The following is a 288358-nucleotide window of genomic DNA, read 5'->3' as shown; positions in this document are numbered from 1 at the left end:
AAATCCAAAGAAAGACCAGCTAAACCAGCCAATTTCAGCAAAATTAGCTAACTGTCTACTGTGTATGGAGGCCTGCAGAAAGGGATTAAAGGAGAAGTCTGGCAAAAAATTTTATTATGGTATTGTATTTTCCCAAAAAAGTTATACAAATTTTCAATATACACTTATTATGGGAAATGCTCATAAAGTGCTTTTTTCCTGCACTTACTACTGCATCAAGGCTTCACTTCCTGGATAACATGGTGATGTCAAGACCCAGCTACCAGAGTTGTGCATTTAATGGCAAATATTTGCTGTTATTTTAAAACAATGGCTGTTGTATTGAAATATTGGCCGTTATTTACTGTTATATGGCGGCCATCCACTCAATTTCAACATTGTGTGGACAGATCCTTTCTGTGTTTTTAATCTACTCCTGGTTTTGGTTGCAATATGAGGACCACAGTACTGACTGAAATATACGTAGTGTGAACCCAGCCCAAAGGAGTATTCCACTCACACATAACTTTTCATATGTTGCTGCCCATGGTGAGACTAACAATTCATTCCATACTTATTATCTATTCAGTTTCCTGCTCCCAGTCCTGAGCTGCTTCTTTCTTCTGAAGACACAAAAATCTTTGTGTGAGCTTTTCTCTCCGTCTCCCTCCCCCCTCTCCCTTCCGAGATGGCTGGTGTAAACAAGTCCCTATCTGCAACTTTGTAACTTCTTTGTAATGCTGGGAGGGTTAATCTGAGGTCAAGGTGGTGATGAACTCACTATCATTATCCCTCCCAGTATTACAAAGAAGCTACAAAGTTGCAGATAGGGACTTTTTACATCAGCCATCTTGTAAGGAAAGGGAGATCTAATACAGTTATCCCTCATGTAGTTTCTTTCCAGTCTTTCTGTGTCTCTTTGTCTCCCCCTCCCAACTCCCTTGTTGCCCCTCCCCTTTCCATAGGCATGTATGGGCAGCATGTAACTTGATCTCTTGTTGAGCTGCTAGTTCATCCTGTAAGCTTAAAATGGAATATTTTTTTGACAATGCCAACTTGGTTAGGATGAAGAATGGAGCTTAATAAGTAGAGAAAGCAATAGTTTTCTCTGCTAAGATATAGTACAAAGTTCACTCAATCACTCATATTAAGTTTGTTGAAACAGCGGTATCTATTTCCTTGCACAGTTCTTAAAGAGTACCTGGCATGAGGTACAAGTCTGGACCCGCCACAGCATGTAATCTATTTGCCCTCAGAAGTTTGGGTATCTATGGAGATGACTACACCGGGGTCATACACTTAACCCCAATTAGATCAGAATGTGGGTCACGCACAGTATTACCCAACGTGGTTGTTTCCTTGGATACCTGCACTTCTATTGGCAAATGGATTGCATGCCACATTGGGTCCAGGGGTTATCCAGCGTATCTTGCTGTTGTTAGGTAGAAAACAATTAATGAAAACCTGTGCTTACCTGCCTTTGCTCCCATGGTATCCTCCTGTGGTGTTGCTGGTGTCCCCTGCTGTCTGCTTACTCTAGAGACGAACTAAACGAAGCAATGGGGGGGGCCTAGGAAAGCCCCCAGTGCACCTAAGGAGCTAATTTAAATAATTTTACCTGTTAAAATTTCTCAAAAATGGCAGGACATAGAAGGATTACAAGAGCTGCACTGGATAGAGGAGGTAGGGGTCTCCCGGGAAGCGGATGGTTCTCCTTTAAAAGTTGCTTAATGCTAAACAACACCTTTAAGCCAGACAACCCAATATGAAAAAAAAAACTTCAACAAAACCCTCCTACACATCCACCTTTTACTCTTTACAACATATAACCTAGAGCTGCTTTTGCAATTCTATTGTTTGCAACTGGAAACAATGAACAAGCGTTTTAAATGAGACATCCCTAACCAGTGGTGAAGCCATTATGGAGGCAGGCCATGCAGCTGCTATGGGGCCTGGGTTTCCCCTGGCAGAGTGTGGCCTGCCTCCATGATACTAGCTGCAAGTTCGGTTTGTACATATGGGCAACCCCCCCTCCCCCAGGCAGCACTGAGAGTGGCTCTCACAGCACAACATCTCCCCTCGCTCCCGACCAGCATTTAGAGACCATCCTTTTCACTCAGGACAGCTCGACAACTCTCACAGGTCACCCTTCACACCTCCCCCCCTCAAGACGCTCTGAGCGCCGTACAATGGTGGGAAGGGTGGTCTGTGAGAGCCATCCTGGGGAAAGGGCTCACCTCTGTGGCCGGGGGTAGGGGGCAATGTTGCACTGTGAGAGCCTTTGAGCCGCTCTGACATCAGGGGGTTCTGTCACATACACTACCCCTAAACACTAGGATTCATGGGGCCCATACTGCTTTTTGCTATGGGGCCCCAAGAATCCTAAACCTTAAACCTTGAATCCCAAAACCTTGAAAAAACAATAATTACTCATCCACCATTACAATCGCCTCAACCACATCAATACATGCCGACTATTGCTTAGATCTCATGGACACTGATGAGGATCGTTATCTGCATACAACGTCCCTATGACAATGCTGCAGTTGTCATGGGGACTTCAGAACAAAGCAGCTGCAATTTTTACACCTACTGTATAACATCAGTGATATTTCCAAACAGCAACACTGAGGCTTTTATATATAACTCTATTACCGCTCCTCGTTTCCAACGAGCCCCGATAAAGTGACGCCTCTCCACTGGTCACATGAGTCACCATAAATATTGTTAATTCCGATTTGCTAATCATGACTTTGTTCCCGGTCCTATCTCTCTCCACGAGATTTCAATCAATTTACATTTTGCAGATAATTACGTTCTTATTTCCTGCGCAGACACAGTCATTAGAAAGACATAATCACCGCCATCATGCATAATGCTAATAAAAGTCGCCGTAATGAATAAACCAAGTGTGTTTTCAGAGAAGAAAATGTCACGTAAATTGTATGAATTTTACTAGCTGCTGAAATCCTTTCTTTAATGAGACTGTAAAATATATTATGGCGTATCGAACCATGGAGAAGAATAAGTGGCCAGATATAAATCTGTTTCTCTAGCGAGATGTTGTTGTTATTTTTTTTAATGCAGAGGTGTTGTGTTGATGAATATCATGGCTGCCTCTTCTTGTTTGCAGGTTTCTCTCACTCAGCATTTACATTCGGGATTGAAAGCCACATCAGTCAGTCCAACATCAATGGGACACTAGTGCCACCTGCAGCTCTCATCTCCATCCTGCAGAAAGGTTTACAGTATGTGGAAGCTGAGATCAGCATCAATGAAGTAAGTGCCTTCATTTAAAGCATCTTAATGACACAGCACTAATATAGCAGAAGTACATTAGCTTGCTGGAAGTGTCCCTAGACTTTCCTTAAGAACATAATATAGGAACAACCCAAAAGCGAAACTGTTCTTTGCAGCAACAATCTCTTCCAACTCGAAGTAATGGCAAGAATATAAATTAAAGGGAATGTGTCATCAGATAATGACTTATGGTTTAAATAATGCTTTTATGTTAAACCTATTATAAATTATAAAATATAAAAAATGAGAATATATAAAATATATATAAAATGATAAAATATGCTCAGTAATGTTTCACATTTATTTTAAGGGGACATACTCTGTCTATTGGTGTCTATGTCCATGAGTCTTTCTGTAAAGAATGTTACTAAATGCTGTTAAAACAGCTGAGGCAATATGGCAGCACTCATTACAGTGTACAAAAAGTGGAATAAAAGAAATTACAGTTAGAAAATAGAAACAGCTGAGAATAAAAGAACAACTTTAAGCGCTGAATTACACAGACCGATGACTATAGTCAAGGAGCGCCGATATTGCATATTGGCACTTATTATCTGAGCCTATTACACGTCTCGATGATCGTGCAGCAAGGGCTGTATATATATCATTAACAATGTTTGTGCTTCAAAAGTGTAAAATCAAAGTCCATACATTACCTGTCCACGCTCCCTGGTGTTCTCTTAGCTTCTCTGTGCCACTGTTAAAGCTTCTACACTGGTTGGCCAGTCATTAATAAAGACAACGATCAGCCAATGTGCTGTCTCTTCGTGCTTTTCTTAAAGGTAGGATAAATACTTAGGTTATCTTAACCCCTTTAGGACCATGTGAATTTTTATTTTTGCGCTTTTGTTTTTTCCTCCTTGTGTTTAAAAGGCCGTAGCACTTCCTTTTTTTCACCTATAGGCCCACACAAACACTTATTTTTTTGCCACTAATTGTACTTTGCAATGACAATCTTAATTTTTCCATAAAGTATGCTGCAAAACCGGGAAAAAAATATTTGTGCAGTGAAATTGAAAATAAAACCCAATTTTTTTTTATTTGGGGGGGGGTTTGTGTTTACACCGTTTGTCCTATGGTAAAACTGACATGTTATCTATGTTTCTCAAGTCAGTACGATTACAACGATATGTAACTTGTATAACTTTTACTTGATTTGATGGCTTTTAAAAAATTTAAACCTTTTAAAAAATCTAAATGCTCCTTAAAATGTAAATACATATATGATTGCTATATACATGCTTATAGCGCTTTTGTCCTTTGGTCTATAGGGCTGGTTGAGGTGTCATTTTTTGCGCCTTGATCTGTACTTTTTATTGGTACCTGGATTGCATATATGCAACTTTTTGATCGCTTTTTATTACAATTTTTCTGGATTTAATGCGACCAAAAATGCGCAATTTTGCGCTGTGGCGGAAGATCAGGAATGTGATAATTTAATAGTTCAGGCAATTACGCATGCGGCGATACCAAATATGTTTATTTATTTATTTATTTTTATTTATAAAATGGGAAAAGAGGGGTGATTTAAATTTTTATTAGGGGAGAAGTTTTTTTATTACTGAAAAATTGTTTTTTTTACACAGTAATTACAAGTCCCGTATATACACAGCATTGATCTCCCATTGAGATCAAAGCTGCTTATATAATAGAGCACCAATCCATTAGATTGGTGCTCTGTTGGTCTGGTCTGCTGCAGTAGCAGATTATAACAGGTCCATTTCCAGTGGTAGCCCAGGGCCCTGAGCTCCTGGGGGCCTATGGCCACCTAAAAAGACTTATACTTACAATGGTGTACTGTTTCCAGGCTACTGCTGCCATAGTTACAGTGGGGTGGAGGGCCTAGGCCTAGTGAACAGCCCAGGGCCTATGGTAAAGTTAGTTCACCCCTGTGCACCATCTAATCCGAGTACAGCCCCTGCAACTTGTGCTAACCAGAAGGACTCTGTGCTACAGGTTTCCTTTACTGTAGACATTAAATTGAATTATTACTACCTGAGATTTTCTAATAAAAGCTTGAAAATGTTTCTCTGAGCCAGTGACTGCCCTGCAGCATAGACCAATGTGATTGGATATGAGTAATGTCTATAAATGATTTTGCTATCATCATACACTTGATATGCCGTAGCTCAGAAAACAAAGCTCCATGTTATTCTGATAATCTTCCATCCTAGATGGGCTGTCTGCACAGCCATGGTGACCTGTAACTGTATAACCACATTGGGCTCTGAGTATTATTGCAGATTCCCTTTATATTGTATGAGTCACATACCTGATTGCTTACTCAGTCTACTCCGAGCAGCCTGAAATATAATCACAATGTCACTATGTCTAAACGCAGCCCGACTCCCTTAGGGTCCAGGTTTTCTTTACAGAATTGAAGCAAAAATAGAAAGTCAATTTAGAACACACATATAACCTACGCAGATAACTTGATTCAGAGAGCATTTACAATCAATCCATATTCATACAAGGATGCAGTCAACTTACATGTATATAGATAGAGTGTGGGTATAAAATAAAGCTTTTATTCATAGTTTAGGTCCAGATGCATACATCTATGACTACATATAAAACTAGCGCTCTGCTGTGTTTTGGTTGTTTTGGTGTTTTGATTTCCCAGGGGGCAATGTTCTAGAATACACTAACGTCGAGACACGTGATGGTGTCTCTGCAGTGTTTTGGTTGACCTCCCTGAGGTCAACCAGTGTCCTTTTACATGCACTTACTAGACATTGCTCCTACTAACCAGAATCCTACTCCACACTGATGAGGGAAAAATACCCCGAAACAGCTGTCTGTGGATGCATACCTTGCTTGGGTGTTTTCCTTGATTGGAGACATTCCATGGCTTGGTTGTTCCTTCCCGCAGGAAGGTCTGGCTAGTTCACTGATGTCAAGACACATGATGGTGTCTCTGCAGTGTTTTACATATGTAACTAGGGCCTGGCAATATTATCATGCCTCTGATTCTCTGCAACATCCCCCAATATTGCAAGTTGTGTATAACAAACATAGTTGCAGAGATAGAGGGCCTAAGGGGATTTAACAAAAATCAACAAAGTCAACATAACACATCCTTATGGATTTGACAATGGAGGTGGAAAGTAAGTGATTCCGACAGATGGAAAGATATACACGATTCCTGCTTTTACCACTATCGTGATTTATTTAAATGCTTATTAGCACATAAACCTTACACCTTTTACATATAAGTAATACAGGACCCATATAAAGAGTCACTGTCATTGAAAATAAGTTTTGAGTTGCCATCAGACATGGGAGAAGTTACTGATCGCAGCGGGTCTCACTGCTTGGACCCGCTGTGATCAGGAGATATAGCCGGACAGAGAGCTCGACTGCCGTGCTATTCCATCTCCTGGTCAGCTAATTCTGACATTGAATCCATAAGACTTCATTGTCAGAATTAGTGAGTGGTCGGGGAGTGGATCGCACTGCTGCCACATACTTCTGTACCGGATTATGTAATACAGAATTTGATGTCCAAAGAGCCATGTCAGGGATGGCAGGCATGTCAGGTTACATATTGACTGCCCAAAACTTGTGTTAATCCGGTGCCAGATGCCTTGCAAAGGCATAAACCCGTCTGTTTATCAAAACACATGCATGCTTGGTAAAGCCAAGACCACCGGTGTATGTGGCAGGTACCAAGGCAAAACCATACCCCATGCAAAACCAAAACCATACCCCATGCAATGTACAGTAACTACATTACAATAAGTCACTGTACCATCAGAAACAATAGGTGTGGTTTCACCCACAAACAATGATCGCAACTTGATACCCACCCTCTTGTGTTGAAAGGTTTAATCATTGAGTAATGACCCCATTGAAATCAATTGAAGACTCCAGCATTTAACCAGTTGACCCCTGCTTGGTGGAGGGAGGGTGTCTGGATGTATAAACGAAATGTACAAAAATTAAAAAGAAAAAATGCAACAGTTTACTGCAAGACACATTAGAATTATGGCGGTATGCCATCAATTGACGACACCCTGATGCTCAATTAAGCATGCTTGCTCAGTACTATTGAACATACATTTCAGATAGCTATCAACCAAATGCTTAAAGGGGGATTATCAATGGAGTGGGCGGGCCAGATGACACTGTGAGGGTGGGGCAGTGCTCCTAGCAGTGCTCCTGGACAAAGATTATGCCAACTAACAGTGCGGGAGGTAAGTCACATATCTTCCTCCTTAGCATCCCAGCACTATAGGGGACTATCAGCAGATTCATCTAACCTGCTGATAGTTTCTCTTTAACAGGCCAACAGCTATCTATCCCAATCCCCATATATACAAGAAAGCATGTATACTGAACCTCTGGAGGCATCTTGTTATCTCAAGACCAAAAATAAATTTCAGCATGCCCGATTGATGGCCTATCCTGCCAAGATTGTCATCCAATGTAATTTGTAAGATGAATTTCCCTCCATTTGTTACTTTTTTGCTGTTGTTACCCACCTCTGCCCACAAAGGGTTAAATCACGAGATCTTTTATACCGAGTATTTTGTTTTCCTAAATTAGTTATATAATTCAATTCAAAGAGAAAGATATAATCACGTTTTAAGGGCGGTAAATGTATGTTTGTGAACGAATACTGTTTTCTTATCAAGTGGAGCACTGTAATTTTCTTATCACCCGTCTTTTGTCCACAATTATCAGCTATTTTTTGATAATAGCAGTTTTATAATTACTTTCCAAAGTAAAGAAAGAAAAATAGAGGGAAATGACATTAGCACGGAGAAGTCTCCGAAAGGTCTAATTATGTAATTCAATTTCTCTACACCTCTCTACAAGAAAGCCTATAATAAAATGGAAAGGAGATCATATATATTAGAGGAATAACCAGCAGCTGTACACCGAGGTGCCGGTGCGGATGTGGCCTATAATCTATCACTATGTCTGTTGTTATTATTATTAGCCGGTGTATATTATGGAGGTTACCGAAATCTCTCTATGGTTTTTAGTTGGTTCTTAAATTATACTTGCATGAAATATTACAAAGGATTTTATATGCAATAAAACTGGATTCATCCAGCCTGTGCTTAAATCGTGTTGGCGTATATAATTTGAAACTTTAATCTTGTATGGAACTGTACATTAGTAAAAAAAAAATGTATTTGAAACATTTCTATAGTTAGGGTATGAATTACATGGTGGTACAGAGCTACTGGGCATGTGTGACCAATTATGTGGACACATTGGGAGACATTGATGAATGTTACGGTCGGTGCGTACGCCAGGCGTAGATTCACTTTTAAAAGGTGTGACTTTGGCCAGAGGAAAGTGGTCGGGGCCTAATTTAAGACTGCACGCACGATAGATCACTGTATTGTTCGTGCGGCCATTAACGTACATGGTTATCAGCTGCACATCTCTTTTTGAGAAATTTGCGGCTGCTAATGATAAATTTTACCACCGCACAAAAGATCTAATCAGCTCATCTCTGATAGGCCGATTATTGACCTAAAGAGCGTTTCTATGAACGCTCGTTCACAACTATCAGCTCCTGTAAAAGGGCCTTAAGAATGTAAAAAGTATGTGACAGCAATCTCTAGACAGGTGCTTTTTTTAAATTACCTTGTACAAACTAATGAAAAATAGTGTCTAGTGTCCTGTGCTCTGGGGGACCTTACACAATAAACAGGCCGGCCATTGAACATTGTACTTTAATACTTTAATGGGGTTTGTCCACAAATCGTAGCTGATTGCTAAAGGGTCACAGCATGATTGTTGAGGGACTGATCTAACAAGAAGGATTGCCTCAAGTGGTCAATTCCTTTACTTTTTAAAACATGCTGAAAGAAATAATCATAGAGCTGAAGGGTGTATGTTTGGGTGGAGTGAATCACGTTGTAGTAAAATAAATAAGGCTGCATGGAAAACATGGGTACAGCCATAGGAAGAGGACTCTCTAGGGACGCGTCCAACTTCTTCAGCCATCGGTAATCAAATGCCGAAGGATTGGATTCGAGCATGCTCGAGTTGCACTTATTTATAATTATGGTCTTACATTGAACTCATAACTACATATGAACTTTTTTTTATTTAGGATGGCACAGTCTTTGATGGACGGCCGATAGAGTCACTGTCTCTGATTGATGCCGTGATGCCAGATGTGGTACAGACAAGACAACAAGCCTTCAGAGAGAAGCTGGCCCAACAGCAAGCTGCATCCACAGCATGTGCACCAAGTGCAGCGCCCGTCACCACCGCGCCAGCAGCTCCTGCACAACAACAGAACACACCAAAGAATGGAGCAGCCACTGTGAATGGTGAAGAAAATGGGGCACATGCAATAAGTAAGTATATGGAAACCTTTAAGCAATTTGGTTGTATCTCTGCCCTAGACTGTTCACGTCCTTTTAGTCAATTACTTAGCGTAAGTACATAACATATTTTAGGGCTCTATAGATACAAGAGAAATCTACTGAGTTCTAGACTACATTCCACAACCTCTATACTTGCTATTATTTGGGATAGAAGGGGGAACCGCTTCAGATAGGATATTGGAGAGAGGGGCTGGGGGCCAGACTGAATGTCAGAGGTTTGGTCCAATCATGCCCCAGACCAGGACCCAGACATCACATAAGAATTTTTCAGACTCCCCCTACTGCATTTGCTATGTCTATTTAGATTTGGCTAGCGGTTATCCTTTGCTATTTTGATCTTCTGACCTCTGGATCACCTCTCTCTGACTGCACTCTCTTACTGACGTGGTACTGTATTTGCTATCTCCATTTTTTACTTCTTTTTGCCTGACCATCCCTTGTTGTGTTTGTTTGTCTTGTTTGGTTGTTGTGTGCACTGTGTGACATAGTGGGGACTTTTGCTTAGTTGTCGTTGACCACCTAGTAGGCCAGAAGTAAGCATGGAAAATAGCATGGACAATTCTGAGGTGCTTGCTCTAGGGTTCACTGTTTGGGTGGGTTCACACTACAGAATAGGGGTGGAAAACCTGCCACGGATTTTGTCGTTCGCTCCCGTTTGCACCCACGCACATCTCCACCGGTCCCATAGACTTCATTCTGTGGTCAGGCAGATTCAGCCGTCTTCCCAGAGTATGAACAGGTTCATTCTTTGGGCGGACTTCGTAATCTTCCTGGGCATAGAATGGAGTCTATGGCACAGGCAGAGGTGGGTGTGGGCAGGGGTGAGCTACGGAATCCATGGCGGGTGATCTGCCCGGATTCCTAAGTGCGCACATACCCTCACATGTCAATTCTTTGGGTGTATGGCGGAATTCGCCCTACCATAGAATAGAATCTACGGCACAGGCGGAGATGCAAGCGGGAGCACATGGGGGCAAGTGGCGGAATCTGCAGCCGATTAACTGCCTGGATTCCGAAGTGTGAACCCCCCTCTTTGCCTTCCCTGTCTGATATTATTAGGCTTAGAGCTTACAGTCCTGACAAAGATATTTGGACATTTTCTTACTGCAGATCCTCTATAACGGCAGGCCAGAATGGGCACATATTTCTGATTAATCCCTAGATTCATAACTACATCATGCCTTTGTAAAATTATGTTTCTAAGTGCCTTTATCCTTGGAGTTTTCATAAAGCAAGTTCAATATAAAATGCTGCCTGTCATAGGAAGTTATTGGAAGTTTTATATTTCAATTTTATTTTAGTATTTGCATTAAGTTAAACATAGAAATAGAGCAGACTTACAAATGACTCTTCCATTCCAGCCACTGACAGGACCATTATATAACAATTGAGTGATATTCGACACATAACAAGATTCTCATGTATTTTGCAGATAACCATGCAGAACCGATGGAAATTGATGGCGATGTGGAAATTCCATCAAACAAAGCAACGGTCCTTCGCGGACATGAATCAGAGGTATTCATATGTGCCTGGAATCCAGTCACTGATCTTCTAGCATCTGGGTAAGTCATTTAAATACCAGTTAGGTTATAGCAGACATTTTGGACAAAAAGGAAAAGAATAGGTTATATGTAATTCTATTGTAAATTGTTTTGTAAAATTATTGTAAATGGGAATTCAGAAAATCAGGGTAGAAAAAAAGTAAGGCTTTGTAGAGCTGAAAAGATTAAGAGAAATTGTAAGCAAAGTAGTGGATCCCAATGCCAAGCAGCAGCTGCAAAAGTCGAAGAAATCTAAGGTTAAAGCGACTCTGTACCCACAATCTGACCCCCCCCCCCCAAACCACTTGTACCTTTGGATAGCTGCTTTTAATCCAAGATCTGTCCTGGGGTCCGTTCGGCAGGTGATGCAGTTATTGTCCTAAAAAAGTACTTTTAAACTTGAAGCCCGTGCCAAACGGGAGTATCTGTGCCCTAACTTTGCACAACCCCTCCATCCCTCCTCCCCGCCCTCCTCATCATTAGGATTGTTCCAGGCAGATTGCCTCCTATTCCCCACCTGTGACAGCCCGGCACATGATCTGGATCATTAAGGACCTGTGCAATGCTCAGCATGGAGAAAATGTTCCAGTGGCATTCCTAATGATGAAGAGGGTGGGGAGGAGGGGCGGAGGGGTGGTGCAAAGTTAGGGCACAGATGCTCCCATTGGGCACAGGGCATCAAGTTTAAAAGTATTTTTTTAGGACAATAACTGCATCACCTGCCGAACGGACCGCAGGAGAGACCTTGGATTAAAAGCAGCTATCTGAAGGTACAAGTGGTTTGGGGGGGTCAGATTGTGGGTACAGAGTCGCTTTAAAGAAAATGCAGATGAAACCATGATTCAAATAAAAATATATTGATCCCACAGGCAGTTAATACCTTTAGATATAGAGTAGAGATGAGCGCAACACAAGCATGCTCTAGTCTGAATGCTCAGTAATTGGTTACCGGTGGCTGGAAAAATTGGATGCAGCCATAGGGAATCCTGGAAAATATGGATACAACCATGGGCCAGTTACTAATAAATAATCAATTTTTTTATTTTTATTTCTCTCTTTTTCATTTTCTAACTGTAATGTTTTTAGCTTGGGGGGGGGGGGGGGTTACATTATTATGGGGGCTCATATATTGCCTGAGCTTCTGCTCTACTGTGTTAACTACATTTAGATTATGGACACAGGAAACAATAGTCTGAAGCTAACTCACTGACCTGTGCAGAGGTCAGTGTGCGAGTATGGGGAAAAGGAGCCTTATTATGACCATATTCTATTATGAATGGCCTGATCCCATCTTACCTATCACTGTCACTTTTCACTATAATTCTGTGTATGGAGAGGAGACTGCTGTAAAGTGATCACTACAGAACAGGAAGTGGCAGCTTATTATTAGGCTTAGTGGCTAGAGTACAAACTGTAAGATGTATTTTAAAGTATTAAAAAAAAGAGGGGTGGGGGTCACCAACAATTCTTTACATTTTTAACATTAACATTTTATTTGAACAATAGGTTATGTTCTAATTATACATTTCCTTTCAGACTTATAAAATTAACATTTAGAGGGAAATTTATCAAGGTGTGCGCCTAGCACAGACTTGTAAAAAAAAATACAGATTTTTGTATAAAGTTATGTAAATATTTTGCTACACCTTCACACAGGCAAAAATGTACAAATAGGTATAGTCTAGATTGGAAGTTGAGTAGCCATGTTTTTATTCATCCTGTATTCTAAATACCACCCTTTATTATAGTTGAGAGCTGTATTCACATGTTTTCTGGCTTACATTGGAAGCAATCCACAAGCATTCTATATCAGTCCTAACAGATTTAGAGGGTTAGTTTTTTCCAGATTATATTGGATTGGCCCCCAACGTCTTCATTAAAGTCTGCACTGAATGCAAATCCCCTAGCTTTGTGCAGACATTGAACTTACAGAGAATGCTGGGAAATTTTCTCACATATTTGGGAAAAAGGTGCTGTCCATATGGTATTCAGCAATTTTCTAGTCCCAAGTTCCTGGTATGTTTAATTATTCCTCTTCATTTTTAAAATGTATGTTTATTATGAGTAGACAGAATAATTGATGTACAGCTCGCATCATTTATGCAAGCACAGGCTTAGTCAGCTGTTTTATAAATTTAAATTTATAAAGGGAGCTACACTTATGTGCAACCACTTTTCCATTCATTCCACACTTTGCAACTTGGAGTATTTTACCAGGCATGATAGGTGATGAGATCCATTCTGGAGATTTATTTTGGTCCATGAGTTGTGATCTGCACCTATTAGACATTTATAGTATTTTTGTGAATAAGTGAAAAATGTCTATAATGGGAATAACCCTTCTCATTGTACAGTATCTTAACCCTCTCCTGCCACCGCGCTGTAAATTAACGTCGCTGCAGCCTATGCCTGATGCTGCAGCGACGTTAATTTATGATTCAGGATGACACAGGCACAGGAGCTGCGCCTGTGTCATCCGCTGCGGGTCCCGGCTATCAGTGATAGCCAGAGACCCACCGCAACTCTCAGCCACAGAGCCGCGCTCTGGTGCTGAGAGTTAACCCTATAGATACTGTGGTCAGAGTATCTACAGAGGGAGAATTCTCTGTCCGGTGTCCATCAGGGCTCTGCGAGGTGATCACAGAGCCCCGATGGTAGCCATGGAAACCAGAAGCCTCAGGATCGCCCCCTCCCCTCTCTCCCCTGCTGCTTTCACAAGATTGTAACAGCAGCAGGGACAGAGGAGAGGGGGCAGACATACGGACATCAGCTTATGGGATCATTATAATCCCATAGGCTGATGTTCTAAAATGACCTGGGCCTTGAGGAATCAATGACCCCAGGTCGTGAAAGGGTTAACATTATAACAAGTGTTAAAGGGATTGTCTGGATGTTTCAAAAATAAAGCATACTCACCTGCCCTTAAACACTGACATGGCCTATTTCTGCTGCTCTTGACTTTTTCCTGGTTCTGATAACATGCTGAACCTACAGGAACTGTTGGTCAACCAATCAATGGTAACCGCTAGAGCCAACTATTGGCTGAGCAGGCAGATCCAAGACATGTTGTCATCAGAACAACAGAAGAGGGGTGTTGGGGAAGGTGAGTATGCTGTATTTCTGCAAGACTAAGGGCTCTTGGTAAAAAAAACTTCATCCCCAGGCAACCCCTTTAAATTAAGTTTAAGGGCCCTATTACACAGAGCGATAATCAGCCAAATCAGATAGTCAGCTGACAGGCCGATTAGCCAATCACAGGCTGCGGCGGTCCCATCCTGTGATTGGCTGAGCAGCCTGTAAACTGTCATACCACTCAGACACTGCTGCAGGAAGCTGCGGGCACAAGAGAAAAGACCAAGAGCGGGGAGAATTAAGGTATCAGGGTTTTGACCAAGGGCTGCATTAACACTGCTAACAATGTCCATGCAGCCCTTATTAGCCCTGATTATCAGGCCGTCTAATAGGTCCAGTAAACAAGCGCTTGTTCGCAAAAACGATCGGGCTGTAGTCGGCTCATGTATTAGGACCCTAACTCTAGAAGCTGCCTAGGGTCTTTTATCAGAATAAGCAAACACTTGGCCACAACAATTCCTATATCATCCTGACATAGCAAAGCGGTGTATTAAAATACAAAATCATCCAAACACCCTGTATAATAGCATTGTCATTGTGGATTGAGCTTTTGTCGTTGAGCTGTATAGATACAACTCTATTACCACATTCATATTTTCTGTGCTGATCATAATTTTAGCTCCGGGTATTCACAGCACTGCTCACATTCATTTCACATTCTGTGTATTACTGAGCAGAATAATAAGCCAGAAATAACGGAATGATTTATTGTTAACTAAGGATATTGCTCATATTCTTTCCCCCACTTAGCAGCAGGTTGATGGTGTCCTTATATAACTAATATATAATAAAGGAATAGCTTGGAGTTGTCAGCTCTGCTTCTATGATATAACCTATTTACCTTTTGCAGATTTATGACCAATGATGTTCTCCTTAGAGCTCCACGTTTTAATATTAGTCTAACATATTTGTAGTACTTTTTCATTACCTCTTAATGTATGTTACAGGAATTTTTTACACTGTGTAGCAGAGATGAAATATCTAAAACTGGGTTCACACTGTGTTTTTGCAGTCAATTTTTTTTTCCGTCCGTTTTATGCAAAAAAAGGATGAAAAACAGATGCATTTTTGTGCATCCATTTTGATCTGTTTTTATCACGGACTTCCACTATAAAAAAAAGGATCAAAACACATCCGTCTTTTAGCGTCCACAAAAATGTGGTAGTTTTTGTGTACGCTAAAAAAAAGGGATGCGTTTTGATCCGTTTTTTTTATTATGGAAGTTAATAAACAGGTGAAAACGGATGCACACAAATACATCTGACCGCCTCACTATTCTCTATGTAATCCATAATTAAATAGGATATAAAAATCACCATTTCTTTCTTTCTTTTATTGCAAATTAAAGATCAGGGGATTCAACAGCAAGAATATGGAATTTGAATGAAAATAGTAGTAGCAACTCCACTCAGCTAGTTTTACGGCACTGTATACGGGAAGGTGGACAAGATGTTCCAAGCAACAAAGACGTAACCTCGTTGGACTGGAATGTAAGTTATATAAGTCCCACATTGCAAATTGATGGTTTTCACCTTGATCTTTATAATATTTTTAAATTGTTAATTTATTAATTTAATTATTATTATGTTTTCAATCTTTAATAAGATTTCAAATAGGTTTCAAATATACTGGGGTTGGGGAGATTTTTCAATTGATGTACAATTAAGAGCAAAAGGTTTTTTGAACAGTTAAAGTAACTTTTACTGAAATAGTAATGCACTCAGTACAGAGCTGTAATTCCAGGGTCTCAGGTGTTGATACTAATAGTTTTTATTATTTTGTTATCCAACAGGCTGATGGCACTCTCTTAGCTACAGGTTCTTATGATGGCTTTGCGCGAATCTGGACACAGGATGGTAATTGCATTTTTTTATTATTTTTTTTTATCCTTTTATGGGATTTTTCTACTGAAAAACCATTAGAGCTGACTTTGTACAGATCACAGTACAAGGATAGTTATTTGGAACAGTACAGCATGTGCATTCCATACCTTTTTGCTTTATTGGTAAACTACATGTGCAAAGGTTTTAGTGGACAGAATGTTTTACTTCTATTGATGTTGAGCCTTATTTCTTAAACTCTAAAACTTCAAAATACTTTTTTTTTTTTATTAACCCTTCTCTCTAAAATGACACCCAATCCTATACTATCAATGACTAGTATAGAAATATACTATATAGTGTATGTCTCTTACCTTCCTCCTCGGCACGGTTCCAGTGCAGTTAGTAATTTGCTCCACAGTCCGGTGAGACCATGTGGAGTACTGGTGCACCCATTAGAAGCACAACCATCCCCCATAGTGCCGATCCAACTCTCCCCCCGGCTGGCCCACTCCATTCATTATTATTAGAAAGGGGCAGGCCGGCCGGGGGCGGATCAGCGCTAACGCATGCCCCAGTGCTCCCAACGGTCTTACAGTACAGGGGAGCATACAACTATCTGCACCAGAACAGCACAGAGAAGAAAGGTAAAAGACTTACCTTCCTCCTCTGCATCTCTTCTGCTATGGGGACAAATCAGTAGGTTTCCTTTTAAGGCTATGTTCACACTACGTATGAGTCCGGCCGTAGTTCGTACGCAGCTGTACATGTGCGGCTGAAAGTACGGCCGTGGGAAAAAGACATGCGGCCGGATTGCGAACATGCGGGCGAACCGCGAACATACACCCGTAGTAGAGTTATGCTTCCCTAGCTTGTTTCGAAGCGATCTGAAACAGGTAATTTACTTGGAAATCTTCGCCCAGCCCAATAAAACACACAGAACCTTTTGGATCTAAAAATCATGTTCAATTTGGCTGAAATAAGTACTCCGTACGGGACCGCATGGAAATCCACGGCCGTAAGCTCATACATAGTGTGCATTGTGCGGCCGTATATCGTATACTTTCAAGTGAACGCATCAACCTCAAAACTACGTGCGTATATTCGTGGTTCGCACTACGGCTGGAAAGATAGGTAGTCTGAACATAGCCTAATAGTGTATGTTCTGTATAGTCAAAGAGTCAGATAGTATAATGATACATTTTAATGGGTCCAAGAAACCTTGTATATGCAGAAAGGTCTACATAGCCGATGCATATACCAAACAGTAGGACATGTTGAGTCAATTTATTTTGTAAAGTTGATTCATTTTTTTTGTTTCATTTGATTATCCCAAGATTAGAAGATATCACATATCTCCAGTACGTGGCTATCTTTGGAAACCTTATTAAGTGTGAATGGAGTGGCAGCATGCATTCACCCAGGGGACATGGGACCACTGTTAAGCAGGTTCCCATTGGTCAAACCCCTACTTATGAGCTAGTTGCCACCTATCCTATGGATAGATGATAACTTTAAAACTTGGAATAACCCTTTTAAGCAATAAAAAATACTCCCAAATGTGGACAAAGCCAGTAAACACATATATAATTATATTATTAATTCCAGTTAACCAATGATGTTTTAATACTACTCTGAAAATGGTTTATTTGCCGTTGTAAAGCGTTAGTATATAGAAATGGATAGGTCTGAACCAATGTGTTTTAGGTATAATTAAAGAGCAATTACTTTAGCCATAAATAGATATTGTGCGTAGTTTGTACATTATACACATATTAAAATGTAGGTTTTGATGACAGCATGTTAACACTCCACTGCCTCATTTCACAAGTTCTGCTATTTCTAAAGATTCCTGCTGTGTTTGTTATTGAGATGAACAATGGAAACACGGTTCTATTAATATGTATTGTGAGAAAATCCATGCTTCACAAATTATAAAGAAAAAAAAGGTCTTATACAAGTTATAATGCATTGTTCATTCATGTTAATTACAAAAAAATTCTAAGGTTAAAAATATTTCAGATATACAGCATTGAAATTGATCATTACTGGTAAAATCATTTAATAACATGAAATTTACAAAGTACAATTGTTAAATGGGAGTTTTTCTAATTATACTCTCTATTAAGGAACTGAAATAAGCCGAGAAGATCAAATGAGTTTGTAGTACAACTAAAGAACTAGCTTCTTTTTTTTCTCCTGTGTATAAATACTTTAAGTAATACTTTTTGGGTCAATTGAAATTATTGATTTAAATGAAGATGTAAGGGTGTGGTCACACATTCAGGTTTTTAAAATTTAATTTAAAAAATTAAGAGAGAATGAGTGTCTGTCTTTCAGTTATACCTGTACATCATTTATGATTTGTCCCTGGATTTGTTAACATAATGACATAGATAATAAGGTTAAAAAAAGACAATCCAAGAGTCCATCAAGTTCAACGTACACAAACCCTACTGTGTTGACCCAAAGAAAGGCAAATACCCTTACGAGGCAGATGACAATTGCCCCATCACGGGGAAAAAAAATCCTTCCCGACTCCAAAATTACAATCAGGATAATCCCTGGATCAGCGTCCTATCACATGTAATTTAGTGCCCATAACTTGTAATATAAATTTTTTCAAGAAAAGCATCCAGGCCTCCCTTAGACTTATTTAATGAATCAGCCATGACATCAGGTGCCAGATAATTCCATAGTCTCACTACTCTTACAGTAAAGAATCCGCGTCAGTGCTGATGGTGAAATATTTTTTTCTACTAGAATAGAGGATGCCCCCTTGTCATGGTTACAGGCCTAGGTGTAAAAAGATCACTAAACAGATCTCTATATTGTCCATATATAAATGTGTACATTGTGATCCGAGACATCTTTTTTTTCTAAACTAAATAACTCCAAGCTTGATAAACTGTCTTGGTATTGTAGACAACCCATTTCTTTAATTACCTAGGTCATTAACCAGAGTTAGTCAGTTAGGGGTGCTCATCAAGTTTGGGCTTTAAAGAGCTTTACTGGGCTTTTCAAAAAATTAGCCAGAGGCAGGGAAAAATAAATGATACTCACCTCCGAGTTCCCTGATGATGTGCATGTACACTTAACAACTAAACAAAAGGTGTTTTCCTATCAGTGGGATGAAGGTACATTAATCACAAAGAACACACAGGACTGTTGGCCCACTAAATCTTTGGTTTAGAGGGCCAGCGATCCTGTGCGTTCTTTGTATACTCTGCAAGAGACAAAATAAATGATTTTTGCTCTTTTTACAGGCAACCTTGCAAGCACTTTAGGTCAACACAAAGGCCCCATTTTTGCACTGAAGTGGAATAAGAAGGGGAATTACATACTAAGTGCAGGTGTTGATAAGGTATGTGTTATAACATACATGATATATAAGCTGATGGTCAATGATTTTTCTTTAAATACACAGATTTTTTAAAACAAAAGGCTTTACTATATATTTCTTCATAGAACAGTGGCATCGTACAATGCAGTGCACAATGCTTGTTGGTTGGTTGCAGTACACTACATGGTTACTGGACACTCCTGGTTCCGCAGAACACTTGAATATTTTACTTTACCTAATAATGTGTTCTTTCTATTAAAGACTTTGAAAAGCGGCCATCAGTGCAAAAATTGTATAAAGAAAAGGCTGTAATAAAAATGTTGGAATTATGAATGTTTTTATGCAATGTGGCACTGACTTCTTCCTAGACTTTAATAGAACAAACTTTGATAGAACAAAACCTCTGTTACCTTCGTTTTTCAAGAAAACAAAAAGGAAAGGAGAATAAAGAGGAAATTGACATTAATATGTGGCTTGAAGGTAGCAATGGTGGGAAATTTGTTCACAAGAAAGAAGAGGTCAAATAAATTGTATACTCTGGCATTATAGTCCCATCAATCATGTCTGGCTGGGAAGGAGACTGAAAATGGCCAGGTCTCCTCCTCTGTGACTAGATACACATAATTACTATAGCAGAAACCAATACAAAAGTTTAATGGAAACTGGGGCATCAGCTTATACATACATAACAATTGTCCGGATATTCTCATGAGCATCTATAAGACATCGGGGAAATCTGGGGGCCTTGATTAAGCTGTCAAGTGTCCCTTTAAGAAGCCAAATATCTCATTGCCACCTAAGAGCACAACATTTGGTGTGGTTGGTGGCCAAATGCTGTGCTCTGGTGGGTTAGTGGATGAGACTCTCTTACTAACTATTTATAGTGTTGCCCTGGTATGGTGTATTCAGTAGAGCAGCACTACTTTTATATTTTGTTGGAGTTTTCTTTTATTAAGTATAATATACCAGTTAAGGCCGTATTAGACAGGCCGTTGCATGAGGTAAGCGAGTGCCGATCTGCTAGATTGGCTTTGGCTTATTACACGGCTCAATAATTATGCAGACTGGGCTGCATGGACGTTGTTAGAGTTGTCCGTGCAGCCCTTGTTTTAATCAGGCGCTAATCAGATATTACACGGAGAGATGTGCAAGCAATGATTGTTCACTCCTCAGCTAATGACATGGTGCGATATCTTCCTGATTCAGCAGATGATCACTCAGTATAATAAGGCAGTTAGTTACTGTAGCAGAACACCTACGTTCCCTATCGGTTACTACTGTGCATTCATAGAAAGAGTTAAAGTTTAAAGGGATTAAGGTAATTGATCTTCTGAAATGCCTGCGGAATGAGTAACCTGTGAAGAAATATTCCTCATCAGTTTCACCAAAAGCTCATAAATATTCCAGATGAAAAAGCAATTACCAGAATAACATTGTTTTGCAGGGAGACTGTTTAAGATGGGAATTCTCTAATCTGACTATTAATATTGATTCTGTATTTTTGCTGTGTAGACAACAATAATCTGGGATGCTCACACGGGAGAGGCAAAACAACAGTTTCCCTTCCATTCAGGTATCGTACTCACATGTGTTATATGTGTTGTCAAGAGGAATGTGTTTTTTTCCTCCATATGATTTACTAAGAGAGTCATGCCAGCAGTCTTCATTCATTGCTATGTACATTCCGATCCGGTCAAAAGGTACTTTACATTCTCTTCATCTAAGATCTTCATACAATATTTAGTCATGTTTTGTTTTACTTTTGTTTTGTTTTATCTTCGTTTTTGTCTTTTTTTATTTCTTCACTTGGTTTTTCATGTAAACAAGCTTTGAGAGCTTTTTCAGCGGTTTCATCGTTGCTACCACTATTATGGGGTAATGTAAAGCTTTTACATTATATACCCCTTGTATAGGTATTTCCAGTAAATGCAGTTCTCTAATATAGAAGCAGGGCTGGACTGGCCACCTGGCAGTTCTGGAAAATGCCAGATGGGCCTGTACCCTCTGTGGGCCATTCTTCTTCTCCCAACCAGTGAATTAAGTTTTGTTCTTCTATTTTACACAAATCATGGCAAAAACTGCAGAGACTTATAAGCAACTAGAAGTTGTGATGTCATTAAAAGTTCTTGAACCCTAACTAGAGCTCAGCAGAGCCAATCAGCAACTACAAGATTAAGGACCTTTGCATGAGAAAAAGGATGAGGTAATAAAAAGTCTGTAAGAAATCTTTGCTAAAGGGTAACAGGGTCACAGTGACAAGTTAGGGTGCTGAGTAGAGTCTGAAAAAAGGGCCACAGACAGTAGTCTATATGAGATAGCAAGAACCATGAGCAGGAAGGGGGGGACATTGGAGTCCAATAAGGCTAATGTCTACATTGTAAACATACATTCAATGACAACATTCTAAGCCTTCATTCTATGTCAAATTTCTAAACCTATATTCTCTGTAAACATTCTAAGCCTACATTATATGCCACAGTTTAACCATACATTCTATGTCAACATTCTATGTGAATATTCAAAGCCAACATTCTAAGCCAACATTCTATGTCAATATGGCAAACAGTTATATGTCAACATTTTTGTGTTGTTATGTTGGCTGGTGGTGTGGTTTTTGTTCCATGGCTGATTTTTTGTTCCGGCCCTGTATAGAAGCTAAGATTCACAAACTGGGAACCTACTAACATATTCTTACCATAGGAAAAAAATATTTATCTTGAAATTGTTGAATATATAAAAACAACCATACAACCATAGAATTCAGACTTTTCCCAGTCCAGATCACTATTTGAAGGGATCTCTTTAATGAAGTCATGAAACCCCAGTGGCAGATGGATAACTGTGTATAAACTCTGCAGTTCTCCAACACGGTCACTTAGCAAATAAAGTCCATTACCCTGGAATCTGCTCATTCAGTAAAGCAGAACACCGAACAATCCTGCATGTCTCTTGGAGAAGCAATGTGCACCTGCAGCTCATCCAATTTAAAGGGTAATGTATACTCAAATTATACTCAGAAACAGTAGGTGATGTAATCCCCAGATGTCAAGGTATCATACACAGTTTCTGGGTTATGTTAAGACGTTTCTGACGTTTCAGAAAATCAGGCTGCTTCAATTTCATGGTGCACCTCGATATCAGGATATTGTGCCATGTCTTTAAATGTTAACTTTACTACATCTGAACATCTCAGTCCCCTAGCACCCCAGAACACTTACCACTTCTCTTTACTCCTCATCTTTCTCCCAGGTTGCTTCTACCATTATCCTCCCTCACCGATCTATTACATTCCACCACTCCTCAGGCCTCAGACTAGTCATACTTTACTGTAGTCTTCTTCTTACTACATCCTTGTTTTAATTCTTAAAGAGATTTCAGGTAATTTCAGGTTTCTGGAGACCTCAAATGGTCCTCAACATAATCCTTGCGATATCAGGGCACAAACCTCTAAGTTCTGCAAGCTGGTATAAGCTTTTGGCTCAGTTGGGCATATCCCACTACAGACCACACATATAGTTAACTACAGCACAGTATCATACTTCAGTGTCCAGAAACCAACAGATAACCTACCTGCAATGGGGCCACCATGCAGTAATGTTACCACCACCAGAGTTATAATATACAGTGACATACTTCACAACCAGACAATACATATTTCACAACCAGCCAATACATACCTCACAACCAGACAATACATACCTCACAACCAGACAATACATACTTCACAACCAGCCAATGCATACCTCATAACCAGACAATACATACCTCACAACCAGACAATACATACCTCACAACCAGCCAATACATACCTCACAACCAGCCAATACATACCTCACAACCAGACAATACATACTTCACAACCAGCCAATGCATACCTCACCACCAGACAATACATACTTCACAACCACACAATACATACCTCACAACCAGACAATACATACTTCACAACCACACAATACATACCTCACAACCAGACAATACATACCTCACAACCAGACAATACATACTTCACAACCAGCCAATACATACCTCACAACTAGCCAATGCATACCTCACAACCAGCCAATGCATACCTCACAACCAGCCAATGCATACCTCACAATCAGAGAATACATACCTCACAACCAGCCAATGCACAAGGAGAAGCCATCTAACAATTTACAGACCTTGTTATGGTGCCAGATACCGCAGGACACCTTTCCGAAGTCCATATTTCAATACTGTAGGTCATATATCTATATAGATTGATAAATAATACAATGGTAACAAAGTAATGTATGATAAAGAATGGCTGCAAATGTAATATTCAAACATGGGTTCACCATAGGTAAGCCTACACTTTAACAAGATTCACTTGATTTATTGGCATTTCCTGTCTCTAGCAGTACAGGAAGTGATATTTGTGTGGGGACATACTTGGCTTTAGAAGACTCTTTTACATTTATGTGCCAAGCTGTGGGAAGACCATATTTATGCCTTCAGATTGAGAATGAAGAGGCACTTAGCCAGCAATTACATAAACTCTAACAGAATGCGAGTCTTACAAATGACAGAGAAATAATAAGCTCTTTCATAAGAAAATGGCAATTCAGTTCCCGTAGTTCCTTAAGTAAAAGCTTACATCTTGAAAAGATCCTAACAATGACATGTGGTATTGTCTTTTCTCTACAGCACCAGCACTGGATGTGGACTGGCAGAACAATACCACCTTTGCCTCTTGTAGCACAGACATGTGTATTCATGTTTGCAGACTTGGTTGTGATCGCCCAGTCAAAACCTTCCAAGGACATACAGTAAGCATATCCACATCCATATAATGTCATCATAAAGAGAATATTGGATAATAGTAATAGAAATCCTTCTGAAGAACATTCCCCAGAGCTGTAGGATGTATAGCTTATGAATCACATACATTGTATGGAAGTGAAGGCTGTCCTATAGAAGCTTTGTGTATTATAAAGTCAATGTGTTAACCAAACACATCAGAATCCTTTATATGTATAAGAACAATTGTTAAAGGTGTGCTTCAAGGACGGCTTCAGAACATCTACAAAAATGGGATAGTGCTCCTCTGATCATAAAGATATTGGAGTTAAGCAAGAACTTCTGCACTTCTGTAACAATAAGATTTGCCCTCACGTGTAGAAAAAAGTAAAGTGTATATATTTTTTTTTACAATAGGCTTCATATTGTATATCATGTCTCTGTAGGAAGAATACAGAATATATTAGACAAGCATGCATATAGCCATTCCTAGTGTTTCAATAATAAAACGCCCTGTGTTTAGCCCCCATCAGTGAATTGCTCTCTGCATTCTACAGTTTAAAAAAGTTCCTTGACCCTCCTTAGCAACGGTGCAAAATCTGTACCAAACGCGTTCTACTGAGAGATGTGGTCCGCTACTACCAGGGTTAATGGTTTAGCCTGCCGCTTGTGGCTCGTAGCCTTTATGTAGACACCTTTATACCGCAATTAACGGGGTGCTCACTTATAATAGAGCAATGGAGTATACAACTAGAAGAAAGACAAGCGGCACTCACCATTTTGTGCTGTGTGGTCTTCTTTAAAGAAATGGTGAGTGTCGCTTGTTTTTCTTCTTGTTGTACACTCAAAATCTGCACCAGAATCCTATCTGACATTGAATATTTATAATACTGGTGTCTTTTTTATGGCATTTGGGACTCCTCAGCTTCCAGGGCCCAAGTACAACCCTTTCCTCTGTACCATCTTTAGCTACATTCCTGCTATAGGTATATCTATTCTATTAGACAAAAGTCAACATTTTCAACAAGATATTTTTGGGGGAAAACAGTACATTGTGTTATGCTATTATTACTATTGTGTAGTGCTATTATTCCCATTGTGTAATGCTATTATTCTCTTTAAAAACATTAACTTGCCTCCTAATGGAGCCTTGAACGCAGATGGGAACAGAGCTGATACCCTGATTGGAAGGCCTATATAATTCTCACAGTTCACACAGCGTTTTTGCAATCCGTTTTTTTTTTCATCAGTTTAAAAAAAAAAACGGATGAAAAACTGATGAAAAAAACGGATGCATTAGTGTGCATCCGTTTTGATCCGTTTTTCCATTGACTTCCATTGTAAAAAAACGGATCAAAGCGGATCCATTTTTTTTTAACGGACACAAAAATAGTGTCAGCTACGTTTTTGTGTCCGTCAAAAAAACGGATCCGTTTTGATCCGTTTTTTTTTTACAATGGAAGTCAATGGAAAAACGGATCAAAACAGATGCACACAAATGCATTCATTTTTTTCATCCGAAAAACAGATTGCAAAAACGCAGTGTGAACCCAGCCTAAAGGAGCATGCACATCATGTATATGTTTATCTAGCATGTCACAAAAGAGCAAATTTACTAGTTGACTTGTTTTGGCCGTTAAAACTTAAAGGGGTATTCCAAGAAAATCAACTTTTCCCCTATCCACATGATCGGGGGAAAGTAAGAGATTGTGGGGGGGGTCCGAATTCTGTATTCTGAATATAGCCGTGGGTACAGCACGTGACCCATGACTCTATTCATTCCTACGGAGTGACGGAAAGGGCTGAGTACATTGAAAGAGTGCTGTAATAAGCTCTAAAAGTCAGCTCCATAGGAATAAATAGAGTCACAGGTCATGTGCCGTACCCGCTGCTCTTTTAATAATACAGAAGTCGGGCCCGATACGGAGATCGGCAGTGGGTACAGAGTTCGAAACCCCCACAATCTCCTTAGTTGATTTTCCTGGAATACCTCTTTAATAGGGCCTCTGTCAGTATGCCACAGTACACAGTGGTATCCTTTTTTGACAGAACGCTGAAGTATACTCAGAAGGTAATAAAAAAGTTAATGTCCCCTAATAGCACCCTTTTACACACATACTTGCATACACTCCTGGCTTTCAGAAGAGATTGTATATACAGTACAGTAGCCTATTATAATTACAGTATCATGGACTATTATTGCTGTTCTTTGTGCCAGTGTAAAAGTGATCATTGTTAGCCACATGTAAAGAAGGAATTGCTCCCCATCTATTGCTAAACAGCAGTGACACTTGCTGAGAGGACTGTGATAATGTACAGTAAATTCCTATTAGCACCTAACAATAATTTTGCAAACCCACCTCACTCGTGGGCGGCTTAAATGGAACCTGTCAGCAGCTTTTTCATAGTACAGCTGCAAGCGGTGTGATATATGTAATGTATTAACAGCTTTATACCTGTGTGATATATGTGTTTAAATTGGATGTTTTTAGATCATAATGATGTATGTGTTGTAAGTTAATGAAGTAAATAGAGTCGTTGGGGCAATAAAGGGGTTATCTGGTTAGGTAATATATATGTTGAATCACCCCCCCCCCCTCCCCCCTCCTGGAGACTAATTCATTTTATACATGTCATTACTTTTTCTGTTAAAGACACAGAAAACTGTATGTGAGCTGTTCTCCTCACCTCCCCCTCCTTCCTCCTCCCTTTTGAGACCACTCATGTAAACAACATCCCGGCTGTTTAATCATAGTAAAGTCAAAGTAACTTGACCTTAGATCACCCTCAAACTTCACACAGTGTGTGAACAGCCGTCCAAGGATGCTGTTTACATGAGATGAAAGGGGGGAGGAGGGGGAGATGGAGAGAACAGCTCACATACAGTTTTTTGTGTGTTCAGCAGAAAGCAGCAGACTCAAAACTAGGGGTAATGTCATGTATGCAATGAATTGTTAGCTTCCAGGAGGGAGGATGATTCAACACCTAACCTGATAACCCCTTTAAGGGTGGGTTTACACATACTGGAATCGCAGTGGAGGCCAAAGCCCAGACAGATAAAGTATTCAGTGGTGGGTTAAGGGGTATGGGGTTTACATACTTGCATGTATGTAAACTCATACAAACTGACAGTACCGGGAATCGCAGCGGATTTCGCTGCAGATTTCGCTGCAGATTTCACAGCGTGAAATCCGCTGCAATTCTGGTACGTTTAAAACCACCCTAAGGCCATGTTAATACGCTGTATGAGACCGGCCGTTGCTCAAAAAAGATCATCCCGGCCAGTACTGCAGTACCGGCCGGATGATCTTTAGGGTCGCAGAGTTCTCATGCGGACACATCCGCGCGCACCCACATCAGAACTCCCCACAGCACACTATGGAGCGTGCGGCCGGAGCCGCCTGCTCCATAGTGTGCTCTGACAGGGTTTTCTGCGGCTGCTATTCAATGAATAGTGGCTGCAGAAAACTTGACATGTCAGTTGTTTGCGGCGCCGCTAGAGATCCCGGCTGGAGCGTATAGTATGTAATTCCATAGGCGGCAACAGCACATATATTTGCAATCGGCAACAACAGCAGTGGTTATACGAAAATATACGCAGTGTGAACATAGCCTAAGGCTGTATTACATGGCCCAAGCCACACTGGTAATGAGTGTAGAACCACAAGATCAGAGCTTGCTTACAGAGTCTATTACACGGCTCGGTAACATCCATCGCCGGATTGTTTGTGCAGCTCTTTGCATTAATCAGACAAGCAAGCATTTGTGTGTTTGTCAGCTGATCGCTGGCCCTATTACATGGGGCAATGTGTGCCTGATTTGGCAGATGATTGCTCCCTGTAACAGAGCCTTTATATGTCAATTCTGATTCAAGGAGTCACCTCCCCCCACCCACAGCTACAAGAACACCTTATGACTGATAATTGACAGCAAGAGGGCTGTCAAACATCAATTAGGAGTCATGCTTGTAGCTGGGGAAGAGATGACTGCTGTGTAATGCCCCATTGACTCCAGATACATATGACATATGACTCATATATACACATATTATAGCCATGCATAGAATGGATATTAAATTATCTACAGTATATCAAACTGACAGCAGCTTCATTTTGAAAATGCTAGATAGGTTCCCTTTAAAAAATGGTGGCATCTGAATGCCCCTTTCTATCCAGGTGGACCAATTTATTAATGGTATTATTTCAGCTTTTTGTGCGGTTCCTATTCTTCATTTATATCATGCCAGCCCGCTCCCTAGTGCTTCAACCACCGTTACTAAATACAATCCAACACCTTAATCTTCTTCTTGGATGTTTTTAACATTCTTGGCTGGAAGATATTTTGTAATTTCCTGAAGTTAACAACTGCAGCTTTTACATTAACCTTGGATATTTACTGACAAGGTGCTGCCCAGATAAAAAAAAAAAAAAAAAAACAGGGTTGTGTAGAATCCTGGATGCCAACACTAAGGAGGAAAATGTATCATGTGGTTGTACAATGTCCTCTAGTGTGAGACGTGACTGCCCTCCTCTGGCTGCTGGGTGGAATCTCACTCTCTTATATTGTAACCTTATTTTGTCTTTCAGAATGAAGTTAATGCAATTAAATGGGATCCATCAGGGATGCTTCTGGCCTCATGCTCGGACGATATGACATTAAAGGTAACATTAGTATCATCTGGAAAAGACATTGCTATGGAAAAGGTTGTTTTTTTTTGTTGCCTTTATAATTAATTTCCAACCTCTACAGAAAAGAGATAAAGTAGTCTGTAACTATGGGAGCTATAGTTTGTGGTGCATTCAATTTATTACTACATACCTGGTTGCAGGGTCCATATCTGACTGCAGGGGACATATATACCTGGCTGAAGGGTCCATATCTGACTGCAGGAAGCATATTTGGCTACAGGTTCCATATCTGACTGCAGGGGGCATATATGCTTGGCTGCAGAGGACATACCTGGCTACAAGAGGTATATCTGGCTGCAGAGGATATACTTGGCTACAAGGGGTATATCTGGCTGCAGAGGACATACCTGGCTACAAGCGGCATATCTGACAGCAGGGAGCATATCACGCTACAGGATCTATATCTGGCTGCAGGGGACATACCTGGCTACATGGCGTAACTACCACCTTAGCAGATATAGCAACTGTTGTTGTAGAGTGGAGCCAGAGGAGCCCTAACCCAGTGTAGCTGTGAACTCTGCGGAACTTTTAGTAAATATATCTTGAGTGATGTGATACTCGTACTCACATATAGAAAATGTCTGACCGCCTTCTGCCCTCTGGTAGCGTAGAACCCATCCCAGTAGGGTAGTACAAGCCCAAGATGTGTTTATCTGGGTGTAGCTAGGTGCCCATGTCATCCTGGTTAACTGCACTGCGCAGTAGGATACGTAGACCTTTATACAGGTTGCTTTGTCCTACTGAGGCTAGTTCCTATCTTGTTCAGGATACTGCTTTGCTCTGTTTAGACATGTTCCTGGCGTGGGTCAGGGTGTTCCTTGGTGACCACTCTTCCTTGTGTGTGCTTAGCACTGCATAGTAGATATAGTGTTTTGACTGAAAGAACTGTTGGTCTCTAACTGCATCTGTTCAGTTCAGTGGCTAGACTAGACTGAACTGCATACCAACTCCCACATGGAGCTAACTAACTCCTCCTACAGTGGGTGAGTGTGTGTAGAGAACAAGGATAGGTTGAGAGAGAGAGAGCACCTCCTAATGGTCAGCATAAAACACATGGTACACAACAACATTTACCTATGACCTTTCTCAGCTGTGCAACACATATAAATATAAAACACTGACACCTAGTGGGTAAATACCTCATCCACCACTTAACCTGAGAATTATTGCTGAGACCTGCAGGTAGGTCACATTGTTATGGGGGATCTGATCTAGGAGTCAACTGCTGACAGATTTTATGCAGAACCAGCAATGTGATCAATGTTTATAACCGATCCCATTCTTGGGAGTACTCAGTTGGAACTTCTCATCTCATGGGAGTACTTAGCTTGAAAAGGTTGAAAAACACTGTTCCACGCCATATTTGTCATATAGTAACTATATTCTACGTGGGGGTACAGGTTAAATCTTTTCGTTTGTTATTGGGTCTCCATCAATATATTAGAAGAACCTTGTAGTGCACAATATGTTACATGACCTAAACAACCCCCAATTCATTGTGCATGCAATAAATATTTGATGGCATTCCATAAAATTCACTTGGATTCTGTGTGTTTATGAATAAAGAGGATGTGGTTTATAAAATGGACAATCTCCATGTGATTTCACTTTGTGGTTTCCCCTCAATATTATCCATTTAGGCTTTTGTGTCTTCTCATGATCAGCAAATAGTTCAGGTTTTCTATTTAATTATAATGTTTTAGGGGCAGGCTAGACAGACAGAAGCTGGAGGTCATATAGTCAGTTAATCCATGGTAATTCATTGCAGAAAACTCCGTCAAACAAAACAGACCTTAAGAATACTTTTAAATGATAATCCTTGTTGACCTTAAAGGGGTATTCTGACAGAAACTAAAGGCCCTTTAAGGGCGGGTTCAGACTATGGAATTCTAGCGGATAAATTCCTGTGCGCGCTCACGGCCGCGCGCCTTTCTGCTGGCTCAATAGACACCATTCTATGGGCCGGCTGATTCCGCATTCTGCCGAAAGAATTGTCACGTCAATAGAATGGTGTCTATGGAGTCGGTGGAAAGGCGCGCGGCCATGAGCGCGTACAGGCGACGGAATTCTGCGGAATTTATCCGTGAGAATTCTGTAGTCTGAACCCGCCCTTACACGTAGTGATTATTGTGTAAAGATTTGATTGCCATTGATAAATAACAATTTTGTAGCAAATCACCGATTACTGTTATGTACAATAATTTTTGCATCATTATATGTCGCTAATTGTTCCTCAGGACACCCCACACAACATATTTTATCTGCGAGCGACTTTTTAGACAAACAGATATGCGTACGATTGTTGAACTACCAACCATGATTTTTTGACATGTTGGAAGACAACAATTAACGACTTTTCGTGCATCGTTTGATCGTTGGGTGTTATCACACAGGCAGATAATTGTTTATTTTTTAAACAATAATTGTTTCATGTAATAAGACCTTAAATCCCCTGTACACAGTATAGAGGTTAAATGTGACATCACAATGGGTCTGTCTACTGGACCCATGGGATCTGCAGATTGTGGCTCTGATTTATTCATTCTCTAGGAAGCTGCTGAAACCTAGGAAACCTGTCACCATGAAAATGCTACCTAAGCCACGGCATCATGTTATAGAGCAGGAATTGCTGAGCGGATTGATATATATTTTTATGGGAAAAGATTCTTTATTTGTAATGAGTCGATTGAAATCTGTGATGTTTCCATGCTAAGGAGTCCACTCCATTGAGTGACACCGCCCACTGGACTCCTCAACACAGAATGCTGATTGATTTTAATCCACAAGTTATAAGTTATAGAGAATGGTTTCCCATAACGTTATATATCAATCTTCTCAGTTTTTCCTTCTCTATAACATGATGCCGATAGATTAGATAGCATTGTCTTACCGACAAGTTTCCTTAAAGTCAGAATACCTCCTAAATATATATCCCATGCCCACCATCCATCTGTTCACCTTTTTTTAATACCCAGCAAGTGGTCAATAGGCTTATTAGGAACTGCAGTTACACAGAAGTTTTAGAGGCATAGATTGCTCTTGGAGACTGACCCTTTACCACCTTTACATAAAAGCAGATTCTAGCAGATGTTTCTTGATGTGTATCTCTCTGCACCAATAATGCCTTTTCCCCAGCATACTAGCAGATGTAAATCATGGCAAAAATCTACACCCGCTGCAGTCTGCCGGATCTACTAAGAGGGTGCATGGGGACAGACCTTTATTTAAGACCAGTGTACGCCGGTCTCGATAAATTCCCCCCAATGTATAAACGTTTTAGATACATCATTGTTAACATTGTTTGCACATTTGTTGTAGATCTGGAGTATGAAACAAGATGTGTGCGTACATGACCTGCAAGCCCACAATAAAGAAATTTACACAATCAAATGGAGCCCGACAGGTCCTGGCACCAGCAACCCAAACTCAAACATAATGTTAGCAAGGTAAGTCCTGTATGAAGTGCATATCCCTATGAAGTGCAGATATGTGCCAAGTGATCAAGACATACCATTGAAGACAGAATCACACTAAAGGCCCTGTTACACGGAACGATTATCAACTGTATTTGGCCGATATCAGCCATTAATAGAAGCCAACGATTAGCCAACATGAACGATGTTGGCTGATCGTTGCTGTCATTTGTCTTTCAACATGTTGAAAGACAAACGACTGTGATATCAGTGATCTACTGCCAACACCCCGTGGAATAGGAGTGACAGCAGGAGATGGCAACTATCCTCTATGGGCTGTCCGGTTGGTCTAACGATCACCCGGGCAGCCCACCCCCACCCCCCCGGCACTTCCTCGTGGTCTTCCCTGTACTTACCCACTCGCTACCGCCACGTGTAGAAACAGTGCTCATTTGCTCCTCTAGTCGCCCCATGTAATATGTTCCCACTACAGGAAGATGCCAGGGAAAGGCTAATTGTCTAGTTTATTGTCTAGTCATAGTGATCATGATCATAATTTGCAACCGTCATTATCAATAGCCTAAACATAGCCTAAAGCTATTCTAACGCCATGTTTTCAGTACTCATTTCTTGAATGCATCAGGAAATGTCCAGGTGTATCCAAAGGCCCCCATTACCCAACAGTGGCAAAAAGAGTTCTATTTTTGATACTGTTTGGGTGGTTTAACCTTATTTGCTCTATGGAATAGCCTTAGATTCCATAGAATCTTATTCAACAAAATAAAAAACCTTTTTTACTTTACTTTTTTTTTTTTTTTAATGGACACGCCTAATAAACATAACTGTATTTTGTTTAACTAGTAACCAGGCATAATTTATGCATTATGTTATTTTTTTACACAATTTTATTTGCCGTCTCATTTGGTTACAGTGCATCATTTGATTCAACAGTCCGGCTTTGGGATGTCGAGAGGGGTGTTTGTATCCACACATTAACCAAACATCAAGAACCTGTCTATAGTGTAGCCTTCAGCCCTGATGGAAAGTACCTGGCCAGCGGCTCATTTGACAAATGTGTCCATATATGGAATACGCAGGTATATTCAATTTTAGTCATTTATGAGCTCCAGCATACAGCACACCAGGTTTTCATCCTCAATAATAAAAAATGAATGTACCATATTATTTAATGCTTAGGCTGGGTTCACACTACGTTTCTGCAATCCGTTTTTGATGAAAACTGTGTGCATCTGTTTTGATCCGGTTTTCCATTGACTTCCATTATAAAAAAAAATACGGATCAAAACGGATTTGTTTTTCTTAGCGTACACGAAAACGTGAAAAAAAACGGATCCGCTTTGATCCATTTTTTTTTATAATGGAAGTCAATGGAAAAACGGATGCACACAAATGCATCCTTTTTTATCAGTTTTCCATCCGTTTTTTGCACAAAAAAAACGGATTGCAAAAACGTAGTGTGGACCCAGCCTTACACACAATTACTAGAAAGCAGAGGCATTTGCATTGTGAACAGATATTGTTTACTTAAAGGAAAACTAACAGCAGACAAACCTGCTGTTCCCGGTAGCTCCTTACCTCCTCTTCCTGTTGCTTCCTCCTCTTTCTCCTCTGATGCCCCGTTGTTTACATGAACTACAATCTTAAAGAAATATGTAAATTAGTGTGTTAAGAGCAGGACATATTTCTTTAGTACTAAAGTTCACAAAAATGGCAGGACTTACAAGCACTGGAGGAGTGGCAACGGGAAGAGGAGGTAAGGGTTTACCGGGAATCACCATCAGGTTTTTCTTTTAAGTGAGTATTTATTATGGAAACATACAGAACATAAAACAGCCATCACTTATCTTCTTATTTCCTGGGGAGCCTGTACCAACACCCAGTGGTTCAGAGCTATACTGGCCATAATATTAAATAGGTTTTAGCTAAGCACTCGTTTGAGCAACATCCAGCTCACTTAGTACCCCTAAACACATGCATGTTTGTCTTCAACAGGTAGTCAAGTTTTTAATAGAGGGAGGAGTGTAGGCCATTGTGTCTAGTGGCAACACAAGGATCAAGAAGTTGAAATTCAACTGTCCAATCTTTCTCTAATTTTATTTATGAATGAAGAGTTTGGGGGTCACCATGCACATTTGACAGTCAGCAAGCCCTGCCAGAGGGTTAGGTCTACAACCAGTGGCATAGCAATAGGGTGCAGAGGGTGGTTGCACCTGGACCCAGGAGCTTGAAGTCCATATCAAGATGCCAGAACTAGAAACAAGGCATTATAGTTTAGGGGCCCTGTGACAGACTTTGCACTGGGGCCTACCGGCTTCAAGTTACGTCTCTGCCTACAACAGTATGTCTGAGCATGCATGTTTTGAAGAAAGAAGGTTGACTTACATACAAAATACCCTAACCCTCTTTTATCATCAGCAAAGAGTTAGGAGGCTATCGGTGGATATTCCCGCTAGCAGGTTTGACCTACACTAGTTGATATACGTAAATGGTAATAAAATACTTCAGGCTTCCTTCACATACACTCACACCCTTAGGGTATGTTCACACTGAGTAAAATTGTTGGCATTCCATGGCAGGAGCACTCCGCCGCAGAATCCCATCTGCCTCAGTGTCCCACGGTGTCTCTATGGGAGGACTTGTATGCCTCCACTTCTAACACTCTCCGTTCAAAGAATTGAGTTGTCAATTTTTTGTGCGGAGAGCGGCGGAAGCAGAGGCGCCTGAGCCCTGCCATAGAAATACTGTAGGACACTGAGGCAGACGGGATTCTGCGGCGGAGTGCTCCCACAATGGAATGCCAACAATTTTACTCAGTGTGAACGCACCTTTAGGCTATGTTCACACAGCGTAAAAGTACGGCCGTTGTTGCCATCAGCAACAAGAGCCATACTTTGTACGGTGTGGAACACTGCCTATTCTTCTATGTGATCCCGGACCGCAGTGTATACACATAGTATACAGTCCGGCCGGGATCCCATGCGGCGCTGCAAAGATCTGACATGTCAGTTTTCTGCGGCTGCAATTCAGTGAATTGCGGCCTCAGAAAGACCTGTCAGTTCACAAAATGAAGCGAGCGGCTCCAGCCCCTTGCTTCATTGTGTGCTATGAGAGTTCTGATGCGGGCGCGTGCTGATGCGCCTGCATCAGAACACTGCGGCTGGAAAGATCATCCGGCCAGTACTGCACTACCGGCTGGGATGATCTTTGCAGAAACCGGCTGTTCCGTGACCAGCCGGGTCATGGAACGGCGGGTCTCTTACGTAATGTGAACATAGCCTTAGGCTGCAGTCACACACAACAGTTTGTTTGGAAAACAAAAAAAGTGCAAAGCGAGACGTGAATCCAGCAGGAAGCAGAAGTGTACGTCCTTCCTTTATCATTCCCATTCCTTTTGAAACCACCCTTAGTTTTGGCTCAGAAATGCAGTGTCAGTTTTCCATAGAAATGTTGGGTGTGATGGCAACCTCACAGAGGGGCTTTGACAGCCTCAAAGGAACCATATTTGTCACTGTTAACATATCCATATACATAACTGTTGTGTCCCATCTCACTGAAGGCTAAGAAGTGTGTACCAGTAAATCCAGGTAATGGTTTATTTCTGATATGTTTGCAGATTGGCTCTTTAGTGCACAGCTACCGAGGGACAGGGGGAATATTCGAAGTTTGCTGGAACGCCAGAGGTGACAAAGTAGGAGCAAGTGCATCGGACGGATCAGTGAGTATTAAATACCAAATGATGGGTTTACACCATGAGCTTTTATTAATGGGAAAATAGGTTCATTTTGGACCAAAATGAACAAAATCTCGTAGTGGCTTTAACTCCCAGTCACAAGTACATAACTAATAACCAAGGTCTTCACTGACTATAATATAACATTGCACTGATGACTAGTGCCAGCCTAGTCAGTTTAGTCCAGTTTATATGTATGTAAATATAAGATAGGGGAAAATTTTGACCAGATTCTGATGGACTCTGTTTTTGAGGGACATGCTTGAAAATGTTCTCATGGCCGGACAACTACATCTAAAGGGGGCAAGGGGGTGTCTTTTATGCTCCTTTTACACCGTATATATTTTTTTCCATCTTTCAATTTTTTTTTAATCATATACAGATAACTCCTGCCACCAACATCTGTGTCTAGAGCTGCAGGGCTCTATGCAATTCCCAAACCCCTGCTCTGATCTAGAGCTGCTGCACAGCACTAAGCAGAGCAGGGGCCCTTTCCCATTTGTGTACTGTATGTTATTATATACAGTACCTGAGGAGGGGGAGGGAGTAGGCTGCCCTACAGGATCGCTGTGCCCAGTAACCTCTGTACAGTGAGCTGTGAATACACCACTCACTGTACTAGAAGCTAGTAGGAATCTCTGCTCCGTCTGCAGAGGCTACCGGGCACTGCAATCATGTCAAGCAGCCTCTTCCTTTCATTGAATATAAGAATATACAGTACACGAGGGAGTGGGACCCTGCTCTATATAGTGCTTTGCGTCAGCTCTAGATCAGAGCAGGGGATCGGGAACTGCACGTCTTAGAGCCCTGCAGTTTCCGACACAAAACTAGGTGGCAGCAGAGGGGCTATACTAACATTTTCTTCAGTCTCCGTAGTACCCCTTATTACATTTTATTCATGAAAACACATTGACTACAACCATGTGTTCTTTCATTTCAGGTGTGCGTTCTGGATCTAAGGAAGTGAAGCCAATAATCCAATAACAGAGTTTAATGGACCAGCATCGAATGTGCGCTGTCTGAAATCACAGATTCCGGTTTTGTACAAACCTGACAAAGTCAGAATGTACATCGTAACACTTAAGGATGTCCACGGTTTTTACAGACCCATTTTACTAGACATCCTTCAGGCGTTGACCGTTTTTCAGCCGGTCTTACTGTATTTCAGCCTCAGAATAAGCACGCCAATTTTTGGGGATTGACAGAAATGTTTGATTTGGGTTGTTTGCTATGGCAAAAACTGTGCCAAAAATGTAAACACAGTGAAAGTCAAGATAGGAAACAAAAAAAAGGCTGCAATGAACCAAAAGGGAAAACCAATTTCTATTCATTTGTTTTACGTCAAACCTGATTTGGACTGTAGAGTTTTCCCAAAGGACCTAAAAAGACCAGTTTTTAATAAACAATCCACATGACTTTGTATGACACTTTCTATTTTCTAGACTACTTTTGTTGCTTTCGTTACCTGTTCAGTGGTTTTCTACCATCTCAGAGTAGTGGATTAGGGGAAGATCCAAGGGTTATGTAAGGAACTAATGTTGCTATCAATTCAGCTTTTTCCTTTGTCCAAAATCAATGTGACCTGCTGGCTAGTACCACACATGAAGAAGTGCTTAACCTTGCTCCTCGCAGAAACTTTTTTTTTGTCACTTCTTACAAGCTCTTACTAAGTTCAGTAATGGAGTGTCCAGCATTGCTTTTCATAGCAAAGTCCTCTCCTGCACTGAGGAGTTTTCCCCTCCACGACTTAGCTTTTAAGGGCACTTTTCATGACACGGTGTCACATGCTTTTTATAAGAATGCAACGCCGGGAAAGCTTTTTACAAAAAGAAAGATGAACTTTTAAAGAGAAAGAACCCACTGTATTTTTTGAAAAGAAATATTTTTTATGTTAAAAATCTTAATTCTAAAAAGGAAAAAAATGCAAATGTTGGGATTGTCTAAGTCATGCAAAAAAAAAAGTAAAAAATGCAAGTTATATTAAAGACTTGGTACCCTTTTTGATTTGAGTTGGATCTTTAATTCTACCTCTATGTATGTGTCGTAAACAGGGTTTCTATGTATTCCATAATATGATCTTTATTTCAGTGTCCTCATAAATTCCTCCTGCATTCTATTCAAAGAGGAAGTCTTTGCTGAGCACATCTTGTGGCAGCAAAGAGGAACAAAAATATTTTGCTTCCCTATTTTATATTACTACAGTTCAATAGTTTCAAAATCCAGGAACAATTCTCGATTAAAACCATTGAGGACATTTCAGGACAAAAAGAAAGACAGCAGTATATGTACAGTAGGACTGTATGTAAAAACTTCATAAAGTTGCTATTCATTTAAAGGGAACCTGTCATTACTTTCATGCTGCCTGAACCATGAGTCGTCTGGGTGGTCTCCATCTGCTTTTCCTGGCCAGTCTTGATTCATAGTTCTCTATCTGTTTTGATGTAGGAAATATCTATCAATCAAAGCCAGTGGGGTGGGAAAACTTTCAGGAGACCACCTTGACGACTCGTGGACCAGGCAACATAAACTTGATGACAGATCCCCTTTAAGGGCCAATTAACACTACAGAATTGGTGCGAATTCCGCCTGCTATCTCTTTCAATGGGAGGTCTGGCATGCCTCTGTCCTCCACTCAAAAAATGTAAATTCTTTGAGCGGAGAGCGGAGGTGCACAAGGCCTCCCATTGAGATAGCAGGCAGGTGGGGGTTCTGAGTGGACTCTCTGCACCAATTACGTAGTGTGAACGGGCCCTGATAAGCTAAAGGTTCAAAAGAAAAGTGACAATCTGTTTTAATAGCCTAGAAAATATTCATAGTAGTTGTCTCCTCTTCGCTTGGTTTCAGTTGGCAAGTATAGCCATTATGTCCTTAATTACATAGAAAAGAATATATTAATTGATTGACTTATTCGTAAAGCCATTCTGGATAAATTACCAGTCTATACAAGCTTTTCCCCAAGAACCTCATTTACCTAATAATAGCCTATATAGAAGCCTTAAGAATAGATCAGATAATCTTATGAGGCTCTCACGTGTCAGTCTCCAGAACCTGGCTACACTCCATGAACATTCAAGGGAGACTTTATCTTTACCTTAAAGGGAAACTACTAGCAGGCTAGAAGCATCTAACCTGCTGATATGTCCTTATAGTTCACCGGGCACTGAAGATGAAGGTCAGTTTCTTACCTTCATCACTGGCACCATTTTTGTGTACCTCATAGTTTAAAGTGCCTCTGTACCCACAATCTGACCCCCCAAAACCACTTGTACCATCAGATAGCTGCTTTTAATCCAAGATCTGTCCTGGGGTCAGTTCAGCAGGTGATGCAGTTATTGTCCTAAAAAACAACTTTTAAACTTGCAGCCCCATCCCCAACGGCCAGGGCTTAGAATATCTGTGCCCTAACTTTGCACCATCCCTCCGTCTCTCCTCCTTGCCCTCTTCATCATTAGGAATGCCACTGGAACATATTCTCCTGTCTGAACATTGCACAGGTGCCTTAACGATCCAGCCCATGTTCAGTATTCACACAGCTGATGAATAGGAGACAAACTGCCTGGAGAATTCCTAATGATGAGGAGGGTGGGGAGGAGGGACAGAGAGGGTGTGCCAGCCTAATGCATACACAATCTAAGCCCCGAATGGGCCCCAGGACAGATCTTGGATTAAAAGCAGCTATCTGAAGGTAGAAGTGATTTGAGGGGTCAGATTGTGGGTACAGAGTCACTTTATGCCATATGCTAATTAGGTTATTTAGTGCACTTGAGGTGGGACTATAGCCCCAGCGCACCGATCCACCCCTCAGCCGACCCACCCCTCCTAAAGAATATTCATCCGGCACTCTGAAGTTTAGAGCGCCGCCCCAATGTTCATTAGAAGGGGCAGTCCAACAGGGGTTAGTTTCCCTTTAACAAACAATAATACCAGAGTTTTATAAGATGACAAAAAAATGCAGCATTCAGCAAAGTAAAATGTATGGAGCATAACTACTTCTGTCTGCTTTGCAAATGTATTGCAGCAACTAATTGAAGAGGACTCCAAGCAAGGAACCTCACACTAGGATACCCATAAATTCTACTAGGACAAATCAGGGTGGCTTTCTTCTCAAAGGGGTTCTCAGATTAAAACTTACTTGTCCCTTATCCACAGGAGATTGTAGGGGTCTCACCTCCATACCTTTTGGTGATCTCCAGATCGGCCCGACTCCTTTGTTTTGCATACAGCCAAGGGTGGGCACTCGACCTGCTGCTGTATTCTCTATGAAGCCACCGGCTGTACTCGGCTCCTCGGTGGCTCCAAAGAGAATAAAGAGAGCCGCGGTCATGGGCCGAAACATGGCTGTATTCAAAACAATATGGAGACTGCCAGGGGGGAAGGGTAAGGAAGTCGGATGCTAACATCTAACATATTTGTGGTCCTGCATTGTGGAGATTTTGGTCTTCAATAAGCCTTATATTGAGCTTTGTATAAACAACGGGTACAACAGGAATTGTGTTTGATCATAGCTGCAAGAGCCTTTCCAGAAGTCACAGCATCCTAACTGGAATGAAAGAGGCAGGTAGAAGAGATGTTGTATTAGCTGGGACTGTTTGGGGGTATTTGTGTCCTGCTCTCATTTGTAGAGGTCTCTTGGCTTGAACTTGTTAGAGCATTTGTGGTTGCCCTTTCATGTAAAAACATTTTTTGTTGCTGAATGGGTCTTTCATTTCAGGATATTTGAAGGTATGCAGTCACAGTGATGGAAACAAGAGAGTCCCAGGGACAGAAAGAGAACTGACCTATATTGTTAAATATTTACTATTCCAAATGGTTCTGTCGAACACTTTTATTTTCTCATATTATTTAGCACAGTGACTTGTATAGCAGAAAAGTCATTTAGAGGTGGTCATTCTTGACCATAATAGTGGAATATTTATTTATTTTTTAAAAAGCCAAAATAAGTAATTAAAAAAAAGCGTAAAATATGAAGATTTCCTCAAGAGAAACTCTGTGAAAAAGAAATAATGTATGTGACACATAGTGTAGTACTGCCATAAAACTGCAGGTGGAAGCATATGACCAACATATAGAATACATGAACTTAAAGTTGGACCAGTAAATAAATGTTTATTTTACTTACATATTACTAAGATATCAATTTATATAAAACTTATACAGAGAAAGACTGACCATCCAGAAGTTGGAATTCATGACACAACGTGCACATGTTTTACATTAGTGGACCAATGAACATTAAGATTGACATTTGGCAGGCTTGTGTGTTATATGTTTGTTTTTTATCTTCCCATTTCTATAACATAGAATTGTTTAAAAAAAAATGGGGCATGTGAAGAATTTTCATGCACAGATGTTTAATTAAAGTTGGTTCTTGCCTCAATTAAAAAAATGGAGATCATATGGTCTGACCACTGAAAAAGAGCAGACTCATGGATTGAATACTGAAGGTAAAACTTATTACCAATACACGTAAGTATTCAGATTGGTAGCAAATAACAGTGCAACCATTACACCCGCAGGGTGGTATCCTAGCTTTTCTGAAGAAGAATTCTCCTTAAAGGGAATCTGTCATCACTCTGATCCTGCCCCAGCTAGAGATGAACTACTATAGCCAATTCGATGAACTTCAGCAAAAGGTTCAGTTTGAACTTGAACGTTACCAGTCTCCCTACAACAAATCTATAACACTTTCTAAGAGCTGTAAAGCCTTGTATAATACTTATAGGTTGCCTATTATTGTATTTACATACTTTTGAGCAGTTTGTACAGCGGCTATCCAGCATTAGAAGAACATGGCCACTTTCTTCTGGAGTCTGCTGTGGTGGTATCTCTGGGGTAGAGTGGCAATGTTTTTCTATTGCTGGATAATCGCTTTAAGGCAAGGTTAATGTAAAGGTTACAGGGGTTACCCACAGAGACGGTCCTACTTCTTCTGCTCTTCTTCAGCAAAAATGGCCAGAGAGAGAAAGTGGAGTGCTGGAAAGCAGAAGAAGTAGCAACTTTTCTGCTCTCTATTTAACACCTTTAAAGCAAATGTTCCACTTCCCTTAGTAAGAAAAAAAAAATAATTATACAACCTGTTCGGTGCTGGCACATTGCTCCTTGTGGCACCGTCTATTTTTCAAACCGCTTCCCATTTTTCTGCCATCTGCACTGGTTTCTCTATACGCAAACAGGGTCGCTTAGTGCACTGGAGGCTGGCCCAGTGCCCCTAGTGCACCAATATCTCCTCTACTGGGTGAGGCGCTGATTCTGAATCAAGTTTGGCTTGATTTAAATGTGCTTACATCACTGTACCATTTTTCTTCCCCATGCATCTGATTTCTTCCTGATTTCCTCTCTGAACTTTGACCCTGCAGTTGCCATGCAACAGTGCAAACACTTTCCCACAATCCCCCTTGTTGCATGTAAATTGAAAACCAACTGCCAGTGTGGTCTCCCACCACGGGTGTTTCTGTCTTGAACACCCCTCGCAAAAGCATGGTACTTCAAAAGTAAAGTGGTGATAAAGTATTGTATAAGTTTTGCCACTAAATGTCAATATGTGAATTTATGTATATATGTTGCACAGCTTTAGTCATGTAAAGGTTACAGTATTGGGCTATGTTCACACTATGTAAAAGTACGGCCATACTTTGTGCAGTGTGGAACATTGCCTATTCCTCTATGGGATCCCGGCCGGAGCGTATACACATTGTATACGCTCTGGCCGGGATCTCATGCGGCGCCGCAAAAAACTGACACGTAGAAAGACCTGTCAGTTCACACAATGAAGCGAGCGGCTCCGGCCGCTTGCTCCATTGCTGCAGTGGCAAGTTCTGATGCGGGCGTGCGCTGATGCACCCGCATCAGAACACTACGGCCATAAAAATGATCTGTGCAGAGACCGGCCGTTTCGTGACCCGGCCGGGGTCACAGAACGGCTGGTCTCACACATTGTGTGAACATAGCCTTGTATCTTATGATTCTGTGCACCAATGAGAGAGACTTTTTCCTTCTTCCTATCTCTTTCCTCCTTTCTTCTTGCACTCTCTTCTCCACCCCTCACAGGAGTATTCTTCTTAAGCATTCTTCTTCTTCTTCTAAATTTCCGGCAGAGCACAGTACATAACTGTGACAGTGTCCCTGGTTGTGAATACCATAAACATCCTTACAGATTGCCCAGAGACAAGGAGTCTGAAGAAGGAGGAAGGGGGCAGGGCAGTGTGCCCTCTTATCACCTTCATGGGAATTCAAAGAGGTGAAACAGGGCCATAGGGGCTGCTAACCCCCACCCCAACATACTGACCAAAATGAGGGAGTATTAGACAAATAACCCAGAACACAGGGGCAGTTAACAGCGAGGTAGTGAAGGAGCCAGGACCTGCAGCTGCGGCCAGATCCTGGGGTCCAGTAAGGAGGAAGACCTGTAAGGATCTAATGGAAAGGGGAGTTGAGGTGAGCACAGCACCCCGGCAGGATTGAGAGAGAGAAATCCATTGGGACCTGAGGACTGATAGACTTGTGGACCTTCGCTCTACCTACCCCACCATACTGGGGGAGCGCACTGAATGATTGGACGTGTACTGGCGTTGGATTACCGGGTGACACCCCCGGATGTGTTTCTCTGTTTGATACCTTTGGGTTTAATAAATTTAGTATCTTTTGCTCCATCCCTGTGTGTTCTCTGATAATCACCCCATCACAGTAACCAAGTCAGCACTGCTACTCTCTTCTCTACCTCAGTATCTCTCAGTACAGATTCAGTGAACACAAGTCTGTGCCTCCACAGTCACTATGTATCCTGTATTACCAGAGACTTGCTAGTAAAGGAAAGTTTATTTATTCTACTAGGACTCAGTGATCATTGCACCAGCACCTACAGTCAAGCTACACCGTCCTTGGGTAATTTCCCCTTTCTGCGGGTGGTGGTACCGACAGTCCAGATTAGTCACATCTCCACTCCAAACCACCATGATAAGCGCCCAAGGGACCCATCACAACCCAGCAGGTCACAGAGCACTGGGGAAGGGTAAAGCCAGCCACACATTAAAAGCAGGTGGGCCTTCATACCTGTGTGCTGAGTTAGCACTGGCGTCACGACAACCTCCCACCTGGCTGAGCTATACTGCACCGACCAACCACCAGAGTAGTGGAGTCACACAGTACCATCTAGCAAGTGACCGGTCGAGCAACCACAAAACCAGTAGTAGTCAGCAGATCATGTGACTGTGATTAAACTGAGCATGAGCGTACCAAAATAGTGGATGCCTGGCGGTTGCCTGATTGGTTGCTAGGGGCAACTGAGCCAATTCTACTTTACACCATGTTTGATAAATCTCCCCCCATGTGTCTTCTTGATGATTTGATGTCATCAGGCATGTCAAAAGTTACTGACCAGAGCGGGTGAGAGAGTGAGGCTGGCAGTGCGATCATCTTTATGGCTCACTAACACCGAAACTATTATAGTCTTTGAGGCTTAAAGAGGACCAATCACCTAAATTTAACTGTCCCTGTTGTAAAAGTTCCTCTCTCCCTAAGTCTATCTCTGAAGATACAGACTGCCTTTGCAGTCTGTATCTTTCTAATTTACCTAATCCATCCTAGCGGCGCAGTAAGGCCGGGCGCGGTCATCTTGATTATGTCCCTTGCGTTCCAATGGTGCGTTCCACCGTCGGACCGCAAGTGATGTCATCAAGATGGCGCCCGACTTTACAGCACCGCTACAGAGGACTGGGTAAAGTATAAGATACAGACTGCAAAGGCAGTCTGTATCTTCATAAAGTCTATACCTGAAGATACAGACTGCTTTTGCAGTCTGTATCTTATACTTTACCCAGTCCTCTGTAGCGGTGCAGTAAAGCCGGGCGCCATCTTGATGACGTCACTTGCGGTCCGACGGAGGAACGCACCATTGGAATGCAACGGACATAATCAAGATGGCCGCGCTCGGCCTTACTGCGCCGCTAGGATGGATTAGGTAAAATATAAGATACAGACTGCAAAGGCAGTCTGTATCTTCAGAGATAAACTAAACTGTCAGTTAGGACATTTATACACAGTGATCTCTCACTGTATAGCGTGGGATCACTGTGTATTTACAGAGCGGCGGGCAAAGGCTCATGGGAGCCCTTCCCGCCGCTCGGCATGTCGGGAGTTTCCTGTTGCGCGCCGGCTCTTTTGAAAAGAGCCGGCGCGCGACAGTGAACGGAAATGCAAATATATTAAAAACCCGGCAAAAAAATGTATTAATTATATTTACAAAAATTTATTAAAAATTAAATCTTATTAAATGGAGCAATAAAAAAAAACATTTGCCCGTGATTGGTTCTCTTTAAGTGTCGGAATTAGCAAATGGCTGGGGATCGCACAGCTGCCCCACTCTCTCCCACGGCAAACATTAAAAAAATTGTTGCAACTAAAAGAGAACCCTTTAAAGGTAGAAACCCACTTGCCGGATCACAGAGATCACAAACACAGAGACAGAGTTTGTCCGCAGCCCGCCCCGTTAACCCCCCGGCCGCCGGAGCTGATACTTTACCTGATCCCAGCTCCGGCTTACTTCGGCAGTTCCCGGTATCTTCAGCAAGCCAGAGCGGGGACCAGGTGAAGTATATGCTTCAGCCACCCGCCTGCAGCCCCTTTAACACCTCCCGCAGCCCCGGCCACCCGATCCCCCCCCCCCCGCAGCCCTGATCGCTCCCCTGCAGCCCCGATCAGTATCAGCTCCGGTGGCCGGGGGATTAACGGCGCGGGCTGCGGACAAACTCGCAGCAGGGATGTACATGGATGTTTGTCTGCTATTGAAAGTATAGGGACAGGATCCGCAGCAAGACTCACTTGAAAAACTGCGGATCCGGCAAGTGGGTTTCTACCCTAAAAAAAGTATTCATCTAATTGTTGATTTGAAAACCAATGAAGCCACCTGACCTCACTCTGTGTGTTTTATATGTTCAAAAAGCTTTATTGAAATAGTCCAGTGTCACAAGTTATCAATACTCTAATAGCAATGGCTGACAATATCCTTTTAATGGGGTGTAAATTCCAATGTAAATTCTTGAGACTGGAGGGCAATATGACTCTGGGTCTCCATCCTTTGGTTGGGTGTAACAGTCATTTTACCAGCTTTTCCATATCACAGTTTTCCACTGATTCATCATCAGCCTCTATGTCATGAAAATCTGGCACTTCATTGGAAATGTGGATTTCAATTGTACTAGCTTCAGAACCTAGCAAAACAAAAAAAGACTGGTATTCAGAAGACCCATCAATCACTGCATTGTCCTTATTTTATGCTTTTCTAATTTATCTGCTTTTCTATTTGTGATGTAGGTATTGGAGCCATTTGTTGACTACTTTGGTTTACAGCAGTTTTACACTGACAACATTAAAGGACAACTCTGGCCAAAAGTATTTTTTAATATGCTATTACTTATAGAAAGTTAGACAAATTCCTAATGTACATTAATTATGGGAAATGCACATACAGGGATATTTCCCTTGATTTAGTAGATCATGGAGACTTCAAATTCTCTCAAAAACGTCAGAAATCAGGTGTAATTCCAATGGAGTGTCCAGCAGGGGGCACAGTATATGTAGAAGCCTATAGAATACGTAATGTAATGTGAAAACTACACTTTATTGATAAACTATGTGTATGGGGGATAAATGGAGGGCACCGAGCAGGGAGGGAGAGAGGTAGGTGCATCTATATACCTCCTCCCTCCCTCCCTCCCTGCTTGGTGCAGTAGGACAGAAAGACACTGCTACTCCTCCCGTCATCTGCTCGTAGTATGAGCAGATGATGGGAGGAGGAGTACTAGGAGGAGAGATTTTCTATGGGGATTTCTTACTGCTCTGGACAGTTCCTGTCTCGGACAGAGATGTCAGCAGAGAGCACTGTGTCAGACTGACAAGAAAACACCACTTCCTGCAGGACATACAGCAGCTGATAACTATAAGAAAACTGGAGATTTTTAAATAGAAGTAAATTACAAATCTATATAACTTTCTGAAACCAGTTGATTTGAAAGAAAAGGATTTTTGCCGGAGTACCCCTTTAAGGTTCATTTAATAGTTTCATTTAATAGCTGATCTAAGCTTAGGGAGGCCATGCATGGTCAGTTATCTCTCCTGCCTTCTCCATGCACAGGAAAGTTTGACGCAGCATTCCTGTGTTCTATATAGGGAGGGGTAAGCTTCAGTCAGAGCCCTCTGACTATGGCTTATCTCTCCCAGAACAGAGGAGCCACGCATTAATTTTCCATCACATCCAACACCTACCCTCACTGACATCATATGTAGGTGGTTGGTCAGGAAAGGTCCATACACCTTATACGGCTGGCCGAGTATACCTCAAGTGGATAAACAAAACAGACCCTTTACACAGAGTAAATTGTCGGGATCTGCAGAATCCCACTTGCCGTCTGATTCAATGAGACGGCTCGCGCGCCTCTGCTTCTGTGGATCTCTGCATAAAGAATTGACAAGTCAATTCTTTGAGTGGAGAGTGGCGGAGGCGCGCAAGCCCTCCCATAAACACAGTGTTTGAGGCAGATGAGATTTCACGTTGGAGAGCTCCGATGCAGAATTCCACCAATTTTGCTCAGCGTGAGTGACCCTTAGACTAAACAGACTAAGAGCATGATTATTCCCATGTGTAGTTAGACACTCTAATGTAAATTTACACCATTTAAGAATTAGACATTTTTAGTAAATCTGATCTATTGTTTGATGTTTTGGCTGCCACCACAGCAAGTGCCCAGGAGGCGGGTTCTTCATTTTAGGTGCCCAGAGCTTTCGATATGGGAAGCTTCCCCCCCATTCTGAACTCTTTTGATATTAGCTATTTTTCTTCTCTCGTCTACTTAGAGCAATGGAAACTCTGTAATGCTTAATTTCCTCTGTGGTTGCACTCTTCTGATATTTTTTCCCCGCACAGCTTATAACTAATTTCTTATTGTCAGCAAAAAGAAAATGTTTCCAATGTGGACAAACCTTTTAACCGCAGGAGAACTTTAGGCAGAAAAAAGTTATCATGTAGCTGACACACAAAATATTAGTATTTTGAAAAGAAAAAATGAAAGGTTAAAGAAAGCAACAGCTGTAGCTGGGTAGTAATACAGAAATACAATGCATTTCAGAATTTTTTTTCTGATTATTTATTTATTTTTTATTTTTTAAATATATAATATAAAAAAAAAATCTAATAAATCAAAAACATTTAAAAAACTGACAAAACAAATAAAGGTACAGCCAACATCCTGCTTCATGTCTTACTCTACACACTCAGTGAGTGAGTGTGATACAAATAGGGGTCATCTTCTCTAATCCATAGTGTCTTCTGAAAGAACTAGGATACATGTGCATAGAGAAATACTGCCCTAGGTGAAATGTGTACAGCATACAGAAAAAGGTGACGACTCTTTACATGGGAAAGAAAACTGTGAATTAAAATGGTCTACTAAAATAACTGAATTCCCCCATAGATAGAAAGCTTTGTATGGAGAACCTGAGCTGCCATCTCTGTGACTTCCCACCAAGCAGTACTCAGCAGGGTAGACCTTTATTCAGTCAATACAATAAAATCTAAAGATTTTCTAGACCTGTTTTTCCTTTTTATGCTACATCAGAAAGTTTATATTAAACATCATCTCCTGTCTGACTGCTGTGTAGGTTTCCCAGTCACTTTCCCTGGCCATTCTCCTCTACAACCCTTGTCATTAAAGTATTCCTGCAGAAGACTGCGCTCTCTCTACAAAGTATGACTGCACTACTACAGACCTCATTGTAGTCACTCTAGTCTTCTGTACCAGTGTGTCCATGGCTTACATTGTTTCAGTACAGACAGTTTATGGCCATGTTCACACAACTTATATTTTCATTTAACAACGGCCATTATTTAATCACAGCAGCCGATCACATTGACCTCTATGGAATCCTGTATACTGTATACTGTATACACTTAAGCTGGGATTCCATGCGGCCGCACAAAAAAACTGTCATGTCAATTTTGTGCCGCCGCTACTCATTGAATAGGGGCCTCACGAAAATTGACTGTGCAAACAATGTAAAGCACGGCTCCAGACGTACTTTACATTGTCTGCTATAGTTAATTGGAACGCGGGCACACCGGAATGTGTCCGTATTTCAATCGAAGGAAGTTACTGTATGTTAATCTGGCCAATACTGCAGTACCGGCTGGGGTGAACTTCACAGACAGCGGCCACTATCTTAGAACGGCCCCTGTCTTACAGCATGTGAATGTGGCCTAAGAGTGGCATGGTCATTGTAATATACTATCGGATTGGCCAGATAATGTGCTGCTGATCATGATTATGCAGGCTTAGAAAAACATGGCAGCTTTCTTGCAGAAACAGCACCACTCTTGTTGTCAGAGGGGTTTCAGTTTTGGAGCTTGGTTCCATTGAACAACATATCATAATTCACTGACAGTACACACAGGTGACTCCAATCAAAGGGGTAGAAACACCTCAAAGAGGATCAGTGGCAATTGGAAGCCCCCAGAGCTGAATAGCAAAGGGTCTGCATATTTGGGGTCACCCAAAATTTTAGGTATTTATACTAAAATTCAGTTTTCACCTTCTCACTATGGGATATTGAGTGAGGAATGATGGGAGAAAGCTTCTTTTTTTGTGTGTTATTTTAGCACAAGGCCACAACATAACAAAAAGTGGTAGGGTGTGAAAGCATTGTATAAAGTTTATTCAGACATAACCTTTTTTTCTTTGTCTTTGTTACATATTTATTTTCTCACAAAACATTTATCCATTTATACTGACTTGCTAGACTTTTGAAGAGGCTAATAAAAGACCAGGAGACTTTCTACACCCTTATATATGATCTGACACACACCTCTCTCACAGGTGGGTCTGGGGTTCCAAAACTTAATCAATATACCAAACCCACAGGGACTAGGCCTGGGGTACACCAGTGTGTAAGTGGTATCATGCTGGGTCTGCAGTACCAAGACTGTTAGTAATACACTGGAAGTAATGCTAATATTCTAAAATCACAATGATCAGGCACACATCTGGGTTGACAGATTACTGGCGAGGGCTGGCGATGACTCAGTAGTCATGGCGCACATTGGCACCAATGATAAAGTTAAAGGTAAGTGGAGGCTCCTGAAAAACGACTTCAGGGACTTAAGCTTAAGACTAGGACCTCCAAGGTAATATTTTCTGATTCATTACCTGTACCACGAGCCACGCCTGAGAGACAGCGGGAGTTTAGGGAGGTAAATAAGTGGCTCAAGAGCTGGTGTAGGATAGAGGGGTTTGGGTTCATGGAGAACTGGGCCGACTTCTTGGTCAGTTACAGGCTCTACAGTAGGGACGGGCTGCATCTCAATGGGGAGGGTGCAGCCGTGCTGGTGGAGAGGATGGCTAAGAGGTTGGAGGAGTGTTTAAACTAGGGACTGGGGGGGGGGCAACTACAATACAGTAAGTGAAGACTGGGCTGGATTATGGAACTGGGGTGGAGTGGCAGGAGGGGATATAACAGTCACTAGTGATAAGAGGAAAGGAAATATGGACAAACATATTAAATGTATGTATACAAATGCTCAAAGCCTCACTAATAAAGCTGAGGAATTAGAACTCATAATGATGGATGAGAAATATGATATATTTGGGATAAGCGAGACATGGCTGGTTGAGAGCTATGGGCCGTTAATATCCAGGGTTATAGTCTATTCAGAAATTACCGTAAAAGTAAGAAAGGGGGAGGGGTTTGCCTATGTGTTTAATCCTGCCTTAAAGTGACACTGTCACCCCCTTTTTGCATTCTGACTTCTCTACACAGGCAAAAAGGGTAAATGTAGCCGTTTTCATACCTTATATTATATTATACTTCATGCTGCTTGTTCCAGTAAAAAGTGATCTTTTATCATCTGCGAATTGGGACACCTGGGCAGGGCTTCACGGCCACTTAGCCCCGCTCCCTCTGTGACGTCATCGTCACACAGGCCCCACCCCTCAGTGGCCACTGGAAGGGCCGGCCTAAAGGTCTATTCGGCCTATTCAGCGATGACATCATGGAGGGGCTGGGCTAAGTTGCGATGGGGGCGGGGCTATGTGGCGCTTCGGCCTTGAAGCCCCGCCCAGGTATCCTAATCCACAGATGATAAAAGATCTCTATTTACTGAAACAAGCAGCATGACGTATGATATAAAATAAGTTATGAAAACTAAAAGCTAAATTTACCCTTTACACCTGGGTAGAGAAGTCAGAATGCAAAAACTTACTTTAAGCCCATTCTGCGGCAGGATATAAGTGATGGTAATGTGGAGTGTCTTTGGGTAAAAATAAGGGATGAAAAATAATAAACTTTTTATAGGAGTGAGTTATAAATCTCCAAGTATAATGAAAGAATCAGAAAAGCTCCTTATAAGACAAATAGATGTGGCAGTGAAGCAGGGTGAAGCCATTATTATGGGGGACTTTAACTACCCAAATATAAACTGGAAAGCAGAGACCTGAAACTCCAGCAAAGGAAGTGGGTTTTTGGAAATAGTAAAAGATAATTACCTTTCCCAACTAGTACAGGAACCAAAAAGAGGGGGGGGGGGCACTCCTGGACCTGATCTTAACTAATAGGCCAGACAGAATATCAAAAATAGAGGTGGGGGGTCACCTAGGTAATAGTCACCCCAACATAATACGTTTTTAACTATCCTTCAATAAAATGATTAGTAGAGGGGCTACAAAAACATTAAATTTCAGGAAGGTTAATTTCCAAAAACTAAGAGAGGACCTTGGGGACATGGGACAATGGGACAATGCCTTCAGAAATAAAAATACGCAAGAGAAATGGGACATATTTAAGAGAATCCTGGGTAAATCGTGTGAACGACAAATACCACATGGGAATAAAAGTAGTAGAAACAGGAGAAAACCAATGTGGTTAACTTCAGCTGTAAGGGGTGCAATAAATGATAAGAAACAAGCATTCAGATTACTAAAACACGAAGGTAGTGGGGAAGCATTGAGCAACTATAGATAGAAGAATAGAATGTGTAAAAAACAAATAAAAGAAGCAAAAATTGCAACAGAAAGAAGGATAGCCACAGAAAGTAAAACGAATCCCAAAATGTTCTTCACCTATATAAATAACAAAAGACTTAAAACCGAAAATGTTGGTCCCCTCAAAAATAATCTGGGTGTAATGGTGGAGGCCAATCTAAATACTTTCTTCTCTACTGTATTCTTCTATACTGTATTTAGGTGATACCTTAAAAACATTAAAAACAATAAGTCACCGGGCCCAGAAGGTATCCATCCTAGAGTTTTGCAAGAATTAAATACTGTGTTAGACAGACCCTTATTCATAATATTTAAAGATTCTATAACAACAGGGATTGTTCCACAGGACTGGCGCATAGCTAATGTGGTACCAATATTCAAGAAGGGGTCCAAGAGTGGTCCTGGAAACTACAGGCCCGTAAGTCTAACATCTATAGTAGGTAAAGTATTTGAGGGGTTTGTAAGAGATGCTATACTGGAGTATCTTAATGAAAATAATCTTATAACGCAGCACCAGCAAGGATTTATGAGGGATCGGTCCTGTCAGACTATTCTAATTGGCTTCTATGAAGAGGTCAGCTATAGACTGGACCTGGGGGAGGCTGTGGATGTTGTGTATCTGGACATTTGATACTGTGCCGCATGAAAGGTTGGTCTACAAAATGAGGATGCTGGGGGAAAACATATGCAAATGGGTAACTGGTTGTGTGATAGAAAACAGAGGGTGTTCATTGATGGAACATATTCAGATTCGGTTTTAGTTACTAGTGGGGTACCACAGGGGTCAGTGTTGGGTCCACTTCTTTTTAATATTTTTATTAATGATCTTGTAGAGGGGCTACAGAGTAGAATCTCCATTTTTGCAGATGATACTAAATTGGGTAATCACCACAGAGGACAATAATATCATATTAGAGAGGGATTTGGAGAAGCTGGAGGCTTGGGCGGTGAAATGGCAAATTCAGTTTAATGTTTAACCCCTTGCCTTCGCAGCCTATTTTGGCCTTAATGACCAGGGCCTATTTTTCAAATCTGACCTGTCTCTCTTTATGTAGTGATAACTCTGCGGTGCTTTTAACTATCACAGTTATTCTGAGACTGTTTTTTCGTGACATATTCCTCTTTATGTTTGTGGTATACTTTGGTTGATACACTCAGTAGTTTTTTGTAAAAAACACAACATTTGTGCAAAAATTAGACAAAATTTACAATCCTTAATATTCAAAATTCTCTTTTCCTAAGAAAGATAGTCATGTCACATGAACTAATTATTAATGCAACATCTACAACATGTCTGCTTTATGGTGACGTCATTTAGTGAACGTCCTTTTACTTTTTAGGATGTTAGAGGGCTTTGAAATTTTGCAGTGATTTTTATAATTTTCAGGAAAATGTCAAATTCTGATTTTATTAGGGACCAGTTCAGTTCTGAAGTGGATTTGTGGGGCCTGTATGTTAGTTACCCCCATAAATCCCTCCACTGTAAAAACTGTACCCATCAAAGTATTCAAAGTAACATTCCATAAGTTTATTAACCCTTTAGGTGTTTCGCAGAGATTTAAGCAAGTTGGAGGGGAAATTTAAAATTTTCATTTTTTTGACAGATATTCTATTTTATTCCATTTTTTACTCTAACACAGCAAATACTAACTGAGAAATGGAACTCATTATTCAATCTCCTTATTCCAATGTTTCTAGAAATCCCCCATATGTGGCCGCAGTGCGTCACCTGAATCAACCACAGGCCGCAGACATGACAGAGACCTGGTGAATTTTGGGGCCTTTTTTTATTTCAGGTTTTTTTTTAGCCATTATACCATGTCACAGAGGCCTTGTGGTGCCAAAATATTTGTGTAAGACAAGTTGAAGTTTCTATCGGTACCATTCGGGGGGACATGTGACACCCTGATCAATATTTATTTATTTTTTAATGAGGTTGTAGGAATAAAAAACACAATTTAGCAGGTGTTGTTCATCATTTTTTTTGTATGCTCTTTACTATACGTCACATATGACATGTTATTGTTATTTGTCAGGTCGGTACAATTACAGTGATATCCATTTTATATCGCTTTTGTTATATTTTATGACCTTTATTCTATACATACTGTTTGTGTCTTGCATATTGTAACAGCGGTAATATTTTTCTTTTTTCTCAAATGGAGTTACGTGAGGGATTTTGTTTTGCGGCATAAGCTGACATATTTAGTGATACACCTTTTGGGTACAAATATCGGTTTGATAGCTTTTTTCTATATTTTATAGGGGGCAGCATTTACAAAAAATTGTCATTTTGGTTAGTTTTTTGTTTATTTTTTTATGGCGTTCATCGGGTGGGATAATTAACCTCTTAAGGACATAGGACGTACCGGTACGTCCTATGTCCTCATTAGCACTTCAAAGCGGGGCCGCGCGGCGGCCCCGCTTTGAAGTGCCGCGATCCCGGGTGCCGCGTGTAGCCCGGGACCGCCGCTATTAGCGGGCACGGTCCGATCGCCGTGCCCGCTAATTAGCTATTCGGAGGCAGCTGTCAAAGTTGACAGCTGCCTCCGATTACCGGAGGCAACGTTTCCCTGGTGTCTAGTGGGGGAGATCGCTCCTCCGGGACCTTGTCCCGGAGGAGCGATCTCCGTTACTGATGCCGGCCGGGGACGCGTCCAAGATGGCGCCGTCCTCGGCTCGGCACTCGTTTGTTTCCGGCTGCAGCAGCCGAAAGCAAACGAGTGCCGATCTCATGGATCTCTGCAGCATATCTATGCTGCAGAGATCTCTATGAGAGATCACAGTGTATATACTAGAAGTCCCCCAGGGGGGCTTCTAGTATATGTGTAAAAAAAAAAAAAACGTGTTGTTAATAGTAAAAATCCCCCTCCCCTAATAAAAGTCTGAATCACCCCCCTTTTCCCAGGTTTTAAATAAAAGTAAACAAATAAATAAATAAACAAACATGTTTGGTATCGCCGCGTGCGTAATTGCCCGAACTATTAATTAATCACATTCCTGATCTCGTACGGTAAACGGCGTCAGCGCAAAAAAATCCCAAAGTGCAAAATTGCGCATTTTTGGTCGCATCAAATCCAGAAAAAATGTAATAAAAAGCGATCAAAAAGTCGTATATGCGCAATCAAGGTACCGATAGAAAGATCACATCATGGCGCAAAAAATGACACCTCGCACAGCCCCATAGACCAAAGGATAAAAGCGCTATAAGCCTGGGAATGGAGCGATTTTAAGGAATGTATATTGGTTAACAACGGTTTGAATTTTTTACAGGCCATCAGATACAATATAAGTTATACATGTTACATATCGTTTTAATCGTAACGACTTGAGGAACATGCATAACAAGTCAGTTTTACCCCAGGGCGAATGGCGTAAAAACACATTTCCCCCAAATAAAAGAAATGCGTTTTTTTTTTTCAATTTCACCACACTTTGAATTTTTTTCTGGTTTCGCAGTGTACTTTATGCAAAAATTCAGCCTGTAATTGCAAAGTACAATTAGTGACGCAAGAAATAAGGGGTCATGTGGGTTTCTAGGTGGAAAAATGCAAGTGCTATGACCTTTTAAACACAAGGAGGAAAAACCGAAAACGTAAAAACGAAAATGGGCCATGTCCTTAAAGGGTTAATGTAACGGGTTAATAGACAGGGTCATTACGGACGCGGCAATACCAAATATGTGTATCTTATTTATAGGGGATCATTTATAAAGGAGGGATGGGGACTATGTATATTTATTTATTTATTTAATGTATTTATTTATTTAATTTATTAATTTTTTAATTTGTTTTAATTTATTTGTTTATGAATTTATTTATTTGTGTGTGTGTGTTTTTTTTTATAACAATTGCAGATATATATATATATATATATATATATATATATATATATATATAATGCATTACAGTGCATGATGTGTGCTGTAATGCATTATATAGTGAATGAACGAGCTGTCAATGTTACACACTGACAGCTCATTCATTTAAACGATCAGGTCCCTGCCTCAGTGCAGGGACCTGGTCGTTGAGCACGGGGGGGGGGAGGAGCCGGCACGGGGGGGAGGGCAAGAGGAGGTTGACGGGAGCCGGATTGGGGGGCGCACAGGGAGGGAGCCAGAGAGCGATCCGGGGGGGGGGGGGGCGCAACACGGGGGGACGAGGACACGGGAAGGGAGAGGGAGCCAGAGCCGGTTCCGGCGGGGGGGGGGGGGGGTTGCAGGGGGGAGGGAAGCCGGATCGCCGAGGGGGAGAACGAGGGAGCCAAAGCCGGGTCGGCCGGGGGGAGGGGTTCGGGCGAGCGTGAGCATGGGGAGAGAGAGGGAGGGCATGGGGAGGGAGAGCACAGAGAGGACAGTTTGGGGGACACCCGGAGACGGACCGGAGGATGATGGCAGTGGCGGCAGGAGGAGGCAATGTGCTGCAGCCTCCTCCTGCCGCCCGATCTGCGGGAGACACAGGAACTCTCCATAGACGCTGCGGTCGCAACGACCGCGGCGTTTATGGGGTTAACTGTCCAGGGGGAGCATGGCTCCCCTCCGGGCAGTGGCAGCAGGAGGAGACTGTGTGTCACAGCCTCTTCCTGCTGCCCGATCTCTGCTAGGGACAGTGGGGGGAGGCAGGGAAACCATGACGTCCAGGGACGTCATGATGCAGAATGGCACTGCTTTTCATGACGTCCCTGGACGTCATATTGGGGGAAGGGGTTAATGTGTATAAATGTAAGGTTATGCATTTGGGCCGTAGAAATAATAAGTACAGTTATGTGTTAAATAATCAAACACTGGGTAAAACTGCTTTTGAAAAGGACCTCGGGATATTGGTGGACAGTAAACTCAACTTTAGTGATCAGTGCCAGGCAGCAGCTGCCAAGGCTAATAAAATAATGGGATGCATCAAAAGAGGTATAGATGCTAAAGATGAGAACATAGTTTTGCCTCTTTATAAATCATTGGTCAGACCACATATGGAATACTGTGTACAGTTTTGGGCACCGGTATATGAGAAGGACACAGCTGAACTAGAGCGGGTGCAGAGGAGGGCAACAAAGGTCATTAAGGGAATGGGTGGGATACAGTACCAAGACAGGTTATCACGCTTGGGGTTATTTACGCTAGAAAAAAGACGTCTTAGGGGTGATCTGATCACAATGTACAAATATATGAATGGACAGTACAGAGATCTTTGTAGTGGTCTTTTTACTCCTAGGTCTGTAACCATGACAAGGGGGCATCCTCTACGTCTAGAGGAAAGAAGATTTCACCATCAGCATCGATGGGGGTTCTTTACTGTACGAGCGGTAAGACTGTGGAACTCTCTGCCACATGATGTTGTCATGGCCGATTCATTAAATAAGTTCAAGGGAGGCCTGGATGCTTTTCTTGAACAACATAATATTACAAGTTATGGGCATTAGATTTCCGGTGATACGTTGACCCAGGGATTATTCTGATTGGAGTCGGGAAGGAATTTTCTTCCTGTGGTGGGGCAATTGTCATCTGCCTCATAGGGGTTTTGCCTTCCCCTGGATTAACACATTAGGGTTTCCCTAGGTTGAACCTAATGTCTTCTTTCAACCTTATTAACTATGTTACTATGTTACTATAGAACAGAGGGGCCGGCCGTGAAAATCCATCCAACTGAAGCCTTATTTTCACCAACATCTGTGGTCTAAGGTGTATGGCAGCCTCCGAACTCTTCCTTAACAGATAACCTTATTTTTCTGGTAGGAATAAGGTGGTGCCAGAACAGTCTGGCTGTGGCTTATCCTTCCCTTCCCTATAGAGCAAATAGGAGAAGGACAGGAAGGAAATGTATGGCCATCTTTACAGAAAGAAACAAGTTCCCCCTAGGTTAAAAAAAAATAAAAAATAAGGAGGGAGGCATTGCCGTTATAATACTTAATATACTATTTATTTCTCTGAGTTTGGAATGCAATATAAGGCTATGTTCAGACCTTGTATGAGACCAGCCGTTCTGTGACCCGGCCGGGTCACGGAACGGCCGGTCTCTGAAAAGATCATCTCAGATGATCTTTTCGGCTGCAGTGTTCTGATACTGGCGCATCCGTGCGCGCCCGCATCAGAACTCCCCACAGCACACTATGGAGCGTACAGCCGGAGCCGCTCGCTCCACAGTGTGCACTGACAGGGTTTTCTGCGGCTGCTATTCAATGAATATTGGCAGCAGAAAACTGACATGTCAGTTGCTTGCGGCGCCGCTAGGGATCCCGTCCCATAGGCAGCAAGGTAACGTATATTTTCGTAATAACTATGGCCGTTGTACAACAGCCGTGGTTTTACGAAAATATACGTTGTGTGAACATAGCCTAAGACTGCATAGGATGAATGGAGATGAGTATATTAACAAAGGAATTTTTGTTTTAGTTCTCTTTATTTCTTGTTTGAGCATTTATTACAGATGTATTAGTGTTCCTTTGACATTCTGATTACATGATATAATATAGCTACAGTAGGTGGTGTTCGAGAAAGTGAAGAATTCACCCAGAAAGTGAGGTATGAGAATTTTAACATTCACTGATTCAAGCCATATGCCTTCTTTCTTTTGTGTACAAATTAGAAATATACTTGGTCCATTGTATATTATTCTCTGTGACTGAGTGGATAATCTGTTCTTGTTGTACTCCTATAGATGTGAATGGCTGATAACTACCATCCTTGGTAAATTGGAGAATTTCTGGTTATCCTCTCAGCTATACTCCCATTACCTTCAGAAAGCATGCTTAGCGCTTCATCAGTCTGATGGCTATTCCCCAAATCAGTCTTGTTGGCATCCTGGATGTAGCCAGGATAGTTCAGGAAGGAACCATTGCCGCCATTGCGTGCAAACTCTACAGCAGATGAGCTGGACATATGATCCCATGGGATTTCTTTCTGCTGAGACTTGAAGCTAATGCTCCAACCCGTCCATCCATAAAATGCCAGTGTAAAGAGAAATCCTTGCATTGGATTCAGAATACCCTAAAAAGAAGAAAAAGAGGTTAACTGAGATTACAGTGGGGCCTTGGATTACGAGCATCATTTGTTCCGGGACCGCACTTGTAATCCAAATCTTCTCTTAAATCAAAGCAAATTTTCCCATAAGAAAACATTGAAATGCAGACAATTGGTTCCACACCCCAAAAATAATGATTTTTTTTTTATTCTGATTAACATGTAAAACAAATGAAACAAACATCTATAAACAGCTGGATATATGATATTATAAATTAGTGGCATATTATAGCAGCAGTGTGTATAGCTGAGTGTGAGTGCATGCACATTATAGCAGGAATGGAGAGGATGGGAAACTGCAGGGAGCATGAAGCAATGAGCAGGGTATATGGTCACATCACATACATGCAGCACTCTCTGTCTATACATTCGCTTTAACCCTTGGTTGCACTGACCATTTATGTATATGGGAAGAATAGGAGAGATAACTGTCAGCCAAATTTAATTATCTTTAATACAGTCATATACTTTTCTGAAAGAAAGAAGGAAAAATATCTGATTATTAAGCTGGGTTCACATTACGTTTTTGCAATCCTTTTTTTTTTTTTTTCTTCAGATGAAAAAATGAATAGAAAAACTGATGCATTTGTGTGTATCCATTTTCATCCGTTTTTTTTTTACATATGCAAAAATAAGGTCAGCTACATTTTTGTGTATGTTAAAAAACATATGCATTATGATCCTTTTTTTATAATGGAAGTCAATGGAAAAACAAATGCATCCGTAGTGTGAACCCAGCCTTAGAAAAACTACCCCTTTAAACTTGTATACATTTTTAGAAAGCAGAGGGTAGCCATGTCATTTTGATACATGTCAAAATGATACAGTGATACCTTGGTTTAAGAGTAACTTGGATTAAGAGCGTTTTGGTTTAAGAGCTCACAGTTTTTCAAAATTGTGACTTGGTTTAAGAGCATTGCTTTGGTTTAAGAGCTCCTTGTCCTGGGTGGAAGGCGGAGCGGAAGAGGGGCATGGCCTGACCAGGGTGGTCTACAGCCCTGTACTCTGACCCAGGAAGTCTCCATCACCTTCCAAATCATAGCAGATCCACTTCAGGCTGGGGCTTGCATCAGAGGACAGGACTGTGGGGGTAATCTCTTCATAGCTGTAACCCCTTTCTCCCCGGACAGAGAGTATATGTGCCTGCACTCACACTCAGCTATACACACTGCTGCTATACTGTGCACTCACACTCAGCCCTTATGGGGATCTGCAGTTCCATCCAGCTGGATTAAGAGAGGATTTGGATTACAAGCACAGTCCCAGAATGAATTATGCTCGTAATCCAAGGCACCACTGTATAAGCCATTACAAAATTAAAGGTCTAGAGGTCAGCAAAATAGAGGAAAGACCATCTAAGACAATACTTATCAAACATTCCACATCTTGTATAATACACCAATTTTTTGCTTTTTGATCATTTAGCTCTTGGAACCAGTACTATATATAGAATAGTTCCTTAGTCATACAATTGAAGTTGATTGAATTCACGGCTGACTTACCATGATGAACCATGTGATAAGTGCAGCATTCCTAACATTTTTCAGCTGATCTCCATTTATGTCTGGCTGCATTTCCAGATAGAACAAAAGGCTTTCATTGATAATATTGGACAACCAACTGATAAAGAGATAAAAAAGATATCAGTGTCAGCTGCGGTGGAACAGACACATTAGTTACTCTCACTCTCCTGACCACAAGGACATAGAAACGGAATGATTAGCAGAAGGTTGAGGAATACAAACATTCTTTTTAACCTCCTATTTTCTTCTGGGATTTTAAGCATATTACACAATGTTATGGAAGTTTTTATTTCGCTGGAAAAACATGACATCACTCTTACCTAATTCTACAACATAAGCCATATTAGCCTAGGTTCACTTAGAAACATAGAAGATTATCGGCAGAAAAAGACCACTGGGTCCATCTAGTCTGCCCTTTTAGTATTTTCTTTCTTATTATCTTAGGATAGATATAGGTTTATCCCAGGCAGGTTTATATTCTGTTATTGTAGATTTACCAACCACATCTGCTGGAAAATTGTTCCAAGCATCTACTATCCCTGACACCCTCCACCATTTTTTGTACCCGTTCTATTTTATCAATATCTTCTTGTAGGTAAGGTCTCCAGAACTGGACACAGTATTCCAGATGTGATCCCACTAGAGCTCTATACAGCGGGATCACAATCTCCCTCTTCTTACTGGTTATAGCTCTAGCTATACAGCTCAGTATACCATTATATATATATACAGCCGAGCATACCATTATATATACAGCCCAGCATACCATTACATATACAGCCCAGCATACCATTATATATACAGCCCAGCATACCATTACATATACAGCCCAGCATACCATTATATATACAGCCAAGCATACCATTACATATACAGCCCAGCATACCATTACATATACAGCCCAGCATACCATTACATATACAGCCCAGCATACCATTATATATACAGCCCAGCATACCATTACATATACAGCCCAGCATACCATTATATATACAGCCCAGCATACCATTACATATACAGCCCAGCATACCATTATATATAAAGCCCAGCATACCATTATTTATATATACAGCCCATCATACCATTATATATACAGCCCAGCATACCATTACATATACAGCCCAGCATACCATTACATATACAGCCCAGTATACCATTACATATACAGCCCAGCATACCATTATATATACAGCCCAGCATACCATTACATATACAGCCCAGCATACCATTATATATACAGCCCAGCATACCATTACATATACAGCCCAGCATACCATTATATATAAAGCCCAGCATACCATTATTTATATATACAGCCCATCATACCATTATATATACAGCCCAGCATACCATTACATATACAGCCCAGCATACCATTACATATACAGCCCAGTATACCATTATATACAGTATACAGCCCAGCTTTCCCCACCGCCTGGTTGCACTGGTGACTCATTTTAAGACTGTCAGAAATTACTACCCCTACATCCTACTCTACCACTTAAAGGAGTTATCGGGGGAGCAGAAAAGGTCTTTCCTGTCCTTCCTCCCTCTGACCATGTAAAATTATAACTTTCAAGACAAGCAGGGGGCAGGTATATGTTGCAATGTTTAATAGATGCCCGAGCTTACGGATGTTGCAGAGACATTAGGCAGCTATCGGACATTTTACTACTGTATCTTACAACGCTTACAATAACTTCTGGGAGAATTCTGGGCTGGGGTGATTTTTGGCAGAGTGGCGGGGAGGGGCGGATGAAAGAAGTAACATGCTCTGACCTCCCCCGCTTTATTGCTGATGCCGGTATCCTGCAGCTCCGGTCCCTGGCTGCTTCCTGGTAAGAGAGGGGACCTAGGACTTGACGTGCCAGTCACGCTCAGACAGTCAGTGGCGGAATATCGGTAGGAGCGCTGAAGCGGGGGAGGTGAGAGCATGTTACGTCTTTCATCCTCCCCCCTTCCCGACACTCACATTACCAGAAATCACTCTAGCCCGGAATTCTCCTTTAATAAATCTTCACCAAAGTTTTTTGTTCTTCATTCTCACATAAGACAATAAAACAATTACCATATCATGAACACCAACATAATCTTGAAAAAACGTATCTGAATTTCAGTTCCTAGGCGTCTCTCATTTTCCGTATATATTCCTTGTCTTCCTTTTAATAATGTGGCAACTAGTAAAACATAAAGAATAAGTTGAAAACAGACGCATACAGTGCATTCAGCCTCTCTCTAGGAGCTAGATATTGGATTTGAATTATAGCAAGAACAAGTTCGTCTCTTGAGGAACAAAAATTCCTTTCCAGGAAAACAAAAAGCTCATGGGCCTCTTCCTAACATTCTTAGGTATAAGACACTCGAGCCATATTGTATTTAGAAGAACGGATCCCAGAGAGGAGAGGAAGTTGTATCAATGGTGACTACAATGTATGACTGAGGCCTAAAGAAGTTGTCATACTCTATGGGGAATATCACTCTATGCCACAATGGGTAATGGATAAATGTAACAGATGTCATACATTGGTATCTTGATACTGGAGAGGTTGTCTTAGGACTGTATACTACTAGGCAGATCCAACAGTGAAGTGGAAGGCAGCAGCGATATGTGTGGAGTATCCCCACTCCACTGTTGTATCGGGCCTAGTATTATACAAGTTGTATGGCAAATAAACCTGCATGTTGACTTATTTACTGTATTTTTGTTATCATTATCTCTTTACATGTATTATTATACCTTGCCCTTGTTTTGTGGATTTATTGTATCCTTGCGCAGTGGAGTGCACACTCTGTACAAGAGAGTGATGTGCTGATGGTTTTTAAATGCTTTTATGTTTTATTGTGCTGTCTGTTTAATAAACTTTGTATTTTTCAGTAATTTGGTGTGCACAAGTTACTTATACATGCTTTTCTTTTCCTTCTTCTGGGTACATTGGTATCTGTCACCCATAGATTTTTATGGCATCAATATAATGGATACATAATATAAATGGCCACTGTAAAAGCATATGCCACCATGTAACGTACAGTATGTCACAGCCTTTATTCATATACGACAACCAGAGCCAAGAACAAGATGTGAATAAGGCTACAGCTGATAATAATTGTGTAATACAAAGGCATAGACAAAGTGGATTTTTAGGTAATGTCATTACGTGTGCAAAGATGGCAGCTTTTTTTTTCTAACAATAGGTCCCATTGTTTGGGGGATGCCACTATATGGCATCTATCATGGCCTCCAATAAAAGTATATGCTGGGAGCTTCAATATATTTATGAGAAGATTGTTGTACAATTCTTTCATATATACCCAAAGATAAAGTTTTGCTTCAGATTCCAATATTGAATCTGGTATTACTCATGTACTATATTTCATGTCTCAATTGCTTCTACACACTGAAATTTCTATTAGTGTCATATAGCGGTAAGAAATTCTACAATTTATATGAAAAAGAGTAAAAATAAGTATTATGCCATTCTTCTTACCTGCTAGAACAGTTCTTCTAAACAGGATAGGATTAGCTACCATTACGAGGAGAAGAGGTGCATAGGTAGTAACATAGTGTGGGATTGCATGTTCTAGACCTTCCTCACAGCTGGAAAACAAGGTGAAACTATTTTACCCTAGATTATTAATTATTTGGCTAATCCAAGTGAAAATATTGATACATCTTGCGGTGTCCCTCCCCACCCCCTTCTCTGCCCAAATGGCATACAGAGTATAAACTGTGGGGAAAAAAATTACACAATTTTTGCGCAAGGATTTCCAGCTTGTGCTAGGAAGCTTGATGCATCTGCTTCTAAATATATATATAAATATGATGACAACTGAGTCTTACATGAAGGTACTGTTGGGAGTATTTAAAGCGATTCTGTACCCACAATCTGCCCCACCCCCCCATCGCTTTTACTGTCAGATAGCTTCTTTTAATTCAAGATCTGCCCTAGGGTCCGTTCGGCAGGTGATGCAGTTATTGTCCTAAAAACAACTTTTAAACTTGCAGCCCTGTGTCAAATTGGCGTGGCCTAGAGTACCAGTGCCCTAGGCCTGCACTGCCCCTCTGTCCCTTTTCATCATTAGGAAGGTCCCTGTGCAGGATTTCTCCCAATCATCACTGTGCACATGGGCCTTAACTAACCAGGACCATGTGCAGTGTTTTGACAAATGATGAATAGGAGGGCAGGGAGGAGGGACGGAGAGGCGGTGTGAGCCTAGGGCACAAACATTTAGCCCACCCCAATTTGAAACAGGGCTGCAAGTTTAAAAGTTGTTTTTTAGGACAATCACCTGCCGAACAGACCCCAGGACAGATCTTGGATTAAAAGCAGCTATCTGAAGGTACAAGTGGTTTTGGGGGTCACATTGTGGGTACAGAGCCGCTTTAACTCTCAGACTACTCCTTTAAGAAATCTATCTTGCTGATTTTCAACAGTAGGAGAAATTTGTATGTTATATGTATATAAAACAGCACCACTCCTGCCCTCATGTTGTGTGTGGTCTTTTCACTTCAATGCAACTGAGCTGCAAAACTTCACACCCAAATTGAGACAGAAGGACTGGTGTGTTTCCTAGAAGAAAAGTCTAGGTCTGAATAGCCCCTTTAAACTGAATGTACCTGCTGTAAATATGTTGCGGCACACTATATGTCAGAAAACATTTTTGAAGATACTCCAATATATGGCCATGACCACAAAACATCTTTTTTTGGCCGTCCAAATAATAATGTTGGTTGTTTGAAATTATTGCCAAATTAACAGCTATACAAAAAAAAAAAACGCCCATCAAACGGCGCAAAAAAAGACGTTATATGGTCATGGCCGACAGAAAACATTACATGAATATTCCCTTAGCCGTGTGGGCCAACTGAGTCATCTGTCTTGGAAAATATATACTGTAGAAAAAGCAATGTTAAAAATACACAGTTACATCAAAGACTTAGAGGCAGTAATCCATCTAAAGTAAAGGTAAGCAACACAAACATTATGCAATGGTCTATTTTTTATTTTTGTCTGTCTGGCCGCCCTGACGGGACCCATCAATCAGAACTGAATACCTTCCTCTCAGTTTCAGGCTTACTTCTAAATGCCACTGAAATTGGGCTTTACAATGGCTTCAATTGTCTTCACAGTTTACCTCGGAGGCATCTAATGTATTTATGAATCGCCGGTGTTCACCTTTCAAGGAGAAGGTTAAGGGCCAAATAGACCTGGAACATAAGGTGGTTTGTCTGAAAGGTCTTCTAATATCCAGGAATTTTAAAGGGGTTTTGTGGGAATGTTAAATAAACCTAATTTACTGGAGGAAGAAGAATGCGGAAACCTTGAGCCAGGTTACCAGGGAAGGATTTATGGCCGCTCACACCTGGCTTCATTAATATCACAATAGAAAACACCTTCATATAGCACGGTCTGTACTATCACCCGATAGTCTATAGTGGCCTACGTCTGGGTGTAGAAAACTACTAGTGGGGCTGATATTCTGATAATATAATGTCTGAAACCAGCCTAAAGGGGTCTATACACCTTATACCTTTGTCAGCCGCTCGGACTTTAGCATAAGTCATATGAGGCTCTCCCAACCGTCCAGAGACAAATGATGTCGCTAGGATAAGGGTCAGGCTCAGGCATGATGGAGAATCAAATGAAAACTGATATTATAGAGGTACTCCGACTAAACATGTTTTTCTTTTAAATCAACTGGTCTCAAAAAGTTACATAGTTTTGCAATTTACTTCTGTTAAAAATCTGAAGTCTTCCAGAATTTATCAGCTGCTGTATGTCCTGCAGGGAGTGGTGAATACTTTTCAGTCTGACACAGTGCTCTCTGCTGCCACCTCTGTCTGAGACAGGAACTGGCCAGAGCAGGAGAGGTTTTCTTTAGGAGTTTGCTACTGCTCTGGACAGTTCCTGTCACAGACAGAGGTGGCAGCAGAGAGCACTGTGTCAGAAAGAAAAGAATACACCACTTTCTGTAGGGCATACAGTAGCTAATAAGTACTGGAAGACTTGGGAATTTTAAATAGAAGTGATGTACAAATCTGTAAAACTTTCTGACACCAGTTTATTTGAAAGTGAAAAAAAAAAATTACAGGCGTACCCCTTTAATTCTTTGTCAAATGGGCCACCTAAAGAAATGAGGTCTAATATCTACAACAAGGTGTCAGAGTGATAGTAAAGTCCACCTTTGGGTTCCTATGGGTATTCTCATCTGGACATTTATTGCATTTATTGCACATCCACAGGATCTGGACCCACACCTATCTTGAAACAGCATGCCCTAGCCTCTTCCAACCTTATGGTGGTTGCTGAAAAAGGTTGGGAAAACAAATCAGCCAATCCTGCTGTTTTCATGTAGTGATGTTAAAGGGGTTATCCAGTGAAAATCTTTTTCTTTCAGATCAACGGGTTTCAGAAAGTTATATAGAGTAGAAATGTTGTTTTCCTTTTCAGTATAACACCGTGCTTTCTTCTGCCACCTCTGTCCAAGAGAGGAACTGTGCACAGCAGCAGCAAATCAGCAGAGAGCACTGTGTCAGGCTGGAAAGAAAACACCACTTCCTGCATGACATACAGCAGCAGTTAAGTATGGGAAGACTTGAGATTTTTAAATTAAAGTAAATTACAAATCTATATAACTTTCCAAAACCAGTTTATTTCAAAGGAAAAGATTTTCCCTTATTAACCCCTTTAAGGATCTGTCCCCCCAACATGGCTATGAAGCTGGCTGTACTACTGAAACAAGCATAATAAACCCTTTAAACCCGTCATACCTTCATAAAATGTGTTTGTTTTTCTCCTGCCCTGTGTCCTAGGACGGCAGCGTCTCCTAGTTCTGTGTCCCTCCAGGACTCTGCAGACATTGTGCAGGAGCAGAACAGGAGAAAATGTCAGCGCCAAGCTAGAAACAGCACAGGTTGCCAAACCCCATGAGTCAGGGATTATTACAACATGTTGACGCAGTTGAGTGGAGATTATAAAAAAAAAATAAAAAAACATCTTAATCCAGACTAACAGTTTAGTAAAATTCCTTTTGTCTCTAAGCATCTATAACCCTACAATTTCCCACACCCTCCCATATCACAGTCTATGGGGTGAGCCTCACAGACAAGGAATATCTAAAAACTACAGAAATACTTTCAATTTTTTTTTAACTTGATACAGTCCTGAATAATCCATGCGGTATGAGGATACTCACTTAGATACTGAAGGGTAGTAGAGCATAGCAACACCTTCTACGCAGAGCAGAATGGCCAAGCCCCATGTCATCATGTGGTAAAGAACAATGGTGCTGCAAAGAGAAGAAGATCCTGTTGTATTTTATTATAGAACAAAACAATGTAAATATTTTATTAGGATTGAATTAGGATCCAGAGAGAGAACGCGGAAGCTGTACAGTGTAGTATAACAAGTCACGAGGAAGTCTGCATATAGGAAACATCATAGGACCCTGCAATGTGGCCACTGACTGAAACATGACTGCCTGGTCAATCAAGGAGTCTGTAATGATGACTGAATTTTTTTACTTATATTATATGTAAAATGCCTTGATACAATTGACTTTATGTTGTCCTGTCTAAGGGTAGTATAAACTAGTGACAGAGAAGCTGCACAGAATGATGTATCACTTACATTGTTCTGTGCAGCTGATTCAGAAATATCCTCCTGAATAACATGGACAATAAGTAGTCCTCTCCAGTATGTGCGTGAGCTCAGTAGTCCTGGATATTCATGAGCACCGGCACACTCTGCCCACTGGCTGTTGATTGGAAGTTGTGTATACCATGTATAGGCAGTCAGCTATCAATCAGCAGCTGGAGGGCCGGGGAAGGGGTGCAGCAGATTCCCTTTAAGGCTGTCACTCACTGATCAGGACTACCCAATGGATTCCTAAAAAGGCCTTGGTACTATCTGACCATTTACTCAGTGTTTCATGAATAATGACACTACAATAAAGAAAAAAGTCTAGACATCCTTTTCTATAAAATTACGTTCTCAGAACTCAAAAGGCTGCTTTAAAATTATTACCAGTTATAGTAGTTCAAAGGGGGCACTATGGCATGTTTGGTTGGCACTGTGATATGAGGGGTAATGTGAGTAACAGCACTGTGGGTTCACCCTGTACATGACTGTAAATGGCACCCTGGACATCCAAACTGCTGGTACTATGCTTGTGGTATAGCTAATGTGCACAATGGGATATATTTCATAGGCTGTGCACTATATCTGGTATTATTTATGCACTATGGCAAATAACAATGATATAGACGAAGACTGGCACCATTCTATGTCCTGTACACAATCTGACCTTTGTTGCCTCTGTGCTTACTCCATACCCCTCTCACCCTGACCTGCAGCCCTGTTAATATACTTTCTTATAATAACATACATTTCTATGACCTACACATTCAGTTCCAATGCTGATGTGTTCTATACCCTCCCTGCGTCCCTCACATATGTGGGACATTAGGGCACTTAGACCGGTTTTAGGCTTCACGCTCATTAGGTTAATCTTTGCTTCTTGCCTCTTTCGCTTTATTTCAGCTCAGATCATGTTCCTATCAGACCTTTTCACATCGGTCCCTTACAATCACTCATGTGAAATGCAGATGAGTTCTGTTCCGCCTATGGCTATCCCTAGAAAGGAAGAAGGATATCTCTGTACCATGCGGATAATGTGTGAAAGAAAGCATGACTTCCCAAATTAAATTATTTTATAATGAAACCTTGTATCACATTGCAGTTTACTGAAGAGGGGAAGGACTTTCTTGGTTTAACCGTTTCCTTAACTTGTATACTCAGACTGTATACTACTATGTGTATGTTGAGTGTAGTATCCATCTGCCCATATCCTTGGGAAAATTTTCAAAATTTTTAAGTACAGGCCCAGCTAACACCCCAAACCCTCTGTGATCTCACTGATCGTCCGCATCGCCCGCATCAGAACTCCCCACTGCACACTATGGAGCGTGCGGCCGGGGCCGCACACTCCATAGTGTGCACTGACAGGGTTTTCTGCGGCCGCTATCAATGAATAGACATGTCAGTTTTCTACGGCACCGCTAGGGATCCCGGCCGGAGTGTACCCTGTGTATACACTCAGGCCGGGATTCCCTCGGCCTGCAGCACAGGGTAGGTTCCGTACCAATCATGGCCAATGCAACAACAGCTGTGATTAGTACGGAACTTGTGTTGTGTGAACATGGCCTAAGACTTAATCATGTCCACACATTCTTGCATGATTTAAATAAAAGATGCGATTAGCTGACAAATGGGTGACTTTTTATTAGTCGGCTGATCACTCATCCTTTTATGCAGACAGATTATCAGCTGTGAGTGTTCCTGTGTGCCGATATTCTACCTGTGTAAAAAGTGCTTAAAGGGGTTATCCAGCCTTAGAGAAACATGGCCACTTTCTTCAAGAGACAACATGACTCTAGTTTCTAATTCAGGTGTGGTTTGCAATTAGGCTCTATTCTATTCAATGGAACTGGGTTGCAAAATCTACACCCAAACTGGAGACAAGGGCTGTGCCATCTCTGGAAGAAAGTGGCCATGTTTTTCTAACATTGGATAACCCCTTTAAAGGGGTTGGCCACTTTATAGTAAAATTGCACTGTGTACAGTATAAGTAAGTGTACTCACTATATATACTGACAGCAGCCCCCTGTGTACCTCATAGAGCTAATATCAGACTTCCCTCCTCCAGGCTGTGCTGCCCTGCTCTGTGGTGTTTCTGTCCATAAGATGGCCGATATGGAGGAGCATGTGACCATGCCCCGCCTCCCAGTGTCCACCATAGGCATATACAGGCTCTGTGGTGGACACTGGGGCCAGGGCATGGTAACATGCTCTTCCATGTCAGCCATCTTATGGACAGAATCCCCACAGAGTAGGGCAGCACAGCCTGGAGGAGCTCTGATATTAGCTCTATGAGGTACACAGGGAGCTGCTGCCATACACTAATACTGTACACTGAGCAATTTTACTATAAAGTGGCCATCCCCTTTAATGCAATACTATATGCAAATAGTTGTTCAAAACTATGAGGATGTGCTTAGAATGTTCTCAGATTTCTAATATGTGAAATCTAATAGCATTTCCAGTAGAATTGGCAGCTTTGATGAATCCTTTCTTCCTAGAAATCAGTTGAAGTCCCAAATCACATACATTACCAAAGTGATCTTGCATGTACTGTATTATGACATCTCCTCAAGAAGAAATCTTACCCCTAACGTCCCCATACACTTTACACGTATTTCAGCCAAACCTCTTGGTAAAAAGTGTGTGGAGATGTCCCACCAACAGATGATGTCAGCGTGGCTGTGACTTACCCATACCCTTCCCATAGAGAACAGTTCATGTGTATGGGGAGAATGGGATTCAATAAATGATATATAAGTGTACGCCCGCCTTTAGGTCCCACCACAGTGGACCTATGAACAGCCAGCACCGTGCTTTGTACTAATCACCCTGATGCAGGTGTCTGCAGATGGTATTCTTTCCTGGAGAGACCTTTGGCTTTGCATCTATCCTTAGTCAAGCTCAAAGATGCCTAGTTTAAAGCTTCTCTGTATCCACAATCTGCCCCCCTCCCCAAACCACTTGTACCTTCGGATAGCTGCTTTTAATCCAACAGTTATTGTCATAAAAAATAATTTTTAAACTTGCAGCCCGTGCCAAACGGGAGTATCTGTGCCCTAACTTTGCACCACCCCTCCGTCCTTTCTCCCCACCCTCTTCATCATTACGAATGCCACTGGAACATTTTCTCCATGCTGAACATTGCACAGGTCCTTAACGATCCAGTCCATGTTCAGTATTCACACAGCTGACGAATAGGAGACAATCTGCCTGGAGCATTCCTAATGATGATGAGGGTGGGGAGGAGGGAAGGAGGGGTGATGCAAAGTTAGGGCACAGATACTTCCGTTTGGCAGGGGCTGTAAGTTTAAAAGTAGTTTTTTAGGACAATAACTGCATTACCTGCCGAATGGACCGCAGGACAGATCTTGGATTAAAAGCAGCTATCCGAAGGTACAAGTGGTTTGGGGGGGTCAGATTGTGGGTACAGAGTTGCTTTAAGTAAAACACTGACTTGAAGGAAACCTACCTTTAAAAGATGAAGCGCTAGTGCTACTTTGCATAATATTATTATTATTATTATTATTATTATTATTATTATTATTAATTTTTAGGCCATGTTCAGACATGATAAAACAGTGGACATTCTGTGACACAGACATGTCACAGAACGGCCGATATCACTTCTTTTTTTATTAGAATCCGGGCACATTCATGTGTGCCTGCACTTCAATTAGCCATAGCGGATAATGTAAAGTACGGCCGGAGCCGTAACTTACATTGTCTGCACATGTCAGTTTTCTTTCAAATTTTGTTTTTATTGAAATTTTTCTTTAAAGAGTGACAAACCGACCTAATCAAAGATCGCAAAAGTGGCACATAAATGTAGTTCAAAGTAGAATGAAAACACAGAAATAATATGCTTTCTCGTAGAAACATAATAATATATTAGTAGCAAGTGCCACAGAATATAATGAACCAAAGAATGAGAAAAGGAAGGGTATGGGGGGAAAGGAATAGTGAAGAAAACCTGGAGGGGGGGACTAAGCAGGGACAGATTAACGTAACCATAGGCCCCGGTGTAACGCCTGGAGTAGTGGATCCACTGGACCGTCACTAGCGATAGCACTAACCTCATCAGGGAGCGGAGTCTAAGGGGCCGCTGGTTTTCACCAGAGCCCGCCGCAAGGCGGGATGGACTTGCTGCGGCAGGCGACCCCCAGGTCGCTACCCCTGGCTTGGTTGCTAGTGACGGCAGGCGAGGCGTGGCAGGAGCAGTAGGCAGGAGATAGTGCAGGCAGAGGACTGTAGACGTGCTCGCAGGTGGCGGACAGGACTCAGGAACAATGGGAAGGCAGCGGGCAAGGACTAGGGACAAGGACTGAAGACAGGAACAAGGGACAAGGACTAAGGTCAGGAACAACAGGGAGCTGGGCCAAACGCTATGGGAAGCATGTAGAGGCTCCAACACCTGGAAGGGGGCAGAGCTGGAACTTATAGGGGAGTGATTGACACATGGACCAATTAGGAGCGCACTGCCCCTTTAACTCTGAGACAGCCGGCGCGCGCGCGCCCTAGGAGTCAGGGACGCGCGCGCCGGCCAGCACAGCGGGTGACGGGAGAGGGGCGAGGTAAGGCGCCCCCCGGGGCCGAACTAGTGGCAGCGCCGGGTCCCTGTACATGGACCCCGGCAGCTGCATGGAGAGGTCGCGGCGGCGGTCCGGAGCACGGGCCGCCGCCGCGGCCGTGACACCCGGGCTGTTCACCAAGCCTGGGCCCCCCACCCCACTGTAACTATGGCAGCACTAGTGTGGTTTTCATAGTACTGGATAGATAATGTCATGATGTCCTGATTTGTGCAAGATTGCGATTTAAAAAAAACTGAATTTTTTTTTAAAATCATGGCAAAACTGTAGCCAGAAGACAATACAACACTGAAAGTATAAGTCTTTTTGGGTGGCCCTGGGCCCCAAGGAGCTCAGGGCCCCGGGCTACTGCCCGAAAACGCCCCTATTATAATCCGTTACTGGGACTAAGGGAACATGTGAGTTTTCTGTGCGGCTGCGTGAAATCCCGGTCGAAGTGCCATCACTGAGGGGCTCCATCACCATCAATAACCCTCCTTCATACCTTAGTCCGGCAGATCTTCTAATCACCAGGTAAGCATCTACCGCGTAGCAGAACAACCACCAGAAGCTTGCACTATAGAACAGTTGTATCCACATCTGCAGGAAAAAGACAACCGACTCTTGAAAAAGTGAAGGTCATTAGATATGACATATATACCCTGGCATATGCACAGCATGGCATGAACTCTACTCTGCGGAAGACACAGCAGTATCAGCAACTGGCATCAGTCATTGGCAGGGACAGTGGTGGACTAAAGCGCCCGCACTGGACCAGGTGAGGTGAGTATTTTACAGACATAAGGGGAGATTTATCAAACATGGTGTAAAGTGAAACTGGCTCAGTTGCCCCTAGCAACCAATCAGATTCCACCTTTCATTTTCCAAAGAGTCTGTGAGGAATGAAAAGTGGAATCTGATTGGTTGCTAGGGGCAACTGAGCCAGATTCACTTTACACCATGTTTGATAAATCTCCCTATAGTACTTGTAACTAGGTTTTATGCTGCATACCTATTAAACATTTAGCAATTGCTCCTGCAGGAATTCATATACAAGTAGACTCTATTTCAAGGGTTACTGCTATTTACTACACAACCACATTACTAGTCTGTGATCAGGTTTGTTACTTACTGCACTTCCAACACAAAAAGCAGTGGGCCAAACGTCTGTAGTGTTCTTTAGAGACATGTTGCTTATAAGAGATGGTGAGGATATCCATACTGTTGATCGTAGTATCACACCTGAAATGATAATAATATATACTCATAAATAAACACTACAGTATTTCACTAAGTTATAATAAGGTTGAACTTTATGAGTTCTCAAAATTTTTGGCTTTCTCCATGGATTTTATGTTTTCATGTGTTGATATTTGTCCTACTCATCATTTGGAAATCCAGAAAGTACGTTGACTATGGCTGAGTTGTGTATTTGCAGTGTCCCAGTACAGAGGTCACTAAGTTTTCTCTACCCATCAGGTTAGGTTCACACTACAGAATCCACTGTATAAGTTTCGTCGGATTCGTACCCGTTTACAATTGGCGCGCATATGCACTAGAGATGAGCGAACCTCGAGCATGCTCGAGTCCATCCGAACCCAAACTTTCGGCATTTGATTAGCGGTGGCTGCTGAAGTTGGATAAAGCCCTAAGGCTATGTGGAAAACATGGATATAGTCATTGGCTGTATCCATGTTTTCCAGACAACCTTAAAACTTTATCCAAGTACAGCAGCCACCACTAATCAAATGCCGATCGTTCGGGTTCGCTCATCTCTAATATGCACCCATGCCATAGACACCATTCTATGGTCGGTTCAATTCTGCATTCCACCAAAAGAACTGACATGTCTATTCTTTTGGCAAAACGCAGAATCGGCCCGGCCATAGAATGGTGTCTATGGAGCCAGCGGATATGCGCATTGCAGTAAACTGGTAGGAGCCACGAAATCCGGAACTTATCCGGGTGGATTCCGTACTGTGAACCTATCCTCAGAAAGTAATTCTTGTAATCCTTGTGCTTCTGAAGCACTGTCAAGCTTGAGGTTATTTACGCTAGAAAAAAGACGTCTTAGGGGCGATCTTATCACAATGTACAAATATATGAATGGACAGTACAGAGATCTTTGTAGTGATCTTTTTACTCCTAGGTCTGTAACCATGACAAGGGGGCATCCTCTACGTCTAGAGGACAGAAGATTTCATCATCAGCATCGACGCGGGTTCTTTACTGTACGAGCAGTAAGACTGTGAAACTCTCTGCCACATGATGTTGTCATGGCTGATTCAGTAAATAAGTTCAAGGGAGGCCTGGATGCTTTTCTTGAACAATATAATATTACAAGTTATGGGCATTAGATTTCCGGTGATACATTGATCCAGGGATTATTCTGGTTGCCATTGGAGTCGGGGGGGGGGGGGGGGGTTCTCCCTGTGGTGGGGCGGTTGTCGTCTGCCTCATGGGGGGTTTTGCCTTCCCTGGGTCAACACAGTAGGGTTTCCCTAGGTTGAACCTGATGGACTCTTGTCTTCTTTTAACCTTTACTATGTTACTATGTTATGTCTCACGGCTCTGAGACCCCCGCAGAGCTCTGGGATCTCCAACTTTAGCGACGTCATGGTTCACCTGATGGATTGCCCGCCCAGCCAATCAGTGACTGGGGCGGGAACTGCTGCAGTTATTGATTGACTGATGGAGCAAACCAACAGCCAGGTAGGGCATTTCCCCCAAGTTGTGACGATATTGGAACACAGGGGAAAAAAAGTTCTGGCCGGGATCCTGGAGCCTGTCATGCGGCACATATGGGGCACTGGGAGAGGTAAAACTTACAGTATGTTCCATTTTGCCTGCTGCCAAATTTTAAAAATCGCCAGGCTTCTCCTTTAAATTCAGGCCCTTGTAATTAACTTGCTAAAATAAATAAAATAGAAGGTGACAGGTTGTCTTTAGTGTAATGTATGATTGATTGAAGGAAACTGCAAAAAGCCATTGTCAGCACTCCAGGACCAGCAATAGTCAGCGACTGGAAAGTTTATATATGAACATGAGTCATTTAATGATGTGTATGAGTGATGTCTGTCTGTGACATGCTGACTTATTAGTGAACAATACTCTTATTATGCAGCACATACGTAATGGCCTATGTAAAAATATGAATAATTTGTAATAGTGATAGGCTTAGTGCTGTGAAAGTATTAGCCCACCTCAACCCTTCATAACATTCAGTTACATCTAATAAAGCTGAGGCAACCTGTTAATAAGTTTAAGGGAGAGTTAGATGAAGATGTTATTCTGGATTGGATTTTGATTGAAAATGTAGCTAATTTTACATAAATCTAATTTCCCTGAGTAATATGTAATTTATGTGCGTGCCATTATTACATTAAAAAAGAAGAAGAAGAAACGAGTGAATATACAGTAAGTTCTTAAAGGGGAACTATCAGCGAGTTAGACAAATCTAACCTGCTAATAGCCCCCTGTTGCGCAGGAGGTGCCAAGGATGAAGGTATGTCTGCCGCTTCCATGCAGTTAGTGTTTTACTCCTCAGTCTAGTAAGAGCATTAGAAGCACTGCCCCGTCCTTATAGTGCTGATCCATAGCACTCCATTGATTATCATTAGAAGGGGCGGGGCGGATCGGCACTAGGGGGACAGGGTAGTACTCCTAATGGTCTTACTGCACCGAGGATGAAGGAAAGTGACATACTTTTCATCCTTGGCGCCTCCTGCGCATTAAGTGGGCTATTAGCAGGTTACATTTGTCTAACCTGCTGATAGTTCCTCTTTAAGCTCCCCCTAGTGGCAGCTACAAATATCCTAAACGGGGAGAGGCGAGTCAGGATAGTTTGTTTTGTTCTACCCTGGCTGATGAAAATGTTTTCAAATCACCGGACTTCTCCTTTAGGCTATGTTCACACATAGTATTTCTATCAGTTTTTCAACCAGAACCAGAAGTGGAACTGACTGTGCAAAATTATAATGGAAAGATTTGCACAATTTCTGTGTTTTTAATCCACTCATACTATAGTAACCAAAACACTGATGGAAATACTGTGTGAATATAGCCTTAGGCTATGTTCACAAAATGTAAATTTTCATTTAATTATGGCTGTTGTTGCAAATTGCCCTGGCAACACTGGCCCTGATTAATTAAAAAAATTATATTGCACTGAAGTCAATTGAATCCCATTCAGAGTGTATACACATAGTATACATTCCAGCTTGAATTCCAAGTGGCCGCAGTGAAAACTGACATGTCAGTTTTGTGTGGCTGCTATTCATTGAATAGCAGTCGCACAACACTGTCAGTTCACACAATGTCCAGCCATACTTTACATTGTCGCCTACGGTGAATTGGCATACCAATTTTAAAGAAATGAAGTTCATCCGGCCAGTACTGCAGTACCAGCCGGGATGAACTTCAATGACAGCGGCCATTCTGTGACACGACCGGGCCACAGAACCGCCAGTGTCATACTGTGTGTGAAACCGGCCTTAAACAGTACGTCTATTCATGCTATAAAAAAAAAAGTTCAATATTTATTTGTGTTATACAACTGGTTTATATTGAGGGAGGCTTATTGCACATGTCTGTATTCATACTGGTCTCATATATCTAAAATATGTAAGCTTGTGTGCCTTCGATTTTTCTCACATTTGTCAAATATTCTCTTCAAAAAGTATTGTTTAATGCTGAACATCATTACATATGAATGAGGTATTCTCCCCTTAAAGCATGAAACAGAAGCCACACAACAAATCACCAATTAGTGCACTATAATGTAGTGAAGTCCTTCCATTGGCTGTGTGTGTGGGTGTATGTGGGTGCATATGGGTGTATGGGGGAAGGAGGAGGGGGGGTCTGAAGATGATTGCAGACACTGTAGTTGTAATAAAACAGGGGAACTTAATTTCCCTTTTCAAAACCACAGTGGTACTACATCTTTAATAGTTATAGGGGGAGATTTATCACACATGGTATAAAGTGAAACTGGCTCAGTTGCCCCTAGCAACCAATCAGATTCCACTTTTCATTCCTCACAGACTACTTGGAAAATGAAAGGTGGAATCTGATTGGTTGCTAGGGGCAACTGAGCCAGTTTTATTTTAAATCTCCCCATAGTTTATGCCTGGTGGCACAGTACGCTTAATAGCTGCAGTTGACAGTGGTTTTCAGCACTATTGCATATAACCTTAGCACATTATACTTTACATGCAGTACAGCTTTAGGCTGGGTTCACACTATGTATATTTGAGGCTGTATTTGTGAGGCTGTATAGCAACCAAAACCAGGAGTGGATTGAAAACACAGAAAGGCTATGTTCACATAATGTTGTAATTGAGTGGATGGCCGTCATTTAATGGCAAATTTTTGCTGTTATTTTAAAACAACGGCTGTTATATTGAAATAATGGCAGTTATTTACCGTTATATGACGGCCATCCACTCAATTTCAACATTGTGTGAACAGAGCCTTTCTGTGTTTTCAATCCACTCCTGGTTTTGGTTGCTATGAGGACCTGACTTGAGGACCAAATACTGCCTGAAGTATACAGTGTGTGAACCCAGCTTTAACATTGACACAGGTCACCATCATTACAGTGCAAACACCTGTACCTGCACCTATTCTGCAGAAGGAGGGAGAACTCGCTATTGCCTGACTGATCTTGCACGGGCCCTCTGGGCCTTTTACTATCTCTCTAACTCTGCTGGCCCTTTTTCTCTGCTAGACGTGGATGAACAAGCCTCTCACCCCGCCTCGGGATTGCAGCTTAGTTGCTCTACTAAACTTGTATTTACAGGCCTAGGGACAGGCAGTCCCTCACTCTGACTCCACTACGGTTCCTAATTTGCTTGCTTCTGCCCAGAGCCCACTGCAGTTACTTTGCTCAAGTCAGGTTAGTAACACACCAAGATGGTGTAGGCAGTCTTATATAGGCCATGCAGGAAAAGAACTTGCTCTCTGTTACTACCTACTGGACAATAGGTGATGTCTCATCTCCTCCCACTCCCTGCACACTGACCTTTATATGGGTCACAGGGCATGACTAGAAAACTTTTCCAATGAGTAAACTCCAGGCTATTGCTTCCTATTGTCCATGTTGCTGTTGTAAAAAAAATCTGTCTAAATCCTGTCAGCCAGTGTTTCTGACAGATTCCCTTTAAAGGAGAAGTTCGGTGAAAATTTTCGTCTAAGTATTGTATTGCCCCCCAAAAGTTATACAAATCACCAATATACACTTATTACAGTGCTTTTTTTTTTCCTGCACTTACTACTGCATCAAGGCTTCACTTCCTGGATAAAATGGTGATGTCATTTCCTGGATAAAATGGTGATGTCACAGCCCGACTCCCAGAGCTGTGCGGGCTGTGGCTGCTGGAGAGGATGATGGCAGGGGGATGCTCAGTGTCCTCCAGTGCCTGTGTCCCTCAGTGTCCCTCTGCCATCATCCTCTCCAGCAGCCACAGCCCACACAGCTCTGGGAGTCGGGTCGTGACATCACCATTTTATCCAGAAGTGACACCTTGATGCAGTAGTAAGTACAGGGAAAAAAGCACTTTATAAGCATTTCCCGTAATAAGTGTATATTGGTGATTTGTGGGGGGGGGCAACTTTTGGGGGGCAATAGAATACTTTAATACAAATTTTCTCCAGACTTCTCTTTTAAGCTTCACTCTAGTTTGCTCTCTACTGCCACCTGCTGTTCAGACACAGGCATACTACACATAGGAGAAGCAGAATACTGTGGAGCAGATTTATTTATACTGTCTAATACTTAGAGTAAACTTAGATTGCTGTTTAGATGCTGTTTGGTAAATTTGACACATCTTTAGACTGTCTAGTCTGAAGGCCCTATTACACAAAACGATTATCGGCCTTACTTGGCAAACTCACCACACCAACAGAGGGGGGGGGGTAATACAGTGAAGAGCATGTGGTACATGGAATTCTATATAAATACAATTTGCAATGGGCAATGTCACCTCTTACACAGGTGTATGAATGCATTTCTGTGTGCATGAGCCCAAAGTATAACTACTGATATGGTTTATAATGCCATAACATTAAAGGGGTAGTCTGGCAAAAAAAAAATTAAAGTCATCTAGTGTCAGAAAGTTATATAGATTTGTAATTTACTTCTATTTAAAATTCTCACATCTTCTAGTACTTATCGGCTGCTGTATGCCCTGCAGGATGTGTAGTATTCTTTCAAGTCTTATACGGTGCTCTCTACTGCCACCTCTGTCCATGTCAGGAAATGTCCAAACCAGGAGAGGTTTTCTACGGGGATTTGCTGCTGCTCTGGACAGTTCCTGTCTTGTCTCGACAGAGGTGGCAGCAGAGAGCACTGTGTCAGACTGGAAAGAATACACCATTTCCTGCAGGACATACAGCAGCCAATAAGTACTGTCAAACTTGAGATTTTTAAATAGAAGTACATTACAAATCTATATAACTTTCTGACACCAGTTGATTTGAAAAAAAAAAATTATATATATATATACATATATATATATATATATATATATATATATATATATATTGCCAGTGTACCCCTATCTGTGAACAATTTTTGAACTGAAGTGTATTGTTTCACAGCAGGTAATAATTGTTAACAGAAAAAGTCATCGCTGGAAAGAAGTCTTTGTAGCCTTACATGCACGTCATATTGATAATCTTTTTCTGGTCATTTCTAGTTGTAATGTATCGTACATATTCATTGTAAGTATAATTTGTAATGTATCATACATATTCATTGTAAGTATTAGTTGTAATATATCATACATATTGATTTGAATGGTGTTACAGCCCTAGATAATATATATTCCCATCAGACGTGACGTTATCACTACTTAGCATAAATGTAACCACTAAATGATGAATAACTGGACATTAGACCATATTAGTGTTACCAGCTGAAATAATCTGTTTGACCTATATAAATCCCAGCTGGTAATGTACTAAGTCACATTCTCTTACCTAAACATCCAAGAAGATCACAGACAACGACTAGAAGAAGGATCCTTGATGAAGATGGCTTGGGCAAGGTGGATCTGCCTGGTTTTCTGTAACCTTGCTTGGCTTTTGGTAGCAGTTGTATAACAGATAGAATGAAGCTCACTAGCCCACTACCAATACACAGAGACCCAAAGACTGTGGGTTGATAGTCTAACACTAGCTGAGTGGCGGGATCCCTGTTAGGACAGCAGAAAGTCTCCAGCCGGGGAGAAGCCATGGCCGGACTCCCTCAAACAACCACGGGAAAAAAGAAAAGAGAAATGCTAATGAATTGCCTCTGACTTCTCGGCTTCATTCTTCAGTGCTGTTCATCACGAGTTTACTCTGATCATGTGCTTTACAATCCCTGCAGCTATGTCTCCGCTTTATTCAATGAAAAACCTTGAAATTTTTGCCAACGTGGTCTAGTAGTGATTCTGGCACTGTCCTATATAGATAAATGACAAGGCGGCCATGTAATCTATCCTCTTGTGCTAGTCACCTATAGTAAACAGTGGCCAGGCACATGACTTGCCCTGGTCTATAATTATGTCATTTATGGGACTTCCTGTGGTAATGATAATCGAGTCTTTCCGCTCTTAATTCCGTGCTTGTTTATACAGGTATTTAAAGGCGCTCTGACCTGATTTGTAACCGTGCTTCATCACAAAAAAATAACAGAGGGTGATATACAGCACATGTGAAATGGAGAGCACAAGAGTATCAAATGGGTAATCCTATGAAGCCGTGCATAGAGAAAACACTAGACAGCAATAAAACAGATGTTGAAATTAAAATGTTTACATTTTGTTCCACATTTATCTATTGAACCTATATTTAAGATCCAATAAATATAGGTTCAATAGATTTCATCGCCAGGAGGAATTACTCCACATAACCAAACAGGAAAAAGAGAGCACCCAAGTAGAAGTCGGATGCATTTATTGTTGGATGATCTTTGCAGCCGCAGAGTTCTGATGAGAGTCCAGCTCCAGAGTCCTGCCCAGGGCCGATGTCAGCACAGAGCTTACTCGGGCAAGTGCAGCATCTCTAGAGGCCCAGAGAGTGAGAAGTTCAGCCGGCACACTGTAGTGCAAGGTGAGGGGGCTGAACATCAGAGGACACAGGAGACAGAGCAGAACTTGCACAAAGAGAGAAAAGGGTGAAGGACCTGATCACATGACAGGAAGTTCCTCAACCTTACAGTGTGGAAAGCAGCCAATAGAGAGATAAAGGAAGAATACTGCACTGTAAGTGCTGTGTATCAGTGTCTGAGTCAGTGTGTCAGTCAGTCAGTGTCGATATTGTGTGTTTGTGTATGTTAGTGGTGTCTCAAGTGATTGTGCATAGTGTGTGGATGATGGGTGCATAGTGGATGGATGAGGGGCCAACTGAGGCTCTGTCACCCGATGGCTCACAAAAACCTGGAGCTGGCACAGGTCACACCTCCTGCATCCTGAGTCCACAGATTGGGGACAAATCTACAGATAGATTCACTCATCTCTAACTGGCATACTGTATAGGTAACGGACGGTAAATTTTTACGCCCAGATAACACAAGGTCAAAAAGAAAAAGCTACTTTGTGGAGTACAAGAAGGGAATCGAGCTTAGAAAAAATAAACCCTAGCTTTATTTTCTAAGCAAAAAATAATATAAGACCCTGTCTTGTCTGGAGAAACACAGTAATATAGGATGACCCCTTTAAAGAATGAAATATAACACAGCTTTGTGTTTATAAGGACATGTGTGAACTGTTAATGTACAATACATTATGTAATTTATTTAAAAAAAGGTCATTTCTGTCTTCTGTGGAGAGCTTATGTGGGACAGTCCATTCAGCTTCATCATACACTTCTGCTGGCTGGGATTGTCACCCCCACAGAGATCCCAGAAACAAATATAATTTCCAAGGGTCACAATGAGATCACATGGCCCAAAAGAAGTAAAAAATTCTAGACATTTTTAGATAGAAAGGAGCAACTAAATGAGGCAATACTGCATGAATTATACAGGCTGACTAGCTGTATAATAAGTATATAAAACTGGGATTTCTTGAGTACATCCTTACGGCATCCTCCAAAAAATGAAGAGGATAAGTATCAGCCAGGTACCACTAGTCAATGCTCTTTATCAGCATGTGCGACCACTTCTACAAAAGCAGAAGTTCTGGCATTTACTGGTCTGGAGTTTTCAGGTGCGTGTTAAAGGGGTTCTAAAACCACCAAAAATCTCTTAGGGGTCTTAGTCAGTGGCGTAGCGACCGCGGCCGCGACTGGGCCGCTACCAAGGACCCCTCCCATTCCCTCTTGTGACCGCAAGCAGTGTTTTGCTTGCGGTCACAAGAGGGAGGCTGGAACTGGCCCCTGGCTGACCCGCGGCTCCTCGGCTCTGTCTTGTCCCAGCCCCGGCAGCACACGCACAAGTGAACTCTGTGTGCGCCGGGGAAGTACTTCCGGCACAGGGCGCATCACTAACACACGTCTCCTGTGTCGGAAGTAACAGCCCTGGCCCACACAGAGCTCTGTGGTCGGTGTGCTGCCGGGGCTGGGACGGGAAAGAGCTGGGGAGCCGCGGGTCAGCCGGGGGTCAGTTCCAGCCTGCAGGAGAGAAGAGCCACAACGGGGGAGCGAGTTGTCAGGTGAGTTGTTGTTTTTTTTTTTATCTGCGTTGCACAGACTAGGGGGCATGTATAAGGGGATAACTAGGGGGCATCTATAAGGGGGATACAGGGGGCACCATCTATAAGGGGGATAACCAGGGGGCATCTATAAGGGGGATACAGGGGGTACCATCTTTAATTGGGATAACTAGGAAGCATCTATAAGGGGGATACAGGGGGGACCATCTATAAGGGGGATAACCGGATAACCAGGGGCATCTATAAGGGGGATAACTAGGGGGCATCTATAAGGGGGATAACTAGGGGGCATCTATAAGGGGATAACCAGGGGGATAATGGGGGGGGCATCTATAATAGGGATAACCAGGGGTCATCTATAAGATGATAACCGTGGGGGCATCTATAAGGGGATAACCAGGGGGCATCTATAAGGGGGATAACCAGGGGGCATCTTTAAGGGGGATAACCCGGAGGCATCTATAATGGGGATAACAAGGGGGCATCTATAAGGGGATAACTAGAGGGCGTCTATAATGGGGATAACATAGGGGGAGCATCTATAAGGGGATAACATAGGGGGGCCATCTATAAGGGGGATAACATAGAGGGAGCATCTATAAGGGAGATAGAATAGGGGTGCATCTATAAGGGAGATAACATGGGGGGGCATCTATAAGGGGGACTCCATGGAGGGTGTATGCAATAGGGCATGTACTATAGTGGTCTACACAGAGGGGACATAAACTATAAGGGTGATCACATAGCGCCAGCCTACCCACCTAATGAGGGCACAAAGGGGGCAAAACAGATGTGCAGTGTGTAGAGAGATGAGGATAGTGACAGAGTGAGGAGCCTAATATGTCTGTCTGGCAGATTCTGTGGATTCGTGGCTCAGAGAAGTTCTCATAATGGCCCAGGGCAGATGGAGAAGAAGATGAAAAGGGAAGAACTCCGATCAGAAAAGACGTCCCCTGTGAGTCACCGGATATAACTGTACTGTAATGTATATGGTGTACAGAACCTGTGTAGAGCTGAGGCTACCTCTATATGACTGGATGAGGTGATATTGGTCTTTGTACAGTGGATGTTATTCAGTAGCAGCGATTGTATTAGTCAGTATGTGGTGATGCTAGTCAGTAGCAGCGGTGGTAATAGTCAGTAGCAGCGGTGGTGTTTTTTTTTTGTTTGTTTTTTATCTGCGTTGCACAGACTAGGGGGCATGTATAAGGGGATAACTAGGGGGCATCTATAAGGGGGATACAGGGGGCACCATCTATAAGGGGGATAACCAGGGGGCATCTATAAGGGGGATACAGGGGGTACCATCTTTAATTGGGATAACTAGGAAGCATATATAAGGGGGATACAGGGGGGACCATCTATAAGGGGGATAACCGGATAACCAGGGGCATCTATAAGGGGGATAACTAGGGGGCATCTATAAGGGGGATAACTAGGGGGCATCTATAAGGGGATAACCAGGGGGATAATGGGGGGGGCATCTATAATAGGGATAACCAGGGGTCATCTATAAGATGATAACCGTGGGGGCATCTATAAGGGGATAACCAGGGGGCATCTATAAGGGGGATAACCAGGGGGCATCTTTAAGGGGGATAACCCGGAGGCATCTATAATGGGGATAACTAGGGGGCATCTATAAGGGGATAACTAGAGGGCGTCTATAATGGGGATAACTAGGGGGCATCTATAAAGGGGATAACATAGGGGGAGCATCTATAAGGGGGATAACATAGGGGGGCCATCTATAAGGGGGATAACATAGAGGGAGCATCTATAAGGGAGATAGCATAGGGGTGCATCTATAAGGGAGATAACATGGGGGGGCATCTATAAGGGGGACTCCATGGAGGGTGTATGCAATAGGGCATGTACTATAGTGGACTACACAGAGGGGACATAAACTATAAGGGTGATCACATAGCGACAGAGTGAGGAGCCTAATATGTCTGTCTGGCAGATTCTGTGGATTCGTGGCTCGGAGAAGTTCTCATAATGGCCCAGGGCAGATGGAGAAGAAGATGAAAAGGGAAGAACTCCGATCAGAAAAGACGTCCCCTGTGAGTCACCAGATATAACTGCACTGTAATGTATATGGTGTACAGAACCTGTGTAGAGCTGAGGCTACCTCTATATGACTGGATGAGGTGATATTGGTCTTCGTACAGTGGATGTTATTCAGTAGCAGCGGTTGTATTAGTCAGTATGTGGTGATGCTAGTCAGTAGCAGCGGTGGTATTAGTCAGTAGCAGCGGTGGTGTTTTTTTTTTTGTTTTTTTTTTCCTTTATATCTTTATTTATTTTCATACTTAACATAAATATAAGTATACCCAATACTTCCCCTACCTCCCCAGATACCCCTCCCCCCCTCCCCTGAGCAAATGCCATTACAATACATAAATTAAGTATTACACTCAACGCAAACAATTTCATCTATATCTCTTTTCTATTTCCTAGTTAACTGGGTCTATCTATTTACCTTCTCTTCCTTTTTCATAACTTCCATATAACCTGCATGCTTCCCTCCAGCTTGCCACACTCGGGATATTGGGGGATATCCAATTTTTAAGTAGCAGCGGTGGTGTTAGTTAATATATGGTGGTATAAGTCAGTAGCAACAGTGGTGTTAGTCAGTATGTGGTGGTATTTGTTACTTGTAATCTGGTACTTTGTTTTATTGGATTTAGTGTACTGGATTTGGTCAGTAAAAATATGTTGGCCATGGTGTGGCGGTAATATTTGCCCTTTGTATACTGTTATTATTGGTAATATTGGTCTCAGTATACAGGATTTGGTTAGAAACAGTATGGTGGTAATATGTATGGTGATTATATTTCCTATATACTGGTATTATTGGTAATATCAGTCTTGAGATATATATATACCAATAGCATAGCTTGGTCGAGGAAGGGGAGCCCAAAATAACCTCTTGCACCAGGGCCCAAGATACATTAGCTACGCCCCTGGTCTTAGTTCTGTATTTTGTAATTGTACTTCTAACAATTCCCAGAATGCATTGCTTTCCATCGCTACCCTTCCTACTCCCATTTCCCATCACTCCTGTGGTCCTCTTTTCTGACATGTCATGTGGACAGGACATGCCCACTCAGCATTGGCAGCAGAGAGGAAGGCAGCAGAAATCTGACAGCCTGGAAATGAGGTGGGTAGGTATACATGATAGTTATGTTACCTGTAGCCCAAGTAGAAGAGTGCTCCGTAGTCTTACTACTGTTATAGTAAAGAAACCCTTTCTGTATTGATACAAAAACATTATTTTCTTCAATCTTGAGTACAGATATATTATGGCATAGATCTTTATAATGCCCCCTACCAAGCCTCTTAAGACCCAGGCAAGCCTCCTGAGGCAGCAGAGGATGATGTCTCAGGAGAGAAAGTAGAGCTAGGGAGCTGGAGACAATACCACATTGAAAATAAAAGTACTACACAACTTCCTGCCAGGAATAAATAAAGCAAAAACATGCTGAAGGCAGTGCTGTTAGACATAACACAATATCAGTAAGATAGATGTTTTATGAGTTTTATATAAAAACAATACTCTGATAACAGCTACTCAGCAACAGCAACTCTTACAGGCATATTTAGTGATAGGCTTCTTGATCGAGAACAAGGAATCATTCAATTAGTAAGCTACTGTGTTTACTACTTTGTTTGCCTTATATCTACCATTGGGATAATTGGGATTGGGGTCAGTCTGGGCAGACCCATACATTAGATGTTCAGCAGTTAGTGAAGAAATTGACAGTGCCATTCATCATGTGTACTGGCACCGTATAGTGTCTTAGGGACTTTTCAAACCTCATATTTTTAGGCAGTACCTCAAAATTAGTTTTTTTAATCCTCAACTTGATACCTGTTTAATGAAGTCATCTCTTAGGGTCCTATGCCATGAAACGATTTTTCAATAATAAACAATCTCAAACCACAGCTATGGTGAATGACCTGAAATCTTTCACTTAATTACCTGCGCCACTGCGAAAGACCGAACAACATCTCCAACGATGCGCAAACAATTTGCAAGCGATCAACGATAAAAATAGGTCCAAATTCTATCAAGCGACCAATGATTTCTCCTTGGACGTTTAAAGGTGTTTAAGTACGAACGATCTAACGATTTTTTGAACAATAATCATCAATTAGACACCTAACTTGCTTGTGTCACCTTGATAAATGGTGGACATTTTTTTAAAATTCTTACTTTTGGTAAGTGAGCTGGGGCCAATTTTACCAAATGACATTTGTATCTACCATCTTGGGAGGGTCAAGTAAACTCCATACACATAAAAGTAGGTAGCACTCCATTTTCTTTTATTTGCTCCCAGGCTGCATTCTCCCCCATATAATTACCAACAATAATCGCTTTCCCATGGTGCAGCGTTATTCCAGTGTTCCAACTCTGTTTGGGTCCTACTCGGGCTTACATCTCTTCTGGCTCCTCTTCTTTCCCCATGGCTTTTGAAGACTGGAAGTCAATGTCTTCAATGCATCTCTATGAAAGCGCTCTTATAGAGATGCATTTAAGATGCTGATTTCTGGCCTCTTTAGATGAGGAACAGCCGAGGAAGAGGTCAAGTGGGTGCCAGCAGGATTTGAATGGTGTAACACTGGAATGGTGTAGCACTGGAATGACGCAGTGCAGCGGGAAAGCAATTATGATGGGTGAGTATATGGGAGAACCTGTAGCCAGAGAGCAAATAAAAAAATGGAGTGCTTATTTAAAGGAAATCTGCCACTTTGTTTATGCCGCCTTAAATGAGGGCAGCATAAACTAGTGACAGAAATGTTGAATAGATTGGTGTATTACTTACATAATTTTGTTTAGAAGTTCTCCTAATATGCAGGAGAATAGGATTCTTGCCACACTCCTCCCCCCTCCCTTCAGCTGCTGATTGACAGCTGACTGCCTATACACAGCATGAAAAGATAACTGTCAATCAACAGCAGGTAAGATGAGTTTTTTGCTTCTCATGAATATCCAGGACTACTGGGCTCATGCACATAATGGAGAGGATTACTTTTTGTCCATGTTATTGAGGAGGATATCTCTGGATCAGCTGCACAGATCAATGTAAGTGAGACATCATTCTGTTCAGCTTCTTTGTCACTAGTTTACCCTTAGATAGGAAACCATAAACCTACTGACAGAGTCTCTTTAAATATATGATTACTATAAATTGTCAGGTTTGGCAGGCATATATGTAACGTGTGTCGGCATCCAAAGGGTATATTCTCACATAGTATTCCGGTCAGTGATGTAATGAGAAGACTGGCATCTTTTTCTGTCTCTAGAACACGATACTCAGCCTAGAAGTTATTTTACGGTTGCATCAGTTCAGTATAGTGGTATGAGCCTCCTGCTTACTATTATTATGGAGTCAGATTCACCGGTATATGAAGTGAATCTTCTTCACATTTCTGGCAATGAGCCAAGGCAATATATAACTCAAAGCTGCAGAAAAAACTAAGATGGAGAACTATAAACATACACATTACTGTCATGTGCAAATAGTTCACATAACTCGCCGCTTTTGCAACTGTGAACTGTGTGTTAGGAGCGGTAACCAGAGGCTTAGGCATTAATATGACCCTATCATCCTATCATACTGAATGTACGTTACCCCAAACTTAAAAAAATTTCTTCTGTACACGTATTTTAGAAGTACTTTTCTTCATATGTGTCATTAAAGTTAAGGACATATATCTGGTATATCTATATAGGGTGACTGGTGTAATTTTTATTCTATGTTATTTATTTGTCAGGAATGTGCAGTAGCCTGGTGTGAACTGGGCCTGTTTTTGCTTTTGTGTGGCACACCTGATTGCTTCTCAGCTTCCGGCAATGCAAGAGTTACACTGAGCTCTCCTAGACTTAATTGCTGCAGCTGAGCAAGTCTTTTTGATTGATGTTCTTCTCTGCCTGTCTAGAACCCTGAGGATCAGAGCGCCAGTCCAATAGGGATCCGGACCGGGCTCTTGATCCTCATAAAAGAAAGCTGAGCCAGGCCAGTCTATCAGCTCTGGCTACTAAAGGGGTTATCCAGTGCTACAAAAACATGGCCACTTTCTTTCAGAGACAACACGACTCTTGTCTCCAGTTCAGGTGCGGTTTGCAATTAAGCTCCATTCACTTCAATGGAACTGAGCATCAAAACCCCACCCAAACTGGAGACAAGAGTGGGTCTGTCTCTGGAAGAAAGTGGCCATGTTTTTGTAGTGCTGGATAACCCCTTTAAGGTTCATACCCTGATCCCAGCTCCCCCTGTCTATTCCTGTGATCCCGTACCTAATTCCTCTGCTCGATTTACCTATTACCTGACCTCCCGTCTGACCTTTGACTATCCGATTGTTTACTGATTTTATACTGCGTTGCCCGTTTGGTTCTGACTTTGGCTTGTTGACTCTCCTTTGTGTTTGTTTGTCCGTCTTGTTCTGTGTTACACTTATACCAGAGCAGGGACCGCCTTTGTGGTTGTCCGCGGCTGCCTAGGGCCGTTTCAGGCAAGAAGGTGAGGACAGTGGGTGGGTTCAGCCTTAGGGCTCACTGTCTTGTCTTATCCCTACCACCCGGTCCTGACATTATTATAATATTTTATTCTATATGATTTATTATATTTTATATTATATATCTGTACTGCTGAGCTATCCTATATATACAGTTGTATACAATAGAAGAAAGTATACTCATTTTACAGATTAGTATTCAGGGCCATACGCCTCTGTGTGCCTCTATAATAAGCAACAGGACAACGTTTGACATTGTGTTTTCACTAACTAACCATTAGAGGGAGTCCAGTTGCAAGAAACTCCCAACAGCTCACACCAGTATGTGCTCTAAGACAGCTCTCCACCTGCTAACACTTCACACATTCCAGTTAAAGGGGTTATTCAGCGTTCAGAAATTTTTTACATAATGCTGCCCTATTGGAAAACATAATAAACATCTCATTCTTACCTCTCCACACTCCACCGGCGTCCTGTTGCAGTGTTTCCAGTTTCACCGATTGACATCGGCCGCCTCAGTACCCAAACTTGTCCCAGGAGTGACAGCCCTTTCAGCCAATCACTGGCCACGAGCCAGAGTGCACACTTCTGCAGGCTATATCTAACAGTGGGGGTCTCAGCACCTAGACCCTTATCAACCAAAATTTTTAACATGTCTGCATGACAGTCCAAGGTTCCAGACTACCAACAAGCCATGTGTGCTTTATGATCCAGCAGTTGTGTGTTAATGTCCTGGGTAGCCAAGTCAGTATTAAAAGGGAACTCCAGGTAGAGATTTAAAAAAATGAAACTTCTGCAGAAGCATAATGCAATACTTACCTGTCTATCCCAGTTTTGAAAGTACCAAAAATCCATGTGTTTGGGGGTTTTTTTGTTCTGTATTGTGTTTCTGACCTTCCTGGTTGAGCAGTTCCCAGAATGCAATGCTTTCCCTCAGCTGATCATCACAGTCCCCCACCCATCACAATCAGTAAAATTAGTGCTGCACCTGCTTCTGTCCATTCAGAGATGGTGAATCACTCAGGGGATTGGGGGATCCAGCCCCGCCTCCTGTGACATCACTCCCTGCCCCCTGTCTGCATCATCAGCCTGTGTTCAGCAAACACACGCTAATACATTATATGGTAATACATTATATAGATGCATCTATATAACTTTTAATGTAATTTTAATAGAAAACAAAACAAGTATCTGGAGTTCCCCTTTAAGAACTAAGCTGCAGTACCTGGCATAACCTAAGGAAAAGAGTGGCACTGTTTCTTTTTGGTGGGGGGCTTTATGTCATCCCTTCACCCTGTTCACCTATGTGGTATGTAGTTATATATATATATATATATATATATATATATATATATATATATATATATAAACCACCATAATTGGATGTGTGCGCAGAGACTGAGCTTTCACTTCACAGGTAACACTTCATTACTAACGGATGGAGATATTAATTAACTATGAAAAGGTTAAAGTTGCTACACATGGAATCTAAAAGAATTTCAGGAGAATATACAAAACTGCTTGGAATTCACCAGCTGGGAAATATCTCCTGTCTCCTGATCCAGGCAGGAAAGTTCATGGGAACAAAAAGAAAATAAATGAAACAGTGTATCCCTGTACCATTCATCTTTATCCATCTGAATTCCGTCTGTTCCATCAAATTCTTTCTATAGTGGAGTATTATAGGTTAGATTCATCTTTGTAATACTAAGGCAGATACAAGAAGCCACCAATATAAAATGTATACCAGGGCACCCAGACCAGTCTCCTTAGGTTTCCTTTGGGAGCTGTGGTTTCCATCTTTAGTTCAAAAGCAGCGTAGCCGAACAATCCCAGGGAAACTTACATGACATGGTGGCTTGGTGTGTGCATCAATGCATAATATGAGTTGAGTCGCTAACCATAGACCTCATATAGGTGAATTAGAGAAAATAGTTACATAATTGATAAGATTGAAAAAAGACATTGATGGTTTATCGTTATACTAAGGCCCCTTCATTCTATCGTTTGAAGGAGGTCTCCGAAGTCTGGTATCCACCAATCAAATGATAGCCTGTAATATGTAAGTCCAGTAGGGTAATTGACTTCTATTTAAAAAAATCAGCTGCTGTATGTCCTGCAGGAAGTGGTGTATTCTTTCCAGTCTGGAGAGCAGGGGAAGTTCTGGCGATTTGCTTCTGTTCTGGATAATTCCTGTTACAGACAGAGGTGGTAACAGAGAGCACTGTGTCAGACTGGAAATAATACATCACTTCCTGCAGGACATACAGAAGTTGATAAGTACTGGAAGACTTGAGATTTTTTTATTAGAAGTAAATTACAAATCTCTGGCACTTTCTGGCACCAGTCGATTTGACAGAAAACTTTTTTTTGGTGAACAACCACTTTAACCTATACATTTTGTGTATAGTCAACATGGTTCCTGCCAGGACATGTTAAAAGTTTTAATTAAAGGGGTTATCCAGCGCTACAAAAACATGGCCAATTTCCCCCTACTGTTGTCTCCAGTTTGGGTGGGGTTTTGAAACTCAGTTCCATTGAAGTAAATGGAGCTTAATTGCAAACTGCACCTAAACCGGAGAAAAGAGAGGGGGAAAAGTGGCCATGTTTTTGTAGCGCTGGATAACCCCTTTTAATGGGGGTCTGACTGATCAGGAGAAGGAGTGGGGACCACCACTTTCCTGCTGTCAATCATCTCTGTCCCGGCAGCCCCACAGACTGCGAGTCGGGGAGTGAAATGTACACACTTCGTATCAAACCGCAAGGGTCTGACTGACCAAAATATTTCAAAGATATTTCAAACATACTGGCAATTGCTTATGGAAGTGACCACCAAAAAGAGAATGTACGTCATAAGAACTGTAACCAGTACACCACTCCAAATCTTACAATCTTTGAAGGAGATTTATCAAACATGGTGTAACGTTAAACTGGCTCAGTTGCCCCTAGCAACCAATCAGATTCCACCTTTCATTTTCCAAAGAGTCTGTGAGGAATGAAAGGTGGAATCTGATTGGTTGCTAGGGGCAACTGAGCCAGTTTCACTTTACACCATGTTTGATAAATCTCCATAACCCATTACACATACTGTACAGACTTTTTGACTACTCTCTCTTTCTCTCTCTCTCTCTCTCTCTCTCTCTATATATATATATATTTGTGTGTTTTATCTGTAGCAATGCTACCAGCTGGTCTCTCCAGGCTTTGTGCTTTCTTGAAGGAACAGGAAACCCTGTAACCTTGTGACATCCTATAGTTTTGCAGGATTTCCTCCAGTAGGGAGTAATGAGGACTATAGCATGTAGTACAGATCCATTAGGCCGTGTTCACACTTCTGTACTCTGCTCAATATTTTGCATCATTACTTTCATCCTGTTCTTGGCTTAGAAAACTGATGGAAAATTCTGATTCGATACTGAAGCATGAGCGGCTGTTACTATCAGATTGGTAACTAACATGTCTACAGGATAAATCTTTCATTCCTGGTTAATAATTGGAGATGCTTCCAGCCGGCGCTCTCCATGTGTGCTTCCTGTCTCCAGGCTCAAGAGCTTCTGTATCAGAAGAGTCTGGGGTGGCCGGCTGTGGGGGTGGAGATAGGAACCCCAGGGGGGAGACATGTCATCAGCAATTCCTCAGCCACTCATGCTTCCATAGTGAGGGGCTAAGCTCATGCTACACAATGCACTGCTCTCCTAATAGAGCTCATTCCATACCCCTCACTGTATACCGCTAACTCCTATGTATAACTCCTATGTATGTTCCCATACACAATGCACTGCTCTCCTAATAGAGCTCATTCCATACCCCTCACTGTATACCGCTAACTCCTATGTATCTTCCCATACACAATGCACTGCTCTCCTAATAGAGCTCATTCCATACTCCTCACTGTATACCGCTAACTCCTATGTATCCTTCCATACACAATGCACTGCTCTCCTAATAGAGCTCATTCCATACCCCTCACTGTATACCGCTAACTCCTATGTATCCTTCCATACACAATGCACTGCTCTCCTAATAGAGCTCATTCCATACCCCTCACTGTATACCGCTAACTCCTATGTATCCTTCCATACACAATGCACTGCTCTCCTAATAGAGCTCATTCCATACTCCTCACTGTATACCGCTAACTCCTATGTATAACTCCTATGTATCCTTCCATACACAATGCACTGCTCTCCTAATAGAGCTCATTCCATACTCCTCACTGTATACCGCTAACTCCTATGTATAACTCCTATGTATCTTCCCATACACAATGCACTGCTCTCCTAATAGAGCTCATTCCATACCCCTCACTGTATACCGCTAACTCCTATGTATGTTCCCATACACAATGCACTGCTCTCCTAATAGAGCTCATTCCATACCCCTCTCTGTATACCGCTAACTCCTATGTATAACTCCTATGTATCTTTCCATACACAATGCACTGCTCTTCTTATAGATCTCTTTTCATACCCCTCACGGTATACTGCTAAATCAGGGGTAGGAAACCTTGGCTCTACAGCTGTTCCAAAACTACAACTAAAGCTTTGGTTGTCCAGGCATGATGGGAGTTGTAGTTTTGCAACAGCTGGAGGGCCAAGGTTCCCTACTACTGCCCTAAATCCTATGTATATTTATAAGTGTATCTTCACATACACTACATACATCTATCTCCTATCTATCTATCTATCTATCTATCTATCTATCTATCTATCTAATAAAATGAAGAAGGTAGACGGCACTCCAATAAAGTAAATAAGTGCAGGTTTATTCACCCGTATACGTACAGCGACGTTTCGACTCACCAGTTGAGTCTTTCTCTGGCTTGAGAAAGACTCAACTGGTGAGTCGAAACGTCGCTGTACATATACGGGTGAATAAACCTGCACTTATTTACTTTATTGGAGTGCCGTCTACCTTCTTCATTTTATTGCATTATCTGTGGAGTCGGGGGTCGACTGCCAAGGACGTGCACCCATCGGCTGGAAGCCATTTGACTTTAAGTCTGCACAGTGCCGTTCAACCCAATCATTTTTCTATCTATCTATCTATCTATCTATCTCCTATCTATCTATCTATCTATCTAGGATACAGATAGTCCACGGCACTCCGGTAAACTTCAAAGAAATAGTGGTATTTATTTCATAATAACTTATTCATAACACATTATTTATACGTGAAAAATACAACATGATTGGTGCAAACTAATTGGTGAATTGAACATGTTGAATGTCTCCTATCGATCAAATCAAATCAGCTTTATTGGCAGGTCTAAATAACATATTAGCATTGCCAGAGCAAACAGGAGATTTTTGGGGGATGGGTAGGGATGGAGGGTAGGGATGGAGGGTAGGGACAGAAGTCTGTGGTATATTATAGATGGCGGGATGGGGGGATACCGGGGTCAGGTCATTGGAGTCCATGACGTATCACGCTCCTCTCAGGCTATGGCAGGCAGTGACATATTGTGCCGCTATAGTCGCTGTGGTCTCTTCTTCCCCCCAGCAGGATGGGTAGTCTCTCTTCCTCCTCCATGGTGGAGAAGCCTGGGAGGACATTCGAGAGTCTCCTATATTAAGTGTCCCTCACTGCTGAGTATTTAGAGCAGTGAAGCAGAAAGTGGGCCTCATCCTCCACGGCCTCCTGTTCGCACTGCTGGCACAGTCTGCTCTCCCTGGGCTTGTCGGTGATGCCCGGTTTCAATGGCCAGGTTGTGGGCGCTCAGCCTGTAGCGGCTCAGAGTTTTCCGGTCTCTTGGGTTAGTCAGCTTCTCCAGATATGGGGCCAGTCTGTAATCCCTCTGCAGTCTCTGGTATATGGTCAGTTTCTGGGATTCTCTGATGTCGTTCCTCCAGACGCTGATGTAATCCTCCTTCCCCTTGTCTATTGTCTTCTGAATTTGGCTTTTCGTAATGATGTGCTGTTGGCGGCTTGGTCAGGTTTGGTTTGGGTGACTTGTTCCCGGGGGCGTTGTTTTCCTGGGGTTTCTTGGTGCAGCAAGGCCTTGTGATGGTAGGAGCTGGGACTGCTGCTTTGTAGGTGGGCCCTGAATGATAGCGCCTTCTTGTGGACAGCAAAGTATAGCGGGAAGCTGCCCAGGTCTGCTCAACAGGCACTGTTTGCTGTGCTTCGATGGACCTGGAGAAGGTATTTACTAGAGATGAGCGAACCGAGTTCGGGTTCGAGTCCATCCGAACCCGAACTTTCGGCATTTGATTAGCGGCGGCTGCTGAAGTTGGATAAAGCCCTAAGGCTATGTGGAAATCATGGATATAGTCATTGGCTGTATCCATGTTTTCCAGACAACCTTAGAGCTTTATCCAAGTTCAGCAGCCCCCGCTAATCAAATACCGAATGTTCGGGTTTGGATCGACTCGACCCGAACCCGGTTCGCTCATCTCTAGTATTTACCTATCTATCTATCTATTTATCTATCTATCTGTATTTAGGTATAGGGAATGCCTTATCAATAAAGACTATCCATATGGGGAGAAGCCTCAGGAGTCTGGCCCTGAGACCCGATCCTGACAAGTTTACAACTATGGCCTTTTTGAAATGGCGCAGTGCTCAGTGAATTATACTGTACATCATTGTAATGCAGGAGTCTGTTTGCTGCTGGTGGTCGGGCAGCCTGAAACTAATGACAGGTTCCCTTTAACCTACTGTATACTTGTTTTGACAAAACAAACAAAACCGTCTGATTAAGTTACAGAATCCATGTGCATAAATGTCCTTGTTATACAAGTATCCAGGCCTGATAAAAGCTTCCGATGACGTTTACAGCCTCATGCACACAGACCCATGTCACGCAGTGCAATGCTTACAGGCCACTACGGCCTAAACTTTCTATGGAGTTCAGTCCTTTTCACTGATTCCAAAGGATTGCTGTATTTTGCAGGTTTTCTCCAATAAAGTTGCTGATTTATGCCAGTGATCTGGGGTCAAAAGGTTACCAATTTATATAATAAATAAAATTTCCAACTTTTTATTTGTTTTACGCTGATGCAAACAAGTCCCTATCTGCAACTTTGTAATACTGGAAGAGTTAAAGAAGAAGTCCAGCGAAAATTTTTATTAAAGTATTGTCTTGCCCCCCCAAAGTTATACAAATCACCAATATACACTCATTACGGGAAATGCTTATAAAGAGCTTTTCTCCCTACACTTACTACTGCATCAAGACTTCACTTCCTGGATAACATGGTGATGTCACTTCCTGGATAACATGGTGATGTCACTTCCTGGATAACAGGGTGATGTCACTTCCTGGATAACATGGTGAGGTCACTTCCTGGATAACATGGTGATGTCACGACCCGACTCCCAGAGCTGTGCGGGCTGTGGCTGCTGGAGAGGATGATGGCAGGGGAACACTGAGGGACACAGGCACTGGAGGGACACTGAGCATCCCCCTGCCATCATCCTCTCCAGCAGCCACAGCCCACACAGCTCTGGGAGTCTGGACGTGACATCACCATGTTATCCAGGAAGTGACATCACCATTTTTATCCAGGAAGTTACATCACCATGTTATCTAGGAAGTTACATCACCATGTTATCCAGGAAGTGACATCACCATGTTATCCAGGAAGTGACATCACCATGTTATCCAGGAAGTGACATCACCATGTTATCCAGGAAGTGACATCACCATGTTATCCAGGAAGTGAAGCCTTGATGCAGTAGTAAGTGCAGAGAAAAAAGCTCTTTATGTGCATTTTCAGTAATAAGTGTATATTGGGAATTTGTAAAACTTTTGGGGGGCAATACAATACTTTAATTTAAAAAATTGCCGGAGTTCTCCTTTAGGTTTAGGAAGCGTTTCGGAGGCAACAAAGTCCCTTTAAGTGGTTCCCCCCTTAATGCTGTCTCTCTAGACAAAGGCCCCCTAGTGCATAATGGCAAATAAGGCCCGGGGGCCAGGTACATATAATGGCTCCATTTTGTACAGCACCTTGTAGTGTATATTGTACTCTATAGATTTTATATAGATTTTTTTTTTTTTTTGATGACTGCATTGTACAGACTGGTACAAGACATAAACCAGTGTCCCACCATCCTGCCCCCATAGGATACATCGGTAGAGCCATAAATAAGTACAAATGTAAACAAACAAATACACTAATATCAATATAGGAGTAAACACAACTAAACAAACAAATACACATAAATCAAGAGTAAACACGAGAGGAAGTTATGTGACCAGTGTGAATGCAGCCCTATCAGCTCGTAGTGCATGCAGTGGTAACCCTTGGCTGCCCGGTGCAGGTGAGGAGGCGGGCATGTGGTGACACACTCTCTCCCAGGGATAATGAGTGATTGCTGGGGGGATGGGAGGCGGCGGCGGCTCCTGCAGGCAGGCAGCGCGTTATGTGCGGCGTCCAATCCCGGCCCGGTGACTACACAGCAGCAACAGGCGGCCGCCGCGGCGCACGGGACAGGACGGAGCCGGCGCACATCGCTCCCGCAGGTTCCCGGTGTCACTGAGTCACCTCTCCCGCTCGGGGAGGGGACACAATGAGGAAATCGTCATCTCTGGGAACCTGGGCAAGGTGAGCGGCTCCCGGGACCGGAACAGGTGGACGCTCCCCCCGGATCTGGAGATCTGCCCCGGGAAGTCCGCGCTCGGGATTCGTGCCCCGGATGATCGGACATGCGGTTACCTGCTGATCCTGAGGAGGGAGGGGAATGGCCATTGTGCTGCAGCTGCCGGGAGCGATACTAGCAGGGCCGCTCCGTGTGCACGGGTAGAAACTTCTGGATGCGGTAGTGTGGCCGGGCTTGTACTACACTAGGACTGCTATGTAGCTGTATACTACTCCTACTATCTGTATACTATGGAGAAGCTGGAGAGGCTCCTGCCTGAGGATCTGAGGGCTCCCCCCGCCATGGGGGACCAGGGACACCCCGTGATGATGGAGAGGAAGGTGCTGGAAGGCTGCAGGCTGGTGGAGGTGCTGCTTACCGGGGGGGCTCCCTGGGGATTCACCCTGAAGGGGGGCAAAGAGCACGGAGAAGCTCTCATTATTACTAAGGTAAGGAAATATATATATATATAAGAGCATGGAGAAGCTCTCATTATTACTAAGGTAAGGAAATATATATATATAAGAGCATGGAGAAGCTCTCATTATTACTAAGGTAAGGAAATATATATATATAAGAGCATGGAGAAGCTCTCATTATTACTAAGGTAAGGAAATATATATATATATATATATATTATAGAGCATGGAGAAGCTCTCATTATTACTAAGGTAAGGAAATATATATATATATATATATATATATATATATATATAGAGCATGGAGAAGCTCTCATTATTACTAAGGTAAGGAAATATATATATATATATATATATATATATATATATATATAGAGCATGGAGAAGCTCTCATTATTACTAAGGTAAGGAAATATATATATATATATATATTATAGAGCATGGAGAAGCTCTCATTATTACTAAGGTAAGGAAATATATATATATATATATATATATATATATATATATATATAGAGCATGGAGAAGCTCTCATTATTACTAAGGTAAGGAAATATATATATATATATATATATATATATATATAGAGCATGGAGAAGCTCTCATTATTACTAAGGTAAGGAAATATATATATATATATATATATATATATATATATATATATATGTATATAGAGCATGGAGAAGCTCTCATTATTACTAAGGTAAGGAAATATATATATATACAAGAGCATGGAGAAGCTCTCATTATTACTAAGGTAAGGAAATATATATATATACAAGAGCATGGAGAAGCTCTCATTATTACTAAGGTAAGGAAATATATATATATAAGAGCATGGAGAAGCTCTCATTATTACTAAGTGCCCTATTCCACCGGACGATTATCGTTCAGGTTATCGTTAAATCATTCGAATCTAAACGATAATCGTTCGTTTGAATAGCAGTTAACGACCGAACGAGAAATCGTTGATCGCTTTATAAGACCTGGACCTATTTTTATCGTTGCCCGTTCGCAAATCGTTCACATTGAATAAGACGTTGTTCGGTCGTTCGCAGTAGATACGAACGCAAATGCGTTCATAAGTAACGATTATCGCTCCATGGAAATGAGTGAACGTTTTCAGGTCTTTCGCAATAGCGGTCGTTTGAGATCGTTCATCGTTAACGATTATGCGAACGATAAAATCGTCCGGTGGAATAGGACCCTAAGGTAAGGAAACATATAGAAAGAACATGGAGAAGCTCTCATTATTACTAAGGTAAGGAATCTTATAGCAAGTGACTGTGTGTAGTAGAAGTGTGAGAGTGCTAAAGTCAGTATATAGATCCTGTCATGTTTCTGTGTATCCTGTATGAATGGAGCCATGACCCCATCCTAGTAGGCCATGCACCTAAACTAGGCGAGTGGGATGGAAATACTGTTTGCACCATCATTGATTATCAGAAATACTTCACTTTGTTCTTATTTTTTTGTTTTGAGGACTTTACAAAGATACATGAAGTATGTAAATGTGATGATGGCTTTATCTAGTTAGTATGAAGGGTTACATCACTATAAGCCACATGTAGCCAGTAGGTAGCCCATCCATAGTCACTTCTGGCTGGGGCCTAGCACATTGTGTGGGTGGCAGACCTAAACTTTATTGCTTTAATTTATATTACACATACTAGTGACTGGACTGTAAGTGGTGGCTTATCCTAAGGTCCCGTTCAGAGGTAGCTAAACTAGCGGAATGCCGTTAGCCTCCCTCTCATAATGGGAGTCTATGGGAGGCGCGCGCTGCTGTTCTCACAGCGTCTCTCTGCGCTGAAGAATGAACATGTTCATTCTTCAGCGCCGGGAGAGCAGCAGCGCGCGCCTCCCATAGACTCCCATTATGAGAGGGAGGCTAACGGAATTCCACCGCGGAATTCTGCTAGTTTTGCTACGTGTGAACGTAGCCTAAGGGTCCTATTACACGGAGCGATTTTTAACAATAAACGATCGCAAGCAAGATTGTTTATCGTTAACCTGTAATCGTTCACCATATTACACAAGACGATAGTTATTAGTTTTCAATTGTTACTACAATCATTATTGCGATTGTTACTATGATCGTTTACTCCAAACAATAAACACTGTGCAATTACACTGAACGATTAGTGAAAAATTGCGGAACTTGAGCAAACGATTAACGATAATTTTAGGTTCAGATGTAAATCAACAACATACGAACAATTTTTTTGATTGTTTCCTGCAATTACACAGAACGATTATAGTTTAAATTTGAACAATATAACGATTTTTTGCACGATAATTGTCCCGTGTAATAGGGCCCTAAGTATAAGCCGTCAGTATTAGATTGGCTGGGGTTCAGCTCTCAGCGCCCCCCCCCCCCCCCAATAATTGAGCTTCTTAAAGGGGCTGCAGCACTTGTGTGTCACCTTCACTGTTTGCCTGGGCAAACTCAGTTGTTATAGTAGTTGCTGTGCTTGTTCTCGTTCACTTTAATAGGAGAAAGCAATAGGGAGCTGTAATACCAGGCACAGCCACTATAAAAAAGTACGGAGCTGTGCCTGTGCCAGTCAACAGCTGATCAGAAGAGGAGCCTGAGAGTTGAACCCTCACTGATCTAATACTGTGGACCTATCCAGTACATTGACTCTATGATGTGCTTGTGAGTGCTGCCTGGACAAATGACATAATATATGTATCCTGATGGTGTCCTGTGCCATTCTACCATGGTTGGGAGGTAAACACTTCTTTATCCGCAGTAGAATATTATTTTTACTTGGTTCATTAGACAGGGTGGCCTGCACAGGGATCAAGGCACATTACAGGCTGATGACCACCTGAGATCTCAGGAATAGGGGACTCGGGCACTAGAATGCTGCAGGTGCGGGAAGCTTCAGGTTTAATATGATTTATAAATGACTGTGTGCAGGACCGTGTTAGGTGCCCCCTGGAGACAACTTTACAAATGATGGACGTCCCAGCATCACTGATGGCCTTCATATGGCAGATCTGGCACTGTCGTATAATGACAGCACAGAAAAACAAGAATGCAAATGTCAACCTGGACTAATATGTTAATTTAAAGGGATTATCCCAAGACTGTAAGTTATCAACTGTCCACAAGATAAGTGATATGCGTCTGGCCTGTGGGGATCTAACCTCTAGGCCCAAGTGAATAGAGGGCAGTACGCATGCTTGACCACACTTTATTCCATCCTGTGGGTAGTTGGTAAATTCTAATTTTGGTATAATCCCTTTAAGGTAACTATTGAAACAAGGCTGTAGGGTGGTATTACGCAGGTAGGCTGCTGGCAGATGCAAGTTCCAGTTTAAAGGGGTTTATCCGGCATTAGAAAAGTCTTTATATATTGTTGCCCTGTTGGCAAACATGTTATACTTACCTCTCCGCTCTGTGGTCTCTCCAATGTCCCCGCTGACTGCAACGGCCGCCATTTTCAACAAACTCGTCTCAGGGGTTACAGCCCGCTCAGACAATCATTGACTGAGATGGACAACGCCGCAGGCACTGGCCGAGCTGTCTGTTACTCCTGAGACCAGTTTGTTTCAGAAATGGAGGCAGCTGTAGTCAGCTGGGACACAGGAGACTCCACAACAGGACACCAAGATTTTTTTTATGTTTACGTTTCGTTTATTATGTTTATGGTTTCGTTCACCCCTAGATGTGCTTTATGCATGAACCAGAATACTGACAACTTTAGACAGGAGTTTGTATGTGAAGCCGAGTATGATAATGTTAGGACAGTGTATCGTCATTGTAAATGGCCTCCTGTGTCCTCTCCTTCACATTTTGTATGTATGCTGCAGATATGAGACGTATCTGTCATGTACGGTATTAGTGTAGACGTATGATCCCACGTAACATGTGTTCTGGATATTCCCCATGCTATTCCTGCAGTGTCTTATCCAACCACCTCTAAAAGCCTGTTATCTCCTAAATAATTGAATGCCACTTTCTAGCGTTTGATCTCAGGTCTTCCGAGACGTAATCATCACTTTCCTCTCTTTCACATCTTTGTCGCTATCTTCCCAGGCTCACAGCATCAAAAAAAAAGAGGGGGAACCCTCCTCCGGTTTATATTACTTCAAAAGCCTAGTGTAGTCTAATAAGTGCCGTGTATTAAAGGAACCAATTAGAGGGGCGGATAGAACTCCCCGTGTATAATAATACGTTAGGCAGGCCTGGCAGCCCTACACCCTTCCTCTGCCTTGTGTCAAGGAACAGAGTTGAGCTTGTCCGTATTATTTTTGTTTTAGAAGGTTCTATGGATGAGGTATAGAGACGTGATGTCGGTGGTGTGTCAGAGGACGTGCCGTGCATAGGCTGCCCGAGCTGTCATAGGCCTGTTATGATGATGGTGTTATGATAGTGGTGATGTTATTATGAGTGCTGAAGAACATCTATCTGTCAGACAGGGTAGACTTCTGCTGAGTCACTCATTGACTAAGCTCATAGTCACCTTATACAGTATAGACCTGATTGTTTCGGCAGCTGATCGCTGTCTCTATTGCACAGAGTGATGATCGGCCGAATCAGTGTTTTGCTCCTTGTAATAGGGCCCTTAATCAGCTGACACCTAACCCTAAAGCTACTATTACACTGGACGATGTCCGGTCAGCGCTCGCTCCTCATTCCCCGCTCGCTGCCTGTGCTATTACATGCACCCAAAGCCAGCGATTGAGTGCGGGAGAAGCTGCGCGGGGCTCCTAGGACAATCTTTAGATAGAAGATAGCAGCAGTCTGCTGCTCCCACTCCTATTGCATCTTAGTCGTTTGTCTTTCAGCATGTTGAAAGACAACAATCAGCCGACATCGTTCATGTCAGCTGATTGTTACCTTCTGCGTAATGGCCGATAATCGGCCAAATACGGCCGATAATCGCTTTGTGTAATAGGGCCTTTAATCATTCCAACTTTTTACCATAAACAGGATTCCAGTGCCAGGAAAACAATAGGACTCTCTGTCCAGTACGTGAAGATGGTCCGCCATGGACTATAGATAGAAGATTTGGCCCAGGTTCATTTGCATAATACAACAAAAATTACCTGGAAAAAAGTGAACCTGTAAACCAGGGGCATCCAATTCATCACTCTCCAGCTGTTGCAGAATTACAATTCCCATCATGCCCAGACAGCCAGAGCTTTAGCTTTCGCTGTTCAGACATGAAGGGAATTGTAATTTTTCTACAGCGGGAGGGCCACGAGATTTACCCCTTTGCTATAAACCATTATTGTTGCCGGATGCAGATTTGTGGCATATGACATTGTTAGTGTATTTTGTCTCGTCTGATTCCCAGTGGAAAGATTTGCACCCGTGGGAGAAGTGATGGTAAACAAGTGCACATTATCCTTAATCTACCAGACAGGTGGAACCATGAAGTCAGTGCTGACTGCAACATTTATATATATTCAGGCCAACTAGGATAGAGGCCAGGAACATTACAGCAAAAAAAACCCCAAAAAAAACAACTTGCTGCTATGGATGTATTTTTGTATGTATGTATGGATGGATATAGTTTTTTTCTGCTTGGCTACCAAGTAGAGATGGACATAGAGTTGGTCTGACTGTATATCCTTAAAGTGTCACCGCCGTTATAACTTTCAAAATCTAAATCGACAGTAGATGTGATTATAAAGCAAGTTTGCAATATACATTCATTATTTTTTGTTGTTGTTGTTATCCTGCTGTAAAACAAAGCTGTACTTACCAGAAATCCAGGTCCAGTCTCCTAAAGGCAGATTTTTAGACTTGTGCTGGTTGAAAAAAAACAGTCACGCCTCAATGTGTCCATCAATCACATGACTCTCTGTGAGTGCTCAGATGGCCTGGGATACACAGGACTTCCTGTTTTCTGTGTCCTCTTTTTTTTAAAAAAAGTAGGAAAACAGGAAGTGCCGCGTTTTTCATGATAAAAAAATAAAATAAAATAATGAATGTTAATTATACCACATCTGCTGTTGATTTAGATTTTGATAGTCTGTCAAAATCTAAAGCGCCGGCACCACAAGGAGAGATCAGCCTCTTGTGACCGCAGGCAAAGCACTGCCTGCAGCCATAAGAGTGACTGACAGGGAGGGAGACAATGGGTCCCGCTCTGTCAGTGCTGCTGCAGGTAACTATGAGCGCTCGTTGCGCTCAAACACACATGCAGCCATAGCATACACGCGCAGCCTGCCGCAGCCATAGCACGCACGCAAGCACACACACGCACACACATACAGCCTGCCCCAGCCATAGCACACACACACCCTGCTGCAGCTATAGCACATTGAAGAAAAATACTCAATCTTCTCTCAGAGAGAAAACACATTGAGGACAGCGGTTACTGCTACACTACTTATGGCTTCTTCTCCTCCTTCTCTATATTACTCAGGATATCTTCATATTACACTGCTGCTCATATACAGTCATTCAGCATCCAGGAAGAGTATGAACAGGTCTCCTCCCACACAATGGACTCTTCCAGCTCAGAAACAAACGGCCTAATGGTGACCGACAACATCTTCCCGACCACCCTTATCTAATAGGGCCATTGCTTTATTACTGGGCCTCGCCTTGATAGAACATTTTTAAAATTCCTATGAAAAGTCAGTAATAAAATTTTGAAAGATTTTATTTTATTTTTTTAAAGCTGGAGTCCGTGTCAGTACATTTTCTCTTGATAACCAAAACTAACTCCGACTTCACAAACCTTCTCTATATATTACTTTTTTTGTTTTATTGCTAGATTACATCTGGAATGGTGTGAATTCCAGCATTATATATGAAAAAGCACTTTGTCCCATTTTCTCCGAGCTCCGTCTACCGTGAAAGCCCCATTCGTGTATACTTTAGAGTTGTGCCCAAGCTAGTGGGTCATGCGTATATTACTAACTAAACTTTTGAGAGTTTGTGGTTTCCATGTATAAATAGGGAAGGCATGTTTACTTTACAATGGCAAGAAGAGCCGATAAAGCGGCACAACTATCTATTCATGAGGCTGAAGTATGCGAGGGTTTGTTTCTGGTTTGTCAGCCTTGAATTCTGAAAAGGTCCTTTTCACGTACGTTGTTGTCAGTGCTGCCGTAACAGAGAATCCGTGGAAAACTACCAGGCACTAGGCTTTATTGTTCTTGTGTTGTTGCTGGGAAACTCTAGGATAAAGTAGTGGAGCGCTCCCTGACGTGAATCCTAATTTTGCTATAAGATCCCCATTGCTACATTGTACATTGAGTTTCAGAATATTGCACTGATGGTAAAACTTGGCTCCATAGACAAAGAGTTAGAAAAAGTTACAAACAAAAAATACTACAATACTGCAGTTATCATTCTGCCTTTAGGAAGCTGAGGCTATGCTGCGTTCAGATGAACACATTGGGGGAGATTTATCAAACATGGAGTAAAGTGAAACTGGCTCAGTTGTCCCTAGCAACCAATCAGAATCCTCCTTTCATTTTCCAAAGAGTCTGTGAGGAATGTAAGATGGAGTCTGATTGGTTGCTAGGGGCAACTGAGCCAGTTTCACTTTTCTCCATGTTTGATAAATCTCCCCCATTAGGTGTAGGTAACCTTAGGCCCTCATTTATCCTACAGGATTGTAGTGTTGGTTTACTTAACCCCTTAACGACATCGGGCGTAAACTTACGCCCTCGCGCCCTGGTACTTGGCGCATCAGGGCGTAAATTTACGCCCGATGTTTCCCCGATCGCTGCGTGTTCACACACAGCGGTCGGGGAAGATGGCCTGCTATAAATCATAGCAGGCCATCTTAGCTTCACAGCACGGGGGGTGGTTAACACCCCCCGTGCTTACGATCGCCGCTATAGGCTGATCAATTCAGATCAGCCAATAGCGGCGATCGGAACCTTTCCGGGTCATCGGTGACCCGATGACCCGGAAAAAAATGGCGGTCGGTGCTGTCCGAGGACGGCACCGACCGCCATTACTGTAAAAAGTAATGGTGATCGCCGTGCCACCGGCCCGATCGCCGTGAACGACCGGCCGGCCGTTCACGGCGATCGGGCCGGTGGCACGGCGATCAGAGTCCAGCAAAATAATAAATACCTGCCCTGGACCCCTCAGCTAGGTAGCGGAGGGGTCCAGAGCAGGTATTTGTACATTACTCACCTGTCCCGGGCTCCTGATCGGCGTCTTCCGGGTTCGCGGCGTCCTCCGTCATTCCGTTCGGTCTTCGGGTCTTTCCGCCGTTCCCCGTCGTCTTCTTTCGGCTATTTTCGGCTCCAGCCTCGTCATTTTCCGGATTTTGCGCTCTGCTGCCCCCTAGCGGCTGATATGTGTAATACACTTATCAGCAGCTACAGGGATATTCAGAATATAGAAAAAGGTGTTTTTTTTTTTTCCAAATTTTTTTTTCTTCTATTTTCCGCACCCTATCGCCGCTGAGTGTTGATCAGCATCGCACGAAAGTGCGCTGCTAATCAGCAACTCCTCCTTTTTGGCGTAGGGTTTTTTTTTTCTATATTCTACTGCCACAGTCTGCTTATAAGTGCCGGACATAAGTGCGGCATTTATCAGCAACTCCTTTGTTGGCGTAGGTTTTTTTTTTATACTTACTGTAAAAAAACACGTAAAAAACACTACATTACACCACACTACATTGAATAAAGTTTGACACTACACCACTACATACCCCATATACTAGTCCCCGTATAAAGATGCCCCCCAGGGTGTTTTCAGCGTCAGAGGGATACGTTATTATTACCTCCGACACCGAAACAGCCAGTGAGGATGAATGGGTGGATCCTTCTTTCCTCCATTCATCCTCATCATCCTCATCATCCAGTGACGTGTCTGGGGGGTAGCGTAGCGTACGCTGCCGCCCAGACACGTCTTTTCCGCCAGTACCGTCCCAATAAGAGATCACGGTATGGTGTGAAATTCTACAAACTCTGTGAGCGTACCTCAGGGTACACTTACAGATTTGGGGTACGTGCACACTGCGGAATGGCGAAGGATAACCCTTTGTGCATTCCGCAGCTGGCACCCGCCGGCGGACTGATGCGGGCGCATGTCTCCACCCGTGTCATAGACTCCATTCTATGCACGGGCGGAATCCGTCGTCCATCCAAAGAATGAACACATTGGACGGAGAGCGGAATCCGCCCGTGCATAGAATGGAGTCTATGACACGGATGGAGACGTGTGCCTGCATCAGTCCGCCGGTGGGTGCCAGCTGTGGAATGCACGAAGGGTTATCTGTCGCGATTCCGCAGTGTGCATGTACCCTTAGAGTGTATGTAGGAAGGGACACCCGAATCCAGCCCCCAGATGCCCCCCCCCCCATCCTCGGAGTTAGTGGGAAGATCGTCCGGGAACTGATCTTCCCACTGCTGGATAAAGGTCACCACCTGTACGGGGATAACATTTATACCAGCACCCCCTCTTCCGGTCCCTCGCTGCCCGAGCTACTGTAGCTTGCGGCACGATCCGAACATATCAGAAGCAGTAATACAGCCCTAATATTTAGCAGCCATGGAGCGGACCCAGCGCTTCTGGATATGAAGGACCCCGTATCCCACCAGGACAACATTTTCCAGGTGACGTCCCCCACACTGGAGAAAGGGAGACCCCAGAAGAAGTGCAGTGTGGCGTAACAGGGGGATCAGGTAGGACACCATTTTCCTGTGTGACACCTGTCCTGATCCCCCCGGCCTCTGCATACTGGATCGCTCCAAGGTGCACCACACGTCACTGGGGTTCTACATTATCTAAATTCTGTCCCTTATTCCTATTTCGGGGATTATTCTGATCGCCATTATGGAGTCGGGAAGGAATTTTTCCCCTGTGATGAGGCTACTGTCGTCTGCCTTATGAGGGTTTTCTTTTTGCCTTCCTCTGGATCAACACAGGTTGAATTTGATGGACACCTGTCATTTCCAACCTTATAAACTAATAATTGGCCTAATACCCCCAAAATAAATTAGAATTGTCCCTTTTCCCCAGCTAAATAGGTATGGCCGCCATTCCCATTAGAGGATGCCATGATGCAATTACAAAGCCTCTGTGCGGCCAGGACTGTAGAAACCCCCCACAAGTGACCCCATTCTGGAAACTACACCCCATAAGGAATCTAACAAGTGGGGCAGCGGGGATATGGCCCCCTGGTGACGGCCACATTTGGGACGTGAAAATGAAAAAAATTGTATTTTTTATTTTCTTGGCACATGTTCTACGTAAGAGCCCGTCAACAGTGGGGTCCATATGCTCACTGCACCCCTTGTTAGATTCCTTATGGGGTGTAGTTTCCAGAATGGGGTCACTTGTCGGGGGTTTCTACTGTCCTGGCAGCACAGGAGCTTTGTAATTGCGACATGGCCTCCATTCCAGCCTCTAAATGGCGCTCTGTCCCTTTGGTGACTTGCCCTGTGCCCATATGGCACATTATGCCCACATGTGGGGTATTTTCGTACTCAGGGGAAACTACCCTACACGTTTTGTGTTCATTTTCTTTTTTAACCCCTTGTGGAAATGGAAAAAAATCAAGGCTAGACCAACATTTAGTGTAATTTTTGTAAAATTTTTACTCTAAATCATTAATCTTGTCATGTTTTTTCATTTTCACAAGGGGCTAAAAGATAAAAAAAACATTTAATGTGTAGAGCAATTTCCCCTGAGTACGGAAATACCCCACATGTGGACATAAAGCGCCATGCGGGTGCAGGGTAAGCCTCCGAAGGGAAGAAGCGCCATTTGGTTTTTGAAGGCTGGATTTGGATGGAATGGATTTCGAGGGGCCATGTTGCATTCAAAAGGCCCCTGTGTTGCCAATACAGTTGAAACCCCCCACAAGTGACCCCATTATGGAAACTGCACCCCTCAAGGAATGTAACAAGGGGTGTAGTGAGCATATGGACCCCACTGGTGACGGACACAAATGTGGAACAATGTGGCGTGAAAATGAAATATTACATTTTTTACACTATAATGTTGGTTTAGCCTTGAATATATCATTTTCACAAGGGGTTAAAAGAGGGGAAAAAAACTAAATGTGTAGCGCAATTTCCCCCGAGTCCGTAAATACCCCACATGTGGACATAAAGCGCCATGCGGGTGCAGGGTAAGCCTCCGAAGGGAAGGAGCACCATTTCGTTTTTGAAGGCTGGATTTGGATGGAATGGATTTTGAGGGGCCATGTTGCATTCAAAAGGCCTCTGTGTTGCCAAGACAGTTGAAACCCCCCACAAGTGACCCCATTATGGAAACTACACCCCTCAAGGAATGTAACAAGGGGTGTAGTGAGCATATGGACCCCACTGGTGACGGGCACAAATGTGGAACAATGTGGCGTGAAAATGAAATATTACATTTTTTACACTATAATGTTGGTTTAGCCTTGAATTTATCATTTTCACAAGGGGTTAAAAGAGAAAAAAACACACAATATGTGTAGAGCAATTTCCCCCGAGTCCGTAAATACCCCACATGTGGACATAAAGCGCCATGTGGGCGCAGGGCAAGCCTCCGAAGGGAAGGAGCGCCATTTGGATTTTGGAGGTTGGATTTGGCTAGAATGGATGATGAACGCCATGTCGCATTTACAGAGCCCTCGTGCTGCCAAAACACTGGAAACCCCCCACAAGTGACCCCATTCTGGAAACTGCAGCCCTCAGGGAATCTAACAAGGGGTGCAGTGAGGATATGAACCCCTTGATGACGGGCACATTTGTGCCGTAAAAGTGAAAAAATGAAATTTTTCCCTTTCACGTCACATTGTTCCACATTTGTGCCCGTCACCAGTGGGGTCCATATGCTCACTGCACCCCTTGTTAGATTCCTTGAGGGGTGTAGTTTCCAGAATGGAATCACTTGTGGGGGGTTTCCAGTGTCTTGGCAGCACAAGGGCTCTGTAAATGCGACATGGCCCTTGAAATCCTTTTCAGTGAAATTCAGCTTCCAAAAGCCAATTGGCGCTCCTTACCTTTGGAGGCTCGTCCTGCGCCCCCTTGGCACTCTATCGCCACATGTGGGGTATTTCTGTACTCGGGAGAAACTGCGCTACACATTTTTTGTCTTTTTTTCCCTCTTATCCCTTTAAGAAAATGAAAAATTGAAGGCTAGAACAACGTTTTAGTGTAAAAAATAAATTTTTCTTTTTTCACGCCATATTGTTCGGAAAATCTGTGAAGCACCTGTGGGGTCCAGATGCTCACCGCACCCCTTGTTACATTCCTTGAGGGGTGTAGTTTTCTAAATGGTGTCCCTTTAGGGGTGTTTTTTAGGTTTTGACACCCCAGAGCCTCTGCCAACCTGAAGTGGTACAGTCAAAAATGACCAAATATAACGGAGGCGTTGAAATTCACTAGGCGCTCCCTTATATCTGAGGCTTGTGGTTGCGTCAAGTAGCGCAATAGGGCCACATATGGGGTATTTCTATAAACTGCAGAAACGGGGCAATAATTATTGGGGTGCATTTCTCTGGTAATAGGTTTATAATTATGAAAAATATTGGATTACAATAAAATCTCTGCAGAGAAAATTAAAATTTTCAAATTCCTTACACACTTAGCTTTTATTTCTGTGACTCCCCTAAAGGGTTAAAACACTTTCTGGATGTGCTTTTGCAGAGTTTGGGGGGTGCAGTTTCTGAAATGGGGTGCTTTGTGGGGCTTTCTAACATACAGGCCCCTCAAATACACTTTAAACCTGAACAGGTCCCTAAAAATATCTGATTTTGAAATTTTACTGAAAATTTGGAAATTTGCTGCTAATGTTTTAAGCTTCCTATCGTCTAAAAAAAATGAAAGATAGTTTAATAAATGCCGCCAACATAAAGTAGACATGTTGCTAATGCTATTTAATATATAATTTATGTGGTATAACCACTTTCTGTATACGCAAAAAAGTTTCAAAGTTGGAAAAATGCATTTTTTCACATTTTTTCACATTATTTGGGTTTTTTTCATAAAGATTTGTTATGAGTATCGACTCCAATTTACCAGAAATGTAAAGTACAATATGTCACGAGAAAACAATCTCAGAATCAGCCGGATAGGTAAAAGCATCCCGAAGCTATTAATGAATAAAGTGACACTGGTCATATTCATAAAATTTGTCTCTGTCATTAAGGCCATTTCAGGCTCTGTCCTTAAGGGGTTAAAGGGGTACAATAACAATTTTTTGTAATCAACTGGTACCAGTTATACAGCTTTGTAAATTATTTTTACTTATAAATTTCAAGTCAGTCAGTACTTATCAGCACTGTATGTCCTACAGTAAGTGGTATATTCTTTCCAGTCTGACACAGTGCTCTCTGCTGCCACCTCTGTCTGTGACAGAAACTGTCCAGAATAGCAGCAAATCCTCCCCAGCGCTGGACAGTTCCTGTCACGGAAAGTGCTGGCAGCAGAGAGCATTGTGTCAGACTGAAAATAATACCCCACTTCCTGCAGGACATACAGCAGCTGATAAGTACTGGAAGATTTGAACGTTTTAAATAAAAGTAATTTACAAACCTATATAACGTTCCGGTACCTGTTGATTTGAAAAATAAATAAAATAAAAATAAATATTTCGCTGGAGTGACCGTTTTTTAAAGTTGCTTTCCAGGGGGCAAAAAGAATACTGAATAATTATAGACACTCTTGTACTAAGTAGATTATCAGCTGACACAATAAAGTATACTCTCTATTCAGATTGAAGGGGAAAAATTTTTAATAGGTCGCTATCCCCATTGTTTGCTTGAACCAACAGGGTGAAGTGCTCACTAAGCTCGTACACTCCCTGTGGATTTCCATAAGTCTGTGGGACTTCTGCAGCGAGACAAAGAGAGAAGCACTCAGCTGCACTTCTCCCTGCAGGTTCTAGTGATCGAGAAGGTCTAAATACCCAGATTGTGACCAATAATATGTCAAAAGTTTTTTAAATGACAGGTACACTTTAAGGTATCCATACAAAGCCTGTCCCGACAAAATCGGTGGGTCTAGCCTAATTTAAGTGTTTTGTGGTTTTGAGGGCATCTGTAATATCTCCTGAGCATTGCTTGGTGAGGTCTCACTCCTCTTTACAGCTCACACGTGTTCATCCACATGCTGGAGCCAACCTCAGAGGAAGCCAGATAACCCATGTGTTGTATCACTGGTGTGTCACTAGATTAATATCTCACAACCCATTAACTATTAATTCTCTGTGTGTATACTGTATTAAGCTGGAGGCTCAATTACCTTAAAGATGAACCTCATATTACTGCTATGGATCTTTACATAAAGTAATCCCATTGTCATCCCGTGGGGCTAAACCATCGTTTTTCTATGTGGAAATCACTGGAAAGAATTATATGCTTTTAATGGATCAGTTCACATAGGTGCTGGCACACAGATCCATAATTTTTTATTTTTTTTAATTAGGGTATCAGGGCCCCTCATTTGGTGCCAAGAAAACTTACTCCTGTACATCCTGCTGTCCTGGTGGGGGCGAAAAAAAGTTTTTATACTCCCTTAGATCCCTTAGTGCTTGCATACCTGTGTAGTTACTATACAGGGAGCACAGCAGTCTGGACGCTCTGGTACAGTGGGCTGCCGTATACGGATGCTTTTGATTCCATTGTGGCCAGTGGACGGCATAGGGTTATACAGTGACACACATCTGGTGTATACTTTGGGAACCACACCTGACCTATACCTTTAATGTATTGCTATTTTTTTGGGATATGTCTGTCCCATAGAAGACTATAGATGATTGATGTGTTTAAGGGTCCATTTACACAGATTATCTGCCAAAGATTTGAAGCCAAAGCCAGAAACAGACTATAAACAGAGGTCAGGTCATAAAGGAAAGCCTGAGATTTCTCCTTTTTTCAAATCCATTCCTGGCTTTGGCTTTAAATCTTTGGAAGATAATTTTTCTGTGTAAATGGACCCATAGTCATTTGGATCATTTGTAGTAGTGTTCTAATGTGCCTTGTGATCACCAGTATTGCCACAGGCTGCGCAGAATGGCCTCACAGGGGACAGCTGGTGTGTGAGTTGTATATTGCCTAGGGGGAGATTTATTCTTTACCTGCTGGTAATACAACATTTTACGTCTTACAATAATTAACCATCCAAGCATATAAAGTATATAGTAATGACGGAATACATTGTGAATGTAGGTATTCGGTGGGGGAGCTGTATCTGTCTTGGCCGTTACCTTTCACCTTTGGATCACATGAGCACTTAGCTGTAGATGAGGAGGGCTGTGTATATTTTATGTTTGCCCTTTGTGGAGGGTTTTGTGTGTCAGACTGCAGATAAAGCACGCACTTGTGTCTGAACATTTACAGACACTGGATACTTTCTACAGCCGGATCTTTATAGCTTTTCTTCTTAAGATACGCTTACTAATTTTTCTTTAAGAAGTGTAATATTTAGTATAAAAAAGATGCATTAGCATGAGCTCAGTTTTTCCAGTGGCCGCCGGGTATAGAGTTGGACTGTTACATGCTGTACTCACACCTCACTCTCCCCATATGTCTCAATAGAGATGGGGATGTAGGTTGGAGGGACTCGTCAGAGATGGTGAAATCACTCAGGGGGGCGGGGCTAGAGCTTGGAGACCAGATCCATCCAGGAGGAGTGGGGGAGCTGCAGACAATACATATTCTGTAGTTCTTTTATTTTCAACTTCCTGTCAGTGGTGAAACATAAGAATACTCACTGAAGCCAGTACTATTAGTTATAACACTATGTTAGTAAGTTAGATAAGTATGGGAAGACTTGAGATTTTTAATTACAAGTAAATTACAAATTTGTATAACTTTCTGAAATCACTTGATTTGATAGAAAAAAGTTTTCGCTGCATAACCCCTTTAAAGGGTGTTGTGGTAACAACCACACGGAGGAGTGATAAGGCACTTACAAATAGAAAACACTAGAGTAACTTGCAATGCAACTTTGCTCAAGAGGCACTAATGCTTAGTGGTTACAAATGGGCACAGTACTTGGTGGCATTTGCTGCATTTCTTGGCACTCAGTGTTCTGTTCAGTGCACACTGTCCTGGTGACAGCTCTCAATCCATTCCCTGGTAATGTATATGTATAGTGGTAAGCTTTCTCTTTTACCGTCTGCATCCTTTCCCTTGTTGCAACCTCTTACAGCCTTGGTATTCAATAACCACGTCTTTCTCTTTCTGCAGGCCTCACAGACTGTCACAGCTGTGGCCTTTTACAGCCTTGTGAGTGTCTGTGTCACCATCAACTGTCCCCTAAAACATACAGTTTCCGTCTTCCATTGACTTCAGTTTGGAACGTGCAAAAAAAAAAAAAAAAGTTTAAAAAAAAATGGAACTTACTTTTCTGAGCAGTTCCACTTGGTAGCTCAGGGATAACTTTCAAAATCTAAATCCGCAGGGGATGTGAAATAAAAGCTATACTTACTTGTATCCAGGTCCAGTCTCCTGAAGGCAGTCTTTTAGTCTTGTGCTAGTTGAAAAAGAGAAAAACCAAATGCAGGAAGTCCCGGCCAGTACGGAGTGTCATGGCTCAATGCGTCCGGCAATCACATGACTGCCTTCTCTGTGAGCACAGATGATTTGCATTTATTTGTTATTTTTTCAACCAGCACAAAACTAAAAATCTGCCTTCAGGAGACTGTACCTGGATACAAGTAAGTATAGCTTTGTTTTACAGCATAATAACAAAAAAAAAAAAATAATAAATGTAAATTGCAAACTTGCTTTATATTACATCCCCTGCTAATTTAGATCTTGAAAGTTATAATGACCCTTTAAGTCAGATACAGTAAGAGTAATCTGGGCAATAGCTTATTAGTATGACCCAATTGGACTCTTTTTAGTGTACACTTTTGGCATGATGTTCCTGTCAGAGATAACCTATGATTATTATAGGCAGGGTGACGTCTGGGAGGCTGCGCTGTCCTGCCCTAGGTAGCACAAATTGTACTGCGTTTTCTCCGGCATCTTTTGTTTTCTTGCTTACTCTTTAAACAATACTTTTACTGATTCAGGTTCTAAAATAATAGGTTTAATTTAATTGTGTAAGAAAGTAAATAGAAATAGTAATTATCTGTTAATCTATGGACTGAAATCTAGAAAGCTATTATTAATTATATATAAGAAAGTCTATATATCCTTCACTTAAAAAATTGTACGTGCTGATAATAATGATCTTCATGATAGTTAATTCAGGCATTAACGTGTATAATCTTTATCATTCATTATGGTTTGGCAGTTTGCAAAAATGTCCTACTTCTGAAAATCCGATGTCTGGTTCCTGAAATATTCAAATATGCTAATGACCTTGTCTGTTGGACTGGACGCGGTCTCTATGCCCCCGATGCATTGCTCTCCTTGCTTCCTCATGCCTAATAAATATGCAACAGGCCAGGAACTCAAAAATGTATTGACGCTTTCCTGCACTGGGGACAGGCTTGCCACCCCAGTGTGACCATATCCCCTTCCTTTTGTGACTCGGCTCCATTGACTCTAATGGAGCTGCGTTACAGCGGGGTGGGGATATAGTCACACTGGGGGCTGGTGGGCCTGACCCCAATGCTCTGGGCCGGTGCAAAGGAAAAGAATGGCGTCAAGCGTTGGAACTGGGCATGGGGGATCCCCGAGCAGGCGCCAATCAGCTAATGTAAAAAAAAAACAAGATTTACCTGATCTGATGGTCCATTCGCTTTAAGTATAGCTTTGTTATAAAGCATGGTGACTAAAAATTTAAATCAACATGGGATTAAATATAAAACAAGTTTGCAATTGACATTTTTTTTTTAATTATAATGACTGAGCAATTCATTGGCTAAAGTACCTGGTAAGTGAGAGATGGTGTCACATAGTTGATACTACCAGCTGGATCTGGGGGGGGAAGTTGAGTTTTCCTGACATATTTCTCTAGGGAGAAAATTTCTTAGGTGGAGAGCAATGAATGGAAAAAGATTTGACTCCATAGACCAACAGATTGAAATGATAGTGAAAGGACAGGATGTACTTGGCTGAAAGTGATAAATGATGCTATTGTTTTCTTCTGTTTAGATTATTGTGATTAAGAGAATTCTAAGCTTTACTCCTCTTAAAGGGACATAAAGTCTGCAAGCTTCTGTAATAAACAACTGTGTAAAATTCTGGTGGTGAAAACCCGGGTCAAACTTAGTTTGGTTTTCCGCAAAATTGACTAACGATTGGAGGATGTGACTTAAAGGGATTGTCCTGAAACTGTTTTCTCCTCCCTCTATTCTGAGAGACATTGGGAGGGGGCGGGGCAAAGTCACGAGCATTGAGTGCAGGTGAAACTTGCCTGCATGCGATGTCCAATAGCTTTCTTTGCAATATTGTCGATACCATGTAGCTATTGGACATTGTGTGTGGGTGTACTTTTGCCCACACATGATGATTTGTGACTTAGCCCTGCCCACCCCACGTCTCAGAAGGCTTATTTCCGAGACCTGGGATTCAATAAAGTGAGCGTTCAAGGTTCACTTCCCGTTCAACCGTCAATATGAAGTGTATGGGGCTTTTCTGAGGACCCACTGATGGAAAATCACTGTCTAGCCTCTGTTTTTGGAAAGAGAGGCCACAGCCAGCACTGTCTGACTTGTCACTATAGTTAAACCCAGACCATAAGGAGTAAGGGTTAACTGGTTTAAGTTTGGTGGACTTAACCTCAGCCAGAGTTGGCAGGGATTGGTTGTAGGTTGGCCAGTGACAGGTCGGTATCCATGGGAGAGGGGTTGAGGGCTCTCACATGGATATGGGCTTCGGATTGGTTAATATAGGAAAGATGGGGATTGGTGGATTGTCAGCCTATAGAATGTGGGTTACTGGGGTAGTGTCATAGGGGCTCCCTCAGAGGTGACTGGGGATAGGGGAGACCTAGGAGAAGGAGGGGTTAGGAGTTAATATAAGGGTTTACTGGCAGGCAAACTCCAGGAGCTAACAGAAGAAAAAAAGCTGCCGCCCGCCTGCCTTGTTGTTGGTCTTTCGCTCTGTCATGCTTTCAATTTGGCGCATTTGGGGTAAAGCTGTCCTTCAAAGAAAAAGACTATCATTACATTCTGACTGGTTGATGGTATATGAAGTAAGGGCTAGAATAGATAGACCTGTGTGTGGTTTGTAATTTTTATGAAATATGTTAAAGGGTTTCTTTTTGTAAAGAATATTTAATAAATTTAGGCCGGAGCCTAAGTTTAGGTCCGCAAGGTGGGTATGATCTATTCCTTCTGACATTTTAAAACTTTTTACAAGCGATCTGTATTGTTGTGTCCCTTTGTGATAGCTGTTGGGTGACCATAAAGCCGTGTGCAGCTTGTGTGTTCAGTCTGTACTAGAAGTGACGTCACTGACGGCTGGTGACCTCCCTGGTTTCTAGATATTTGCATGGGCAGGGATATCAGACAACATGGAATTCACTGCAGATCAGATTCTTTGTGTAGGAAGAGCCGTGCTGTTACTGGGAGTGAAAGGGAGTGGAAGAAATGTTTGCGTGGGAGTTTTCAAGGTGCTGGATCCATTGGAAATACCATTATAGATGCATCAGACTCCTGGTCAGCAAGTTTGGCTTCTGTCGGACATTCATAGATTGTAGGAAGTCTCAGGTTTACCTACCTTCCCCAGTTAAACAAACATGTTGTTCTTAATTATGAATTGGGATTTAGTTACATATAGTCTCATCAAAGTCAGATATACAGTATATACCCATTCCATGTGATTTACAACTTAAAAATATGCAAAATGGGATTTTGTTGCAGATCTGAAGTATTTCCACCTCAAAACCCATCGGCTTCCTTATGTAGATTGACTGACATATTGCAGATGCAAGTTGGTTTTCAAAGGGGAGTCTTTTTTTTTTTTTTTTCCTCTAAGGCATATAAGTAAGATTTCCAAGTTTTTATACTAAATCACTGATCTCAGGGAGACCAGACAAAGATAACACTGTCGGCTGCTGGTTAAAGCACTCAATGCAGTAAAATCCTAGGTGCATTGCTTCTTGGGAAATACAAGTATGCATTTAAGAGTCTCGAAACACAGGACTAGCCAGATATCCCTCTGGGAAGGACTCAGCCAAGGGGTGGCTCCTGTAGGGAAACCACCATATTAAGTGGCCTAATAAGTCAGTGTAATGACAAGGGAAAAACCAAGGCCAGGTATCCATCCACAGATGGTGTTGCCCCTCATCAGTGTTGGACAGGTTTTATATTAGGCATTCTGGGTTCTTTGAAAAAAAAGACCTAGCTTTATTTTGCAGGCTTTTTGAAATTGGCTTGAAATATAAGCCCTCCTCCAAATATAGGCCCTAGTTATAGTCAGCTGACCAGATCCCTGACACTGGGTGCTGAGCATCAGCCAATCAGGGCCAGACTTGTTATGGTCCTCCCCCGCCTGCTCAGCACAAGCCGCAGGGAGGCAGGAGGGATAAGGAGATGCGCAGTAGGGAACATTGAATATGGGGGGGATGAAGGGTACATGGGCCAGCTACAGAGGGAGGTATAAAGTTTGGGACTACCTGCAGAGGTGGGATATGTACAGTATTAAGAGCCTTAGGGCCCTATTACACAGGGCGAGTATCGTGCGAAAAATCATTAAATCGTTCAAATTTAAACAATAATCGTTCTGTGTAATTGCAGGCAACGATCGAAAAATCGCTCATATGTCGTTGATAGTTTATTTAGATCTGAACCTAAAATTATCGCTAATCGTTCGCTGTAATTCCACATTCGTTCGCTCAAGTTCCACATTTGTTCAATAATCGTTTAGTGTAATTGCACATTGTTCATTGTTTTGCTGGGATCAGAAGGAGTAAACGATCGTAGTAATGATCGCAATATCATAGTAACGTTCGCAATTAACGATTATTGTTTTGTGCAATATGATTGATTTTAAGTGAACGATAAGCAATGTCGTTTGCAATCGTTAATCGGTAAAAACTGCTCCGTGTAATAGGACCCAGGGTACGTTCCTTGCTTTGGCTTCAGAAAACTTAGATAAATCTGTCTGTGTAATAGGGCCCTTGCTCAGAGTTTTCATATATCTACAGTGTCAGAAACCTATCCGAGCAGCATTATTATCTCTGGAGCCCTCATTTGTTTACGGACAGCCGGTGCAGCAGGAGCGCAAGTTGTTGAGTAAAGCTGAATACACCCTTGAGTAATTTCTTCACTTTCCTATTTATTTAACGACTCACTTTCTTAATCCTGGGATGAGACCGATATGAATGAGCTCACCTACCTGGTATAGGAAGGTAGGCATGATTCACCGGTGTGTTCTAAGCATGTCATTGGATTGCGTAAACAGATTCTTATGTATGAGATCATGTGAGATTAGAAGACGGGTAGAGCACCCCTCCTGCCCATGGGCCGTGTCCGGTACGGAAGCTCGGCCCCTTTTCACATTGTAGTATTCGTGTGTCTTTGAATTCTGAAAAGATTTGCAGAGATTTCTTCGCATTATGTGATCAAAAATCTTACAGCAGGAAAAAGCTTTGTTGGCAGGAAGATGATAGAAATGGCTTGAATCATTAAGACGACGACATTCCGTTATTAAGGGCTTCCGTTCCCATTCACATCAAAAAAGATTTTTTTCTTTAATGTTATATAGTTGTAGGGTTGGTGTGCCCTGGTTTAGGGCCAGTTCACACGGAGTAAAAGAGGCGGAATTCCACAACTGAACTCTTCTCCGTGGAATCCTGCAACGGCGATCTATGGGAGGGCTCACACACCTCCTCTCTCCACGCCTTTCTGCTCAACGTCTGTGTGTAATATCACAAGCAGCGAGCGGGGAACCAGGAGCAAGCGAACACTGACCTGACGGGCCGGCTTTCGCTTGCTTCTTAATATCAGGCCGTTTTATACAGGCTAGCTATCTGCTAAATAAACATTCATAGGAGAAAATACTTATTTGCCGGATGACCATTTCATTTTTTGCAGCCAAAAAAAACACACATTTGTGGGCTTTACTACTATCCATGTGAACAGGAGATGTACTGTCAGCAAAAATAAAACTGTGCGCCTTCATTTCTGACAATCGGGCCTTTAAATGGCCCTGTCAGCGAGCACTGATCAGCTTGTACTTCGTCAGTCATCGCTCAAGAACCGGCAGCCCTCTGTCTGGGAGAGAAGGTCCTACTCTTCCATCATCATACAGTCTTTCCCTTTTAAATGACATAAGAAATAGACATCTTGCTGAATAACATTGTTTTTATTTTTAATCGTTATTGTCAGCATTTGACTCCTAGTGTCTGGAGAAGTTAGATGCCACCCTATGGAGTCCTGGAAAACATGAAAACACCAATAGGTGGTGAACATGTTTTCCTGCCAGCCCCACAGCCCTAACTTCTCCAGAGGCTGGGAGTCAAATGCTGAGTGTTCGGGTTTGAAAAATATTGCCAAACCCAAGCAGTTCGGCAAATCCGCTCTACACTAGTTATAAACCTTAGGCCTTATTCACATGTTCCGTAATCAACAGATCCATATTTACATACTACAGTTAGTGCACATTGATGTCTATTGGGATATTCACACGATCAGTAGATTACAAGGTCCCGAAGCAATCCTGAAAAAAACAAAAAGGACTTGTCCTAGTGCGGACCCAGTTTTTTGCGGCATCTGTATGTCTATAAAAAAATGAGGATAAGGGTAGTATTACATTGCCCGATAATTGTAAACGGGGCTGTTAAACGGCCCGATAATCGTTTTAATAAGGGCTGCATGGACATCGTTACAGATGGGCCTATTATCGTTCCGTGTAAGAGTACCCTAAGTCATTAGTTACACGTTGGAACCTTGTGTTTCTAAAAACAGATTTACGGAAATGCGGAAGCACTACAGATCGTAATTTTTAGCGGATTGTTCGGGTGGATAGCGGGAGGAATCTATGGACATAAATACTGAATGTGTGCGCATAAGGCCTAAGCTGGTCAATTAAGCAGAAGAAACAATTATCTGTATAATAGAAGAGAATTGTATCTCCTTCATATGTCTCTTCTGGCTATAACGCTATGATTCTTGTCATTCTTAGCTCTTCCAGACGTCCATAGTTTTTCTTTCTTTTCATGTACGGAGCTAAATGTCATTGTCTGTGTCACGTCTATGTAAATGAAGTGGTCTCGATTATGTCCGGGTATATGGGCACTGCCGAGCACGCCAGGCTTTGTCACTAGCAGTCTGTCTATTTGTGAGTGTGATTCCGACCACATTCCTCTGACAAAGTGGATGAGCCGGGGGTGTCACGCTGGGCAGATGGCTTGGTCACATTGTCTACCGGCACAATTAAATGGCCTGTCAGAAGCGCTAGCTTCACAAATCTACTGGCTATGTTAGTAACAGATGGCAGTCACAGAACATATCTAGGATTTTTCTACCCTTTTTGCACCCAGCATGATAACAAGATGTAGGAAACACGCTACCAAAATCTGCGCAAAAAAATTGTGTTATTGTATATGTGACTTTTTAAGTTATAGTCTATTGGGGAGATTTATCAAACATGGTGTAAAGTGAATTGGCTCAGTTGCCCCTAGCAACCAATCAGAATCCTCCTTTCATTCCTCACAGACTCTTTGGTAAATGAAAGGTGGAATCTGATTGGTTGCTAGGGGCAACTGAGCTATTTCACTTTATACCATGTTTGATAAACCTCCCCCAATATGTATTATCGCCCATAATATATTTAGCTGTATAGAACCTTCCTTTCTGACAGATCAGATTAGTTCATGGTTCCTGAGTGTGTCGCCTATGGCTATGGTTTCTTTATAGATGCTGTAGATCTTTTAAAAAGATCAACAAAGCTAATGCTAGGAGGCCACCATACACAGGTTTCTATGTATAATATATATTTTTTCTTAAATCTCAAGACTTCTCATACTTATCAGCTGCTGTATGTCCTACAGGAAGTGGTGTATTCTTCTCAGTGTGACACGGTGCTTTCTGCTGCCACCTCTGTCTGTGACAGGAACTGAACAGCAGCAAATCCCCATATAAAAACCTCTTCTGCTCCGAACAGCAGGTTATTTTTGTCTAACATGCTGATAGTGCCCCTTTAATGTTATAATTTTAAAAATTTAAAGGTGCTTTGGTGAAAAAAAAGATAAATTTAAAATAAATTGTTTGCAATTCAACTAGTGTCAAAAAGTTTATACAGATTTGTAAACTCCTTTTATTTAAAAATCTCAAATCTTCCAGTACTTATCAGCTGATGTATGACCTGCAGGAAGTGGTGTAGTATTCTTTCCAGTCTGACATAGTGCTCTCTGCTGCCACCTCAGTCTGTGTGGTAGAGAGGTGACAGCAGCAGAGAACACGTCAGACTGGAAAGTGTACAAAACTTCCTGCAGCAGTTAATTACTGAAAAACTTAGAAAAATTTAGAAATCGGTAAAACGTTTTGACACCAGTTGATATAAAAACCTATTTTCTTCTCCAGAGTATCCCTTTAAGCCCATAAGAGCTGTTATTGCCCATAAAGTCAAGCTGCTGGAGAGGGCACAAGTATGTATACAACCACATTTACTGTCATCATTGTTGTGGAGAAAGGATGTGGTCATGTGTAGTGTAAATGCTACATATTTTCTGTAGCTGAATTACCATGCGGAAAATCTGCCGCCTTTACAGTAGCAGTGAAGTGGATGAGATTTACAGAATGCTGGTGATACGTCTTTACAGTTGCATCTCCAGTACATTTTCTGTGTTGCACGTTTCCTTTATCGATAGATAATAGACAGATATATATATATCTATCCCCTTTGGGGCACATCTATCACTGTACTCCTGGAGACAGCCGTAAGCCATGGCATAAAGGCCCTATTCCACCAACAGATCTGACAACAGATTATCTGCCAAAGATTTGAAGCCAAACCCAGGAACAGACTATAAACAGAGAACAGGTCATAAAGGAAAGACTGGATTTCTCCTCTTTTCAAATCCGCTCCTGGGTTTGGCTTCAAATCTTTGGCAGATAATCTGTCGTCAAATCTGTTGGTGGAATAGGGCCTTAAGTCTACATGGAGAAGGTGTAGATTTCTGGCCAGACGTAGGTCCCACCGAATTTACTAGGAGGTGTGCACCTGGTAATGGGGACAGGGCTTTATTATACTCACACACCAATCTTAATACATCTCATCCTATATCTTTCTACATTTACATTACACTATATCTCCTATACATTTACATTATAGCTATATACAGTGTGTGGTTGGTAACCTAGACAATGAACTGTCTACAAGAGGAGGAAAGGGTGGCATATCAAGGGAAGGAGGCGAGTTTGCTAAGGGCTACTCCAGCGAAAATCTTTTTCTTTCAAATTAACTGGTTTTAGAAAGTTATATAGATTTTATTATTTACTTCTAAGAAAAATCCCAAGCCTTCCTATACTTATCAGCTGCTTTATGTCCTGCAGGAAGTGGTGAATTCTTTTCAGTCTGACACTGTGCTCTCTGCTGCCACCTCTGTCCGAGACAGGAACTGTCCAGAGTTTTTCTATGGGGACTTGCTACTGCTCTGGACAGTTCCTGTCTCGGACAGGTGGCAGCAGACAACATTGTGTCAGACTGGAAAGAATACACCATTTCCTGCATGACATACAGCAGCTAAAGGAGTAGTTCTCTCTGTCGCCACCCATGTCTCTGACTGGAACCGTCCAGAGCAGGAGAGGTTTTCTACGGAGATTTGTTACTGCTCTGGACAGTTCCTGTTTTGGGCAGAGGTGGCAGCAGAAAGCACTGTGTCAGACTGAAAAGAAGACAACACTTCCTGCAGGACATATAGCAGCTGATAAGTATGGAAAGAGTTGAGATTTTTAAATAGAAGTACATTACAGATATATAACTTTCTGAAACCAGTTTATTTGAAAGAAAAATATATTCACTGGACAACCTCTTTAAGGCTGTGCACTATTAGTACCATAAGTCTATGTTCCCCTACTTGCTGCAAAACTACAACTCCCAGCATGCCCTGACAGCCAAGGTCCACAGGCCAGGGGACACTGCAGTAAATAACCACAGTTGGGTTGTTGTAGTATTTTTCCCATGCGCTCTATGGGGTTATTAGCTCTAATACTAACTAAACAAAGCGCAATAATAAGGGCGAGCTAGTCCCTAATGTTTGCCTTTGTTCCTAGCAGCGTCGAGTGCGGCTTTTTCCTGCTCTCCTCTACATTCTTAAGCAGGCTGACACTGGAAAATCGCTTCATTACCAGTCTGAAACATGTAATCCTGTAGGTGATTTAAACCAGTTTTACAAGTTAGTAAAATGAAAACGTGTGTGGAATGAAATAAGGGATGTGAGTGCGGAGGGACCATAAAGCGCTGCACGGTGAAGGGCAGTGTCAGTTTACAGGCGGCTCATGGTGACGGAGCGGGGCCATCTGGTTTAGATACCTCCTTGATTAAATGTACAGAGGCTGGTTTAACTGCTCAGCTGCTATGGCAATAGTAAAGAGATAAAAATTTAATACACTATAAGACCCTGAAATCAGTTAAGCTGGTCGTCTGCTATGCAGTAGGCTCTGTGTTTGTCATATAGGGTATACTGATGAATCCTATACCATTTTTATGTTGTGTGTGTGGTTTTTTTTTTTTGTTTTTTTTTTACATATATTGCCTGTGCGGACTATAACTAGATAAGCTATTTAACACCAGACACGTCATATACATAATTCTACCCGCACCAGACTGTTATTCCAGTAGTGACAGATAATGGGAGTGTAACGGGAAGTACCTGACTGCACGTGACACAATCACCAGAATCTACTATTACATTCCTATTAAAGGGTCTGAATATCTGTCAAATTGCACACATATAGCCCTGGGTAATAGGGCCAGTAATCTGACAAAGAACAAGTAAATGTTCGCTCTTTGGCTAATCGCTTCATTCTGACATATCAAAATATAATGGTCTATTGGCTGCACGTCCTCCTGTATATTAGAAGGCAAAGGGCTATGCAAACAGTCATAGAGCCATGTGTCATTAAAGGAGAACTCTGGCGAAAATCTTTTTTGAAGTATTGTATTCCCCCCCAAAAGTTATACAAATTACCAATATACACTTATTACGGGAAATGCTTATAAAGTGCTTTTTTCCCTGCACTTATACTACTGCATCAAGGCTTCACTTCCTGGATAACGTGGTGATGTTACTTCCTGGATAACATGGTGATGTCACGCCCGACTCCCAGAGCTGTGTGGGCTGTGGCTGCTGGAGAGGATGATGGCAGAGGGATGCTCAGTGTCCCTCCAGTGCCCTGTGTCCCTCAGTGTCCCTCTGCCATCATCCTCTCCCGCAGCCACAACCCGCACAGCTCTGGGAGTCGGGTGGTGACATCCCCATTTTATACAGGAAGTGAAGCCTTGATGCAGTAGTAAGTGCAGGGAAAAAAGCACTTTATAAGCATTTTCTGTAATAAGTGTACATTGGTGATTTGTATAACTTTTAGGGGGGCAATACAATACTTTAATAAAATTATCGCCGGATTTCTCTTTTAAGCCGTGTAATAGCGCATATATGAGTGCATGATCTAGGAGCATGGGACATGTAATACTGCCTTTAGTTATGTTTTTCCCACAAATGATGCAAGGTCGACCTCCATTCCAGTGGACAGGTAGTTTTGGTATACTGAGAATTGCCCACGGCTCTGTTGACGAAGCCTCAGGGACATTCACACGTTCCGTAATTATGGTCTGTGCACGGACGATGTGCTACCGACCCGAATTCAGAACTCCTCCTCATCATCACCATTCATTATGATGAGCTTAGAAAGTGTTTAAATCTTAGCGCGAACATTTAAAACCATTGTAGATCTCCCAGCATCGTAAGATCATCCAGGCAGCTGCCACCGCTGCTATTCCACGGAGCAATGGCAGCACATCGTTGCTATATTAGTAGTTTGTCTTTCAACATGTTGAAAGACAAACGACCGCAACGATCGGCTGATCGTTGTCTTCTATCACACAAATCGATTATCGTCCGTAACGCCCGATAATTGTTACTTTTAATGGGGCCTTGAAGCTGAACTAAAAACTGTGAGGGGTACAGAATATAGTTGATTACAAAGTGACAACTTTGAACCACTTTACTTTCCTGGCACATATAGGCCAAGACTTGTCAAACAGTAAAATAGAAATGGGTGTAAACTGCCTGCAGCAACCAATCACAGCTCAGCTTTCAGCTCTGTGGCCTTATCTTTAAGCTTTGTTTCCTACCGGGTGTAGTCTAAACAGTTTAATTACTGGCACGTGTAAATTATGCATGCCCTAAATAGCACAAACTAACAATACGCAGACAGGCTCAAAGCCGACCCACTGTATCATAGAAATGAGTATTTGAGGAGACAGAAGGCCATCAGACATCTTACATATCATGATAAATGGCCTAATGATGGCAATGGGAGATCTAAGGGCCCTATTACATGGAGAGATAATCTGTCCAATCAGGCAGATTAATGCTCCTTGTAGAAAAGACAGTGATCAGCCAATGAACCGATAATCAGCTGATCGTTGTAGTTGGAACCTTCTTAAAAATAATTGTCCACTAACCACAATGCTACGTGTGGTGGTGCGTCGCCGACAGCTGATGACACTCTAAAAATAATAAAGTTCATACTTACCTTTGCTTCCCTGGTTTCCTGCAGCCTTTCATCACACTCTCCTGAGGCTTCTGGTCCGATCTCTTTAGTGACAGAATACTCAGTCAGTTACTGGCCGTGGCAGTATCTCGTGGCTGAGCAGCCTGTCACTAAAGAGGCTGGGCCAGAAGCATCAGCGGTGAGGGGGGATAGTCTGCAGGACACCGAGGTAAGTATAAACAGTTTTTTAAGAAAAAAGAAAGGACCGTACGGACATCGCTAATGATAAATGTATGAGGTTGGTAAGCAAGCACCGATCTAGCAGATTGGCGCTCACTTACTTGGAAATGTTGGGTCTTGTATATTTATTTCTGGTATACATCACTGACTCACAGGCTAATTCGTCCCCACTAATACATTCTGGTGAAGACCATAGGCAGATGACTAGTTCCCGTCCCTCTGCATGTCTCACACGCCAGAATAAAATACTTCATTTGAGCATCTAAAGCCACTTCAGAAGACACACGAGACATGGTGGGGCAGCGTTTTAGTAGGTCTTCCGGGCGCTGCTAGTAGCATTACCCAGAAAATCTGGGTAAATGCTATATAGTTTTGTTTTGTACTCAAAAAGCTGTTTTACAGCCTCCCCCTTACTTCAAAAGAAGCAGGTTTTCTGTGTCCTTTATGGTGTATGGAGGGGGGCAAGGGGGATGAGTGAGCATGGAGAGGAGAAAAGGCAGCCCTGCACAGCACTTCATTCTCCAGTTTTTATCTGACCTGTGAATCCAGTGTTTTTGTGCCCGGACAGTCTCTAAACTGCAGGGCTGTTAGTCTCCTCTTCCTGCTCACACATCCCCTCGGCCCCTCCCCTCTCCATAGGTTATAATGGACTCCCCTTCACGTACCCTTTTTTTGTATATTCAAATTTTTTAGAAGTCGGTGTGTCAGTAGAGACTCTTGAGTGAGTACTCCATTGAATTTTTTTTGCTGATCTTCCTGAGCTCAGTGATTGTTGTTATAATGGACTAAGCAAACCCACGTTCACTATGCTTCTCTGTAATGTAGACGACTTTGCCTGATAATGAACAGATAAGAAGTGAGGGGGAGGCTGGAAAATAGTTTTTTTTTCCCCCCTAATAAAACTTCTCATAGTTTCTTTAAATCGCTTGTATTACTGATTTCTGATGTTACACTTTCACTTTTTGTGCAAATGACATTCATAAATCCTTTACCATTGTCTCCAAGCACCATGTGTTTATCATAATCCAGACTTACAGTTCATAGTATGCCTGATCATTTTCTAAACATGGCTGCCCGCCAGTAATGTATGTTTATGTTGTCGCTCTTTGCATTGGGCTTTTTCCGAGAATGTATATTTATTTACTTAAACGGGTTTATTGAATTACGCTTAAAATTAAGCCTTGGAGGGATCCCAAGATGTCATTTTTCACAATTTTCCTAAGAGTTGAACGTATTCATCATGTCACCCTGTGGCCGCCTCCAGTGCCCAAATTATTAATTACGCCTCCTCTACCTCTGGAACTGCTGCTCACACTAACAGATTGTTTTACTTATCGTATATCATTATGTCTGTGCACGTTTAGTTACCCATTATTGTATTAAAGGGGTTGTCCAGTAAAAATCTTTTTCTTTCAAATCAACTGGTTTCAGAAAGTTATATAGATTTGTAATTTACTTCTATTTAAAAATCTCCAATTAATCAATTATCAGCTGCTGTATGTCCTGCAGGAAGTAGTGTTTTCTTTTCAGTCTGACACAGTGCTCTCAGACCGGAACTGTCCAGAGCAGGAGAGGTTCTCTACGGGCATTTGCTGCTGATCTGGACAGTTCCTGTTTCAGACAGAGATGTTAGCAGAGAGCACTGTGTCAGACTGGAAAGAAAACACCACTTCCTGCAGGACATACAGCAGCTGATAAGTATGGAAAGACTTCAGATTTTTAAATAGAAGTAAACTACAAATCTGTATAACTTTCTGAAACCAGTTGATTTTTGAAAGAGAGATTTCCCTGGATAACCCCTTTAATTCTTACTTTTACCTGCTGTAGTTGAAAGTAGCCGACTCATATATTGGTTCAGTGGTGCAGAATATAATTAATTTAGTATATAGTATAAAAAATAAAAATCTCCTGGAAACGCTTTAAAGTCTCATTCAGTTACTGTACACCTGCCAGTTGTAGATTGAGAGGCAACATTTATTCAGATGTTTTACAGGGACGTAGTATGTTATTAGGTTTTTCTCTCTTAGGACTTATTGTACTAGTTAGGGCTTTCATGGGACCCCCCAGAAAGTTGACTATATAAAACAATCACGTCTGTGTGGTCCCCGTCTTCCAATGTAGGATTTTAATTACAGTGTAATCTATCCCTTGTGTTCAGCTGGGGAAAAAAAAAATCATGAAATAGATGATAACATTAAGCCCTTTTGCAGCTTGGTGTAGTGCCAACCTATGTCGCAGTGCCTTCCAGAGTATATGCCATAGACGCAATGTACAGAGGGTTTTGTTTGTAGTGGGGGGTCTCATACAGGTGCAGGTTTGGGCTACCAATCTCCAGCTCCTCCCAGGTATTTGTAGCAGTAAGACATAAGCCATTAAAGATTTAAAATCTAATTCATAGTGGAAGTATGGTCTTATCCTTTAGTAGTATTCTTAAAGGGGAACTCTGGGGAGTAAAGTTTTTTTTTTTTTTTTTTTTAATGCATCTCTTTATCAAAGTTATGTTACTTAGTAAAAATAAATGTTTAGTTTTTGAATATATATCAATTTCTAATGAAGGGGGTCCTCTGGCCATATAAAACGTTCTATATATTGCTGTCCTTGCATACACCATGATATTCTATTCTTACTGTACCTTGAATCTCTGGGGTCCTCCTGTAGTGTTTTTGGGTCCTCCTCCGAATGCTTCAGCTGCCACTTCAGAGACTGACCCATCTCAGCAGTGACAGCCAGCCCAGCCAATCACTGACTGAGATGGGACCGCACAGTGGCCAGTGATTGGCTGAGCGGGCTGTTACAGTCAAGACAAGTGGTTGCTGAATCATTTAGCAGGGGACCCGAAGATGCAGCAGAATTATCCTGTGGAAGTGTGAAGTGGTAAGAATAGATTATTTAAGGAGTACCCCTTTAAATGGCAGCAGTAAGAGTGACACAGGCCCATCTGCTGCCACCAACATTCATGTCAGGAACTGTGGGTCTGTCGTACGCTCATCACCAGCTCCTGCACGTCTTCTAATAAATTTACATAATGGCGTTCTGCAGTGACCTCATTTACATATTAAGAAAACAAGATTTATCATTAATGAGGCAGTGGACTTTCTAAATAAAGGTATGGCTGCTATCCACATCTTCTTCCCTATTAGAATCTATAAGTGGGTTAGATCTGCCAAACCTGCTGATTCCTTTTAAGGGCCCTATTAGGGGCCTATTCCACGGAGCGATAATGTGCCCGATTCGGCCGATTATTGCCCCGTGGAATAGGGAGAACGATCAGCCAATGATCCTGTCATTGGCTGATCGTTCATTTAGGTCAGGGCCGCTTCTGCCATGAGGCGGAATGAGTATTCAGCCTCAGGCGGCAGATAGCCGCCCTGCAGCCGCTCACTTGTCCTGCGGCAGCCGTCCGGTCCCGCCACCAACGCTCACCGATGTCCCCCGCCGAGCTCCCGCGCTGTCAAGTCAGCAGCTTTCATGGTCCTCCAGCAAGTCGTGAGTGCCCGGGGTCAGCGGGGGCCGCGAAGGAACAACCAAGCCAAAGCGTTCTCCAGTCAAGGAAACCACCTCAGCAAGGTATCCATCCACAGACAGCTGTTTCGGGGTTTTTGCCCCTCATCAGTGTGGAGTAGGTTTCTGGCTAGTGGGAGCAACGACTAGTATGTGCATGCAAAAGGATGCTGGTTGACCTCAGAGAGATCAACCAAAACACCGCAGAGACACCATCACGTGTCTCAACGTCAGTGTATTCTAGAACATTGCCCCCTGGGAAATCGAATATGCAAAAGAACACTGCAGAGACACCATCACATGTCTCGACGTCAGTGAACTAGCCAGACCTTCCCTCCGGGAAGGAACAACCAAGCCAAAGCGTTCTCCAGTCAAGGAAACCACCTCAGCAAGGTATCCATCCACAGACAGCTGTTTCGGGGTTTTTGCCCCTCATCAGTGTGGAGTAGGTTTCTGGCTAGTGGGAGCAACGACTAGTATGTGCATGCAAAAGGATGCAGGTTGACCTCAGGGAGATCAACCAAAACACCGCAGAGACACCATCACGTGTCTCAACGTCAGTGTATTCTAGAACATTGCCCCCTGGGAAATCGAATATGCAAAAGAACACTGCAGAGACACCATCACATGTCTCGACGTCAGTGAACTAGCCAGACCTTCCCTCCGGGAAGGAACAACCAAGCCAAAGCGTTCTCCAGTCAAGGAAACCACCTCAGCAAGGTATCCATCCACAGACAGCTGTTTCGGGGTTTTTGCCCCTCATCAGTGTGGAGTAGGTTTCTGGCTAGTGGGAGCAACGACTAGTATGTGCATGCAAAAGGATGCTGGTTGACCTCAGGGAGATCAACCAAAACACCGCAGAGACACCATCACGTGTCTCAACGTCAGTGTATTCTAGAACATTGCCCCCTGGGAAATCGAATATGCAAAAGAACACTGCAGAGACACCATCACATGTCTCGACGTCAGTGAACTAGCCAGACCTTCCCTCCGGGAAGGAACAACCAAGCCAAAGCGTTCTCCAGTCAAGGAAACCACCTCAGCAAGGTATCCATCCACAGACAGCTGTTTCGGGGTTTTTGCCCCTCATCAGTGATTTAGGTTCAGACCTAAAATCATTGTTCGCCACCAGCGCATCGCTACAGTGAAATAGCAGTGCACGGCGGCGACCGACAATTTCAGTAGCATCATACATTACCTGTCCAGGCTGCAGGTCTTCTTCTCCCGGTCCCGCGCCACAGCAGCTTCAGAGCGGGACTGTCTGAACTGACAGACCGTTTAGCCAATCACTGGCCGGAACCGTCGCGGCCAGTGATTGGCTGAGCGGTCTGTCATGTCAGACAGCCCCGCTCCGAAGCTGCTGCGGCGCGGGAGCGGGAGAAGACCTGCAGCCTGGACAGGTAATGTATGAAACAAGGGCTGCAAGGACATCGGTATCGATGTCCCTGCAGCCCTCGCTTAACAATCATCGGGGCCATGGAATAGGCCCAGTTAACAATGCGCATTTACAGTATTGTAACTATGTAATAGTACCCTAAGAAGTTGCATATAGTTAATGGGGGAGATTTATCAAACATGGTGTAAAGTGACACTGGCTCAGTTGCCCCTAGCAACCAATCAGATTCCACCTTTCATTCCTCACAGACTCTTTGGAAAATGAAAGGTGGAATCTGATTGGTTGCTAGGGGCAACTGAGCCAGTTTCACTTTACACCATGTTTGATAAATCCCTCCCAATGTGTCTAAAATGTAACCACACCCCCTTTTTGGGTCAAATCCTTAAAATTCTGAACAAATACAACACAATGTGCCATAAAACAGGAGTAGAAAGCTTAGTAAATTCTCCATAGTCTTAGGAGTGTCAGGAATGCATTGCTCGGCTGTCCATGGAGCACATAGCCTCTGTATAGCGGGGGATAGAGCTCTGCACTTAATTAAAGTTTCAGGTGACACGGTTGCCGGGTGACCAGTCATTTATTAGGTTTGTTGCATACACAACCTCCATTCACATCTCATTATAAGAAGGCTGGGGAATAAGAACACCTGATGCAATTTGATAGTTTTACATGAGAATTTTTATCATTGTGAGGTGAACAAACAATGTTCATTTCTAGAAAGTTCTGAAAACTACACGTAAATGTAAAGGGCATCTCTACCTTTTTTCCTATGATTATATTAAGCGGATTAGTCCGCCTATAAACTGGTTGGGAAGCAAAGCTTGTTGTGAACACTTGGTAAGTGATGGATAGGAGTTTGCCTACAGTTTACCATTTATTGGGGTACTCTGATAAGTGTCCAGTGTAACTAAAGATTCCAATGCCATGCCCCATTGTTAGCGCTTCCTCTTCTCTTAAAAAGGTACTCCGCCTATTTTGTTTTTCTTTTAGATCATCTTGTGTCAGAGTTTTATAAAGATTTGTAATTTACTTCTATTTAATATTCTGACGACTTACAGTACTTATGAGCTGCTGTATGTCCTGCAGGAAGTGGTGTGTTCTTTCTAGTCTGACACAGTGCTCTCTGCTGCCACTTCTGTCCATGACTGGAACTGTCCAAAGCAGGAGAGGATTTGCTACTGCTCTGGACAGTTCCTGATTTGGATTTAGGTGACAGCAGAGAGTATTGAATCAGACTGGAAAGAATACACCTCCACACAATACACATACGGTAGTTGATACAGTGAGAGGTTAGTTGGGGGAAAGATCAGAAGCAACGTGAGAAAATATTATTTTACTGAAAGAGTAGTAGATACCTGGAACAAACTTCCAGCAGAGGTGGTTGGTAAATCTACAATAACAGAATTTAAACACACCTGGGATAAACATATATCTATCCTAAGATAATAGGAAAGAAAATACTAAAAGGGCAGACTAGATGGACCCAGTGGTCTTTTTCTGACGACAATCTTCTATGTTTCTAAGTACTGAAAGACTTGATATTTTTTTAATAGAAGTTATACAGATTTGTAATTTACATCTGACGCCAGTTAATTTGAAAGGAAAAAAAAAAATGTTTTTGCCAGAGTATCCCTTTAACAGACTTCTGAAATGCCTGCTGAGATAATCATAAAGTTGAGAAAAAAGATACTATAGAATTATCAGCGTACCATGGATTGGCAGCTGCATACATGCTGCATTAAAAGTAAGAGCAGTGATGCATACAGTACTGTATACACCACTGCTCACTACTGTACATCCTCTGGGCTGGTTACTCCGGAATGTAAAGTGAGCGATGATGTGTATAGTACTACTGCACAGGAGCAGGGGGTCCAGGGAAAAACAGGTGTCCCTGCTCCTATGGAAACATTATTAAAAGTCAAAAGTTAAAGAGCTATTCCAGAGGGGAAAAACACTTTCTCCCTATCCACAAGATAAGGGAAAAGTAGGAGGTCATGTGGGGTCCAACCTCTGCACCCCCCGCCGATCTCCGGCTTGCTTCGGGGGCTCCCGGCATTTAGATGTCCTGCTCAGCCAGTGTGTGGGCCCTATTACACCAACAGATTATCTGACAGATTTTTTTGAGCCAAAGCCAGGAATGTACTATAAACAGAGAACATGTCATAAAGGAAAGACTGAGATTTCTCCTCTTTTCAAATCCATTCCTGGCTTTGGCTTCAAAAAATCTGTCAGATAATCTGTTGGTGTAATAGTGCCCTATGTGTTTCTACCCTCAGGGTATATTCACATGATGTGGATCTGCTGCAAATCATTTGCAGAAAATCTACACGGTTTCTACACCAATATAATTAAAATCAGTTGCAGAAAATCTGCATCAGATCTGCAATGCATGAAAATACCCTAATGTTTCCTATGATGCAGGGATGAGCAGTCTGTACAATTTATATGGCGATGACCAGGGGAGGCGCTGTAACTGTTTCAGTCCTGTGAATAGGAATACTTGTTGCCACTTCCCCTCCCCCAGACAACCAGTTATCCTGAACCTAATTCCTAGAACCAACACAACTGTATCCAAGATTGTGATCACTTCCATGTAGAGTTCTAAGTGTGGGGTAAATATTTACAAAACTACTATGTACAAACAATTGGCAAGAATGTTTTTTTTTAAATAAATATTTTGAGTATGTGAAGTATTTTAGGGAGTAGAGCTTTACCTTTCACGGGGGGTTAGAGCACATTAACTTTGTTGTCTCTTTCCAGTGATCCGGTGCATAATGAAATGGCTCAGTATGGGGCTATTGATCCCGTAACCTTGTGTGTCATGGGGGATTTCTGAGCGGGCACGCTAAGGAATGGCATTCTGGTGGGCTTTGCAGTTTACCAAGTGGAGCGGAACACAGCTAATAAGATATTTTAGTCACTGCAGACTCCCCCCCCCCATTAACATATAGTGGACAAATGTCTTTGTAACATGTAAGGATACTCTGGTTACTTACAGATACATAACATAGTCGTGCACATTACAGTTCATCAAGGAGGAGGACCACCCATACATGCTTATAGAGTTTGTCTACACTTCTTCTAGAGTTTGTTTCAGCTCCAGCCGTCATCTGCATCCCATGTATGAGGAACTGACAGTGACTAGCATGCTACTTATTCCATTGTATACTGCATGGAACAGACCCATGGCAAGACATGCCTGAAGAGGTTTGCTAACCTGTAACCTTATCCTTTAGGGTAGGGTTACGCATGGCACATACACTGCAGAGTTTCTGCATAGAACAGAAAATCTGCAGCATTTAGAGTTTAAAATGAGAAAAAAAGTTTTATTGACATGACAATTCTTTGAGCGGAGAGTGGAGGCGCGCGAGGCCTCCCACTGAAAGAGCAAGGAGGCAGCATTCGGCACGGACTCAGAATTCCGAACGGAATTTTGGCACAGATTCCGTAGTGTGAACGGGTCCTCATGGCAAGGAAATGATGCATTCACGTAGCATTTTTATCGTGTTAAATTCCTACACTTCCTTATTTTGTCAGCACTTTATAAAGGTGGTAAATCCGTTTTTTTTTTTTTTGTCTAAATGAGTAGACCGCACTATAAGGAATCTTTTTGTGTCTCATCTATGAAAATCCCTTTTTTTCCCCCTATGACTCACGGGATGTTCATTGTAAGGCCTTGGGGGAGGGGAGCTGCCATCTAAGTGCTTAGTAATAACATACATTGATATGTTCCCCATGTACCAGTCTGCCATTTGCCTTCATGTAATGTGTTTTGATCTTGTATTATTCCTGTTTGTTACCCCCTATTTCTTGTATAGCGCTCTGGAATTAAGGGCGCTCTATAATTACGTACTTGCAAAGTGGTTTAGACTTAATAAATCAGACAGGGCCCACTAGAGACAACATTCGGTCTGTTTCCCACATGTATACATTTTGTTTGCAGGTTTTCAAGGATAAAGTGCACAAAGTCCTGGAATAAACAGTTTTCTGCAGAGAAATAGTTAAATAGGCCTTCTCAGATAAAGGTTATGTGTATGGCCAGTTGAAGGGAAAACAATAGACTGCCATCTTTAATGGAAGGAGAAGGCGGCAGTAAGCAGCCCTTTCCAGTATGGGAATAACAATGGGCCCATTGTGTAGATGAGCTGAAGACATACTATTCCTCTCAGGTGACTGGCTGCTTGGGGAATAATGGGTCACTAGTATTAGAGCGTTTACCTTCTTTACATTCCATACTGTATATTTTACAGTAACATACAGCTGGCACTTTGTTTTAATGGCTGGGATTGACGTAAACGGTGATCCTGACTATTTCAGCTCTTATATGACTGACCGCCTCACCTACAGGGTCTAAAGAGTGGGGGATAGCCCTCTGTAAATCATTGTTTCCCTGAAAAGAAAAAGAGAAATCCCACGGAAAGGGACACCAGGAATTAGGAATACTGCGGATAATCAAGTTGCTATTTGTAAAATCTGCACTGTCCACATTTGGCATAGGACAAAAAAAAAAAAAAAAATATATATATATATATATATATATATATATATATATTGTATGTATTTGTGAACACAGTCTTAAGGCTCTATTACACAAAGCAGCCGTTATGGCTGATAATCGATTTGTGTAATAGAAGACCGCTGCTGTGTCCTATGGGCTGCCCAGACGATCCCCCAGGCAGCCCCCCGGCTTTTACCTGCTCCTCCTTGCTCATTGTCGGCACATGTAATAGCGCCGGCAGGGCGGGGGGAACGAGGAGCAAGCGAGCGATGACCTGCCAGATGAGCACTCGCTTGCTCTCCACATTGCCCCATGTAGTACTGTTTCAACTACCAAATCATATTAGTGGTTTTCTCATTGCCACTTCTGATACCAAGGGAGAGTAAGAAAGCAGGATCAATGATAAACCAGTTTTCTAGACAACCTCACTCATTGGACGATGATGGAATAAACAAGAGGAAATAAAACCTGTGTACTCACAACCTGGAAGATACAGTTGTATAGGCTCTCTAGCTCCATACAGGCCTGTTTGGCATCCAAATTAAACACATTTTGCCTAACCTGCTAATAGTTCCCCTTTAAAGTAAGAGTTCTTATGTAATAACTAGAAATGAGTGCACCTCAAGCATGCTCAAGTCCGATTATTCAGCATTTGAATACCGGTGACTGAAGAAGTTGGATGCAGCTCTAGGGAGTTTGGGAAAACATTGATATAGCCATAGGCAGAAATATGCCTTTAACACCAGCCATTAAAGAGTAACTGTCACGTTTTTTTTTTTTTTTATTGCAGAAATCAGTAGTATAAGCGATTTTAAGAAACTCTGTAATAGGTTTCATCAGCCAAAAAAGCCTCCTTCTGTACTCAAGGAGCAATCTCCCAGCCTCCCCCATGACTTCTTATCTGTGCATTATCAGGCAAACACGTCTTCATTACAGAGAAGCCAGTGAAGACGGGCTCTGCTCTCTCCATTGTAAGCCTATGAAGGGGGGAGGGGCCGAGGGAGATGAGGGAGCAGGAAGAGGTGACATGAAGGTCAGCTGTTTGTAGACTCTCTGGGCACCTAAACCGCAGGATTCTGGGGTCAGAAAGGTCAGTGCTTATCTATGAACTTACTGAGAGAAGATTGCAGGGTGTTGTGCTGTGCAGAAATCCTCCGTGCTCAGTCACTCCTAACAGCCCTTCCCCTCTCCATAGCCACATAATGGAGACAGAAATCCTGCTTCATCTGATGTGAGGGGGGAGGCTGGGAGATTGCTTTTTCAGTACAGAAGGAAACTCTTTTAGTACATAAAACCTATTACAGAGTTTCTTAAAATCGCTTGTACTATTGATATTTAATGTTTTCAGAAAAATGACCCTGAAATGACAGTTACGCTTTAAGGCTTGCTATACTGTTTTGTGTCCATTTTAGAACTATATTTTGCACTCTATGAATTACATATTTGTATATGAATCTGAACGCAGTTTGTACTGCTCATGTACTTCCATTTCTTTTTTTTTTTTTTTTTTTTAAACATGATGACTTACATGCAGTGTTTTTTACATTCTGTACAGGGAGCCGGCCAGTGATACGTCCCCCACCCCCCATATGGACCACAGATCATAATTAAGTCAGGAGAACTGCATAGTTTAGCAGTTTTGACAGTGTTAAAATAAACAGGATGACAAAACATAACATTCCCCAGCAGGAAGAGACCTTGTATCCATCCCAAAAGAAATAAACCTGTCCTGATTATGCTCATGTTGGCATTGTGGATTTAGGCTAAAAAGTGGATAGCAGCATCCTGCAAAATCTAAATGTCCCCATTCACCTTAGGGTCCTTTTACACGGAAAGATTATCTGACACATTATCTGCCAAAGATTTGAAGCCAATTCCAGGAATGGACTATAAACAGAGATTAGGTAATAAAGGAAAGCCTGAGATTTCTCCAATGTTCAAATCCATTCCTGGTTTTGGCTTCAAATCTTTGGCAGATAATCTGTCAGATAATCTTTCCGTGTAAAAGGGCCCTTAGGGTCTTATTACACCAACAGATTACCTCACAGATTTTTTTTTAAGACAAAGCCAGGAATGGATTTGAAAAGAGGAGAAATTTCAGTCTTTCCTTTATGTCCTGTTCTCTGTTTATAGCCCATTCCTGGCTTTGGCTCAAAAAACCCCCAGATAATCTGTTGGTGTAATAGGGGCTTTAGACTTTAGCCTGCTTGAACCAGCCGCTCGCAGGGTAAAGCCCCTATTACACGGGGCGACTCTTGAGGAATAAACGCGCTATCAGCGCTTGTTTGTTCCTCGTCCCCCGCTCGCAGGCGGCGCTATTACGCGTGGCAGCTGCGAGCAGATAGGTGCAGGAGGGGGGGGTTCAGCCCATAGAGGATAGCAGCGGTCTGCTTCCGCCGGTCCTATTACCCGGAGGGACAGCAGCAGATCGCTGCTATCATTGTCGTTCATTATCGGCCTTAGCGGGCTTTCTTGCTTTGTGTTACCCGTCCCCTTAAAGAACACAGGAACACTTGGCCCTGTGCTCCTGCGTGTAAGAAGAATGGGTGGCGTCCTTACATCCATGATGAACCATGCTTAATGCAAAATGTTCATGTGGTCTGTGCAGTCTGTGGTAATATATATACCTATCTTTTGACTTTAGCACCATAGTGATATATTTTACAATGGGCTCGGCCACACTAGCGGTTATCTTTTAATTTCTAACTGATGCATCCATATTAATTTAACGGATGAGCAGACTGATGCAAACTGATTGCAAAATGTTCATCTTTTTTTAATGGTCCGTTTTGTATTTTGGCTTAAGAAAACTGACTTTTGTACTTCAGTTTGCATCAGTCAGCATCCGTTTTTCTATCAATTTATTTATCTTCTTTGGTTTCTTGCTGCTTCTGCTCATGCTCAGTGCATAAATGGATGAAAACAAACGGATGTGAACGGAAATACCTTCCGTTTAGATCCGTCCTAATTGACTACAATGTAAAAAAAAAACGCAAGTGCACTTTGTTCGTGATCCGTTTTTTAAACGTAAAGAAAAATACTGCAAAGGCTACGTTCACATCAGCGTTTGACCATCCAACACCATTCCGTCTACCTTTTCTGTTTTGGAGTAAGCAAAACGGAAACTGGCGGATCTGTTAAAATCCCCATAGATTCCCATGATATTAGTGAGCTCCGTTTGCCCTAATTGTGCTCAGTTTGCATGCAATCCGTTCAAGATCCTTTTTTTTTTAATAGAGAGAAAAATAGTGTGTGCAATATTTTTCTTTCCGTTTAAAAAAAACGTAAAGAACGTTTTTTTTATTTTACATTGTAGTCAATGAGGACGGATCTAAACGTTCACATCCGTTTGTTTTCATCCGTTTTTGTACTGAGCATGCGCAGAAGCAGCAAGAAACCAAAGAAGAAAAATAAACTGATAGAAAAACGGATGCTGACTGATGCAAACTGATGTACAAAAGTCAGTTTTCTTAAGCTAAAATACAAACGGACCATTAAAAAAGATGAACGTTTTGCAATCATTTTGCAATCCGTTTGCATCAGTCTGCTCATCAGTTTATGCTCCTCCGTTAAATTAACGTGGACTGATCCGTTAGAAAAAAAAAAAGAAAAACGCTAGTGTGGCTGAGCCCAAACACTATATTTTTTTGCTCCGTTCAAAAAAAAACGGATCTTGAACGGATTGTATGCAAACGGAGCACAATTAGGGCAAACAGAGCTCACTAATATATCATGGGAATCTATGGGGATTTTAACGGATCCGCCAGTTTCCGTTTTGCTTACTCCAAGACGGAAAAGGTAGACTGAATGGTGCCGGATGGTCAAACGCTGATGTGAACGTAGCCTTAAGCTTCTTTTATACCTTGTTAGAGATGATTTTTAATTCATACAACTGTGTATACCACTGTGTTTATACCATCATATATATATATATATAAACATATCTACTGTCTCTCTCTGTCTCTTATATCATATATCATTTCTCCATGTGTCTATTTCTTCTTCTTTTCTCTATATACCATACCAGACTGATCTCTGCTTTTAGAGCAGAATGGTGCTCAGTAAGGGTGGGTTCACACTGCGTTTTTGCAATCCGTTTAACGGATCCATTTTTTTTAATGGACAAAAAAATAGTGTCTGCAACGTTTTTGTGTCCGTAAAAAAAAACCGGATCAAAACGGATGCACACAAATGCATCTGTTTTTTGCAATCCGTTTTTCATCCATTTTTTGCAAAAAAAAGGATGAAAAAAACGGATTGCAAAAACGCAGTGTGAACCTAGCCTAACCTAGAGAACAAGCTGTCAAAAAGGGAATTGTCCAGAATTTTTACCAGAATTTGAGGCCTCCAGTTCCTCAATATATATCTTACCTGTAACTATATCCTCTTTGTATATGCTTGTAATATACTGTGTGCCATTAGTGGATCTGTTTGTCAGTATGTGAGAATAACAATTCCTCTATGCTGCAAGGTCATGAAGGGAACACTGCGGCTTGTACATGGCGCGGTTCTGATAACAGCAATAGAATGAGGAACTGGTATTAGGTAACATTTTAATAAGTTTATAAGTAGGACTATTGTAGATATGATTAGTATTCACTCCCATTGTCGAAAAATGGAAGTCTAAACCAAGTGTAAAAGGAAATCACCTCTATTGTATTGTAGCTGTATTGTAGCTACGTGAGGAAGTAGCGAAAGGGGTTTTACAGGCGTTAAATAGATGAATTACTGTAAGTTGAGTATAGGTTAAAATATGGCTCTGTTCATGCTATTTTTGTAAAGAACATTATGGGGGAGATTTATGAAACATGGTGTAAAGTGAAACTGGCTCAGTTGCCCCTAGCAACCAATCAGATTCTACATTTCATTTTCCAAAGAGTCTGTGAGGAATGAAAGGTGGAATCTGATTGGTTGCTAGGGGCAACGGAGCCAGTTTCACTTTACACCATGTTTGATAAATCTCCCCCTTATATGTATTTGGAGAAACATATTTTATGGACTTACATGGATCAGACATACAGTGTGGAAAATAAGTGGTTAAAGAAAAAATGTTATTGGCCCCGCTAGGCGCTGGCGCATAGTCTCACCGCCGGTGATCTGTGTCCCGCAGGGTGGCTTCGTTTCGGTCCCACGGCACCTTTCAAATCCGGCGCTCCCTCACGTCATCCGCTGCTATGACCCCTCTTCTGTCTCCTGTGATTGAACGCCGGAAGTCATACTTTACAATGCATTCTCTATGGGAGCGCATGACTTACGACGTTCAATCACAGGAGACAGAAGAGGGGTCACAGCATGGAATGACATGAGCGCCTGTTGGATTTGAATGGTGCAGCGAGACCAGAACGAAGCCGTGCCGTGGGACACCGATCACCTGAGGTGAGTATATGCGCCGGGGGGGGGGAACGAATAAAAAATTTTGGTGACTGCTTCTTCAATATGCTGCTGATTTTGCAAGTTTTCCCACCTACAAAGAATGGTGAGCTGTACGTTCTTCACCATTAAAGCTTCTGCAGGGGTTTTTACACAGCTTTCCCATGTAATGGCAAAGCTGTTTGTCTTGAATAATAGTTTTTGTTGTTTATGTTGTTTGATGATGAGGAGAAGGATTACGTTATATACAGAAAATAACCAGCATTTTTTATTAAAAGCTCCGCAAAAAAAATACAGACTCCACAAATGACTGACTTGTTTCGATCAGTTCAACTTAAGTATTAATGTTCGACTATGACTAAAGGGGTACTCCGGCAAAAATCTTTTTCTTTCAAATCAACAGGTTTAAGAAAGTTAGACAGATTTGTAGTTTACTTCTATCTCCAGTCTTCCAGTGCTTATCAGCTGCTGTATGTCCTGCAGGAAGTGGTGTATTTTTTCCAGTCTGACACAGTGCTCTCTGCTGCCACCCTTGTCCGAGACAGGAACTTTCCAGAGCAGTAGCAAATCCCCATAGAAAACCTTTCTTGCTCTGGACAGTTCCTGTCTCAGACAGAGGTGGCATCAGAGAGCACTGTGTCAGATTGGAAAGAATAAACCACTTCCTGCAAGACATACAGCAGCTGATAAGTCCTGGAAGTCTGGAGATTTTTAAATAGAAGTGAATTACAAATCTATGTAACTTTCTAAAACTAATTGGTTTAAAAGTAAAAGATATTTGCTAGAGTACCCCTTTAAAATCATCTGATCGAAATGCGTTTGTTATTTGTGGGCAGAGCTTTGAATAAAGAATACACCGGATTTTTCCCGGGACTGTTGTCTATTTTCTACATATTGCTATGGGTAAAGCTCACACTGCCGTGGGACTGATTCGTGCAAGGGTGGTGAGCTGATCATTGTACATATTAAGTTGCTTAATTATTAAAGGATGAATGTTAAACAGACATTTACATACCCATATACCTAACACATGCTTAGCTTCCATTATATGAGCTCACTTACAGAGTTCCCTTCTTTGTAGGGTGCTGTCTAATCGCACTGCCTGTGTATATAACGTACACAAGTTCTATGCTAATCCCTTTAATTCCTTTTAGGTGATATCACAGTTATTACATGTGACATGGATATTTGCTCACATTCTTAGTTTTATAGCTGATATGTTTATAGCAGAGAAACATCCGTTCTTTCTTATTGGATTCATTGGGAGACAGCCCACATTTATTACACACCCATAAAGATAGCTGCTTACATGGGATGTGAGCACTAGATTTGCTTTTATGAGACACCAATCACTTCACAGTTTTGGTCTCTGTATAATGTATACACTCAGAAAAACTCGCAACGTGACCGGAGATTGTGACCGGTGCAGTGGCGTCTGTCATAGACGAATATCTTGTAAAGTTGCAAACTGATGAGAGTATTGAAATTCACTCAATACATATAAAGAATAAGCGACTGCTAATAAGTTTTTGCTGAGCAAAAAGGGTTAACATTACATAGGGAAACTCTCAAGTGCAGGCATCCTTCCTCTTGTCAGCCTCCCCCGGGCTTCAGTGGACTGGCTGGTCAGACTCTCCTTAGAGATTCACACACTCACTTGTACAAGGGAGGACTTGGTAGCTTCTAAGTCAAGGCTGACTTCACTTTGCTCCGGGTGACTCCTTCATGTTACTTTTTTGGAATTGATCCGCTTGGCAACTCACACAGAGCTGGATAAAAAAACACCTTAAAAGGCAGATTATTTGCCAGGAGGGTTGTTAGAAGCACTCCTGCGGCCAGTAATTGCCCCATGTAAAAGTGACACACCCGATCCTTGGGTGATCGGGTCTTTAGAGCAGACTTTGAAATTTATTGTTGCCAGCCACACATCGTCCTGTGTATACAGGGTTATGTGCGCCCAGCACGATATATACAAATCTGTGCTGTCAGTTTGAAATTCACAAGCCGTAACGTATACTTACCATCTGTGCTTCTTGTGATCCGATGAGAAGCAGCATGGATGGTAAGTATACACTGTTGCTTGTGATCTTTAAACTGACAGCACAGATACTGTGTCAGTTTCCCGGGCTGCACATATGATACAAGAATCATTCGTGTAGCCTGGGCCCCTTGATTTGTTGTGCCATCTAAAGGCACTGCAAACGAGCGCCAAACTGACAGATCGGGTGGCCCCTTCTGCTGCTCCCTGCTTGCTGTCTGTACGTGTAATAGCACAGGCAGTGAGCGGGAAATGAGGGGGTCGCTTCCCCTGAATTATCGTGCTATGCAATATGGCCTTAAAGCAGCATTCCACCTTTCTTTTTTTTTTTTTTAAATTCCCCCCCCTGGTGTATATACTTACAAACTGTGCATCTCTAATCCAGTCCTGCAGTGCCTTTTTCGCCGAACGTCCTGAAGCAAAGGCCAGAAGTTAGGGTCTCCAATGTATCTCTGAGAGCGCTCTCATAGAGATGCATTGGAGACCCTTACTTTCTGTCTTCAATAGCCCTGGAAACAGAAGAGGGGTCAGAAGAGATGTGACATCACCGCGCCTCGGGACAATGATCATAATTGGTAAGTATATGCCCCCAACCTGCTGACAAGGGACAAATTTAAAAAAAAAAAAGGATGCTGCTGGCACCAGACTTTGCAATAGATAATTTTTTTTTATGGCAAACTGAAAGAAATAAGGGAATTAAAACATTTAAAAAAAGGTTGAATGCTTCTTTAAGTTGCTGAATCTGTAGCTTTCTCTAAAGGCAAATAAGGGCCATTATTTCAAACCTACTGTGTGGGAACATAGCCTTTAAGGGGTTATCCAGGATTAGAAAAAACATAACTACCAAACAGCACCCCCGTGTCTTTAGGTTGTGCGTGGTATTACATTTACACTTCAGTCACTTCAAAAGAATTGAGTTGCTTAACCACATCCAAACTGAGGACGGGGTGGTCCTGTTTCTGGAAGAAAGCAGCTGTGTTTTTATATTGAAGGTGTTTTCAGGGAGCAGTGGCTTTGCCAGAGGAAGATCAAAGTTTTGGAATGACCAAGCCAGAGCCCGGACCTAAATCCAATTAGAAATCTGTAAGTGGGCGCTGTACATAGGAGATGCCCTTTAATTTAAGGAAAAGTGGGCCAAGAATGCACAGCCTAGATGTGCCATGCTGATAGTCTTGCTCAAAAAGACTGAATGATGTCATAAATTCAAAGGGTACGTCAACATAGTAATGGTTTAGGTGTGCAGATTTATGCAATTACATTATTTTTTAGTTTACTTTTCAGATTTTTTTTTTTTTTTTATATGACGAAAAAACACATTTTGACCGGGTGTGTAGACTTTTTTTTTATTTTTAATACGAACACAAGACCACATTTCTCAGATAATCCACTTCTTTGGCTTTGGTCTTTTGATGGCCTTACAACCTGGGCTGTACTAATAGTTTGTATTATTCTGCAGTCTATCTTTAAATTAACCCCACAATATACTACTGTGTGTATACTCTTTTCTCCATCTACCTATGCAGTTACTTACACTTTGAGGAGGTTTCCCTGCTGCCACACCTATGATCTGTGTGGGTGGGTCTGCGATGTCCTGACATGTCACACAGTAGGAATGGTGAGACTCCTGGAAGCAAAACATGATAAAGAAAATACCCAGTATAAAGCATACAGTTATAGGCTGACACTCTCATCATTTCCTCACTAGGACTGATTTATGGGCCTACAAAAAGTGAGTTAATACTCCTATATGCATGCTATGTGCATTGATGCCAGACGCCCACACTTCAGTCTTTGGAAGTCATCCTAGAACAGCCATCGAGAAGTTTGGGTCAGACCCTTTACATTCATTGTAGCGTAATTGCTCATTTCATTTTTGCTCCAAAAATATTGGTTGAGGAAGACTTTCCTGGAACGAGAACATGAAATATACATCTATTACGTTATTCCGACCATTAGCTAATATCCAGAGTAACCACTAGATGGGCTGCGAGTGACTGAGAAGGTCCTGCTAAGTCATCACTTTTCTCTGGAGCCATGCTGACTGCTGGAGGAGGGTACATGGGGAGAATCCATAGAGCAAGTAGGACTATCAGGGTGGTCATACAAATACTCAATTGGGTTCAAATCTGGGAAATTAGGGAGCTAGGGTAGAACTTGGAAATCTTGGCCACCCAACGTGACTTTCTCCATGAACTACTCCAGCAATAATGTTTTTCTTCTAAATCAACTGGTGTCAGAAAAAGTTATATAGTGTGTATGTTACTTCTATTTGAAAATCTTAACTCTTCCAGCACTTATCAGCTGCAGTATGTCCTGCAGGAAGTGGTGTATTCTTTCCAGTCTGACACTGTGCTCTCTGCTGCCCCCTCTGTCCATGTCAGGAACTGTTCAGAGATGTAGTAAATCCCCATAGAACACATCTTAGTCTGGACAGTTTCTGTCACAAACAGGTGGCAGCAGAGAGCACTCAGAGTTGTGTATATAAATTTAGACTTTACATTTGCCCCGGTGCAATGTGTGGTGGTCAATGGTATGGGTACTGTACTGTTGATGGGCCGCATGTTTGGCTTACAGTTTTTGGAGATATAGCCAGAAGAATAAGGCGGTTGGTTTATATGAATGAAGCCATTCTTGCCAACCGCTTTGCTTCCCCAGGGACTGCTGACCTGATGTCTACTGTCTTAGCGTGTTTGAAACACATTGGAGTTTGAGAATATGATCAATATGTCACAATCATTGATTACTTAGACCAAGCGCATCTATTGACCTTGAGCATGGTGGCGCTATGCCAGCATTAGAGACTAACAATCAGTATTGTGTGGATGCTCCAGGGTATGATGTAGATTTTCCTATGCTTCTAATGTTATTTACCATTGAAGGAGTACTCCGGTGGGGGAAATTTTTTTTTCAAATCAGCTGGTTTTAGAAAGTTATATAGATTTGTAATTTACTTCTATTTAAAAATCTTAAGCCTTCACACCATACTTATCAGCTGCTGTATGTCCTGCAGGAAGTGGTGTATTCTTTCCAGTCTGACACAGTGTTCTCTGCTGCCACCTCTGTCCATGTCAGGAACTGCCCAGAACAGTAGCAAATCCCCATAGAAAACCTCTCCTGCTCTGGACACTTCCTGACATGGACAAAGGGGGCAGCAGTGAGCACTGTGTCAGACTGGAAACAATATGCCACTTCCTGCAGGACATACAGCAGCTGATAAGTACTGGAAGACTGGAGAGTTTTAAATAGAAATGAATTACAAATCTATATAACTTTTTGCAACCAGTTGATTTGAAAGAAAATGATTTTTGCTGGAGTTCCCCTTTAGACTTCATTTATTTAGTGCTTTGGATACTTTTGTCATCCGGTGGAAACCTTTTTCCTATATCTTTAGCTTCCTTTGTTGGAGTGACAGTACTAAGAATGTAAATTAGTGCTGTATTCCTTATGTAAATTCTTGTCTGAGTGCTCTAGGTTGGTCTCTCTGTTTGCTATGATGCACACACAAGTAGACGCCATTTTCTCGCAGTATAGTCCTTTCATTCTGTTTGTTCTCACATTTTGATGTATGTCGGTGCTGAATCTTGTTTGCCTCCCTAATGTATCAGTATACAGTCCCTGCCAGCCGTCTATACTACAGGGAAGAGTGTGAGGCTGATGTTCCACAAATAACAGCAGCTGAACTGGTGTTGGTTGGTTTTAGGCTACATTACCTTGTTGCGGCGGCTCTTGTAGGCCTGATGCTGAATGGAAACTGTCAGCAAGTTGCTGTTGATGGATTTGTTACTGCTTTATGTGTACCTAAAGTGTATAATATTAGTGTCTGCTGTGTATTGACTGTAAATAGATGCATACAGTTGGGCCGTACTGGTGGTAGAAGACCCCTAAGGGTGGCCTACATGACTGGGCCTGGCTTCAGGGGCCACAGGTGGTTTTAGGAGATGAAAGGGTTAATGGTTTGGGGGGAGGCAATGGGTGCTAGTGTTATGCTGCGATAACACAAAGCGATAATTGGCCCAATCTATCGTTTAACGATTTTGAAGCAACGATTTGGTTTTTATAACGATCAGCTTTTAGACGAATAAATCGTTAGAAAAATCGTTATTGTGATTTGTTTTTAAGATCGCTTAAGCCCATCTTTTACATAGGGTGAATCTTTGAAAGACTGTTTACACGAAGCGATCTGCGAATTTTTGGCGAACGACAATTTGAGAACATGTTGAAAGATCAAAATGAACGATTTCTCGTTCGGCGCTTGATCGTTCGCTGTGTTTACACGGAACAATTATCGCTCAAATGCTGTGGTTATTGCGAAAATTTGAACGATAATCATTCCGTGTAAACGTAGCATTGGAGGTCAGGGAAAGATTGGTAAGGGAAGAGGGTCTAATGGGGGGGAGGGGATTAGGTATTTAAAGGGGTACTTCAGCGAAAATCTTTTTCTTTCAAATAAACTGTTTTCGAAAAGTTATGTAGATTTGTAATTTACTTTATTTTAAAAATCTCAGGTTTCCCAGTACTTATTAGTTGCTGTATGTCCTGCAGGAAGTGGTGTATTCTTTTCAGTCTGCCAGAGTGCTCTCTGCTGCCACCTCTGTCTGGGACATACAGCAGCTGATAAGTATGGGAAGGCGTGAGATTTTTAAATATAAGTAAATTACAAATCTATATAACTTTCTGAAACCAGTTGATTTGAAGGAAAAAGATTTTCGGTGGAGTTCCCCTTTAAGGACTGCTCAGGGGACAGTGGGTACCTTTTTGAGATTTTGCCAGGGTGGTGGAATCTCCCACCTTGTTTTCAGTGTGTTCAAGAAGGGGATTGGTTTGGGGAGTGTGTGGGGCATGGTCGCTGCAACTATGGCAGTGGAAAGTCCTCAAAGTTAGGTGGCATATTATGGTTTTTGGAGATCCTGGGAGGGAACTAATTCTGGACTCCCTAATTGGTTATGGTGGCTTTAAGGTGGCAGAGGTTTTGGGGGAACTGGCGGTGTAAAAAATTAACCCTCACTGAGTTAGAGGCTATGGGTAGTTGGTTAAAGGGGTTATCCAGCACTACAAAAACATGGCCACTTTCTTCCAGAAACAGCACCACTCTTCTCCAGTTTAGGTGTGGATTGAAATTAAGCTCCATTCACTTCAATGGAACGGAGTTGCAATACCTACACCCACAGTGGAGACAAGAGTCAGGCTGTCTCTGGAAGAAAGTGACCATGTTTTTGTAGTTCTGGATAAACCCTTTTAAGAGGTGTTTGCGAGTCAGCGGTAAGCGGCTGCGGGTAATTGGTCCTGTGCAGCGACGGGACCGTCCACCAGCAGGAATTTTAGGCTTTAAGGAGCGCCCCCTCGCTTTAATGTAATGTTTTATATTTTTATGTTGTATTAATAAGCAATTGCTGTGGCCACTTTTTCTGACAACTGTGTTGTATGTTTATAGGGAAAGGTTTGTGGGATATTTGAAGTGAGTAGTTAGGCCCCAGGATCGGCAATGCCTGCTTTAATACCCACCACCTGCCAGCCACACGTCTCGCTGTGTATAGGGATCAATTGATGCTCGTTCTGTCACTCACTCGTTCTGTCTAATCTTTATCCCTACTTTTACATTTGTGTTAGTTTCTAGAGATGAGCGAACCGGGTTTGAGTTTGAGTCGATCCGAACCCGAGCGTTCGGCATTTGATTAGCGGGGGCTGCTGAACTTGGATAAAGCTCTAAGGTTGTCTGGAAAACATGGATACAGCCAATGACTATATCCATGTTTTCCACATAGCCTTAGGGCTTTATCCAAGTTCAGCAGCCACTGCTAATCAAATGCTGAAAGTTCGGGTTCGGATCGACTCGAGCATGCTCCAGGTTCGCTCATCTCTATTAGTTTCCTGTCTCCTCCTGTAGAATGAATATGTTCAATGTATGCAAACATATTGCTTATATTTTTGCATATGTTTTCCATAGAGTTCAGTGGTACGCAGTATAGATACACGGGGCTTCACATTTACATTACGACCTTTGGATACACAAATACATATACCAGATAAAGGGGAGATTTATTAAACATGGTGTAAAGTGAAACTGGCTCAGTTGCCCCTAGCAACCAATCAGATTCTGCCTTTCATTCCTCACAGACTCTGTAAAATGAAAGGTGGAATCTGATTGGTTGCCGGGGGCAACTGAGCCAGTTTCACTTTACACCATGTTTGATAAATCTCCCCCAATATATGTAACCTAAGTAAGGGTTAAATGCCCTGTAATTAACTAGACTTCAAACAGTATTAATGCACATACAAACCGGCCATATACTGTAGATAGATAGAGAGAGATAGATAGAGAGAGATAGATAGAGAGAGAGATAGATAGGGAGATGGAGATAGATAGGGAGATGGAGATAGATAGGGAGATGGAGATAGATAGGGAGATGGAGATAGATAGGGAGATGGAGAGAGATGGGAGATGGAGAGAGATAGATGGGAGATGGAGAGAGATAGATGGGAGATGGAGAGAGATAGATGGGAGATGGAGAGAGATAGATGGGAGATGGAGAGAGATAGATGGGAGATGGAGAGAGATAGATGGGAGATGGAGAGAGATAGATGGGAGATGGAGAGAGATAGATGGGAGATGGAGAGAGATAGATGGGAGATGGAGAGAGATAGATGGGAGATGGAGAGAGATAGATGGGAGATAGGAAATGGGTATCTAGCAGCTCATCACATATCTTGGATTCTACATGTATGATCACAACCAGCTCACCCCTTTGAGGCTATGTTCACACTGTGTATGTTTCTGCACGTAGTTATGAGGTTGATGCATTCGCTTGAAAGTATACGATATACGCCCGCACAATGCGCACTACGTATGAGCTCATGGCCGGATCGTATACGGCGCCCTGAAAAATGAACAAGACCATTGTTTGAGGACGGAAATGTTGAAACTTACGGCCGTGGATTTTCACGCGGTTCCGTACGGAGTACTTATTTCAGCCAAATTGAACTTGATTTTTAGATCCAAAAGGTTCTGTGAGTTTTATTGGGCTGGGCGAAGATTTCCAAGTAAATGACCTGTTTCAGATCGCTTCGAATCAAGCTAGGGAAGCATAACTGTACTACGGGCGTATGTTCGCGGTTCGTACGCATCCGGCACATGTCGATTTTTCCCACGCCCATAGTTTTAGCCGCACATGTACGCCGGCGTACGAAATGTGGCCGGACTCATACGCAGTGTGAACATAGCCTTAATGTCTAAAAGCCTATTACCTATACCACTATTATTTTTAGGCAAAGATAATCTGGTTAAAAGGGTTCTCCAGAATTAAGAAAAAAAAACATAGTTGCTTTCTTCCAAAACAGCGCCACCCCTGCTCTTAGGTTGTGTGTGGTATCACAGCTTGGCACTATTCACTTCAGTCGAATACCACACACAAACTGAGGACAAGAGTGGTGCTGTCTGTGGAAGAAGGCAGCTATATTTTTCTAATCTTAAGCACTTTAAATTTTTTTGTGGTTCTATATGTGAAATGTACAGAAGCCTCTTACGCTGCTCTTTATCCTTATCCGCTATGAGTAATGTAGAAGAATATTCCCTTTATTATTCAGAAAGCCTTGTCACCTGCTGAGGTTCCCTATGGGTAAGGTTGGTTGGGGGCCCACTCAGACTCACTCGCCCCCCCTAGGCTGAACCCCTAGCTACGCCCCTGGTCATATGGAAAGAATATATCCCTGATATGTCTGAGACAGGAACTGTCCAGAGAAGGAGAGGTGCTGCTCTGGACAGTTCCTGCTCTGGGACAGAGGTGGCAGCAGAGAGCGCTGTGTCAGACTGGAAAGAAAACAACACTTCTTGCAGGAAATACAGCAGCTGATAAGTACTGGAAGACTAGATATTTTTTTTAAATAGAAGTAATTTACAAATCTGTATAACTTTCTGACACCAGTTTATTTGAAATATTTTTTTTTCTTCCTCTGGAGCTCCCCTTTAAGGTGGTATTGTAGCCAAAATAGTTTCTCACTGGTCCACAGGATCAGTACTAATGTTAGTTTTCTGTATAGACTTATGTAGATGCTAGTGGCAGTGCATAATGGTGCTTCTCACCTCTTAGAGGTGATGTAACATATGATGACTATCCTCTGAATAGCTGAAAAGCTTTGCTGTTGACACATAAATATTCATATCTGGCCGTGGGCATTGTATTAATATATAATGCGCATATTAAAAGATCGAAACGCTTTCAGGGTATTTCCACTCTTCCCGTGTTTTTGCCTTTGGAATATTTGCTTCCTCTTTGCCAATGAGAGAGCAGGACATGAGTGGCGATTGTGCAAGCTTCCTTGTTGATGGGAGTTGCCTGCATTTGTACAATTATGTTTACATTGTATATAAAGCCGACTGCCAAATAAATCATGGAGGAGACCACAGTCGTGAAATAGTTTGAAATACTCTGTAAACTTTTCTAGGAAAAGAAGTAATAATTAACATGTGCTGAGTGTTTAGGAGGACTCGGCGACCGCCCTATCCCCACCATTAGGCAGCAGATTGTAGCGTTAATAAGTCACCGGCCAGAGGAGAGATTTTTTGCTGATACACAAGTGGGTCATGGCTTCTGCTGACAAGCTCGCTCATGTTTCCTTTGCACATATCCTGCTCTGGAATCACGGGTTCAGAATGGAATTTGCCTCAGCTGCTCATACATAATACAGCTCGTTCTCGTATACGCAATGGTTGTATTTACATCAATTGCCAGAGGCCGTTTTTGCAAAGATTCCGATTGCGCAATAACGTTTATGGATCAACAAATTATTTTATGGATGATGGTGTTAGGGTTATCTAACGCCGTCTAGCCTTTCATTAGTTTTATAATGCTTTCTGGTAAATGAATAATAGTGAATCTAATAACAATACATGAATGATGAGTAACACTGAATCATCTAATAGTAGAAACTCTTTGGTTGGCTATCTACAGCGGATCTACAGCAAAATCTACCTGTGTAAGGGCCCTATTACACAAAGCTATAATCAGCCCAATTTTGCCGATTAGTGCTCTGTGTAATAAAGACAACGATCATCGATTGATTGTTCCTTTACGCCCTCACCTAAAATCATTGGCCGCTGACTGCACATCGCTACGTGGAATAACAATGCGTGACTGTCCTTGTTCCCGGTCTTCTCTTGCGCTCTGTATGCGTCCTGGCACCATGCACTGCAGCTTCTACAGCTCAGACAGGCCGCCCTGAAGCTGCAATGCGCTGTGCTGAGTTGCATACAGAGTACAGGAGAACACCGTAAGTACCCCATGCGTAGTATACTTTCGTTACAAATCCAGCTCAATGGAATATCACAGAGGTCTGCCCTGTTCCTTCCATCAAGCTCTCAATCCTGAATAGTGTTTTCTGGCCTCCATCAGGTATATGGGATTCTGTAGATTCATTTTACGTATGCATTTGTGTTGAATGGAACTGACTGGACCTGACTGGACAACGGTGTGACGGTAAAACTCTAATTCTGTTACTTATAAGTCAAAGGGGGAAAACCCACAACTGAAATTTACATGCTGCTTATTCATTCAGTATCACTTTAACAAATGTACTATTATGCAGAAAATGTTGACCTTGAAAACTTGGTATCTGCATACAGTTGCCTGAAGAAGAAGATTGTCATTTAAGAAAAAGACCACTGGGTCCATCTAGTCTGCCCTTTTAGTATTTCTCTTATTATCTTAGGATAGATAGAGGTTTATCCCAGGCAGGTTTATATTTTGTTCGGATAGCTGCTTTTAATCTAAGATCTGTCCTGGGGTCCGTTCGGCAGGTGATGCAGTTATTGTCCTAAAAAACAACTTTTAAACTTGCAGCCCTGTGTCAAATTGGCATGGCCTAGAGAGTGTCAATGCCCTAGGCCTGCACCGCCTCTCCGTCCCTACTCCCCGCTCTCTTCACCAATGGGCCAGGCAGGATTATTCCTATTCATCACTTGTCTGAACACTGCACATGTACCTTAATGATCAAGCACATGTGCACCACTTAGACAAGTGATGAATAGGAAAGAAAACCTGCCCAGGGGCATTCCTAATGATGAAGAGGGCAGGGAGAAGGGACAGATGGACGGTGCAAGCCTAGGGCATAGACATTGTAGGACACCCCAATTTGACACAGGGCTGCAAGTTTAAAAGTTGTTTTTTAGAACAACTGCTTCAACAAGCGGTTTGGAGGGGGCAGATTGTGCGTACAGAGTCACTTTAAAGGTTTCAATCATGTCCCCTTTCCCCTCTTTCCTCCAGACTATACAGATTCAAATCCTTAAGTCTTTCCTGATATGTTTTATGCCTCACACCCTCCACCATTTTTGTATCCGTTCTATTTTAGAATATCCTTGTTTAGGTGAGGTCTCTAGAAGTGGACACAGTATTCCAGATGTGGTCTCACTAGAACGCTATACAGCGGGATCACAATCTCCCTCTTCCTACTGGTTATACCTCTAGCTATACAGCAAAGCATTCAATTTACTTTCAACACCGCCTGGTTGCACTGGTGACTCATTTTAAGGCTGTCAGAAATCACTACCCCTAAATCCTTCTCTTCTGAAGTCTTTGCCCACATAGAACTGCCAATATGAAACTCTGAGGATTCCTCCTCCCCTTGTGCACTATTTTACATTGGGAAACATTGAACTGCAGTTCTGATGCTCTTCATATGGACATTGTTTATATTCTATTAGAACAGCTCTGTAATGTCAGGGACCTTCATCAGGGATGTGGTGGTTTGTGCACACAGTTGTAGAGTATGGGCCTCTATACATATGCATATACCCTAACATGTATAAATTGTTGGTTTATAAGTTTTAGAATAGTATGGAAGTGACGCTTACCAGATTTGGGTATAGAAACTTATTCATAATTCAGTACATGACCACACATGATTATATTGCTATAAGGTTTTTTCCCCACTAAGAATTACATTAGAATATAAGGAAAGATTATATGTGAGTGTTAGTATTGGAATGTCTGCCGGAAATATATTGGGCTGAGACTGAAGCAAGTCGTGTCATTGTGACATTGCATGTATTATGCTCCTATACCGTAATAGGGAAACATGACATTTATTGTTCATACGTCTACTTGCTATAGCAATTACCAGGAACCTGTATATATCTGTATACCTGTATGTATATATCCATTTTGGCTGCATTTAGAGAACAATAAAAACTTAATTCTGTAGAAATTGTAAAAGTTTGTTACAATTTAACTTTGTTCTTTTATGATCATTAAATAGCTTTATTTAGACGGCCTTGTCATATACGTGGAAACTAAACCAAATATAGATTTTGCTGAAAGTCTTGGCAACATCCTGCTGCCATTGGCAAACACATGGGGGTGTATTTTTGGCTGCATGTGTGCATCTGTATCTCGTAGCGGACAGCTAGCGTAAGGCTTTACAGAAACACCACAGATTTGATGATTTTGAGATGCAAATTGTAGCAATATTAGACACTCTGGACAGTTCCTGACATGGACAGAGGAGGCAACAGAGAACACTGTGTCAGGAAAGAAAACACCACTTCCTGTAGGACACACAGCAGCTGATAAGTACTGGAAGACTTAAGATGTTTTAATAGAAGTGAATTACAAATCTCTGGCACTTTATGGCACCAGTTGATCTAAAAGAAAAAAAAATATTGGTGAACAACCCCTTTAACACTGTCAGCAGTTTGGAACGTGACTTGCAGCTGACAGATTCCCTTCAAAGGGAAATTAGCAGGTTAGATGACGGGATGCTGAGGAGGAAATTGTGTCTTACCTTCCTCCTCTGTGCCGGTCCAGCACTTTTAGTCTGGTAATCTCCACGCCGGAGCACCCCTTAAGAGCGCTGCTCCGTCATTAGGCCTGCCCCATTTAATGGTAATGGAAGGGGTGGGCAGGATGACGCGGCAGGGCCCCTAGGGGTTCTCCAAAGCTGAGTTTACCCCAACTAACAGTGAGGGACCAGCGCCGAGGAGGAAGGTGACACACGTATGGCACTATAGGGGGCTATGAGCAGGTTAAATTGGTCTAACATGCTGATTAGTTCCCCTTTAACAAAAAGTTACCTACTTTACTGATCACCTTGAATACAGGTAAATAATGCGCGACTCTCGGGAGTTTACACGAACCCAAGCATGCAGCATTTGATTACCGGGAGCTGAAGAAGTACATTTGGGACTTAAATGTATAAATGGCTTGTGAATATTTGGGAAAGCTTGTTATCTAGTCTTCAGCCTTTAGGGTACGGTTGAATATTTCCTTTTGTTGAATATTGGTCAGGTCACTGTTTGAATTTTATATGTACACATATTGGCAGCAAGATGCTTGCTTTTATTGCAGAGTGGTCTTGGGATGGATTGGGGTTTGGTAATGACGTCATGCAATGTCATAAGATTTCCTAAACCTCCATTCACTCCCATGGTGTCACATAGATGGTGGGAAGCCCATGTTCTCTGTATTGTTTGGCTTGGAATAGCTTATATGACTGGTCAGTTTATTGTAGATGTTACAAGTTATTTTATTATTTGTTGCAGGTTGAAGATGGGAGCAAAGCTGGCGAGACATTAATGGCTGGAGATGAAATAGTGAATATCAATGATATACCGCTCTCTGGATACCGCCAGGAAGCCATCTGCCTGGTCAAGGGGTCCCACAAATCATTAAAAATGGTTGTGAGAAGGTAAGAAACAGATATTTATTGTCCGAAATGTGGAAAAAACCTCTCTGCTTCGGGCTATATCCTCTAACATTGTTAGCGGTAGGAAACTTATCAGAACTAGGCCAACACAACACTCATGGGTGAGCATTGTCCATGACATCTGTGCTCACTACTGTAAGGACAAAGCTTCAAGCATTGTAGTACAAGTAGAGATGAGCAAACTTATCAAAACTTGTGCCGAACCAAACTTTAAGGAACCGCATTAAAACCGCTAAATGACGGCAGGTTTTTAGCTGTTTTAATGGGTTTCTAAAGGCCGCTCCTTATACTTACATGTCTGCTCTTCCTCAGGTTCCTTCATTTCCGGTCCCGTCCGGGTGTCGCTCAGCCAATCACTGGCTGACTAGGACAGGGCAGCACCACAGCTTATGATTGGCTGAGCGGGCTGTCACTCTGGTCTCTAGAGTGACAGCCCACTCAGCCAATCACAGGCCGTAGTGCTGTCCCATCCCAGTCAGCCCATGAGGGGCCTGGTAAGGTTATAGGGTGAACTTAAGACTGTGAAGTTGATCCTACAATTACACTCTTATAAACTAGGCCGAGATGGCCTTTGAAAGCTTCTGTTGTATTGGATAAAGTGTAAGGAGGAGTGTGACAATTTTTCATTTATTGTGTTTTGACCACATTATACAATGCATAATAATTGACTGCTGTATTGTGAGTGTTTGTATAGGTTCTGTCCACGCTGGTTTCTTGGCTTTGCAATTATAGTTGTCCTTTACCTGTTTACAGATACCAGTGAACCCCAACAGACCCCATTCCCTATAATAGGCTCCACTCTGGTCCAGTAGATTTATACTAATTGCAGCCTGCTATATTCAGTAATACTAGAGAGGATGACGGGCGTCTGAACAGAGGGGCTGTCCGTAACTGAGTGACAGCTTGTGTTTAGATTTAGAGACTTTTTTCCATGAAGCGCTTTAGATAATGTTTGTCTGCACTTCCTGGAATGTCAGCGTCATTATTATCTTACTGTACCATTGTATCCGGATATATCTATATATGTGAATATATATATATATATATATATATATATATATATATATAACCACATATATAGATATATATATATAAAACCACATATATAGATATATCCGGATACAATATGTATACAATATACAATCCGAATATCTATCTATTGACACACAGTGATACCTTGGTTTAAGAGTGACTTGGATTAAGAGTTTGCAAGAAGAGCTCAGTTTTTCAAATTTTTTAACTTGGTTTAAGAGCATTGCTTTGGTTTAAGAGCTCCCTGTACTGAGTGGGAGGTGGAGTGGGGGAGTGGCATGGCCTGCATAGTGGGTCTACAGCCCTGTACTCTGACCCAGGAAGTCTCCCTCACCTTCCAAATCATAGCAGATCCACTTCAGGCTGGGGCTTACATCAGAGGACAGGACTGTGGAGGTAATCTCTTCATAGCTGTAACCCCTCTCTCACAGTCAGAGAGTGCTGCAATTATGTGCCCACATCTGTCCTGCTCATTCCCTCATACTCCCTGCAGTCTCTGTCAGCCATTGTGTTTCCCATCCTCTCCATTCCTGCTATTATGTTCCTGCTATTCCTGCTATACACACTGCTGCTATAATGTGCCTGCACTTACCGTCTGCTATACACACTGCTGCTCCAGTGTGCCTGCACTGACACTAAGCCATTCACACTATTGTATAAAGAAGTTTCTGTCACTGTCCTCCTGCACAGCTCTGTGATTCTCACTTTGATTGGCCCATGCTGAACACACGCCACTTCCCCATTGCTGTCATGTGACCATACAGACCTCTGACAGCAGCCCTGCTTCTCTATTCTAGCCTGTTGTAATACACTCGTGCATTATGGGGATCTACAGTTCCATCCTGTATCCACAAACTGCTGCTGTTTTTTCAGGTTTATGCAGTTACTATGCATTATACTCCACATGGTGATTGCTATACTGTACAATAACTTATAATATCATATATTCAACTGTTTCTAAAAGGTTTGTTTCATTTATCTTACATGTCTTTACATATTAAGCTGGCAAGTCCATCAATGGAGTATACTGCAAAGCACTGACCCCCCCCCACCCCCCCCACCCCCCACCCCCATCCTATTGCATACATCTTGAATTTTTGCAAGTTTTTTTTTTTCATGAGAATAATACATTATTATTGGTGAGCAGCACACAGGAGTCTATGAACATGTCCAGTTGTCAACTGAAAATATATTATTGTACAGTATGTAATCTAACGTGATGCTCGGACTTGCACGTTTCCTGTGACAAATAATAGAATTCTTTTTTGGGAACCCTGAGTACCACTTCCCTCTGATAAGATAGCAGCACAAAGCACAGAAAATGGGATTTTTTTTATACTTTACAATTGCAAATACAGGATCTTGTATTGTATTCTATAATAGCTATGCATTTTTTGCTTCTAGTGTTATAGCGGTTGTTGTTATAATTATAATTATTATTATTATATTTTTTATGAAAATTATTATTTTATTTTTTTATCCTTTTTTTTTTTAATTTATCATTATTACTATAATCATCAAAAGGCCACCACAGGATCCTACTGTGGGCCCATAGTGTGGGCAAGAAAATAGAGTCCTGTCACCATATTATGCCTAGCAGTCTCTGTGTGTGGGTCAGACCCCCACTGGTCATCTAGTTATCACCCATTATCTAGGTAGGGGATAACCTTGAACAGGGGGGCTAATCCTTTTTAATGGCTATTCAAGTGGAAAAAAAATACTACTTCAAATCAACTGGCTTCAGAAATTTATACTGAACTATACTTACTTTTACTACTGATGTACTTTTACTTAATATTTAAAAATTTCAAGTCTTCCAGTACTTATCAGCTGCTGGATGTCCTGCAAGAAGGGATGTATTCTTTCTACTCTGACACAGTGCTCTCTGCTGCCATCTCTGTCAATGACAGGAACTGCCCAGAGCAGTGGCAAATCCCCGTTAAAAAAAACCCTCCATGGAATAGGGCCTTAAGGAGAGAACTTCTCAGCTGCAGGCATCTCTTCCCATTTGTGTTAGTATTCACTGGGGGTCTAAACAGCTGACTGATTAAACCTTTTGACACCAAATAGCACCCATAATGACAGACAGCCTCACCCCTTAGGGTAGCTTCACACGGGCGGGCTCGCAGCGAGATTCTCGCTGCGAGCCCGGCAGGTCCTGGCAGTTCCCATAAACTACATACTTGCTGCGGACCGCAGCGAGTATGTAATTGTTCCGCGCTTAACTCCTTCTACTCCCGGCCGGCTCCCCCGCTGTAAGCAGCATACATTACCTGTCCTTGCTGCTCGGGTCCGGCGTCCTGCTCTCCCGTCCGGCCAATTAGTGTGTTGCCCAGCCGCAGCCACTGATTGGCCGGGCGGGAGAGCAGGACGCCGGACCCGTGCAGCAAGGACAGGTAATGTATGCTGCTTACAGCGGGGGAGCCGGCGGGAGTAGAAGGGGTTAAGCGCGGTACAATTACATACTCGCTGCGGTCCGCAGCAAGTATGTAGTTTATGGAAACTGACAGGACCTGCCGGGCTCGCAGCGAGAATCTCGCTGCGAGCCCGCCCGTGTGAAGCTACCCTTATACTGTATATAAAAATATACAGTACATGGGGGGGAACAGGACCCTGCTCTGTATAGCCCTGTGCAACACTGCTTTTTCAACACAAGCTTGAAAAAGACCTTATTGCTAGGTCGAAACGTTGCGGTTTTGGGCAAATAAACCACTTACTTTTTTCACTATATTTTCGAGTGCCACAGCTTTTCTATTCTGAATATACCCAGCACCTGTGATCGCAAGGGTGCATGCTGGAAGGCACCGAACCTATTTATCTTAAGGAGTGCTGCACTAAAGACTTTGTTTGTGTGTGTATATAATATATATACATAAATACATACATACATACACACACATACATACATACACACACACACATACATACATACATACATACATACATACATACACACACATACTTTTGAGTGTCTCTGGAGTTCCCCTTTAAGGTGAAAGCCTAAAGTCAGCCATCCAGACAGTGCTGTGTACAGAATGTGCAGCTGATATCATTCTCTCATATATATGTAAATGTTCCTGTGGTTTCTCAGAACTCAAGATTTCCCAGATAAAATCGTGATTATGAGAGAAACTACTTGTCTAGGCTTCATTCGGTCGTACAATTGAAGGATACTATAGTCAGCCTCTTCCCACGGTTCACACCTGTGAACCGTCACTTACAATCAGGAAAAGTTATTGCCGTATATATAGGCCTGCATTCAGGACAGAGGCCAAAGGAGTAGTCTCTACCAGGTTAGTGCGCTCTACCTTTTTGGACTGTATAGGAGACTGCCCTTTCTTATGAATAGAGAAAATGATCCAGGACTCTGTTTAAAACTTCTCATTCTTTTATTTTATAGGGTTAAAATGACAACACACCCAGAGTGCAAATCTTTGACAAAGTGCGAGTATGTGCTCGAAACGTGACTAGGTCCCAGGCTTGGGTTTATACTTACCACCATGTTCGATAAATCTCCCCCTTGGTGTTTTGCCATCTTATCCGGAGTGCTGGATCATTTTCTTTATTTCCTGAAAGTGATTTCTTAGTAGGCTAAATGCAGATTATATATATATATATATATATATATATATATATATATATATACCCACATACATACAGTGGTACCAGGGTTCTCGAACTTAATTGGTTCCGGAAGGCAGTTTGAGAACCAAGGTACCACTGTATGTGTGTAATTTTTTTTTTTTTAATATATAAAAAAATATATATATATATGTGTATATATATATATATATATATATATATATATATATATATATTTTCAAGTTTTCCTCGATTGGTGGACTTCCATTTGAGATGTACATTGGCTTTTCTTCCAAAAGAACACTCGAATACAGTCTGCATGGAGTCATAGATAGATTTTATATTTTTTTTTTCTCTTCATCGGCGATGGCATCGTTCCATCATTGTCTTCCTGTCTTTTCCCCTTTCTGTTTTCTCTTTGATGATTTTTGTATTGCTAAATGATTTTGCTCCGGACTTGGTTATACTTCCCGAGCTTCCCTCTTCATACACAAGTGACAGAACCTGTTGCTATCTCCACATTCCATCACCTGTTCGCTACTAGAGCCAAAAGCCCAAATGAATTCTTCAGCGGGAGCGCTAGGTTGTTCTGGTCAGTGGCCTCTTTGTGTGCACTTTAAAGGCCCCTGCTGTGGATGTGTTACCCCAATAAATACCCGGCATTCCTGCACCAACTGGATCCTGATAACCCTGGGACGGCAGAGCTGGCAGGTCTACACCTCCCTAATGTCTTTACTGGCTGTGATCTGGGGATTAGACTCACAATCTCTAGGCGTTCCCCTCCCAGAACATATGCACACATCTAAAGAGAGAGCAAAATGGATCATGTCAGCTGCCTGATAACTGGCTCTCTGTGCATAGCTTGAGCCTGCAGCCTTTTATACTACATGTTGTTGTTGTTGTTATTCCAGAGCTCTTCTGTGTCTCCTATATTTATGCCATATAAACTGCCGAGATTATGCAGCTCTTTTCAGCCAATGCTTTATTTTCTGCACCTGGGAAAGCTGTATCCCAACCGCTAAGATTAATGTTAGAGCTATAGAGAGCTCACCATCTGGCTATTGATTTTGTAGTGACACATTCTTTGCCTTCTTATTGCCTCACAGTTGGCCATTCTAACAAACTAGACAGTGTGACCCGTTACAATATCATTACCTTGGGTGATGAGCGACTTCTACAAAACTTGTCTTTTACACGGAGCGATTACTATTCAAATCTGTGCGATAGCGATTATCTGCTCGTTTCAATACAGCTACAGCTAATGAACAAGCAATGAGCAAGAAATTGTTAGAGTAGTGCGGTGTAATTTTTTTTTTTTCCACTAAACACACATTACAAAGTTATACAACATTGTAATGTGTGTTATTTATGTGAATAGTCCACTTCCCCGTGTTTCAACCGCTCCCCCTGTATTACCCCCTTATAGATGGCTCCCCCTGTATTACCCCCTTATAGATGGCACCCCCCCGTATTACCCCCTTATAGATGGCTCCCCCCTGTATCCCCCCCCCGTATAGATGGCTCCCCCTGTATCCCCCCCTATAGATGGCTCCCCCTGTATCCCCCCCTATAGATGGCTCCCCCGTATTCCCCCCTTATAGATCACTCCCCCCTATAGATGGCTCCCTCCTGTATCCTCCCCTCGTATAGATGGCTCCCCCCTGTATCCCCCCCTATAGATGGCTCCCCCCGTGTCACCCCTATAGATGGCTCCCCCCTATTCCTACCTTATAGATGGCTCCCCCTGTATTCCCCCCTTATAGATCATTCCTCCCTGCACAGCAGATAAAAAAAAAAACAAAAAACGCCCAACTCACCTACCAGCGCTCCCCTCTTCTGCCCCTGGCTGATGCGTCGCTCCCTGGGGGATTCTCAGGGAGCGCACACATCCGGAAGCTCAGTGTGCGCCTGGGCCGGGACTTCCGGTACAGGAAGTCCCAGCGACGCGCACGGAGGTTCCTGATGCGTGCGCTCCCTGAGAATCCCCCAGGGAGCGACGCATCAGCAGGGGCCGTATTTCCTCTTGCGACCGCAAGCAAGAAAGTGCTTGTGGTCGCAAGAGAAGGGGAAGGGGGGGCACGCAGGGCCGTCTTACCCATTGGGCATGGTAGGCAGCTGCCCGGGGACCCTTGCGTACTAGGGGGCCCCTGCTCGCTATGACAGCAGGCAGGGGCCCCCTAGGACGCAAGGGCCCCCGGGCAGCCGCCTACCATGCCCAATGGGTAAGACGGCCCTGACCCCGCCCCCTCCCAGTGCAAACATTAAAAAAAAGGTGCAGGTGGCGGAAACTGATGGAAAATAGCACAAAACCCTTAATAAATCTTGCACAGATTTTGCACAAATCTCCTTATTAGCAAAAACTAAAAATAAAACAATAGTGCAAACACAATGATAAATCTGCCCCAATGTATTTAGACTTTTAAGATTTCCATCAGCAGCTTCTCACTTATATCAGCAAACAAAGCCGAATCCCCAATAAAATGGTGAAAAATGAAGTATTTCTTGTGTCTTATCACTCAGTGCTGCTGATTTCATGGGGGTATAAAATGGCTTGAGGGGGTATGAATTGGCCTAGGCCAAAATATACCCCTGGGTATAAAATAGCCTAGGCCAAAATATATCCGGGTATAATCTAGCCTAGGCCATTTAAACCCCGAGTATAGTCTGGGCTGAGGGCATACTTTGCCCTGTTACATCGGCATGAGAGAGCGCTGGAGCAGTCAGGCCGGTCTCCTGAAGAGTGAAGTAATCGTCCCAAGATGGCGGCCGGGACTTAAGGGGACGACAGTGATTCTATGAGTATGCAGCATTACACTTCCAGGTCAAGCGTTGGGGGGTGGAAACATGGAGAAGGGGACCATTCACATAAACAACACACATTACAATGTTTAATTAACAAAGAAAAAAAATCCCCAACACAATAAAAAATCCCAATGCACAATTCAATATATACAAACAAAAGGGAAAATATGAATATTCTTTATTTATTGTTTTAAAATATATAAAAAAACACACTCACACAGGCGCCAGCACTGGGGTCTGTGTGATGTCACATGAAAAGAGTTTGTTACAAGAAGGATACTTATGACCACACAAATGCAAAAAATGGCATCCTTGGACACCCCCAAATGAATATATCTAATAAATATGTTGTATAACTTTGTAATGTGTGTTATTTAGTGAAAAAAAAAAAAAAAAAAAAAAAAAGTTTTACACCGCACTACCCCTTTAATCGTGCTCTTTCAAGTCCATAAATTGTCGCTGGTATTTTTTTAGATCGTTTCATCTAAACAGTCTGTTTGTAAAAACAATCAGCTGAACGATGATCAAACGATCTAAGAATCTAGATTTTGCAACGATTTATCTGCTCATCTAAATGGCAATCGGTGGTAAAATGTAATCGTTGCTTCAAAGTTGTTAAAGGGGTTATCCAGCTTAAAATTTTTTTTTAAATCAGCTGGTGTCAGAATGTTATATAGATTTGAAATTTAAGTCTATTTAAAAATCTCAAGTCTTCCTATACTTATCTGCTGCTGTATGTTGTGCAGGAAAAGTTTTTTTTGCTTTTCAGTCTGACACAGTGCTCTCTGCTGCTACCGCTGTCCAAGACAGGAACAGTCCAGAACAGGAAAGATGGGAATTTAAAGGGAACCTGTCACCCCCCGTGCTGGGGTGACAGGCTCCTGAACCCCCGTTAGTGCCCCCTATACTCACCTAATCCCGCCGGGTCCCGCTCCTGGAGGTGGTCGGGTGATGAAGATCTCAGCCTCTGCAGCCCGGCGCGCGCGCTAAGAGATGAATCCACCACCCCTAGAGAATGATGGAGCGCTGGACTCTCCTGTCATTCTCTATGGGTGTTGGACTCATCTCTCAGCGCGCGCGCCAGGCTGCAGCGGCTGAGATCTTCATCACCCGACCACCTTCAGAAGCGGGACCCGGCGGGATTAGGTAAGTATAGGGGGCTCTAACGGGGGGTCGGGAGCCTGTCACCCCGGCACGTTGGGTGACAGGTTCCCTTTAACACTGCTCTGGACAGTTCCATTCTCAGACAGAGGTGGCAGCATAGAGCACCATGTCAGACTGAAAAGAAAACAGTACTTCCTGTAGGACATACAGCAGCTGATAAGTATGGGAAGACTTGAGATTTTTTGAGACTTTCTGAAACCCATTTTTGCCGAATAACCCCTTTCAATTATAGTTTTAGCAATTTATCACTTTGTCTAAATGTACCATTAGGGGCTTTAGAAAAGTAGCACCACGTGCCATCCTGTAATGCGAATACAAAACAACCTGAGTACATTACATAAGTATAGTGCTAACTGTGTGTGAAAAAGTAAAGATCACTTGAGAGAGTTACCTTGGCAGAAGTCCCTTTCATTCCTATTTAACACGTTGGTGACTATTCACAGGACGTTGTGATTTTCCTACGGTGCTGTGTACAACACTTTAGTTGGCCTGTATAGTTTAGGGTTTTTGTTCAGTATTTATCCTAATAACTTTCTTTATAGTACACATCTTGTACTCCCCCTAGTGGCAGAATATAGATAGGCAGGAGGATTATTGCATTCATTGGAATGCTGTATATCTTTTTTTTACATTTTTAGAATATTTTTTTTTATTTTAGAGTCCAGCATGTTTCAGGTGTACAGTATATGTATTTCTTATGCTGGTTTTGGGTATACAGTATGTATGGTTTCACATCTTATTCTAGTTTCACAGATATACATTACCATCTTGTCAGAAAGAGATACGGACATATATTGTGGGTATTCATTAAAGTTAATGGCTCAAACTTGTGACTATGTTTTGACTGTTAGCTACATAGTCACTAGGTGATCATGTTTGGACCCTCAAACTGAATAGATCTTCTGATGGTACAATCGCTTTAAGGCAAGGGCTACACGGACATCACCAACTATATATATATATATATATATATATATATATATATATATATATATATATATATATATCTTGCTGCTTCGGCAAATTGTGGCATGTAATTAGGCCTTTACAGATGTCAGAATGGAAGCATGTTGTACAGCACAGCATGGTCATTAAAAAATGTAAATAAAAAACTATAGGCAACAAAGCCATTTATTTATACAGTATACCTTAGATCCATAATCACAGTGTGACCCCCATTGCTGTGTGATGGGAGGGGGTTCCTAGCACTATCCATAGGGGGGCTCAGAGTGGTCTCCTCTCAGGTACAGTCACTCTGCTTTGTTAGGCTAATTATATCCACTAAGCTTAGACAATGGTTGGATTAGCAGTGAGGAGGGGGCTCCTGTGAGGTCACAAGCCAGCAGGGGGTGTGCTTTGTCATCCTTTGCTTTTAGCAGCTTCATTAGGGTAAACAATGACGGGTCACTTTTTGGGAATCACAGTTGTTACAGGGCCACAAATGGAGCGACATTGCTGTGCACTAAAGGAGTTTCAGTGCTCCTAAAATGCTTTGTTCACATGGGAAATTCACAGGTCCTTGTCCTCGGCCTCCCCATCTGCAGTAAGTAGTGGAATGTTCCATTGTCAAGGTAGGACCTAAGCCGCTCGCAGAGGAGAATCCGAGTTTCATAACAAGTTCCATGTACTGAGCAGCAGCAGCATGTGTGGGCACAGCATGGCTCTCCTGTCCCCGGGCACCCGGGCCGCCGCTAGATAAGGTAAAGTTATTACAGAATGCCAGACATAGATGAGATGAGATAGATAGGAAGGAAGGAGAGAGATAACGTCTGGAGATGTGTTTACATACTTATTTATATAAGTTGTTAAAAGTTTTATTGCACAGTCTTATTGTTTTGTGTCATTTTTGGGGGTTGGGTATGACCTTTTACATCTTCAATACTATAACGGGTAATTCTATTTTGGACAACCCCCATCTTTAACTGCAGCCCCGTTTTATCATGAGGAACTTGAGTATTACTTGTCACTCTATACACACAGCATTGAAGCTGTCTGTCAGATGTTTGTCATGTGTTTTTTTTTTTTTGCGGCGGCCCTCTATGTAGCTGTATGCGGACAAGCATAATTGCCCAAAAGGAGTCCACAGATAGATTTATGGTATAGGCCTAGAGCTTTTCCTGGTGTATACATTAAGTGGCTTGTTGACATGGTAAAGGAAAGAGATGGAAAGAATTGTGGCTTTAAATTCTTCATGTTGGAAAATTTGCACCACACTTCAAAAAAAAAACAAAAAAAAAACCCTGCATGTATAGAAATTGAGGTCAATGGGAGATGGTTTTTCTTGTGGAAAACTGTTAAGATTCCACAACTGAATCAGCATGTGTTTTAGGCCATAGAGCTCCCACTCGGCTAGGTTTACCTGCAGCAACATGACTAGGTGTTTTAGGGTGAAATGCTAAATTCTGTGAAGGTGTTTGCTCTACATTACTGATACGTTCTGCCATTGCCAACACTGGTGCTAGACCTGACTCTGGTTTTAACGTGTTCACCGTAGAGAAGCTACAATTAAAATGAGACTAGGTAAAGGGTCTCTATCACTTATATCCTAGAGATGTGTCTCTGGTTTTGACTAGTTGTCATAAGTTTTGAAGAGTTGGGGTCTTGGTGTTCAAACTGATCATTAGATAGGGCTGGGAGAAGCGCACAGCTGAGCGCTTCTCTCTCTGTTTGACTGCAGGAGATGGTCTCCATAGACTTACAGTGGAGCCTGTCTCCTGGGTATATTGTATGACTGACGACTTGTTCAGTTTGTCTTACTGAAATAAGCCTGCATGCTTGGCCAGTCTGATATATATATGTTTCCTGGAATGACAGACCTTTCAGTGTGTTGATGTTGTTGCAGTTTTTGATGGCAGCAGATACTACCCAGCAATCTGTACTGTCCTGAGAAGTCTATATAATGCTGCATAACACCTATGTTAGTCAGTGATGGGGAGGCATGGGAAACTTGCAGTGGAGTGTTACTTGTTCACCGTGTTGGGTTCACTAGCTTGGTTTTCACATGGAACTACATGATTTATAGTGGGAAGCGGAACATCTTTAAAACAAATAAAGGCTTGGAATAGGTAGTGGAGGAACTGACCTCAGTTTTTCGTGTTCCGTAGTTGAATGTTCTTTGTGACAATAGGAGGAGAGTCTCCTGTGGTGTGACCAGGTGTTATGGCCCATCTGGCAGCAGACACTCGCATTGCTCTGAGAGATCAGACCCCATTGACTTTGCTTCTCTATCTCAAACACCTTTGTGTACCGTAAAAGCTCAGCTGCACGTTCCTGGAGGTTGGCACAGGCTGGCAGCACTTGTGTAGTCTCTAGACCTGAGGCAAATAAAAGCTTCCAACTCATGGGTTCTGTGGAGATCTGTGCCTTTTTCCATGTGGTACGGAATTGCAGGTTTTATTAGCCCTTAAAGTGATACTATTACTCTATGTGCAGTTCTCCACACCATCCACAAGCTTAGATGCTACACATTGGATATATATCTGTGTAATGATTATCTGTGGCAATGTAATGAAGAATATTCTCCAGCTCCAAAATTAGTAAAAATCCAAAGTCTTTATTAGAACATGTTGAAAAATATTCTTAAAAAAACATGGATGTTCACAAGAAAAATAACCGACGCGTTTGGGACAGAACGTCCGCACTATTCAGCGCGGCTGCAGCGAGCGGGGAACGGGGAGCAAACGAGCGCTGAGACCGCTCGTTTGCTCCTCTTAACGGCCGGTGGAATAGGGGCATAAGTCAACGTAACACAAAGCAGTTTGTACCTTCCACGAAGGCCCTGTTCCACCAACAGATCTGACGACAGATTATCTGCCAAAGATTTGAAGCCAAACCCAGGAGTGGATTTGAAAAGAGGAGAAATCCAGTCTCTCCTTTATGACCTGTTCTCTGTTTATAGTCTGTTCCTGGGTTTGGCTTCAAATCTTTGGCAGATAATCTGTCGTCAGATCTGTTGGTGGAATAGGGCCCATGGTGTTGCCTCCAGACCAATCTCTAGCTAACGTTGCAACCAAGGCAAAATCAGGATTCATCCCAGAAGAGGATAGACCTCTACTCCAGCCTCCTCTCTTGCCTTGCCTTGCACTATGATAACCTGGCAGTATGAGGAACACCTGTAGCTGAATTGTTTGCATCCCAGAATCATGATGGTTTGTGTAGACACTGTTTGACACTTTAGGCTTGGTGTGTGATGTCCAGTACAAAACTTACAGTACAAAATCACATCTAGAAGAGGAGCGCAACTTGAAATACCGGTGGCTGAAGAAGTCCAGAAAACATGGATACAGTCATTGGCCATAGGCTGTATCCATGTTTTGCCAGACTCCTTAGAACTGCATTCATATGCTAATCTCAAGCTTTTCCCAGTACTTTTTAGCTGCTGTAAGTCGTGTATTCTTTCCAGTCTGACACAGTGCTCTCTGCTGTCACTTCTGTCCATGTCAGGAACTGTCCAGAGCAGTAACAAATCCCCATAGGAAACCTTTCTTGATAAGTACTGGAAGACTGGACATTTTTAAAAAGACGTAAAATACAAATTTCCTGGCACCAGTTGATTTGAACGACCAAAATTTTGCTAGAGTACCCCTTTAAAACCAACACCAAACACGAACACCAGAATTCTTATTAATTTTGTGGGTTTGGCATATATCACACTAAGAAACTACTTTTACTCTACTAATTGTGGCCTAATAAATGATTCTTTGAATGTATACAGTACATATGTGTCTCTGACTAGTTTAACAAATATTTAAAGGGAATTGGTGGTAAGAGCCTTGTATTTGCACTAGACTTCCTGTCAGTAGGAGCTGAATGACACACCGGGGATCCTCTTTTTTGTGTACTATGGCTGATAACAATACAGTAGTTTACAGATTGGCCATGTACTGGCTCAAATACAGCCTCTCTAGTCCTGATACAGGAATAAAGGTTGTCGTTCAGGATGCTATGTTGGGAATCCTTGAACCCATCAATGTGCCAGAAATGTAAAATAGCAAATCTGTTTGCAAAGCTAATTTTATACAAAAACCATTGCAACCCTTTTCTTTTTTACTTAACTTCCCAAAAAGAGTTAGAATTAAACGGGATGTGCGGCCCAAAATAAAATAAATATATTATTATTATTATTATTATTTTTGGCATGTGTGCCTATGGATATGATATAAGGCACTAGAGCAGGGGCCTCAAACTTGCGGCCCTCCAGCTGTTGCAAAACTACAATTCCCATCATGCCTGGACAGCCAAAGTGAAGCTTTGGCTGTCCAGGCATGATGGGAATTGTAGTTTTGCAACAGCTGGAGGGCCGCGAGTTTGAGACCCCTGCACTAGAGATTTCCCCAATGCCTGTGTCAAATATAGACCCTAAATGCAATGTGAACAGGACATTAAAGGGACACTAAACTTTCACACCTACCCTACATCCATTTATTGTACTACCATTAAAAGCTAGGGGAGAGGCTATAAACCTATATAAAGCCTTCAAAGTAGTTCCACTGACTTAATGGATTTATGATTACTGTTCCTATAACACGTACAGGTCTACATTGTAAATGCTGGAAATTTCAGATCATCCATTCACAGCATGTTGCATCAAAGCTCCGGAATACTGCTGATTCTGGCTAAAAGAAGTGGCCTCTGTGCTGTTATCAGTGGCGAGACAAAGCAGGACTTACATCCATTGTCCAACAAATACCCAGCACCCAAAGTTTCCATGGGAACTCTGAAAGCACACTATGGACGTGCGTCTGAACGCTATGCGAAAATCCCCCCTAGGAATTGGATCCTTTATTATGAATGGATACAGTGCAACCTACCCAGATTTACACTAGCAGTGCCCCCAAAAATGGGTTAAATGGGATTCTATATTTTTAATTTTTTTTTAGGTGTTGTAGCTGCGCCGCATTCCCTTGGTTGGTGCTATGCTACAATACTCTTATCTAGTAGCATACAACCCTATATTAGACTGTCAGAACATATTGGGAAGTGTAGTTTTGCATCGTCTGGAGAGCCACGGGATGGAGATCACTACCTTAATGCAATAATGTAAGCGGCTTCTAAGCCATCTGCCGGCGTTTTAAGTCACTTTTTGAAAAGCACTCAAATATTTAAGTCTGTTTTCCTTGGCAGGATGTCCGAACCTCTTAGTTTTTCTGGTTTTCGGCAGGAATGTTCTGTATTTTACATTCCTGGGCCTTTAGATTGTACAGCTATCAATCCCTTCTCTTTTCCACTTGGCTGCCAATGCGTATCTGACATTAGAATTAATTTACACAAGGCAAGAAAAGGCCGGATTAACACTTTGTCCTACAGAGAATTTACACAAGATAAAGTCCGTGGAAAGCACATGATCCCCGGCCAGGTACAATAACATTTTTGGAATAGTTTCTTGAGTAGATTCTTGGAGGATGTTGTGTTCGCAGCTCTAAATTCTTGAAAATATTCCTTCCGCTTGATTTGCTTTAGTAGGTGTTATATAGACAGATCCTTGTTATACATTTACTGAAATCACGGCTCTGGCTAGAATTTAGTCGTCTGGTGTACGGACTTAGCGCTGTACATTATCATGGCCGTAAATAAAGGGTTCCCAGGTCTACACATAAGCTGCATTGGTTTCAGCAGGAAAAGTACAGAGCTATTTTTTTCCCAGCTTTACATTGTCCATTGGTCCATTAAATTCAATGTCTCCTGTATGTGTCCACTGTGTACCCCAAGCGTATGAGGAAAGGAGCGCACTGGGCACAGCCTTTTTCTTGTGGTAAATTCTTTTGATATGATGATGTGATATGTATAGACATATGTCTGTCTATATAAGATCTCCCAGTAGACTATGCAAACCTTGGAGTCCTATTTCTAATGTGGATGGGGTGGTGTTGAATCTCCCCAAACAGATGATAACAGGGAGGAAACATTGGGAATATTGACTTTTTAACTCCCAATGATTTTGTTCTCAAGCAACAATAAGGGGTGTCTGACGGTGTATACTCTGCTGAACTGAGCGTGCATATATATACGGGGGGGGATTAAGGGGCCAGTTCACACGGAGTAGAATTGGCGGAACTCTGCTTCCGTGACTCTCTGCTTAAAGAATTGATGTGTCAGTTCTTTAATTGGACAGCCCTCCCATAGAGAAACAGTGTCACACTGAGGGAGCCAGAATTCTGCAGCTGAGAGTTCCACCACGGAATTCCACTGATTTTACTCCATGTGAACTGGCCCTTACAGTGGAATAAGGACTTGCCCAACAGCTGTTAACAATGTATGGGCACATTAAAGGGCCCTTTACGCTGAACCCGATTTTGGCCAAATGAACATTCATAGGTACACTTGTTCCCAATAAATAGCCGCTGTAAAAGAGCTAACAAATCTTGCGGTTTCTATTCTCACCACTAGGTCTTATTACATAGTGATTATCTGCTGAATGAGGCAGATATTGCCAATAATCAGCCGAGGAGCGAGCAATTGTTCTCTTGTTGATTGATGTTTAAAAGTCATAGCTGATGCACGGCCAATGGCTGATGAAAGCAAGAGCTGCATGGACTTCGCTAATGATGTCCGTGCAGCCTTGCCCATATGATTATCAAACCATGTAATAGGCTCTGTAAGAGAACATCGATCCAGCAGATCTGTTCCGCGTGTGGTGATAAGAGGAGGCTGCTGTAAAGTGATCTGTAAAAAATTAGGGTCCTATTATACAGGCCGATGAAGGCCTGATCAATATTGCAAATGTGCGCCAATCTGCTAGATTGATGCTTGTTTAATGGGTCTAATACACGTCCTGATAATCCTTTAGCAATAGCTACACAGACATTGTTAGCGATGTCCGTGCAGCTTTTGCCCAAACAGTTAATACTTTACCTGTCCTCGCTCCCCATCCTCTCCTGCCTTCTGTATGTGTCCCCTCACCTGGCTAGTGATTGGCTGAGTGGCCTGTCAGCTCAGACAGGCCGCTCTGAAGCTTCAGCGTGCGGTGATAGGACGCATAAAGAGCGTAGGAGAACACCGGGAACATGGGCGGGTAATCCTCAGCTGCTCATGGCTATTACACTTAGTGATGCGCGGTCGGCGGCCGATAATTTTAGGTCTGGACCTGAAGAGACGATCAGCCGATGATGATTTTATCGGCTGATCATTGATTCCATAACACGGCGCGATAATTGGCCGCATCAGGCTGATTTGTCCAATTATCGCTCTGTGTAACATGTGACACCAGTAGATAGCACCAGTATAAGACAAAAGCAGCTCCCTGTGTAATGACCTCTGTAGAGGTCACAGAGTGTACTCAGTAATGTTTCACATTCATCTCAAGGGGACAGATCCTGTGTATTGTTCTCTGGAGATCCCAGCAGGGTCACACATTGGGCAAACCCCTCTTCATATAAAGTAATCACAAAATGGAGAACCCCTTTAAATGGTTACCTTTCACTTTATTACGGTGGCAGGATACAATACAAACCTCCCGGCAAATCTGTAGTCAACTGGTAAAGCCAGCATTGTACAGAACTGCCGCTCGTCCCATAGACTTGCATTGTACCGGTATTCTTTAATACTGTAACTTGAGTATAATACATAAATAGATGGTATTCTGGGGGTTGTATTCACACATTGCACTCAAAATCCTTGGTTTTTAGCAGCAAAAGCCACAATATGACCACGAGGTGTTAACAAATCTCCACAGAGCAGCACTATTCATTGCCGTCCATATACACATTCTGCCATTATCCCGCCCTAGTTTAGTGTTCTTCCAGCAGGGCCCTCCTTATCTTCTTAGTGCAGTCACTCATCCCATCTTGGAGCCCTTCCATTTAGTAATCTGGTTTAGGTGATGTATTATGTTACAGCTTGTTGTGTCAGACATCGTTCTGCCCAGGGAACACATGAATACACTAGATAACATTAAAAAGAAATTCTGAACCGTAACAAGCTAGAGAAAACCTCCACTGTACATCACAGCCATAAAACATGTAATAGACAGGGCAGGGATAACAATCTAGGAATGAAGGATGTCCGTAAGGCTGGAGTCACACACTACATCCCTGTAAGGGTCTGACCATTTCTGAAACCAATACGACATGTTTCGTAGCCCAAAAGTTACTAGCAAGCACTTACACAGACATCAATATGAGGAATATTGTTGCTTCATAGATGTAGTCCGCTCCGGGACTGGTATATTGGACGGGTTAAAGCGAATGTACCGCTAGGTACTTCGCTTAGTTTTTTTTTTTTTTTACATGAACAGAATGGTGCTGGTGCCGTGGTCCTTTTTTTTTGAACTGCCGAAGAGTTTTCGTGCTCGGGGCAGGTCTATTCCCTAGTACTGGGGGTAGGTGCGGTGGCTCCTAATCTGACGATATCCCCTCTGTGATGTGGCTCCATTGATTCTAATGGAGCAGCGTCTCAGAGGGAGGAGGTTTTGTCACACTGAGGACTGGCGGACATGCCCCTGGTGCTCCGGAGCGCATCGGTGCTTGGGAATACCCCTGCCCCAAGCACAGGAATTGGGTGGCAGTTCAAAAAAAAGGACCACGGCACCAGCATCCCTGCGCCAATGCTGGTCTATTCATGTAAAAAAATGCACCTAGTGGTACATTTGCTTTAAGTAGACATTACAGGATAAAACTAAAAGAAAGAGACCCAGAACTCTGTTGTATGTCCTGCAGGAAGTGGTGTTTTATTTTCAGTCTGACACAGTGCTCTCTGCTGACATCTCTGGCCGAGACAGGAACTGTCCTGAACAAGAGAGGTTTTCTATGGAGATTCATAGAAAACCGAGACAGAGTCCCTAAGAGCACTGTGTCAGACGGAAAATAAAACAACATTTCCTGCAGGACATATTAGCTAATAAGTTTGGGAAGACTGGAGTCACTGGAGTACCCCCCTTTAATTGAACACATTTGCCATAAAAATCCTTGGGTGACCTTATACTATGTGGCCAATCCCAGCCCAGATTCCCCCATACTGGTTAGTGGAGAGTCAAGCTATCTATGATGACTTTGTACCCTAACAGGGCAGGGCTTGACCCATTATCTCCTTATCTGGGAATCCATTGCACAAGAAGTACACTTTGGGAGCAAAGATTGCAACACTATTACACGGGGCGATTATTCGCCTATATTGCCCTATGTAATAATAGGCCCAGAGATCAGTTAATGTTCATTGGTTTATCACATCATGTTAGCACAGGGATGTCACACTCCGGCCCTTTAAATCTTTTTATGTCGGCCACACATCTCTGTGTTTATAGAAGATGTGCAGCCTACAAATGATGGAAATAAAAGGCCATGTGAGTGATCCACTAAATAGTAGTGTGGTTGTATCTGCACATTAGTGGTGTTCCACATATGCGTTTGTAATGCGTTTCAGGCACAGTGGAAAGAATTGTGTAGTAGATTGCTGTATAAGACTCTGGGTACTCATGTACAGTGCTTTCAGTTGCATATTTTTGCCTTTACCACTGCTTGTTGATGAGCTTCTCTAGTAGGAAGAAAAAAAACTTAAAACAAAAGTCCCTCCCCCAATAATATAATGAATTATTTCATGAAAGATTTTTTAATAGTCCACCATACCATCACAATCATAACCTGTGGAATTAAGTAATCGTACTTTATTAATGGGGGAATTCTGGAGAAAAAAGAAGAAAAAAAAATTGAGGAGGAATTAAAATCTGTTTGTTTTTTTTTTGTTTTATTGTTATACAATGCTTTAATAAAGTTATATTACATAGTCAAACATTCCGTTTGATAAATATCTATAATACAGCAATAAGTTGTTTCATTAGGAAAAGAAATACAAGCAAAAGAGCGGTCATCATTCAGTGCTCTGTAAAACGAGTTGCTGCCCCGTCAGTTCTCGCAATTGGCCACAAGGTGGCAGGATTTCATTGGCAGAAGCAGAGTAGTACAGCGCAGGGTTTAGACCTTTCCCACCTCCCCTAAGGCAAATGAAGAGGAAGCAATTATAAAGGGCTGGTTCAGAGCAGTTACACCACAACTTTCAGTAAGTAGTAGAGGATAGACAATGGCTCTTTTGTGTGTTTTTGTTTCTTTGTTACGTGTGAAACACCTTTGTTCCGCAGTAGTAGATTTATTCACAGGAACATAACGTATACAAGGTTGCACTTTGCTCTTTTTTTCTGGAAGTTTGTTGCTCTTTAGTTGTAGAACCACAAGTACAAGCATGTTCTAGGAGTAGACCTTCTTTGCCTGTTTACTAAACCAGAATATAAATGCCCCCCATGTACCAATATCTGTTCACTACTAGAGTCACAAGGAGGCTTATAGGCTGCATCCATATGTTTTCACACTGTTTGTATTCCTTGTTTTCGTATTAATAGGGGTGACCATACCCCAAGTATCCAACATGCATTGGACTATTAGGCTGGTTTTCCTGTCTCAATGCTGCAGATTGGGGGATATCTTATGTTTTCTTTTTACCCTCACCAATGACATATTGGTGGCGTTTAGTTTTGAAGCCTAAATGCATGTGTTTCCTGCTGGCAGCAGCTTCTCTCTTCCAAACCTGACTGAACGTGGAAGTGAGGATTGATGGTTATTCCTAAATGACAGCTGCAGGGGGAGCATGTGAGCCCTTAAAGGGGATGGCCACTTCATAGTTAAATTGCTCACTGTACAGTATTAGTTGGTATAGTCATAGCACTTACTGACAGCTCCCTGTGTTCCTCATAGAGATAAAATCAGACTCCCCTCCACCAGGCTGTGCTGCTCTGTGGTGAGTCTGTCCGTAAGATGGCCGACATGGAGGAGCATGTGACCATGCCCCACCTCTAGTGTCCACCATAAGCATATACAGACTTAATGTTGGAGGGAGGGACATGGTCACATGCTCCTCCATGTCAGCCATCTTATGGACAGAATCGCCACAGAGCAGGACAGCACAGCCTGGAGGAGGAGGAATCTGATTTTAGCTCTATGAGGTACATAAGAAGCTGCTGTCAGTAAACCGTTCCCTGAACTATTTACTATAAAGTGGCCAACCCCTTTATTTAATGTTGGCGGCAAAGCAGAAATTGCCCGACTAGAAAATATCTGATATATTGTATTATATCAAAAAAGAACAACTGGAAAAAAAAGACAAGGGATTGAAAGGTAGACAAATGATCCAGCCATTAGTTCAAGGTGGAATTTTAGCTTCTTCCAGGCAATGCAATGGTTTATTGTACAGGTATGGAGCGGAAGGAATTGTTTACTAGAATAAGCAGTCAAATCTTTCTAGGTTACATACCATTCTATAAGCGAGGCTGTTAGCAGAACAGATTTGATTTCATTGAGTGGTTCCACATCTCAAACTGGTTTGTCCCCTTTATCACTTGGCTGCTCAGGAAGAGGCACGTAATGGTGAATATTATAACCAAGACCATGCCGTCAGATAAAGATCTCCTTGTGGCCAGGAGTTTTCTCATGAACATCTTGAGAAGTTCCATGAGGTACAGTATTGATGTCCGGCGTAGTGTCCCCTTTTATGTGACTATGGTTGTGCGCTCATAGTGATACCGCATAGTGACCCCCCTCCTTCCCGGTGTCCTTGCTTTGCTGTAATACAGTTTAGATTTATCTTATTTCATACATGATAAATCTAAAGCGTGACCATGTATATTATGCCTATTGCTGCCTGTATGGCCCATTCTCTGTATAGTGTCATTGTTGTATCCCTTTGAATGATGGTTCTTTTGTTGGTATAAAACTTCCTAATTTAAATGTTGATATATATATATATACACACACATATTATATACAGTAAATGTTAAAAAGCAATTTTGGTTGTGTACATTCTACAAAAATCCTCTGCATGCGACTACATTATTATTATTTTTTCCCCACATACAGCCCCTTTAACTGTGGAATATTACACACGAACCACCGTTTGCAGATAAAAATATTCTCCAAGTGACTATGACTGACAATTATCAGCCGGCCAATTACCAACTGTTCAGGTCAATAATCGTTCAGTGTAATAGCGCGTGTTGAAAGACAATGATCAGCCGACATGCATGTTGGCTGATCATAATCTTTCAACATGTTGAAAAATCATGACCAGACAGTCGTGTGTCGCCCCTTGTAATAGGAGCGGGGGCAGCAGACCGCTGCTGATTTCAATGGGCTGCCAAATGATCTAAGGATTGTTCAGATGGCTGCTACCACTGCTTTGGTAATAGCACAATGCAGTGAGCCGGAAATAAGGGGGAAGCGAGCGCTGAGCCGACAGGTCGGAGCTCGCTTCCTTGAAACAGTGGCCCCTGTAATACGGCCTTTAGATTAAATTGTTTAACATTTTGTGTGTGTTTTGTGATTGTTTAGAATTTAGTTGTATCTATGATCAGACAGTGTTTTATGAATGCTCTGCCCAATCTCTAATATGAGAGTTCTGTTCTGTTAAGAGATGTTTACATCCATTTGAAATGAGTAAGAGGATAGCCTGAATAATGACCTCTTCTACTCTGATGATCAGTACCAGGAGTGGTCTGGTCTAGAAATCATTTGGGGCAGTTGCTGATCAGCCATGGGGCTTAGAGTTCTGACTGGTGAACACTGATTATTATGTACATTCTCTCTAATGGTAAACACAGCCATGTTCCTGCTTACAATTTGTTAGGGTGTCATGTGAAGCCCTTAACTTCAGACCTATAACTAGATAGTGGATTGTCCAAAAATAATTATTGACAATTGATTAGCGTGCACCAGTTTTAAGTTGTGTTTTATTACTTTTATGTTAAAGTTTCATTTACTGTAATTAAATATATGTATATTTAAAAATATTTATGCATATTTTCTTTTTTTCTTTTTTTTTTTTTTTTTTTAGGAAAAATGATATTGCATATAGACCTCATTCTTGGCACTCAACAAAATTTATTGAAAATCCAATGGAGACCTTGACGGCACAGCTCGCAAACTCAAACTTCAACCCCACATGGGGAAACAGGTATCATTCCAGGTAATTGTGAATATTCTGTCTAAAACATGGATACATCCTTTTTTTTCTTAGCCTTGTTAAAAAATACACCTCCTAACACATAGGATTCACATGTGCATGAATAATGTATGTATGTGCACATGTGGAAGGGGATTTGGATCCACACTTAAAGCGACTCTCTGTTGTTTAAAGCGACAATCTGTTGTTTACCTTCCCGCCCCAGCACTCTACTCAGCTATCTTAACCCCTTAATGACCACGGGCGTAAATATACACCCTGAGGTCATTAAGGGAGTTCAGAGGGGGCCGCTATGACTTTGCTCTGAACCGCAGCGATCCCGGTGCTTTCTGCAGCCCGGGACCGCGGCTATTAGCGGGCACGGTCCGATTGCCTATCTCATTGAGCTATGCAGTATATCTATACTATAGCGATATATCTATACTGCATAGATGTCAGTGAGAGATTAGTGTACTTATACTAGAAGTCTCCCAGGGGAGCTCCTAGTATAAGTGTTAAAAAAAAAAAAAAAAAAAAAAGAAGTTTTATTATTAATAAATTATCCCCTCCCCTAATAAAAGTCTGAATCACCCCCCTTTTCCCATTTAATAAATAAATAAACATGTTTGCTATCACCGCGTCTGTAATCGCCCCAAACTATTAATTTATTCCATTCCTGATCTTGCACGGTAAATGGCGTAAGCGCAAAAAAAAATCTAAAGTGTAAAATTGTGCATTTTTGGTCGCTTTAAATCCAGAAAAAATGTAATAAAAAGTGATCAAAAAGTCAAATATATGCAATCAAGGTACCGATAGAAAGTACAGATCATGGCGCAAAAAATGATACCTCACATATCCCCATAGACCAAAGGATAACCATGGTGATTTTAAGGAACATGTATTTTTTTAAAAAGGTTTTAATTTTTTAAAAGCCATCAAATAAAAGTTAAAAGTTACACAAGTTACATATCGTTGTAATCATAACAACTTGAGGAACATATATAACAAGTCAGTTTTAGCCCAGGGCAAACGGCGTAAAAACAAACCCCCCAAATAAAAAAAAATGTCTTTTTTTTTTTTTTTTTTTTTTTTTTTCAATTTCACCACACTTAAATTTTTTTTCTGGTTTTGCAGCGTACCTTATGCAAAAATTAAGCATGTCATTGCAAATTACAATCAGTGGCGCAAAAAATAAGGGCTCATGTGGGTTTCTAGGTGAAAAAATGCTATGGTCTTTTAAGCACATGGTGAAAAAAAACGAATGCACAAAAATAGAAATTTTTGATCTTTAAGGGGTTAAGCAGTCCAATAGCAAGTGAATCAAGCAGCAGGGCCGGCCTTAGGGTAGATGGCGCCCTGTGCGAAACTTTCGGCGAAACTGTCCCTAGGCTATTCTCACTTTAGGCCCACTCCCTCCTTTATCTCCCTCTCCTAACCCGATGCTTCTCAGCAGGATAATGAAGGCTCTTTGTGCATTCAGTGTCCCACTCGCGGCCAGCGCCGGGGGGGGGGGGGGCTTGTCGGCAGGGGGCGGGGCTTACCAGGACATACTGGGAACAGTAATTTACCGGGTCCCCGGTAAGCTCGGTGGGCGGGGAGCGCCTCCCTACTGGCTGCACATCTAACTGAGACATAGGAATCTCTAAGCTAGATGTGCTGCCTCTGTGCAGGAGCGCCCCAAAGCAACCAGCATGGCAGGAGCGGAGGCGGCCAGCTAGGGGGCGCTCCTGCAGACAGCACATGTAACTTACAGATTCCTATGTCTATTACAGATTCCTATGTCTAACTTATATGTGCGGCTCTCTGTCTGCCAGAGCGCCCCCTAGCTGGCCAGGAGTGATGCGCCCTATGCAATTGCACAGGTCGCACACCCCAAAGGCCAGCCCTGTCAAGCAGCAGCTTGTGCATGTGTACTACTACTTAATTCACTTCAAGGGACCTCCATTCTCATGTTTGTTGGGCTCCAACAGTCAGACCATCATTGATCAGACCCCTTTTAGGGTTACCTTTCAATGATTGAGTCATGCCCAGCAGTTATTTATGAGACTACACTACAGAGCTTAAACCCGTCTTCAATCATTAACTTTAGAACATCAATATTGTCTTGGTTACCTGAAACATATTGATAAACTAAGTGTAGAAGATGAAGTAATGTGTTTGTTCTTGAAGTCTGTTAGTAGAACCTTACATAATATATATTTGTTTCTGTTTCCTCTCCTAGCTCCTCATCTCATGACCTGTCAAACTCTTGGGACCAAACCAACTTGCATAGAACATCTGGACACTTTAGTTCAGTGGGAAGCATGGACAGTATTGACCAGACCTACAATTTTGGCAGACTATCTTCCGCTAAATCTAATAATAGCATAGATTATATAGGTAACCACAGTAAGAGAGATTCAGCATATGGGTCCTTTTCCACCAGCTTTATCACCCCAGAACATACACTGTCTAAAAGTGGATCCGTTTCAACTGAAAATATATTGTATAAAATTAATGAATGGGACAATGCAAAACCAGGACAGGGACAGACTGGTCAATTTCTACATGAACCCAAGGTGGCTGAAGATAAACAGGGATACCAGTCTCCTTCTACATTCCATGAGAATAAGTCTCAAAGAGTGGATGATATAGATGCAAAACATTCTGGACGATCAAGTTTTGGACCAGTTTGGCATGTTCCCGATAAGAAAAAAACATCCTCACCTCCTCCTCCACCACCTCCACTCCGCAGCGATAGTTATGCCATAACTAAAACCCATGAGAAACCTCCCCATACGCATTCAGAATTGCCAGGCACGCAGCACTTTAATGTTGTAAACAGGTCACATTCGAGGCTTGAGTGGAATTCAGATCTTCCGGAATATCAGCAAAGACATAGTAAAGGGCCAGAGAGGAACATGGGAGATATGAGACGGAGTAGTAATTCTTCTTACCAATCCGAAATCAATTTGGACCAAGTAACGTCCTATCAAGACAAATATCAAACCAATGCACCACCTTCCAATAGAGTACAACTCTCTCAGTCCACCACGGATGTAAGGTTTGCACAACCATCATACAGTTACCATCACCAGCGTCAGTACAGTGACGAAAGCACTTTTTATCAGGGTTCAAGACCTTCAGCCTCCATTAAAGCACAACCTCAGCAAGTGGCCTTTTATTCTGGAGCTCATGAGTTGATGCCTGACCCAACCCATGCTTATAGTATGCATCAGTCAAGAGTCTCCAGTACTTCTGAAAGCAATATCGGGCTAAAGGCAAAAGGAGAAAGTAGTGGACAGAGCCGTGTTAGTAGTGTGGGTACTAGACTGCCATCTCAGGGAAGCATCACACAACATCAGTATAAAGAAGACCATGTTAATGTAGAGGTCTCCGATAGAAGATCCAACTCTCAAGACAATACTGCCCTAAAAACCAGTTACTGCCTACCTCAGCAGAACACTCAGCCTTCGCCAGAAAACTGTGAGAAATATAGTCCTAAAATGATGGTCAGAAAAGATGGCAATTTAAATAGTAATGAGAGGATGAAGTTGAGAAAAAACAGCGATTACTATGAAGGACAACATGATAGCCATAGTTATGACCTGGCAAACAGGGGCATGCTAACCAGTAAGTACAGATCCCATCTGAAAGATTATTCTTGGGATGAAGAAGAAGACAGTAAGATAACGCCTCACATTACACCTATGTTGCATTCTCTAGCTCAGGAAGGAAGAAATCGATCAGTAAGCTCCCCTGATACCAGCGAAAAACCAGACTTAAGCAAACAATCACGAAGAAGTGACCGCTTCGCAACAACTTTAAGAAATGAAATTCAACAGAGACGAGCTCGCTTACAGAAGAGCAAAAGTACAGCAACGTTAACCGAATCAAACGATGGTGAGGATGTCGAAAACTGGGACCACGATTCTCAAGAAAGCGTTACCCCTTCTGATGGATCGTTTTCAAACACATACAAGAACCATTTAAAGGAAGCCCAAGCCAGAGTTTTAAGGGCCACTTCTTTCAAGCGCCGAGATTTAGAACCTAGTCTTGTAGACCCTTCACTGTCTCCTGAACGCAGAAACCCGGGTTATAGCATGTCAAAGCCTGTGTTACCTCCTGATGGTGCTTCTTACCCATTCGAGAATATTCAACCAAAGCAGAGTACATCAACCAGCAATTCCCAAAACATAGCTCGCATCGGAGGCAGGAAAAGATTTACATCACAACAAAAACTGAAATCCTACTCTGAGCCTGAGAAGATCAATGAAATTGGGATTTATGAAGATAATTCCCAGTTTCAGAACCAAGTTCCCTCTCAAGGAACTGTTGGATCTTTTGCCGATAGATGGAAATTTTTTGAAGAGACAAGCAAAAGTATACAGCCTCAAGCTGCTCCTAAGGCACCCCCTGTTAATGTGACGGAAGAAAAATGTAATGTCAAGTATGAGACGCATAACGTCAAGGAGTATGAAAGAGAGCCTGCTGAATCGTGGTGTGAAAAAAGGTCTCGGGCTGCATCGCTAGGATTTGAACATCTACCTGACAGTGATAGAAATCGTAAGGATGACTATCGTGGGGTTAGTTATAGGTCTACTGATAATATTGCACCAGAACAACCTCCAAGGTTAGGCACCTTTGCAGAATATGAGGCATCTTGGAAGGAGCAAAAGAAACCTCTAGAAAGAAAAAATTCTGTCAGATGCCATTCAGCTGATAACATTCTTGATGCTGATTTCGACCAGTCTCAAAAATCACAATACACACACGAGAGGTCAAGATCATCTCCTACAACGGACTTCTATGGACAGGTAAATGTGTTGCTGTACTATTATCTTCTGTGTTTTTTACCATTTAATTTTTCCAGTTTCACCTAATTATTTCATTTCCTGTGGCTTTCCCAGTTAGCCTTGACAATATTTTCTTCTATAAATCTATAATTCTCATCAACCAAGGATAAATTACAATCCCTAGAACTTTCTGTAAAAGTCCTAGATACTGGAAGCTTTGAGTATGGGATATAGATACCTTTGGCAAGAGAGGAAGGCTGTGTACAAGGAAATAGAGCTTACACGGTAAGCTGCAGAGGCTGTAGAAGAAAAAGTAAGCAAAATTTTTAATGTAGACCTGTCAGCAAGAGAACAAAGACTGGCTAGATAAAGCTTCTCATCAGGGTATTGGGAATACCTTTTTTAAATCTCCATAGTCCTTTCCGGGGCTGAGATTAGCCTTTTTGTTACTATGTCAATGAGGCTCAAAAGAGCAGGGTAATATCCCAGGCAAGTCAAGCCCAATGTCTTCATGGGGCCGTATTACACAGGGCATTTATCAGACAAACATACCAATAGTGCCCTGTGTAAAAGGGCGGGGAATCAGATGACAAACAAGCAAACACTTGTTCGTCGGCTGGTGAGATTATTGTAACCAATCAAAAATACATCAACCACACATCTCCCTGTGTAAGATAGAACGGTCTGGCTCTTGCCGCATGATTACTAGCTCTGGAAATGTTTACTTAATGGCCCGGGCAGTGCGATACAGCCCCTTTTCACCACCACTGGACCCGCCTGCAGCCACCATTTGGCTGACAGCTACGAGATAAAAAGAAGATGGGCTAGCGAGTCCTGGACTTTTCTTGAGCTGGGGAACACTCCCTGGGCTTTTGAACCTAATTTACATATTAACACATTATCACAGTGCTGGAACACCTGGAATCCTGATGAGAAGCCCTCTGTAGTCATAGGCCTAATGGCCCTATTCCACGGGCCGTCTAGAGGAGCAAACGAGCGCTCTCAGCGTTTGTCTGCTCCTCGTTCCCTGCTCGCTGCTGCCGCTATTCAGCGCGTCTGCAGCAAGAGGGTGAGTGCGGGAAGGGCGGCGGGGAGGCTGTTCGGGTGATCGCTGATCGTCCGGGCAGCCCATAGGATATAGCAGCGTCTGCTGCCTATGCTCTTATTCAGAGGAGCGACGGCAGCAGATCGTTGCTGTATCAGTCGCTTGTTTTTCAACATGTTGAAAAACAAGCGACTGCAACGATCAGCCGACATGAACAATGTCTGCTGATCGTTGCACTCGGCCAATATCAGCCGAATACGGACGATAATCGTTCCATGGAATAGGGCTTTCAGGCCCTATTATACGAAACTATTATCGGCCGTACTTGGCTCAATGCTGAACGTTGTGGCTGATAATTGTTTAATATAATAGGACATTAGCCGCCATGCTCAAATGTCATCTGATCCTGGTCTTACAACATGTCTAAACAGTGAAAAAGCAAACAATTTATTTTCATCTCAGAATCTTTCAGTTTCCTCAGATCACTTTTTAACCCATTTGAGTATTGGTTACGTTTACCGACGGCTCGTTTTATTGTTACAGTTTTCTGTAATTTGACGGTACCGGAGGCAATCATTTCTTAAGAGTAAGATAATTGACAGTCCATTAAATTCATGAGAATCGAAACCACAAGTTGTTGTGTACAAAGGCAACACCTAAGCCACTATTACACACATCTATTCTATTGTTTATGGTCCTAGAGGGCACACCCTGTAGCCACAAGAGCACAACCTCCAAGGGAAACAGTCTCACTGTTGGATCCATGTCTTCCAAAATGAAAACTTACTTACCAATGACAACGCAATGGAAATAATTAGAAATTTGTCATTATAACATATAACGTGAGCCATTGTCATCAGGCTATTGCCCTGGTGCTTCATGTGTTTATTGGGTTTTTTTTTTTTTGCTTATTTGTATTATGTCCGGACATATGAAATTGGTTTGCTTTTTGCTGGTAGAGAATATAAGTTTCGGGTAAGAATCTGAGATTTGTGACAAAAGTTCATTGCCATCCTAACCTATACTTTGTGGGTACAAGTTCTGCTTTCCAATGAGCCCAGCTAAAGTTTAGCTTCAAGTTAAACAGAATGTTTAGATATAATTACATGCTCAGCTTAAACAAGACTTCCATCTGGTTTAACCAACTCTCGGATAAATGTGTCAATCTAGGTGAGGGGTAGGCAACCATGGAGAGTGAGAGATTTACTTGGTAGCGAGTTGGGGACGAGGAAGAGTATGTAAGTTTTCAGGGGAATTGCTTGGGTCTTAAAGTGATACTGTCACCCCCCTTACTCCATTTGTGGTTCTCCGCACTATCCACAAGCTTAGATGCTGCACATCTGATATAAAACTTATCTGCATCTTCTTTCTGCTCTAAAATCACTTCCATTGGTGGAAAGTGTCAACTAAGCGGGGCTTCATGACACTTGGGCCTTCTCCCCAGCCAGGAGATTGGGCCCAACTGCTGTAAAGCCCCGCCTACTTGACACTTAGGCCTGTCCTTCCCCTTTTGTAGATGTTTCCTTTCCTAATCTTTCCCATTCAGCAGACACTGCTATGAACACATCTCCCAGGTGTCACATGATTGCACAGATATTGCTGCCCAGCTATCTGTGACTCCTTGCTGTGACTCCCTGCTTTTCTGTATTTATACATAGTAATTATTTGGTCTTTTGAAGCCTTTTTTTTTTTTTTTTTGTTACAATAAATAATCATGATCTTTCCTGACAATGGCACTCACCCATATCTGCCCAGAAACGATCACTTAAAGGGGTATTCCCATCTTGGCTAATATAGATACAGCTGTAGGACTTGTCAAGTAAAATTCTTTTGCAAATACATCCTGATATCCCCGCTCTTTTTCACCCATTGTTCTCAGCTTGCTGTTTAGGTCACAGACCAGCACTCTGCTAAAAGCAGTGGTCTGGCTGGTACAGTATGTGCATTGCTTTATATATATATATATATATATATATATATATATATATATATATATCTATATCTATATCTATCTCCCAAGTAGTAATCGTCATCTTAATATATATATATATATGCTAGTTCACTGCTTTTAGAGCAGAGTGGTGGTCCGTAACATAGACATTGAGCTGTCAACAATGTGATGAAAAAAGCAGGGATATAAGGAGGAGACCAGTTTGCTAAAAACATTTATTTGCAAAATAATTTGACTTGATGTTCCCCACAAATGTAATCATGTTAGTTGAAATGGGAATACCCCGTTAAAGGGGTACTCCAGAAAAAAAAAAAAAAATCTCTTAAACCAACTGCTGTCATAAAGTTATATAGATTTGTAAATTACTTCTATTTAAAAATCTCAGGTCTTTCAGTAGTTAGCTGCTGTATGTCCCACAGTGTATTCTTTCCAGTCTGAAACACTGCTCTCTGCTGCCACCTCTGTCTATATCAGGAACTGTCAAGAGAGGTTTTCTATGGGGACAGAGGTGGCAGCAGAGAGCACTATGTCACACTGAAAAGAATACAACACTTCCTGCAGAACATACAGCAGCTGATAAGTACTGGAAAACTTGATATTTTAAATTGAAGGAATTTAGAAATCTATATAACTTTCTGACACCAGTTGATTTTATTTCTGCTGGAGTACTGCTAAAGCAGGGAAGGCTAACATACTCAGGGATGGTCATCTCACTATCTCAGTATGGAGCATGGGAGGTAACCATGCAGATGTTTCCCCATGGTTGGGTTTGCTGTAAGGCAACATTATTCTAGTCTAGAACAGCTGCCAACCCCATTCTAAAACCAAGAATAATCTCCTGTAATATCCACCTCCTATTTATGGCGTTCCTTTTGTGCAATACTACTTAAAACAAGTGACTGCAAGTGCCTGAAGTTTTCTTGGCTCTCCATCTTATGCTGTTTACACTTTACTACAAGATAAGCGCACACAATGAATAATGGTAAAGTCCCAGCAAATCTGTTCCCTGAGAGTCATGTGGTCCATCGCTGCACGTCCAGCCCAGGCAGCATGATCAGACAGCGTGCTATTGGCTCCGTACGCTCCACAGCAGACCAAACCCACAAATACAGCCTGCCACAATAACACATTTTCTCCCTCCTGAAACTTGATGACTGGGTGTCTGACCGGGCTTTGAAATCCTTTCTGCAGGGAGCTGTCGTAGATTCGACGAAGCAGACGAGCAGCGAGAGGGAAAATGCTGAGAGCGCTCAGCTGACACACTGCAGCAACAGCAGCAGCAGCGGAGAGCGATCATCTGGGAGGTAAGGTGCATGCTCTGCCCCTGTTACTAAGGCAGAGCACAAGTATGCCGGCTATGCCATTCATTGCAGACAACTCTAACCTACGCTTTCCTATTCATTTCTTCATATTAGATCTGATAATAATAATCGTATAGCATCAACAGATTCTGCATTGTTCACATAATACCACTACTACTAATAATAATAATAACAATAATTTGTATAGCGTCAATAGATTCTGCATTGTTTACATAATACTGCACCTAATAATAATAATAATAATTATAATTATTATTTGTATAGCGTCAATAGATTCTGCATTGTTTACATAATACTACACCTAATAATAATAATTATTATTTGTATAGCGTCAACAGATTCTGCATTGTTTACGTAATACTGCAGCATTGTATAGTTGAAGCATATATTATTATTATTATTAATTTCCTTTGAATATGTTAAAAATAAAACCCCTAAACCCCACTACCATCCCATATAATGATGCATTTCTTTACGTGCCTTGTATGTTGCTGAAATTCCTCCCGGGGACGACCCCCGGAACCTTCTCTTCATATACCGCGTTATCATGTTGTTGTTAGTCCGCACGGTTACTGATCACCTCTTATACACTTCTTATGTTAATAAGGGCTGACTGATGTATGGAAGGTATTATGGTTATGGTAAGCAGGGTATTGTATTGTATAGAATTTCCTATATACTGAATCATACAGGCAGGAAAAAAAAATAGTAAATTCCTTTTTGGAGAACATCCTGTGTGTCTTGCACAATCGTCCCTTGTTCTGGACAGAACCCTATTTCTGCAGCATGTATAGATGTATTCTCCCTTTGCCTCCATTTGATTCCTAGATCAGTGTAGGAGGCATAAATCACTGTCTAAAATAAGCATGCAGAGAGTTGTTTGCTGCTTTAGAAGCAGTGTCTGAGATGTGCAATCCACCCACCCAGCTGCTTAACCATACAAAGACATTTCGACTTTTTGCCCTTAATGTGAACAAAATATATATTTTTTTTCCCGGAACGATTTGTGGAATGCAGCGTTCTGCATCAAAGTGCTGCCGTGTGGTGGAGATGTGACCTGACTGTAAGTACAGAGCTGCTTACATAGCCCTGTCTGTTGGTGTGCTATCACACAAAGCCATTTTTCGGCGATAAACGATCTTATACGAACGCTATGGCGAACGACCTGAAATTGTTCACTCAATTGCACAAAACAATTATCGTTTCTTGCGGTTTTGTCATCGCTACTGCGAACAACGTCTTATTACATGCAAAGGATTTGCAAACGATCAACAATAAAAATACAGTGGTACCTTGGTTTAAGAGTAACTTGGTTTAAGAGCTTTTTGGTTTAAGAGCTCACAGTTTTTCAAAATTGTTACTTGGTTTAGGAGCATTGCTTTGGTTTAAAGGGGTACTGCAGCGTGGGGGAACTTTTGTGCTGGGACCTGGGACGAGGTGGCCGAGGGAAAAGACGTCCACTCACCGCCACACTTGCTTTAAGAGCTCCCTGTACTGGGTGGGAGGGGGAGTGGAGGAGGGGCATGGTCTGCATAACGGGGTCTACAGCACTGTACTCTGACCCAGGAAGTCTCCCTCACCTTCCAAATCAGAGCAGATCCACTTCAGGCTGGGGCTTGCATCAGGGGACAGGACTGTGGAGGTAATCTCTCCATAGCTGTAACCCCTCTCTCCCTGGACAGAGTGCTGCATGTTTGTGCCCACATATACCCTGCTCATTCCTTCCTGCCCCCTGCAGTCTCTGTCAGCCCTTGTGTTTCCCATCCTCTCCATTACTGTTATTACATGTTATTCAGAATAATAAATCATTATTTTTGGGGTATGGAACAAATTGTCTGCATTTCTATAATTTCTTATGGGAAAATTTGCTTTGGTTTAAGAGTAGATTTGGATTACAAACGCAGTCCCAGAACGAATTACGCTCGTAATCCAAGACACCACTGTAGGTCCAAATTCTATCAAACGACCAACGATTTCTCATTGGTCGTTTAATTGATGTCTTCTATTACACTAAACGATTATCGTCCAAATCCGGACGATCTAACGATTTTTTGAGCGATAATCATCCCGTGTAATAGGTTCCTTACTCATATAGATCTCTTTTATAGGCATATGCAGCTGTAGCCTTGCAGCGCTGAGGTCCTGGGTTCAATTGTCACCTGGGGCAACATCTGCAAAGAGATTGTGTGTTCTCTGTGTTTGTGTGGGTTTCTTCTGGGTTCTTCAGTTTCTGGTAAATTACTATGATCAACTTATGCAATTAAAAAAAATAAATTATATTCCCCCCTGCGACAAAATATTCAATACAGGGGGAGATTTATCAATTATGGTGTAAAGTGAAACTGGCTCAGTTGCCCCTAGCAACCAATCAGATTCCACCTTTCATTTACCAAAGAGTCTGTGAGGAATGAGAGGTGGAATCTGATTGGTTGCTAGGGGCAACTGAGCGAGTTTCACTTTACACCATGTTTGATAAATCTCCCCCACAGTGCCTATATATACTGCTGATGGTATGGAAATCAGAATCTGTATCAGTCCTGTGAGATTCTTATTAGAGTCATTACTGTGTGTAAAAGAAGCAGTTCCTATAGTAATGGTATATGAGGTCAAATCTTGGCGATTGACATTCGTTAGAAGTATAAACTATAGGGCCGGGGTTTATAAGGCAAAGCTTTTGGTTGTCCAGGCATGATGGGAGTTGTAGTTTTTCAACAGCTGGAGGGCCAAGGTTCCCTACCCCTGATATAGAGACTGTTCAGGAAATTGTAGATGTTTTGTGCTTTATTAAAATAGTTTTTTTAGTGACAATGTTTCATGCCCAGGTGTGTGTGTTTTCATTGCCAGTAGTTCAATAACAAAGGTTGTGGTGTGGTTACGGGTTCCATACAAAAATACATTTTCTTACGCATATTCCTAGAACTGAAGAGTAGGCTTGGCAATAGGGAACTAGGAGGATGAAGGTACTTAAAAACAATGGAGTAGATTTATCAAACATGGTGTAAAGTGAAACTGGCTCAGTCGCCCCTACCAACCAATCACATTCCAGCTTTCATTCCTCACAGACTGTTTGGAAAATGAAAGGTGGAATCTGATTGGTTGCTAGGGGCAACTGAGCCAGTTTCACTTTACTCCATGTTTGATAAATCTCCCCCATAGTGTTATCAGAAAATGTCCTCTTGTTGAACGTTATGTGAAACATATTTTTTTTTTTAGAATTTTTAGTATAGGAAGGAAAGTTCTCAACGTGTATAAAGAATCAATACAAATTGGGGAACCATTATCTGACTGCTGAGGAAAGTCATCTAATGATCGGCCTTCATAAAAAGAATCGGCACCGTGCCTGTGATGAGATGGACTGGCCCTATTGGGAACTAGAAAATAGAAAATTGGGTTTTCATTAACAATGTTTTACGCCCAGGTGTGTTTGTTTTCATTGCCAATAGTTCCATAACAAAAGGCAGGTTGTGGTGTGGTTACAAGTTCCGTACAAGAACACTTTTTCCTACGCATATTCCTAGAACTGAAGAGTAGGCTTGGCAGTAGGTAAATAGTAGAATGTAGTTACTTCAAAACAAGGTGTCATCATAAAATGTCCTTGTTTGAAACATATTTTTAAAGATTTTTTTAGGGATTTTTTGGAATTCTTTTTACAATCTATATTCCAAACTAATCCTGATATCTTACAGTTTTCATTCTGGCCACTAAGCCTAATAATAAGCTGACACTTTTTGTTCTGTAAGGGTTGCTTCACACGTACTGGATCCGCAGCAGATTTCACGCTGCGAGTTTGCAGTGAAATCCGCTGCGGATCCTGTAGTGTGAAGCTGAATGGGTCCCATACATGCAGCGGATCCGCCGTGTGTATGGGGCCCGGCCCCTTCAACGCCACCTGATTGGCTCATGGGGAGTCAGGAGCGTCACACACGGTGCCGAACAGGTAATGTATGCTCAGGGCTGCGGCCAGCTGGCCAGTGGCGGGGGGGGGGGGTTAAAGGGCCCGGGTCCCATACACGCAGTGGATTCGCTGCATGTATGGGACCCATTCAGCTTCACACTACAGGACCCGCAGTGGATTTCGCTGAAAACTCGCAGCGTGAAATCCGCTGCGGATCCGGTATGCGTGAAGCTACCCTAAAGGAAATTTTTCAGCAGTGTTCTCACTATTTACAGGGGGGGGGGGGGGTGTATTACAATGAAAGGTGACACCAGTATATAGATAAATTAAGATCAGACCATTCACAATACACATGGTTAGAGCTCACCTCCTCTCTCACCCTGAACAGTGAACTCTGAACAAGTCTGCACAGGTCAGAGAGCACGCATAGAAAACTAATCAATAGCTTAAAGCCCCTCTACTGTGCGGGAACCGGACTGTGGTTCAAAAAAAGGACTGCAGCACCGGCTTCCCAGCCCTGGCTCTGTTCGATTCATATGCAACACTTAAAGTGGTACATTTGGTGTATGTAATGGTACATTTGCTTTAAATCTGTCTATGACATGTAAATGCTGTAAAACATGTCTCTAAATGCTGCTAACAGAGCAGAGCAGAAGGTCAGACAGTAAGGCTGCCTCATAAGGCTATGTTCACATGTCGTAAGAGACTTGCTGTTCCGTGACCCAGCCGGGTCTCTGAAAAGATCATCCCGGCCGGTACTGCAGTACCGGTCAGATGATCTTTCGAGCCGCAGAGTTCTGATGCGGGTGCATCAGTGTGCGCCTGCATCAGAACTCCCTATAGCACACAATAGAGCAAGCGGCCAGAGCCGCTCGCTCTATTGTGTGAACTGACATATATGGGTATATGGTCCAGCCGGGATCCCATACACAGCAGGGTAACGTATCTTTTCATTGTCTGAACATAAGCGAATAATCTACTGATATGTATAATGTATAGTGTTATAATCAGAAAAAAGATGGAAAAAAAAAAATCCAACCAGTAAAAAAAAATAAATAAATATAATTTATAGTATATTTAATCCCTTTAAGGCTATGTTCACACTATGTAAATACTGCCGTTGTTTTTACATAATGTTAACATAGCCTTTTATGACCGAAAAAATAAAAAAATTAAAAAAAAAATTTATAAACAGCAGTGTGATAGTGGTGTGCATCTCCTAGCATGATAGTACGTTGCAAAGAATTTGTCTTTACAATGTATAGTCCGACATTCATAGCATAAATGTCACACAGAGACGGAATAGCATCAAAAAGTCTAACAATGGCAGATCAAAGCTTAAAGAGAGAATAGATGGAGAGTCTGAATCAGGGCAAGTAAATTCTTTTCTCTGTTTCATGCAATAAACCACAGTGGTTGCTTACTACAGGATGTTATTCAATTAACTAGCTCTACTTACTATGGAGCGGAGGATCCTGTGTGCACTATAGACCATTAGAGCTCTGCATGTTTATTCATCGCAGCCATTGATGACCTGTCCTAAGGATAGACTGTAAATGTTGATGTCCAGAATTTTGGGTTATGGCTAAGGGTAGCTTCACACGCATCGTATTGCTGCGTATTTTCTGCTGCGGATCCGCAGCTGATTTGATCTAAATAGCTGAACGCAGCATCAAATCTGCTGCGTATTCGGTGTGTGTGAAGGCACCCTTAAAGGAGTTTTCCTATCTCAGCTAATTTATGTAAATTTGTTGGGTTCAATAAATGTTTGTATAAATACATTTAGAAAGCTTGTCTTTCTTGCCTCGCTTTTTCTTACTTGTTGATGCTCTTTAGGTTACCGACCACCACACCACTATAAGGCTGGGTTTACACTGTGTTTTGCAATCCGCTTAACCTATACGTTTAATGGAAAAAATGCAATTGGGTGTCATCCGTTAGGATTAGGGATGGTTCGAACCTGGGTTCGTACGAACCCGAACCCTCTGCAATGATTACCGCTGTCTGCCCGCTCCGTGCAGCGGGCGGATCCAGCGGGAGGAACGACTGGAAAACTGGCATACAGCTATAGCCATAGGCTGTATCCCAGTTTTCCAGGCGGTCCTCCCGCTGTATCCGCCCGCTGCACAGAGCGGGCAGACAGCGGGAATCCGATGCCGAGCGTTCGGGTTCAGCCGAACCCAAACCTCGGCGGGTTCGGACCATCCCTAGTTAGGATCTATTTTTCCATTGACTTCCATTATAAATAAAAACGGATCCAAATGAATGTATTTTTTTTAACGGACACAAAAGTAGTAATGATTACTTTTTTCTGTCTGTTATTATTATTATTTAATAATAATAATAAATGTATTTGTATAGCGCCAACAGATTCCGCAGCGCTTTTTCTATGCATACAGTACAGAGGTACATAATACACAGTTAAATAATTAGAATAAATAAAAATAACATAAAAATACAAAGTATAAACAAGACCTGCTGGTTGGAGTTTACAGACTACAACTTAGGCTGGCACCAGGCATAAGTGCTTCATTTGTCCATGGTTCGGCCATAGTACATAGTTAGAAATACAGGATTAGCGGGGAAAGCTTAGAAAGAGGAAGATCGATTAGTAGGGAGTTACAGTAGTCAAGACGGTAGTTGATCAGGACGACAGTCTGAGCGGTGTCAGTGGTGAGAAATGGACGGATTCTGGAGATGTTTTTGAGATGAAGATGTCCGTTAAAAGTAACCAATTAAAAACGAATACGTTGAACTAATTGCAAAAACGCTGTGTGAACCCAGCCTTGGTGAAATACTGTGTAGAAAGATAGATGTAGCTAGAGTTTTCTTCTCATGAATGAGGAGGACTACTTGGCTCACGGACATAATGAAGAGGACTACTTATTGTCAAGGTTATTCAGGAGGGTAGTTTAGGCTAGCCTATGATAGGACAGCCTAAACCTGCTGACAGAGTCTCTTTGATTAATCTACCGCTTTTCAACAGCGCACCCTAGGCTACACAAATAACTCTACACCATGTCTTTTACGCCATAATCCACCCATAAAGTCGTAAAAATTAGTCACTTTTTCACGCCTGAAAACAAACGTAAATAGATGATAACTCTCCCCGCTTGTGTCAGCATTGTTTAGGCTATGTTATAGGTATTCTAGAACAGGGATTACCAGCACAGCTGTGCAGTGGCCGCTGGGATCTGGCTTCTTGTTGGGATAACTGTAGGAGATGACTTTACACACTTTTAATTATATGGAAACCACTTGTGGCTAGACACACTAATACATGGTACAGGGCAGGCGTTAGATGTAGCTGTGGAAGCCAGTGGTTATATGGCGTACATAAAATCACAAGATGAAAGCTAGTTGGCACGTACCGCTGTTATCTGTCTGCTTATTGCCTTTGATCATCCTCCTGCAATGCATGTATTAGTATCACATACATCCATCGCAGCTTAGAGTATGAAGGGCTGAATGTCTATCTCTATGCACAATGAGCATCACTGTATGGACACAACTATAAACAATGAAATTATTCTTTATTGCTGTTACTAGGTTAATGCTGCCTTAAATGAGGGCAGTAATGCTGAACAGATCAGTGTATTACTTACATCATTCTGTTCAGCCGTTCTCCTAATATGCAGGAGAATAGGATTGTTGCTACACCCTTCCCCCACCCTCCAGCTGCTGATTGACAGTTAACTGCCTATACAAAGTATAGATAGATAACTGCCAATCAGCAGCTAGTGGGCGGAGTTTTCTGCATCACATGAATATACAGGACTACTGGGCTCGCACATATAATGGAGAGGACTACTTATTGTCCATGTTATTCGGGAGGATATCTTCGGATCAGCTGCACAGAACAATGTAAGTGATACATCATTCTATTCAGCTTCTCTGTCACTAGTTTGTTACCCTTACATAGGTCACCATAATCCTACTGACAGTGTCTCTTTAAGATTGGCACTCTGGGACCCCCACCGGTTATGAGACCACCATTGAAAAAGTCATTGGAAGGAATAACTCCAAGAATGGAATATTTTGTATACAGTGCATAGCTGCTGTAGTCAGAAAGCTGCATGTGTAAGCTTAGATTGTGGCTTTCCTTAGAACATACAGCCTCCATAGTGAGAACCATTAGGGGATGAAATTGAGTTTGGGATCCTAGGAGGAACAGTATTCTGCTTGTTCGGATGAATTAAGGCAGCTGCCTTTCTGGAATTTTGTTTTCCCTTTCTTCAGACAAGACAGTGCTACATTCGGAAGAAAACCCAATTGACTTGTATATAGTTTGTATCTTAAAGAGCTGCCTGTGATGTATAAAATTGGCACGGGCATATCATTAGTGTCTATGATACAAGCCATTGTGTGGGGGAGTGAATCGCATCCAGTGTCCTCTGCAGCCATGTCAGGGTTGGAGTATGGAGGGTGGTATTTGGTTTGAAAGGGCGGTAAACATCTCAGAATATATGTGTTTTTATACATACCCCTCGTGTTTTCTTTTAGCATACCAATGCGCAGTCAGATTTATTTGGCTTTTTTTTTTACATTTTTAGCAGAGTTAGCATTTTCAGTGGCTGATGGTGCTGAGCTGATAATGCAGTAAGGCCACGTTCACACAACTCGACTGGTATCAAAGTTATATAGAAAGTTAAATTACTTCTATTTAGAAATTTTAAGCTTTCCAGTACTTTTCAGCTGCTGTATGCCCTGCAGGAAGTAGTGCATTCTTTACAGTCTGACACGGAGCTCTCTGTTGCCACCTCTGTCCAGAGCAGGAAAGGTTTTCTATGGGGATTACTACTGCTCTGGACAGTTTCTGACATGGACAGAGGTGGCAGCAGAGAGGTGGCAGTCAGACTGTTAAGAATCTACAACTACCTGCAGGACATACAGCAGCTGATAAGTACTGGAAGACTTTAGATTTTTTTAAAGAGTAAGTTTACAAATCTGTATAGCCTTTTGACCCCAGTTGATTGAAAAACTACCCCTAAAGAGATAAGTTGACATAACTATAATTTTCCATATTGGTCTTTGTTGGAGGATGTTTATAGGTTTTATTCTGCTTTAAAGAAAAGTAAAATTCCATCACATCACACTATCACCAGTTGGTATGATTATGTAATACTTTTCATACCATTGCTGGTCTCTAGGGGGCAGGCTTGGCAGTGGGAGGGCCACATCATTGTCAGTGACTGTTCACTCTGGCCCATTAGTGTTTTCATGGCTTGGGAATAATAAAATATCTAGGAAAAATGTTCTCGTTTCCACAGCTTTCTGGAAATGGTCGTAAAATGAATTTTTGTGATCTGTGACCTGGATTTGTAGATTCATTTAACAAGCACTGAAACTGGTTTAACCTGTTGGGAAATTGTGGAATGATGCCAGGAAATACACAGACTCTGCATGTACCAAGTACATAGTCTTGTGTTGGTTCATTTTATTTTATGTTTTATTCACAGTATTTGACAATCCGAATTGCCTTCAGCTTGACAAGTCTCATGTGAAACATTTAACAAGATCTGTTCCTGCTGTCCGTACATGCACTCGCTTTTCTGTAGCTGGAGATGTATCTCTTTACAGTCTCTGTTGGTCAGTAAGGCCCAGACTGCCCTGATACTTTTTGTAACAGTCCAGAAAATTACGTTGAGTTGTATGCAGTCTTTTGGACTACAGCTGTACCTTAAAGCGGTTTTAGCATCAGGTACATCGATTTGGGGTTTTACATAAACGAATCGGCGCCGGCATGAGGATGCCAGTGGCAAAGTCCTATTTTTTGAACCGCCACCCGATTCCTGCCAACGCTGGTGGTCTATTCCCGAGCACTGGCCCGTCATGGAGCACTGGGGGGGGGGCGGCCCGCCAGCCCTCAGTTTGACGAAAGCCCCTAGCTTCTATGACGTGTCTCCATTGATTCAATTGATTGAGATTATCACGCTGGGGCTCGTGGGCCTGCTTCGAATTCTTCGGGCCGGTGCTGGGGAATAGGCAGGCGCCGTGCGCAGGAATCGGGCGGTGGTTCAAAAAAGGACCACGCTGGGGACAATGTAAAAAAACCAATTCCAAGATACAGTGGGGGAGTATGTAGTAGAACTCTGCACTCTCCAGCCGTTAGGGACATCTGACTTTGCATAGAACAAGTCATATTTGATTGACAACTGGAGAGTGATGTGGTCATGTGATCACCTGGCTGACTGCACTGAGGGAGGATTTACACAGTACAGTACCTGTCATTAGAAAAACTTTTGACTTGTCAAATGTTTTCATCGGAAGAGTTTTCAGCAGGGAGACGTATGCCCTGTCTCTCATTTTATGGGAGGCCTGTTTTAATCTCTGTATAATGCATTAAAAAAAATGCATTCAAAAATTCATTCAAAAATATGAAAGTATAGTAGACAGTCCATATATTCAGAATAGCAGCACTGCCCTGGGATCCCATTATAGTGAACAAGGGTCCCCACATCAACTACAGGAGCCTTGAAGACGGAACCCACACTCTCGTGGATGGAGTGTTATGTAAATGGAGGTACCCTTTAAGACTATGTACTTGATATTAGGACATAAGCCTGTCCAGCTAAAGACCTGGAGTCAGGGAGATGGGTTGTTGCAGATTTGGGTCTTCTTGTGGTTAAAGCTCTTAGACAAAACAACATCTGGTTGCAGATTATTTGTGAACACAGTGAATGCCGAGACGTGAACATACTTTTAAGTCTAATGACTCAGCTTAGCCTTTTATTATTCTTTTTTTTTGTTGGTTAGGGAGATGTATAATGTTTAACATGTGTATTTATGCTGACATTGTCCATTCCAAAAATTTGATAATTTCTGCCCCCCCCCCACCCCCCCTTCCAATTGGATGCTATTTATATTAATTTGGTAAGAAACAGAAACCTTATATAAGGTTATTAAATGGTAAACATGTTTATAGTATATAGTGTATCTATGGAAGGTTTTTCGGATATACATTATAGTACAGTAGCAAACCCAAACGTGTGTTACTTCAATTTGTCTTCATACAGTCCCGACCAATTTAGATAATAGAAAAATTATTAACGTACATTTAATGAAAAGAATGGCCGTTGTTTTCATATTAATGTATTGCATTGAAGTCGGCCGTTGTTCACACAATGTATTAAACGGCCGTTAAAATGATTGACATGTCAGTTAACTTGATGCACAACGACATGAAATAAGTACAGTTTTCAATGCAACAAAGGCCGTTGTTTGGCACTCAAAAACAAAGTACATTGTATTGAGCGTCGGACAGCGGCCATTGTTTAAGGGTTTTTCCAGCTATAAAAAGTATTGGTATGTCCCTAGAATTTCCCATAACCTAGTGATCGGTGGGGTCCTACCACTGCGAATCCACTGATCTCTAAAAGAAAGAGAAAAACCTTATGTATTATCTCCACACAGTGCCACTTGCAGATCAAGCATCGCAGAGGCAACTGCAGCTTAGTGTCCCATTCAAGTGTATTGCAATTGGTCGGTCTTTTTTTTTTTTTTTTTTTTTTTTTTGTAGGTAGGGAAACTAGATTGTTAGCCTTGTGGAACGGAAAGTATTATGTATATGTACAGAATGGCTTAGACTAGACTTGTATGTAGACTGGGCACTTATTCATCCTCTGTATCACCCTGGAAATGACTGTGCTGGGTGTGGTCTTGTGAAATATCACTATAGGGGAAAATAGTAAAACTACAGAGAATAAAATGGCTATGACCTGGTTGTGACCGGGCTGTGAAATTCAGAAAAAAAAAGACTGCATTAAAGGAGTAATACCCTGGCTTTTTTTTTTTCTTTCAAATCAACTGCTTTTAGAAAATTATCTAGATTTGTAAATTACTTCTATTTAAAAATCTCAAGTCTTCCAGTACCTATCAGCTGCTGTATGTCCTGCAGGAAATGGTGTATTCTTTCCAGTCTGACAGTGTTCTCTGCGGCCACCTCTGTCCATGTAAGGAACTATCCAATGCAGAAGGTATTTTCTTTTTCAATATATTTCATTAGATTTTAATAGTATATCAAGCATTCATATAAACAGCATTGTACAGCTCGTTATGCAAATAGGAGTCTACTGCTTTGTACAGTTCCTGTCATGGACAGAAGAGGCAGTAGAGAGCACTTAATCAGACTCAGGACATACAGCAGCTGATAGATACTGAAAGACTTGAGATTTTTAAACAGTAGTAAATTTCAAATCTAGATAATGTTCTTATACCAGTTGATATGAATTAAAGAAAAATTTCACTATAAATACCTCTTTAAGTAAGATACGTGGCAAAGTTGAATACCCAGGAATTTTGTGTTTGAAATCCATTTATTTCGCCAGAAATTTGGGTATCTATGGATACTACCATGCTGGGTCAGTACTGTGTTCAAGCCTAATTGATATTGTCACCCCGCCCCCCCCTTTTTCCATGTAAGGAATTCTCAGCATCCTTCTTAAACTTATATTGTGGACATTTCATATCTTACCGTATAAAGGATTTCTTGGTGTTCTCTCCCCTCAAAAATATTATGATATTATTAGTGGTCAGTGCTGTAGGGGTGGGGCTTAATAGCCCCAAATCTCCACCCGCATCTTCAGCATAGACTACGCTCCTCAATGACATTGTCTGCGTCTAGGCCCCGCCTCCAACAAACCATTGGAATGGGAACACTAAGAGTGGGTGGGGCCTTAACACCAATGCCCCGCCCCTGTGGCACTGTCCACCAACAATAACATGCAGTTTTGAGGGGAGAGACCACCAATAAATCCTTTATACAATAAGATATGAAATGTCCAGAATATAAGCTTAAGAAGGATGCTGAGAACTGCTGATGTGGAAAGGGGGGGGGCACTATCACTTTAAGCTGCATCCCCAGCTCTACTAGATTTGTGTTACTGCTAATTCTAAATGTAATAAATGACAACTAATTATGTTTCCAAGGACGAAAGGTAGATCCTATTGAATTATATCATGATATACAAGTGTAGAGCAGATCGTATTTATTTCAAGTCATCACTTTTTGATGTAATGTGCTTTGGGCTAGAAATCTAACCTGCTGCTGTGGGATTCATGGTAAAGGTGTCAGCATTTCTTACCTGGTAATATGGCGTCACTGCTGGAGTGAAACATTATATATTTGACTCAGGAAAGGTTAGCCATATATATATTGGGAGGATATAAATGTCTCGGTGTTGGAGGGCTGTCTGCTGTAGACATGAAGAGGACATCTTGAGGTGATAGAGGCGTCCCATGAAGAAGACACCTTCTATAAGCCGCAGCTGTTTAGCAGGACACTGAAATCACTGGACACTTTTCGTTCAGCTTCATGCATGGCAGGTTAAAATCTGAAAAGAAATGATCCGGCGAGATATTTACAGGCATTTTTGTATGGAGTTTTCTACCCAGTTATAAAGCTTATTTTATGCCTTGTATTATTCTACTTTTTTGCATATGTTAAGTTTTGCATATGAATAGAAAAGTGTCGGTGCCTTGGTCTTTTTTTTGAACAGCGGCCCTGTTCCCGCATACGATGCTGTTCTATTCCCTGGCCCCAGCCCGAGCTGAAGCACTAGAGGAGGGCCGGCCCGCCCCCAGTGGGAGGAGCCCATTGATTCTAATGGAGCCGCGTTGTAGAGGGGCGGGCCGGCCCTCTTCCAGTGCTTTAGCCCGGGGCCGGTGCATAGAAGTGGAACAGCGCTGTACTCGGGAACCAGGCCGCAGTTCAAAAAGAGTATCGCCGCAAAGGCTTCTCCTTGCCGGCGCTGTTCTATCCATAATATGCAAAATTTAAAGCAAATTTACTAAAGGTGCATCCGCTTTAATGTGTATCTGTATCTTTTAAAAGTATTTTTAAGAACCTGCATGGATATTTTATGGTGACAAGTAACTGGTGGTACTGCTGTTATTGAGCCCCTGATAGCCCTTCTCCATAGTGCACAGATATTTCTACATTTCCCGAGGCAGGACCAGAGCCGGGCTGTTTGCCTGCAGTACTTACACAGGACTTCCTTTCCTCTACCTGTGCGGCCAGTCACAGAACCATACCTGTTTAATTATTTTGTAAGGTGAAAGGAGAAGTCCGGCCAAAATTAATTTTTGATATGTTGTTACTTATGAAAAGTTATACAAATTTCTAATGTACATTAATTATGGGAAATGCACATATAGAGCTATTTCCCTTAATTTAGTAGATCAGGAAGTGTTAGAAATATCTCTGAAGAAGTGACGTCACGACCCAGGGTGTAATTCCTATGGAGTGTCCAGCAGGGGGCGCTCTCTATATAGAAGTCTATGGGACTTTATTGTTTCTATGTAATGTAATGTAATGTAGTGTACAGTGCTTTATTGAATGAATACATCTATGGAATACTTTGGGGAGCAAGTGTCCTTGCTCCCCAAAGTATTGCATAAATGTATTCATTCAATACATTCAATACACAGTAAGCCCGCCGATCCGCCGCATTTCCGCCGCATTCCCGCCGCATTCCCGCCGATCCGCCACACGCTGATCCGCCGCATTCCCGCCGATCCAGACCATATACATTGAACTACAGCTCCCATCATCTGCTTCTAGTATGAACAGGTGATGGGAGCTGTAGTTGGGTAAGGGATATGACATGCCGCCGGGCGCAGGGGGGAGCCGCTCAGTACACAGGAGCGCTCCCCCCTCCTCCTCCTCCTTCCGGGATAACTTCCGCCTATACCAATGCTGACTCCCTGCCTGGCCGCCGCTCTCCGCTCACATATACCGGCTCCCGGCATCAGCGCGGACACCAGGATGCATCGGGAGCCGGTATGTATGGGGGGAGAGTGGAGAGCGGCGGCCAGGCAGGGACTCAGCATTGCTATAGGCGGAAGTTATCCCGGAAGGAGGAGGGGGGAGAGCTGCTGTGTACTGAGCGGCTCCCCCCTGCGCCCGGCGGCATGTCATATCCCATCACCTGTTCATACTAGAAGCAGATGATGGGAGCTGTAGTTCAATGTATATGGTCCGGATCGGCGGGAATGCGGCGGATCAGCGTGTGGCGGATCGGCGGGAATGCGGCGGAAATGCGGCGGATCGGCGGGCTTACTGTGTATTGAATGTATTGAATGAATACATTTATGCAATACTTTGGGGAGCAAGGACACTTGCTCCCCAAAGTATTCCATAGATGTATTCATTCAATAAAGCACTGTACACTACATTACATTACATAGAAACTCATAGAAACAATAAAGTCCCATAGACTTCTATATAGAGAGCGCCCCCTGCTGGACACTCCATAGGAATTACACCCTGGGTCGTGACGTCACTTCTTCAGAGATATTTCTAACACTTCCTGATCTACTAAATTAAGGGAAATAGCAGTATATGTGCATTTCCCATAATTAATGTACATTAGAAATTTGTATAACTTTTCATAAGTAACAACATATCAAAAATTAATTTTGGCCGGACTTCTCCTTGAACTGATTTGCACAGTAGACTACTTTATTGATGCATTGGGTTAGCAAGGTTTTTTGACATATGAAAAGACCACAGCAAGAAATGGGTTACACCACTTTATCATCAAAAGCAGTCCACTGCTTAGACCTAGGCTGCTTATTATAATAGCAATAAGCTAAAATGAGGGGGAATTACAGTCAGGAAGCAAAACTGTGCAGAAAGGAGTCATTTTGTAAATGGAATCCGGGTACATCACGTACCTGACTTGTGGGAAAAATAAATAACATGCACATACCTCCCCGGCTCTAACCCTGGTATCTGCATACCGCCTCTCCGGTCCCCGGCAGGTTCCTGGTCCCAGAAGGTACCTGTTGTGTGACTGTTTCCTTCTAAGTGGCTGAGCGGTCCTGATGTGTCATGTCTCAGGTCCCATTGCAGACAAGGATGCTGCTTGGGACCAGAGCAGAGGTATGTGGAGACTGCAAGTTAAGTGCATGTTATTTTTTTCACCCACCCCCTTCATGGCAGTTTTGAAAAAAGTATCCCTGGCCTGAGTTCCCCTTTAATACAGTGATCTATACTGTTCCTATAACTCCCATAACTAAATAACCTAGCTTGCCGTGGTACAGTATTTACACAACTCCCATTAAAATCCTTAGTAGTTACACTCAATGCCCAACCAGCTGGTTTTGGCTTCTGGACCACCTTTTGTAGGCCACATGGAGACCAAAGGGGCCCGGGGGGGCCTTGATCTTGAGATAGTCGTGGGTCCCAGAGGTTGTAATGCCATAAATGTCTCAGATGAGACTACCCCATAGAAGTCTCTTTCATGTCTATCCTGTGCAGCTGACTGTACACTATTGTTCTCTGTATGCAGCCATGTCAGGTTGGGTTGATGCTGACTTTGGTGTTTTTTATTTGGACTAATGTGACAGTCTAAAAAGAAAGCCTGCCCTCCTGGTCGCTTCTTTATCTTACACATCTCCAGTTCTGAAAATCTTCAGAAATCTCGGCAGATGGACTGTTCTTTGTGACTGATATTGCTGACAACCTTCTAGCATTCAGCCTTCTTTTTATAGTAATCCGTAGCCGCGTCGCTGTTTGAAGGGAATCCTGGTAAATGTACTTTTCCTGTGTAGAATTCTATCATCGGCATGGTAGCTCCTGTGGGCGGTCAGTCTTACAGCACACTGATGAAGTGGCACAGTGTGCAGCAGAAACCTTCTGTCAACAGGGTTAAAGTTGACAGCGCTTGCACGGAGTGACACCGAGGGGGGCAGCTGTTGTGGAGAAGCATGTGCTTAATATCCCTGGTATCCCAGTAAGTGTGATATGGAGGCGGCTGCTGATTCCTGGCAGATAGCGTCTAACTCTAAAGTCTGAAGAACACAGATAAGTAAGTGTATGTGTGTGTGTTACATGTAGCCTTTATGATGTGACTAAACCACACAGGTTACTCGGTGCCAAGGGCTTGACTTGAAGTTGTTTAATGGTGCCAAGAAGGTGGATGTTGTAATCCGTTCAGTGCCTTTTGTTGCAACAAATCTTGTTTAAACATAAACCCAACTCGCCCAGCCCTATCCAGAAGGCAACAGTAGCCGTTCTCAAATAACACGACGTGGAGGGATTTGGAAGTGTCTTTTCAAAGAATCCCTGTATTTTCTTTTCCCGGACCACAGCAGACGGTAGGAGTGAATGCTGCTTGGCGATCTCGCCTTCTCCCTTCTAGGAGGACAGGGGTTTCAGACTTTACAATAAGGACTTGTGACAGCCGCCCAGTGTGTTTGTGTTCTGGGATGTCCGTACATGCATTGTGTGCCTTGTTGTATGAGTGTCATGTCTAACTTGGATATGATCAGAATTTGTTATGCTCACCTTGAAGAACAGATTTTTATGGGATCTGCTGACAATGTATATATGGTATATATGGGTGCAGGGCAATGTATACTGACAACGAAGTGTATATATGGGTGCAGCAGGGCAATGTATACTGACAACAAAAGTGTATATATGGGTGCAGGACAATGAAGTGTATATGGGTGCAGGACAATGAAGTATATACAGTGGTACCTTGGTTTAAGAGCGTTTTGGTTTAAGAGCTCACAGTTTTTCAAAATTGTGACTTGGTTTAAGAGCATTGCTTTGGTTTAAGAGCTCCCTGTACTGGGTGGGAGTGCTAGTAGAGGAGGGCATGGTCTGCTTAGCTAGGTCTACAGCTCTGTACTCTGACCCAGGTAGTCTTACCTCACCTTCCAAATCATGGTAGATCCACTTCAGGCTGGGGCTTACATCAGGGGACAGGACTGTGGAGGTAATTTCTCCATAGCTGTAACCCCTCTCTCCCTGGACAGAGTGCTGCTATACTGTGCCCACGTCTGCTCTGCTTATTCCTTCCTGCTCCCTGCAGTCTCTGTCCGCCCTTGTGTTTCCTATCCTCTCCAATACTGTACAGTAACTTAAAATATCACATATTCAGCTGTTTCTGAATGTTTGTTTTATCTGTTTTACATGTTATTCAGAATAATAAATCATTATTTTTGGGGTGTGGAACCAATTGTCTGCATATCAGTGATTTCTTATGGGAAAATTTGCTTTGGTTTAAGAGTGGATTTGGATTACAAGCACGGCCCCGGAACGAATCCGGGCACCACTGTATATGGGTGCAGGACAATAAATACTGACAATGAAGTGTATATGGGTGCAGGATAATGTATACTGACAATGAAGTGTATATAGGTGCAGGGCAATGAAGTGTATATGGGTACAGAATAATGTATACTGACAATGAAGTGTATATGGACGCAGGGCATTGTATACTGGCAATGAAGTGTATATATGGGTGCAGGGTATTGTATACTGGCAATGAAGTGTATATATGGGTGCAGGGTAATGTATACTGACAATGAAGTGTATATGGGTGCAGGGCAATGTATACTGACAATGAAGTGTATATGGGTGCAGGGCAATGTATACTGACAATGAAGTGTATATATGGGTGCAGGATAATGTATACTGACAATGAAGTGTATATGGGTGCAGGGCAATGTATACTGACAATGAAGTGTATATGGGTGCAGGATGATGTATACTGACAATGAAGTGTATATGGGTGCAGGATAATGTATACTGGCAATGAAGTGTATATATGGGTGCAGGGTAATGTATACTGACAATGAAGTGTATATGGGTGCAGGGCAATGTATACTAACAATGAAGTGTATATATGGGTGCAGGGTAATGTATACTGACAATGAAGTGTATATGGGTGCAGGGCAATGTATACTGACAATGAAGTGTATATGGGTGCAGGGCAATGTATACTGACAATGAAGTGTATATATGGGTGCAGGATAATGTATACTGACAATGAAGTGTATATGGGTGCAGGGCAATGTATACTGACAATGAAGTGTATATGGGTGCAGGATAATGTATACTGACAATGAAGTGTATATATGGGTGCAGGGCAATGTATACTGGCAATGAAGTGTATATGGGTGCAGGATAATGTATACTGACAATGAAGTGTATATATGGGTGCAGGGCAATGTATACTGGCAAAGTATATATGTGTCCAGGGACAAAGAATACTAACAATGAAGTGTATATGGGTGCATCACAATGAATACTGACAATGAAGTGTGTATATGGCTGGAGGACATTGAATACTGACAAGGATGTGTAATAATGGGTGCAGGACAATGAATACTATAAATATCCTCCTGCTGTATTGAAGTTACATACATCTTCCTTATCATTATATGCGACTTCGAATCTACTGCATCCTTTAGCTCTGGACTCTGATATACTGTATATAAGAGGAATGTTTTTGGATAATGGTCTATGCTGTGCACGGACTGTATCCATACATCTGTGTACACCAGCCAAGAATCTGCAGGATAGTACTAAGCTGTCTGACAGTCTGGAGGATATTTGTCTATCCGGGGACATATCCAGTTCTGCAACACTTAATGTTGCACATAATCTTCTCCGGTGTGTCATAGAGCCTCTTTTTCTGTGATTTATTCTTTCTCTTCTCCATATTGAAGGTTAGGATGAGTCAGGGACCTCCTCTGCACCGGCCTGAGGTTAGGCGGATGTCTCACTGACCGTCATGGACGTTAGACTGACTCGTTATATGTATAATGTTATATATGTGGTTATTATGTAGCATTTTATTGTTTGTGCTCTGTATAATCCATCCTTACTGTTACACAGATAAAGGGATGATGAAATTTCACTTTTTTTTTTTTCCAAAGATGCCACATTTTGCCTAGTAACAGGGAGGTGGCGATATCTCGGACAGACATACATATTTGGAAGTTGCTTAGCAACAGCTTTTAACGGCAAGTCATAACTCCGAATCAGAATCCGTGGTGAATGTCTGATTCCTTCAATAATAGGATCAGTGACAGTATACATTAGAGGAGTTGTGTATAGATGATGCATATATACTCATGTGTGATTGTAACACAGTATATATTATACACTTACACAATCAAAGGCACATATATATATATATATATATATATATATATATATATATATACTGTTACTGAACAGATGTGTGAAATAAACCTGTGTGCACATGTTTACATAGACAAAGCGTGGCGTAGACAATACTGGTGTGTTTCATTGTATTGGGAAATGCTCCTATAACCTATAATTTTCCATTTGTGGTCTGGAATGTGAACGTGATCTTGGATAAATCTTCTGACCTTTACAGTCTTCTTCCTCATTGCTACTTTATTGTGTAGCCCTTTCGAGAGGAAGTTTCCATATTAACTTCATATTTATTTTTTTCATCTTTTCTTTCGTCTTCCGTATCTGTTATTTTTATTACACTTTATATTGTGCAATAATTCCACTTAGTAATCCCTTTAAGTACGGCTTCTTGACTTCAAAATACATATTTGTTTACCTCGGTTATCTGCTGTGACTCACTACTACAGTGGTTGTAAAGTATATAGGTCATAAGACACACGGATTATAAACAGTAATGTGTTCTGCGTGGCCGATAATGGGTTTAAGTTTTGTAATTATTTTTTTTTATATCAATAGTTTACAGAACATTATTGTTTACTTTATCTTATTTCTTCAAAACATCATTAATATTAATAAACATCATAAAATATGACTATATTATATATGACTGGCAGGAGGAGGGGTATGCTGCTGCAGTTTCTTTCTATTTCAGTGGGTGTGAGACTGCAAGCTGTTAAAGGAAAAGCCCAGCTTCAGCCATTTTTTTTTTCCAAAAGAGACGGAGAGGAGGTGGCTGCACATAACATGCACCTACCTCCCCGACTCCAGTAGCGGGGTCCCACCTCGACCACTAACTGGCTGATCAGGGCTTACACGTCATGTCCCGAGCCCCATTCAGCAGAAACGTCTGGGGAACCAGAGCGGACCCCTGTGCTGGAGCCAGGGAGGTAGGTGCTTATTGTTATGTGCAGCCACCTCCTCTCCGACTCTTTTGAAAAAATAAAAAAAAGGCCGACGCCAGACTTCCCCTGTTAAAGAAGAAATGGAGAAATGGAACAGAAGTGGGGAGACATTTGCCCAAGTAAAAGGGTTAATATATTAACCTGTGAATGTAGCTTTATCCTGTACTGTTGTCTTACTGTAGTTGCAAGAACCAAGCGTGGGATCAAGGTTGCAGGCTTTGCATACACAGGCCATTATGACCACTGAAGGCCGCTGTAGGTATATTTGATATATATGTGCATAGAGAGGTAGGTAAAGACTAGAGATTAGTGAACCTGAAGCACGCTGGAGTTCGTCCAAACCTGAGCGTGCAGCATTTGATTACCGGTGGCTGAAGAAGTTGGATGCAGCCCTACGGAGTCCTTGAAAACATAGGTACAGTTTATAGCCTATGAATGTATCCATGTTTTCTAGGTAGCGCTAGGTCTGCACCCAACGTCTTCATCAGCCACCGGTAATCAAATGCTGCACACTCAGGTTTGGGCGAACTCCAGCATGCTCCAGGTTCGCTCATCTCTAGTCTTTACCGACCCCTAAAAGATAATAAAAACACAGCTTCTGGCTGAACTATTTTTAATACACATATACAACAAAGAATTATTTGGAACAATTTATAGGCTTTACTTGAATGGGGTCTGAGAGTGCTTCCTGGGTTCTGAAGTCGTTGGGAAGTTTAAAGTGATCTACATGTGCAGTATAGAGGACAGTCGGTAGAATTCTTGGGACAATGTGCTTACTTCAAGGGGTATTCCACTCAAACATAATTTTTCATATGTTGCTACCTGTGGTGAGAATAACCATTTATTCCATACCTGATATTATCTATTGAACCTCGTTCTCCCAGTTCTAAGATGCTACCTTTTGCTGAAGACACAAAATCAGTGTGTGAGCTTTTCTCTCAGTCTCCCCCTACCTTCCAAGACAGCTGATGTAAACTAGTCCCTGGTAGGCTTTGTCTGCATCTTTACAATCCTGGGAGGGTTATTCTGATGATGAACTCACTGTGATTAATCCTCCCAGCATTACAAAGTCGGTACAAAGTTGCAGATAGGGGCTTGTTTACATCAGCCGTCTTAGAAGGGAGGAGGAGGAGGAGACAGAGAGAGAAGCTCGCACACAGTTTTTTGTGTCTTCAACAGAAAGTAGCAGCCCAGAACTGGTGAAAGGAGACCATAGATTATGGAATCTATTATGGAATGAATTCTTGGTCTCCCCATGGGTGGCAACAAATAAAAAGTTATGTTTGAGTGGAATACCCCTTTAAGTTAGGGAGATCTTATCCATAGCATGTAGGTGTTTTTTTATTTTTAATATATGAGGTCCAGTATGTGTTGTCTGGAACCATTATGTGTTGCACTTCCCGCTGTGTTGACACAGGTTCTTTTAATATAAGGAGTATTCCATAGTAGTATTATGAAGTTGGAATGTGAGTATACTAGACATATAATGCAGCTGTGTCACAGTGCAAAAAATTACAGCATCTATCACATAATCGTACAGGACTGGGGTTAGGAACCTTGGCTCTCCCATCATGCCTGGACAGACACAGCCTTAGGCATGATGGGAGTTGTTCCCTACCCCTGCTATATGACATAAGAAAATAAGGATATGACTCCACTGTAGCTTCTTACTTGTAGGTCAGGTTGAAAGGTTGACTTGGATTTTCCTATTTTTGTGTAAGATCAATGTAATACGAGAAAAATGTAAATTATAAGACAGGAAGCCACAACATTCTCAAGTGATCAGTTCTTGGATAGTGTGAAGGGGAAAAGAAATTCGGAGCCATTATTAGTAATGTCGAATGAAAACACCAGCTATTACACTTCCCAGAAAACCGAATGAGAAGCAGATTTTTGGAATGCAGCTTTAAAAAAAATCATCTTTTCTATGAAGAGACATGAGAACTAATGTAACCGATTCAGTGTGAACATGCTGGACGGAGGTAAATGGCTGATCGTCACCCAGAGGGAAGCAGGATACTGTCAGATATGTATCCAACAGACGTATCTAATATCTCAGCTGGGTTTGGCCCTAGATCTCGTATTTGAGAACAAATAATAAAGTAGTGATTCTTCATTCTCGTGTCTGTGACGACTGGAAAATTTTATGATCATGACTGTTTGTCGCTGACGTTATATTTGGGGATTTTTAAACTGGCCACTGTCTTTGTGAATGTAGCAGAGGGGCTGTGCAGTAACTCAATACACGTACAATACCATGTACTTACCTCCCTGGCTCCTGTGCTGCTGCTGATACTATGGTCTGCTACTTTACGTCTCTCAACCGGCAGGGAGATAAGTACACATTATTTTTTTCATTCACCCCCTCCTCGGTCCTGCTCGGACGTGCCCTTGCACAAAATCTGACTGGTAACTGTGAATAATAAGTTGTAGTACATACAGATGCTGCAGAGTCATGTCATGTTTAGAGAGCTTGTCAAACTGTTTGGGTCTGACAACGTTCTCCAAACCCGAATGCTTTGCATTTGATTCCCCTTGGCTGGCGGAAATCTGAGCAGAGTTTGCGGTGGGGATTCCGCTTGGAATTTCTTTTTCTGCAGTGTGAATGGGCCCTAAGGAGGTGAATGGGAAAAAAAAGTGTACTTCTCTTCCTGCTGGTACTAATCGTGTTACCTGAATGCGCTAACGCATCATATGACTTAACTCTGTATATCCTACAATTTAGTCCCCAAATCAGCAAGGACTACATTTCAGCAATTCTACAGAGATCATTAGACAGATTATACCTGCTCTATTACATAGAACCCAAACCAAGAAAGAAGAAAAAGTTCATTGTTCTAACCATCAAATTTAAGAGTCTCCACTGATTGCCCCCTACAAAATTTAAATATGCAAAGGAAGGGTCCGTGGAGCCTCCACTGCGAGTCTCAAAACACAGGAATAGCCAGATATCCCTCTCTGCAGAGAAGGAAGCCTGTTGCCAAGGGGTGCCTCCTAGTGGGGAGAGCACCAAACCACCTTGATACGTAGTCCCTCAAGTCCTCACTCTGTTGTGAGCATTGGGACATAAATAGGGAAACACCAGGGTGGCCCCTTTAAGTCAAAGTCTAACTCTGTTGCGAGTGTAACGACATAAGACAAGGGTTACCAAGGCTAGGCATCCTTCCACAGACAGCTGTTTCGGGGTATTTGCCCCTCCTCAGTGTTGAGCAGGATTCTGGCTACCAGGGGCAATGAAAAATAAACCAACAAAACACAACAATCACTGAGCTCAGGGAGATACTTAATAAAGAATCTCCACTGATTTCATATTCAAATTTTGTAGGGGGCAAAGGAAGGGTCTTTCTCTGGAGAGAGGGATATCTGGCTATTCCCGTGTTTTGAGACTCGCAACTGAAGCTCCACAGACCCTTCACTTTTCAGCATTCTCCTTCTTATCACATACAAGATACAGTGAACTGTTACCCAAGTACATAGTTAAGGTGGGATCAGGTCATTCATAATAGGTAATGATCAGAGTTCACCCCCATCCTGCACAATGACCTTGGCACAGGTCACAGAGCATGCCTGCAAAACCCCATAGAAGTGAATAGGGTCACCTTCAGACTATTGTTTCCTATGTCTGAGGCTTGCTGTAAAATATATCTGTAAATGCTGTGAAAAGCAGCTCGTGCAACATAATACCTAGGCGATGAATTGCCTTTAAATCAACCAAGCAAGGTACTAGATTTTAAGGCCAAATTGGACAGTTACCGCCCGTGCTCGTCGACTGATCATTGCCTTTCAGCATATTTAAAAAATCATTGGCCGCCAGCCATGAATCGCTCAGCATAATAGCTGGCAGCTTTTTCGATATATAGAAAAAAAATAAAGATGTTATGCTTACCTCTCCATGCTCTCCTGGTGTTGTCCTTCCTTGTCTCTGTGTTCCCCACTGATTGCAGCTGCCGACGACACTTCCGAACCCGTCTCTACAGTGGCAGTCTGCTCAGCCAATCAACAAGATAGGACTGCACTGTGGCCAGTGATTGGCTGAGCGGGCGGCCACTGCCGAGGCGGGTTCGGAAGTACCGGTTGTGGTCAGCAGTGAACACAGAGACAAGGCAGGAGGAAACCAGGGGAGTATGAAGAGGTAAGTGTACATTTTTTTCGTTTTCTATATATTGATGCTGAGTACCCAAAGCAAGGACTGCTGGGACATTAACAGTCTCCATGCCACCCTTACCGCAAGATCATCGAATTATATAATAGCCTCTGTAAGCGGCTTTGCCCTTTCGGGCTGTGTAAGGACAGAGTGTTAGTGTATCCTCTGCTACCACACCCCTAATAGTTAATAATTTTTACATCCCTACATGCATCCTAAGGGTACAAACCCACACACCGTATACGCAGCAAATACGCAACAAATACGCAGCAGTTTGATGGTGAAGATTTAATGCTGAGTTCAGTTATTTAGATCTAATCTGCTGCGTTTTTGTTGCGTATTTGTTGCGTTTTTGCTGCGTATTCGCTGCGTATCGCAGCAGTAAATACGCTGTGTATACGGTGTGTGGGTTTATACCCTAAATGTACATCCAAGAATACATCTTTAGCTGTATGTTAGTTAAAATTCACTGTGATTCAGCAGCTTTACAGACATTATCCTGCCTATTGCCATACACCAGAACTATTATTAGGCATTGCGACTCTTAGGAACCCTATGCGGTTTCATGATCCCAATTTAATTTGATTAAATCATCAGAAATATTGAGTCTTATTTACCTTGCGTAAAAATTGACAAAATCAACATTTTCTTATTTGCAGATGGTTGCTGAGTCTACACAGTGTTCATTTACAATGGCCTTGCATATTCCTAGTAAATGCTGAGGAGCAAAGCAGGAGATATATTTTTAGATGTACTCCATGACTTTGGGTTGGAATTCTGCATCATTTTGCTCTTGCCAGTTTTCCGTGTAGTCCGTTCATCACCTGGATGGGTTATTCAAGGAAGTTTTCCATGTTGTAATCTTTTATAAGTTTATAAAAGAATAGGATAAAGGTTTAAAGAAAGGAAGCGATGAGACAATACTATACATGCATCATAAACTGTTCCGTAATTGGCAGCTCATCCTCTTGGCCTGAACTTGGCAGTTAATAGTTCATTTTATAACAGGCAATGACAAGTCCTCACTCTACAGTAGTTGCCACGTTTACAAATAACCAAAATTGTGCTACACATCTAGGTTGACGTCCTTTCAGTTTTGGGGACAGCCCCGTCGCCCTCTTGAAAAGAAAGTATTAAGAGTATTAAAAGTTTTAAGAAACTTACAGCTGGGGCGTATGCCAGGGAGAAGGTGAAGATTTGCCCCTTCTCCCTGGCGTACAGCTGCTGTTTCCCCCGTTTACTCGATGGGCAGGCAGGGGGACGCGGCAAGGCAGCGAGTAGGCGTGGCCTCCTCCTGCATCTCATTTATCATGATCTAAATCATGATTCAAATCTACACTGAAAGCCGGGCCAGGGAAAAGGGGACTAGGCCTAATTTAGGACCAGCCAGTCTTATTAAATGTCCCCCTGTGTGTTATAAAATGACCCATTGTTTAAATAAAGTTCTCATATAGTAAGCATATTTAAGGATTTTTGATGGTTTTCTCAAATTTTTCCATGTTCCTAAAATAATTCAGAAGACGTGCAGCTTTTATTCTGGCCACTAAGCCTAATGTTAAAGAAGCACTCCCCTAAATATTTTTATTGGCTCCCTGCTGCAGGATAGCATGTATACTCACCTTTGATGGACGTTCTCCGGGCTTTATTCCGGTGCTACGACCCCGTTCAATACCTGCAGGTGCCCACATGACCTCTTCTTTTTTCACAGGCCGGAAGAGTTTTCTCTGCAGCTCTGTGAGAGCGCTCTCCTAGAGATACATTGAAGACCCTGATTTCCGGTCTTCAAAAATATAGAATGAAGAGCGGAAGAGCAGTAATGTCAGCACCACCTTGTCTTAAAGAATAACACTGTACCACGGGACGGCCTTTATCAAAGGTGAGTATACATGCCATCCTGCGGGGTTAGGGGGGGGCTTTTAAAAATATTTGGGGAGTGCTTCTTTAAGCTGCCAGTTCCTGTTCTGTAAAGATCGCTTTACAGCAGTCTCCTCCTTATCATAAACACGTTTACGGGAACACCAGTATATAAAGAGAGGTTCATGTCAGTCACATAATAGGTGATGCTAAGAGCTCAGCCTCCCCTCTCTCTGCAGAATGATCTGTGCAAAGGTCACCAAGCTTGCTTAGAACCCTCTCCTATACAGGTGAATAGGGTCTCCTCTAGGCTGGGGTGTCTATGTCCATTAAGACTTTCTGTAGAGCATATCACCGAAATAACTCAGGCAAGAAGGCTGGCAGAATAATAATGAACAAAAAAGAAATAAAAGGGGTTATAATCAAAAAATAGAAACAAATTGGGGGGGCGAGGGGGGGGGTCTTACTCTAATAATAAACGTTTAGGTGATCCATTGACTTTGAAGGTATAATGTGGCAATATGCATTAGTTTTGTCTATCCTATTTATGTGGGTAGGTCACCCACAGGGTGCGTCATCTCTCTGATTATTAATAGTTGTAGTACGAGCAAGGGCTGGCATTGCCAAACTAATTTTTTATTTAGCCACAGGTGGAATTACCGGAAGGTGGTACCTTATCTATTACTCTCGCACTATAATGTGCAGTATGTAAGCAGTGTCTGAAATACAACTTACACGTCAAAGTTAAAAAAAAAAAAAAAAAACAACAACATACCTGGATCTTGTATTCTTTCCTGTGTAAGTGTAGGGCACTGCTATACCTAGCACTGGGGAAGTATACCCCAGTATAGTTTTTGTTCCAGGTTTTGAATATATGCAAGAAGATAATGACGACTGCCAAAAAATATTCCCACCATCTTGCTAGTTATGTTGCGTCATGTAAGAGTTTGGATGGACAAACTCAAGCTTTCTTTATATCCCTTTTTTTTTTCTTTCTGAAGAGTAAGATTGCATCTTTTAGTGATGTCTTGCATAGTTTGCATGAGAACAACATAAAACAATTCTTCATGGCATGGTGCTTTTCTGTTACTGTTGTGACCCTCCACCCCTTCTTCCTATGTTTAACTATTCTCTGACATTACAGTATTGTTTGGGGCTCAGACATGCTGTGTTCATCCCACATAGGGGCACATTCACTGGCTGTATCCCATGAGATTTAGAACTTGATCATTTCATTCCTATGTGCAAGAATCACCGATATTTTGAATACCTTTTCTTTTTTTATATTGATGCACGATATCTACAGTCTCACGTAAGATTTCTGTGATTGCCCAAGCCCAATAAGGACTTAAGGCCCTATTACACCAAGCGATTAACTGCTGCATTTGGGCAATTATTGGCCGTTATGGCCGATAATCGCCTGGTGTAGTAGCTCCTGTTAAAAGGCAGTGGTCAACAGACACACACAATGTCGGCTGATCCTTGTCTTTCAACATATTGAAAAAAATTAGAAGGTAGTGATGGTCTGCTGGCCCGGCCCGGTCTTGCGATTACGCTCGATCAAGTCCCAATCGCTGATAATGCTTGTTTGTGTGCCAACATGGCCCCATATTGGCCTATAGAAAAGGCCCCTAAATCACCACTCTTGCCTTTGTAACTGAATATCCAATTGGCCCATTTAGCTGCATTTGTCATGTCACACGTATACTGTACTTTTAGCTATATAGCTGCAAAAAAGCCTTACAATGGCTGTAACCTCTTACTGGAGGAGAAGCAGCTGTGGAGCAGAAATCACTATAAAACATATGAGATACAAGGTAAACTAAGAACAGGAGCCTGTATGAACACCAAATCTCAAAGATTTTATTATATAACAGTTCAATTTGGCTCAAAAAGCACATTATTAAACTTTTACAGGTTTTTTAAGTTTTTCAAATAATGTTTATGATATTTTAGAATGACATAGAAAAATCCTAGCAGCTCAGCTAAAATAGTGATAGGCGTGGGTTGGGGTTGGTGGTGGTGGTGCACGTTATCAGCAGTTGTCATAGTAATGTCTTAGTGGATTTTCGGAAGTGGAGTGTTCATTGGCAATTGCAAGTCAGATTGAGACTCATCACTGTCACCGCAGCTGTGATAATTACCATCGGAATTGTTATGTTCAGGAACAGACTGTATTATCTACATGCATTACACAGGGTGCAACAATAGCAATCTCAGCTGCATGCAAATATCAGAATATCATGATGGAGCTTAGATCCCCCACCACACCCCTTTGTTTTTCTAAACAGCAGACTGACTTTTCCAGCAGTAGTGTGTCTCCCCGAAAATAAAAGGATCAAACGGTTGAAATCTTCCAACAAGGGGGAGGCCTACATATTTCATGTTCACATGTCCAGCTTTACATAGAGCTTTACATGTGTGTGTATATATATAATATATAATGTCATGTCTCGCTTGCTCATGGAGGCTGCCTTCTTCAGGGAGTCCAGCTTGGTAGAACCAAGTAGTCCAGCTTAGTAGAACCTTCTCAGTAGAACCAGGTAGGCCAGCTTAGTAGAACCAGGTAGGCCAGCTTAGTAGAACCAAGTAGTCCAGCTTAGTAGAACCAAGTAGTCCAGCTTAGTAGAACCTTCTTAGTAGAACCAGGTAGTCCAGCTTAGTAGAACCTTCTTAGTAGAACCAGGTAGTCCAGCTTAGTAGAACCAAGTAGACCAGCTTAGTAGTACCTTCTTAGTAGAACCAGGTAGTCCAGCTTAGTAGAACCAGGTAGTCCAGCTTAGTAGAACCAGGTAATCCATCTTAGTAGAACCAAGTAGTCCAGCTTAGTAGAACCAGGTAGTCCTAGTAGAACCAGGTAGTCCAGCTTAGTAGAACCAGGTAGTCCAGCTTAGTAGAACCAGGTAGTCCAGTTTAGTAGAACCAGGTAGTCCAGCTTAGTAGAACCAGGTAGTCCAGCTTAGTAGAACCAGGTAGTCCAGCTTAGTAGAACCAGGTAGTCCAGCTTAGTAGAACCAAGTAGTCCAGCTTAGTAGAACCTTCTTAGTAGAACCAGGTAGTCCAGCTTAGTAGAACCTTCTTAGTAGAACCAGGTAGTCCAGCTTAGTAGAACCTTCTTAGTAGAACCAGGTAGTCCAGCTTAGTAGAACCTTCTTAGTAGAACCAGGTAGTCCAGCTTAGTAGAACCAAGTAGACCAGCTTAGTAGAACCTTCTTAGTAGAACCATGTAGTCCAGCTTAGTAGAACCTTCTTAGTAGAACCAGGTAGTCCAGCTTAGTAGAACCTTCTTAGTAGAACCAGGTAGTCCAGCTTAGTAGAACCAGGTAGTCCAGCTTAGTAGAACCAAGTAGACCAGCTTAGTAGAACCTTCTTAGTAGAACCAGGTAGTCCAGCTTAGTAGAACCTTCTTAGTAGAACCAGGTAGTCCTAGTAGAACCAAGTAGTCCAGCTTAGTAGAACCTTCTTAGTAGAACCAGGTAGTCCAGCTTAGTAGAACCTTCTTAGTAGATACAAATAGTCCAGCAAAGACCAGCTTAGTAGAACCAGGGAGATTCTGGTAATGCATCTGCAATAAGAAGGCTAGAGTGCACTTGTACAGTGGCCTAAAATTGACAGCTCACCCTAGCAATTGATTTCCCCTTTAATTGGGGTGATCTTTTTCTTCTACCTTCTCCCCCCCTACATAATTTTAAAGATGGCTATACACCATTTATGTCTCCTATCTTCCCCATACACATAAACCGTTGTCACTGATGAACATTTTGGTGTTCTCTTTGGGGAGGGGTAAGCTGCACTTTATCTCTGAGAGAACAAAGGAGTTTCCATCTTGGAATTCCATCTTGTAGGAGCCTCGGGAGACCCCCATATAAGTCATATGGGTTCGGCTGGTATCCGTATAAAATGTATGGAGACTGAACTCCCATTTCTAGGTGTTCTGAGTTAATCAATGCAGAATTCTAACATGCAGTATATTTATTTCTATGTACTATGTACACTATTCTAACCTGGTTTTCCTATGTAAACTGTGAAATGATTAGTGTGTTCTGGCTTAATAACTTGGGGTGATTTCCCCTTTTGAAGGGATTAATCTTTTTTAAACAGTCCCAATAAAGAATTTGTAGCACTCACAGTCTTCGTGGAATAAAATAGCCTTTATTGCATGGCGGCTCGGCCAGGACGCTAACAAAGTGACTGGGCTACAGCCGTTTCACGCGCGTGCCCTCAAGGCCTTGAGGAAGCGCGCTGTGCACGCGCGTGAAACGGCTGTGTTAGCGTCCTGACCGAGCCGCCATGCAATAAAGGCTATTTTATTCCATGAATACGGTGAGTGCCACAAATTTTTTATTGGGACTGTTTATGGAAGATGTTTACTGTTGTTGAGCACCACCGATAGTGGCTTGGAGTTCATTCCTGTAGCGGACTGTGTCTTGTCCCCGAACTGAGCCTGTGGAGGTAGTTTTCCCTCCTTGATTGGACACATTAATCTCTTTTTGTTGGATGGGCCCCCTGACAATGACACTGTGTCTGGGACCCTCGGCAGCCTGTGATCTATATGGGGCATCCAAGAAGCAAGTGTTCAGTTCACCCTTTTTTCCTATGGGAAATCTTAGTTTACTTACCTAGTTTTCTTAGTTTCTTTTATTATAAATATCTTGTGTATTTTTTTGCTGTGTGTATTTTGGAGGTATTCATTTTGTACCTATTTATATGCTGCCCTGTTGCTGCAGTATAATATACAGTGTGATGGGTTAATAGAATCTAATACTTTACTTTCTCCACTTTTAGCGGCTTCTTCTCTCAGCATACGGTGTCTTTCCAGTCTCCTGCCTGCGATCTTTCTGAGCCTCTGAGGTACCTTGTTCCCTTTGTTCCTTTTGCCTCCGCTCCTCCTGCTCTTCTTTGTGCTTTGCTGTAGACAATGCTTCATTATTACAATGTTCATTACTAAAGACTTTGGGTCACCAATATGGTGGATTTATTCCTTCTTTAATTATTTTTTTATTGGTTATATTTATGTGTTATCAAGTCTTTTATGTAGAACCAACTTGAACGTTAAATTTCTTTTTTCCATTAAATAATACTTTCTATAATAATTAGAGAAATCCAGTTTACATACAGCATGTATGTGTTTTTTTATGCATGTCTGTCCTCTCACTGGTTGAGTATATGGAGAAATGCCATCATGTACATTATAGTGTATTTTTGGGAAAATATAAAAAATAATAACTTTCTCTTGACATATACCTTTGATGTACCCTGCGTACAGTGTAAGGACCCCCTATACACATGGTAATTCACTGTAAAACAATAATTGACAAGGCACTATTGGGAGGATTGCATTAAAAGGGTTGTCCAGCATTGAGCATTTTTTTTATATATTGCTGCTGGTCCATATAAAACTAACATCCTTTTCTTACCTCTGCGTTCGTCCCCCGGTATCCTGTTGCATTGTCCCCGGTGTCCCCCGCTGACAGCAGAGCCTCCACTAACAAGACAAACTCATCTCGTAGTAATGGCCCGCCTAGCCAATCATTGACTGAGACAGGACAGCGCAGCAGCCAGTGATTGGCTGAGCAGGCTGTCACTCCAGACTGAGTTTGTCTCGGAAGTGGAGGCTCTGCTGTCAGTGGAGGACAACGCAACAGGGCACCTGGGAGCGTGGAGAGGTAAGAATAAACATGATTATTGTTCTATTTGCACCAGCAGCAATATATTAAAAATGCTTAACACTGGGCAACCCTTTCTCTCCCAGAACATATGGCTTGGGCAGTGATTTTCCATCACACCAGACCCCTATCTCTACCAACATCATCTGTCAGTGGTCACTTGAGAGAACCCCATACACCTTATACCGTCAGGTACGGTGGACAAAAGTATAAGGACATTTTTAGAGGTTCTCATACGATTAAGTCAAAAGTCCACCAACCTACTGACTTAAGCGGGACCAGCATGCTGTCTAAAGTGTATGAGGGCCTCCCCACTCTCGGCCAGCAGATGAGAGAGAGAGAGAGAAGGGTCAATCATGCTGGATTTTAGTTGTTTTACCCTTTTGTAGTCAGACAGATAAGCCACCAGCCAGCAGCTTACTTCTCTCTATTGAGAATGCATGATCAGTTCCCCAGTACTGATAGAATCATTTGAGAAAGTATGTCAAGTCACATGCGTAAACAGTATTTCACCTATATACTATCATAGTAGATAATACGACTATCTTTGTTTTATTTTAGGATTGTGGAGACAGAAGATAAAGGTGATCAGGCATCGGTAGAGGAGAATATTGCATATGAGAACAATAGGAAGGTGCCCAATGACTCGAGTGAAGTACCAGAAACATTAAATTCATACCAGCAAAGCAGGGCGAGGTCTGGAACACTGCCTAGTGATTACAGATTTGTGAATGAAAATGTAAAACTAAGGAACAAAGATATCAGCTACCCAGCTGTCCCTATATCCGAGTCTCCATCTGGCTCTAGGAATTCCTCTGAGTTGGGAGAAGAATATCGAAGGGAAGACTCGGCACCGGTAAATAAAAAACGTGGACCAGCTCCTCAAAGACCACCACCTCCAAAACTAGACAAGTACTGGCGGCAGAACGGTTCCTCCTCGTCTCTAGCTGCATCTACTGAATCTTTACTGATATCTCATGGAAAAAGTGCATCTTATTCCCCAGGTAGCTCGGATGTAAGACCTCCTGCCACTCCTAAACACAGTCCCGGGGTGCCTTCGGATAGACAATTAAATGTCCTTTTGCACAACCCAAGACTTTCTGAGTCATCAGAGAATGTCAGCCAGCCCCTAGACAAGAAGCACAACAGCTCGGAGACTGAAGTGTCCTCAAAACCCTGTTATCTTCAGAAACCAGGGATGGAGCCATCACGATCACCGTCTCCTCAATTTGCTCCACAGAAGCTTACCGATAAACCTCCCCTTCTAGTTCAAGATGAAAGCCTGGCCAGGTAATGGCTTGCCAAAAAGCCAGCTAAACTATTTTTGTTTGTTTATCTTGTTTTGTTCCCCGGTGCATGCTTCCACCCTCCGCATGTCACAGTGAGACCTCTTCTGCTCTTCAGAAAACCCCTTCAGCAGTGTATTCCAATACACAAAAATAAAATTAGCTTTGTTGCTGGGGCTGTTGTAAAAGTGATGCTTACCTACCTACCTGCTGCTTGTCTTTTCCTGCTGCTTCCAAAACAAGATGTTTGATCCCTTCCCTCTCGGCCACAGCGCTGTCCCTTCCGGGCCAGTAATTGGCCAAACAGGTCCATTCTGCTCTAACTTTTTGCGGAAACTAACTTTTTTACAAACAGCAGGGGAATGGAAAAAGCTTCAACGTTAGCTCAGATGGAAAGTATAACTTTACAGCAGCCCCAGCAACATATCAGGCACCAGAATTACCCTTTAGGGTAGCTTCACACGTACCTTATCGCTGCGTGTTTGGTGCGAGTTTTGATTTTCACATGATGTGAAAATCAAAACTCGCATGTAAAAATTGCACCAAATACGCAGCGATAAATACGCAGTGATACGGTACATGTGAAGGCACCCTTAAAGCGGAACGATCAGCAGGTTAGACAAATCCTAGGTCCCTATTGCGCACATAGTGCTTAGGATGAAGTTCTTACCTTCTTCCTCGGCACCGTGCTCCCAAGCACCGCCCCTTCCCCTTCTAATGAGTATCAGTGGAGTGGGCCAGCCAGAGACATGCCAGATTGGTGCTCTGGGGGCAGGGGCCTTGCCTCCAGTGCTCCAAATGGTCTTACCAGCCACAGAATTACAGTACAAACAGTATGGGAACGGCGCCAAGGATGAAGATAAGAGGCGGATGCCTTTTATCCTCAGCACCCCGTGCGCAATAGGCGGCTGTCAGTTTGAGTTCTCCTTTAATATTCCTGATAACTGGTTACCAGTCCTCAGTAGTAAAGGAAAATATTTTACAATTACCAGTGAAGATCCAGTGTGTTGATGGTTAGAGGAAGATATAGGTTTTCTAAAAAAAAAATATTTTTTTTTAAATAACATATTTAGCCATATTTACAGCTCTGCTTATTAGAGAGAAGTTTTGTAAACCAAATATATCACTTATTGTCATTCACATACTTACACTGACTATATATAAGGCCCTAACATGGAGTTCAATAGATAGATGATGGTGGCCTCAAACAAAATTTTTTTCATAAAAACATACTTTCTTGGTTATATATCAAAGTGAAAGGTTAGATCATTTACATGAAGAATCTGTGTGAAATGTACAGTGACTCAGGAAGCCTCGTGTTACAAACTGCTGGAAAATTTAGTCAGGAAAAAAAATTGATTGTTTTTCCATCTGCCGGTATTAACCAGGATTTTTGGGCTTTTTCATTGGCATTGAGCAACTGTTTTTTTTTGTTTTTTTTTTCCCTTTCTCCGGCTTTCATTTAAAAAAATGAAATAAGGGAGAAAATGATTATCCTTGGAAAGGTCATTTAAAGATCACATATGGTGCCGGAGCTATAAAAAAAAAAAGTGCAGGTCTTCTGCGTACACATGACCGGTCCCTGCTGTCCAGCTCATTGCTTATTGTTTAATGCACAATTATAACCATTGTGCAGATTTTCAGTGTCGATAGTTCTGAGCAGATTTTTTTTTCTAGACTGCCTAGTACACCAACAGGTTATCTGACAGATTTTTTTAAGCCAAAGCCAGGAATGGACTATAAACAGAGAACAGGTAACAATGGAAAGTCTGAGATTCCCTGTCTTTTCAAATCTACTCCTGGCTTTGGCTTACAAAAATCTGTCAGATAATCTGTTGGTGTAATCGGCCGAGCACATGAAAATACCAATTTAGATACCACCGCCAGGTACTGTTCACCAATGCATAGGGTATAATAGCAGGGCAGCAACCTGGAGTTTAAATGCTTTGGGGGGAAAAAAATATTTGGAGGTAAAAAACGATGTTCAACCTATTCACAATGTGCACATGTTAGTAAAATGTAATCTCCTATGTCAGGGCTGGGGAGCCGTCGGCCCTCCAGCTGTTGCAAAACTACAATTCCCATCATGCTCCGCTTTGGCTGTCCAGGCATAATGGGAATTGTAGTTTTGCAAAAGCTGGAGGGCCGAAGGTTCCCCATTGCTGTCCTGTATCATAGAAATACAGTAGATCCTAAATTATGTGAGTCATAGTCATTTAATCTCCTAGACACAAAAATGCATTCATCTTCATCCATATATCCAGTAGTGTGAAAAATGAAAGTCCAACACAACTTCAATGTATAGTAGCGATACTTATGTGCAAACTGCATACAGATATCCAAGTAATGAGTAATGTTTTGGATGAACTAAGGCTAAGTTCACACTACGTTTTTGCCATCCCGTTTTGCAAAAAAAAGGATGCATTTGTGTGCATCCGTTTTTCCACTGACTTCCATTATAAACAAAAGATTGAAATGCATCTGTGTGTTTTTTAACGTACATAAAAATGTAGCTGGCCTCATTTTTGTGTATTTTTTTTTATTTTTTATAATCCCTTCCATTTTCCAAAAACAGATTTAAAAAAAAAAAAAAAAAACGGATTGTAAAATCATAGTGTGTACCCAGCCTAGCATGGAGGTTCTTTGATTCGCAAGGCAACTGCAGCTATGATGCTGGTTGTATGTACTAGAGCAGGAGGTCGCATGGCTTTGAAGACCTACAGTTGTTTTCTTCATCATCTGTGACCTAGACACCTAAGGAAACTGACTCCAGTCCTGACATGATGCTTAAATAAATGGCTGCAACTCGCTCATAGGTGAGCATAAGGTTTCATCTACTATAGGGATGCTGAGACACTTATTTCCATGATAAGCTGCGCCTTTATAGTGGGCTTAAAGGAGAAGTCTGGCAATTTTTTAAATTAAAGTATTACATAGCCCGCTAAAAGTTATACAAATTACCAATATACACTTATTACGGGAAATGCTTATAAAGAGCTTTTTCCCCTGCACTTACTACTGCATCAAGGCTTCACTTCCTGGATAACATAGTGATGTCACTACCTGGATAACATGGTGATGTCACTTCCTGGATAACATGATGATGTCACAACCCAACTCCCAGAGCTGTGCGGGCTGTGGCTGCTGGAGAGGATGATGGCAGGAGGGCACTGAGGGACACTGAGCATCCCTCTGCCATCATCCTCTCCAGCAGCCACAGCCAGCACAGCTCTGGTAGTTGGGTTGTGACATCATCATGTTATCCAGGAAGTGACATCACCATGTTATCCAGGAAGTGACATCACCATGTTATCCAGGAAGTGACATCACCATGTTATCCAGGAAGTGACATCACCATGTTATCCAGAAAGTGAAGCCTTGATGCAGTAGTAAGTGCAGGAAAAAAAAGCACTGTAATAAGTGTATATTGGTGATTTGTGTAATTTTTTGGGGGAAATACAATACTGTAATAAAAATTTTCACCGGGCTTCTCCCTTAACTCCACGTGACTACTGCTCTGTGGCAGGATACTCTAGCTTAATAAGCCATGATGGCTTGGAGGAGTCTTCTGTTTCCTACTGTTGGAAATTTAAGGTTTATGTGTTTTCCTGGTTCACTGTGCAGTGGAATTGTATCATCAGAAAAAGAACTAGTTTTATGCAAGGTTTTTTATTTTTAATGAAAGTCATTTTCTTCGTGTTTATAGTAAATAGTGATTTTTTTACATCAATCAAAAGCCCAAAACTTCCTGTTCTTTAGACATTGCTGCTCAGCAGTGTCCTCCTTATCACAGGCAGGATTACTGGAGACTTCACCTACCTTTAAATATGTTAAAGGACTAAATAAGGTTCAGGAGGGAAGTGTTTTTAATAAGAAACCAAACACAAGAACAATGGGACACAGTCTGAGATTAGTTGGGGGAAAAGGTGAGAAAATATTACTTTACTGAAAGAGTTTGGAACAAACTTAACCTGACCTAACGTAACCAAACTTAAAGAGATATTTTAGAAAAAAAATCAGCTTTTCCCCTATCCCTATGCACCATAGGGTAAAAGTAGTTTGACATCCGTACCCCCCGCACAAAATTTTCCTCTTAAAAATAGGACATTGAACATGGAAGTGTACCTAAGCCATTAACAGAAATACCAACATGTCTCAAGTGCGTTATTCACCTTAAGGATAAATTCACACGGGCGAGTCTCACGCTCAAAATCCGCAGCTAATCCGCAATACAAGTAAGTGCGTGTTTGATGGCGGGTAAATCTACATGTAAATCTACCTACATACGATTTATCCCCAATCAAGCACGCACTTACGTGTATTGAAGATTAGCTGCGAATTTTGAGTATGAAACTCGCAGCAAATCCGCCTGTATGAATTTACCCTTAGTTTAGCCATGACCTATCACTAGGAAGTGGTGTGCAATAGTACACAAAATGGCTTCTTAAAGGTGCTAGTCACAAACTTGCTTACCCCATATATACCCTAGTGTTGAACCTGAATTAACTCCAGTGAATAGTAACCAAATTCACTTAATTTTTTGGTGGGGGTGGTCACGGTGAGATAACATATACTAAAGATAGTACTATATACTCAACATATACTGAGAAAGTAATAAACTATTCAGAGGAAAAATCTATTTAAAGGGGTTATCTCGCGTTAAAAGTTATCTCCTATCAAACACAGGGATGACTTTTACTCTTGGGATAAGCCTTTAAAGGGGAAGGCCGACGCCCAACATTTTTAATCAAACAGAAGAGGAGGAGGTGGCTGAACCTAGCTACATGCACCTACCTCAGCTCAGCCAGTCAGTGTCCGAGGCAAGACCCCGCTACGGCCGCTGACATGCTGAGCGGGGCTGACATGTCACAACCTGGTCCCTGCTCATACCAGGAAGTGGCCGGGGCACCAGGAACCAGAGGGGCCAAAAGCTGACCCAAGCGCTGGAGCCCAGTTAGGTTTAACCACCTCCTCCCCGGAACTTTTGGAAAAAATATTGGGCGCCGGACTTCTCCTTTAAGGGTGGGTTCACACTACAGAACCCGAGCGGAGAATTTCCGCCGGATTCCGTGGCTCGTACCCGTTTACAGCTGCATGCCTTTCCGCCGGCTCCATAGACACCATTCTATGCACGGGCGGATTCCAAATTGACATGTCAATTCTTTCAGCAGATAGCGGAATCGGGCCACCCATAGAATGGTGTCTATGGAGCCGACGGAAAGGAGCGCGGCCATGAACGGGTACGAGCTACGGAATCCGCCGGAATTTATCTGCGTGGATTCCGTAGTCTGAACCCACCCTCAAGGTATATTACGGGAATATGTATTTCCTCTGTTTTGATGCCACATTCCTCCTTTGCTACTGAAGTTAAATGTTTCCGTTTATTCTTCATTTGACCCTCAGCATTTTTCTTAAACTATCAATTTTAAAAAGTCTAGTTTTGTACAGAAAAAAGAAATCCTGAATTATGTTCGTGTTGCTTGAGGTTTGACTTACTCTGCCATGTAATTTTATTCAACACAAAATCATAGTATTTAGCTAGTATAACATCTAAACTACCGGTATATTTTAGCAAAGCTTGTGGATTCATCCCACACTGTACTTGTTGTGTTTTTGCATGTTTTACTCTTTTTTTGTGTGTGTTTTTCAGTTTTTTTGTTTTTTAAAGCAAACGTGATTGGTAACAGTCCCGAAAATAGAGTAAAAAATGCTATATATATATATTTTTTTTTTATCTTTATTCAGAATTGAAAGAGTGATAGACAACACAACAGTGAAGATGGTTCCCATCAAAATTGTCCATTCTGAAAGTCATGCAGAGAAGGAAAGCAGGATCAACTTGCTGAGTGCCATTGAGCCACCTGCCTTACCTACCGGTCTCACAAAGGACCAAATCAAAACTCTCAGCACATCTGAACAGTCCTATTCTCGTTTTTGTGCTTATACGAGACACGACCATGATCCAGAAGACCATTACAGAGCAACCAACAGTCAGCCAGTCCAGGAACTTGTAGAACGCTCTGAAAGTCCTGACCCATCTCTGACCGGCGATAACGCAAAGGGCAAGGATTTGATCTATGCTGATCTGAAGTCTGAGGAGCTGGTGAGAGAAATTGTAGGAAAAGATAAGTCTCTGGCGGACATTTTAGATCCTAATGCCAAAATGATGACCACCATGGACCTTATGGAAGGAATATTTAGAAAGGATGAACATCTTCTTGAAGAAGCTCAGCAGCGTAGGAAGATGAATCCAAAGGTTCCTTCCCCAAGGCCTTTAGAGGAAAAGTATGTATATTTATGTCAATTATTACATTTTATGGTTTTGATTTACGCAATGAGATGACATGCCAACACTGATTCTACTGAGTTATGTAAAATAACGGAGAGTAAGGGCTTATTGTTGGTCCCATATTTCACAGAAGCTACGGACAGGGAAGCCCTGTGACCTCTTTCCCCGCCATGAGTCTGCTTCCTTACAGTGCCGCAAAGATTCAAACACCTCACCCACTCCCGGCATCTTATTGATGCATAATTCTGGGCAGGGAAAGAGTGCACTACTGGGCCTCCCCTGTCTGTAGTTTCTGTGAAATATGGGACGTGGGAATAAGCCCAAGGTGACAGAACCAGAGGGTTTTGAGCATTATTCACAATGGGGTCACCAATTGTGCTGATTTTTGACTGGGAAGAGGCGGGGGGGGGGGGGGGTGCAGAGATGGGTAAGTCTCCTTTCTGGGAGAGAGTATGGCTTGGTAGATTCAGTCATGTTGAATGCTGGTAGAATTGGATAAAGTTGGAATGGGGAAGTATATTTCCCTGACCAGATCCACTTATACCTTTTGGCCCATTTTCTGCTGCAGAAAGTATGCAGCTTTTCTGTAACATGTTCATATTCTACCTATATGGTAGCCAGATGATATCAGTGGAGATAAAGGTTGGGTATGATTGAAAATTACTGCCCAAACCTCTTTGTTCTCAAAGAAATAAGCCACCGCCAGAACTGTGGCTTACCCCTCCCCTTTCTATAGAGAACACAGGAACGCTCGGCCATGCTGTGAACGTACCTGTATATGGGGAGGACAGGAGAAATAACTGTAGGCTAACAGTTATTGAAGGTCTTTACCAACCTTAACGGGGTAATCCGCTGAAACTTACCTTTCATTATGTTGCTGCACTGGCGGAGAACATAACAAACAGGCTATTCTTACCATTCTGCGCTCCCCTGGTGTCCTCCTGCGTCATCTTTGAGTCCCACCTCCACTTCTGAGGCGGACTCCTCTCTGCAGTGACAGCCCATCTAGCCAACCATAAGCTGCGGCGCTGTCCCATCCCACTCCATGTCAGTGATTGGCTGAGTGGGCTGCCACTACAGGCTTAGCTGCAATGGTTTCTGTTTACGGTTATAAATATTAGTATTTTCTTAGACACCATACAGCACTGTGTTGTCGCCTCCTAGTGGCGTATGTCAGTCATTGGCAGGAAGCAAGAACCTTTAAAAACTTCTTTGACGCAACAAGTCAACTAGACGTCAGTGCTCAGATCAGAATGTGTTGTGTGGATTGCGTGTACGTATGTACAGTATACACATGGTTTGCTATCTATTCCATAGGAAAGAAGATCCAACTAAAGGAGCAGCCATCTCTCTGACAACCAGCTCAACATACTACAGCACATCGGCACCTAAAGCTGAGCTCCTTATTAAGATGAAAGACATGCAGGAACATCAGCCCATTGAGGAGAGCTCGGAGGACGAGATGGACCACAATCTGTATGAGAAAAAGGTAACAATGGAGTGTAGACAATGGCACCGCCCATATACACTCACCGGCCACTTTATTAGGTACCACTGTCCAACTGCACGTTACCACTTAATTTCTAATCAGCCAATCACATGGCGGCAACTCAGTGCATTTAGGCATGTAGACATGGTCAAGACAATCTCCTGCAGTTCAAACCGAGCATCAGTATGGGGAAGAAAGGTGATTTGAGTGCCTTTGAACGTGGCATGGTTGTTGGTGCCAGAAGGGCTGGTCTGAGTATTTCAGAAACTGCTGATCTACTGGGATTTTCACGCACAACCATCTCTAGGGTTTATAGAGAGTGGTCCGAAAAAGAAAAAACATCCAGTGAGCGGCAGTTCTGTGGGCGGAAATGCCTTGTTGATGCCAGAGGTCAGAGGAGAATGGGCAGACTGGTTCGAGCTGATAGAAAGGCAACAGTGACTCAAATAGCCAACCGTTACAGCCAAGGTAGGCAGAAGAGCATCTCTGAACGCACAGTACGTCCAACTTTGAGGCAGATGGGCAACACCAGCAGAAGACCACACCGGCTGCCACTCCTTTCAGCTAAGAACAGGAAACTGAGGCTACAATTTGCAAAAGCTCATCGAAATTGGACAGTTGAAGATTGGAAAAACGTTGACTGGTCTGATGAGTCTCGATTTCTGCTGCGACATTCGTAGGGTCAGAATTTGGCGTCAACAACATGAAAGCATGGATCCATCCTGCCTTGTATCAACGGTTCAGGCTGGTGGTGGTGGTGTCATGGTTTGGGGAATATTTTCTTGGCACTCTTTGGGCCCCTTGGTACCAATTGAGCATCGTTGCAACGCCACAGCCTACCTGAGTATTGTTGCTGACCATGTCCATCCCTTTATGACCACAATGTACCCATCTGATGGCTACTTTCAGCAGGATAATGCGCCATGTCATAAAGCTAGAATCATCTCAGACTGGTTTCTTGAACATGACAATGAGTTCACTGTACTCAAATGGCCTCCACAGTCACCAGATCTCAATCCAATAGAGCATCTTTGGGATGTGGCGGAACGGGAGATTCGCATCATGGATGTGCAGCCGACAAATCTGCGGCAACTGTGTGATGCCATCATGTCAATATGGACCAAAATCTCTGGGGAATGCTTCCAGCACCTTGTTGTATCTATGCCACCAAGAATTGAGGCAGTTCTGAAGGCAAAAGGGGGTCCAACCCGTTACTAGCATGGTGTACCTAATAAAGTGGCCGCTGAGTGTATGTATCACGTTGTAACTCCTGTGGTATGTTACAGACTTAGGCTAGGTTCACACAATGTGTTTTCTGGGCTGTTCAACGGCCGTCTTTGTGGACTGCCATCATTTTGCAGTCAATTAACCTCCATTATTTTGAAATTTCAGACGTTATTTTAAAATAACGGACGTTATTTGACTTCAAAATGACCGACGTTCACAAAGATGGCCGTCGAATGGCCAAAACATTACATTGTGTTAACTTAGACTAAGGCTGGGTTTACACTGCGTCTTTGCAATCTGTTCAACATATCCGTTTTTAATTGGTTACTTTTAATGGACAGAAAAACTTAGTCAACACTACTATTGTTTCTGTTAAAAAAAAAAAATGCTTTTTTTTTTTTTTTATTTATTTTTTTAATGGAAGTCAATACAAAAACTGATCCAAACGGAGGACACACAATTGCATCCATTTTTTTCATAAAATGTATACGTTAAACGGATTGCAAAAACGCCTTAGGCTGGGCTCAGACTATGTTTTTACAATCTTTTTTTTTTTTACCAACCGTTTTCACAAAAAAAAACGGATGCATTTGTGTGCATCCATTTTAAACAATTCTTCCATTGAACAATGATCCATTTGAACAATGGATCAAAACGCACCCGCTTTCTTTAAATTGGTCAACTAAGTTTTTGTATATGTTAAAAAAAAAAAGATAAAAGATACGTTTTGATCTTTTTTTTTTTTCCAATGGAAATCAATGGAAAAAAAACCTGATCAAAATGGATGCTCACAAATGCATCGGTTTTTCCATCCGTTATGCAAAAGCGTAGTGTGAACCCAGCCTTACAAGACAGGTACTATTGAGCTAACCAAGAAGTTACATAAACTAAAATATTTCACTGAGTTCCTGGCATGGGCAGATACTACAACCTCACATCCATGTTAATGACCGCACAACACAACATTTTTATCAAATTATAGGATCATATTCTGCCAAAAATGTATATGATTATACAGTGCACCTTAATAGTATAGAGTGAGATTAGACTCTGCTTTCTAATCCATGCCGTGTTCTAACCGGCAGAAACAAGTTAAGTCAAGACCCTCGTAAAGCAATGTCTCAATCCCCCTTATAATTTTCTTTCGTAAACCCTAAGAGATGAAGATACAGATAAAAGATCCCTTGTTCCTAGACACCGCTCCATTGTGTAAACCTACATGACTCCATTCCTTCTCACCTGATTTGGTGTATGTCCTTCCAGCTCTTTTATTAGCATTGGGTTATTATGTATTTTGTGAGTGTTTTTATCTGTGAGGGTTGTAAAGACTGTGGAAAAAGGCGGGAAAAGCCAGAGCAATGTACAGATGGGGGATGGCACTGTATTTATTGTTGCGACTAATTTTTCAAGTTGTATTTGCAACTATTTCGGGAGGACGTCCGGTCCTCCAATCATCTTCTGACCCAGGAACCTGGCGCATTGAATTGTTTTTACAAACTACAGAGGACTTCTCTCATTACAGTCTATGGGCCCGTTCACACTACAAAATTGGCGCAAAGATTCCGCTCAGAACCCCCGCTCGCGGACTGCGCGCCAAATCCCTCCTGCTATATTTCAATGGGAGGCCTTGCGTGCCTCTGCTCTTCGCACCTCTGTGGAGGCTCAAGGAATTGACATGCCAATTCTTTAAGCATAAAGCGGAGGCACATGAGGCATCCGATTAAAAGCGATAGCAGACTGGGTTCAGCGCGAAGTCCGCAAGCGGGGTTTCCGAGCAGCAAAGGAGATGTGACCATCAGATATTTCATTTGTTAGATTAATCACAGCCCTATTTACCATCAGTACCTGCGGAATCGGCATTAGGAGCAACGGATCCTACTGCCTTCAGGAAACGGGCTTCCTCTTTACAACCTGCTACAAACGACTGAGGAGTTCTCTCATTACAGTCTATGAGCCCGTACACACTATGGAATTGTCGCAGAGATTCCGCTCAGAACCCCCGCCCGTGGACTTCGCGCCAAGTCCCGCCTGCTATCTCTTTCAATGGGAGGCCTTGCGTGCCTCCGCTCTTCGCACCTCTGTAGAGGCTCAAAGAATTGACATGACAATTCTTTAGGCAGAGAGCGGAGGCACATGAGGCGTCCGATTAAAAAAGATAGCAAACAGGATTCAGCGCGAAGTCCGCGGGCAGGTTTTTCAAGCGGAATCTCCTCGCCGATTCCGTAGTGTGAACGGCCCTAACAGCACCACAGCTGAGAAGGCCATTTTATCAGACCGGCTGATGGCGGATTGTTCTGTATATTGGATTTTCCTCTGCAGATTATTCCTGCCTTGGCCGTACCACATTATCATCTCTGAGCCGGAGCACGAGCCAGGCCGGCTCATCCTCTGAAAGGGCTTATTATGCCGTGTTCCCTCGGAGATGAGCTGACTGTAATTGAATGGCTTGGATGTGAAACCTGCTATTGTGAAAGGTCGCTGCAGAATTCATTTTCCATTTAATAGCCATTTACCATTCGTGCCCAAGTGTCTGTATAAACAATGAAGATACAATGTGAGAAAACGCATTCCCACCTGAAATGAATTTATATGAGGATGCTTCAGCGATGACTCCATTAACCCTGAACTACTTTTTACCCTTCTACTGATGATATTGCCATTGCCTTTCTATACCTTACACTACTATAGATGCTGCCATAAATCCCCCACTACCCTAGACCACCAGGGGTGTTAAAGGGGTACTACAGTGAAAAAATAATTTCTTTCAAAATTTCAAAACTTTTATTTCAAAATCCCCAGTCTTCCAGTACTAATCAGCTGCTGAATGTTCTGCAGTAGCAAATCCCTATAGAAAATCTTTTCTGCTCTGGACAATTCCTGTCACAGACAGAGGTGGCAGCAGAGAGCGCTGTGTCAGATCGGAGAGAGTACACCACTTCCTGCAGAGCATACAGCAGCTGATAAGCCCTGGAAGACTTGAGATTTTTAAGTAGAGATAAATTACAAATCTTTATAACTTTCTGACACCAGTTGATTTGAAAAAAAAATACCTCCTTGCATATGAAGAAGCAATAAACCCATGATTATTACATAGTGCTGCATGAGTGTTGATTGACAGTATTATGTTGACACTACATGGTATAATTATGTGGGCAGTGTATGGGAGTCCTGCCTGGATATGGTATATAATTTGAGCATTTCACAGCGGTATTATAGAACTACTGAATGTTAGTATTATGTGGAACCATATGGGAATATTTGGATGCCGGAGGTGTTTTGTGGGCTGCATATGGCAGTGTTATGTGTAGACTGTATTAGGCATACTATTATAGCACACTATGGTGGCATTATTAGGACCCAGAATGAGAGTAGTGTAGGGATTTTGTTACAGTAGTATAAGGGGGTTGTATGGCGGCATTCAGATATAAATATTCAAGTAAGAAGTGCTCTGTTTATAGATGGAAGTAAGACAGGAAGAAATATATAGCACAAAAGTTTAAATTCATTGCTTATTACAATGACTATTCCATTTAGTGATCACCAATACTCTGTGAGTTCATATCCTTTCATTTAAAGAAATTAAATTACATCATGTAAGGGCCCATTTACACAGAAAGATTATCTGACAGATTATCTGCCAAAGATTTGAAGCCAAAGCCAGGAATGGATTTGAAAAGAGGAGAAATCTCAGGCTTTTCTTCATGACCTGATCTCTGTTTGTAGTCTGTTCCTGGCTTTGGCTTCAAATCTTTGGCAAATAATCTGTCAGATAATCTTTCTGTGTAAATGGACCCTTACATTTAATTGATTGGTTCCAAATAGACAACAGATTCATCAGAGCTTGTCTTGGTATTGGCACATTTTGGTAACATTTCTTCTGGGTACTTGACTAATCTACATACAGTGGATACTAAAAAAAATAAATTACACAACCATGTTAATATGGCAATTTTTTTTTTGTCACGTAAAAAAAAATGAACCAAGACAAATTATTTCAGATTTTTTTCCCACCTTCCAAGTGACCCATAATCTGTACAATTCCATTGAAAAACATTGAAATCATGTGGTTACATAAGTGTGAACACCCTCTTATCATTGGGGTGTGATTGTCTTCAGAATTAGCCAATTACATTTAAACACTTGGTAAATTGTAGTCCGTACATGGTGGCCGTCATTTAGTGTTCCTGGTTAACCCTTAGTAGGATTTTCCTGACATTTTCTTTGCATTTTACAGCCAACTCCACTGTACATAAAAAGCTTACAACACATCAAAGGGATCTCATTGTTTAAAGGTATAGGCTAGGTGAAGGGAACCAACATGTTTTCATGGCTTTAAATATAGTGATATTAGTAAGGATTAGGATGTCCCTAAAAAAATAATGAAAAAACTATCTGAAAATTGATCTGGGAGGCTGACAGGAGGGCTGCAGGAACATTAAAGGGGCTGCAGGAATTTCTGGCAAGTACTGGTTGTGTACTGCATGTGACAACAATCGCTTTTTTTCTTTGTATATCTGAGCTGTGGGGTAGGGGTGATATAAAGAAAGCATTTTCCTACATAGAAAGCCTGTTCCAGCCTGGCTATTTTTTTGCCAAACCTGTATCAAGTGTAATGAGACCCAGGCTGGACTTTTTGACGATTTGGTGCTAAACTTTTAGCAATTATGAACACTGTGCAAAACTGAATGTTGTCATAAATTCAAAGGTTACTTCAACATAGTCATAGTTTGAAATGTGCAGATTTATGAAACCACATTTTTTAACTTTTTTATTTTTATTGACTTTCAATTGAACTGTATAGATAATAGGTGACATTAAAGGTTGCAAAATTTCAGATTTTTTTTCCCTCTTGGTTTAATTTTTCTTTTACTTGACAAAACCTTTTCACTTTACCAGGGATTTGTAGACTGTTTCTATCCACTGTAGGTATATCAATATAAGGTATTTGTGCAGTGATCTTAAGGTGTTGAATATAATATACGTGAGCGGATATAGTTGTTTACCATGTTTTTTTTTATTTTTATTTTTGCTCACCCCAGCAAGAACTCATAGACAGCATCAGTAAGAAACTACAAGTTCTACGTGAGGCTCGAGAGACTCTCTTAGAGGACATCCAGTGTAACAATGCATTAGGGGAGGAGGTTGAAATTGTTGTGAAAGAAGTCTGCAAACCGAATGAATTCGACAAGTTTCGAATGTTCATTGGTGATCTGGAAAAAATAGTGAATCTACTGTTGTCGCTATCTGGAAGGCTTGCCAGAGTGGAAAATGCCCTTAATAATCTGGACGAGAATGCTTCCCCGGAAGAAAGGGTATGTATATTATATAGGCACTGTTAAAGTTTTTTTTTTTCGTTTTTTTTTAAGTAATCAACAGGAGTTGTGATTGCAAGTAGGTTTGCAATATATTTGCTTTATTTTTAGTTTTCTGTGTTTAAATCAACACATCAATATGTATAATATGGCCACTAGGTGTCATCCTTTAGTGTGCATGTGTACAGCTTCTGCGTGTCCACATTCACTAACAGTGACTCCTGGGGGTACTCACATTGTATGGTCAGCTCTCCCGTCACACATCACCAAAACCTCTGTAACCACACACTGACATTATACGGACTGAATTGTTGCATAACAATGAGCTTTATCTCCTGGTAAGCTGCAAAGTTGATAATTTAATTAGCGAAAGTTAATAATAATAATATTAGCCTAAAATTGCCCTCAGTTGATATACAACCTGCATGATGGACAGGTGTCATTCCTTGCATGAGTGCACAAGGACTGAGGACTTCCTGTGTTTTGTCTCTTTTCTGAACACAGAAAACACCAAATGTCGCACAGAAGGACCACATTCTGGCCATATGCATAATGTTGATTTAAACATAGAAAATATTTTTAAAAAGTTTGCGGGGTTAGCAGTTGCTGACCTACACAGTGTGGAGTTAGTGTAGGGACTCATGTGAACCAGGAGACCTGCACGTGGTGCATGGGGCAATATGGTTTGATCAAATTATATACCAACATCCTGGTGTTGGTTTGTAAATGTAGCCAAGAGGCATTAGTGTCAGCCATGAGGTGTGAGGTGCAGCTGCTTTCTCTCCATGTCTGTAAAAAAAAAAAAAAAAAAATTAGAGTATATTGCAAAACTGGAAAAATATTTAAAGAAACTCTGTACCCACAATCTGCCCCCCCCCCCCCAAAAAAAAAAACAAAAACAAAAAAAAAACTGCCTATATGATTGTTTACTACAAGATCTGTCCTGGGCTCCGTTCAGAAGGTGATGCAGTTATTGTCTAAAAGCAACTATTAAACTTGCAGCCGTGTGCCCTAGGCTTGTACCGCCTCTCCGGCCCTCCTCCCAGTCCTTCACCATTAGGAACAACCCTAGGCAGGATTTCTCCTATTCATCACTTGTCTGAACACTGCACATGGGCCTTAACTATCCAGCACATGCTCAGTGTTCAGACAAGTGATGAATAGGAGAAATTCTACCAGGGCCGTTCCTAATCATAAAGAGGGCGGTTTTTGTTATGTGAGGTCCAAGTTCTTTTGTTGTCATCTTTTATTCTAATCCACACCTGTCTCTATCTTTCCAGCGGACATTAGTTGAGAAGAGGAAGTTGCTGACGAGACAGCACGAGGACGCAAAGGAACTGAAAGAGAACTTGGACCGCCGTGAGCGCACGGTCTATGACATTTTGGCTAGTTACCTTAATGAAGAAAACCTTGCAGACTATGAGCACTTTGTGAAGATGAAATCAGCACTCATCCTCGAGCAGCGGGAACTGGAAGACAAAATCAAACTGGGAGAAGAGCAGCTGAAATGCCTCACCGATAGCCTCCCTCCAGACCGCACCAAGTAGAGAATGGCAGCGCCAAAGCTGGACTTGTGGCCGGCCGTCCCTGCACGTTTCCTAATCTCCACCCATGACTAGAATCATTTTGGTGGATACAACACAAGATGAAAATGCTTCTCACTAGCAATAATGTTTTTGGTTTTTTTTGTTTGATTGGAATTCTATATATTTAATTTTTTTTTATTTTATTTTATGATGGACTCCACATTTTAGATCCATAGGTGTTTATGTTAGAAATGCAAATGTAAATGTACAATTTGAAATCCTCCGTATAGTGAACTCTGTTCCATTATACTGCATGTAGCCACGGTCTCTCCTGTTCTATGTATAACATACTGTATAGGATTTCTCTGCATTGAATCAAGTGACCACAAATCTGATCTCATTGAGATGGGTTCTATAGAACGGTTGCAGATAGAATTTTTCTGTTTTTCATTTTTTGTGTCTGATCTCATCCCACCACAGTTATGCAGAGGTTTTATTTATCAGCCTGAAAAAAAAATCTGCTTTTGTCTCATTTTCTCCTGGAGAAAGATAATAAACAATGAAAAACAAATGGTGTCTATCTGTAAATGGTGTGGAGTGGTGGATCGGACATAGCTCAAGAAGAATACAGACATAGTCACGTAAGGCTGGGTTCACACCATGTTTTTGCAATTCATGTTTTCATCTGTTTTTGTGTATGCCCAAAAAAAAAAAAAAAGTGATTTTTTTTTTTTTTTTTTTTAAATAATGGAAGTCAATGGAAAAAACGGATTAAACTGGATGCACACAAATGCATACATTTTTATTCCTCTGTTTTTCATCCATTTTTTGCATAAAACGGATGAAAAAAAAAAACTTAGCGCAAAAATGCAGTGTGAACCCAGCCTAACACATTTATAAGAAAGTGTTAGGGCTGTCATGCCTCTTACTTTTTCCTAAAAGGCTGCATTCACGTTATGCGGTTTTCTGTGGATGAGGTGTTCTACTATAGTTGTCAGATGTTTCATATCTTTATTTAGAGATTAGCGAATCGCTCATCTAAACGAAGCAAAGCGCTTCATCTGATCAGAGCTCTACTCATCAAGCCGCCTGCCTATCAGCGTTGATCTGCTTGCTGCCGTTTCACCCCGGTGCTGGGGAAAAGCTGGATCCAATCCTGGGAAACTGAGAGAAGTTTCCCGGGATTGGATCCAGCTTTTTCCTGGTATCCTGGGAAGAGTGGCAGGGAGCTGATAGGCAGAGGGCTTGATTAGCAGAGCAGAGAGTGCTTTGCTTCGTTTAAATGAGCGATTCGCTCATCTCTATCTTAATTTCTATTCTCTAATCTCTATTAATTTGTGATTTATTTATTTTTTCCATAGGACACCACATGTGGTTTTCAGTAGTAAATTGCTATTGAAACATTAACACTGTATGTATGTAGGTACACTAGTGTCTACCAACCAGGATGCACTGGAGACTTGGGCTTTCTCAAGCACTGATCTTATGTTCCCCAGAACGTAGCAACAATAAGATCTGTTATCTTTACTGTAGGGAAGGAAAACTGATGCAAGATATTAAAAGGCATGCTCGGGTCCGATTGTTCAGCATTTGATTACCGGTAGCTGAAAAGCTGGATGCCGCCCTAGGGAGTCTGGAAAGCATGGATACAGGCCTATGGCTCAATGGCTGTATCCACGTTTTCCAGGCAGCTGTAGAGCTGCATCCAACTTCTTCTACCTTTCATTTTCCAAAGATTCTGTGAGGAATGAAAGGTGGAATCTGATTGGTTTCTAGGGGCAACTGAGCCAGTGTCACTTTACACCACGGGGGAGATTTATTAAACATGGTGCAAAGTGAAACTTACTCAGTTGCCCCTAGCAACCAATCAGATTCCACTTTTCATTTCTCAGAGGCTGTGAGGAATAAAAGGTGGAATCTGATTGGTTGCTAGGGGCAACTGAGCCAGTTTCCCTTTACACCATGTTTGATAAATCTCCCCCTATATGTCCAAAAGTATTGGCCATCTAATGGACAAGTCTGGGTTTGGTGAATACCAGAAGAACGTTGCCTGCCTGACTGCATTGTAAGCTGTAACGTTTGGTGGGGGAGGGATAATGGTTGTCTCTCAGGTGTTGGCCTTGGTCCCTCAGTTCCAATAAAGGAAAAATCTTAATGCTTCAGCAAACTAAAACAGTTTGGACAACTGTGTTTTATGAAACTTTGGAAGAACTAGAGAAAGGTAACTTTAGGATAAACTAGAATAGAGTCAGACCCTCAATCGCTTTACTGGATAAATAGGCAGAATTCCCAGAGACCCCTCCGAAACCTTGTAGAAAACCTTTGCAGAAGAGTGGAAGCTCTTATAATATTACTTAGGAATTTAGAATGGGATGTCCTAAAACTGTACTATACAAAGACTCTCTAGTCCCCTGTTGGGCCACCTCCATATTGGTTACAAGATGAGATATAGTTGGACATGGAGGCATTCAGGTACTTTATGGCCCTCTTGCAGCTGGGCCTGTAGATCCTGCCCTCAAGTAACCACTGCTCCCAACACCCCCCTAACAGCTTGGTGGCAAATGACCATCCTGCTTCTCGGTGTAATGATGTGCCCCTCTTGTGAGGTCTGTCACCCGATGATGTGCTGATGGGCAGACTCCTACGCCTTGAACCGAGGTGTACTTGTCCATTCTAATGCACAATGAAGGTGTGTTTTATTTCAATCAGGTGGGGTAAGGGGGGCGTTTGCAGCAGAGGGAGTAGAAGACAGAGTGGACTGCAGGGTGGTCAGTTTTCTTCACTTCCTGGATGTCAATCGGCTACCAGTGCAGATGAACCACGCAGACATGGTAATACATTATATAGGGACAACTATACAACTTTTAATGTTAGTTTTTTAGTCCCTATCCAGAGTTACACTCTAGGGCCCTATTACACCAACAGATTATCTGACAGATTTTTTTAAGCCAAAGGCAGGAGTGGATTTGTTAAGATAAGGAATCCTTTTCTTACCTTTATGACCTGTTCTCTGTTTATAGTCCATTCCTGGCTTTGGCTCAAACAAATCGGCCAGATAATCTGTTGGTGTAATAGTGCCCTAAGGGTCCATTTACACAGAAAGATTATCTGCCAAAGATTTGAAGCGAAAGCCAGAAACAGACTATAAACAGAGATCAGGTAATAAAGGAAGGCCTGGGATTTCTCCTCTTTTCAAATCCATTCCTGGCTTTGGCTTCAAATCTTTGGCAGATAATCTTTCTGTGTAAATGGACCCTAAGGTGATGTTCACAAGCTGTATAAACAATGTCCGTTATTAGGCCCTCAACAATGGCCATTGGTTTGAGTATCAAACAACAGCCGTTATTTTTAATGCAAATTGCATTGAGGTCTATGGACAACAGCCGCAAATAACTGACATGATCCTCCTTATTAAAACGGCTGTTGTTCAATACATTGTGTGAACAACGGCGATTTTTTTTTTTTTAATTGACTTCAGTGCAAATCATTTATACTATGTCCACTGAAAAGTAAAAAAGTTATGGATCTTGGTAGACAAGGATGAAAAAAATAATTTGTCTGCAGTACCAGGGGGTAAAAGTACATCATGTATCCTTGTAAATAACAGGAGGTGGCCTTTGCACTTTCATCTATAGATACACCATAGAAATAGTAATGTTACCACCATGCAGTACCTCATTTCTGACACTAGATGTCCTTCCTACAGTTTGATAAAACGTGGTTCCTGGATGATTTCCCAAAGGAATAAAATTACAGCTGTTTATCATGTCCATTGAATAATTTTATGATACTTGCAGTTTAAAATACAATTTTCATAGTAAACATGCATTTCTAGTCCATGTGACTGTTGTTCATAGTATTACACAGCCACCAATTGTTAGATTACTATGTGTGGTGTAAATTAGGGACTTGTATAATATTACAGTAAAGGCTTTGATTTTGTTCCAGAAACTTCACTCTTATCCATGGGCTGTATTTGATATTGCAGGACAACCCATTTCACTTCAACCGGGATTTCATATGTGAATTCTTACTGGAAAAACTTTGTAATTGTGTTTATTAGGCAAATATGCCACTATCTGCATCCAGAAAGACTTTTCCCAGCCCTCCCCCCTCCCTCCCTCCTCTCTCTCATCCACTGCTCATTATCAGGAAATCTTGACGCTTTTACATCAGTCGGGCCCTGTCTGTTCTATGGAGGGGGGAGGAAGGAGACTAGTCGCCAGCAGAGAACAAATGATTACACAGTGGGAGCTGTGTGAGAGCTGGTATTCAGAGGTCAGAGAGGTCAGTTCTGACTGTCAGAGGAGATAGCCCGGTGATGTAGCTGTAAATTAACTCTTTGTTGTCCTGTTTTGTTGGCTCATCTCCCTCCACCCCTCTCCATAAGAGAACCATGAAGACAGGGGGGAGAGCTTCAAACTGCTTTTTCATGATAAAAATGCATTTTTCGGCTAATAAACCCAATCACAAAGTTTCTTAAAATCGCATGTACTATTGATTTCTGCAAAAAAAAAAAAAAATTAAACGACAGTGACACTTTAAGGCAATGAAAAAATGGTACCTTCCATATATTCGTATATATTCAGCTACATATAGCGACACCGTGACAAAGGACCCTATGACATCCCTCCCACCCAAATCTGATCTTTACTTAAGGAAATTAGTTTTCACCTTTGCACTATTGAATCCCCGTTCTAGTTCCATGAGCTTCATGCTAATGTGTTTGTACTACCACAGGACAAAGTCCATTTCCGTTCAAAAATTTGCTTGATTTCATAATTTGTGAATGTATGGAAAGAATGATTTATTGTATTACCTAAAGCCGTATTACAGTATATGAACATTAGGCCACAAGTGTGCGACTCGACAGGTTCAGTAATGTGGCTTTTCTATGCAAGAAATTCATATTTCCCATAATGACATCATGACATCATTTCTAAGAATATGAACCTTAGATCAGGGTGTCAAACTCAAATACACAGTGGGCCAAAATTAAAAAATTGGAGAAAGTTGCGGGTCAATATTTAATGAGTGCATGCGGCTTTTCTGGCACTGTCAGAGCAGCGTGAGACATTCCTGGCACTGTCTATCCTAAAGTGATTGCCAAGCAGTAGGTAATCCCATAATTGTGCCCCATGTAGTAGCCAGGCCTACTATTAGAGCCCTACATAGTAGCCAGCCCTCCCAATAATGTCTTATATAGTAGCCAACCCTCCCAATAGTGTCTTATATAGTAGCCAGCCCTCCCAATAGTCTCATATATAGAAGCCAGCCCTCCAAAAAGTGTCTCTTATATAGAAACCAATCCCTAAAATAGTCTCTTATATAGTCTCCATAGTTTTATATAATAACCAGCTCTCTCCAATAGTCTTATATAGTAGCCAGCCCTTCCTAATAGTCGCTTATATAGAAGCCAGTCCCTAAAAAGTCTCTTATGTAGAAGCCAGTCCTCCCCAATAGTGTCTTATATAGAAGCCAGTCCCTAAAATAGTCTCTTATATAGTAGCCAGTCCCTAAAATAGTCTCTTATATAGTAGCTAGCCCTCCCTCATAGTTTTATATAGTAACCAGCCCCAAATAGTGTCTTATAAAGTAGCCAGCTCTACCCAATAGTCTCTTATGTAGAAGCCAGCCCTCCCAAATAGTCTCTTATATAGTAGCCAGCCCTCCCCAATAGTGTTATATAGTAGCCAGCCCTCCAAATAGTCTCTTATATAGTAGCCAGCCCTCAAAATAGTCTCTTATATAGTGGCCAGCCCTCAAAATAGTTTCTTATATAGTGGCCAGTCCAAGTGGCTGTCCGGACCACCCATATTATAATCTGCTGCAACGTCAGGCGGGCCAGACTTAATATTTCAATGGAAAAGCTCAGAGGGCCAGAAATAACGGCACTGCAGGCCAGATTTGGCCCACGGGCCAGAGTTTGACATCACTGCCTTAGATGGATATATGGAATAGAATCACTTAGGTTTTGCTCTGAATCCATGACAGACTATGATTATCTATGTTTTCCACTACTTCCCGGACGGCATTTATGGTAAATCATTTTTATTGAAACAAGAATAGAGTATCAGGAAATACAAAAGGACTATATAGCGTCCAGAACCTGAGTACATAGAAGGTGCAAGGTGAGCTTCAATTACACATCCAAAATACAAGCAGTTAGGTGCTCCTTAGCCTAAACTACAGTCTCTCATGAGAGCAATCCCAGTGCTGGAACCCAACAGGGTGGGTTTTCTGGTAAAGGAGAAAGTGTTCTGTATGAATCCATTAACTATAACATCATGAGATACAGGAACAGGTCGATAAACCATGGAGAGGTATGAGCAAGGAGCTAACTACCAACCGGAACACCGGCTGATGGAACATCACTTTACACCAATTAACCCAATGTGAACAAAAACAAAAAAGAATAAGAGAGAGTGAAGGTGGGCATAGTGCCCTCAGAGCAGGCAGAAGAGAGAGGAAAACAAGAAACATAGAAGCAGGAGAGGGAGATGTGAAAGGTACAGGGGGAGGGAGGGAGAGGAAGGGATGAAGTTACAGAGGACCACATCTCCTAAAACCTATACCAGCCAGGCCTGGAAGTCTGGGGTAATCCTGAACGTGTCCCAGGCAAACCAGGTCCTGTCGAACAGGGCCGGCTTATCTGAGTCAGCTGCCACCAATTCCTCCATGCGCCTGATTCTGTTTAGGGTTTCCACCAACTCTACTTTAGAAGGGGGGCAGGACTGCTTCCAATACCTCGGAATGGCCGTTCTGGCGGCCCCCAGGAAATCCCTCAGTAGGCCATTCCTAACCAGGGGCAAGGAGCCTGGGATAAGGGACAGTTGAGCAATCTCAGGCGTAGCCTGCACCGATGTAGAACAAACCTTATTATACAGTTGGAAGACCGATGCCCAGAAAGGCAGGATAATTGGACAATTCCACCAAATGTGTACATACGTGCCTTGAGCTCCGCTGCACCTCCAACACACAGGGGAGGCTGAGGGGAATACAGTATGCAGCCAGTCCGGGCATCGGTACCACCGACTGAGAATCTTATAATTACGTTCCTGCTAGAGATAGAAGCCTTGTGAGTAAGAAGGAAAATCCTAGAGAGGTCGTCCTCCGAAAATGTCTTGTTCAAGTCAGTCTCCCATTGCAGGATAAAGGAAGGTTTCAGGTCCGTCTCTATGGTACCCCTAATCGCTCCGTAGATCAGAGAAATAGTGTGGGTAGGTGGTGTCGCCTGAGTGCAAAGATGTTCGAAGGGCGTGAAGTCTCTATGAATCTGAGATGTGGGGGTTAGTGTATTGTAGTAATGTTGTAGCCGATTGTAAAGCAGCCAAGCACCAGAGGGATGTAACCGGGGGCCCTCGAGAACCTGATAAAGACGGGGCTTGTCAGATAGAGCAGGTGTCCTGGTCCCAACTGAGTTGAGGATTACTGTACAAGGGGGTCAGCGGGCCGGGCCTAGATGATAACCCATGTTTATGGAATATGCGGTCCCATATGGGTAACAGCACCCTAGTCACGTACGGGGTCAATATGGGAGAGGGTCTGTCAGTTGGAGATAGCCATGGTAGTGCGGAAGGGCACATGGGGGACAGGGCAGATTCAAACGAGACCCAACGCTTCATGGCTCGGTGATGGCAAAGATCTAATATCCTCGTGGCAACCGACGAGTAATAATAAAACAAAATGTTCGGAAGGCCTGCTCCTCCCCTATCCTTAGCCCTTGTCAGGGTCTGATATTTGATGCGGAGCCCTCCAGGGTCCCAGACGAAGTGAATCATAAGAGATCTAAGCTTATCCAGGAAGGCTCTAGGAAGTGCCATAGGTAGGGCCTGCATCAGATATAGGAGTCTCGGTAAAATATCCATCTTGAGTGCTGCCATCTTACCGAACCATGAAAGCGAGAGGCCCGTCCAGGCTTTTAAATCTATGAGACGGAATAACGGGGGGAAATTGGCCTCAAAAAGGTTATTGAGGTCCGGGGTGACTTCGACCCCCAAATATCGTAGACTGCGGGTCTGGACTTTAAAGGGGAACTGAGTGGCGATCCACTGGAAGTCGTCACTGGGCATGGAGACATTTAGGAGCTCCGATTTATGGGTATTCACCTTATAGTTACTAAGCGAACCAAACTCCTCAAACTCTGCCAGTATCGCAGGGAAGTGATGTAAAGGAGTAAATCATCCGCGTACAGGGAGAATTTGTAGGAGGTACGACCGAAGGTCAGGCCCGAGATGGAAGCATTTCCCCTCAGAGCTACCCCAAATACTCCATTACCAGGACATATAAGAGGGGCGAGAGGGGGCAACCCTGCCTTGTCCCGTTGCAAATGGCAAATGGAGAAGACAGGGTACCATTCACCCTCACCTGCGCAGAGGCGCCATTTTAGAGGGCCAAAATATAGGAGAGCATAGTGGGTCCCATTCCCAAACCTTTCAGGGCTAGTCCCATCCGATTCTATCGAATGCCTTCTCGGCATCAATTGAGAGAAGGCAGGTGGGAATCTTATGTTGTTTGGCAGCGGCCATAAGAGAGAAAGTCATGAGGGTGTTGTCCCTGGCCTCCCTCCCAGGCACAAAACCAACTTGGTCATAATGCACCAGGGAGGGAAGCAAGGGAATCAGCCGCATGGCAAGTATCTTAGAGAGAATCTTGATATCCAAATTTATCAGGGAAATTGGGTGATAATTGCTACATAGCTCCCCGTCCTTTCCTGGTTTAGGAATTACTGAAATGTGTGCCATAAGGGCCTGAGGGGGGGAAGCTCGATCCCTGAGAGATGGAGTTGAAGGAGGACAACAAAGGGGGGGCAAGAGCACCTCCGAAGGTCTTATAGAAGCGAGCAGTATATCCATCTGGGCCAGGGCATTTGCCATTCTTAAGGTTTTTAATGACCAGCTCCAACTCCTCCCGAGAGATCGGCTCCTCCAATGCGGACCAGTGATTGTCTGAAAGGGTGGGGAGTTTGTGTTTGGCAAGATATAGTTTAATTTTGTCCACTAGTTGTGGGGCAGGGAGGTCTGCATATTTATTCTTAAGATGGTATAGGGTCTCATAATATGAGTGGAACTCTTCCACTATCTGGCCTGTAGCATGTATTTTCCCTTTGGTAGGGGAGTGGAGGGAAAGTATGTACGTGGAGGGTTTGCGTCTGTGAAGGGCCTTAGCCAGCCAGGACCCACTTTTACAGAATACTCATAGTAACCTCTATGTAACTTATCTCGTAGACAAGCGTATTTCTTGTCCAGACATGATAAGATCTGCTGCTGTGTCGTGGAAATTTGGGCCCGGGTTTCCGGCTGGTAAGACCGTTTATTTTGGACTTTGCTTTTTTAAGGCGTGCACCATGCGCCATAATCCCCCCCCCCCCCCCCACCAAGGGAGCATTTTAGTGCTTCCCACTTCAAGGGAGCTGCAGTATCATCAGAGCGATGCACTTCCACGATAGTGGAGATTGTGCTCTGGATCTCTTTTAGGCACAGCATGTCCTTTAGCAAATTATCATTTAGTCGCCAGGAAAAGCCTAGGGACTAAACAGCCAAACTGTAAGCTGTAAAGGACAGGGGCATGGTCAGACCATACAATTGAGTCTATGGGGGCCTTGGGAGTATGTGACAGCAGAATGGATTGGAGAGAAATATGTGTAATCTTTGACGCCAGGGTGCAAAACCCGCCAAAGATCTATTAGGTGTCTGGAGTGAAACTCTTTCCTTAACCTACGGAGCGCTGAAAAGGAGAGGGAGGACCTACCGCTGGAGGAATCCATGTTCGGATCCCAGATCCAATTGAAGTCGCCTCCTAGTATCACCTTGGAGGACCCAGCAAATTCATTCAGCTGCTGAAGGAAGTCGATAGCAAAAGACACCTGTCCCTGGTTAGGAAGTTAGGGTAAGTTGCTGGCCAGCGTGCATAAATTGGAGAAACAGGTAGCGACCTGACTGGTCTCTCTGGATTTTAAGGATCTCAGGTTGGAAGGACCTATGAAAGGCTATGGATACTCCCTTGCTTTTAGCCTCATCGTTAGTAGAGTGATACCAGGTCGGGTACCATTTGTTTAGTAACTTAGGGCATGCAGAGGTCTGGAAATGCGTCTCCTGAAAGAGACCCGAACGGCATTTAACTGCTCCAGCCACCGGGAGTCAAATGCTGAGTGTTCAGGTTCGGACTAATCTGAATCTTCAGCAAGTTCGCTAAACATTACTCAGTGGGTATCCCTTCCCCCAAAATATTTAAAGGAATATGCTGATCAAACATAACTTTTCATATGTTGCTGCCCATGTTGATACTAACAATTCCTTCCATGCCTGTTATCAGCCATTCAGTCTTCTTCTCCCAGTTCTGAGCTGCTGCATTCTCCCTTCTGAGATGACACCTATAAACAAGTCCCTGGCAGGCTGTATCTGCAACTTTGTAGCTTCTTTGTAATGCTGTGAGGGTTAATCTAAGGTCACGTTAATTCTTTGGACGGACAATGGAATCCGCCCGTGCATAGAATGGAGTCTATGACACGGTCAGAGACGCGCATAATCGAGGACTGCGGCGGGCGCGCGCGTCTCTGACCGTGTCATAGAGCGGCCAATTCCGCAGTGGATTTTCCATCAAATTTCCTCAGTGTGCACATACCCTAAGGTAGGAGAGTGATCAGGAGTAGCCAGGAATCAGGACCAGCAGGAGTACAACATTACAACAAACTTTCATTTTTCAAAGAATCTGTGAGCAATGAAAAGTGGAATCTGGTTGCTAGGGGCAACTAAGACAATTCTATCACTCCAGTTTGATAAATCTCCCCCTATTACTCCATACCTGTCATCTGACAAGACAGAAACTCAGGAATAGCCAGGACTGTAAACGAATAAGACCACGGGGGAGATTTATCAAACTGGTGTAAAGTAGAACTGGCTCAGTTGCCCCTAGCAACCAATCAGATTCCACTTTACATTCCTCACAGATTCTTTGGAAAATAAAAGGTGGAATCTGATTGGTTGCCGGGGGCAACTAAGACAATTCTACTTTACATCATGTTTGATAAATCTCCCCCAGCCGACCATCAGCAAGCAGAGAAGGTGCTGGGCCATGATGTACTGTACAATGTGCCAATTCTACTGATGTCTTCCTATGGGTCAGAGGAGCCTTTGTGCCCCCTTAGGTCTCAAGGCCTGGGTGCAGCTGAGAAGTTGTTACACGTGAGACTGCTTTTTGGGCCATGGAAAAAAGTGTGCCATGCAAATCCCATTGGTATTAAAGCAACAATGCCTGCTAAGTACTGGGAGAAACCAGCCTGTGAGAGCGCTAAGGCCAGAGGCCAGAGAGACGGATAAGTACCATCCATGTACCCAGTGCTGACCACCTGGCATGGAGACTGAGCCATCAGAGACATTGAGAGACTGTATTGCGATGCCCTGGCGCTGGTGTTATGAGCGGGCAATGACCGGGGCAGCTGCAGGGGTTATACTTGTCACGGTATAGGCCTGAGGGCGGCACAGCTGTAGGGCCGGTCTGTGGAATCTGCGGGTGATGATGGGCATGCGATTCTTCGCTGCACTTAGTCAGGGCACCAGTTAGTGGACACCAATGCCAGGGTTCAGTAACAGCGGTTTTATTATAGAAAAGGTAACTAGTAGCAACAGTTCTGTCCGGATGCAACCGGGTATATAGCAGGCTTTGACAAATAAAGCAGGAGTGGTGCTGCATAGGCTGTGAGAATACGTGCCGGATGATGGGAGTAGGAGTATGAGAGGAATAGCGTTGCTGGGTGGATTAGCTTGAGAATAATACTTGCTGTGAATCCTTGTAGCGATGAGGAGAGATAACGGAATGACACCCAGAGGAGAGAGAAGAATCCGGTCACTTGAGCAGGCAGATACAGCCGAAGACTTGAATACAGCAGCAGAATCAGTCACTCCTCTTATGGTGAAGAGGCTGCAGAGAAGAAGCCCAACTCCTCTGAGGCAGGAGAGGGACGACACACATCCTCCTTGCTTGGAAGCAGGGGGAAGACTAACTTGTTAGGAGGAAGTGGGAGGTCACATGGTTGCTCCTGGCCAGAACTAGTCGGCCATTGGAGGAACCATGGTTACAGGTCACGTGATCAACAGCCTTGCATACCACTGTACACTGTAATAATACACAGGAATACATGACAATACACATGAAAATGCACATTACCAGAGAATACTAGGGGAAAACCAGCAGCAGTTGCAGTGCAAACACTTACCAGAACAGGCTTTGACACAGCAATAGAAATGGCCATAATAGGAGTAGTAGTCTGTATGTTCTGGGACACTGCATACCTCCCTAGCAAATTTGAGCCGACCTCGGCGAATCTAGAAGGCAGCAAACATGAATAGACTGGACAATCAAACAACAGGATTGAATGATGAGAGTGAGTGTGATGAGGTGTGTGTTTCCCACGCCCAAGGCACAGGTGAGAAGAGAGAGAGGATGAGAAACCCTAGTGGCAGGACTTCACCTAGGGGTGCCTAACGTACTCTGGCGACCAGGTAGCTAGTGCGTGAACCATCTGACGTGTAAGCCAGGACAACTTAACTGCTGGCGGGTGACCCTCCATATTCCAGCCAGTTAGACAGTAGGTTTTCTGTTAAATGTGTTACCCTACTGGAGGAGAACGTGAAGACCTGTGTACTATCTTGGCGTGTCTGAGTAGTGTCTTGGATACCTGGAAGAGAAAAGAACAAAATAATAAAAGCAAACATACATGGGGGCCCCTTACATACCGGTCAATCATACAACACAATTACTCAATAGGCCAAACACACGAAAGGGTATCCAAGGTGCAATATGTATGGACCAGTATGAATATTAGGTAAGACTATGTGTGATAACTACTGCGTTGGGACAAGACAGAGGTAAACAAATACTGGAAACAAAAGGAAAGGAAACACAAGGGACAACAAATACTGCGAGGTCTTGAGGAGAACTGGCTCACATGAATCTGAATGAAACCTGAGAGAAATCTGAATGAAAATCTGAGAAAAAATCTGAATACAAACTGGCTCAACTAAATCTTTCCAGCAATAGATATGATAATAATACACAATAATGAGACTGGATGAGAAAATACACTCCTACATAAACTGGACTTTCTCTGAGGTATATGTAACCTGACTTCTCTTACTCAGAGGAGGAGCTATCTGACGTAGACACTGGAAAAATATACTGTTTTACAAAAGAGGCACTCTACTCTGAGGCAATCTATGTAACCTTGTGCTTACTCAGAGGAGGAAATACAAATGACTCTGATAACACTGAAATGCAATAGTAGAATAAGTGCAATAATGAAATAAGTGCAATAATACCCTGTGTGGAACACACAATCACAGGAAAGTGCATTAGGAAGGAATGGGTTAAGTGTCTCTGTGAGGTAGAGTCTCTTTTAGGCAATTAGACATCGTCCATGTAAAAGGCTCTGGGACAGGCACTAGAGAACTTTTTGTTATGGTAAGTGTCCATCAGCTCATGGCTGGTTAGTACAGGGAACTTGGTCAGGAGGACCAGGCACGAACCTTGAACGTTGCATACACTGGAATGGTGAAACAGCACACAAAAAAAAACACAGTCATAGAACTCAGCCCTTGGGAGGACATTTAACAGAAATGTCCTGGAGGACCCCAAGTGGCACCCCTCTTTTTCTCCCAGGGATAATACCGGGAGGAAGCCGGAGCAGGAGCATCATCTGCTGCGGTGGTGACCACGAGGCTAGGGGTCACGGTGGTCACAGGAGAGACAGTAGGGGCCACATGGTAGGTAGTGGTGGTGGTCGCAGCTTTAGCCACGGCAGTGGTAGGGGGAGTCACCGTAGTAGCCATGGTGAGGGGGGCTTTAGCCACCGGAGGTAGCCAGGTTAGGGCCTGCTTGATCTCATCCGCCAACTTCTTGATAACCGGGTCGTCCCCAAACACCCACTGAGGCAGGGATGGTGTTTCGGGCCCGGGGAGCCTCCAGGGACTGGCGTAGCAGGTGGCCTTAAAGTTATCCCCCTGGCTAGAGGCAGGAAGAGGGGCGCCCGGAACCCCGGTACTCACGGATCCATCGTTTTCTGGCGAGGTCGATCCTCCTGTGGAGAAGGCAACCTCGGGAGTGCTGGAGCAACGAGATCCCGGTGAGACGCTGGCGATGGAGACAGGCTCTTCCTCCGGACCGTTGGAGACTGGTGTAGAGCCCCAACTGATATCGCTGTCGGAGGGTAGCGGCATTAGCAGGCATGCAGGATTGAGCAGAGGCAGACTCTCAGGCAGTGTAGGCATCACAAGCGCTGGGGCTGCAGGCAGGTGCTCTTCATAGGCCGCCATCTTGCGTTCCACTGGCCGGAACTTGTAGCAGGAAGGGGAGGAGCGCCAGGCTGGAGGATCAGGCTCCAAAGTCTGCCCAGCAACAATGACGTCAGTGGAAGCGGCCGGCCAATCAGGAGAGACACAGTCATTATCAATGGCGCCAAGCAATTCCCGCTTCTCGGCCGCATGGCAGTTAACCCCCTCGTCACCGGGGGATGGCGCAGGTAGAAATAACAGCAAGAAGCGGCCATTTTGTGTACAGTCCAAGCCGTGCAGCGACTCAGTTATCAGAACTCCCATGGCAATTTTAGCACAGTCTCTGGAGACGATATTAAACTGTAGATCTGGTACACCGCGTGGCGGGTAGATCCTGTTCGTGACGCCAAATGCGATGCCCTGGCCCCTGGGGGCCACTTCCGCAGCGCTGGTGTTATGAGCGGGCAATGACCGGGGCAGCTGCAGGGGTTATACTTGTCACGGTATAGGCCTGAGGGCGGCACAGCTGTAGGGCCGGTCTGTGGAATCTGCGGGTGATGATGGGCATGCGATTCTTCGCTGCACTTAGTCAGGGCACCAGTTAGTGGACACCAATGCCAGGGTTCAGTAACAGCGGTTTTATTATAGAAAAGGTAACTAGTAGCAACAGTTCTGTCCGGATGCAACCGGGTATATAGCAGGCTTTGACAAATAAAGCAGGAGTGGTGCTGCATAGGCTGTGAGAATACGTGCCGGATGATGGGAGTAGGAGTATGAGAGGAATAGCGTTGCTGGGTGGATTAGCTTGAGAATAATACTTGCTGTGAATCCTTGTAGCGATGATGAGAGATAACGGAATGACACCCAGAGGAGAGAGAAGAATCCGGTCACCTGAGCAGGCAGATACAGCCGAAGACTTGAATACAGCAGCAGAATCAGTCACTCCTCTTATGGTGAAGAGGCTGCAGAGAAGAAGCCCAACTCCTCTGAGGCAGGAGAGGGACGACACACATCCTCCTTGCTTGGAAGCAGGGGGAAGACTAACTTGTTAGGAGGAAGTGGGAGGTCACATGGTTGCTCCTGGCCAGAACTAGTCGGCCATTGGAGGAACCATGGTTACAGGTCACGTGATCAACAGCCTTGCATACCACTGTACACTGTAATAATACACAGGAATACATGACAATACACATGAAAATGCACATTACCAGAGAATACTAGGGGAAAACCAGCAGCAGTTGCAGTGCAAACACTTACCAGAACAGGCATTGACACAGCAATAGAAATGGCCATAATAGGAGTAGTAGTCTGTATGTTCTGGGACACTGCAGTATCACTGTGTGCCTTTAGTGCTGGGGAGTGGGGACTAGTGTTGGGAGTTACAGTAGATCATGAAGTCAGGTAAATCATCTTTAATCTGACACAGGGATAGAACGGCGCCGTCACGGGGAAGCCGGTGCCACGGTCCATTTTTTGAACCGCGGCCTGGTTCCCGTGTGCGGCGCCGTTCTATCCACAGGTCCTGTGCTGATGCCCCTGGTGGGAGGGAATACCCTCCCCTCTATGAGGCAGCTTCATTAGAATCAATGGAGCAGCGTCATACAGGGGCGGGGCCGGCCCACCTCCTGTGCTTCAGCTTCGGCCCGGGACCCGTTGATAGAACGGCGCCGTACATGGGAACCAGGCCGCGGTTCAAAAAACGGACCGCGGCACCGGCTTCCCCGTGACGGCGCTGTTCTATCCATGGGTCAGATTAAAGAGGACGTAACTGGTGGTACATCCGCTTTAAGTTCTGGGGCTGTGTTTTAGGCTCAGGCGATAGAGACTTACTGTAAAGTGCCATTGTTAAGACTGTAACTATTCCTCAGGTTTATACCTGGGTGAGTGCCGCCAAACATTAAGGACTTGAGGGCATTTATGTTTCCTGGAACTGCCAAGACTAAGTGACGTGTTCCAAGATTGCAAACAGGGTGCACCTCTTTCAGGTTTATTGCTGCGCTATGTCTACAGCAGGGTGGTCATCACCATCAAACCTCTTACAATACTGCCTTTAGCTTGTAGAGGTCATCATACTGTACATGGTGGGGTTAAAGGGGTTGTCCAAAGAAAATCTTTTTCTTTCAAATCAACTGATATCAAAAAGTTATATAGATTTGTATATTATTACTATTAAAAAATCTCAAGTCTTCCCATACTTATTAGCTGCTGTATGTCCTGCAGAAAATGTTGTTTTATTTTCAGTCTGACACAGTACTCTCTGCTGCCACCATTTTTTTAAAGAAGTAAATTACAAAATCTATATAACTTTCTGACACCAGTTGATCTGAAAGTAAAAGATTTTCGCTGGACAACCCCTTTAACTGCCAGGTCACTACTCACATTCGACCCCTGTTACATACATAGGAACAGAACCCGACAAAAACTCTATAGTCATTATGTATTCATAGTGTGTCTATTGTTATAGTTATGTTCTGCAAGTCATTTGTTCTCAATACCTCCATTATTAAGTCATGTGATTGAAACTCATAACACCTATGTTACATTGGCTATAATCCTCTATGCTTTCTTTTCAGTCTGACACAGTGCTCTCTGCTGCCACCTCTGTCCCTGGCAGGGACTGTCCAAAGCAGAAAAGGTTTTCTATGGGGATTTGCTGCTGCTCTGGAGAGTTCCTGACATGGACAGAGGTGGCAGCAGAGGGCAGTGTGTCAGACTGGAAAAAAAACTCCACTTCCTGCAGGACATACAGAAGCTGATAAGTACTGGAAGACCTAGTGTGTCTCTCACCCTTAAAAATGGAGTAAGCAAAAGGTGCATGGAAACATTGCTATAAAGCACAAGCAGCTTTACCAGGCAGTTTGCACACTACATGTCTATGTAAATACATTCATGGAGAGGGACTTTAAGAGTCATCATAAGGAAGTATCAACTGCAGTAAGGTTCTTCCTCATATGACCAAGGTTTCTGTACATAACTTATTGATTTTTTATTTTATTTTTTCAGATTTTTTTGATCTTGGTATTGCAACCATATTGTATTTTTTAATCTTATCTTTAATTGTGTAATTGGAAATGTAGTATTTATTTATTTGATGCAATGGAAAAACCTACGTTTTAATCAGTTTGTAATTCACTATTCTGAACCCTTCTTTCCATCAACATCTACCATTATGGGAAAGTCAGGTGACCCTATTGTGTACAGACACTCTAGAAAAAGCCACCTTCTATCCACCTACTATAGCATGTTACTAGAATACATATACATTGCTCAAAAAATAAAGGGAACACTTAACACAATATAACTCAAAGTAAATCAAACTGTCCACTAATGGTGCGTTTAGACAAATTTATCTGACAGATCTTTGAAGACAAAGCCAGGACCAGACTACAAACAGGGATCAGGTCATAAAAGAAAGACTGAGATTTCTCCTCTTTTCAAATCCATTCCTGGCTTTGGCTTCTAAAATCTGTCAGATAAATCTGTCTGTGTAAACGCACCATTAGGAAGCAACACTGATTGGCAATCTATGTCACATGCCGTTGTGCAAATAGAATAGACAACAGGTGGAAAATATTTGCAATTAGCAAGACATACTCAATAAAGGAGTGATTCTGCAGGTGGGGACAACAGACCCCTTCTCAGTACTTATGCTTTCTGGCTGATGTTTTGGTCACTTTTAAATGTTTGCGGTGCTTTTACACCCGTTGTAGCATGAGACGGACTCAACCCACACAAGTGGCTCAGGTAGTGCAGCTCATCCAGGTTGACACATCAATGCAAGCTGGGGCAAGAAGCATAGTGTCCATAGGCTGGAGGTGCTACCAGGAGATGTGGAGGAATCGGTAGGTGGGCAACAACCCAGCAGCAGGACCACTAACTCCACCTTTGTGCAAGGAGGAACAGGAGGAGCACTGCCATAGCCCTGCAAAATGACCTCTAACAGGCCACAAATGTACATGTGTCTGCACAAACGGTTAGAAACAGACTCCAGAAGGATGGTATAAGGGCCCGACGTCCACAGATGGGGGTTGTGCTCAACAACATGCAGGACGCTTGGCATTCGCCAGAGAACACCAGGATTGGCAAATTCGCCACTGGCGCCCTGTGCTCTTCACAGATGAAAGCAGGTTCACCCTGAGCACATGTGACAGACGTGACAGAGTCTGGAGATGCTGTGGAGAGCAATCTACTGCCTGCAACATGCTTCAGCATGACCGGTTTGGCAGTGGGTCAGTAATGGTGTGAGGTGGCATTACTTTGGGGGGCCGCACAGCCCTCCATGTGCTGGCCAGAAGTAGCCTGACTGCCATTAGGTACTAAATTGAGATCCTCATGTGTTGTCCCACCAGGGGTGTTACTATTATTCACACCCTTCGCAAAAGTCTGTACTTTTTGTGGTCTGATTATAGTAAAAGAAGTATTAAGAGTTGACCACTAGATGTCATTGTAGTATGTGTTGATGTATGGATGTATTTTGTGTATGGATGTATTGTGTTTGTATGTACCAGAATCTGTGAACCAGTAGGATTTCTGTTTTCTTCTCACCTACAGTATCACTTCATCTCTCTATTCTTCTATTGCACTCTTTTCACCTAATCACAGCACACTCTACAAGCTGTAGAGGAAGTTAGTCCCTTGGGTGGGGGAGGAGCAAGAGCTTTCCGTTCGGTACAGTGTGGAGAAAGGAAGCAAACTAGATAGCTCTCCACAGCAGTCTTGTCCGGGCCCTGGCCCTCTGCCAGGTCCCAGTAGTTCAGACTTAACCAGTGCCCCGCATGGGTAGGACGCAGGACAGCACACTGTCACCAACTTTCTCTCAAGTACCCACACAAAGCACTATGCAGTGTTAAACCTCTCAGGAGAGGACCAGCTAAAAGATAACCTCAACCCACGCCGTGGACAAGGAGAAGTCACAGTGCAGGACAGTATCCACTATAGAGCCACAGAGCTAGGAACTGATCCAGGTGAAGCAAAGTTGCAGTAAGCCTATAAACTCCATCTCGCAGCACGGGTGTCAGCAGGGAACCCTCAGCATTCCGCTCAGCCCAGGTAACAAGGTCTGGGAACTTTGTCACCCATTAGTATGGTTCGGCCAACGCTAGTGGGCATAAGGTGGTGTGCAGACTAAAGTAAAGGTCAATACACAGACACAGGTGTTCTTCTTCTTCTACTAAAAGTATTCTTCTATTGTATCCTCCAAAATCCCGGCAGAGCACAATTCTACATGGGTGTGAGACTGTTCTCGCATCCTCCTCTCTGCTACTCTACCTCTCTATCAACACAACTATCTCCCACTCAGCACTCATCTCCCAGACCTGGTTGTCTTATGTTCAAGTCTGTATTGGAATTTTGTCAAGTGTTTACCAAAGCTCTTCTGTATTACCTGCTGCACATTTACAAGTAGTAAACCAACTCAACATTATCTCAGAGTCTGTGATCATTCGTCACCACCCACACTGCATATACACCGCAATCTTGGGACACTTCCCCTTTCTGTGGGTGGCGGGTCCTACTATCTGGGAGGGTCATTGAACCGCTCTGGCCACCTGTGACCCGCTCTGGCCTACATCATCTGTGACACTATCCCAAGGGACCCGGTAGCAACCTGGCAGGACACTGACCACAGGGGAAAGGGTACACCCGGCGTGCCATCACACCTGTGTGCCCACCTGGCACTGGCGTCACGTGACAACCTAATAAGGTCCGGCTGTATCTCAGCCATCCACCACCAGAGTGGTGTCACACTACAACACCTAGCAAGTGACAGGCCGTCTCTCCGACACAACACCTTCGGGGGCACACCACACTCAGACCCCTTTTGAGACCATATGCTGGTGCGGTTGGCTCTGGGTTCCTCCTAATGCAGGACAATGCTAGACTCCATATCGCTGGAGTGTGTCAGCAGTTCCTGCAAGATGAAGGCATTGAAGCTATGGACTGGGCCCCATGCTCCCTAGACCTGAATCCTATTGAGCACATCTGGGCAGGGCCGGATTAAGGTTGGTGGAGGCCCCGGGCGACAGTTTTGTTTGGGGCCTCTCATTCCACCACACCCACACAAAAAAAAGAAAACTATACAACCATCCATACAAATGGCTTCCTTACTGTAGGGGATTTATAATGTTCATGAACATTATACACGGCTGTGTCACCGAGCTCTTCATGAATTGTAGTGAAAATGTTTGTAGATGTTAATTTTTTTCAAATTCAGTGTTGAAAACTGTCAGTTTTCATTTAATTTCATGCGGGGCCCCTCTCTGCCTATTATCAGTGTGAGATCAGTGGTCCAAAGTCAATTTTATTTTTAAATTATAATTTTGTGTTTTTACTTTGATGCCCATTTTTATGCTAACCGTGGGGTCCTTTTGGCCATATTTATCACCAATCCCCTCAGGGCAGCTCACTTACAGCAGGTTATGAATATTATACTAATCTATATCATAAAAATCAAAGTCTGTCTGTCTGTCTGTCTGTCCTTCTGTCTGTCTGTCTGTCTGTCCTCTATAGACTTCCAAACGCCTGAACCGTTTGACCCCAAATTTGGCACACAGATACATTGGGTGCCCGGGAACGTTATTACGAAGTTCCCGTCCCCGCCAGATGTACAGGAGGGGAGGGGGAGGGGGAAGAGCGGCGCCCCATAGAGATGAATGGGAAAATCTCCTCACTGCAAACACAGGTGATATAATTAGCTGCAGCAGACACGGCAGTTGGAGCCTTAGCAACCAATAGGATTACTGCTTTCATTTTCACAGGGAGCAATGGTTGCTAGGGAAGCTGCCTCACAACATCCACAGTAATAACTGGTAGACCCCCTACTCCATCTATACAGTACATGTATATACAGGACCCCCTACTCCATCTATACAGTACATGTATATACAGGACCCCCTACTCCATCTATACAGTACATGTATATACAGGGCCCCCTACTCCATCTATACAGTACATGTATATATAGGGCCCCCTACTCCATCTATACAGTACATGTATATACAGGACCCCCTACTCCATCTATACAGTACATGTATATACAGGACCCCCTACTCCATCTATACAGGACATGTATATACAGGACCCCCTACTCCATCCATACAGTACATGTATATACAGGACCCCCTACTCCATCTATACAGTACATGTATATACAGGACCCCCTACTCCATCTATACAGTACATGTATATACAGGGCCCCCTACTCCATCTATACAGTACATGTATATACAGGACCCCCTACTCCATCTATACAGGACATGTATATACAGGGCCCCCTACTCCATCTATACAGTATATGTATATACAGGACCCCTACTCCATCTATACAGGACATGTATATACAGGGCCCCCTACTCCATCTATACAGTACATGTATATACAGGACCCCCTACTCCATCTATACAGGACATGTATATACAGGGCCCCCTACTCCATCTATACAGTACATGTATATACAGGGCCCCCTACTCCATCTATACAGTACATGTATATACAGGACCCCCTACTCCATCCATACAGTACATGTATATACAGGGCACAACAGATATACCAAACTGTGACTGGGTAACACTGCTACACCAGACCTGACCAATACCGCCATACTGTGACTGGATAACACCGCCACACCAGACCTGACCAATACCGCCATACTGTGACTGGATAACACTGCCACACCAGACCTGACCAATACCGCCATACTGTGACTGGATAACACTGCCACACCAGACCTGACCAATACCGCCATACTGTGACTGGATAACACTGCCACACCAGACCTGACCAATACCGCCATACTGTGACTGGATAACACTATCATACCAGACCTGACCAATACCGCCATACTGTGACTGGATAACACTGCCATACCAGACCTGACCAATACCGCCATACTGTGCTGGATAACACTGTCATACCAGACCTGACCAATACCGCCATACTGTGACTGGATAACACTGCCATACCAGACCTGACCAATACCGGCAAACTGTGACTGGGTAACACCGCCACACCAGTCCTGACCAATACCACCATACTGTGACTGGATAACACCATCATATCAGACCTGACCGATACTGCCATACTGTGACTGGATAACACTGCTATACCAGACCTGACCAATAACAATACCGTGACTGGATAACACCGCCGCACCAGACCTGACCAATACCGCCATACTGTGACTGGATAACACCCCCATACCAGACTTGACCAATACCGACACTCTGTGACTGAATAACACTGCCATACGGGTAAATACAACCCTGCAGGTATACAGGACACTACAGGTATACAGGACCCCAAAACTATACACTACAAGTGCACGGGACCTCCACAAAACTATAAACTACAGGTATACAGGACCCCAAACTTTACACTACAGGTATACAGGACCCCAAAACTATATACTACAGGTATACAGGACCTCCACCAACTATATACTTCAGGTATACAGGACCTCCACCAACTATATACTACAGGTATACAGGACCCCAAACTATACACTACAGGTATACAGGACCCCAAAACTATACACTACAGGTATACAGGAACTCCCCCAATTATATACTACAGGTATATAGGACCCCAAACTATACACTACAGGTATACAGGACCTCAAAACCATACACTACAAATATACAGGACCTACACCAACTCTATAATACAGGTATACAGCACCTTCACCAACTCTATACTACAAGTATACAGGACCCCAAATATACTATAGGTATACAGGAACTCCACCAGCTATATACTACAGGTATATCGGACCCCAAACTATACACTACAGGTATACAGGAAAGCCACCAACTCTATACTATAGTTATACAGGACCCTCAAACTATTTACTACAGGTATACAGGACCCCCGAACTATATACTACAGGTATACAAGACCTCCACCAATTATACACTACAGGTATCCAGGACCCTCAAACTATAAACTACAGGTATACAAGACCTCCACCAACTATACATTACAGGTATACAGCACCAACTATATACTACAGGTATACAGGACCCCCGAACTATACAGTATAGGTATACAGGACCTTCACCAACTGTACACTGCAGGTATACAGGACCTCCCTCAACTATACACTATAGGTATACAGCGCCCCCAACTATGCACTACAGATATGCGAGACCCCTAAAAACTATACATTGTGGGTATACAGAACCCCTCCAACTATGCACTACAGGTATACACTAATTCCACTGATTAACTCAGATGAAACAATACCTTTAGCTTGGCCTCCTGGGCACCTTAGAACAAATTTAATTAACACACTGACACTTTATACCCGGGCAGCGCCGGGTACATTTTCTAGTCTATATCATAAAAATCAAAGTCTGTCTGTCTGTCTGTCCTTCTGTCTGTCTGTCCTCTATAGACTTCCAAACGCCTGAACCGTTTGACCCCAAATTTGGCACACAGATACATTGGGTGCCCGGGAAGGTTATTGCGAAGGTCCCGTCCCCGCCAGATGTACAGGAGGGGAGGGGGAGGGGAAAGAGAGGCGCCCCATAGAGATGAATGGGAAAATCTCCTCACTGCAAACACAGGTGATATAATTAGCTGCAGCAGACACGGCAGTTGGAGCCTTAGCAACCAATAGGATTACTGCTTTCATTTTCACAGGGAGCAATGGTTGCTAGGGAAGCTGCCTCACAACATCCACAGTAATAACTGTTAGACCCCTACTCCATCTATACAGTACATGTATATACAGGACCCCCTACTCCATCTATACAGTACATGTATATACAGGACCCCCTACTCCATCTATACAGTACATGTATATACAGGACCCCCTACTCCATCTATACAGTACATGTATATACAGGACCCCCTACTCCATCCATACAGTACATGTATATACAGGACCCCCTACTCCATCTATACAGTACATGTATATACAGGGCCCCCTACTCCATCTATTCAGTACATGTATATACAGGACCCCCTACTCCATCTATTCAGTACATGTATATACAGGGCCCCCTACTCCATCTATACAGTACATGTATATACAGGACCCCCTACTCCATCTATACAGTATATGTATATACAGGGCCCCCTACTCCATCTATACAGTACATGTATATACAAGGCCCCCTACTCCATCCATATAGTACATATATATACAGGACCCCCTACTCCATCTATACAGTACATGTATATACAGGACCCCCTACTCCATCTATACAGTACATGTATATACAGGACCCCCTACTCCATCTATACAGTACATGTATATACAGGGCCCCCTACTCCATCTATACAGTATATGTATATACAGAGCCCCCTACTCCATCTATACAGTACATGTATATACAGGGCCCCCTACTCCATCCATACAGTATATGTATATACAGGAGCCCCTACTCCATCTATACAGTACATGTATATACAGGACCCCCTACTCCATCTATACAGTACATGTATATACAGGACCCCCTACTCCATCCATACAGTACATGTATATACAGGACCCCCTACTCCATCTATACAGTACATGTATACAGGAGCCCTACTCCATCTATATCAGGGGTGGGGAACCTCGAGCCCGCGGGCCGCATCCGGCCCCTGACACCTCCGGATGTGGCCCGCGGCTCCCCTGTGACATGCGCCGCTCTGGAGGAGAAGGAGCCGACACACACGGCATCCTCCTATGTCTGTGACAGCTGCCAGGAGGATGCTGTGAGTGCCGGCTCCTTCCCCTCAGAGCGGTGCACATCTTCTGACTCCTCCTGTGATGTGCGCCGCGCTGGTGAGGCAGGAGCTGGCACAGACACAGGAAGATGTGTTGTATGCCGGCTCCTGCCTCACCAGCGCGGCGCAGAGCGGCGCACGTCTTCTGACTCCTGCGGGCCGCGCGATGACGTCATTTCATCGCGCGCCGCCTGCAGGAGAAGACCGGCACAGAAGAGAGGAGGGAGAAGAGGACCTGGACAGCGTGGGAGCGGAGGAAAGGTGAGTGGGATGTTTATTTTTTTCATTTGGGGCAGACACTGGGGGTTAACTAGGCCACCAGGGACATGACTGGGGGGGGGGGGTAACTAGGCTACCAGGGACATGACTGGGGGGTTAACTAGGCCACCAGGGACATGACTGGGGGGGGGTAACTAGGCCACCAGGGACATGACTGGGGGGTTAACTAGGCCACCAGGGACATGACTGGGGGGTTAACTAGGCTACCAGGGACATGACTGGGGGGGTTAACTAGCCCACCAGGGACATGACTGGGGGGTTAACTAGGCCACCAGGGACATGACTGGGGGGTTAACTAGGCTACCAGGGACATGACTGGGGGGGTTAACTAGGCCACCAGGGACATGACTGGGGGGTTAACTAGGCCACCAGGGACATGACTGGGGGGTTAACTAGGCCACCAGGGACATGACTGGGGGGTTAACTAGGCCACCAGGGACATGACTGGGGGGTTAACTAGGCTACCAGGGACATGACTGGGGGGGTTAACTAGGCCACCAGGGACATGACTGAGGGGTTAACTAGGCCACCAGGGACATGACTGAGGAGTTAACTAGGCTACCAGGGACATGACTGAGGAGTTAACTAGGCTACCAGGGACATGACTGAGGAGTTAACTAGGCTACCAGGGACATGACTGGGGGGTTAACTAGGCCACCAGGGACATGACTGGGGGGTTAACTAGGCCACCAGGGACATGACTGGGGGGTTAACTAGGCCACCGGGGACATGACTGGGGGGTTAACTAGGCTACCAGGGACATGACTGGGGGGGGTTAACTAGCCCACCAGGGACATGACTGGGGGGTTAACTAGGCCACCAGGGACATGACTGGGGGGTTAACTAGGCTACCAGGGACATGACTGGGGGGGTTAACTAGGCCACCAGGGACATGACTGAGGGGTTAACTAGGCCACCAGGGACATGACTGAGGAGTTAACTAGGCTACCAGGGACATGACTGAGGAGTTAACTAGGCCACTAGGGACATGACTGAGGAGTTAACTAGGCTACCAGGGACATGACTGGGGGGGTTAACTAGGCCACGAGGGACATGACTGAGGAGTTAACTAGGCCACCAGGGACATGACTGAGGAGTTAACTAGGCTACCAGGGACATGACTGAGGAGTTAACTAGGCCACCAGGGACATGACTGGGGGGGTTAACTAGGCCACCAGGGACATGACTGAGGAGTTAACTAGGCTACCAGGGACATGACTGGGGGGGGGTAACTAGGCCACGAGGGACATGACTGAGGAGTTAACTAGGCCACCAGGGACATGACTGAGGAGTTAACTAGGCTACCAGGGACATGACTGAGGAGTTAACTAGGCTACCAGGGACATGACTGGGGGGGTTAACTAGGCCACGAGGGACATGACTGAGGAGTTAACTAGGCCACCAGGGACATGACTGAGGGGTTAACTAGGCCACCAGGGACATGACTGAGGAGTTAACTAGGCTACCAGGGACATGACTGAGGAGTTAACTAGGCTACCAGGGACATGACTGAGGAGTTAACTAGGCTACCAGGGACATGACTGGGGGGGTTAACTAGGCCACCAGGGACATGGCTGGGGGGTTAACTAGGCTACCAGGGGCATCACTAAGGATTCAAATCAGGTACAAGGGGCATCACAGAGGGTTAACTACAATAGCAGGGGCATTAGGGGAACAATACTTTGCCTTGTTCGGGTGCTGCAAACCCCCGCTACTAACTGCCGCGCACGGTATAACATTGAGTGCGGCCCTCGAATGATTTTATTAAGGCCCGACCGGCCCTCGACATGGAAAAGGTTCCCCACCCCTGATCTATACAGTACATGTATATACAGGACCCCCTACTCCATCCATACAGTATATGTATATACAGGAGCCCCTACTCCATCTATACAGTACATGTATATACAGGACCCCCTACTCCATCTATACAGTACATGTATATACAGGACCCCCTACTCCATCCATACAGTACATGTATATACAGGACCCCCTACTCCATCTATACAGTACATGTATACAGGAGCCCTACTCCATCTATACAGTACATGTATATACAGGACCCCCTACTCCATCTATACAGTACATGTATATACAGGGCCCCCTACTCCATCTATACAGTATATGTATATACAAGACCCCCTACTCCATCTATACAGTACATGTATATACAGGACCCCCTACTCCATCTATACAGTACATGTATATACAGGACCCCCTACTCCATCCATACAGTACATGTATATACAGGACCCCCTACTCCATCTATACAGTACATGTATACAGGAGCCCTACTCCATCTATACAGTACATGTATATACAGGACCCCCTACTCCATCTATACAGTACATGTATACAGGACCCCCTACTCCAACTATACATTACATGTACATACAGGGCCCCCTACTCCATCTATACAGTACATGTATATACAGGACCCCCTACTCCATTTATACAGTACATGTATACAGGGCCCCCTACTCCATCTATACAGTACATGTATACAGGGCCCCCTACTGCATCTATACAGTACATGTATATACAGGACCCCCTACTCCATCTATACAGGACATATATATAGGGCCCCCTACTCTATCTATACAGTACATGTATATACAGGACCCCCTACTCCATCTATACAGTACATGTATATACAGGACCCCCTACTCCATCTATACAGGACATATATATACAGGGCCCCCTACTCTATCTATACAGTACATGTATATACAGGACCCCCTACTCCATCTATACAGTACATGTATATACAGGGCCCCCTACTCCATCTATACAGTACATGTATACAGGACCCCCTACTCCATCTATACAGTGCATGTATACAGGACCCCCTACTCCATTTATACAGTACATGTATATACAGGACCCCCTACTCCATCTATACAGTACATGTATACAGGACCCCCTGCTCCATCTATATAGTACATATATATACAGGGCCCCCTACTCCATCTATACAGTACATGTATATACAGGACCCCCTACTCCATCTATACAGTACATGTATACAGGACCCCCTACTCCATCTATACAGGACATGTATACAGGACCCCCTACTCCATCTATACAGTACATGTATATACAGGACCCCCTACTTCATCTATACAGTATATGTATATACAGGACCCCCTACTCCATCTATACAGTATATGTATATACAGGACCCCCTACTCCATCTATACAGTACATATATATACAGGACCTCCTACTCCATCTATACAGTACATGTATATACAGGACCCCCTACTCCATCTATACAGTACATATATATACAGGACCTCCTACTCCATCTATACAGTACATGTATATACAGGACCCCCTACTCCAACTATACAGTACATGTATATACAGGGCCCCCTACTCCATCTATACAGGACATATATATATACAGGGCCCCCTACTCCAACTATAGAGTACATGTATATACAGGACCCCCTACTCCATCTATACAGGACATATATATACAGGCCCCCTACTCCAACTATACAGTACATGTATATACAGTGCCCCCTACTCCATCCATACAGTACATGTATATACAGGGCACTACAGGTATACCAAACTGTGACTGCCACACCAGACCTGACCAATACCGCCATACTGTGCTGGATAACACTGCCACACCAGACCTGAACAATACCGCCATACTGTGCTGGATAACACTGTCATACCAGACCTGACAATACCGCCATACTGTGACTGGATAACACTGTCATATCAGACCTGACCAATACCGCCAAACTGTGACTGGATAACACCGCCATACCAGACCTGACCAATACTGCCATACTGTGAATGGATAACACCGCCACACCAGACCTGACCAATACTGCTATACTGTGCTGGATAATACTGTCATACCAGACCTGACCAATACCGCCATACTGTGACTGGATAACACTGCCATACCAGACCTGACCAATACCGGCAAACTGTGACTGGGTAACACTGCCACGCCAGACCTGACCAATACCGCCATACTGTGACTGGATAACACCATCATATCAGACCTGACCAATACCGCCATACTCTGACTGGATAACACCGCTATACCAGACCTGACCAATACCACCATACCGTGACTGGATAACACCGCCACACCAGACCTGACCAATACCGCCATACTGTGACTGGATAACACCGCCATACCAGACATGACCAATACCGACACACTGTGACTTAATAACACTGCCATATGGGTAAATACAACCCTGCAGGTATACAGGACACTACAGGTATACAGGACACCAAAACTATACACTACAGGTGCACGGGACCTCCACAAAACTATATACTACAGGTATACAGGACCCCAAACGTTAAACTACAGGTATAAAGGACCCCAAAATTATACACTGCAGGTATACAGGACCTCCACCAACTATATACTTCAGGTATACAGGACCTCCACCAACTATATACTACAGGTATACAGGACCCCAAACTATACACTACAGGTATACAGGACCCCAAAACTATACACTACAGGTATACAGGAACTCCACCAACTATATACTACAGGTATATAGGACCTCAAACTATACACTACAGGTATACAGGACCTACACCAACTCTATAATACAGGTATACAGCACCTTCACCAACTCTATACTACAAGTATACAGGACCCCGAATATACTACAGGTATACAGGAACTCCACCAGCTATATACTACAGGTATATAGGACCCCAAACGATACACTACAGGTATACAGGACCTTCACCAACTCTATACTATAGTTATACAGGACCCTGAAACTATTCACTACAGGTATATAGGACCCCCAAACTATATACTACAGGTATACAAGACCTCCACCAATTATACACTACAGGTATCCAGGACCCTCAAACTATAAACTACAGGTATACAAGACCTCCACCAACTATACATTACAGGTATACAGCACCAACTATATACTACAGGTATACAGGACCCCTGAACTATACAGTATAGGTATACAGGACCTTCACCAACTGTACACTGCAGGTATACAGGACCTCCCTCAACTATACACTACAGGTATACAGCCCCCCCAACTACATACTGCAGGTATACAGGACCCCCCCAACTATACACTATAGGTATACAGCCCCCCCAACTACACACTGCAGGTATACAGGACCCCCCCCAACTATACACTATAGTTATACAGCCCCCCCAACTATGCACTACAGATATGCGAGACCCCTAAAAACTATACATTGTGAGTATACAGAACCCCTCCAACTATGCACTACAGGTATACACTAATTCCACTGATTAACTCAAATGAAACAATACCTTTAGCTTGGCCTCCTGGGCACCTTAGAACAAATCTAATTAACACACTGACACTTTATACCCGGGCAGCGCCGGGTACATTTTCTAGTATTATATAATTTACTAATAATATATAATATTATACTAATATTATATAATTTTCTGTAGGAATAATGGATAAAACAGGAAAAATAAAAATCCTCTGAATAAGAAACTGCTGAATAAGAAACCAACTTCAGCCTGGTTAATCTAGATGCTATATAACAGCAACATGGCAGCCACTATGTGGTAATGGGGACAGAGGCTATTTGTCCAGCAGTACAGCAATACTGTGCACTGTGCCACTGAGGGGGTAATGGGTCTCACCACAAAATGTGGGCAATGTTGTGGAAACTGGGGGGAGGGGGGAGATGGCATTAAGGGGCCAATGTCGAGAGTAGCAGAGCTGTATGAGTGTGAGCATTAATAAAAGATATGTATGTGTAACAGGCAGGTGTGTGTGTGTGTGTGTGTGTTTGTGTGTGTGTATGTGTGTAACAGGCAGTGCTGTGGTGTTTGTGTGTACATTGAAGGGCTGGTTACCTGCTCATATGGACATGAGGTCCTCTCCATACACATCCTCTCCGACAGCTTGCAGAGTCCGGCTCCTCCCACATAACATGGGCCTAGCTCACACTTAGCAGGGTATCCTGTCCTGCAGCTGCCTGCAGCTGCCCTTGTCTCCCAGCCATATCACAGTCCTCACAGGGAGAAGCAGGAGTCACAGGACACACAGGCTGCTGCAGCCATGGTTAGCAGCAAACAGTGAGGATACACAACACTCTGTGTGAGGTTGTGTATCCTCTACTGTTTGCTTTTTTTTCACAAACCCTACTTCCATGTGTGGGCTGGTGGAGGCCCCATAGTGGTGGAGGCCCCGGGCACGTGCCCCTGGTGCCCTCCCTTTAAACCGGCCCTGCATCTGGGACATCATGTGTCACTCCATCCACCAATTTTACGTTGTACCACAGGCTGTCCAGAAGTTGGCGGATGCTTTAGTCCAGGTCTGGGAGGGGATCCCTCAAGAGACCATCCACCACCTCATACAGGCGTGTGAAGGCCAAACACAAAACTGAGTCTCATTGTGACTTGTTTTAAGGACATTACATCACAGTTGGATCAGCCTGTAGCACATTTTTCCACTTTAATTTTGTGTGTGACTCCAAATCCAGACTGCCATTGGTTAAATATTTGTGATTTCCATTGATGATTTTTGTGTGATTTTGTTGTCAGCAGATTCAACTTTGTACAGAACAAAGTATTCAATGAGAAGATTTTATTCACTTAGATCCAGGATGTGTTATTTGAGTGTTCCCTTTTTTTTTGAGCAGTGTATATACATTAAGTAACAGTCACGTACCCTCCTGGATGCGCTAATAAAACAGAGATCATTCATATTCATAAGCACATTCACATTTCTGAAAAATAAAGATAATCATAAATATTAAATATGATCATTTGTGTCATGTCTGCTCTGGAGTCCACAGTGACGTCTCTGTACACTGTGCATGGGACACTGCAGCCAATCTTTGACCTCAACAGTCAAGGATTTTTTTTGTATTTTTAAAGTGACTCTGTACTGGCACCTTGCCACCCCCAATTTAAGAGAAAAACAACTTTTATCAATGCGGCAATCAAACTGGCGTGGCCTAGAGCTTCAGTGCCCTAGGCCTGTGGCACCTCTCTCCCCACCTCCCTTCAATTCAGAACTCCCCTGGGCTGGATGGAGGCGGGGATAGAGGCGTCGCAGGCCTAGGGCACTGATGCTCTAGGCCATGCCAGTTGGATTGCCAGCTCTGCTGCATTGAAAAAAGTTGTTTTTCTTCTAAATACCGGCATTGGGAGACAGACCGACCCCTGAACTGGGAACAGTGTGAGGAGCTCTACAAGGCCGTGCTGACAGTTCTGAGGCAGCTAGCTCCGGTACATAGTCACTTTAAGTCACAAATCCACTTAAGTAAGAGTGTGGCGATAACCTGTAATAACTATATGGTGGTAACATTTGATCCTAAATAAGAATATAAATCTTTTTAGTGTAGGGGAGCACATTCTGTATGGATTGTGCTCCTTTATGACATTAGCCGTGCAGTTTTCCCCGCGGCCACACTACTGTCTCTATTATCAGCCCTGTAGATAAATGTTACATCGAAAATATTTAATCAAAATCATATGACTGTTAATAGAAACAATGACACTTTATAGACTGGGCAAAGTTCATGTCTGAAGGATGTGTCTGCTTCCTGCATGAGTACAATAGCGGTAAGTGCACAAGTCAAAGACCGCAGCCATACACCATTCATGGCAGGAAGTTAAAGGGGTATTCCTAAAATGTAACTTGTAGGCCACATCAAGGTAAACATTTCTGCAAATACATATACATCTCTATTCCCTGTGTCCCCCAGGGTAGGACACTACATTATGCACTCTCAGTTACCTTCCTGCACGACTCCCGTAACTCCTTAATCAGAAAATCCCCTTCTTCTCTGCAATTCCTCCAGGCCGCAGATGCATACAGAAGCAAGAGGTGCTGGGAATTGTAGTACTTTAGCTGCAGCATTCCCTGCACTCAATACCTCATTCCATTTGGTCACATGACACTGGCTAAAATCTTTAAGTATAAACAGAGGGTTGGGTGAGAGCTGGTGTATACACACACACACACACAAATAATCATTGCCGCCAGCCCCTGGGCTAGCGGACACCCAAAAATCCACCAGTATTATAAATGACAAATGGGGGGTAAGGGGTGTCTCTCAAATAGTTTACATTGGGGCCCATAGTCAAATTATGGTGCTTAGTCTGGGTTCACACTACGTTTTTGCAAAAAACGGATGAAAAACGGAAAAAAAAAAAAAAAAGATGCATTTCTGTGCATCCGATTTGATCTATTTTTCCATTGACTTCCATTATAAGAAAATCGTATGAAAATGGATCCCTTTTTTTAACATACAAAAAAAGTAGTCGACCTTATTTTCGGGTCCATTAAAAAAAAAAACGGATCTGTTTTGATCTGTTTTTTTTTATAATGGAAGTCAATGGAAAAACAGGATTAAAACGGATGCACACAAATGCATCTGTGGTGTACCCCCGGGGTGATGTTATATCGGAGGATGGGCCAGTCACTTGCCAGATGGTGAAGTGTGATGCCACTCCGGTGGTGGTTGGCCGAGACACAGCCGGACCCTGAGGAGTTAATTTGTGATGCCAGTGCCAGGTAGGCACACAGGTGTGATGGCATGCCTGCTTTTATTTGAGAGGGCTGGCTGTACCTTTTTCCCCTTGTGGTCAGTGTCCTGCCGGGCTGCTACGGGGTCCATCATGGAGTGATGTAGTGACCCTCCTGGACTATCGGAACTGCCACCCACAGAAAGGGGAAATGTCCCAAGAATGTGGTGAGCACTGTGTTGGTGTGGGGTAAAGAATCACAGAGTCTTGTTATCTTAAATAAACCTGGTTTTACTTGAAAGGTACTTGTGTGCAGCAAGTGATACAGCTTCACTTTAACAAGATGAGTTACACTTGATAGTTCCCTTGATAAAGCACTTGATAAGACACTTGATAACACTTGTAGGTGGATACTTGACAATACAGCAACCAGTTTTGCGATAGGAATGTAGTGGAGCGTGTTGAGAGATACAAAGAATCAGGGTAGCTGAGAGAAGGATGTCGCGAGAGTCTCAACCCAAGTAAAACTGTGCTCTGCCGGGATGTTGGAGGATGAGGTAGACAAACACTTAGAAGAAGAAAAAGAGAAAACCTGTGCCCGTGTATTGACCTTTGAGTCTTCACACCACCTTATGCCCACTAGATTTCGGGGACCCGTCCTAGGGGGTGACACAGGCCCCAGACCTTGTTATCTGGGATGAGCAAAATGCTGAGGATTTCCTGCTGACAACCACGCTGCTGAGTCGGAGTTGGAGTCAGAAAAAAATGTACCGACTCCGACTCCAGCTTTAAAAAAAAAATCTTAGAACAATTTAAAATTAAGTTTTGATATGATTTTTTTTAAGTTTTGCTTATCAATATATATTATGAGCAATATTCAAATAGGACACTGGCCCTATTAGATAAGGGTGGTCGAGGAAAAGTTGTCAGTCACTATTTGGCAGCTTGTTTCTGAGCTGGAAGAGTCCATTGTGTGGGGGGAGATCTGTGCTGTTCTCTTCCTGGATGCTGGATGACTGTATATGAGCAGCAGTGTAATATGAAGATATCCTGTGTAATATAGAGGAGGAGGAGAAGACATAAGTAGTGTAGCAGTAACCTTTGTCCTCAATGTGGTGTTTTTTCTTTAGTGTGTTATGGCTGCTGCTGTGTGTGTGTGTGTGTGTGTATATGCTATGGCTGAAGCAGGCTGTGTGTGTGCTATGGCTGCAGAAGGCTGTGTGTGTGTGTGTGCGCGCGCGTGTGCGCTATGGCTGCAGCAGGCTATGTGTGTGTGTGTGTGTGTGCTATGGCTGCAGCTGTGTGTGTGTGTGTGTGTATGCTATGCCTGCAGCAGGCTGTGTGTGTGCGCTATAGCTGCAGCAGGCTGTGTGTGTGTTTTTGTGTGTGCACGCTATGGCTGCAGCAGGCTATGTGTGTGTGTGTGTGTGTGCTATGGCTGCAGCAGGCTGTGTGTGTGTGCTATGGCTGCAGCAGGCTGTGTGTGTATGCTATGCCTGCAGCAGGCTGTGTGTGTGTGTGTGTGTGTGTGTGTGCTATGGCTGCAGCAGGCTGTGTGTGTGTGCTATGGCTGCAGCAGGCTGTGTGTGTATGCTATGCCTGCAGCAGGCTGTGTGTGTGTGTGCGCGCTATGGCTGCAGCAGGCTGTGTGTGTGTGTGTTTTTGTCTGCGCGTGCTATGGCTGCAGCAGGCTGTGTGTGTGTGTGTGTGTGCGTGCTATGGCTGCAGCAGGCTGTGTGTGTGTGTGCTATGGCTGCAGCTGTGTGTGTGTGTGTATGCTATGCCTGCAGCAGGCTGTGTGTGTGTGCGCTATGGCTGCAGCAGGCTGTGTGTGTGTTTTTGTGTGCGCACGCTATAGCTGCAGCAGGCTGTGTGTGTGTGTGTGTGTGTGTGCGTGCTATGGCTGCAGCAGGCTGTGTGTGTGTGCTATGGCTGCAGCTGTGTGTGTGTATGCTATGCCTGCAGCAGGCTGTGTGTGTGCGCTATGGCTGCAGCAGGCTGTGTGTGTGTGTGTGTGTTTTTTGTGTGCGCATGATCTGGCTGCAGCAGGCTGTGTGTGTGTGTGTGTGTGTGTGCTATGGCTGCAGAAGGCTGTATGTATGTGTGCTATGGCTGCAGCAGGTTGTGTGTGTGCGCTATGGCTGCAGCAGGCTGTGTGTGTGTATGCTATGGCTGCAGCAGACTGTGTGTGTGCTATGGCTGCAGCTGTGTGTGTGTGTATGTGTATGTATGCTATGTGTGTGTGTGTGTGCTATGGCTGAATTAGGCTGTGTGTGCTATGGCGTGCGCCCACACCCTCAGTGACCCCTCTATATCACTATGTGTGACCCCTCTATATCACTATGTGTGACTTCTCTATATCACTATGTGTGACTCCCTCTTATATCACTATGGCTGACATCTATATTACAGGGATCTGGCATTGTTAGCAGTGTTTCTGTGTGTATGGTGAATATTTACAGTAGTTAGAAACATAGAAGACTGTCAGCAGGAAAAGACCACCTGCTCCATCTAGTCTAGTTGTGAGTAGTTCAGGACATGGAGGCTGGAGACTGGCTGCATCCACTGGACACACACAGGAGAAGCTGCTTTATATCTTTCCTCATTCCCCAGGATCATGTAGGACATTAGGGAGAAGCTGCTGAGCCAGTGTGACAAATAACTCCCCTGGTATATGACTGGCCATTTATAAAGGAGCACGAGTCGGAGTCGGTCCTGATAAAATTCAGGAGTCGGAGTCGGAGTTGGAGTCGGAGCTGTGGCTTATCGACTCCACAGCCCTAGTTCCTAGGCTTATCGCAACTTTGCTCTATCTGGATCAGCTCCTAGCTTCTGTGGCTCTGCTGTGGATACTGTCCTACACTGTGACTCTCCTAGTCCATGGCGTGGGTTGAGGTTGTCTCTGATTTTTCCTCTCTTGTAAGGGGTTTAACACAGCAAAGTGTTATGTAGCGTTACTGAGAAGGAACTGTTAACTGTGTCTTGTCTTGCGTCCTACCCATACGAGGTTCTGACTAAGACTGACCCTTTTTTTAGGGTGAGGGGACCTGGCAGAGGGCCAGGGCCCAGAGAGGACCACTATAGAGAGCTGTCTAGCTTGCGTCCTTCCTCTACAATGTCCAACACGAAAGACCTATGCACTTCCTCTACCCATGGGTGAAGAGTGCAAACAGAAGAAGTAAGGAGAGAGGTCATAGGAGAGAAGAAGAACAGATTCCCATAGGTTCTCAGATCCATGTGACATACAAATAAATAATAACCCCTCACACACTTTAGCTGTGTAGCATCTGAATACACATATCTAATACAGCATCATCTAGTGGCGAAATTTTAGTACTACCTTCATCACCACTTCTGCACAATAAGTACAGGCTTTTTCGAAGGGTGTATCCAATAGTAACACCCATGGTAGGACACCACACATCCAATTTTATACAGATGTAATTTAGGCTGGGTTCACATTACATTTTTGCAATCCGTTTTTATGACTTCCATTATAGAAAAACAGATCAAAACAGATGCGTTTTTTTTTTAACGCACACGAAAAAGGTCAACTAAATTTTTTTGTATGTTAAAAAGAAAGGATCCGTACGTACACAAAAACATAGTCGACCTCATGTCTGTTAAAAAAAAACTGATCCGTTTTGATCCCTTTTTTTCTATAATGGAAGTCAATAGAAAAACGGATCAAAATGGATGCACACGAATGCATCTGTTTTTATACAGAAGCAGATGACTGCTGATGAGATTGAGTTTGTTTATTTGTTTGTTTTTAAATACCTCTGTCTATGGCCACCTCTCTAATAACAGTGTAAACACAGTCAATATGATCTGTTTTCAAAGATTCCATTCAAAAAACTCGGTAAAGTCGTCTATTTGCATTTACATAAAGGATTTTTACACTACAAACAGAAAATATACACAAGTTACCGTTATCTCCACATTTCCATCTTCTGGGTGATTTTTTTAAATCAACTGTAAGAATAACATAACTTGATCTCTTGTTAATAATTAAACTTTATTTCATCTATGTTGACATAGTGGGAGAGTGGCTAGGAGCGGTGCGGACGTCAGGTATCTCTCCGGTACTTTTAACATTTCTGTCACTTGCTGTAGTGGAAGTACTCTAGATAACATGTCAAGTGTAAGTAACACACCGCAATGTAAGTATAAGTGTATTCCTAGTTACTGTATGTGGAATTATCAGATTATATTATTATTATTATTATTATTATTATTATTTCACTGTCTATACAGAATGCTGATCAGATTGCAAATTTATTCTTCTTTAATATATAGTTTTCTATTTTAAATTCTTCTTCAGATTAATATGATCTATGTTGTTTGGGATGAAATCTACTTTACCATGAATGCCAATTTGCATAAGATATATAATTCAGCACAAATGAGGATCATCAGGCCGGTACTGCAGTACTGGCCGGGATGATCATCACAGACATTGGCCATTCTGTGACACGGCCAGGTCACAGAACAGCCGGTATCTTACGTTGTCTGAACATAGCCCGATGCAGCATACCATATTTTGACCAATCACCCCAAACCCCCACATCTAGTCCACCTGGACCACAAGTAGTGCACATGACTATTGTATCAGTCCCCCAGACCACTTTATCAGGCCTCCAAATTATCTCAGACTACTTTAATGGATCTAAAATCAGTTCAGACCCCAAACTTTTGATCTTTAAACTCACTTTAATCCTACACCTCAAAATTAATTATAACTAGTGTTGAGCAGACTTGCTGAACTGGTCGGGTTCAGCAATGTTCATCAAACCTGTATGCTCGGCATATGACTCCCGGCGGCTGGAGAAGTTGGATGCTGACCTGGGGCTGCCAGGACAACCTGAATACAGACGGCAGATGTAATAGGGACTTAATTCCCTGGTAAGTCCATAAAACATTCAGAACTTTATAGGTGCTAATGGACGCGGTCAGGTGAGTGAACCGGCCCATTCACTCACCTGACCGCGTCCATTAGCACCTGATGTTACAAGTGGTGGAATAAAGTTCTGAATGTTTTATGGACTTACGAGTGCCTCATCCTTCATTCCTTTACTGCGCACAGTTTGAAGTAAGTTCTTTATCTGTTTGGATGATTGAGCACCGTGATATTACAAGGGTCAATCACTAGCAGGACACATCATACAGGTACTGGGATCTGTAGTGCCGAGGTATTCATCTTTTGCATGTATGACTTAATTCCCTGGGTCACTAGGTACAGGACTCACACTGTCCCGCTGTCTTCCCCTAGAAGACATCACCATAGACACCACTGTTTGTAGAACATTAACAGTCATCTCTATGAAAAACCACACCTGACGTACTGCCAGGATTCCTTATATACTGTTACCTTCCCTAACCAGGTAATCTGGTCGCTCCACTTTTGTACAGTCCATGGCTTGTATACAAGTTGTATTGTTTGACAATGCCAAAGTATGTAAACTCCGCACAATGAAGTTTATCTGAAAATTCTCGTTATGTATAGGCACTGGGATAGGAGGTAGCGGCAGATATTGTATTGGTACTGTAGTTTGCAGGTTAGTACTGTCAGGGCTGCCGTTATCAGGGGCTCAGGCCCAGTCCCTGGCCTCTCTGCATAGAAGCACCTTCCAGCTTGTCAGCCTGCTCTCTGTCTCCATATAGTGGGCTTACTATATAGAGACAGGAACCAGGGTGACAGGCAGCGGTGTACACAAAGGGTTGCCTCCTCACTCCATCTGAACCCCTACCTCACCCCTCACTTTGGGCAGTGTGCAGAAGACCTGCAGGACATGAACCCCCCTGGAGCTTCCCTGCATTCAGAGTAAGGGTTCTGGTGTGTTTATGTCAGTAGTAGGGGTGTATATATGTGCATACGTGTATATATTTGTGTAACATGTGACTGTATGTAATGTATACAGTGTGTGTTGTCTGTGTATGTTGTATGTAATGTATACAGCATGTGTATTGTGTGTATGATGTATGTAATGTATACAGGATGTGTATTGTGTGTATGGTGTATGTAATGTATACAGTATGTGTGTTGTGTGTGTGTATGTTGTATGCAATGTATACAGTATGTGTGTATGTTTGTAATGTATATAGTATGTGTGTGGTGTGTGTATGATGTACATAATATATACAGTATTTATTTTGTGTGTATATGATGTATGTAATAAAAACAGTGTGTATGATATAATGTATACAGTATGTGTGTTGTGTGTGTATGATTTATGTAATGTATACAGTAAGCGTATTGTGTGTATGATGTATGTAATGTATACAGTATGTGTGCGTATGATGTATGTAATGTATACAGTATGTGTGTTGTGTGTGTATGATGTATGCAGTATGTGTGTTGTATGTATGATGTATGTAATGTATACAGTAAGTGTATTGTGTATGATGTATGTAATGTATACAGTATGTGTGTTGTATGTTGTATGTAATGTATACAGTATGTGTGTATGATGTATGTAATGAATACAGTATATGTGTGCATGTTGTTTGTAATGTATATAGTATGTGTGTGGTGTGTGTATGATGTATGTAATGTATACAGTATGTGTGTTGTGTGTATGTTGTATGTAATGTATACAGTATGCGGTACGATGTATGTAATGTATACAGTATATGTGTGTATGTTGTATGTAATGTATACAGTATGTGTGTATGATGTATGTAATGTATACAGCATGTGTGTGTATGTTTGTAATGTATATAGTATGTGTGTGGCGTGTGTATGATGTACATAATACATACAGTATTCATTTTGTGTGTATATGATGTATCTAATAAATACAATATGTGCATGATATAATGTATACAGTATGTTTGTTGTGTGTGTATGATGTTTGCAGTATATGTGTTGTGTGTATATGATGTATGTAATATATAAAGTATGTGTACTGTAGCATTACTAGACATTAGATGCCAGTTTAAATCTCCCATCTGCCATTGCTTCTTAGCGTGGGTACAGCCGTAACTTCCCCTGGACTGGATAAGACACTTGGCCAAGACAGAAGATGGCCTCCAGCACACTGCGGACCTGCTCCGTGCAGGGGGAGGGGGGTTTGAGAAATGTTTACTAAAGCACCATTAAAAAGTGTATAAAAACCAGGAGTTCGGGAAAGCTGGGTGCTTTCTCCTTAGATACTGTGTATTATGTTTAGTGCTATTCCTAATTGCTTGTCTGTATATGCATTGATACACAGAGGTTTTATAGTGAACAAAAGTCGTCCTGTATAATTTTTAGGGAGCAAGCACCCAGCTTTCCCAAGCTCCTGATTTGCATATGCTTTGGAATAACACTGACAGTTGCCATTGTGATGTCCAGCAGAGGGTTAGAAGCCCCTTTTTTCCCCATTTTTGCAATGTGTGTGTACATCAGGATCTTGGGAAAGTTGGATGCTTTCTTCATGAAAATGATCCAGCACTTTTACTTCACTTTAAACCCGAGGGGATCGATATATATGTTGGATCATGAACAGTTTCTGACACGGACAGAGGTGGCAGCAGAGGGCACTGTGTCAGACTGGAAAGAATACACCACTTGCTGCAGGACATACAGCAGCTGGTAAGTACTAGAAGACTTGAGATTTTTAAGTAGATGTAATTTACAAATCTGCATAACTTTCTGAAAGCAGTTAATTTGAAGGGGGAAAAAATCACAGGAGTATCCCTTTAACTCTTTCTCTCTGTTCAGTTACCATTGTTATTGCAAAGATGTGTGCACAGTAGCTGCTAGTAGTAGACAGGAACTCTCCAGAGCAGCAGCAAATCTCCATAGAAAACCTCTCCTGCTCTGGACAGTTCCTGACATGGACAGAGGTGGCAACAGAGAGCTCTGTGTCAGACTGGAAAGAAAACACCACTTCTGCAGGGCATACAGCAGCTAATAAGTACTGGAAGAATCGAGATTTTTAATTAGAAGAAAATTACAAATCTATAAAACTTTCTGATACCAGTTGATTTGAAAGAACAAGATTTTCGCTGGATAACCCCTTTAATGTTTGTGCACAGGGATGTTGATGTGGTATCTCACCACAGGTGTTGCTAGTCTGTACACCCCTCAAAAAAGCCTGTACTCAAAAGCAAAGTGATAATGACGTTATGCCTATGTTTTGCCACTAGATGTCGCTAGTATGTATATTTGTATTTTGCACAGCTGTAGTGAGCAAGGGGTTATTGTTTGTCTGTGATCTGTGCACCAATGAGAGCTATTCTTCTTCTTCACCTATCTCTATTCTCCTTTATCTTTGCACTCTCTTCATCACCAATCACAGGAGTTTTTACACACCCTGTAGGAAGTTGTCACATGAGGAGAGGAAGTGTACACCCACACTAGGGAGGTTCTTCTCTGGTTCTCGTAGACGCAAGACACACAGACCAGAGTCTCCTGTAGAGTTTAGCCAGGAGCCTGGCTCTGCCAGGTTCCCCCTTCGGGACATGCCAGCTGTAGTGTATCTACATGGGAAACACAGAGACTTTTTTTCTTTCAAGCAACACTTATTCCAACTATGCAGTGCTAAACCACTCAAGAGAGGAGAGTCAGGGATCATCCCAACCCATGCCGTTGAACATCTCTAAAGGTGCAGGAAAATATCCTAAAAGCTAGAGGAACTGATCTGGATAGAGCAAAGCTGCTTTAAGCCTATGTACTCTGTCTCGCAGCACAAGTGTAACCAGGTAATCTTGGCCACCTTGCTTAACTCAGGTATCAAAGACTGGGGCTAGTGTCACTTAGGATGGGTCACCCGACACTACAGGGCAATAAGTGATATCACGACAAAGGTCGAAACATGGGCACAAGTATTCTTCTTGGGTTGTCACGACATACCTCTACTCTGAACTCACTCTACTTTTCAGCACGCAACCAAGTCAGCACTACTATTCTACCTTTGGAGTTCTCAGCAGAGATCTTGTCTAGTCAAGTCAGAAGTCTATTGTCAGTTGGTGTACTTCAGTAAAGAAGAGTTTATTTATTATAACGGGACTCAGTGGTTATTGCTCAAGTACCTACACAGTAGTTACACCGTCCTTTCTGTGGGTGGCAGTACCAACAGTCCGGGTGGGTCATAACTCCACTCTGGACCACCGTGATAAGCGCCCACGGGACCCATCACAACCTGGCAGATCACCAACCATAGGGGAAATCCTAAACTAAAAGCAGGTGTACCTCATACCTGTGTGCCAAACCGGCACTGGCGTCACATTACAACCTCAGGCTGCGCTATACACCACCGACCAACCACCACAGTAGTGGCATCACACAGCACCATCTAGCAAGTGACTGGTCGAGCACACACCACTTTAAGAATAAAGTGGAACCTTTCAGTATACTCATTGCTGGGATGAGTAGATCCACATGATTAACACTTTTTGATATTATAGATAAAATAAAAAATGTATATAATAATATAGTATGTAAATAATAATAATAATAATAATAATAATAATAATAATAATAATAATAATAATAATAATGATAAAATAGGGACTGGTTTATGCTGACCTACATTAATAGCCCGGTGGGGAGTTTCCTGGATGGTATCTCTGTGGGTGGTTCTGTGCTCATAGTACACAACGCTCCATAACATAACTGATCTGTCAGACACTGTTTAAAATAATGTCTCTAGAACCAAGTCAAAGGGTAACAAAAGAGCAAGAAGATCTATTTTTGTCTATTTGACTACTTAGCAGGACCATTGTATTGCCTATTTACGTCTGTGCGCATAGATGTGGCATAGACAGTAAATAAAATTAGGAAATTCAAACCAAGGTAAGAAAGTTCTGTTCACTCTATAGTGTTCATTTTCTATCATAGAAACTCTCATTACTGTTTCTTTTTGTAATAGGTGACAGTAACTAATATAATCTATGCTACAATGTTGACAGCTGATACTGTACTTACTCTAATGTCCGCATAGAAACACTGCGGCTGCTGGGAAACCTCTTACACGCGATTGTGTGGCCACATGGACGCAATGCACATGTACTCTATACACTCCTCAGGCTTCATACTCCATGGATAAAGAGTATACTGTATATGAGTAGTATAATACATGTGACCTCACAGCATGTGGCATCATATGGAATATAGATCAGGTTTACCAGTGAGCACTCTGTTAGATAAGGTTGTGGACCTTATCAAATTACATTGGCAGGCAGCATTGCAGTAGCGGTTATATTAGTAAGTGGATTGTATTACTACTGTTTGTAAAAAAGAACATGCTTAAAGAACCAACCAGTGCAAGCCCTCTAAAGTACTTACGTTAAAATGTGACTGATTTTATGCACAAATGGGCTTAGAAGTGATGGCTGTAGTGAGCAGAGAAAAGCAAGGACGACATTAGGGAGCCTGGACAGGTAAGTACTAACTTTATTATTTTCTGTATATGCAGCAAGGGCTGCACGGACATCAAGCCATGTAATAGGCTCTGTAAGCAAGCGCCGATCTAGCAGTGTAATACGGCCCTTGAGGCATCCCATGGTATCTGGCACCAAAACATTATCAACAGATTCTGTAAGTCTTAAATTATAAAGCGGGGCTCCATGGCTTATCTCTCCAGCCTATTCCACAGACATCTGGGGAATCTGGAAGCCTAATCAACCTCTCGAACTTTTGTAATGTTCCCTTAACCATTCCTGAGCAAGTTGTAAAGCATGACAGGGTATATTATCCAGCTGAAAGGGGCCCCCCAAAGGGATCTTGGTTTGAACGATCTTTAGGTAGGTGGTAGGTGTTAAAGTAACGTCCACATTAACGCCTAGACTCAAGGTTTCCCAACAGAACATTGTATTGCCCATTTCCCTTATTACCAGAGCACATTCTGGTGCCGTTACTCTTTTCTTCCAACATGCACCTGGCTACTCCATGATGTAAAAGAAATTGTGATTTATGAGCCCAGGCCAGCTTCTTCCATTGCTCTATGCTCATAGGGGGACATTTATTAATCCTATGGCCAGGGCGTACACCAGGGAAAAGGCGCCGAAAATATATTAGGTTTATATCCCAATACCTTTATCTATAACCAAAGTAATTTAGATATCAGATCCAGATAAATATCCCATATACAACGTGCTCTGATGAATGAGTTGTAGCGTGAAGAGTTTGCCGTGCTGTTGACAACATAGCTTATCTCGTGTCTAAATGCTGTAGGGTGTAATGCTGATCATATGTTATAGACTTGTTTCCAGTTTCCTGGCAACCATGAATATCAGCCTGCTTAACACTTGTGTCTGTTTTGTGGTAACTCAAGTCAAAGGACAGTAGTGCTCGGGTGGAGATGAAAGCCAAGATGAACATGAAGAGGTTTTTCTCCGCTCTAGATTGCTGGGTCAGTTCTTTCATTTGTATGGCCATAGCTGCTAAAACCTAATTTTACCTATACTTTCTTCTTCAGAGACCGGATATAGATGACTCGGACAAGGAATTGTGGAGTAGAGAAGGTGCCGAAGATCTCCAGGTCATGCCCTACCTGGCCAACACAGCAAATCTTCAATTGGCAGGATTTGGTATTTCAACCATGGGTTGGATTTTGGGATCCATTTCCACCGGACTGGTACAATGGAGAGTGTGGCATGTAACTAACACCACAATCATTTCTTCTGGAATTGCCTGGATAGGAATCTGGAGAACTTGCTTCTTTAGTCACGTTCTGGTGACTCCAGACTTAAAAACCATGTATTGTCAATATTACAATGTGACGGACTCCTCCATACCGAGGGAAATTTTTGTGGCACAAGGACTTATGTTAGTGGCTATTATTTTTGGGGCATTCGGGAAAGCTTTGTGTGTCGTGGGATTGAAACATGTTTATCAAGGTACAAGTGAAATAGCGACTATCTCCCATTGGTTTACAGCAGGTGGAATCTTACTCCTACTTTCCAGCATTTCTATTATTATTCCTGTGGCCTGGAACATGCACGCAGTTGTCAGTAACTCCACCATTCCCTTTCCAATTACGTATGACATGCCTTCAAGTCCAGAGAAGCAGGAAGTCGGAGCTGCGATTTCTATTGGCATTGTGGCTGCCATTTTACTTTTCATAAGTGGGATCTTTTTCCTTTGTTACAGATCACCTAAGGATAAAATACATCCTATAAGTGATGAGGAATCCATATTCTCTGACAGTCTGAGCACGTGCTCCGGACTGAATGAGAACTCCAAGAGCTTCCTTACATTAACACATTACTTAAATGCAACACTACATTGTGAAGGGATTAAGAATGGCGCCTTTGTCTGGGACGTGGATTAAAAAATTATCAGTGTATGTAAGATTTTCTATATCATAGGTTACCGCTCAGACATCAGTGGTGCTCATTGCTTTCCATTTCCCATTGTAATCCTTTTGGTTTGCACTACATCTTATGCATGCAGATTAAGGCCGGGTTCACACACTGTAAGACAGCGATCATTCTGTGACACAGCCGTGTCACAGAAGAGCCGCTGTCTGTGAAGTTCCCCCCAGCCGGTAATGCAGTATCGGCTGGATGAACATCACTTCTTGGGGTGCATTGGGGTGTGCCCGCAGTCCAATTAAACATAGGAGACAATGTAAAGTACAACCGAAGCCGCCCTTTACATTGTTTTTGCTCAGTATTTTGGTCAGTATTGCAACCAAAGCCAGGAGTAGATTGAAAACACAGAATGGCTATGTTCACACACTATTAAAATTTAGTGGACAGCCGTCATTGAATGGCAAATAATTTACATTATTTTAAAACAAACAAAAATAATGACCATCCACTTAATTCCAACATTGTGTGAACATAGGCTTTCTGTGTTTTTAATCCACTCCTGGTTTTGGTTGAAAGATACTGAGCAAAAATACTGTGTGGAAACATAGAGGGTAGATTTATGAAAAAGTAGTCAAGATGCCCATTGCAACAAAAAAAAATAAACACTAAATTTGCATAGATTCTGAAATAATAAAAGCAATAATTTGATGGAATGCTGTGAGCAGCATTGATATCAAAAGTGGTGCACGGTAAAAACCCATAGCAATCAATGAGGTCACCGCTTTCATGTTTCTGAGCCTACTAAATCCTGAACACACAATCACATGGTGCCATCAGTGTTGTTAGTAGAACTGTTTTTACTATGTTTACCACGTCTATATTTTTATATTTTGTACATACAGATATCATTTTGCAGGTTATAAAGTTTTAGTTAATTTATTCAGATTTGTATGATGATATTGTATACCTGTTATAGTGTTTATATATTGATGACATATCCTATAGTGCTATACATTGTATTCACATGAGAATTGTGGATAAAAGGCTTCTATTTTTCTCTGAAACACAATTTTTTTTTTTTGCCTTGTTTCCTGCTGTAGTACAAGTAAGTTACAGGCTTTCCAACACTTATATTTTCCTCTTTCCTGATATGAGAGACAGCAATTCTGGTAAATTATATTCTGTTCCTAGCAAAATTGTGAAGCAGCTATAGGTATGAATGGAGAAGAAAACCTTGTTTGTGTCACCAGCTGACACCAATTAGGTACTAGTCTGGGTTTAAAGGGAATCTGTCAGCACTCGGACTTGACACGAGTTGCTGTTAGTGTAATGGTGCGTTTACACCGAGAGATTTATCTGAGTTTTTTTTAAATCAAAGCCAGAAATGGATTTGAAAAGAAGAGAAATCTCAGTCTTTCCTTTATGACATTTCCTTCAATAATCTGTCAGATAAACCTTTCTGTGTAAACAGGCCCTTATATAGGTCACAGCACCCTATTCAACATGGTACCTGTAGCTTATCCGTCCATGTAACAGAAAATGTGCAAATGTGTAACTAAGTGTCAAAGAGGAGTTGCAGTTCTCTGGTCATGGGGGGGGGGGGGGGAGAAGCTGGGGGGAGAGACGGAGCGGCCGGGGGAAGACGGAGCGGACAGGGGGAGCAGAGACAGGCTGGTACCCCCCATGCAGGTCCGGGGCCGGGGAGGGGGGTATTGGGTATTGATCGCTGGGGTGCGGGGCCGGGGACGATTGTCTTGATTGCCGGGGCTCGGGGGCCGGTGTGAGCTTCCGACACAGACAACCGGACAGAGGCCGGAAGCTCACAGCTGCAGCCCTGCGGTTCTGGACTTCTTCCCTGCTCAGTGACGTCATAGGACTAGGCCCCCGTGGGCCGGTGCCTATGGCGGCGGAGGGGGTTAAAAAAAGAAAGTGAAAAAAAATGTGATCCCTGCGGGCGCCGCCCTAGGCGCCGGACCACGGGTGCCTAGTGGCAAATACGGCCCTGGATGTAGGACGTGCACATCGTAGCATTTAAAGGGGTCCTCCATTAGTATATGCTAAAATAAAGATTCTATTAAATACCTTTTAATATTAATAGTTGCTCATTTTGTCCAGTGGGCAAAGAATAGTTTATTGAAGATTGCCACTTTTCCTTTACCTTAGAACCCACGAGCCACAAGCTCCTCACATGTCTCAACTTCAGGACATATTAGTGACACTAATTGAGTTACCAACCAACTGTTGTACTGAATATATTCCAGATCAGCAGTTCTTTACAAAAAGCCACTTTATTTTATTATCAGTACATAAATAGTACATGGTAAAAATAGTGCTTAATATAGAGACTAATTAAAGGGATTTTCCAGTAGTTAAAGTAGTTAAAACAAAAAATCCTTACCAACCCCTGCATGTAAGGCACATGACCACACGCACAAGACATGCAACAACATTATATTCCTATGCCAGTTCCAGCTTGCAAGGATTTTTGCAAGGATCTATGGAAAATCCCCTTCAAATCTGGTAAGTGTTTTATCATAAACTGTTGAATGAGGTCTGCATCCATTTGCACTATTGAGTATATAGTATAATTACCCCGTATTAAGATTTAAGACTCATTATAGCAAACACCCACAGCCATGTAACATGAATGTGCAAGACATAAAGAAGTCTGTAATACAATCCAGGGAAGTGTGCGTTTCCATATATCCTGCGCTGGCTGAGGAAAGATAGTATCAGTTTCCTGTGTCACATAATGTCATATAAGACGAATGAGGCTTGGGAGGGAAACCTTTAAAGAGGACTTGTCACCCCCTGTTTTGGGGCAGAGCCCGGCTGACACCCCCCCTCCCCCTGGTGGAGACGCTTATACTTACCCCGTGCACGAAGTCCTGCTCCTGGACCTGCTCCCGTTGCCGAGATATCGCCGTCGGAAGCCCAGCGCGTGCTCCGACGCTCATAGAGAATGACGGCTCCATTCGGGGCTTCGGGGTAAGTATAACGGTCACCACCGGGGGTTCGGCCGGGCTCTGCCCCGGCACGGGGTGGTGGTGTGGTGACAGGTTCCCTATAAAGGAGAAGTTTGGCCATTTTTAAAATTTAATAACAAGTGTGAACTTGTGAACCAGAAGGCATTTTCCCCCAAGTTGTGATGAGGACAATGCCTGTCCCGAATGATGGACTGGCCGCTAAGCCAATCAGTGACTGGAGTGGCTTCCCGCCCTAGTCACTGACTAACTGAGCTGCTAGTTAATTAGCTGGGTTGTAACGTGTCAGCGCCGGAGATCCCGGAGCTGGTGAGGGTCCTGAGGCCGATCCTGCGGGAACAGGGAGAGGTAAGTTCGTACATGGTATAACATTTCCCCCTGCCCCTGCAAGCCACTGGATTTTCAAAATCCCTGAACTTCTCCTTTAAGGTCTGTCCACACGTACAAACTTGCAGCGTAAATCTTGCTGTGAGTCCGGCAGGTCCTGGCAGTTCCCTGTCACTACATACTCGCAGAAACCTGAAAGACCACTGCGAGTATGTAATTCTGCCACCCCCTTAACCCCTTCGGCTCCTGCTCTGCTGCGTGTATACATTACCTCTCCTTGCTGCATGGGTTCCCGGCGTACTGCTCTCCCGCCCAGCCAATCAGTGGCTGCGGCTGGGCAACACACTGATTGGTTGGGCGGGAGAGCAGTACGCCGGGAGAGCAGTGGGAGCCAAAGGGGTAAGGGGGCGGCAGAATTACATACTTGCAGTGGTCTTTCAGACGGCAGCGAGTATGTAGTGACAGGGAACTTCCAGGACCTGCCAGACTCGCAGCGAGATTTATGCTGCGAGTCTGTAGGTGTGGACAGACCCTTAACATGCGGATTTTATATCTGCAGCATGTCAGTTCTTCTTTCCGTAAAAGTTGCAAATCTGTCCCAAAAGTCCAGAGCAAAAACAATTCCCATTATGTATGCACCTAAAAATGGTGCTCCTACATGTAAAGTCCCATCCA

General features: G+C 42.7%; 4 protein-coding genes across 8 annotated transcripts in view; 3 read left to right on the top strand and 1 right to left on the bottom strand.

Annotated features, from left to right (window-relative positions):
- Positions 1-38089, top strand: part of TBL1X (transducin beta like 1 X-linked) — a 223899-nt gene extending 185810 nt beyond the window's left edge. For 2 of the 3 annotated variants that reach the window (XM_069946043.1, XM_069946044.1), the window contains exons 5-17: positions 3113-3258; positions 9356-9605; positions 11068-11200; positions 15660-15801; positions 16104-16167; positions 19398-19495; positions 20987-21047; positions 24146-24267; positions 28825-28899; positions 32245-32372; positions 33271-33436; positions 35974-36075; positions 37031-38089. In XM_069946043.1, coding sequence (XP_069802144.1) covers positions 3113-3258; positions 9356-9605; positions 11068-11200; positions 15660-15801; positions 16104-16167; positions 19398-19495; positions 20987-21047; positions 24146-24267; positions 28825-28899; positions 32245-32372; positions 33271-33436; positions 35974-36075; positions 37031-37057 — 1514 coding nt within the window. In that variant the 3' untranslated portion in view covers positions 37058-38089. Of the gene's footprint in view, positions 1-3112; positions 3259-5216; positions 5236-9355; positions 9606-11067; positions 11201-15659; positions 15802-16103; positions 16168-19397; positions 19496-20986; positions 21048-24145; positions 24268-28824; positions 28900-32244; positions 32373-33270; positions 33437-35973; positions 36076-37030 lie in introns of those variants that run through there. The other variant, XM_069946045.1, reaches the window with a different exon arrangement.
- Positions 38090-46033: 7944 nt separating this feature from the next.
- GPR143 (G protein-coupled receptor 143) lies at positions 46034-81349 on the bottom strand. The gene is made up of 9 exons (XM_069945210.1): positions 80833-81349; positions 73985-74094; positions 73358-73452; positions 67842-67934; positions 64133-64242; positions 62716-62824; positions 60627-60744; positions 58839-59091; positions 46034-46295 (listed from the first exon to the last, which is right to left on the bottom strand). Exons 1-9 carry the CDS (start codon positions 81086-81088, stop codon positions 46180-46182), a joined length of 1260 nt encoding a protein of 419 aa, XP_069801311.1. The 5' UTR covers positions 81089-81349; the 3' UTR covers positions 46034-46179.
- A 17370-nt stretch (positions 81350-98719) lies between these two features.
- SHROOM2 (shroom family member 2) lies at positions 98720-238959 on the top strand. 3 transcript variants are annotated; one of them, XM_069946040.1, is made up of 11 exons: positions 98720-99043; positions 157084-157229; positions 179637-179768; positions 181966-184540; positions 188707-188819; positions 220379-220444; positions 221821-222549; positions 228291-228830; positions 230152-230323; positions 236590-236862; positions 238143-238959. In XM_069946040.1, the coding sequence occupies exons 1-11, from the start codon at positions 98846-98848 to the stop codon at positions 238407-238409; spliced, it is 5211 nt and encodes a 1736-aa protein (XP_069802141.1). In that variant the 5' UTR covers positions 98720-98845; the 3' UTR covers positions 238410-238959. The 3 variants fall into 3 exon arrangements, with proteins under 3 accessions (XP_069802141.1, XP_069802142.1, XP_069802143.1); XM_069946042.1 differs by lacking the exon at positions 98720-99043 and adding an exon at positions 100253-100274; XM_069946041.1 differs by lacking the exon at positions 220379-220444.
- A 44641-nt stretch (positions 238960-283600) lies between these two features.
- Positions 283601-284590, top strand: CLDN34 (claudin 34). The gene is given in 1 exon segment (XM_069944882.1): positions 283601-284590. A coding segment is annotated over 1 exon segment (990 nt).
- The last annotated feature ends 3768 nt before the right edge of the window (positions 284591-288358 follow it).

The sequence above is a fragment of the Dendropsophus ebraccatus genome, chromosome 11, assembly GCF_027789765.1.
Source record: "Dendropsophus ebraccatus isolate aDenEbr1 chromosome 11, aDenEbr1.pat, whole genome shotgun sequence".
Taxonomy (NCBI): domain Eukaryota; kingdom Metazoa; phylum Chordata; class Amphibia; order Anura; family Hylidae; genus Dendropsophus; species Dendropsophus ebraccatus.
The sequence above is the reverse complement of the archived record's forward strand: the minus strand, read 5'-3'. Positions and strand labels throughout refer to the sequence as shown.

Excerpts from the sequence above, each read along its gene's own strand:
- GPR143 (XM_069945210.1), bottom strand. The coding sequence starts at position 81,088 with ATGGCTTCTCCCCGGCTGGAGACTTTCTGCTGTCCTAACAGGGATCCC. Across the intron at positions 74,095-80,832 it reads TGATCTTCTTGGATGTTTAG|GTGTGATACTACGATCAACA; the intron begins GTAAGAGAATGT and ends TTATCATTTCAG. Across the intron at positions 60,745-62,715 it reads ATGTTGGTGTTCATGATATG|TTGGTTGTCCAATATTATCA; the intron begins GTAATTGTTTTA and ends TCTCTTTATCAG.
- SHROOM2 (XM_069946040.1), top strand. The coding sequence starts at position 98,846 with ATGGAGAAGCTGGAGAGGCTCCTGCCTGAGGATCTGAGGGCTCCCCCC. Across the intron at positions 184,541-188,706 it reads CAACGGACTTCTATGGACAG|GGAGCTGTCGTAGATTCGAC; the intron begins GTAAATGTGTTG and ends TCCTTTCTGCAG. Across the intron at positions 188,820-220,378 it reads GGAGAGCGATCATCTGGGAG|CGGCTTCTTCTCTCAGCATA; the intron begins GTAAGGTGCATG and ends CTCCACTTTTAG.